This window comes from Hyperoodon ampullatus, assembly GCF_949752795.1.
Source record: "Hyperoodon ampullatus genome assembly, chromosome: 4".
NCBI classification, from domain to species: Eukaryota; Metazoa; Chordata; class Mammalia; order Artiodactyla; family Ziphiidae; genus Hyperoodon; species Hyperoodon ampullatus.
Window position 1 is genome coordinate 144,345,035 of NC_136917.1, and position 288,358 is coordinate 144,633,392.

The following is a 288,358-nucleotide window of genomic DNA, read 5'->3' on the forward strand; positions in this document are numbered from 1 at the left end:
TTCAACGGTGACCATCTGTATCCAGAGCCCTATCTAACCTACATTATGACTCATTTGTTTGGCTAATGGTGAATATCACCGGGGCTCTTGAGTCCTATCACTCCATCCAAGACTTCACAGCTTTTTCTGCATGAAAAAGATTCAGAGTGCAGCCCACCTCTCCCCTGCCTCTGGAGATCCATACGCCGGATCACTGGGTTAGTGAGAAGCAGGGTATCACTCTGTTAGTCTGGGCAGGCTCCTTAGAACCTGTGATATGCTTAGAAGAGTGTGGTTTAGGTCTGAGGTCAAAACAGTTTTCCTTATCTTTTCCCGGTGAATTGAGGGTAGCCAGACCTGCTCTGCAGATGGGAAGGGATTACTTCCCAACCCCTGCCCCACCTGGGCACATGGGGACAGGGCGGGGGGAGGGAGCTGGGGAGAGAGAAAACACCCTCTGTCACATACCTCTGGCTGCTTGTGGCACTGGAGACCCTGGTAAACGTGCACTGCTTTTCGGTGCCAGGACCATGCACACGGGTGGCAGGTGGTCTAACAGGGCCTTTCCCTGTCCAGTCACATTAGCGCCTCTTTCTGGGGCAGGGCTAACTAAAGGCTGCTTAGAAGGGGAGGCTAGATGTGTTCCCTCCAGCGCTTCCTGACTGGGAGAATAATTGGGAAACCCCTCTTTCCTGCTAAAGTTTCCAACTAGAGCCCAGTCATTGGTTAGAAAATTCTAAATGTCTGAAGCAGAAGTATATCCCGTTATGTCTTGATTAGTGCTGTGTAAAGGATACATTTTCACATCTCCTACAAGCCAGTTAACTTTATCAGCCAGTTTCAGATCAAGCTTCCCTTGTGAGGAATGGAGATTCTGTTGGTCATTTTGACTGCATTTCTCTTGTGAGTGGCCATCTTAAATAAACAATATTTAACATAAAAGTATTCTTGGAAGACTTAGCTAGGCTTTTGACATTAGACAGACCTTGTAAAGTATGTATTGCATGGATTAGCATCCATATACGATTGAAGTCTTCAGTGTGCTGAACCTGTAGAAGCCTGGATTTGACATTATGGCCCGAGTATCTGGATAGTTGAATTGGGTGTTTATGTGCTTAGGTGATAGAGGTGCTTTGTTCCTGCAGCTTAGACACAGAGGCAGCCATTCACGGAAAAGTTTCAGCCTCATTTTCCATACCAGCATTGCTCTCATGGTTCATGGATCTGAAGGGTTGCACTTAGAACGTCTACCCCTCTTGCCATCTCGGAAACTGTGGTAAAAGTCACATTCTTAAACCTTCTTGCAACTTGTATTCTTGTTGGAAATTAGTCCTGTAATTTCTTAATTGTCTTCATACCGTCCATATTTAAAGAACATTACAGGCCTTTCTGTATTTGAATAATTAGATGTAGTTTAGTGAAGGAGACTAGGGAACATTTTCTTCCAAAAGGAATTTGGAATCAATTTTATGATAGCTTGAAATGAAAGTACTCCCTAACCTGTCAATATGCAGAAAATGTTATCTCAAAGTTTTCTACTGCTCAGGCACATAACCAGATAAAACTTTTTTTTTCTATGTAATTTTTACCGTTTTCTGTTTTGAACCATGTTAAAATTTGTATATCTTTTCTAAAATGCCTTTTTATCCTTACTTTGAAAGTATAAAATTGGGCATCTCAGAAGTCAAATGTAGGATCATTAGCTAATCAATGGAAGTTCAGTCCATTTTTTATTGACTGAGTTCCATCCCAGAATGTGCAGATTCAGCAGAGTTTTCCTGAAAGGTGGTGTGTGTCAAGATCTAGCTTGTGTGCATCTGAGACCATTGGCTTGAAGATTCAAATCTACTCTAGAAGTGACTCCACAGTTTGAGTGAAAACTTGAGAAAGACTCATGCAAAAGCATCACTAGATATCTTATTCCAACCTAATTTTAAGTGTTCACAGTATCTTTTTATTTGATGGGTACACAACGTGAGACATGTTTGTACCAACCAAGTGTTCCTAGTAAATCAACAACACATTGATGTGTGAGCTTAACTGACTAGGATAAGCACTCATTCTCCTGATAAACTCTTTCTTCAAAGCATTATTTTAAACTGGTATTTCCTGCTGAAACAATGTATCATGGTACCATGCCCATCTTTATTTTTTATATCCAGAAGAAGATCTTTCACAAAAGAAAATAAGTTGTGACTAAACTTACTGGAAATGCAGCTTTTAGACATGACCTTAGAATATCATTGTTAATGGCTTGTTTTGAATTTGATCTATTTATACCTCCGTGGATTATGTACCAGGGCTATTAATATTTAAACCTCTTATTTCAATAGGGTGGTGAGATTTTTATTCCTTTTCAGTTAGTACTTTTGTCTTAACTATTACATGATCATATTCATGCTAATTATAATACAAAGGAACTATTTTTAATGCTGATAATGGATTAAAGAACAACATTCTGTTCACTGAAATGTCAGGCTTTATTGTATATGGTAAAATTTCAGGGGATGTGATTTGAATATATCCAAACCCTTATAATTATGATACTGAGTTTTGACAGGATTCTATTAATTTTAACCATGGGTAACATTTGTTTCTTCCTCTATTAAGAATGTTAATATTTTGGATTATACATGTCCATGTTATCAAGAGAATTTACCTGTGCAAGACAAATTCTAACTGTGCAACATTTTTATGAAAATGAAAAGTGATGTTTTTAAGAGGGAAACCCTCTGAATTTTTTTTCCTATGTGCAAGTGCCTAGTTGAAGAAACGTAGAAACAATAAATTCAAAAGCTCTTAAATACTAACCAAATACAAAACAGTAATAACATATTACTTTTTGGTTGCTATAACTGAATACCCTAAAAACTGAGAGATGTGAATGGGGGAAAAAATGAATGTTTAATTTGATAAAGAATTGGTTTTTATTACATTTACATATATCTTCTAAGATTGCCTTTGCAGTAGCCAATCAGAACTTCAAAACAAAAAAACTAACAATATAGACCTTATGCTGCACTTAAGCCAAAAATACTTTGTATACCTGACTGAATGGCTCACTTAAATGTATTGAATTTCCTTATACATTTAAAAAGTACTTCCCTTAAGAATTACTCCATTTTAAATGGGTAACTTTCAATTTCTGAACTTACTATTTTTCCTCAGCATTCCGGTGGTATATTATAAAAGATCGGAAGATTTCTAGGTGGTAATGCAATTTTCATTAAAAAACATGGACAAGTTAACTGTTAGGTTTCACCTTAACATTAGTATTTTTGTAGTTGATCGTAGAAAACAGTACTGAATAATGATTTTCATAATTTTTTTTCAAATACTCTGTCCCCAATTTGATTTTCAATACTTTTTCCCATTATTTATGATATATCCTTCAACTTAATTTTTTCCTTCCAACATAATGTTTCAGAAAAATGTGAATACGGTATGAATACAACACACAAAAAGAAACCCTATTCCATTCACTGTTGTGGAAGGGTAGGTATTACATGATACCCTGGGATTGGGATTTGTTTTATCCAATTATTTTCTCCAAAAGGAGTAAGGCATTTTCTTACATTTCAATTCAGAATTGCTTGAAAAAGTTTGGCCTGGATAGAGAGACATCCTAAATTTGAGATGGTGCCACCTTAAGGTATGTCCAAAGGTAAAGTCATTTTAGAACACTCAGTTTTCCTAGTAGGAGTGTGTTACCTTTCTTTCTCTTTCATTAGCTGGCCACAAGTCAGAGGTCCTTATAATGCTAGGAAGTTACCATTTTTTACTTTCAAAATTGCATTATAGTGAATTACTGTTTACAAAATACACATACTGTGAACAGATATAAGTTTTTGTCTTTTATAAGGTTGTTTGTAGAATGAGTGTTTTTTTAAAGGGGATGTTATATGTTAAATATTTTCAGTTTTTTATAAATACTAGTAACTGTTTACTAATTTTTGTTTGGTCAGGTGTGTGCAAATGTAGCTGAAAGATAGGGAGAAACTGCAAATCCAGAACTGTTTCATTTCTCATTTCTTGAAATGTTACCACTACAGACGTTTTTTTTTTTTTAATCTGAATGATCAGTTGTGATGTTCTGTACCTAAAATCGTGCTTAATCATATCAGGAAACATTTAAATATACATATGCAGGAAGCAAACTATAGATTACAGTATATTTGTGTGATATTCAGTCTGATTCACAAAAGTCCGAGTTTAATATGGAATAAAACAACTCTGCTTACAGAGACAACAACTGAAGTATTTTCTACCTTATGAAAATTTGGAGATTATGTTGCTGTTAGAAGGAAAAATTTGGACATTTTATATCACTGTAGAATTTCAGAATTTAGTTTCCATATCTTTTGGGAGACATGGTTAATAGCAAGGACATAGAATATAAGTAACCTATTACTAAGACACCTTAAATGTAAAACTAGTATGCTTGGCTGTTAACTCTAAAGATGTTACTTATGTTTGTTTTTAAAACATGCATGTATTTAACAATTTTATCATAGTATTGTCATGGAAAAATAAATATATTTTCTTACAACTTACACTGACAGATTTGGACATTATTTTGAGTTTTTTTTTTTTTTCCTCCTGTTTCAGGCACTTAGGAGAAGTGGCTCCTGCTTTGTTGTTGTTAATACTTTTGGTTCTATCTCATAAGAATTATAGTGGTTATGAAGCAATCACATAGGGCTCTGACTAAATTTTTAATATTTTAATATATTGCTATGCCATTGATATAACCTTCCATAAGTTTTCTTAAACCTATATTCTATTTACCAGACAGGTTACCAGAAAATAATCAGATAGTCGGGAGCCAACATTATAAAACACATACTAAATAAATACTGGCCTTAAAGTATGGTTTTTAATTGTTCTCCTCTGAGGATAACCTAAACATTTCTTGAAATTCTAGAAATATATCAAAATTTTATTATCAAGTTTTTGAATTTGGAAATATAGTCATTGATTCAGCAAAACCTCAGTAATTTTAAAGGATGAAGTGATCTTAAATAGAATTTCATAAGGGGAGAAATTAAGTCTTCAGTCTTATGTAGCCTACTCTCACCCAAAGTAACAACTGATGTATTATGAAGAAACTGTAGACCAATTTTAAATTAACTGTGAAACACATGTTACTATTTAAGAGCTCATACCTGTGGTCTGTCCTTTACGGAGACCTCAGTGCATATCTAGTTTCCCAGATGGTAAGTTCTTGAGCCAAAATGTATAGCACCATCAACCCCAGGAAGTTTGAAAGGATCAAAAGGAGAGGAATGATGTAGTTATTAGGGGAAAGCAAAATAGAGGTGTATGAGTAATGTTTTTTCATGTATGGTATTCACCATCACACTAAAATGTTAGCGTACAAACAAGTTCATTACAAAAGGCCTGTGTAAGAACTGGTTTTCAGTGGCCTATAAATTTAATCCATTACCCTTCCCCCAGAGTGACTAATAATAGAATTGAATTAAAAGTACTTAGTCTGCAAGAACCAATGAAGTTGAAGTAACAAGAGAATGTCTTAAACTGATTTGGGATTAAACCTGAGATGATTTTTATCCCAGAGTAATTACTTTCAGATTAAAGAAACAAGAAAAGCTTTTAAGGATGATTTTGATAGAAACTGTTAAGTGGGAATCATGTTAAAACGAGTACAACTGCCGTGCATGGAGCTCGTAATTATCCATCCCTACACGTTTGCAAGATGTGAAAGAATTTCAAGTCTCAGCTGACATTGAAACCTTTTCTCCCTGCTGTCCCCAGCCAACTTGATCTCGGCCTCAGAGCTGGGTCTTCACTCTGGACTCAGCCTTCAGAAGCAGGGCGGGTCTGGTTCTCTTCCTGGCACTAGAGGCCTTGCACACACACCCTACCCACATTTTCCTCGAGTTGATGAAGAGGCGGGAAGCCTTGAGGAAGCAGAGCATTAACAACACGTGGCCCTTCCTGGTCCCAAATTGCCCAAAGACCAGTGCAGACGACGCACCCTCTTCAGAGATGTACCTGGAGTCTGACTTTCTCAATCACCTTTTGTGGCTCCTTTCCTTTTCTGTGGCTTCTGCAGGTGTCACGCCCCGGGCAGCGGCTGCCTCATGTGAGCTGCGCAGCCCTGGCTCCCGGCCAGTTTCACCACCACTGACTACCTGGGCGACCCCGGAGAAATTCCCCCACCTCTCACCTCATTGTCCTCAGCTCCGAGCTGTGGGTCTTGATCACCTACCTTTGCGCAGTTGCGGGGATGCCGGGTAGCGGACACAACGCTCCCGACAGAACAGATGTCGGGTTGTTACACGCTCCTCTATCCCTTGAGAAACCTCAGGAGCACCTCGGACTTTCTGACCAGCACCTTAAAGATGTAAATGCCTTAAAACTGGCTTAGATGCACCTTAGGTTAGTGACATCTCTCAGGTACCCAGAGGGGAGTTAGCCAGCAGGAGGCCTGCTAATTAAAGCACGGGATCTCTTCCCACGGGACCTGATGCTGTAGCCTTCACCTTTCTTCACTTGGGTAACTTCCGGTCTCCGTCTAAGCGGCGCTGCTCAGAGTAAGTCTTTCCAGGGAGCCCCGTCGTCTGCCTTCCCAGCACACCCACCTCTCCGCGGTCTGAGCACAATCTTAAGGCTTCGTTTGATAGCAGGAGCCGAACGGCTGCATCCACAGAGCTTAGCGTAGTGTCCGCCGCATCACAAGTGCTTGATGAATATTCTTTAAATAACTGCACCTTGAAAGAAAAAGCAGTTTAATATGTTTCCCTAGATATTAGAAATGTTATCTTACAGAGGGGTGACACGCCTGTGGAAGAGTCTCCAAGGATGGCAAGACAGGGCAGTCCTCGTGGAGCTGGCATGCCTCGGAAGAGGAAGGAGTCTTCCCAGGTCATCTGGGAGAAGATCCTGCTGTTCATGGCAGATGCTCCAGTATTTGTTGCACGCAGCTACCCTTTGTTCTCCTCAGAGGAGATTTGCCCTCATCCTGTTATCTCTTTGACAGGAGCAGAGAGGGGATAAATGGGCTTTATTGGAAGTGACCACAGGTTAGGGCCCTTCTCCCACCCACTGCCCATTCCCCACCTCCTCCCGCTTTAAAATGTATTTCACCCTCTCTGTCGGGTTCTCTCCATCCTTCCAAGTGACAATTTGCATCATCAAGCGATTCGTTCCTGCCCCCATCTCTCTCTCCCCAATCGCATATCTGCTTCTCTAGGAGACAATCCTTGCCCCATCTCCCAGGCATTTACTTGATGGGCAGGTGCCCTGGTACTTGCTGCAGGCTGCGCTGGGCTATAGTCTCGTACTCCACCCAGAACTGACACATCGCTCTCCTCTACACCGAAACTCTCAGGTCAGACGTCCCCAAAGAGCTGGACCCGTGGTTCCAGGCTCCTCCAAGTCTACAGCCTTACATTCAGGGAGAAGAGGGCGCCCTTCCTCCCAGCTCCCAGGGAGGACTCTGCTTGGCCTGGCCTGTGTCACGTGTGCATCGCTGGTCCCGTCGTGTGGCCCAACAGAAGTTCTATTCAAGGGCCACTTCCACAAGTACCACATCGTTAGAGTTGGAAGAGGACCAGTCCCCCAAAAGAAGGAAGGTGATATTCTGAGTGAACAGAACAATAAATCAGCACTACAGACTCCCTGAAGAAAAGCTCGAGAATAGATAAAAAGAAAAAGAAAAAAAAAAATGCCTCAACCTTCTCATGCAGCATTAGCTATTTTTAACGTTTTACTTTTTGTCCTTTCAGATATTTTTCTATGTGAATGTGTATGTATATATATATTTACACATATTTTCATATGTTTGTACCTGTATGCATATATATATAATTATATTGTATATTCTATTTTGGAACTTGATTCTTTTTTTTTTTTTTTTTTTTTTTTGTGGTACGTGGGCCTCTCATTGTTGTGGCCTCTCCCGTTGCGGAGCACAGGCTCCGGACGCGCAGGCTCAGCGGCCATGGCTCACGGGCCCAGCCACTCCGCGGCATGTGGGATCCTCCCAGACCAGGGCACAAACCCGTGTCCCCTGCATCGGCAGGCGGACTCTCAACCACTGCGCCACCAGGGAAGCCCGAACTTGATTCTTTTATATAACATTTTGAAAATCTTTGAATATCAATAGGATATTTTATGGCATTATTCTTTCATGGATATATAAGATTCCAAAGTATAGATGAATTCTTTAAATTCAGCATTCTGGACATTTGTACTGTTCACACTTTTCATTAAATAATGGATGACTTTAAAACTCAGATGAAGCTGTTTGGCACTGATTTTTTTCAGCATTAGGAAGCCACACTTGAATTCACACTAGGTGCCACTGGCCCGTGATGCTCAAGAACTCCCAAACCAGCTTTCCTATGCTGTCATATGTGGTTTTCACCACTGAGCGACTAGTGAAGATTTTGACCTAACGCAGAGTTCTACTGCTTACGTGCCGTTTCCTCTAAGATGATGGGGCGGCCAGCAGGAGCTTGGAACAGGGGCTGCTCAGGGCTCATCCACTGAATTCCAAGCTGGGCCCCTAGTCATTGGTGACGGTTACAGGACCCAGGGGAAACAGGATATTGCAATATTTATTGATATAAAGAGAAATTTTAAAAGACTGCCATGCTCTCTGGGAACAGAAGTTCCCTTATCCTGGGAGTCTTGGTTTGGCTCATGGTTTGGGGAAGTAGCAGACTGTGGCACATTCTTCGGATGGGACAGCACATGACGTAAAGTGTACTTGAAGGAAACAAAGCAGGTCTCTGATGAAGTACGGTCTGGAGGTGGGAGAGACTGGGGTCAGAGGTGAAGAGGGTTGGCAGGGGCAGATTCTAAGATGGTCCCTGGGACTCCTGGGCCCAGCTCTACACACCTGGTACAATTCCACCCCCTGGAGTGTGGCCCGGCCTGTGCCTATGACAGGAAGGCACTCCCACAATCAGGTTACTCATCAGTGGATCCTGTGTTAATGAAAAGGGAGGCTGCACAGGGTGGGCCTAATCTAATCAGGAGAGCTCTTACAAGAGAGACCAGGCCTCTCAGAAAGACGGTCTCCTGCTGCCTTTGAAGAAGCAGGTGCCCAGTGGGCTTGGAAGAGGGCCCGAGTCTCCAAGGACCCCACAGGCCTGGCCGATGCTGGTTTGAGGGACAGAGACTTCACTGGCCTCTCCCCAGTGCCTCGTCCAGGTTGGTTTGCATACAGTGAGTATCCACGGAGGGGCCGCTCCAGCAGTGCTTGTGAGGATCCAGGAAATCATTTCGCATCCCCACCCCATCCTATCAACCCCAAAGCCTCCGAACAAACTCTAAGGACCTCAGGCTTCCAGGCCAGAGGTAGTCATGTGACCATGACTCAGGCCCCAACCCTGGGCAAATCCTCTGAGGCGCTGGACCAGGAGATCACACAGCTTATTCTATTTCTGAGGCGAATATGTGGCCTGGACAACTAGTGGGCACATTTTCTACGCTACTGGACAGTGCCCCCCGTTTCATACCCACCCTGCCCACAGTTGCCCTGTGAACCCTAAGGCCTGTGAGAGCAAGGAATGCCTGCCGCCAGGGCTGGGAGTCACCATGCAGCAGGCCTTGTACCCTCACCCTCTCTCCCCCACAGTCCTCTCGTCTGAGAGTCCCTTCACTCTGCCTCTACTTTCCTTCAGCCAATTTCCTAACAGGGCTTTCCATAGCTAATCCTCTGGCCTGGCGCCGGTTGTTTTTTTTTTTTTCTAAATGAGCGTAGAAGAGCAGATTCCTTGCGCTTCCCTGGCCTTCCTTCTCACAGATATTCCCATCCAAGTCCTCTTTTAGCCAAGTTGGAGGTGCAGCCCCTTAGCACCAGGCTGTTCGAGGCGGCCAGAGCCCCAGGCCGGGCCCTGGCTTGAAGGTGGGCAGCTGGGACATGGTGAGGGAGGCCTTACCACGTGGTCAAAGATCTCTGTGCCTTGGTAAACCTTTTGGATCTTGAGCAAGTCAGAGGGACAAAGAGGACAACGAGAGAGGCAGCAAACGCAGCCCAAGCGCTGAGACACATAGTTCCTCGCACGTCTTTCCAAGAAAAGGCGAGTGCTCCTGGGAGCCGTGCACTTTCTAGGATACAGATGTCTTAGCAAGGGCAGGAGGAGAGGCAGGGAGTTTGTTTCTGCTGCCTGCCCTGCTCTTGCTGCGCCCAGCTTGGCCAGGGCTGGGCAGGGGCCCAGGGGAGCACACCACTACTTGGAAATAGCTCGCAGGAACTCCCCTGAGGGCTGGAGGTTATTTGTGGAGGAGAAGCCAGAGGAGAGAAGGAAAAGACTTCAAGCCCAGACCTCACTGCCCGTCGGGGGCCCTGAAGCCCTCTCCGATGGAGTGGCTCTGGTCTCTGCCTTCAGATTTGTTCAACCCAGAGTCCTTGCGATGGGAGAGCTTTGGAAGAAAGCAGACTTGGAGCTATGATGAGAGCCCAACAGGCAGACACTAGGGGACTGGCCTCTGCCCAAATCCCACCTCACCCACAAGACTCTCTTGCTGATGACAGCTAACCGGAGGGAGCCCCAGGAGCCCCTGAACAAGCCTGGGGTCCACGGGCCGCTGCATCTGACTGAAGGTTGGGTAAAGGGGTAGGAAAGTTCCACAGTGAAGCACTATGGTTGTGTCCTGTGGTGGGACCAGGAGCAAGTCACTCGGTCTTTCTGGCCAGCTTTCGTCTTTGTGAGTCACACTGGCCTTGCCCATGTGCTCTGGCTGTCATCAGAGGAGGGCTGGTGCCGAGATCAAATACGTGAACATTCTTTGAACATGAGGTTGAAGTGCAATTACTCACAGGGTCTGTCTCAGCAGCCAGACCATGCTGTAGAACTGGCTTAGTCATTTTGCTGCCTGAATATAGCCACCTGTAGACTGGAACTTCCTAATGACAGCCTGTCACTTCCACCAGGACGCACGAGCTTAAATGCCTTCAGACCTCCTACTCGACAGCCTCCCCGAGGCTGAGGCAGGGCCACTGATATTTCCCTTGTTTGTTTAGTGCGAGCTGTAGAATACCCAGTGCCGATGCACTTGAATGACCCCCCTTTTCCATCTTGGCAAGTAACTATGCAGACTGGGCTGAAAGCAGCACGAATCCCTTCCTTTGGATTCTGATCTTGGACTCCGTGCTGGCAGCCCGCGTCCCTCTGGACTCCTTCTGGATGGTAGTCCTAGAGCTCTTCGTTCCTGCCTTTGACAAGCTAAACACACACCCTTCTCAGCTAAGGGACTGGCTGCCTCAGGGCACACACCTTATCCGCCCTCCACCTGCAAGGGCAGCGACTGGGTGTTCCTAGAAGAGACCAGGCAGGGACGGGGAAGCAAGCAGTAAATGCTCCGTCCAAGCCCCTCAAGGGTGACTCGTCTTTCCATGTGGAGCTGGAATTCTCTGCCTTTATTGTGCCCCTCAGCCAGGCCCCCCCACCAGGCTGCCCCTTGGTGCTTCCCTCCCAGGGGGGAGCAGCCTTGGCAGGGGGTTGGCTGTCAGAGCTCTGAGACGGGCAGCGAGCCCCTCCCACCCGCTCTTCTCTTTCCTTTGGGAGCTCTCTGTGCTAAAAACAAGCTTGCTGAGAATCCTATTTTTCTGGGTGAAAGGTGAAAAATGCAGCACTTCCTCCAAGTGGAAAGCACTGGGCCCGCCAGCTCCGGGCACATTTCCGAGATCCCTCCACCCACTCGGGGGAGGAGACGGCTCCTTGCAAGGGGGAGAGAAGAGGTGGGCGGTGGAGGGAGGGAGGGAGGCCAGGAGACCGGAAGGGAAGCACCGGTTCCTCTGAAGCCCAGGCTGTGGGCATGTGGAAAGCGGAGGGCTTGTCTGTGTTGGAGGGACCTGGGGGCTGGACAGGCCTGGGCCCAGAAATGGAAGGCAAAGAAGAGGGCGGGAGACCGGCAGCCGCTCAGAGGTGCCTGAGTCGCAGGGTCACCAAGCTGCCGCTCCTCGGGCCCTGGGGCAGCACGGGGACAAAGATGACCCTGCAGACCTTTCTGAGAAAGAGCCGCCAGGCGAGCTTAGAGGAAGCACATGCCGGTGTGCAAGTCAGTTTTTGCAGGAAAAGCAAGAACATTCCCCTTCTTTTTTTTTTTTTTTAACATCTTTATTGGAGTATAATTGCTTTACAATGGTGTGTTAGTTTCTGCTGTATAACAAAGTAAATCAGCTACACGTATACATATATCCCCATATCCCCTCCCTCCTGCGTCTCCCTCCCACCCTCCCTATCCCACCCCTCTAGGTGGTCACAAAGCACCGAGCTGATCTCCCTGTGCTATGCAGCTGCTTCCCACTAGCTATATATTTTACGTTTGGTAGTGTGTATATGTCCATGCCACGCTCTCACTTTGTCCCAGCTTACCCTTCCCCTTCTTGACAACACCCCAGCCGTCCTTGCTTAGAACACATGGGAAGTTCTGGAGAATTCTCTCAGATGCTGATTGTGGGACAAAAGCTTTTCAGTAACCCAGGCTTCATAATATCCTTCGTGGGTGGAACAGGGATGGCGTTAATCTTCAGGCTCCCTGGCTCCTCCTCAAAGCTCTTCCTTCAGCCAAGTGCGCAGCCAGCCTTCCCCGACATGACCTGCACAGAGCCGCTGCCCAAAAGCCATGGCACAGATCCCATCCCCTGCCAGGCCCTCCTCCTCAGGATGACAACACGGCTGCCAGGTATCAGGCAGCACGTGGACGAAGGTGGGACAGCAGGGGCACAGCAGGCGGGGCTGGAAGAGGCAGGCGCTGCTCCCCCTGCTGGGCCCGTGACCGCCACCTCCCAGGCCTCCGCCCAGCCCCAGGGACCCCACGGATGAACTCCCGTCAGGGGTCACCTCATCCCTGTTGCACCATTTCCCCAACAGCACAGGACTTGCGGTGGGGGATTGGTTGCACTAATGGCCCTAATTTTCCACCCTCCCTGAATCCATGCCCTGTGCCGGGTGACTTGGTAGTTGCTCTCACAATGGAGACAGAGTCTATTTCTTCATCTCTTGAATGTACGGACTTTGACTAGCACAATGTGGCAAAGGTGACACGAGGCAGTTCCAATCCCAGGCTGTAAAACGCCTTAGACCTCAGCTCCGATGCTCTCACCCTCCTCCATCACCGTGTGAAGGGCATGTCAGCCTAGCTCACGGGTCCCAGCAGGAGGGTGGAGCAGACCCAAGTCACCTCCCCATCCCAGCCAAGGCGACGATAAGCGAGCCACCCTACACATGTGAACAAGCCCCACTGAGACCAGAAGAACCGCTTAGTCAAGCCCAGCCAGGATCAGCAGAAATGCCAAGCTGACCACTTGAGGCATGGAAGCAATCAGCACACCTTGCGGTATGCCACTGAGGTTTGTTGTGCAGCATTATTGTGGCAGTAGATAGCAGATACACTTAGAGAGGAAACCGGGGGACCCACAAAACCAGGCTGAGTTCTCCTCGGCTGTCCTGCCCATCTGAACCCGGGTCTAGTGCCTCAGCTTCAGGACAAAGTTTATATTCCCCCAACCACCTCTGCTATAAACTCATCCCGTGTTTCCCGAATTTTGGCCACTGAGAGGGTGAAAGAGCTTGGGATATACTGTCTCTTACCCTGTTCTCCCACGCTGAGCCCTCCCATACGATCAGCTCCTCTTGGGTCCCCCTATTCTGCTGCCTTCTCACCCGCAGCCTCTCTATGGCTCTGACTTCATCACGTGTCACCCCTCTTTTTCTAGCCCACCTAGGGAAAGGCAATTCCTCCTCCTCATCACTCCCGGGCCCCCAGCCCCGGGTTACTGTGCTTCTTCTCAGGATGACACTTGCAGGGAACAACAGCCCATCCACAGCACAACTCTTCTGGCTTCAGCTCAACTGGACATTTTGCCAAAATCACCGCGACTTTTTTTTTTTTGACTGGAGGCAATCGATTCAAAATGTGAATCAATTGGAGTTGTGAAAGCAACTCCGTTATATCTTGGGAAGCACTGACCCTGGATGTCTCCAAGGAAACGGTGTTGAGGTGAGGGTGACAGGGAGGTCACCTGTGGGTGACACCCACTCTCTACCACGTGGCTTTCTCCACTCCGCGCTCACAGGTGACGTGCGCAGGAGAGGAGGAATTGCTGTCGTTGTGAGCATTATTGCTCTGAGAGGAAGGATCCTGGTCATCGAAGGTTCCCAAAGACAGGAGGCGGAAGGGTGATGCTTAAGGTGAATGTCTCTAGTTTATTTATTCATTTTTCTAGAACCCTTAATGTGCCTAAAACTGTGCTTGGCACAAAGCTCAAAGCCTTCGCTGACCGCCTGCTGCACAAACAAGAGCAGAGTCATGATGGGACTAATTACAGGCGCTTGTGTGAGGTGGATCACATTTCCCGCCTCTTTGGTGGTAGCATTCATCTCACCTGCCCTGAGCAAGTCCTGCCATGGGAATCTGCCAGTGAGCCAGCTGTCTCCGGGGTCACCACGTGAGTAGCAAAGTGGCACTGTGATGGCTCAGAAGGAAGCAGCCCCGCTTCTCTGGTTCTTGCCCAGATGCTCAGACCAGGCTGAGGGTGCCCCCAGCCCAGCCTGAGAAACACTGACTGTATTCGTGTCCATTTCTAGACACCGCCTCGGGAGGGATCAGTAACCCCTACACAGGTGAACGAACGACTAAATGAACGTGCTGTAGCCTTGTTCATCTTCTTTATTCAAGTTCACTACAGACCCCGCCCCCCAACTTAAAACGAGAATGACAGTGACCCACCTCCGTAATACATGTGCCTTTCCATCTGCTTATTCTGGAAGCTTCACAGTCACCTCCTTGAGTCATCATTTACCGAGAGAGAACAGTCAGCTCCCCGAAGTGCCCACCCCAAGTTACCTACCCCGCTCTGCTGATGCCACACAGGGCCCAGACAAGTCTCCTTTGGGAGAAAATTCTTAGGAAGTGTGCAAAGAATTCAGGGTTGTCCACCCAAACTTGCAAAAGTATACTGTGTGGACAATCTGTAGCTATAAAAATATACACATACAAAAGGACAGCTACAAAGTCATGGTGCCCATTTTCTTAGATTTGCATTATAAAAAGTAAGGATTTCTCATTAAAGGTAAACTTTCAGGGGGCAGCTTTATAATTATGATTCTATCTCTAGTCTCCCATAATCCTTATTTTCATAGAGCACATTGAACCAGCCAGTGAGGAGGGGAAGGGTTAATCCTAGTAATTCATGGGCCAAAGTGGAGAAGTTTGAGGTTGAAGGTCTTACAGTCATTCTGCTGTCAGTAAGAGTGTTAAGAGTCAGGGGAGGAGAGAAGTATTTTAATACTGCCCTTTGGGTCTCTCTTTGTTTTTTTTCCTTTCTTTCTTTCTTTTTTTTTTCTTACAAACTATGAATCACAACACAGTCATTGAGCTACAGCAGACAGGCTCGGAAATTCGCCATGATGTGTGATCTCTGGTGGCCACTACACATTCAATGGACAAAGTCCTATGCTTCCTACACAGAGCATACCGTTGGGTTTGGCCCAAGGAATGTCAGCAGGAAAGGCCACCCAGGGACTCTTGTCTTGGTCCTAGTTTCCCATCAGGGTGTACTTGCTCCTTGATGAAAGGAAACACACCTGGTCCCCGTGCCTCTATGTGTGGTGTCAGGCAAGGTCTTGGGGCCCCCGGGATCCTCAGCATAGAAGGTTCTGTCCCTTGGGCAGAGCCAACTAGTGTTACTGGGCTCCACAAGTGTTGATGTTTTTCCCATCCACGGCGTCTTCCACGAGGGAAATGTGGTAATCGGTGGACAGCGTGAAATGAGAAATGCAGCCCACGAGGCCTTGCATGTACTGTCTGTTAGTGTGCAGAGCAATTTCCTTCATTCCACCTGCCAGGAAGCCAAAGGAAGATGACGTGAGTCAAAGGGAAGGATGTCTCTTCAGTCTGCCTGAGTGTCTACTCACCAAGGCATCCCTCAGCTGACAGGATAGGTGAGGCTGCGGTACCTAGAACTCAGGACATTGCAGCTGTCTAATTTATAATTATCCTTGAAGGAACAATCTGACTTGGATCAATATGATACACAATCAGAGTCTATAAGTATCCACCTCATAAGTGATTTCTGACCTAGTTGACCACTTAAAACCAAATAGTACCTGGTAAATTTTGAAATGTTGTATAATGTCAACAAAATGTAGTATGTGTGGTAAGGGTGATGTTATCTTTCTTTTTTTTTTTCTTTTTGCGGTACGCTGGCCTCTCACTGTTGTGGCCTCTCCCGTTGCGGAGCACAGGCTCTGGATGCGCAGGCTCAGCGGCCATGGCTTATGGGCTCAGCGGCCATGGCTTATGGGCCCAGCCGCTCCACGGCATGTGGGATCTTCCCGGACTGGGGCACGAACCCGTGTCCCCTGCATCGGCAGGCAGACGCTCAACCACTGCGCCACCAGGGAAGCCCGAAGTGATGTTATCTTAAACCACGAGAAATACACTGATGTTGAATGCTTTCGATTAAGTTCACTTTTAGGACATATCCTACAGATAGAGGTATCTTTTCATGTTGATGTGTCAGTGTTAGTGGGTTCTAAGCTATTTACAAAAACACCACTCATTCTAACTCTGAGGGGGGCCGGAAAGACAGATCCTCCTTCCTCAGGGAGAATTCAAGGAGCTATATTTAGCAGGTTCCTGTTCTATAAACAAGAAAAGCTTCACAGTTTTCCTGGTGGATTGGTCCACAGCACAAAATCATCTAAGTGCTTCCTGACCCCTCAGCCATGAGTCAGAAGTTCAGAAAAAGGAAGAATGGAATATCTGGAGAGCTTCCTGATTCCCAAGTATTTGACTGATCTCATGAAGTACACAGCTTTGGGAAGCCCCAGCATGACAAACGGAAGGCTAAGAAGAAAACGCACTGGCATAATTTAGGTTTTGTCAAAGGTCAAGGTCACTTACCCACATACAGAGCTCCATTGATGTTGAGCTGCCTCATCATGCCAGGTGACTTGCCTGTTCTGGCCCCATAGTCATCCACAGTTATCTTTCCTGATTGGCCATCCCTGTAAAAACCGCCACCATTTTTGGAGCTTCATTCAATAATTCAGTCATGCATTCATTTTAATACAAATGTATTATTGAAGTCCTTACTAAGCACCAGGCACTATACTAAATGATGGAGCTGCTAAAATGAAACAAACAAAAACAAACAAAAAACCGCCGAAATTCCTAAGACAAACAAAAAATCAAATTGCCGGTGATCACACAGTGTCACCACTCTATGATAGAAGAATGGCCGGGAGCTGTGGAATTCTACGGGAAGAGAACAGAAGCCCAGGGAAAGCTTCTGAAAAAAGATTCTGAGGTGCATTTTGAAGGCTGGGTGGGTCAGGTGAAGGAGAAGGCTAATGCAGACAGGAAGTGGCAACGGCAATGAGAGAAAAGACATGGGGGTTGGTACAGACTGAGCATAGAGAATTCTAGAGGTGGGAGTAGAGTATAAAAGATGAAGCCAGAAGCAGATGGTGAAGGGCATAAGGAGCTTAGGTAGAATTTATCCTGAAGGTGAGGATAAGAAGAACTTTAACAGGAGGAGTGGTGGTGACATGGTGACACATGGTGAGTGTGGATGTGATTCTAAGCACAATGGGAAGCCAGTGCAGTAGTCTTTGTTTGTAGAAGATTACTCTCAGGGAGGATGAAGAATGGCTTTGAGGTTTCTAAAGGACCCAGAGAGTCACCCAAAAGTGACTCTGAGGACAGTGGAATGGAGGTGTTCATCTGTGGCAAGGGCTTTGCAGTTTTTTAAGGTGGTTTCCAAAAACCAGCCACACTTCTTCTCCTTCTCCCTCTTTTCTTCCTCTTGTTTTAACGAGTTCTTTATTGGTCTTTTAATGTTCCTTTTTTATAGCAATCACTTCTTGTTTCTTGGGTTCATAACCTCTCCTATCTCACTGATGATATTCATGTTTTCATCATTTTCTTCATTCATAGTCTCTGTTTCCTCCAAATTGCTTTGTTATATCTATTTGTTCTGATATCCATCTTTCATACTGGAAACTTTATTCAAATGCCTAGTGATCCTCAACTGCCACACAGATAAGTGTTGAGCACCAAGAAGCAGACTGGAAGCCCTGTGTGCTGGATGGCTTTTATTGAAAGTGCTGTGATCTGGCTCAGTCATTTCCTTGGGGGAATACCTGGATTTCCTATTCTTCTTACTGTGGGGTATAGACCTGGCTCCCAGCATTCTGGAATCTCCTCAAAGTCCACCTGCCCTGAAATCTTTTCTCACTAGAGATATCTAGATCTCCCTGGAAGGTGAGGGCTTCTTCAAGTTTAGCCATCGAAGTTCTTTCTCTAGAAGATCTCTGCTGAGTGAAGATTTGGGAGTTCAGCCTCTCTGGTCTGCTAGTGTTAGTAAAGGGCACAGGTGGGAGTTGGTACCGAGATGCCCTAATGACCCGGATCAAGGATACTTGGATGCCAGGCCAGGATGGGGAACAGGAAATGGGACTAAAGGGAATTGGAGAGTACATCCCGTCAGCTCTGTCTCACACTGTGGCAGGTACTCACCGAACAGCCTTGACTCGGTGCCACCGACCGTCATTGAATGAACCGTTCACCATGATGGATGCTACACCACTGCCCAGGTTATAGCTAAAGGCGTCGGAGAAGAACAAGACAGAGAACAGAATAAAACACTGATGTAAGACTGAGGGTCGTTCACAAATGATTCTCACTGCGGAAGTTCTTTGGAGCTCAGGATGTAGTTTCTTTAACACAAAACAAAACAATGTTATAAAGACACTAGGTCCCCAGATTAGGCCATGAGTGACCAAAACTGGTTTTTTATTTTTAATAGTGGTGAAGTTTACAGTCTTAACCATTTTTAAGTGTACAGTTCCATAGTGTTAAGTATATTCACATTGCTATGCAACCAATTCCAGAACTTTTTCATCTTGTAAAACTGAAACCCTCTATCCATTAAACAACTTCCCATTTCGCCCTCCCCCAGCCCTTGGCAACCGCCATTCTACTTTCTGTTTCTATGAATTTGACTGCCCTAGGCATCTTGTATAAGTAGGGTCATACAGTGTTTGTCTCTTTGTAACTGGCTTTTTCCACTTAGCATAACGTCCTCAAGGTTGATTTATTTTAGGCTCTATGTACAGTATTAGAGTATAAGGAACAAAAGGGCTTTATCGTTTGAAATGTGTTGTATCAATACTAGGTTGAATAGTATCCCCCCAAAATTAATGTCCACCCAGAATCTCAAAATGTGACCTTATTTGGAAACAAGGTCTTTGCATATGTAATTAGTTAAGAGGGGTTATACGGGGGTTATATGGGGTTAGGGAGGAAGTCATATGGGGTTAGGGAGGCCCTAAATCCAATATGACCAGTGTCCTTATAAAAAGGGGAAATTTTGACACAGAGACGAAGACATACGGAGAAGAACGCCACATGAAGATGGGACTGGAACGATGCATCTATAAGCCAAGGAACAGCAAGGATTGCCAGCAACCATCAGAAACCAGGGGAGAGTCATAGAACAGACTCCCTCAGAGCTCCCAGGAGGAAGACACCCTGCCAACAGTTCCAGGTTGAAATTCTAGCCTCCAGAACTGTGCGAGAATATATTTCTATTGCTTTAAGTCACCCAATTTGTGGTAACTTATTATGGCAGTCCTCAGAAACTAATTCATGTGTTTTTACTTTTCAAAAGACAAAACATTGCAGAGCCAGCTGAGCCCCAAAGAATTTATGGGAAGTTGCCTAAAATCTCAAAGCTAACGTATAGGACTTGAACTTGGTGTCTTACCTGCCCCCCACCCTGCCACATTTTACTCGGTAGCTTTCTATTTCCTATTTCAGTTGCCAGATACTGTGATACACTAAGGGGATCAGAAGACATGCGTTTGTTGTTTACCAGAGAGAAATAACCCTCTTATTCCAGTGTTCATTCAATTATTCTAATTTAATTCAATACAACAAATATTTGGTGAGCGACGATTCTAGGCCGGGCACTGGGCCAGCTGCCTAGACCTCCCCTTGATAAAATAATAAAGCCTATGTAATCATGCTTTTGAAGGAAAATGTATTCCACCTGGACAACCCTCTCCTCATCTTGTAAGAGGACATGTCTCTCCTTTAGCTCGTTGGCCAAGAAATAGGAATATTGAGAGGAAACCCACATTAGTCACTGAGCTCTTGCATGCACTCAGTATAAGAAAGGAGCAAGAATAGAAAGCTTTGGCTTTCCCCAGGGAAAGCACTATGGGTCCTTTCTTTAATACTGGAGCCTCAAAGAAGTCACACAGCCCATCGACATTTAACCAAGAATAGAACTCGGGTGACTTGACAAACTCTGAGACAAAGCTGTTGCTCTGACCCAGAAAAATCCACTGTTTTCTAATGAATTTTCCCACATCAAGTGTCTCCTTGTGTGAAGCAGCCTGGAGGTGGAATTTTCAGATTTCATTATTTAGTGGCCAAATGCTTGTTGAAGAAATGAATGAGTATAAGGAAGGGCTGAGAGCTGGTTGGCAGAAACGTAGCTGTATTACTATGTGGGCTTTTATGAGAGGCAGAACGGGGTGATAGAAGAGCCTAGACACTTGGATTAGATGAATCTGCCTCAATTCCCAGCCTCGCCAATTACTAGTTCTGTGATCTTGGGCAATTTGCTTCATTTCTCTGAGCCTAAATTTTCCAATCTGTGAAATGGTGTAATAATACCTTCCCTGAAGGATCTTAGGGAAGATTCAGTAAGATAACATATGTAAAGAGCACAGCACATAGTAGGAGCCAAACAAATAATCCCACCGCCCCAAATATACACAGTATTTAATGCAGCTTGGATATAGCATCAAACAATACAACCTGGGGAAACTAGCAATAGGAGAAAGTTGCCACCAAGAGATAAACTTATCAAGCCTCTCCTGGAAGAGTAGTCATGTGTGAGAGTAAACCAACAGGCTGTAAATATGTAACCAGAACATCCAGAAACACCCAGGCCTCAGAATCAAGGTGACTTGGGTATAGCTGCAGTGGCACTAGACTGGAATGTGATTGTAATCAAGTGAATGGAAAGCTTTTCAGTTGTGTTCGGACAAAGGATGGGCCTTCTTCTTCTGTTCTCCAGCCTGATAACACACCTGTTCATGCAATGAGCCAGATTGTATTCAAGGGAGCAAACGCTGAACCCAGAAGACAGGAATCCAGCCATCACTGCAGGTGGTGGTGTGGCCCAGTTGGCACATCTCTGGTCTGACTCTCCAACCCCCCACCCCCGACTCTCTCTGATTTCAGACCCCCCGAATAACCTCTTGCTCCCCCAGACACCTGATACATCACCCTGGAACTTCTCTTTCTTTTAAACAATAAATGATCAAGAATAGTGGTTGCCTTCGTTGGGAGAGAGCATGAGGGAGCCTTCCTGGGTGTGGGTGGGGAAATGTTCTATACCTTGTTCTGGGTGGTGGTTACACAGGTGTTTACATGTTTAAAAATGTATTGAGCTGTACACCTAGTATTTTGCACTTTATGTAAATTATACCTCGATTTTTAAAAATTGAAGTATAGTTGAATTACAACGTTGTGTTAGTTTCTGGTGTACAGTGAAGTGTACACCAGTCTATGTATATGCTTTTTCAGATTCTTTTCCATTATAGGTTATTACAGGATATTGAATATAGTTCCCTGTGCTATACAGTAGGACCTTGTGGTTCATTTTATATATAGAACTGTGTATCTGTTAATCCCAAACTCCTAATTTATCCCTCCCAACCCCCTTCCCCTTCGGTAACCATAAATTTGTTTTCTATGTCTGTGAGTGTGCTTCTGTTTTGTAGGTAAGTTCATTTGCATCACATTTTTTTTTTAGATTCCACATATGAGTGATATCATATAATATTTGTCTTTCTCTGACTCACTTCACTTAGTTATACCTCCATTTTTTAAAAAAGGTAAAAACGTGAATGAACGAATAAATGAACAAATAAATGCACACCTGGTTTCTCTATCAATGTCCTGTGTATCCGGTTAGCGTGAATCAGTTATCCTGATCCAAGTGTACCTACTCAATTTGGTGCTCACAGAAGGCTAGGAGGCTGAGCACCAAAGTGGGCCACTAGGAAATGCCATCAGATGGGGTCCTTATGGTGGCACTTATACTTAGGCCTCCTTTAAAGTATAGCACAGGGTACTTTGCTAATGTCAGACTGCTTTCCTTTCTCTGCTGCATGAAAATGTTATCCAGGTCACATGGAAAATTAGTGGGAAAGATCGCCTATAAAGTGATATTCACACACCTGGTTTCATGCCCTAAACATAATCATAAAACAAAATGAAATGAAACAAACAGCAAAAACCACACTCATCGCTGAGCACTTTGATTCCCTTTCTTTCACTTAACCTTGCACCAAAACCATACATAATTTTTTGTTTAGAATTCCACTGTTTTTCCTTATTTTCTGGTTGAAGTGCTTTGAGCACTAACTTAGCAAAAGGACAAGCATTTAGGTGAAGAAAGCTGAGATTATATTGTATTATCTTAGGTTCCCTACTGTTTGCTTTGGACCTGGATCAAACACCAAAACCTCAAAAATGGTTCTCTACCCAATCAACCAGTTCACTCTCTAGGTTCCACTGATGTAAGCTGCTTGAGGGCAGGGCCTTATTCAGAATAATAACAACCATAACAATAATAATAGTTAAATTTTATTTAGTAGATATATCGTGCCAACTTCCTGACATATGTTAGCGATCGGAGTTTTTAGAACATAGAAAACACCCGATCAAGGATAATCATCATCACTAATAACTAGATATGCCAGGCCCTGCACTAAGGCCTTTCTATGAATTAACTCATTCAGTCCTCATGACTAACCATTTCCTTTTACGGAGGTCGGGTAACTTGCAGGAGATCACGTGGCCGTGGGAATCCGGCACGTCTGACTCTGAAGCCCATGCTTGTGACCACTTCAGACCCTGTTTCTCAGGGCGCGGTGGTTCCTGCTGGCTTCCAATGAGATTCCGGCGCTCAGCGGGACTTCCTCCACCAGCATCTCTTGGTGTGGGCCCAGGAATCCAGTAACCTCTAACACGAGCCCCACAGCTGACTCTCTGCATGCTGACAGTTTCAAACCAGTGGCCACACTCTGATTCCTCTCTGTGCCCAGCCTCCTGCTGGGCTTCCATACTTTTGTGTTGGGTGAGTAATGTTGGGGGGAGTGGCTGCCCAGAGGCAGGAAATGCAGCAAAGCAGCCGCGCCGGGCCTGGGGCCCAGGGAAGAGTTCAGATGTCTGCCTGCCTCCGGTGGGGACTGAGTGGTGTGCCCGTTACGCAGAGCACAGCCAGAACTCCAGGCTTAAGAGGAAAACACGGGGCCTATTTCCAGAAACCTGAGAAAGAGATGGTAAGAAAAGAAATACATCGGGATGGCGTGGAGTTGTAAGAAGGGTGCCCTGGGGCCTGGGGGTCTGCCCAGGGCCGGGTGTGAGAGCCAGCGGGGGCTGTGAGGGGCCCCGAGCAGATCGAGCCTCCCTGTCCAGCTGGGTTTTCGCTGGCGGTTTAGGGGGAAGTTGGGCCTCCCACCCACGGCTGAGCTACTGTTTCAGTTCCCTTTTCTGGGCACAATCAAGTACTTGAGGCCTTGGCGAGGTTAACCACAGGAAAACCACAAGAAAATGGCTTTGCGGCAGCCAGCCTGAAACTGGGGTGTGAAGAGCTCAGCATTTGACCTCGGGGCCCGGGGGAGGGGATGGAGGTGGTGAGAAAGGCTCTCTCCGGCTTTCAGCCACACGCGGCACCCCAAAGTCCTCAACACCATAGGGTCGCATCGCTGAGCACGCTCTGCTGGGTAGGGGCAAGCGTGCTGTTGGACAAGTGACATGTCCTTTCAAAATGCCTTTTATTAGAATTGCAGAGACATAGCATTCTACCCTGGCTGTCAGCAATCCCAGAGCGTGACCCACTGAAGCCCCACAATTAAGCCTTCATCTTCTCTGCAGTTCCACTCTCACTTTCTGTCTATTTCAATCCCAATTAATTCCATATCATTTAATGAGCACTTGTGCTAGTCACCAGAGGGGGGATTAAAGAAGGAAAAGCCAGAGAAATTCCTGTCCCCATGGAACAGATGGTGAGTACGGGTTTCAAACCTTAGCAGGCGTCAGAATCACATGGAGAAACAGTTAACAGATTGCTGGGTCCCATCTCTAGAATTTTTCTGGTTCAGTAGGTCAGGGGTGGAGCCTGCAAATTTGTATTTTTAATAAGTTCCCAGGAGATGCTGATGCTGTGGGTCCGGAGACCACAATTTGAGAATCACTGGTCTAAACAAGATATTTCTAACCTCAAGTGAGGCTGTGCTATCACAATCTGTAGAGAAGCTTTTTCATAGTACACAGCTGGTGTCTGCCCCCTGGGAATCCTGCTGGCACCCAGCCGCCACCCAGCTTCTGGTGGTGAGAAGTCATCCAGGTAATCCTTTAGCTACTTCATAGGTACCCATCTGACAAGTTTGAGAGCAGTCTAAACTGACGTAAAAGATGTTAGAACTTCTGGAACTGGCTTATCCGTTATCACCCAAGAAGCACTTTTAAAAATCCAAATGTTGGGTTGCCCTATTGAGATATGAATCTGTGCTTTGTTCTTTGCAGTGGGAGATTGGACAAAGCAGGCATTCTCCTTCCCAAGGCCCCAGAGTGAATAGCGAGCAGAGTCGGAATATAAAGAAAGGTCTCTAGACTAAATCTTCAGATCTTCCTGAGCTGGAGAGCACTGGGCCAAGTACCCGAGTCCATGCTTGGCAGGATCAAAGTCCTCTTTCGACTACTTCCTAATTTGTAAGTGGGGAGTATATGGCAGTAACCTACTAGAACAGGAGTCACAAAATTTTCCTCTAAAGGGCCAGATAATAAATATTTCAGGCTTTGCCATGCAGTCCCTATTGAAACTACTCAATTATATCACTGTCTCATGAAAGCAGTCATTGACAATACATAAGTGAATGAGGGTGGCAGTATTCCGATAAAACTTCATTTACAAAAATGGGTGGTGTGCCAGATTTGGCCGTCAGGCTGTAGCTGACCAACTGCTGCTCTAGGGATGGATATTGGAAAGAAAGACCAGGAGCCTCAAATTAACTCGGAGCTGCAGGCAGCTGTTAATTCTAGCAGACTGTGTTCTGGCTCCCTCTGCAACCCTCTGTTTGGCATGATCTGTATTGTCTGAGAAAAATCGCAAGGTGATGTAGAAAGCAGCTGGAGTCGGGGTTACCTGAACACCAGGGCTCCATCCCGAAGGCCCAAGGAAATGAAGTCACTGTTGGGTCTCATGGGGCTGTCTCCCCTCCACATCAACAGGCCGTCTTTGGCAGTTGTCTTAAACCTCATGAATGCATTTGATCTGGATCCTGACACCCTGGAGGAAATACACAAATAATTACATCAAATCAACCAGTCTCCACCAACTTTCATTTCTGAGGAATCCCAGTTTTATCTGCCAATTATGAGGATAATCTGACATTTCTGACTCTTACTACCAGGAGATTAGAAAAGGCATCACCACCACAGGTCATGCCATGGGTCTAAAGGTCTGACCTCCTCATTCTGCAGTTTGGAGTCTGTCTCTCTCCCCAGGTGTGGTCAAATGCCACAAGAGAGCATTTGATGAGTCACAGGCCAGCCAGACTGTGGCCAATGCCACGGTCCCAGCCTGCACCCCCAATACACACCTCAGTCTTCTCTCTTTCCTGTCCTACCACTCACGGGTCCTTGGGAAAGTGTCCCCTATTCCTCAAAAGGAAGTGGTTTCCTTAATTACCAAGAGGTTCAAGTTGGCAGCTGCTCTGGGCTATGATCGTGGCTGTGGATGGTTATCTCTGGAGGTGACATCCTTGAGGGCAGAGGAGGAATGACTGGACAAGGGGCAGAGTGTCAGACAAGGAAGGTGCCTTGATGGGATAATGGTCTCGGGGGGTGTTGGGGCAAAAGCAGGGTGGAGAGGAACAGGAAGATGAGAGGAAGGAAGGGGTGGTCAGGAAGGTCAGGTCCCGGCCCTACTTTGGCTGGGAATAGGATCACGTGATTATGTGTCCCTATCAGTTCTGGGATGTTCTTAACAATTCTTGGGAATAGACTAGTTCACAGATCCAGTTTCCCTAGAAAGTGACCAGTGTTTCATCTGCAATAGGGAGAAAAGCAACCATGAAGTCCTTAAATAAAAGGTGAGATAAGAGTAAACATAATTTAATATTGCTCCTAAGATGGCACTATTGGAAAAAGCTCTTTGTCCATTTTCCTGTCATGTGTACCATCCCTCTGTCTCACGAACATGGCCTGGAGCTGCAGAGTGCATTCAGTAGTGAACAGTGGAGGGGACTTTTGTCTGAGGCTTCCCAGAGCCTGAGCTAGACAGGAGGAGATCAAGTTTGCCCTCCCCAGGCGGGGTCTCAGAGTGGTGAGCGAGAAGCAGGGTCCATGATACTGACTTCTTCACCAGGCCAGGTGCAGAGCGATCCAGCCCCGGGCTGTTCCCTAGAGAGCTGCTTTCCCAATCTTTTGTCCAAGTTTCCTTCTTTCCCTCACTTGCCTTGGATACATTGATTGGTACAAGCCAATCACGATGGTTCCATTTCTCTTGCAGTGACTGGTTTAGGGGTGGGCATGTGACCCACTGTTGTCCAATGAGACAGAGGAAACTTATCAGGAGGATTCTAGAAAAGACTCCTTTCCTTTTTAAAAGAGTCACATGAAAAAAAAAGTTGTTTTTACTTGCATGGGATATTGCCATGATTTATAGCCATTTAATGAGCATTTATGAACAACTGTCTTATAACCACAAAAAGTATAACCATTGGAAAATATGCTGAGGATAACAAGGCAGGAAAATGGGTCTTTGAATAATACAGCTGATTATCTGAATTAATCAACTCAGGATCCAGTCTAAGTCTGGACAGCTTGTTATGCGAAATAATAAATACCCTCCATGTTTAATACATTTTGAGCTGAGTTTCCTGTTACTTGCCGCCAAAGGCATCTAACTGAAACAGACCTTGAACTTGACTTTTACCTGCAGCTTCACACACATGCACACGTACATGAACCTACATATATGCACACAGGTGCCATTGGGCTTTCTGCTTTGGGGCACTCCTACTTTCACCAAACCCCTCGGCTCCCAACCACCCAGTGCCTCTCACTAAGCACCAGGGGGCTAGAAACTTGGGCCCTGTTCACACCCTCCCGGTTTCTGGGGACTGAACACCCTTCCATCTCTGGGCAAAAAGGGCTTAAGAAAGAAGAGGGTTTCTTGGCTGGGAATCCATTTTGCCTAAGGCCCATGCAAGACAACCTTGATAAACACAACATGGGATTAGAGAAACAAAGCCCTGTCTGTCTGGTGTGTGTTCAGAGTCACCAGGGACATCCAGTGCCCTAGGAAAATGTCTCTCAACCTCTTTTGTTCCTCGAAAAGCCACCAAATTCCACCCTAAGAACTGGATGCCTTTGGCTTAAAGCATTGCCTTAGTCTGTGAAGATGTGATCAACCTGAAGACGATGGAAAAATTCTAGAATGGTTGTGCTGGCGGTAGGGTGAGGGATGGCACACTCTAAACTACAAAGAGCTGGGGGGAAGGAAAAGAAAGAGAAAAGGGTAAACTGAAAGTGCCAAAGCCAAGCTTCACTAGATTGAAGACTTTGCCTAGAGCCAGTCTTTCCCATGTCATGCAAAATAGGCTATTCCAGACCAGGAGCTTGGAGCCCAGAGCAGGGCAGGAGCGTCTGCCACCAGCGATTAAAAGCCACAGCTGTGACTCAGGCATCTCCTTAGATCATGCTCTTGTATCCACGTGAAGAGAGCTGAGGAGCCCCCCACCGAACTGGAAAGAGCCTGAAGAGGACAGTGGACCTCGTCGATGGAGACGCAAAGTAGGACATGGACTTGGGGCTGTTGTCTGGTGGAGGGTGCCCCAGAACCCTTCCTCGGCTGGCTTCTTCAGACCATGCCCACAGAGCAGCATGACGCTGACTGCCCTGCTGGGGAATCGGACTCATATAACCCTGGCTTCGGGAGCATCTAGTTCTCACTACTTCTCAAAGCCTGAATATTAGAAATCCCGGGGCTGGGCATGTCCCTTTCTCTGGGAACGTCCCTTGGACCAGAAAGGCTTTGGGTCGTTTGTCATGGGCTTGTTTCAAAGGTTGCATTTTTGAGTTTGTTTTTTGTGTTGTTTTTGTTCTAGTTTCTATGTTTATTTTGTATGTTTTTCCCCCCTGGGACTATGGCTAAATTCTCGTGCCTTTTTGGAGAACTATCTTCTGGCACAGAAGATAAGGAAACGCTCTGGGAAAGATATTGAGACGTTGACCTACCAGGAGATAAGGAAGGTGCCTGTGGAAGCTTCTTACCTCTTGAGGATATCTGGATGGTCATATATCAGGTAACTGCGGCCGATAAACTGAGGGGTCTCAATGGCTTCTGTGATGGCTGAGACAGAACAGAAAATGGAGGTTACATGCTACATGGCTCTCTTGACCCCAGCACTCCACCACGTGACAGGAAAATACAAAGAAAGCCAGATCCTGGAGGTAGGACATTTGTCAACATGGCGGCCCCTTCCTCTTGGCTGCACAGGCACTTGGCCTGGTTTGGGACTGCCCGGCCTGATGGCCTGTAATTGGCATCTCCCTGCTGTCCCCTCTCTGGGGCTGGCCGTCACTCCTATCGGTCTCAGCACTGCCAAGAAGGCCTTGCAATATGCCAAAACTTGAACTGTGCCCAATTATTCTTGGAAGCCAAAGGGCAGGTCTTGGGCCATGCTAGGAGCAGCTGGGGAAAACCCCGTTCTCCAAGGGAGGCAGAGAAAACAATCCCCGCAACAAAACCCACCAGGATTTCTCTAGCTGAAGCCAATCTGGTCCAGAGCCCTTTCAGTCATGACCTCAGACACTGGTGAAGCAGAGGGGATGAGGCTTTGACAATTGTTTGCAAATCACCTTCCGGTGTTGTATTTCACAAGATTTCCACCACAATGACAGGAAGGAGCAGGGAGTGTGGAGTGGGGGTGGGAGGGTTTGATTGTTCCCACTTTTTTTTTTTTTTTTTTGCGGTTCGGGGGCCTCACTGTTGCGGCCTCTCCCATTGCGGAGCACAGGCTCCGGACGTGCAGGCTCAGCAGCCATGGCTCACGGGCCCAGCCGCTCCATGGCATGTGGGATCTTCCCAGACCGGGGCATGAACCCGTGTCCCCTGCATCGGCAGGCGGACTCTCAACCACTGCGCCACCAGGGAAGCCCCCATTTTTATAGAATAGGAAAATGAGGCATAAAATCATCAAGGATTTGCCCAAGATCATACAGCTAAGAAAGCAATAGACCATGAGCCAGACCGGCTCTCCCCAGTTCTGGCCCTGAGCCCACTTTTTACTTTTCAATATTTTAGAGGTGTGTTTCCTTCCTCCCAACTTCTCATCTTTGTTTTCTTGAGGAATCTCCTTCTTCCATACAGTCAGTAAAAGAATAGGCTAAGGAGTTGTGTTTGGTGTCACAAATTAGGGATAATTTAGGGGATTTCTTCTAAAGAGATGATAGCAATATCTCTTTTCTCTTTAGAAAGACACAAATGGCAGTTTAAATAAATTAAGGTAGAGTGAATCTCATGTTTAAAGAAATGTGCAAAACGAGAGAGAATAAGCCAGCTTAGAAAACGAGTTCTAGTTTCACAAAAATATGTTGTTGGTACAAAGAAGACATTGAACTAAGGACTCTGTACCCAGGGGAGGAAACGTATAATTATTGACACTACAAACGACAGGAGAGTTTAAACTCAACTTCTAAACATAAGAAGGAAGGAGGTAAGGAAGGAAAGCAAAACACAAAACCCAATGACATTGGGCCCCCGAATATAGGTTCCTATGTTAGCAGGTCACCCAAAGCACGCTCCCATTCTCTTCATAAAAAAATAAAGGAAGGAAGGAAAGGAGGAAGGGAGAAAGAAAAAAAACAAGAAATGCAGAACAGAAGTAAAAAATGTTAAAGACAGTTTCTGAGGTGACTATCCAAGAAACTGTTTCACTGTCCTCTGAGGCAGCACAGCCCAAGACAAGGGCCTGCTGACCGGAGGGCCTTTTAGAGACTGAAATGAATATCTCTTGCATCTTAAATTCTGGGCTGTACCACAGGCCTGTCTTCCTCTGCTTAAAGCAAGTAGGAGGAAGAAGGAAGACAAGGAAGTCGAGAGAAGGAAAAAGATGCAAAATGGCACGAGCAGAAAGATGGTGGGAAGAGGGAAAAAGGGGAAAGTAGACACCAGAAGAGGAGAAAAGAAAACGTGGAGAAGGTGTAAAAATGGATGGCAGCCCCGGGCAGGGGAAGGAGAGGGGGATGGGAAAGGTGAGGCTGGGAGAGACACCCAGAGGAGCAGAAATAGAAAGGAGAGGGCCAGAAGGGGGGATAAGAAGTACGAGTGCGGAAATGCAGGAGGGCAGGAGAGCTTTCAGCTGGGCTGGCAGGCCCCGGACTGCAGGCTGCTAGTGCTGAGACAGGAGGAGAGACTATCCCACCCAGAGCTAAACATCACCCGGGCGCCCCTGCTGGGTTTGGCTGAGCCTCAGGCAGAGCCTGTCCCTGCTGTTATTGGCCATGGATGTGGGTCTGTGGCCAACAGTCATCATTCCCCTGGACTCCTTGAAATGGTCAGGGCACGCTCTGCACCTGGACCCTCAAAGGGGTGTGTAGGAGCCCCGTCCAGGTGCCTGCTAAGCTCCCCCAGCTCAGGAGCTCAGGGCTTCCCGAGGTCCAGCTGGGAGACAAGTGTGTCCCCAGGGCCGGTGATTTTGGTGGGAGGATGCCCACCACCCTGGGAGGTGTGTCCCCCTCATTACCTCTGCAGGTGGTTGGCCTGCACTGTGCCCGCAGCCTGCCCTGGCATGAGCCCAGGGCACTGCCACAGCTTCCCAGAGGACTCACTGTACTTACTATTGAGGCAATAGTTCCCACACTCTGCCAGGTGCCAGCATGAAACAGAACAGGGAAGGTCAGAATCTCACAGTCCTCATAAAATCCCAATTACTTTGGTTGCAGATTTCTGGGAACCAGCCTTGCTGTCCTTCTGAAGCCCTGCAGGAATTCACATTCCTCTTACGGAATGTGAATCTGATTCCCAACAGGAACCACTGGAAATCTGCATGGTTAGCACCAAGTCACCCAACACACCTCCCCAGTCCCAGCTCACAAGTGGAGGCACAGGTGGTGGTGGACCAAGAAGATGTATGTAATAAATTGTCTGACACCTCTGAGGCTCCCCTGAGCTTGTACTGACAATCCCCATTTAATCTAAACCTGGAGAAATACTTCCTTGCTAAAGTTACTTACCTTGTCAATGACCGTCTATTTTCTTGGCTCCAGGCTATGTGTGAAAAAGGAATGATAAGCCAGCCAGCTGCCTCTTTTCTCTCCGTAGTGGAAAATATCACCCTAATTCCCACCCCACCCCCTTTGCAATACTCCAGAGCTCTGGTGATGTGGCGACTAACAAAGATCAGGGGAACGCTCTAGAAATGACACCACTGAATACAAAACCGGTGAAAATATACTCAGTGTCGTCAGCATATGTGGATAGATATTAATTCTGTCCTACAACATTACAGCTAGAAGTGACCATCTAGCCCTTTCTGGCCCTTTGTGGTTTGTTTAAATATTGTAAGCACAACTATATTTGACCCTAACCCTTTATATCCAATTTCTTCTACATTGTCTTTTTTTCTGTGGCAAAGGCACTAGTCGAAAAGTGTTTTGGGTGCTTCCTCACGTTTAGACCTAAAAGCTCATGCCTTCTGGTAACACACATAATACCCCAATGAATAGCAGCCTGCAAGCTAGGCAAAGCATTTTCCACTGCAGGGACTTGAAATTCCCAATGGACCATGATGAGTTAAAGGGAGCTTGCTGGTTCCTTCATACAGTCCCAGCACCAGTGAAGGAAGGACCTGAGGTGCTGTAACCTAGCTTTCCCAGCAGCCAGGACTCTTCTCAACAAACCCCTGAGAGATGGTCATCCAGCCCCAGGGAACACTTTCCACGATGGGTAGCTCTCTTGCCCATAGGGCAGCACCCTCCCCTGCTGGACAGCTCTACTTGGAGCAGATGTCTTGGTTCCATGAAACTGACTCTGCAGCCATAAAGAACAGCAAAAAAATGTTTTTCAACACTACCAGTCTTCAGCTATCTAAACATGAACATCTAGGTTGAACACCCCCCCAAATTTTCCATTGTTTATGATACACCATCAAAAGAAAACAAATTCCCTGTAGTATGCACAATTTCTATGTCTTATCCACTTGCGTTTTTTCATACTGAGTTTTCTTAAATTATAGCCCATACTTAATGATGCTATGTGTTTTATGCACTGGGACCCCTCTCCCCGGCCCAAAAAATCACCCAAATCACACCCAGCAATACGATGTGAATTTACTAAACACAACATAAAATGTCCAGAATGTGGGAGATCAGTATGGATCAGGCAGGTTCCCATCTCTGAGGACTGCGCATCCCTGACAAATGTGTGACCTAAGCCATTAGCTTTTGGGGTCGGTAGTGAGTGTGGAGCAGCTTCAGCTGCTACAGAGAAACAACCCCATCTAGTGGCCTGAAGGGTCCTGCATGGTCTGAGCCCAAACTCTAATGCAGGGAAGGGAGAGGAGGACCGGGCTCAGAGTTCTTTCCCAAGTGGCCTGTCTGCTATGGGTTGGGGGAACCCCAGGAGGAAACAGCTGCATCCTGCACCCCTGGCTTGGACACGCAGAACACAGCAAATGCTCTGAGAAGTCCCACAGAAGAGACAGTGGTTTGTTTACCCAGGATTACCCAGATTTATTTGACCCCAGAAGCCCCCTCCCATTTTGTGCCTATGAATGTATGCTGTCTGTCTCTCTGTGTGAGCGCAAAACAGCCATCAGTATTCCTTGGAACTTAATTTTTTACATGTGCTTCGTGGAACTCTGCCTTAACTTGTTAGTAGCTTAAATACGAGAGCCCTGAGGGACTGGGACACAGGTGGGTAAATGTGGATGAGAGCAGAGAGAAAGCAGACAGAAATCTCTAAGCATGGGGAGTATCTTTTTGAGGAGGGCGGCTTTTTGACACCCCTCTGGTGAGATGAGAAAAGGGCCTCGGTACTGGAGTACAGCATGGGGTGCTGAGGTTTGAGGTGGAAGAAGGCACCTAAGAGTGACAGCCCCCAAACGGAAGGTGAGGGGACCACCAAGCCCTGTGGGTTTTGCTGGCACCTGAAGTCGCGGCTGCGAGTTGGAAGACCCTCTGGCCCCTCCTGCCCCGGTTGGGGACAGAGAGGCTCACCTTTCTGCATTTCAGAGGGAGCCCGGTGCCCACCTCCACCTGGGCTCAGGCTCTGCTCCTGCCTCTGATTTTGCCAGAGACAAAGGGCAGGACGGGGGTCCCAAAACACCCTCAATGTTCTGATGGTCTGGGAGCCTGGGCCGCTCCAGGATTTGTCTGAGTTTCTGGCCCCAGCCTGTCTGCACCACCAAGAGGTGAGAACAAGTTTCCAGTCTCCCGACTAGGGTCCCAGTGGAATTTGCCTCTGAGGAGGGTAGAAAGAACCAGACTCACTGAGGATCCAGAAGCTAATTTCCTGACGGAGAAGGTACGCCTTGGTATGGACTAAGCGAGGCCTGGCGCTGGGGATTTCTACAACGTGCTGCCTGCTGGAAAAGGACTGGTTTAACTTCTGTGGGGAGTGCTAGGAAAGGTTCGTGCTTTTTTTTTTTTTGTGGTACACAGGCCTCTCACTGTTGTGGCCTCTCCCGTTGCGGAGCACAGGCTCCGGACGCGCAGGCTCAGCAGCCATGGCTCACAGGCCCAGCCGCTCCGCGGCATGTGGGATCTTCCCGGACTGGGGCACGAACCCGTGTCCCCTGCATCAGCAGGCGGACTCTCAACCACTGCGCCACCAGGGAAGCCCCAAGGTTCGTGCTTTTGAAGCATGATCTGTTAATCAGGGACGGAAACAACCCTTAAATATACGAGGCTAAGAATCACCTTGCTGGATCAGACAGGATCCTCGTTGACAACCAAGGATGGCTTCTAACCATTCGTTGTCTTTCTCACGAAGAACATACCCCAGCTTTTAGACTGTTCTCCTGCATCTCTGTGGAACCAGCGCTCCTCCCTTTCTTTCCGATCCTTACGCAGGACTAGATGCTCACCTCAAAAGTCTGTTTGGTAACTGTGCTCCTCTGAGAGCCTGCTGGGGCCTGGAAAAATTGTCCTTAACAGTCCTAACCTGCACCCAGCGTCCCATTAATCCTCTCAAGCCATATAACAGGAGAAGAAGTTATGGGATACAGGCCATCCCTCCTATATATGAATCTTCTTAGGATTGGCCACAGCTGCCCTTTTGCCAGAAACACCATCTTTATTTCAAAGCACAAGGAAATACTGATATAACACAAGGACAGCTGATGTTCTGTCTGGGTTTCATTCTTGGCTCGAGCCTAGGATGTTGAAGAAAAAGAGCCCCAACCCCCCCCAGAGCCCCCCCTGCCACTGTCCATTCCCTTGGATCTTGCCAGGAGGCCCAGCCCCTCATCAGCGATCTGACTCTTCATTCTGGGGAGATTTATTTCTCATTGAACCCGATCCTATAGTTACAAAGCTGTACCCGTGAGCACTTTATATCTGTATGGCTAATGTTCTGTAACAGGAAAGCAGGGTTAACAAGATCACAAATTATCCTTTCCTTCCTCCTTTAATTCCCAAAGCTAAATGTTCACTTAAGCTTGGACTTTATATATTGGCCATTAGTGTTAGCATTTAAGGCAGGAGCAAGCTTGAATTTGCCTGCAGTAAAATTGAAGACCTAGGAGATTCAAATGCTGGAGTGTGAAATCCAGATCCAGTTTTCTGAATGAACGGGCCACTCGAGCTAAACCTCTTCAAGTACATGCTATTAGCTAAACAGTGATTTGCTTGTTAGAATTATAATCAGGCTCATTCACAAATGTTCTTCTTCTTTGGGGGTTCGTCACCAAGGTGAGCTATGTTAATGAATATATTTCATATGATTTGCCATGCAGGTTTCAAAATTCATTTCAGTATACTACTACTTAGTCTTCCAGCTGGAAAACTGGCACCTTTCCTATTTTCCAAGACTGCTGCAAAACAACCTCTCCTAGCACTCCATGTACCGAAATATCTACCTGTTTTCCTCTAAGCCCCACTTCTCATAAAAATCAGGAACCTGGAAACAAATAGAAAAGAGAAAGAGCACATTCCTTCACTTAGGATGGCTGCCTTCTGTCCTTCAGGCCTGTCTATCTTTTTAAATTAGTTCCCAGACAGGTGAAGTCACTTGGCATTCTAACAAGAAGGCCCGCGTGGCCCGACATGACACAGCTGCACAAGGCAGGCCTCCTCTGGACCCACCGTGGCCTCCGCCTCCTTGAGCTAGTGTGGAAAGCTCAGTCCAGCAGGGCCTGTGGTCTGGGACCTGCTCTGCTTTCACACAAGGGCAGGTTGAAAGCTGAGCAGCTCACAGCACTTGCTGGTGCATTTTATTTTTCTCACCAAGAATAATAATGTTTAATATTGGTTGAGTACTTACCAGGCATTCTTCTAAGGAATATGTGCTGCCTTATTTAATCTACGCTACAATTCTCTTGTGTTAGACAACATTGCTCTATTATTCCCATTCTACAAATGAGGAAACTGAGGTACAGAGGAAACATACACAGCATGGAAAATAGCAGTCTATAGAAGGTTATTCATATTTTTGTTTGGAGCAACTAATGTACAATTCATATTTTGCCATACTTGGCAAGATTTCTCAGATTTCTCTTTACTGCATTCACAGGTAGGAGTCAAAAATATTTAGTCAAGATATTTATCAGTCTATAAAGCCCAGGCATCCACCTGTCAGGATAGGCTCTGGGAGTGGCTCAGATGTAGGAGTCCTGGAAACCTCCCTTACCCATATTATGAGTTAAACTTTTTCTTTTTAATTTGGCTGCCCGACCAGGGATCGAACCCGGACCCTGGAAGTGACAGCGCCGAGTCCTAACCACTGGACCAACAGGGAATTCCCTATGAGTTAACCTTTTGATTGCTAGACCATGAGGGGATTCTCAGGAAAGGAGCCATGATAGGTTGGGGGAAGGGGGGAACTATTTACTTACTGTTTACAGAACTGTTTCAGCATTTTAATTCTTATTAAGTAATTATAGTAGTTTATATATAATTCATCATCTAATATGCTATTGACATCATTGATAAAAGTAATTGGTATGGCTGTCCCGGGGTTATCAACTGGTCCCCCAAATGGTCCGTCCATTCCCTCTGCTCCCAGAAGCAGCACCTGAGTCCTCTCTCCCCCTACCCTCCCTGTGGTGTACCTTTCTGGCAGTGCAGCCCCTCAAAGCCCAAGGGGCAGTCACACTCATAGCCCTCCTTCCTGGGTCGGCAGCTGCCCCCATGAGCGCAGGGGGCTCCCACGCAGGGGTGGGCTGCATTCTCCACGTTCACGCCCCACGTGAAGTCATGCTTCACGTGGATGGTCCGGTCATTCAGGATGATCTTAGGAAAGAAAATGTAAAGAAATTCAGGAATTCAGAAAACGTCTTTCGGTCTTCTACAGCTTTCCTCAGCTAATGTGAACTATGCCTAGTGAGGGAGCTTTAAACAAAAGAGAGAAAGTCCGGTTGCTGCTTTTATAGTCTTGTAAGTGACACAGGGACTGAAGTGATTACATCTGGTGTTTGGGACACTCTGCATCATTTATAAGACTATACACGCAGCTTCCTCTGTCTCTGGAAGACCTGGCTACTCAGTGAGGTTGTAAAGAAGTCCCAATAACCACAAAATTAGGGTTCTAATTCTGCATATGAGAATCACCCAAGGTGGAGGGGGGAAGGGCTAAGAAATATACTCATGCCCAAGCCCCACCCAGATCAAGTGAACTAGAATCTCTGCGGGTGAAATGGAGTCATCGGTAACTTCAAAAAGCTTCCCAGTGATTCTAAGGTGCAGCCAAGGTTGAGAGATGCTACTAGTAAAGCGAAGTAAGGAAGAATCCAACACAAAATGCTACACAGGCAGGAATCCAAGGGCGGGTGATTGCGCCTGGAGGTGGTGGAATTGTACTGCTGTGTCTCCCTGGCCAGAGTTCTCTGCAGCTTCTTCCAGCTCCACCATCTCGGCCTCCGCAATCGCCCCCCTCCCTCCTGCTTCCTGCCTCCCCTGACACTCTGGAATCCCCTTCCTCTCCACATCCTCTTCCCTGGAGTGAAACTCAGGTCACATTCTTAGCACTGCTGTGCATATTCACTGGACGAGAGAGATCTTTGCTGTCACCCTTTGTCCCTGCAATGGGGCTTTAGTGAAACTGATGAATTATAGGGTGAGGTTACTGGTCTCCCCGGCCACAAATAAACGGAGTGTGCATTGGCCCTGAGCTGTTGGTATTTCAAAGTCTCACAGGCTTGGCTGAACTCAGAGACAGAGAGAACACATCCCAGGGGAAGGTCCACCACGCAGGGAGACCTAAGAGATTAGCAATGGCACTTCCAGCCACTAACCCATGTTTCCACAGGTTTGTCTAGTTGTTAGACAGTGTCAGGAGAGCTGGGAGAAAACTTTCCCCTAGCCCTGAATCTCAGAAGCTGCCAGACAAGAGCCAGAATCCTTCCGCAGTCTCCTCCTTTTCTTGCTGAGAATGCAGGACTTGAACAAGCCAAGAATGGCGCGGCCCACTGCAGGGTAAGGCAGAGCCAGTGACTGGGTCACTGGGAGGGGAGGAGGGCCTTTCCAGGAAGTAAGGAGGAAAGGCTTGTGTGTGCTGTGTGAAGACGGGGCAAAACCTGACACAGTAGGAAGGAAGGTGAAGCCTCTTAGCAACTCAGCCCGCTTCCTCATTTCAAACCCGTGATTACACACATGGCCGATGGGGGCCATGTCCCCGCTCCATTCCTGGAGGGACAATGGTCCGAACTGAGGTGTCACTGATATCACAGTTTAGCAACAAAGGGAAGCACACCAGACAGAGGAAATATTGACTGGGCCCCTTTTCTGGGCCCTACACTGGGATACAGAGTACAGAGTCCCAGGAGCCCTTCCCAGAGTCCAGATGTGCAAATCGTGAGAGGACCCTCTCTCACTGTCCCTCCATCCTCTTAGCCTCTCCTTGCTTTGCTGCAGGTGTGAAAGGGATCAGTGGCCCCCATTCCTCCAGTGGTTGCTAAAGAAACAGGATATTGCTAACATCCAAGAACCGGCGGTGCTTTTCTTCAAATTCTTGTCCCCCAGTGTTTAGTGGTCCTGTACATCTGGGTTGGTGGGTCAACCTGCATATCTGTTGCAGACAGAACATGATCTCATGACTGGAGAGATCATGGGCAGCCCCAAGAGAAGGAATAAGAGACAGATATGAATGGGGTCAGCATCCTGTCTCTTTTACTAGCTGAGTGGATTTTTTTCCAGACCTTCTATAGAAGGACTCTAATCTGTGCTCAAGAATATGGTTACATGATTGACGAACAACTGTTAAATCATGGTGGTGGGGATAGGAGGGGAGGCGGTGAAAACAATTGGGTCTTGCCTTGAGCAAAAAGCAAAGTGACCCCAAAGAGAAGCAGGAGTCCCTATGAGACTCCATCCTCTTCCTTCCCTTTTGTAGAAGTGTCTATAGTGACCTGGTGCCAGGTGCCTCCCTCAACAATCCCAGGATATTTTAGTGGATGTGCTGTACAAAGTCATCTCCACTGAGTTGCATTCATGGGATGTCTGCTGGATATAGCTAGGAGCAGACATTATAAGAAAGTGGGGTTGGAAAGGTATGCTCTGAGCACTAAAAAATATAATTTAAAAAACGTTAAAAATTTCTCAAGCTTTCTTTCTTGGGTGCAGCAGGTTGCACTGATCACAGTTCTCAATTCCATTGTCTGCCGTCAAGGTCACACAATACACATGAGGAAGGGAAGTCTGTACCTTCTGGATGCTCCCACTGAATGGCTTGAGGATGCCTGAATTCTTCTTCACGTCATCATAATTGGGGACCCCACCAATGAAAATGTCTGAGTTGCACTTAATCTGGGTGAAGCCTCCCTGCCAACAGATGAAAAACAAAACACGGTGCAACTTCAGAAATAAATGGTTAAGATTACCAAAGGTACCTTTGGTTCCCTGTCAGGGAGCAAATGGCAGAGACTCAAGACTCATCATGACAATCTATCTACACATTGGCTTGACCTTTGCCTTGTTTTGCATTGCTACTTACCACCTGTCTAAATTTCTTGACATTTCTGAGACTCAGTTTCATCATCTATAAAATGCGAGCGAATATGGTAGACTGTTCCATCATCAATACCCCTCTCCCTGCAGGAAGATTACCTCCAACCTGTCAATCTCAAGTGGGGCTATGTAACTTGCTTTGGTCAATAAAGCATGAGTAGAAGAGAAGTTAATCACTTCTGGGCAGAGGCTTTCAGAGCCAGGAGTGGTTCACCGTGCCCTCTTCCCGCACACCCTGTTCCTTCAGCCTGGGTCTCAGATTAAAGCTGCAGCTGACCATTGACGGACATGTAGTATGAGTGAGAAGTAACTCCTTATTATAAGGTGCTGCTATTTTGGGCTTATGTGTGCTGACTGCAGTACAGTCTAGCCTGTCCTGGCGGCTGAGATTCCACTGATTTAGCACTTTGCCTAGAGTTGGATGCAGTATCTGCGTTCCAGTATGGCAGCTACTGTTATATTCACTAATGGTAAAGATAGAATCACTTTAGGCCAAGAGAAAGGGAAGGTATGGCAGGTGAGAGGCATTCCTTGTTATCAAATACAAGGGCAGAGAAATTCTTTTCCAGATTCTCAGAGAATACCCCATTGTCAATCCCCAAAGGCTTCCCCTGCTTCTGGTCATTTCAACAGCCTAAACCCAATGGCTGGGCTAGATAACAAGCAGTGTGTGAGATGTAATGTCTAAACTCCTTTAAACATGAGTCTTAATTAAGCAAAATGTTAAAATGTCCTAAGATAACATACACATTTGAGACCTCTGGGGGATGAACACACTTCGGGTAACATAAGTTATTGTTTCCTTTGATTTATGATCAAAAGAAATACAAACAGTAGCAGCATTTAATAATTTAACAAATATTATTGGGTACATACTATGTCCCAGGTACAAAGTGCTGCACAAACAGCAAATAAGAAAGCCCATTTAGGTCCTCTGCCCATTTTTGGATTGGGTTGTTTGTTTTTTTGATATTGAGCTACATGAGCTGCTTGTAAATTTTGGAAATTAATCCTTTGTCAGTTGCTTCATTTGCAAATATTTTCTCCCATTCTAAGGGTTGTCTTTTGGTCTTGTTTATGGTTTCCTTTGCTGTGCAAAAGCTTTGAAGTTTCATTAGGTGCCATTTGCTTATTCTTGTTTTTATTTCCATTTCCCTAGGAGGTGGGTCCAAAAGGATCTTGCTGTGATTTATGTCATAGAGTGTTCTGCCTATGTTTTCCTCTAAGAGTTTTATAGTGTCTGGCCTTACATTTAGGTCTTTAATCCATTTTGAGTTTATTTTTGTGTATGGTGTTAGGGAGTGATCTAATCTCATACTTTTACATGGAGCTGTCCAGTTTTCCCAGCACCACTTATTGAAGAGGCTGTCCTTTCTCCACTGTACATTCCTGCTTCCTTTATCAAAGATAAGGTGGCCATATGTGCGTGGGTTTAGGGAGGGTGGGAGGGAGGGAGATGCAAGAGGGAAGGGATATGGGAACACATGTATATGTATAACTGATTCACTTTGTTATAAAGCAGAAACTAGCACACCATTGTAAAGCAATTATACTCCAATAAAGATGTAAAAAAAAAAAAAAAGGAAAGCCCAGGTCCCTGCCCTCCAGAGGCTTACGCTGGGGTGAGCACAGACAAGTGACCGGGCAGGTAAGATTAACCCTGTGAGGACTGTCCAGGTGACTGTGGGTGCACCTGCTGGGGAGGGGGCATCGCATACTCTACCCCAGACATAGGGAGTGGGGAGGTGCACTAGGGAGAGTTAGAACTGAGAAAGACACTGGACAAAGTCCGGGCTTAGAGGCCATGTAGGTATAGGGCAGAGGCAAGGAGGGACCAGATCATGCATGGATAGAAATGTGCACTTCACCCCAAAAGCAATGAGTTTTCAGCAGGAGAGAGAACAGTCAAACTGTGTTTTAGGAATATAACTGGCCAGAGGGAGGAGAATGGATTTGGGGTCTGGTCTGGCTGCCATGGAGACAGAGAGGCGGGAGCTCCATCTAGGGGAGCGCTCACGGTGGTGGGGTCCAGCCAGGTAGAAGCAGAGAGGTCTTGGATTAGACAGATTGAACTGTCTTCCATCAATAACCTTCAGGCAGCTTCGAGGGTTCTTATTTAACTAGCGGGGAGGTGGAGCGGGGTGGTCATCAAAGAAGGGCTTTCGCGAATTCTTGTGGCCCCATGAAACAGAGAACCAGACAGGAGCTGTCAGCACACACCCCCATGAACCCATCTCCATCTTGTCTTTAAAATAAAGTACTAGGAGGAAAGCAGGAAGGCTGCAGGGTCAAAGGGATTTCAGAGAAGCAGGCTGTTTAGAAAACACTTGCAGTTTCTTGGTTGGGTCCAGAGAACGGGGCGGGGTCTCGTGGGGTGAGAGGCGTCCCTTTTGGCTGCCCATCAAAACTCTCCCCCACCACCGGCCGGTGGATAAGAGGCGGGGCTGCAGCGGCCACGCCCACGCAGGACCGCAGGAGATAAACAAACAGAGCTACCAAGGTGGGCCTGTTCTGCCCTGGGATGCTCTGGGCCTGGATCTCCCGCTTCCGTTCGGGCTGGGAGTGGTTGGAAAACCTGAGCAAACGCCCTGGTTGGGTTTTCCTGAAGCCCTGGGAAGCACTGCCTTTCCTCTGAGTCTGCATAGCTTGGCTCACCCTGCACTGTTGATGTTTCTCATTGCAGCCAGCAATCTGGCCTCGAGTGTAGCCTGGATACTTAGGGGCTGGGTTAGCCCCCAGCAGTATCCTCTAATCCCCGTCCCCACCCATCTCTAAGCTCCAAGACCTCTGCCCCTCTCAGCCACACCTTTGAACATGGTATGGACAGGACAGCTGCGGGGGCAGAGACCCCTGCGGGGTGGTCTGATTAAGGTTTAACTCCTGGAGATCAAGCACTGGGCCTTCCCACTCCTGTCTCAAGGCAGCCTCACAAGAACTACCCTCAAATGCACACAGAACAGCCACGCCTTCCCTCCCACATGTTTATACTGCTTTCCAGGTGGGCAGCCCTCCGGTCAGCTCCATCCGTTCAAATAGCCAATAGGGAGGACACTGGTTTTACCATATTGTCTAATTCTCATTCCCTGGCGTGGTAGTAACAGAACCCGAGGTGTGGTTTCTACCTTTGTGTTACCTCTTCACTGTAGGATCCCAATGGTAAATACTGCCTCCTGAAGAGTTCCTTATTTAGAATCAAAGGCCTTAAGCTCCCTATTTACAAACGGGCTCATCCTAAGTTTTTGTTACTGTTTTACAGATGTTGGTAACTAGAGCCTAAAGCGATACAATGCTTTTTTGAATTTATATTATTAAGTCAACACACAGTCAGATCTATGCCTGTGAGCTTCTAATCTTGTCTTGGACTAAAGTCAGCTGTTAGAGTTTTCTGGATTGTACAAGAAGTGACTCCCATTCTCCCTTTTAAAATCCATTTTCCTTTATTCATCTCCCTTCCTTCTTCCCTGCTTTCCTTTCTTCCTTCCACCTTTCCTCCCTCCCTTTCCCTCTCCCTTCCTTCCTTCCACAAATATATATGGGATATTTTCTAAGGTACTCGCCTCTTGAAGCAGAGCCCAGTCTCTGATTCTTCTAATTCCCAAGGAGGTCCTTGGTTCTGATAGGACCACCCACCATTGCTGTCCCCAAAGCTGCCTTCTTGACATGTGTGTCCTTCTTTCTTCTCTCCTCCTCAACCAAATACCTCCTACCACCAAGAGTCCCTTTTCCTTCCTTTTCTTTTTTCTATCAATTCATTTTCTTATCAGAACACCCACATTCATCAATGCCCCCCTTTAAATCTGTGATGCACAAAATGAAGACTGTTGTAATGAACATCCTGGCAAATCTAGTCCCCTCTGCTTTAGGGGTCTGTAAATTTCGTGTGTGTACAGAATTGCAGTAGGTTATAGTTTAAAGCAAATCTCTCTTATCGCTCCTTAAAAATGTCATTTTCCTTTGAACATGACCTTGGAAATAAAATCATGGATGAACGTTATAAACTTGAGTGGAAATTCTGAGCTCTTGAGGCTATTATGATAGCACACTATTAACAATAAGTAAAGCTACAAAGTGCTGATCATATGCCAGGTTCTGTGGTGTTCTATAAATACAGTTATTCTAATTCTCACAACTCTCTAAGACATCATTATTGTGTCACCATTACCCCATTTATTAGATGCAAAAACACCAACTTGGGAGATCGAGTGACTGGTCTGAGTTCACACTACTGGTGAGAAATAGAGCTAGATTTTGAGCCGCGACCACCCCATCTCTGGCCCTGACTTGGAGTTGTGTTCTGAACTTCCTTATACACGAACATGAACAAAGGCAGAGGTTGGGAGGCATGGAGGTAGGCAGGCAATTTTCTGAGCGCTACATTTGTATGAGCTCACTCCATCCTTCCAGCCACCCTATGAGGCCCCTCTTATCATCCCCATATTCACAGTTGAGGAATTGCAAAGTTAAGTAACTTGCCCAGTGGGAAGCTTGGTTGTTAGCCCAGGTAAACTGGCACTGTGTTTAATCATTATGCTGCCACTTTAACCTCCAAGACAGGAAGGAAATAGTGACCCCATTCACATAAGCCATCAGGAGGTGACATCCTTCTTACCTCCGCCATTCCCTCCACTACTTTCTGCTTATCCACTTGTAAGATACCATTCTTCGCTGTGCGAGACACGTGCAGCTCATGCCAGTGACCCAGGGTGAGGGGTTCTTCACTCCTGTTGAAGGAAGGAAACTGAGCATGGGTTAGCATCACTGGCATTAGAAATAATGTCCACCAATCTGGCTCACATGAAACGTGCCAACCTTAGGCACCTCACTCCCTTCAGCAAAAAGAAAAAGCTTCTTTCCTTCTGGGTAAACACAGCAGTGCTAGCTCCATTTATTGGACCCCTTCATGGGAGGAGTAAGTATCTCACTTATCATTTTACTTATTCCTTACAACAAGTCTGAAATGGGGGTAGGATTAGTCTGGTTTTCAAGATGAGGGGTGACATGAAGCTAAAGTGTGATCAGAGTTGCATACAAGCTTTGAAGAAGAGAAAATTATATAGGCTATGATGTAAAACAGATTCCTTGATGTACTGATATCTGTAGCATCCTCTGAAATGCATAAAAAATAAGATGGGTGGATGGATGGATGGATGGGTGGATGGATGGATGGGGACTATAAGGATAAATAGATACATGATAAAGCAAATACAGTAGAACATTAATTGTAGACTATAGGTGGTGGGTATAAGGATTTTACTGTACAATTCTTTCAACTTTTCTATATGTTTGAAATGTTTCATAATAAAATACTGGGGAGACAGTTTCCATGTTGTCTGATATTGTGAAAAGGATTAAAAGTACTTTAACGATTCAATTATTAATTCAAGATGGAAACACTTCAAGTTTAAATGATATTGATAAGAGTTTTACATGTTACACTTTACAGCAAGGTGTGTAAAAGGGTATAAGTATTGCATTTGTGTTTCTAAAGATGTCTATATAGTTCCTGGCCTTCACTGAACCTCCCAGTTATTTTTTGGTCCTGGATTCTCTTTAGAAACCCACCAGGAATACCAATGGGCACAATTATTGAAAGGTCTCCACCCCCTCACTTGATTTTTTGCTCTGACAAATGCTTTTGCCATTTGTCCTTAGCAATTAGAATTTAATCACCTTGGCTCAATCAATATGCAATAAAGATCTTGTTCCGCAGCCCATCTCCATAATAACTAACGGTGCCTGAGCCTGTTCTTGTTGTGTAGAGGTCACTCCCTGTCGACACGTGGCTTCCCTCAGCAGAGTGATACTGATTGTGGCCATTATGAGCTCACAGCAGTTGTCTCGATTTTTGAATCAAGTTCATCATAAATCAGACCACCTTATCCTTTTCCTAAAGTTAAAATGATCTGGCCAATTCCGCAGCTTCCTGTAGTTGAGTGTTTCACTGAATTGTCTTAATGAAGCAGGAAGTCTTGGAAGTGGTTTTCAGAATAAACATCTTCCAAAGCGCCGTCTGAAACACTAACGGTGATCGGTCAGTTACACTGGAGAGGGGATGGCCCAGGGGAGCAGACGGTGGTCTGTTCCTTGGAATCTCTGAGTTCTTGCCTCCTTTTCATCACACCTAATACTAAAGAATTCTTTTTCCAGGAGCATTTCCTGACAGGCAGGGAAGCAATAACTTATGTGAAAAAAAATGAAAAACACCTCTTGTCAAAAATAGAAACAGAATTATGAAAGAGGGAAATGCTGGACTTCTAAGGTTCCACTGTGACCCCATAGCTGGAGCTGCCACTGTCGAGGTGCAGGGGGCAGGGGGCAATCTGTGCAGGAGGAGGGCTGATGAGCCCCGACCCTCCCCAGCCCTTTCTGTTCATTCTTCATCCAGGAAGAGGCCATTTGAAAGTACAAGGTGATATTCAAGGTGTCTTCCTTTCTCAACCTGACAAATAGTTCTAAGTGAATTGCTTAGACTGTTTTGCATAATCATATGTAAATTGAATCAATTAAATACCCACCAAAGTTGTCTTGAGACACAGGGTGTTCTTGCATAACCAGAAGTACAAAAGTGTTTGTCCATTCCCCAAGGTGGGAGGGCTCACTGATGTGTAGGAATTCAGCCCTTAAGGACAAAAACGAACTATCCTTTTAAAGAATTGTTGAAACCTAATGCAGTAAGCACTTCCCATCAGCCATGAAGAATGATCAGCAATTAAGGGCAATGCATGGCTATAAGATCTCAGCGACAAACTCTTTCTAGAAATGACAGTCTAGCAATATGAATTGTGATTCAATACAGCCCAGGATTTCCTTTAAAACAACAACAAAGACTAACCGAGTTCCTGCTGCAGGGCACTGTTGAACAAAACACTGCAGTGTGTTTCAAAAGCGAAGAAATCGCCAAATGTAGGAACAAGAGGCATGCCTGCATTAGATTAGCAGGGCTCCCGCTTGAAGGTCAAAACTACCATGGGAGGAACACAGTGAGAAGAGGGAGACATAAACAAGTAAGAAAAATATCTGCACCTCCCAACTGAAGGCTCTGAGGGATTCACAAAGATGCTGCCACAATGAATAGTACAAACTAGATCACAGAAGGAAAGTTTTGATAACTCAGAACCCAACCTGCAGACACCAGCAAGCGCTTCAGAAGCACTTAGTTACTCCATGCTATTGAAACCAGTCATCACACAGCCTTCACGAGCACGTTGGTCTGGGAAGGGTCTTTGCAGTTGCTGGTGATTTGCTATCAGCTTCTCTATATGGAGAACAATAAGAGCCATGCCAGATAACTAGTTGCCACCAAAGAAATAAAGCAAGAGGAAAGTTAAAATTTAAAGTGAGGCCACCCCAATCTATTGATGCATAGCAGTGAATGATTACGTGACAATTCCGTATTTATTCACGTAGGAGCATGTGTAATGCAATGCCACAGTGTGTTCAGCCAGTGCTGGTGAGGAAGTCGGTGTCCTTTTGAAATCCTCCTAATCTAATGGAAACAACTTGTTAAGCTTCTATCAATAGGACGTTTGTGGGGAATAGGGCAGATGAATAATAATTTGATGTTTTTAAGTGATTGTGGCTCTGATACACACCTCTTCCAATGGACAAAGTAAATAAATAAATAAATAAATAAAGTGAGGTCACCAAGGACATTTCTGTTCATTACATTTCTATTGGTACTTTTTAAACTAGTTGTCATATATTTGCCCACTAAGTGATGCTCTGAGAAAGGTGCTGATTGACAATTTATCACATTTCTGCTGATTGCGTTGCATGATCTTGGGTGGAGAGGACTGGGTAGTCATTCAAGAAGAGGAAACCTTGCCAGCAGGAGAGCATGATCTCTGGGAAGCACGTCATCTGTATGAATCAGGACAGGTTTCAGAAAAGATAACTGTGTAGGGAAGACAGGAAGAGAGCAAGCTGGTAGATGACAAATATGTCTTTCTTCAAAGTGACTGTTGTCTGGCTTTTGAGGTGAGGGGGACCCTGACGGTCTCAGCCCTTACCTGAGAACACCAGTCCCAGAGCCGCAGTCAAAGCGGAACTCCACGTGGCCCCCTGCCATGTTGATAGACAGGAAGTCTTTGCTGCCCGTGTCATAGCTGTACAGGAGGACGCCGTCGTCTGAGTCAGGCCAAAACGTGATCTCAAACGCCATGAAGGAAAGGTAATGCCTGGGCTCCAGTGGCCAGGGTGTTGCAGCGTAGGACCTCAGAGACTCTCTGAACTGAGGAATGGTCAAGGTGAAAGCTGAAAGAACGAGCACGTGGTTAGAAATCCCTCCGTGCCAGAAGCAGCATCTTCTTTTCCTCCTGGGTACAGAACTCAACTCTCTTTCTCAGCTGCTCTGAAGATAGGTGTAGCTGAGTTCTGGCCACTGGAATGTGGGTGGGAGAGGTACACAGAATTCCAGGTCTGGCCCCTAAAGCTTCCCTCCATCCTCCACTTGCTCTTTCTTCTTCCTCTGCTGGCTGGATGCAGGAATCAGTGGAGGATTCTAAGGCCCCAGCAGAGCCACTAGAAGGCAGGCGTCTGCGTCCCCGAATGACTACATGGGGCAGAGTACACTCCTCCCACTGGCCTTCAGTGATGTGAGCAAAGATCAACCCTTAGTGTGTTAGGCTACAGAAATATGAAGATGGTGTGTAACAGCTTTGGCTTACTCTGACTCACAACACCCTCTTCTAGGTGACGAGAAATTTGAGATTAGACAGTGTTAAAAAAAACTTTTCCCCCGGATGGTGTCTTAGGGCCAAATCTGAATCACTGGCAGAAAAGTTAAAACATGTTCAACCCTGCTTGGTTTCTCCAAAATCTTTTAAATCTTTCAAAATTTCCATTATTTTATGTGTGTATTTGTGTGTGTGTGTTTATATGTATGTATACATATGTGTATATATATAAATATAATCAATATATACAGTATTAAGAGGTAGAATAATTCAGCAGAACAGGAAAAAGAAACATCACATTGTTAATGTTTCTGTGTGTACCTTCCCAACATTTTCTCTGAAACCATCAGATACTCTAAGGAGCCTGAGCTGTGAATGCTTCAAATTCTGACACAAACCACACAAATATAGGCTTTTCAAAGCTATTTGAGGGCCAAGATGAGCCCACCAAAGCCTGGCCCAGGAGCATCTTAAAGAGAACTTGTCTTTGGCTGGTTTGCCACTCTGTCACTTGAAGACACTCCAAGATGGTTAAAGAAAAGATTCTCCCATCCCTCCCAACAAAGCAACATTAATCCCATAAAAATATCTGGGACCTTGCTAAAAGTACATTGATGAAAAATTACATCAACATGAATTAACAATGCAGACAGAAATCGCCATCAGCTTGCTTCTTTCTCACCATCTTCACAGTGTCGACCTCTAAATCCCAGGGGACAGAGGCAAATGTAGGCGTCCGCTTTGCTTGCTGTGCAGGTGCCACCATTGATGCAGGAGGCTTCATCACAGATTCCACTGCTGCATTCCCCTAAATAAAGAACAGGAATGACAAAGCCAATTCATCACGTGAGCCAGTCCGAGACTGAGCACGCCGACAGCTCACGATTCTGAACAAATACAGTTCATGCCCCACTCCTGTTGATTGGCTCCTCTGCAGAACTGCAAACCAGCTTTCAGGATAAGTGGAACTTCCCTTCATTTTAATTTGATTTTGGTTTACTCTTTATGAAGAGCTTTAGAACAGGGATGCTTTCAAACATGGTGGACACAGGAAATCAAACAATAAATAACTGGGCAATTTTATGACCACTGACAGGGATGACAGAGTTGTTTCTGCCGGTAACTCATCTCGCTGTTGTTCTCGCAAGAGTGTGTTACCGTCCCTCCAATGTCACCAGAGTGTTTATGTTAAAAGCGTTCTCATTTGTTTGGCCCCAATTACCTTAAGTGCTGCCCGCCTTGTTGGTTGAACGTTGGGTCAAGCAAGATAAGCACAGAAGGAGGTAAGGAGCCTTGTCAGAAGCTTATTAACTGGCCTGGACTGTCAACTAGTTTGTCTGGAGCAGGGAGGGGAGGGGGTCTCCATAATACCTTAGCAGGGGGTTCCAGAATCTCTACTTCTAAACTCAAGGTTACAGTCTTATGAGGGACAGCAAGGTGACCGGAAGTAAAAAGTGCCGAAAGGTTCAACATCAGATGGGTTAGTTCTCTCTACCAAACACATATCGGAGAGACCCGTGAAAGGTACACTTGGTCATTTTCAAGTGTAGGTCACCAGATGAAGTGAAAACAAACTGACTTTTCCTGGGCTGCTTTTTTTTTTTTTTTTTTTTTTGCGGTACGCAGGCCTCTCACTGTTGTGGCCTCTCCCATTGGGGAGCACAGGCTCCGGACGCACAGACTCAGAGGCCATGGCTCACGGGCCCAGCCGCTCCGCGGCATGTGGGATGCTCCCGGACCGGGGCACGAACCCATGTCCCCTGCGTCAGCAGGCGGACTCTCAACCCCTGCGCCACCAGGGAAGCCCTCCTAGGCTGCTTTTCTTCTGCTCCTTTGCTCTTCCTTTTCTCCTTGTGTATAAGAAATAAATTAGGCAGATGGGCCACAACCTGGCCCAGAACTACAAAGGTGAGTCCAAAGCCCTTTTTCTTGGGATGGAGGCAAAGGGGGTGCATCTCTGGCTGAGCCGCGAGGGGTCCAGCTCTGCATCGCACAGTCTCCAATGTGACACCCGTGGGAGCTGGTAGCCGCCCCCCTACACCCCTCCCCCCCACCCCCCACCACCCCGTGAGATGAGGAACCCCCATGGCCTGATTGTGTCATCTCAACAGGTGACTCTCTCATCCTTTCATCATCAGTCATCTGTTTTTTTAAAATGCATCCAGTCTTTTCTTTTCCGAAAGCCTCCTCAGGAGGAGGGGGAAGGGCTTGGCATACTGTGTACCCAGAAGAGGAGACCCACTCCAGGAGCTGATAACAGATTTAGTTACAGCCCTTCCAGATGACTTGCCCCTCCAGCCAGGTGGGCTGGCCTCTATGAATTCCAGCTGGGGGCCACTGGAAGTTCAGGCAGAAGTGACAGTGGTCTCTTGTTTTTTTCAGCCACAGCCCTGAGAACATTTCCAGCAACCACAGCCTCCATAGAGAAGCCAACTTGAATTTGGAGAGCCAAACTCTCACAGGTCCCCATGCTCCACCGATTTCTGTGGGGTGGGAGGCTTTTTCAGAGAAGGTCTTGTCCCACAGGAGGAAGTGGAGTCCTTGGCTTATCTTAGATACACATGGGGAAAATTATTTTACAAATTTGCTTTGTAACTATTTTTTATAGGTGGGAGTTGACAGGGAGGGGGGTTGAAAGCCAGCCAGAGACGTTTACTTGATGAAAGCAGTGTTTCAGCAAGATTGTGCTGGCAATGGTATACAAGATAGATTGTGAGCCATGGGGGTGGGAAAGAGGAGAGAAATCCTACGGGGTGGTAAACTGCGGCTGGAGAGGGTGATCGCAGAGGAAATGGAGAGGAAGTGAGCAATCAAAGACGCACAGGGCAAGCAGGAGTAGCCAGTTCATTCTAGAAGTTGAAGGTGGAGGAAGACTCCAGCATAACCTTAAGGCTTCTAGCTTGGAAGACCGAAAGGAGAGTGGCAAGAGGAAGGAAATGAGGGAGGCTGGGAACAGGACCTGGCTTCCAATGAGCAGAGCAGCTGGCTTTCGTTCAACTTAAGCATAAGGTGATGGTGGAAATATCTGCTGCTGAGCCCTTCCTGCACACAGGTGAGGGCTGGAGGGGCTGCAGCAAGGTGGGGGCGACCCTGATACCAAGAACATATGAGCTCCTTGAGAGAGGACAGGATGGAAGGGCCCCTGGAAATCCCAGGGCACCAAAGGAGGGTGAGGAACTGGCAGAGAAGACAAAGGGGGAACAGATGAAGGACACAGAGGACCCAGACAAGGTGGGTTCCCAGAAGCTCAGGGGAAGCAAAAGCCAAGAGAGAAGTCAAGTGAATACCGCTGAGAGGTCCAGGAGGGGTTTGCAAAGAGAGAACCACTCACAGCTTCAGGGGAGCAGCTTTGCTTTGCAGTGGAAGGCAGAACCCCATCACAGGAAGTTCAGACAGGGGGCCTGGAAGGTTGCTGGACTCAGGTTTTGAAAGAGAGGAGAGAAGTCCACAGGGTTCCCGAATCAGAAGGGTCCAGGGTCACGCAAACATGGCACTGGTTGAAGCTGGAGAGGACCTGAGTGGGTGTGAATAAGCTAGAGCAAGGCGTCCATGAACTTTGATGGGGAAAAACTTTTATCTTTATTTTCCATGACCTCTAACTGGACTTGAGTATTTCCCTTACTTATTAATGGAGGTAATGAATCTCCAGTATTAGCAGTTCTTGTGAATTGTGCCCAATGGACCTGAGAACGGGGTGAATCACTTTCCATTTGCTGTGGGTATCTCAAAACATCATTTATTCTCAACACTCCTTTGACAGCATGGTCGTTATTGCACCCACCATTGACGAATCCTGTTCTTTAATGCTTTATAAAGAAGCACATACATTAATAACAGAACTTTATTATATAGCTTTATTTCAATATAATTTTTTCCTATCATGTATATGTATTATCTGCATTTGAAAACATCCTTCTGAGAAGAGGTCCATAGACTTCACCAGACTGCCAAAAGGGTCCATAGCATACGAAAGCTTATATGACCCAGCAATCCGACTACTGGGCATATACCCTGAGAAAACCATAATTCAAAAAGAGTCATGTATCAAAATGTTCATTGCAGCTCTATTTACAATAGCCAGGAAATGGAAACAACCTAAGTGTCCATCATCAGATGAATGGATAAAGAAGATGTGGCACATATATACAATGGAATATTACTCAGCCATAAAAAGAAACGAAATTGAGCTATTTGTAATGAGGTGGATGGACCTAGAGTCTGTCATACAGAGTGAAGTAAGTCAGAAAGAGAAAGACAAATACCGTATGCTAACACATATATATGGAATTTAAGAAAAAAAATGTCATGAAGAACCTAGGGGTAAGACAGGAATAAAGACACAGACCTACTAGAGAATGGACTTGAGGATATGGGGAGGGGGAAGGGTAAGCTGTGACAAAGTGAGAGAATGGCATGGACATATATACAGTATCAAACGTAAAATAGCTAGTGGGAAGGAGCCGCATAGCACAGGGAGATCAGCTCAGTGCTTTGTGACCTCCTGGAGGAGTGGGAGGGAGGGAGTCGCAAGAGGGAAGAGATATGGGGACATATGTATATGTAGAACTGATTCACTTTGTTATAAAGCAGAAACTAACACACCATTGTAAAGCAATTATACTCCAATAAAGATGTTAAAAAAAAAAAAAAAGAAGCCTTGGGTTATTGAGAAGCGACAACCTCGGCAGCAAGGTCCCAGGAACATAGGGAAGAATGGGTGCAGAGTGTAGATAAAAAGGTTAGTCTGAGAAAAGAGAACTCTCAACTCTGAGAGTAGGAGGAAGGAGGTGTCAGATCCTGTGTACAGGGAGCTGGCAGGACCGCGTCATCAATATATAAAATAACTTTTATTGACACTGATACTTCCTATACACTAGCTGTTATGTGAGTTTACGCAAGATAATGAAGTGAGGGGCAGGAGAGAGATCAGACTCCCAGGGAGGGAAGAGAAGGTGGAGTGGAATACACGAAGGAGACCATGGATGGCGAGCAGCCTCCCTGTGCCTCGTCCCGCAATCCAGCGCGACAATGAGGCTTGTCTATTTCCCCTCCTAAGGATCTGTCAAGTGTGTCACCACTACCACCCTGGATCAAATCACCATCATCTCTGATCTGAACTCCTGCACAGCCTCCCAGCTGGTCTACATGCCCCCCATGAAGACCCTTTCCAAAAAGCTGTCTATAGTCAGAGGGATCGTTGCAAAACACAAACAAGATCATGAGACCCACCTCCCCTCATACTGCCATGGGACAGGGCATTTCCTCTGCCTGGAGTGCACTTCCCTCTCATCTCTGCTTTTTAACTCCTACTCTTGCTTCAGATATCAACTTCACATTACAGCCTCAGAAATGCTTTTCCTGACCCCCAGCCCATAAATCTCCCTATTATACATTAGTATTGCACTTCCCCTTTGTAACACTCCAAATTGTAATTTTACATTTATTTCTGTGATGTTTATTTGATTAATTTGGTCTCTCCTAGGGAGAGCTATGACAGGAGGGATGAGCTGAGATCCTGTCTTGTTTATTGCTTTATCTTAAGCACCCAGTGCTGTGACCAGCACAGGAGCTTAAATAAGTATTTACCAAATGGAAGAAAGAGTAAGAGAGTGATAAGCCATAGTGAGACCCGTGGCCCCTGAAGACCTCATGAGTCTCGAATAACTTGGGAAGTTGGCTCTGTGACACTGCAGGGCGGGGATCCAAGAAGGGATTGGAAAAAATGAGTGGTGGTGGCTTAGGTTGGAGAATTTGGGTGGAAATAATAAAAGAAAAGTCTGGGCCAGAGGATACAAAATTTTGCTGAGATTGCTGACTATTCTAGAATGTGAGTTCACAGAGAATCCAATAGCTGGAAATAATTTAATGAAGGAGATGAGGTGGGAGGGGTCGAGTAATGAAAGGCCCCTTGGAAACAAGTTTCTTGGGTTTGGGGAGGTGGGACAGAGAAAAAACTGTGGTTGAAGCCGGCAAGGCCAAGTTAGAGATCAGAGGGAAGGAGCCATGACGTGCAACTGTCCTCACCCTCTTCTGGAAGCCTGCATCTCCATGGGAAATTCACCGCTGTTTCCAAGAGCCCAGTCTCCTCCATGGTGAGACTGCATTTAAGTTATAGGAACTTGAACTTCCAGAGGACTTATTCAAAGGAAAGCAAATATGGAGGTGAGGAAGGATAGCCAGCCCTGTTCTTGTACCCAGGGGGGAAAATGGGAAGAAATGGGAAAAAAAAGGCCATGTGACCAATGCCTGCCACTAAGGTTGACAGAGAGCCATGGAATAATCCAATAGCTGCCCCCAGGGATCCCAGAGCCAGCAAGGTGGGTCCTCCGGGTTCATCTGCTCAATGGAGAGGTTAGTATTGTACCGGGTGAGAATTTAAAACGCGGTCAGAAATTGGCCCTTACTCAATTTTGCAACTTCTTAACTACCTGTCAGAGATTACAAGACTGCCAGATCTGTCCTTCAGGGCTGTTTCCCTGTTAGTCCAATGAAGAGAGAAGAAACAGCTTATACCCTGTGGATTGGTAGAGTCAGAATATTAATAAGAATATCAACAACAGGAAACATTTACAACATATTTCCTATGTGCAAGGCTTTATTCTAAGTACTCTATATGCACCGTGACTCATCCAGACAAAATAAGTTACTATTTATAGATGGGGATATTGAGTCTCAAAGAGGTTAACTGACCTGCCAAATCCAGGCAATCTGCCTTCAGAGTCCAGACTTTTCAACACCACGGGAGACTTCTCGTGGGCCTGCTGGTTCTCACCTTACCACAGCGGGAGCCTTTGTAATAGCTTTAGTCACTACTGTTGATTGCTTGCTTTGACCAAGTGATCAAGTGAGGGAAAAAGTAACATAGGGAATAACAGGTGGAGAGTAACCTTTTCCTTTCAAGTAAACTCCATCTTTTGTAGTTTTAACAATGGTGTCACCTTTAGGAGTGAGAAAAGTAGAAGCAAGCAATTTGAAACCAATTTGGGAGCCTCTGATGTGGCAGATGTGGTTAAGAGGGCAGGCACTGGTGCCAGAATTGCTGAGGTCACCATTTACCAGCTTTACCACCTACTAGCTGTGTGACCTTAGGCAAGTTACTTAACTGTTCTGAACCACCAGCTCTCATCTGTAAACACTAAGACTAATCATAGCACCTACTTTGTAGGAATCTCGAGACGATTAAAGTAGTTCTGAATGGTGGCTACATGTAGTAGGTACTCAACTAATATTAGCTTCAAAACAAAGAAACAAAACAAACAAACTGTACTTGGAGTCATGAAGATCGAATCCTAGCTCTGACTCAGAAATGGAGAGAGGGAGGAATAGGATCATATGTGGTAGAGCAAATGCAGCCAAATGTGAATGGTAGAAGCAAGATCATGCGCACGTGGTATTCACCATGCATTCTTTCAAAATGACATCTTGAAGATGGAGAACAAAGAGACCCAAGAAAGGAGCTTGCCACTTCTTGCGATAACAATGTCATATGAGGATGTGATGCTCACAGTTGGGGCACCATCTTGGGATTATGAGTGAAAAACAAGAGAATCACTGAGATACCAACCCAGAGTTCTAACATCATTGAGTCACTGTTAGGGACTGGACTGTGTCCTCCCAAAATTCATAGGTTGAAGCCCTAACTCCCAATGTGACCGTATTTGGAGACAGGGCATTTAAAGAGGTAATGAAAGTTAAATAAGGTCATGTGAGTGGTCCTAATACAATCTGACTGGTGTCCTTATAAGAAAAGGGAGAGACACAGGATTCAAGCACAGACAAAAGGCCATGTGAGGGCACCGTGAGAAGGTGGCCATTTGCAAGCCAAGGAGAGAGGCTTCAGGAGAAACCAAACATAACAACACCTTAATCTTGGATTTCCAGCCTCCAGAACTGTGAGAAAATAAATATCTGTTGTTTAAACCACCCAGTCTGTGGTATTTTGTTATGGTGGCCCTAGCTGACTAAAACAGTCATTGAGTTAACCAACCTTAGAATTATCTATCTGCTGCCTTCAGTGATGGAATACATGTCCTTATTGCTTTAAAAACAATCCTAGTCTTTTCAACAAATGGTGCTGGAACAACTGGGCTTCCACATACAAAAAAAAAAAAAAAAAGAATCTAGACACAGACCTTACACCCTTCACAAAAATTAACTCAAAATGGATCACAGACCTAAATGTAAACATGAAACAATAAAACTCATAGAAAATAACAGGTGAAAACCTAGATGACCTTGGGTAAGGCAATGACTTTTTAGGTATAACACCAAAGACAGGATCCATGAAAAAAATAATTGATAAGCTGAACTTCATTAAAATTTAAAACTTCTGCTCTGTGAAACACAATGTTTAGAGGATGAGAAAACAAGCCACAGATAAGAAAACATTTTCAAAAGACACATCTGATAAAGGATTGTTATCCAAAATAAATAAAGAACTCTTAAAACTCAATAATAAGAAAACAAACAACTCAATTGAAAATGAGTCAAAGATTTTAACAGATATCTCACCAAAGAAGATATACAGATGGCAAATAAACATGTGAGAAGATGCTCCATATCATATGTCATCAGGGAAATGCAAATTACAACAAGATACCACTATGCACCTATCAGAATGGCCAAAATATGGAACACTGACACCATCAAATGCTAACAAGAATGTGGAGCAAAAGGAACTCTCATACATTCACGGTGGGAATGCAAAATGATACAGTCCACAGTTTGGTGGTTTCTTACAAAATTAAACATACTCTTACCACATGATCAAGCGATCACACTCTTGGGTGTTTACCCAGAAGGGCTGAAAACTTATGTCCACCCAAAAACCTGGATGTTTATAGCAGCTTTATTGATAATTACCAAAGCTTGGAAGCAGCCAAGATGTTCTTCAGTAGGTGAACAGATAAATTGTGGTCCATCCAGACAATGGAATATTATTCAGTGCTAAAAAGAAATGAGCTATCAAGCCGTGAAAAGACATGGAGGGAACTTAGATTCATATTACTAACTGAAAGAAGCCAATCTATTAAGGCTACATAACGTATGATTCCAACTATATGACATTCTGGAAAAGGCAAAACTATAAAGAATATAAAAAGATCAGTGGTTGCCAGGAGTTGGAGATGGGGGTAGGAGATGAACAGGCAGAGCACAGAGGAATTTTAAGGCAGTGAAAATACTCTGTATGATACCATAATGATGGACATATGTTAGTATACATTTGTCCAAACCCATAGAACATAAAACACTATAAGTGAACCATAATGTAAACTATGGATTTGGGGCAATTATGAAGTGTCAACAGGTTCATCAATTGTAACAAATATACCACTCTAATGGGGGATGTTGATAATTGGGGGGTGGGGGGCTACGTGTGTGTGGGACCAGAGGGCATATGGGAAATCTCTGTACCTTCCCCCCAATTTTGCTGTGAACCTTAAACTACTCAAAAAATAATCTTAATTTAAAAAAAGGAAAATAGAAAAAAAGAAAAAAACCACAATCCTAGATCTGCCCTATTTTAGATAAGCTCTTTAACTTTTACAAGTCCCAGTGTCTTCATGTGTAAAATAAGTATAATAATAATTTCTACCTCCTCGAGTCAGTATGAGGAATAAATGAGAGGGCGTCAAGAACGTGTTTGGCACGGTGGTCAAGAATTGGAATGTGGCCACTTCTTTTAGAAGCAAAGAGTATACAAAAGATCTTTCTACATTATTGTGTTGGTTCTTCCACTGGACTGGGTGAGGAAGGGTGAAAGGGCTGAATTGCTGTTGCCTTGTCAGATGAGACCAGGCTACATTTCATGAAGAGGGCCAAGATGGCAGCAGGACACAACCAAGGTTTTGGTCCACCCTTGGTCTTATGTACCACGTCTGAGTGTTCAGATTCAAGGTCATCATGTCTTCAGAGCACCAACGTCACCCTTCAGGCCCACCTCCCTCCTAAAGCTCTGCATTAACCATCTGCCTAGGGTTGTAGCCCATGAAGCTTCTCCCCACCCTGGCCCAAACCAGAAAGGCAGTCCCACGAGAGCATCCCACCCACTGGGCAACCACTTACCCACATCAGCCCCGCTAAGTGCCTTCCCCAGCGGCCAGGGCCTCAAGTCCATTCTCTTCCCATTAACAGTGAGTGACTGTACACAGCCTTGAAAGCCTCGGTTTGTCCCTGTTGCTCTCACCAACCAGTAAGCACGGGGAGCCCCACCAAGATAGAGAGGTGTCCGGAAGGTAATTTTATTGTACTGGCCCTTTAAGAAAGATGGAAACAGTAACTCACTACACAAAGTCAAAAGCTAAAACACAACAGATTTTCATGAGGGACATGGTTCAGATGCAATTTATAGCGCCAGTGTTTTCTTCCATCTGTATTTAAGTCACTGTCCTACTGGAAAATTAAACCCACGGTTACCATAGAAAACTCAAGAGAGCTTCTCAGAGGGCTGTCTTTCGAGAAGGGATGATTTTGGAACCTAGAAGGGAAGGGAAGGTGGGTTGGAGCCAAGAGCAACCCAACAGTCAGTGTACCATGATGGGCAACCAAAAAAAACTTTCTCTTTCCAGTCCTGACACCAATTTACTGTGTATCTTGGATGGGTCATAGGGCTATTGTGTCTCAAAAGGTGATAATACTAATTTTGTGTATACATGGGCTAACATTTACCATTTTACGGTCCTAGTCACCTTTATACTATATCCTGCAAGAGGCATTTGTCAGGGAGAGGGAAATTGCCAAGACTGAGTTGCAAAATATTTTGAAATTTGCTCATGGATACATTTTTTTTAAAGTGTTATTACAGCTAGGTAGGGACATTTCCAATCTTAGACTAAACCACAACCTGGATTGTAGACTTTGAGGTTACAAAATACAGAGCTGAACATTAGGTGGGTCAGAATGAAGGTGCTCTTGGTTATTTGTTATTTTTATGGCAGAAATATCTCATTTGCTTGGATTAAAGGGTATAGAAGGGGGTTGGGAAAAGGTATGCTAGAAGTTATAAAATGTCTAGAATGTAAGCCACTGAAATGTAACCTTTACCCTTTATCCTTTTGTTATCAATAAGTAAAACATCTAATCATTGCTTTATCTTTTCTAATGAATAGATGAGAATCATTTGTAAATAGTATATTAAATATGAGCTAGGCAGCTTTAAATTATTTACGGTGGATTTTAAGGATTAATTATTTGCCAGCCACTGGCATATAGCTTTCGTTAGATGAATTGAGTGCCCTGTTGGCTTATTTCACCAAGATCCTCAGGATTTACTTCTTCTGGATCCCTTCCTCACCCTTCTGGCCCTATTCCCTGATCCAGGACCACAGCAGGAGCCTGACAGCTAAATCCTTTTCTCTTTTTTTGGAACATTAAGTGCATCAGAGGGGTGGATAGCTCCTCTGAAGCTCCCTTCACAACATCCCAGGCAATAGTCTTTGAGCCTAGCCTTTACCTTCCTCTAATGAGGGTTGTCTTTGGGCCTCTGGAGGCTGCTTTGCCTGCCTGTGCAGAGAACTGGTGGTATCCTGGAGTTTGCAGTCTCCTGGCACAGCCCTTAACAAGTTTTAACGGGTGCTTAAGTGTGAAAGTCCAATTCCCTTGCTTTGGGTTGGCATCACTCCGTGGTACTACTTACACTCCAGAGCTCCCCTGTGGGATCAGGCTAAAGCCAGACCCTGAGGAACTTTGCCTGAGATCTCGCTCTTACTGACTTCTGCCCCTCCCCCATTCATCTTAATCCCCTCTCTTACAGGTTTCCTATGGGATCCCTTTCTTAGTGCATTATTTGCATAAGACTCCTCATCTCAGGTCTGTTTTGGGGGAACCCTGACTTAAGACAGAGTCACTATCTCTTGAGACAGTTTTCTCAAACATTCCACATCTGCGGTCCTGCTTATACAACTTGCTTAGCAAGTCTTGGTAGTGGAGAGGCAGATGTTGCCTTGAGTATCCACAAAATTATATGCTTTTTGTAATTAATGCTTACATGCATTAAAATCATATACTCTGAAGGCAATCCTCTTCGAGGATTAGAGTCCCTGTTAGAGTATGGCAAACTACACACATAGGCACCAGAATAGAATAGGATTATCACCTCCATTTTCCTAGATGCTATGTCTCTATTAATGCAGCCTATAATTTCTTTAGCTTGTTGTTATCACATGGCCCTATTTATTAACCTTTATTGAATTTCCTTGTTTTAAACCATAGACATTTACACATGTGTTACTTCTGTTACAGCTTCTCCACTTGTATTCATGTTAGTATTTTGGACCCAAGTTCAAAGTTTCTTTATTCCTGTCAAATTTAATTTTAACCATAGTAGGCCTATTGTTCTGGCATTTATGTGATTCTGCAGTGCATTTATCCCATCTTTCCCTTCCTTAGAAATATATGCATATCTGCATAAATGATCTTCCTGGATTCACATTCACTATATTTGGATTCTTGTTCTTTTGGAACCACTGGGATTCAAATGAGTGAGATTTATTTTTTCTATTCTTTTATTTTTAATCAGCAAGTCATGACCCTTAATATAACATGTCTTGTCAGCAAAGAATAGTGAAGAGCCTGGGCAAGGAGAAAGCTATACACATATACACAAAGGCTTTCTTGCTACTTTTTTCCTCAGAGAATACAGATACCTGCCTGATTAGAATTACAGGCTCGGTTCCTTGGCAGGTTGCTAATCCCAACTGTTTATTCTAAACACAGTCCTAAAATTGCTCAGAGCATGACAAATATGTGAATACCTAGGTGATTTGCTGAGTAGCCCAACAGTTATGCTGCTTTACCACTTCCTATAATCATGGCCCCAAAAAGGTGGATGAATGGATTACTCCTGAATATTGAACCAACTGAACCTTTCGGGACGATTTTCTTTTTTTTTCCTTTCTTTTTTCTTTTTTGCGGTACACGGGCCTCTCACTGTTGTGGCCTCTCCCGTTGCGGAGCACAGGCTCTGGACGCACAGGCTCAGTGGCCATGGCTCACGGGCCCAGCTGTTCTACGGCATGTGGGATCTTCCCGGACCGGGGCACAAACCTGTGTCCCCTGCATCGGCAGGCGGACTCTCAACCACTGCGCCACCAGGGAAGCCCCGGGACGATTTTCTAAAGCCACAGGATTGCAACACCTCTGCCTTATAAGCAAGCTTTGTGCTTGGCACTAATAATGCCTTCAATTCCTCCACTATGGGCCTTCCTCCACCCCCTGACATTGATGTCCTTATAGAAAGAGAACATGTCCCCGGGCACAGAGCCTACTGCACGTCCCTGTGCACCCAGGGCTATGATGCTGGCAAAGTCATCCTCCTCCTCGGTAGATGTGGGATGGACACGTGCCCTGAAAGCCCACCTAGGGTGGAAAGCTGGCAGGGGCACATCAGAGCCAGGTTGCATGGGTTTGCCATGAAAAGCAGCCCATCTGCCAGGGCTGCCAGCTCTCTGCAGTGGGACCCTACAAGGGTACTTGTGATGCGTTCTGGGCAGGGGGCAGGGAGTGAGGCTCGCACTCACCTGGGACTGGCCTGTCACCGGGGTGCCGTTGTTCAGCTGCAGCAGCCCGTTCAGCCCATCTCTGTAGAGCGTAACCGTGTGCCAGCCCCCTAGTTTGATTTTGGTTTCACTTACGATGATGGCAAGCCCAGTTCCACAGTTAAACCTGGTGGGGGAAGAAAAGGAAAATTCTTAGATCAACCAGTTCATTATGTTTTCAGACTCCATGAACATCACTTCCAGGGTAATGGCTTCTTTGAGAGCCAGTCCGTTCAGAGTTAGGTTTACAAATATCAAGAGCTGTTTAAATCTACATATGGAAGAGCTAGACGCCTCCTTCCCTGAGACCTCCTCAGCCTGGTTGTCTTTAATCTGCCTATAGAAACTTTCAGTGTGGGGTCTCCTTTAACTCAATTTTCTCTGCAGCTTAGAGAATCCTGGGCAACTAAGATCTTCCCTCTCCTTCTCAGCAAGGACCAGATGCTGAACATGGACTCAAGGTACGGAGGATTAGAGCTTGAACCATTCTGCTTCCGGGGGTTTCTCTGGGGACTTCCCACAGCTCCAAAATGACAGGCTCAGTGATGTTAATAAAATGTAAAAAAAAAAAAAAAAAGAAACCAAGTCTTCACACTCATTTTGACAAGCTGGCCAGCACTGCCATCTGTGTTCAGCTGGGCCTGAGTGCAGGGATGGTTTCCATGGGAGTCTCCAGCTCAGAGGGCATGTGGGTGGAGAACGAGCATTCTCAGACAGTTGCATTATTCTTGTTTTTTTTCCCAACCTCCGTATGGCCTGGGGTGCCCTCTGGTCACTATGCGTGACATGTAGGATTCTGACCTTTTCCAGCCGACCTCCAAGCAGCCACCATGCCATGTCACCATGGGTTCTGAGACTGCCGGTGGGGAAGGAAGCATGGTGGGTGTTGTCCTTATCAGGATGTGCACTAATTGCAGCCCACTTCTCATGGCCTCCCTTTGTCTCCTGATCGTCAGTGGAGTGGAATGGGGTGGAGAGGTGTTGCAAAACAGGCCCACGTAGAGGGGGGCATCTCAGAATCACGCAGTAGGAGTTGCAGAGATGGAGAGGTGCTACCAGCAAATAACCAGCGGGGCTAGTGGGAGTCAATCAGATCCTCCAAGGGTTAGATCCGCATAAGGTTAGCCCAGATCCTGCTGGCTGACCTCAATCTCCCATCAATCAACGCATTTAGCAAAGGATGTGGGGACGGGAGTGGGGGCATTTTCTACCCCACGTGAGATGCTTGACAGTCTTATCCTTCTTAACCAAAAGTAATTTTTGTGCTAAAATAGTCAAAAGACAATCATGGTTGGTGCTTACTCAATGCTTTTGCTATGGGTCAGGCACTGCTCTAAGTACTCTTATGTTTTCATGCATTAATGCTCACAGTAGTCCTGCAGGAAACATGGGCTCGGAGAGGTTAAGTCATTTGCTGACGGTCAGGCCGCAGGAGAATAGTGTCCTCAGGATCTTAATCAGTGAGCCATGGAGAAGCACCCAGCTGATCCCCACTGGTTGTCCTCAAATAGGTGCTGTGTGCACCTCCATGAGGGTGGTTTAAACACTCGCACGTCCACAGAACTCTGCATGCAGAAAACCACACATAAACCAATGGTGGCTTCCAAGGTGCGTTGGGACACAAATGATCAGGGCAGAGGAGGTAAGTCAAATAGTCCACCACAGCCCTGAGGAAAGACAAGGATGGGGTCTGAGGCTCTGGAAACCCTTAGGAGGCTATGGGCTCCTCTCTGGGCTCCACGCTGTCAGCCGTATCTACCGCAGGGGACAAGGAGGAAGTCCCAGCCTTCTTCCCATCGCATCCACCAAAGCTCCAGGAGAGAAAGGACTCGATCGCTTTGGCTCACCGCCACATTCCCAGGCGCTGCAGCAGTGCCTGGTACACTGTGGCGGCTCAAGAAACATTTGCTGTTGAATGAATAAATGATTACAAGGTTCTACACTCAAATTCGAGGGGTAACCCTGCAATCCTGATACCCCAGGATTTAGTAAACTGGTCCACGCTCATCTTATACACACTGTTCCTTTATTTACAGGGATCCATTGTGTATAGATTTTGTTCACACTATAAAAAGGAAAACATAACGTAGGGTAGTATTAAAAATCTGAGGGGTTTTTGGCAGGAGTTACCTGAACTGGAGTGAGCGCTGGATGACAGCCAGGGACATGAAATCCCCCCTCCCGTGCTCATTCTCCCCGCAGTAGAGCAGTAAGCCATCCTCCGCCTCTGCCTGTTATTATAGGAACGAAAGCCACACGAACAATGAGCACTTCTTCTTCCATAAAGGGCCACCTGGAAACACTCATGAATGCGAAACTTGAGCATCTCCACTGCGTTCCTATTTACAAGCATGTGGACTCCAATTACTTCCCAGGTACCTAGTCCCAGTTCACTTTCAATAAACAGAGGGCAGCAGTATAAACAGTGTGTGAGGAATTTTGCAGTGACGTGAGAGGAAGGTGGCCCCATATCTGACCCACTCTTTACTTGGCTTCATGGATCCACCAGCAGAGGCTCTGGGAAACCATGTGCACAAAGACCGCAGTCACACAGGGGCTGCTCTCATGCTCATCAAATTCTATGCTCACCAAAGAGCATTTTAGTTTTTCCTTTTTTTTTTTAATTTCCCATGTAAATTTGCTTCTTTCCTTCCATTAGGAGAACATGACAATACAAACAGCCCATGGACTTGTTTAGTTTTCACCCATGTTGTCTGTCCTAGACTGGGACAGATCATCTTTTGGACCATCAACACTTTGACCGTGACCTGAAGGGGACTTGTTTCCATATCTCCAAACCTTTTCCTGTCATCTGAGATACCCAAAAGAATCACTTTAAGCTGAAGGAAATGAATTCTGATCCACAGCTGATTCAGATCAGAGAGCATCTATTGGGCCCTCACTGTGTGCCAGGGTTGCATATAGTCATTTTTCTATCTGTTCAGTTACAGTCATAATAATGAACGTTGTTTGGGCTTCCTTTAAAAGGAATTTGGGGCTGGAGAATGCATTTATACCTTCTGAAATCCTGGCCTGAGAAGTGTCACTATTATGAGTGTTGACCGAAAAAAAAAAAGCACAACCTAAAAGTTGAGAATTATGTTTTATTTGGTGGACTTGCTGAGGACTTTAGCCTGGGGAACAGTCCCTTAGAGCTATTGGGCTTCAGTCCTCAGCAAATTTGCTGAATAAAACATAACTCTCAACTTTTAGGTTGTGCATTTTTTTTTCAGTCAACATGAGCAACATGTGTGGGACCCAAATATTCTTCCTGGGAACCTTCAGGCCAACCATTTCCATAGTTCAGTAACATACAGAACCCACCCTCCCTTTGCTGCCGCCCTTGAGTGTGTAAGTGTGCCCATCGTTCTCGCTAACCTGTGAATGGGTTTACCCCCTGCTTCCTCTCCCCTCTCCTCCTCCCTTTGATGTAGCACACTGCTGTGCTACGGTGTCCAGTAAGCACTCATCAAAGGATTAATCCTTCTTACCCTAAATTCAAGAGTAATTTGAAATGCCTGGTAAGAGTTCTTCAGAGGTTCAAAGGTTACATAGGAGTGGCCAAAGAACTGAGGATACTGTATAACGATATCTGAAAAGAGAAAAAGACAAAATAAAAGCATGCTGTTTCCTCACTTCAAATGCAAAAAATCAGTACACACCATTGCCTGGATGTTATTAAGTAAAAACCCCTGACAGTCTGTTAAACCTAGCTTACCGTCTTCTTCACTCTACTCTTTAACCCCAGGATTCTCATTCCTGGGGACTTTGAGTTTCTGAAATTCTTAGGGAGAAACTGGATCTTTGGAGATGGTTACTTGCCACCCTAAAGAGAAATCAATGGCTTTAAGGCCACTGACACCTGCTTTCTAGCTGAACATCTGTGTAATATAAGTTGGCTCAATTATTATCCTTCTTAACCTTCACACACATGTTTCTGCTGCATTTTCTTAGTAGAGGTGTGATAAAGTAAACCCACCCCCAAGATGCCATCAGGATGACTTATTAATTGCTCCAAAAGGACTACATGTTTGGCAGATATAAGAATAGGGCTGCTATCTAACTAGAAGCAATGGAAGTTGCCTCACATTTGCCCTGTGTAGCTAACTAGCTAATTTAGTGACTAAAACATGGGAGAAGGGGCTTATCTTAGAAAAAGGACTTGAAGGAACCACGTGTGGATGCAAACCTGCCCTCTGGCTCCCAGTAGGGCCAACCCACCACCATGTTCCCCACGCCACCCCCCAAGGGCCTACCTTCTGAGCAGCTCTCACCACCTTTGCCCAGGTTGCAGTGGCATCGAGAACCCCCCCAGGTGTAGTCATTGACACAAAAGCTGCCAGCAGAGCAGAGAATTTCATCACAAGACACGTCAAAAAGCCTTGGCATCATAGCCGCACCATTCTTCCCTTTCCTCTCCACTGGAGCGGGCTGAGGAGCCACCTCAGTCATGGGGAGAGATGCTGGGGTAGCAGGGACAAGCCTAGAAATGGTTATTGGGTTCGATCTGGGCGCCATCTTGGATTCCACCCAAAATTTCTTATTCCCTTCTTTGATAGCAGGAAGCGGTTTAACCTAAAGACAGAGAAGGAAAAGAAGTTCAGGATTAACACAGAGCACAGTAACTAGACTGCCTTATTTATAGCTGACACCTAATACTTGAAAATATAGTCAATTTTGATATTTACCAAAACCTTGGGATGTACAGAGGGCAAATAGTACTGACTCCAGTTTATGGAGAAAGAACTTGAGGCTCAAGGATTTTAAGTACCTTCTCCTGTGTTACTCAGAAAATCAGTGCTAAAGCTGATATTATGTGATTTATTATTATTACAGTATCACAAAGATGCATTTACCTTATCAAGGAATTGTTCATTTCCTTATAAAAACTGAGTTTATAAAATTTCACTTGGTGGGAATCTAAATATGTTTTTGTCAGATTGTGAAGTCAGCAGGCAGGAGCTGACTACAGAACATCAGCATGGTTGGTACCTAGTTACTATTAATTTATGATCACCTGGTGCCTAATCGTCGGAGGGAATAGATGTGTTAAAAGCAAATGAGCCAAGTTAAGTAAGTTTTAAGTAAAACGTTAGTGGTCCATTGACTAAATCACCTTGTTCAGCAAGGAAACAAAAACACCCAGGTTTTAAAGCAGTACTTTTCTTTACCTCCTCAAAGGAAATATCCAAATCTAAGTCGTCTTCATATGTGTCATCATCCTCGCTGACTTCTGTGTCGGTTATATAATGGGGTCCATAACTCCCACTTCCTGATTCCTCGGGGCCTTCACAGAGAAAAGCAGCACACCGCAGTCAACACGTGCCTTCACTCCCTTTTTTATGCTAACGCAGCCACATACAGAGCTGTGCTGAATGGATGGAGATGTATCGGAAACACACAAGGAATTCAACACAAAAGAGGAAGCAGCACTGAGCAAAAAATATGAAAAGCATTTCATCTCATAAGTAATCAAGGAAATGCCTGTTAGGTCTTCCCTGGTGGCTCAGTGGTTGAGAGTCCACCTGCCGATGTAGGGGACACGGGTTCGTGCCTCGGTCTGGGAAGATCCCACATGCCGCGGAGCAGCTGGGCCCGTGAGCCATGGCCACTGGGCCTGTGTGTCCAGAGCCTGTGCTCCACAACGGGGGAGGCCACAACAGTGAGAGGCCTGCGTACCACCAAAAAAAATAAAATAAAACAAGGAAATGCCTGTTAAAACCAGAAAGAGCTGCTGCCATTTTATACTGACAAGACTTGCAAATACAAAAGTTGGGCAATAAAAAATATTACCAAGGATGGGATCAGTGCAGACTCACACTCTGATGTTAGGTGTGTAAACCGGTACATCCCCTTTGCAAAACACTTAGAAATATTTAATGAAGTAGAATATGTTCATACCTTTTGACGCAGCAATGTAACCCCAACTTAAAAAATGTGGAGAAACTTTTCCACATGTGCAAAGAGACATGTGCATAACACATTCATAGCATCAGAATTTGTAATTGTAAAAAAACCCAACTTTGCTATTTTTATAATATCAAGTAATACCCCAAAAATCTATCAACAGATAATGGAAAAATGAATTATAGTATATCTATGGAATGGGATACTATGTAACACAGGAAATGAATAAATGGATATTTAATGAATCAACATGGTTTAATCTCACAAGATTTCATGCAAAAAATGCAAGTTGCACAGGAGCATATCCAGTTTGATGCCATTTATATAAAAGTCAACAGCAAGAAAAACTATATAGGGCCTCCCTGGTGGCGCAGTGGTTGAGAGTCCGCCTGCCGATGCAGGGGATACGGGTTCGTGCCCCGGTCTGGGAGGATCCCATATGCCACGGAGCGGCTGGGCCCGTGAGCCATGGCTGCTGAGCCTGCGCATCCGGAACCTGTGCTCCGCAACGGGAGAGGCCACAACAGTGAGAGGCCCGCGTACCACAAAAAAAAAAAAAAAAAAGAAAAACTATATATTATTTAAGGATATATATATATAGTTGTCCCTCTTCCCTTGGCATCTGAGGGGTGGTTTTGGTGCAGGACCCCCTCAGATACCAAAACCTCCGGATGCTCAAGTTCCTTATATAAAATGGCAGAGTACAGTCGGTCCTTGGTATCTGCGGATTCTGCATCCATGGATTCAACCAACCACGGATCAATATGGATGGCCGACTATATTCAAACTCTTAAGAAAAGAAAGGCAAGGACCAAAAATACATGGGAAAGGTTAGAAGAGGGATATGAATGAGGTGTGACACACAGGGGCCTTTGATAGTACTCTATAATATTCTATTTCTTAAGATAGATGCTGGGTACCCATAAGTGTTCATATTATTTTTATATATTATATAAAAACATAAAAGTAATATCACATATATATAAAAGTATATATATATATACTTTTGATGTATGAGATATTTCATTAAAAGTTCTTCAAAATAAGAAAGAGACATTATACTACAGCAAACACTCCCACACCCAGAAAAAAAAAAGTGTCCCTGGGTGGCATCTTGGAGGTCAACCATTTCCAAACCTCTTAGCAGGACAACAGGATCTTTCAGAACTGGAAGGTGGGCTGAGAAAAACTCATAGGGGACAATACAGGGTATTGTTCTTTGGGGGATGGTCAGATGAACAATTTTATTCAGCTGTCATCCACAAAGTCTACTGATCCACAGCAGTCCTGACTTAGGCTAGACACAGGAAGCCCTACCCCCAGGATCTGAGAGTCTTTCAAAGTGCTGCTCCATAGCGCCCCCATTTCCTCCTGGTGGCTTTTGGTAGGCACAGGTACCGGCTGCCTTCTCTAATCCAGTCACACCAGACACCAGGCTTTACGGTTGTAACAACTCTGGAAACAGAAACTGACTTTTGTAGGTCATTGATGCCCATTAGTTATTGAATGATTAGTTAAAAAAATAAAAAAATGACATTAAAAACATAAATTGAACTTAAAGACAATTAACTCTGCTTTCAGAATAAGCTAAGCCAAACACCTTTCTCACAAAAGCAAACTCACCCTCTTCTAAGCAAAGAGCAAGCAGATTGAACACGAAACTAAAGGAAATGTCAGAAAGGGAGTGTGGGATGCCTGCTCAGTGGGAACGCTGCTGACCAGATATCTCCTCCTGCACCAGGAAGAGGGAGACGTGGTCAGCAGGTGATCCAAAGACATCAGAGAAGGTCCTGTTCTCAGGTATCAGGCACATCTTGGTGGAGGTGTTCTCACCACCTCCACACCAATTCCCCAGTTTTATTTAAAATAGCCCACATGTCAGCTGAAAATCCAAGCCTGTTGATGTCAGATTTATACCTGGATGCAAATTCTCTTAAGCCACCTGCATCCAGCCAGCACAGCTGTGTGCCAGATGTCTTCACACAAAAAGCCAGAGGCCCTTGAAAACAGCTTCCCTGCACATTCTAGCCATTCTTGTACTATTCTCATCATGTCAAGATTCTCTGCATTTCATCTTATAATACTCTATCTGGAAAAAAAATCTTCAAAGACCTCAACTGCCAACAAGATAGATGTCCATGCTCCTTGGTCGAGAATCCCAATGATCATAACTCCTCTTTTTCCTCCCTTCTCCTATCACCACTATTTATTGAAACCTACTGCCTCTCTCCTACTGACAGGTACTGTTGTTTGCTTCATATCATACATTTCTAAACTTTACAATAATCCTGAAAGGTAAGTGTAGTAAATTTCATTTGGTAGACAAGAAACTGAAGTCAGGGAAGTTAAGTGGTTTGATCAAGATGAAAGCCTTTGTAACTGGCCAAGCCTAACTCAAAACCAAGTTTGTCTGGTTGCTGCTTTCCCAGTGCCTGTAGGAGAAGAAATCACTGTGGAGAGAGGAAGAGCCTGGGATTTAGAAAATTAACATTTATTGCTCATTTTTACTGTACCAAGAGCTTTTCATAGATTGTTTCTATTAATTCTCATAAAATCCTGTGAAATTGGTATTACTACACCCATTTTACCATGTGAAGGTATAAACTGAAAAAGATTAAATAACTTGCTCAAAGGCACACAGACAATAAACAGCAGCACTAGATTTATCCTTGGTCTCTTTTTTGATTACATCATGCCACTTATAATCAGACTCCAAATCATGGTTTTGACTCTTTTTTTCCCCTCTTCCAAAGTCTTAATGGCCAAACTGGTTTACCAGTTGACTTGTGAACACGTCTTGTGTTTTCCTACCCCAAGACTTTGGTTAATGCTCTTGTCCACATCACCTTCCTTTTCCCTCTTGTGTGTCCTTATACATAGTCTACCCATCCTTCCAGCTGCACGCATTCTGTGGAGACAGAGCTGAATGTGTATCATCCAAAGACCAAAATCAAGTGATATTTTAAAAAGAGAACAACAGACTCTTCTGGAAAAAAAAAAAGGTGACTCCAGAAAAGATGGAGCAGCCAAGGCCTGTAGGACATTCTTCCAACTCCTCCTGGATGGTGCCATCCACCCACGAATATATGTCCCTAATCATGAGCTCAGAATAAGCTTCCACAATTTGTTGAACTCAATGGATATTTAAGATGGTTTTTACATCTTCTGGACTCCTGGTCTCGGAATGTTGCCCTTGTGTTTCTCAACTCAATTGTGAACCCCTGAGGGCAGGAACCATATTTTAGACTTCTTGATATGCCTCCCCATCCTCCATTTAACTAATACTTCACATGCTCACCAACAGCCAAGGCTTCCACCAGGCACGGGAGATACTACCACAGTGCTGCACTATGGTGGGACTTTGTCCTGTCCTGGCCCAGCTGGTCAGGCCTGTTTAAGTGGTGGAATATTGGGGACAAATCCTTGTATGGTGAGACTTTGTCCCCAAATACAAAGACATTCTCCCCAAACTGCCACCATCCCTGTCTCTTTCCCCAACTCAGAGCAAGAAATTTAGAGCTGGAAGAGGACTTAAACACCATCCAGTCCAAAAGTCTCATTTCATAAATGTGGAAACTCAGGCCACAGAAGAGAAGTGACTTAAAACCAAGGTCATGCATCTCATTAGTGGAAAATTCAGGACCAGAACCAAACCATATGACCCTTAGTTCAATACGCAAAATAACATACACATGTTTTGACACCGAGTATCTAATATACTTTAGCCAGAAGGGTATAGAAGAACCAGGGGTTGGAGTGTGGGTAACTGAGTTCTCGTCCTGTCCTTTAACCCACCCTAGGAAGTCTACCTTGAAGGAAACTCTTAGAGGAAAGGACCACAAATGCATTGCTTCGGCTATGAAATGGTACCATGATGAGAATGGAAATGACTCTACCTTCTCTGCTCATTTTCACAAGTAAAATAAGACATATATTGTTCAATGAATAAGGTTCTTTGGGTCTTATAATCATTGCTTCTGTTTGATACTGCATATAACCTATCTCTTTGAAGCCCGAGGTTACTGCTCAGTTTGGGGAAACAAAGGGTATGAGATAAGGGTAGGATAAGAATATGGAATTAGAAGGACTTAGAGTCAAAGACATCTTGACTTTTGTAGAAAGGCCTTGGTGATCAGCTAGCACAAGTCCATTTTACAGAGGAGTAAACTGAGGCTCAGAGAGACCATGCGACTAGCCCACAGAGACAGTTCAGTGGCAGAGCTGGTCTAGAATTCTGGACTCCTGATGCTGCACTCCAATACTCTTTGCAGCATCTCTTCCTGTTTCTCATAATTATCCAGGCTAATTGTCATTTCCCATTTTTAACAGGAAGGAAATGAGCAGAGAGAGGACCAGACACAGTATGGTGTGAAGACATCTGGAATGAAGTTCCCCACTCTTGTTTCCTGATGACCCCACCACCTCAGATCTCAAATCCATGGCTTCCCTGAAGATTTTACCAATGCTGTTTCTAAGTGAGCACAGAATGTACAGTCCAAGCCACTGATAAGAATTCTCCCAGTAGCCTGGGGTTATTATAATTAAAGTGCATAACTCATCTCTCTCTACTTGACACTTTGTAAATTAGGAAAAGAGAACATTAAAAAGGAGTCATTTATTTAGAACCAGAATAGTCAAACCATTAACTGAATACAAAACAAATTCAAGGGTTATTCCACCACAAGGAAAACTAATAAGAAGGGACAAATTTCTATTACTATATTACAGGATGACTTCTATTTAAAAAAAAAAACAAACCTGTATGCTTGGTTTTATTGAGGCATCACCGGTTTTCTATAAACAGTAAGTTTCTCTGATGTATCGTGGTATAGTTGGAAATACCCCTAGTCATGGAAACCAAAAATTGGGAGAGAGATGGACACAAATGACTGTGTGACCTTGAACGAGTCATTTAATCTCACCGGTTCTCATGTTTTCTAATAAAACAAGGAACTGAACTGGATTTGATGACCTGCTGGCACTAACATTCTGTGACCCTAAAGTTTACACTTTTAATTCAGACACATTGCAAGCATCTGTTACTCCAATCGAAGTTTGAAAAAGAAACAACTAGGGAATTTTACTTATGTGGATGAAAAAAGGAGTTAGTTCAGCATGGAAGTTACATGCTTTGGGGATTGTAACTTTGTGTTCAATAATATAAGCCTCCCAGAAGATGTGAGTTATCATTTATCAGAATTCATCTTCATTCATAAGGACCAGGTTGTATTTGGGTCTCTTAACAGCTCTTAGCAATGATGAGAGAGGAGCACTTATTCTTCACTCCTGAAGCTGCAATCATGAGAAGAGTTTCCTGAAATACTGTTGAATGCTCGTCCAACATTTTCATCTCCCTACAGAGGTAGAGACAGAAACTAGATGCTGAGTAGAAGCATTTGGTCCATATTTCTGAACTGAGTGAAGCTAATCTATCAAAGGACCTGGGGGAGGGAGGAGGAATTTGGGGCAAATTTGGTCTCTCCCACCTTCCCTCTCTACCTCGACAAGTGGAAAGCAGTGACCTGGGCAGGCGTGATCTCTCTGTAAACCCAAACTTGCCCTCAAGTGGGTTCCATAGCCTGGATTGGGCAAAAGGGAGTTTGCAAAAGGGAGCTTGTGCCTTAGAGTAAACTATGTTCTCTGATCTAGCCTTTATCATAAACAAGGACGAGGATGGCATTTGATTCTTTATCGTCTGAGTTTGTTGTCTTATTTCTCAGTTGGTTCAGAAAATGGACAAAAAGAAGAAGTGTTATTAGTTGGGTATCCTCAAAACCCCAACATCAGCCTTAGCGACAGGGACTCAGAGGCTCTGCAAGAATGCTGAATGGTTTCCTTTGCTCCTCCCTTTCCCACAGATAATCTGTCTGGTACTTTTCTTTCCACCTGAGTGAAACTAACTCATCCTAGGGTACGTTTTTGTGGTGGTAGGGGTGGGATGGTTGGGAGAGAATGGCTCTAGAGAACCAGCTATAGGCAGATATGTTTGCTCTTTTCCATTCATCATGCTTCATGAAACCCTTACTTGACAACAGCCCAAGAATGGCACCCCAGGCACAAAATGACTTCTAGAGCCCCCACCTCAAAACTTCCCTGACTCCTTTACCTTTATGATCTTTATGCCTGCACACACAGGGGAAGCGTCAACTGCACCACCCCTGTGGAGTGTTGTCTTTTAAAAAACACAAACCAGTCAACCAAGCACAACCTGCTATAGCCTTCTCCCTTGGAGTCTCCCTTTCTAAAGATAATGGGGCCGTGGAAAGCTAAGCAGATGGCCAGAAACCAAGGTGTTAGGTACCTGCTTCTCTACTACCTGCTGATGGAGGAGATACATAGGCAAAGCATAACGCAAGAGGTGGCTGTGAACAGAGCAGGACAACCTATGGCCATGTTTTCATCATGGTGTGCTGAAAATTTCAGGTGTGGACTCTTTGTAACTTCAGAGAATAATGAATACTAATTTGTTGACAATATTCTGTGGGGATACTCAGGACTTGAGGTGGAGTGGGCAGTGTACAATTTAGATAGGCAAGTAAAATATTTCTAAACAGCTGAAATAGTGGCTGGCAGGGTTTTGTATACAGCAGGCCCTCAGTACGTATTACTTAGATAAGAGAGTGGGTGAATGACTGAATGTTCTCTATAAGAGCTAAATCTTCTTACAAGGTGCTCTGCACATGACAAATGCAAAAAAAAATGTTTGTTGAAAGACCCTAGCTTTAATCTGGTCATTGGCAATGCTGTAAGTGTCTAATCAGTCATTTTCACTGGGAGTTTAGTAGTAATTGTCAGGTAACTATTAATAACAGAAAACTACTGTCCATAGTGTCAGGAAGATAACAGGGCTTAAAAAGTGAGAGTTTACTCTCTCTCCACCCCACCCCTCTTTTTCTCTTTCTGCAAGATAATTTGACAGTATATACTAAGCGTTTGAGTTATTTGATTTTCTGATTCTACTACTAGGAATTTGTCCTAAGAAAATGGTCAGATGTATAAAAACATTCATTATCATTTAAACATTACTTTAAGAAATTTAATGGCATGTTCTATGTTCATGGGATGAATTTATGTTTGGAAATATGGAGGTCATTGGCTCTCTTTACATGACTGGTTGGATTGGAAGCAGATTGGAGTGAGTTGAAGAGTTAATAGGAGGTTGGGAAAAAAGTAGTAACCGTTAATGTAGACAACACAATAACTGTAGCCTGAAGGAAAGCAGAGAAATGAAATGGTAGATGGAAGGGTTGTGGGATCTAGGAAGTCTTTTCTGTGAGTGTGGAATACATGGTTGCATGCTGACGGGAATGATCTAGAAAAGCAGAGAGTAAAGGATGGATCATGTAGGAGAGATTGGGGGGCAGCAAACAAAAAAAGATGTTTTTGGTGTGATCTACAATTGGCTTAGTATTGTACAGGACAGGGCTTGGTTCAGATCTTGCACTTGGGAATCAGGAGGTAGAATAGAGAGACTGAGATGAGAAAGAGAGAGGAGATGCAGCTCGCCAGTCGCTCACAATCCAGTGAGGAGGAATACACATGTACCTACAACTGCAGGGCAAGATGACTGATGCTATTGTGAGAGTGAGCTCCAGTGTCTCTGTGGATTTTCTGTGCTCCTTAAAGTGGCTTCAGAGTGGAGCACCAACTGTGGTTCAGTTCTCTTATAGGTATTCTGATTGGCAAATGGTTTAAACCAAAGACACTTACACCCTATCATCCCTCTTCTCTCCTCTGAGAAAAGGTGCTAGGAGAAAATAATTACCATCACGAAATTCTGTGTTTGATTACATGATTGTTCAGCCATGAGAGTGAAACAAAAACATGATTGCAAAGCCTGAGAGAGTTTGTCCCTAACAGACCTTCAAGGATTTACTGAGAAGTATACTTCAGGAAGAAGTAAAGAGTAAGATGCAAAGGGTAGTGGGCAGAGAAACTGTATGGATAAATCTAAAGAAGCGTTACTATAAAAATAAATAAATAAAAAGCCTAAACTTGTACCTATTAAACAAAGTGTAACAAAAATGCTGAAAAGTAACATGTAAGACAAGAAGGAATTGATTTGGATCGAAGCTGCTAAGGTCCTTTTATTGTTTGTGAAGAGGGTAATAGATGTTTATTAGCTTTAGACCATAAAAGTTTGAAAGTTAACAATTTATGGGTAGTAAATAAAAGAATATATAATTTCATCCCAATGGAGAGGAAAGGGGACTAAGAAAATACAGTCAATTCTATAGAAGACAGGAAAGGAGCAAAGATAAAGACCCCCTCTCCAAGAAAATGGAAAAAGCAGAGTAAATAGTACAAAATAAGATGGTAGAAATAAAAAAATGTCAACAATTATAATAACTATTAACGTAATAAACTCACCATTTAAAAGACAGTGCTTGTCAGATTGGAATTTTAAAAGTTAAGCATTAGGTTGTTTCCCAAAAGTATTTAAAACATAAGACACAGAGAGATCAAATGTTTAAGAAAAAAAAAAGTAATAGATGTTTCAAGCAATAGCTAAAAGAAAGCTGGTGGATCTACATTATTATTGGACAACATAGACTTTAAGGGAAAAATGAAGTATTATTAATGACAACAATTGTTACTAAGTAATGAGTAAAGAAACCATCAGGAATACAAAATGTGTACATATCTAATATTACAACCTCATATATATATCAATAAAAAAAATGAGAGAGGTGCAGGGAGATACAATGGAAAATTTTAACATATCTCTCTCAGTAATTGTTAGATCAAGCTGATAATATAGAAGATTTGAACAATGCTATTAAAAAGCTTGATCAAAAGGACATATATAAAACCCTAGACACCAAAATAAGAGGATGCATATTCTTTTCAAAAGTACATGGTGGGGGGGCTTCCCTGGTGGCACAGTGGTTGAGAATCTGCCTGCCAATGCAGGGGACACGGGTTCGAGCCCTGGTCTGGGAGGATCCCACATGCTGCGGAGCAACTGGGCCTGTGAGCCACAATTACTGAGCCTGCACATCTGGAGCTTGTGCTCCGCAACAAGAGAGGTCGCAATAGTGAGAGGCCCGTGCACCATGATAAAGAGTGGCCCCCGCTGGCCGCAACTGGAGAGAGCCCTCGCACAGAAACAAAGACCCAACACAGCCAAAAATAAATAAATTAATTAATTTAAAAAAAAAAGTACATGGGAAAAGTGCATGAAAAGAAAATTGTAACTACAGAAAAAGAAAATTCCACAGATTCTAAAAATTTAAAACAGACTTCTAAATATAAGAGCCTTGGGAATAAATCTAACAAAAGCTATGAAGGACTTTTATGAAAAAATGTGAAAAGTCTATTAAAAGCCTTTGAAAAATATCCAAATGAACAGATGAGATATAGCCATGAAGTGGATGATTCTATATCACAGAGATACTAATTCCTCAAAAATTATTTATAAATTTAATATAATTCTAATTTTTAAAATTCAACATAAGTCTGATTTTTAAAATCCCTTCAGGTTTTTCACCATATTGGAAAACTGATTCTAAAACTTAGATTGAAGAGCAAAGGGTCAAGAACAGACAATTTTGAAAAACAAAGTGCAGTAGAATTACCTACCAGATATCATGACTTTATAAAGTTGTAGAAACTAAGACAGTGTGGTATCCTATTTTATTTTATTTATTTATTTATTTATTTATTTATTTGGCCACACTGTGTGGCATGCAGGATCATAGTTCCATGACCAGGGATGGAACCCATGTACCCTGCAGTGGAAGCATGGAGTGTTAACCACTGGACCACCGGGGAAGTCATTGTGGTACTGATAAAGAAATAGACTGTAGAATTCGGGAACAGATTCACAGATGTATGGAGATCTGATACATCAGAAAGATGCTGTTGCAAATCAACAGGAGAAAAGATGAATAATTCAATAATTGGTGCTGGGGCAAATGGTTGTCTGTATGGGAAAAAATATTAAATTAGTCTCCTACTTCTCCATGCCTAAAACTAAATCCTAGATACATTAAGGTTCTAAATATGAAAAGCAGAATTTTCAAAATTTTAGAATAAAACAGAAGATTTTGCTTAATGACCTTGGGGAAAGGAAGTAGTTTCTAAAAAAACATACAGAAAGCATAAATTATAAAGAAAATTGAGATATTTAACTACATTAAAATATACTTTTATTCAATACTTGACATCATAAGTGATATCATAAGTGAAGTGAAGGATAAGCCACAGACTAGAAGATATTTGCAACACATTATTGGCTAAGGATAAGAATTTAACTCTACATATATTAATGTTTATTAATATTTATTTATATGTAAATGTACACTATGTATATAATTAAGTACATGTTTATTCCAATAAAAATAGGCAAAACATATAAAAAGTCATAAGATGACTAATAGTTATAAAATTATGTTTAACTTCACTAACAATAGAGAAATGCAAATCAAAGCAATAATGACATATTTTATATCCATCAGACTAACCATGTGTAAAAGTCTGACTAATACCAAGTGTCAGCAAGGACATACAGCAAGAAGAGTTTTGAACACACTTCCAGGGGGAGTGAAGATAGCTACAATCACTTTGAGGAACAAATTTCTCAAAGGCGATGGAGTTGAAGATATGCATGCACTACAACCTAGCAATTCCATTTGTAAGCACATACTCAGGGAAACATATATGAGATTGTTCATTGCAACAATGTAATGGCAAAAAATTGGAACAATTTAAATGTCCAACATCAAAATAATTGATGGATAAACTATGGTATATTTATACACCAGTGTCACTATACAGCAGTGACACTGCATGAAGTAGAACTTTACAATTTAATTTGCAAAAACATAATGCAGTGGAATAAAATCAGTCACAAAAGGATACTTGCCATGTCATTGCATTTATAAGAAATGTAAAAACAATCAAAACAACACCACATTGTTTTATATTGTGTATATATATATATATATATATATATATATATATATATATATACATGTTACATATAATGATTAAAATGTAGGGAAATCATAAACTCTAAATACAAATACCTCTCAGAAAGAAGGGAGAAGAATGGTGTGGGGAGGGGTACACAGGGGCTGCCCCAATATCTGTAATTTTTGTTTGTTTGGTAACACTGAAGAAAATATGGCAACTGTTAAGATTCGGCAAGAAAGCTTTGCCGGTGCCCTGAGTTGTGGCACTCGGGATCTTCATTGCGGCTTGAGGGATCATTAGTTACAGCATGTGGAATCTTTAGTTGCAGCATGCATGTGGGATCTAGTTCCCTGAGCAGGGATCGAACCTGCATTGGGAGCACAGAGTCTTAGCCAGTGGACCACCAGGGAAGTCATGGATCCAAAGGATTCCTGATATTTTTCACTCTGCTTGAAACTGTCCATAATAAAAAGAAAGCAATGTAACAAAGCCTGAATTTTATTAGGAGATTGAAAATCCACACCTAAGATAATAAGGAACAAAACTGATACTGGAGAAACTTGAACCAGTGATTTGGAGATGAACCTGAGGAATTATCCCAGAATGCTGAGAAAAATGTCAAAGAGATTAAAAAATATATGAAAGAAAATAATAGATATGGATGTGGATATAGAGCACAAGGTCCAAACTGAGGGATTATGGGTGTTTCTTTGGTATTTACCAGAATAATGGGAACAGAAATGAGAATCAAAAACATAAAATAGGGGCTTCCCTGGTGGTGCAGTGGTTGGGAGTCCGCCTGCTGATGCAGGGGACACGGGTTCGTGCCCCGGTCCGGGAGGATCCCACATGCTGCAGAGTGGCTGGGCCCGTGAGCCATGGCTGCTGAGCCTGCGCGTCCGGAGCCTGTGCTCCACAACGGGAGAGGCCACAACAGTGAGAGGCCCGCGTACCGCAAAACAAACAAACAAACAAACAAATAAAAAATATATATAAAAATATAACTTGTCTGAGCTGGAACAAAAGCAGGAGAATATATTTTGAAAGGGCTAATATTTCCACTGAAATAAGATCTACACCTAGACATAAACTGGCAAAATTTCGACAGGATAAAGAAAAACTTCAGGAATCAAGATGGTGATTTCTGTGTAGACAAGCAGTTGGTCAAGTAAAGAAATACTTGATGCTGAAATACATAGTACAGGAGGTGATTTATACAGATTGTTTCTGGTTTAGTAAAGACAAATTAGGAAGGCAACGGAAGTTCTACTATCTTCAGAGAGAGTGTGTCTGAACTAAAAAGAATTAAGATACTTTTGATAACCACTAGTTTGTTCTCTATGTCTGTAAGTCTATTTCTTTTTTGTTATATTCACTAGTTTGTTTTATTTTTTAGATTACACATATAAATGATATCATACAGTATTTGTCTTTCTCTAGTAGGGAGAGGAAAGGGGTGAGGAGCAAGACAGAGGTAGGGGGTTAAGAGGTACAAACTATTATGTATAAAATAAATAAGCTACACAGATATATTGTACAACCCAAGGAATATAGCCAATATTTTATAATAACTATAAATGGAACATAACCTTTGAAAATTGTGAATCACTATGTTGTATACCTGAAACTTATATAATATTGTATGTCAACTATACTTCAATAAAAAAAGACAAAATAATTTGGACCAGGAGCTGGGGAGAGGAAGGAATGGAGAATTATTACATTGCTTAATGGACAGAGTTTCTGTCTGGGGTGATGGGAAAAGTTCAGGGGGTAGATGATGGTGACAGTTGTGAACATTGTAAATGAACTTAATGCCACCAAACTGTACACTATAGATGGTGAAAATGGTCAATTTTACATTATGTATATTTTACCACCATACAAAAATAATAAACGAAAGAAAAAGAATTAAGATACTTTTGAAATATCCTTTTGAACTCCAGTTTAAAAGAAAAATCTCTGGGCTTCCCTGGTAGCGCAGTGGTTGAGAGTCCGCCTGCTGATGCAGGGGACACGGGTTCGTGCCCCGGTCCGGGAAGATCCCACATGCCACGGAGCGGCTGGGCCCGTGAGCCATGGCCGCTGAGCCTGCGCGTCCAGAGCCTGTGCTCCGCAACGGGAGAGGCCACAGCAGTGAGAGGCCTGCGTACCGCAAAAAAAAAAATCTCTGGTATTCAATAGCAAAATGTATGTTAGGTGTTGGTCTTCAAAATATAATCAGGGCTTCCCTCGTGGCGCAGTGGTTGAGAGTCCGCCTGCTGATGCAGGGGACATGGGTTCGTGCCCCGGTCCGGGAGGATCCCACATGCCGCAGAGCGGCTGGGCCCGTGAGCCATGGCCTCTGAGCCTGCGCGTCCAGAGCCTGTGCTCCGCAACGGGAGAGGCCACGACAGTGAGAGGCCCGAGTACCGCAAAAAAAAAAAAAAAAAAAAAATATATATATATATATATATATATATATAATCAAGGAATTTACTGAATAATTCTAAGGGACATATTATCCCTGCATCTAATTTTCGAAGGTTTTTCTGTCAATTTTGATCATTCCCATAGACAGGCCATTAGTCAACAATGCAATTTTTTAGGAGGATCAGTCCAAATCGAGCCATGCAAAAAAAATTTCCTCATCATTAAACCACTATTAAAAACACCATTACAGTCAGTATTCATTATAATGCTCAATATTCTTTATATAATGATTTCTTTCGTAATTTCTTCCTGTAACTGTATCCAGAAAAAAAAAATATTTTCACTGAAAAACTAGTTTGCATCCTTTGGTCAGACATTGAGAGTTCTATAAGACCTTGATTTCTTTCTTGTCTTTGCTAATAAGAAGTTTGGCGTTTAGTGACATCCAGGACTTAACTGTCTCATCTCATACAATTATGTTACCTACCTCTATCTGGTTTCTGATCATCTTATCATATTTCTTTTTAATTAAGGTGTGTGAGTGTGTGTGTGTCAGTGTGTGTCAGTGTGTGTGTGAATGAGTGTGTGTGAGACAGTGTGTGTGTGTCAGTGTGTGTGAATGAGTGTGTGAGAGACAGTGTGTGTGTGTGTGAGTGTGTGTGAGACAGTGTGTGTGTGTATGTACGTAAATTTCCTCAAAGTGGTATTGTGCATGGGTGAAATACAAATGACTTAAAAACACATTCACTGTACATCTCATACCCGTGACTCATTTATTTTGCAAATGGACGTTTGTACCTCTTAACCTCTCTTACCTATTTCTTTGCCCCCCGCTCCCCCTCCCCTCTGGCAACCACCTGTGTGTTCTCTGTATCTACAACTCTGTTTGTTGTGTCTGTTCGTTTGTTTTTGATTTTTAGATTCCGCATGTAAGTGAAGTCAGACAGTAACTGTTTTTCTCTGTCTGGCATATTCCATTTAGCATAATACCTTCTAGGTCAGGTAACATTTTTTATGGTGACACATCATAACTAGATGTGTCGAATCACTATGGTGTGTGAGGAACTAACATAGTGTTGTAGGTCAATTACACTTCAAACACAAACAAGCAAACAAACTCATAGAAAAAGAGATCAGAATTGTGTTATAAGAGGTGGGGACTGAGGGAGGGGGACCTGGATAAAGGCAGTCAAAGCATACAAACTTCCAGTTAAAAGATAAATAAGTACGAGGGATGTGATGGACAACATGATAAATCTAATGAACACTGTTGGATGTCATATATGAAAGTTACTAAGAGAGTTAAGTCCTGAGTTCTCATCACAAAGAAAATTTTTTCTATTTTTTTAAATTTATATTTTGTGTCTGTATGAGATAATAGATGTTCACTAAACTTATTGTGATAATCTTTTCATGAGGTATGTGAGGCAAATCATTATGCCTCACACCTTAAACTTACACAGTGTGTATGTCAATTATATCTCAATAAAACCAGAAGAAAAAAATACATTCCAATGTCTTGAGTAAACTCACATTCCCAAAGCTTGCATGGCCCCAGAAGATAGCCATATTGTGGACAAGATTGTTGGTGGTAACTAAACTGGGGAGGTCCCATCATGATGCAAACAGCTCCTACTTTGTGAATGTTGTCATGGGAGCAGAGACAGTCTTAAATCAGGGAAGGCAGTCCAACCCGCAATCCTGCCCAACAATTAATCAAAAACTCCATAAAGAGCCTGTGACAGAAGCAAGCCAGCCTCTCTCTGGGTCATGAGATTAGTGGTGCCCAAGAAACCTTTTCAAAATGAATGAAAACAAGAGTAATCTGTTCTCATTTGCAGTAGACATTGTGGCAGATTGATTAAACCAAGACACAGAGAGTCGAGGAGGAGCCGGGGTGCCCTGAGAGTTTCCAAGCACTGAAGCCTCACAAACCTTTCTTCATCAGAGAGAAACTCATGAAATGCCAACGCTGAGAATTCACTGAATGGAATTATCCAGTGGAATTGCCATGGGTCGCTTTCTAAGGGAAGAATTTCTGCAGGGTTTTGAAACCTAACACCTTGAGAAGATACCACCTAGAATCTGCTGAGCAAGGGAGGAGAAGGAAGCGACCGAGCAGGCAGCCTCCTGGGCACAGTGGGTGTAGCTGGGATCCATCTGCCGGGATGGAGGCCTCATGCTATGAAGTCAAGAGCGGTAAGGGAGAGAGGTTGGCTGGGGCTAGACCATGGAAGATACTGAACGTTGGGCTAGGGAGTGTGGCCTTTATCCTGTAAACAAGGATGGGCAGGAGAGCAACACGCTAATGAAGGTGGTTTTACATTACCCGACATGGGGTGCAGGGGAGGTTCTACTTTCTCCCTCCGCACCCTTGTATCTTTTGGCCTCCTTCATACCCTTGAAGATCTCTCTCATCACTCAACCCAGAAATCCTTCTGCCTGGATTCTTCTGTTCCTATTCCACTGTCCCTTTGGAGAAATCCCACTCGATTCTTCCCAGCCATGCCCAGTGTGACCTCACTGTGGGGTCTTTGCCAACCCACCTCTCAGTTTCCACACCCACAAAATCAACCCCTCCCCTTCACCACGCTGCAGAGTACCTCCGTAGAGCGCACACCACGTGTCTGTTCACTGGACTGGCTCCTGAACCCTGGAAAGCAAGGACTGGCTCAACTCTGACAAGGGTGTGGCAAAAATAACGATTTGTGGAATGAGTGGCTGATCCTTTTGGTGGCTTCTATACAGAATCTACCCTCACTCTATGCCTTTCAGTGCTGATATGTCATTTATATGAAACTATTCAATTTCCTTATATATCTGATTCAGTATTATTCAAGCTGCACATTTTAAACCCATTAGGGGCGAGTAAAAATAACTCACTGGGGCCTGACCACAGTTTTCAAAAATGGAACCAAATGGTATGAAAATATAAAGCTCTGAATTTAGCATCGGTGAGTATTGTTCGATGAGGCATCTGCACGTACACACATGTATTTCTAGATATGTTTGTGTGCTCTGGGCTGCAGTACAAATTGAATATTCTTACTGTGTGCTGCAGTCCAAAAAAAGTTTGAGAAAAAGTCTTCACTTGAGTTGATTTTTTGAATGTCAGTTAATTTTCCAGCCTGATTGCCATTTTATTTTGAGCAAGGCTTAGATTTTCTAATTTTACTTTTGTCTTGTAATAGGATTTCTCAGCCTCGGCACTACTGACATATGGGGCTGGATCACTTTTTGGTGTGTGTGTGTGTGTGTGTGTGTGTGTGTATGTGTGGTGACGGTGGGGTTCTGTGCGTTGTAGGCTGTTTAGCAGCATCCCTGACCTTTCCCCGCAAGATGCCAGGAGCACCTTCCCCTCAGCTGAGACAGCCAAACATGTCTCCAGAGGCTGCCAAGAGCCCTATAGGGGGCAAAATCACCCTCAGTTGAGAACTATACCCTATGGTGCCCAAAATAATAGCCCATCGCAACAGAAGATCTGGGAACACTGATCCCTACAGATTCTTAATCTCCATCAGGTTTACAACAAGGTACCTGTAGACCACTGTCTGACTGCACAGAATGCTAACGGTCTAAGCACAGGATTTCCATTGGGGGCTGTGCAGTAGGACCCAGAATGTGTTCAGGGTCAGAAGGTGTTCTTGGAAGCACCAAGAGAAGAGAAGGAATCCCAGCACTTCTGGCTGAAAGACATAAAGCCTTGCAACGGAAGAAGCATCTCAAGAAACTCACGTGTAATGTCTGCACCTGGGACCATGGAAACAACAGTCCCCCTGCTCTAAAAAGGAGCTACAGGCATCCAGAAGATGGGTGAGAAATTAAATATCAGATGGTAAGAAGTGACACTGCTCTTACACGGAAGGGCCCAACCACGCATGCAAGTGGTGTCTCTGCACAGAGAGGAGGGTAGGGAATGCCAGGAACCCTGGACAGAGAGTCCTGTGAATCTAATACTCACAGCAACTAACTGTGACCTAGAACTAGTCACATAATCTGGTGATAGTTCAGCTCCTTATCAGAAAATTGTGGAAGTTTGGCTAGGTCCTTAAACAACCTGCTGGTTCCAAAATTCCATGATTTGGGTTTGGCTCTCTACCTTTTCTTTTCATATATATGCTCCTTCGAGCAATATATTGCCTCTCTATTCGTCTCCCTTCCTCTCTGCTGGGGTCCACGCACCATAGCCATAGTGATCCTGTTCAAAAAGTAGATCAGATCAGATCATTCTGCTGCTCGAAACACTTCAAGATCTTTGCATCTAACTTGGAATAAAACCCAAAGTCCTCACCAGAACCTACAAGACTGGACATGATCTGACCCCTGGCCTCTGGTTACCTTTCTGACCTCATTTCCTAACATTCGTCTCACTTACCATAGTCCTTACTGTTTGTAGAATATCCCAAGCCTGCTCTCACCCCAGGACCTTTGCACTTGCTGCTCCCCCCACAAGGAGGGACTCTGCTCAAACCTCTTTTTAAGAGAAGGCTTCCTTGGTAGCCTATTCCGAACAGCAGCTCCTGCATCCTCTATGCCCTCTCATCCCCTCTCTTTTCCTCTTAACACTTAACATATTATTTATGTAGGATAATGTAATAAGTATTTATTATCTACTTATTTACTGAGACTTATTCTTCCACATATAAGCTCCATGAATGCAGAGATTGTCTATCTTACTTATTGCTAAGAACCCAGCACCCAGAAACTGCCTGGCATATCATTGGTATTAAATACACATTTTAAAAAATGAATTGGCAGGACTTCCCTGGTGGCGCAGTAGTTAAGAATCCACCTGCCAATGCAGGGGACACGGGTTCGAGCCCTGGTCTGGGAAGATCCCACATGCCACAGAGCAACTAAGCCCGTGCACCACAACTACTGAGCCTGAGCTCTAGAGCCTGTGAGCCACAACTACTGAAGCCTGCATGCCTAGAGCCCCTGCTCCGCAACAAGAGAAGCCACCACAATGAGAAGCCCGCAGCGTGGCAACGAAGAGTAGCCTCTGCTCGCCACAACTAGAGAAAGCCTGCATGCAGCAACGAAGACCCCAAATTAAAGATAAATAAATAAATACATTTATTAAAAAAATGAATTGGCAAATGAATGTTTAAACAAGAGAAATAATCACTGTAGACTCAGAAACCAAATTCTTTACTTTCTTGAGCATCACCAGAACATTTTCCAGATTAATGTAAATAATTACCAGTGGTGATGTCTGATGTAAAAACAATCAAAAAAGGCCTGACTTAACTTCCAGTCATTTGCAGTTTTTCTTCTCTCTCACTCTTCTGTTTTTCATTGTTTAAATTCTTTCTGAATTTCACAGCCCTTTATTTCATTTTATTTTAGAGATAAATTTATTGTATCAGTTCTTTTTACCATTAGGGCTCAGCACTGATGTGAAGTAAGATATTATAAACGTCTCAGATCACTGAAGAGACTTCAAGTTTCTGCTTGTGAACTTTTCTTTCCATTGCAAAAACTAAAATCTAAAATTAGCTGCCCTCTCCCATTTTGGTGGGACTAGTTAACCATGGAAGAAGTCAGTCGTCTGAGGCAACATAATGGAACCTCTCCGTTTTGTCCTCATCTCAACCACCACAAGGGACTCCAAACTGATTCTAAAGGGTTCTTCCGGCTCTGGAAGTCTGTGAACTATCGCCATCTGCTGGCTGACTTGTGAACTACCACCACCTGGGGATCAGTCTTCGTCCTTCCTCCCGAGGAGCGGCTGGTCATTCCCTACGTGTTTGTGATCCTCAGAATCTGTGGGTCTCTGGAATCCCACCATGACCACATGATCAAGGCTACTGATGGAAGAAACATTTCACTGGGCCAAAATGGACATACATTTACATTTTAAAATATGGGAAATGGTATGGTTGGAGTTAGATGGCAACACTAATGACTCTCCATGCAAGTGGGAAAGGGAAGCTGGAACCACCAAAACCTCCAATATGAGACCTAAACTTCAAAACTAGATAGTTTCATCCTTACAGCAGGTTATTTTTTTTTAAGATTTTGTCTCAAAAGTGTGTATGAACACCATGCTTTAGTATGGATACTATCTATCAAAACATTTAATAATGGTTAGAATAGCAGGAAGACAGTTGGGCTTCAAATGCCATCCATAGTGCAAATTGGCTACACACATTGGTCTACCCATGGATAAACATTAGGGAGAGACAACTAAAAGTCCTGACCCACCCTCCTTCATAGAGGTATCAAAAGGGTAAATACAAACTTGGACAAGACAAAAGATAAGTCAGGGAACCATCAAGTGGCCTAGTTTTGTATATAATAGTGAAACAATGTAAAAGCCCATCAATAATAAATTAGTTAAATAAATGGTAGAGATTTACAATGATATATACTGTGGTCACTAAAATTAAGGATGTAGATCTATATTAATCTATATTTAAAGATGTATACCGTATTTTGTTATACAGAAAAAGTATATGTTCTATGATCTCATACTGGAGTTTTAAAAATTCTGGATGATTATATACCAAACTGTTAATAGTGGTTATGTTTGGATGCTGAGATTACAGATAATTTTCATCTTGATTTGTTTTTGTTTTTCATTTTATATGTTGTTCATTTTTTTTCCTAATAATAAGTATGGTTTACTATTCAGAGACAACAAAAAAGCTATTTCTGCTTTGGGATTATTGCAGAGGTTTCATTAATCAGTCTCGCTGCTCTTGCCCTTGCCCAGCTACAGTCCTTCTTTCACATACCACTGAGGAGTGGTTTTGGTGAAACCTAAGTAAGGTCTTTTTGCCCCTCTGGTCAAGCCCATCCTACCTCCCAACTCTCCCAGTCTACCCATCTCTTTCCGATAAAAAGCAAAGTCCAATGGCCTCCACTGGCCTCCAAGGTCCTAATCAGCCTCCACCGACTGTGACCTCCCTCTCTGACCTCATCATCTACTCTTCCCCCCCACATACCCCCAACCTGGCCACACAGGCAGCCCTGCTCTTCCATGAACAGCCCAGGATGCTCCTGTAACGAGACCTCAGCATTTACCTGGAGCGCTCTCCCCCTGGGTAGATGGATAGATGACAGATAGATCAACCGATCCAGGTTTATCACCCCATCCTTCTTACTCAGATGTCCCCTTCTCAGGAGGCTTTCTCTGACTGCCCATCCCCTTCCTTGTTTCGTTATTCTCCATAGCCCTTTCACCAACTGACACACTATTTACATTTTTAATGTTATCTGTTCACCTTCTGTCTGCCCTGACTAGAACGTAAGATCTGTGAGGTCAGGAATTCCTTTTGCCTGCTTTGTTCACTGCTGAATCCCCATCATCTGAAACAGTGCCTGGCACATAGTGGGCATGAAATATTTGTTTGAAAGAGGAAATGGAGATATCATAAAATAACTTGAGAAACTGATTCTTTAGAAAATAGGAATCCCACTAACATTGGGAATCAAGTTGAAAACAAAGTGATCACCAAACTGGGTTCTTGCCCGGGATCTGCCACCAAATGACCTTGAGAGGGCTGCTGGGGTATTCTGGGCCTCAGTTTCCCCATGTGTTGAAGGTGGAGGTGGTCCTTTCCAGCTCTATGAGTTTACAAACCCTCAGTAAACGAATATTAGCTGTGAGACCTCATTATCTCCTATGTTCAAGGAAATAAGCTGCCAGCTACAGATTGGCACTTGCCATCTACCTCTACGAGGATTAAATTATGAACTGCTGCAGCCTCTGACCTTCAACACCCCCTGAAAGGAGTTCAGGGTGGAGATCAGGAATGAGGCACTCTGTGCTCTGGGAGAACCTGGCAGAAAAGGCCTTCAGATAGTTAGATATTCTCAGGAGAAAATTTGATGAGCCCAATTCTTGCATCTCCTCTTATCTAGAAAAGCACTAAAATCCTTCAAGGGTGACGTCTGCTCCTGGTGACCAGCAGGAACCTTCATGAGATTAGCAACAACCTTCTGCAAAAAGTATGCGCTTGAGTGCATGGACTCTCCCTTCACGAGAATCACATGTATACTGACCTCCCCCGCTTACCTTTTTGGAGCGGTTCCTCAGAGCTCTCTGAAATGCTGTCTCCCAGGCTACAGTCCTCACTTTGCCCCAAATAAAACTTAACTCACAACTCTCACGTTGTACATTTTTTTTTTCAGTCAACAAAACTAAATAGGCAAAGATGAACGAGATGAGGTCTGTGCTCTCTAAGAGCGAAAGACCAAAAATAATCAATATTTTTGCAATCCACCTAAAAGGCACCATCCTCTTATTATAGGAGATGATCCTATTACTTCTTATGGGAGATTCCTCCCTCTGATCTACCTCTGCCCTGGGCCCTGGGAGGCAGACTTGTCTGCCTTCCCACAGTGTCTGCCCAGCCAGAGGCCCCAGGAGGGGAGTGAAGGAGGGAGGAAAAGAGTCAGAGTGTTTGTTCTCCTACTTCCTCCCTAGGTGGTTGTCACGGGACACGTGTGTGAAGGTCGCAGCACTTGCCCTCCCTGTCTGTCTCCAGATGCTGGTAATTGCCCCCTCTTGGATTCCTTACATCTACTCAAACTTTTGCAAAGAGTCCCTTCGCTAAACTCACTTCAAGTTACCAAACTGGGGCCTCCCTGGTGGCGCAGTGGTTGAGAGTCCGCCTGCCGATGTAGGGGATACGGGTTCGTGCCCCGGTCCGGGAGGATCCCATATGCCGCGGAGCGGCTGGGCCCGTGAGCCATGGCCACTGAGCCTACGCATCCGGAGCCTGTGCTCCGCAACGGGAGAGGCCACAACAGTGAGAGGCCCATGTACCGCAAAAAAAAAAAAAAAAAAAAAAAAAAATTACCAAACTGCATGAGCCCCTGTTCCCCGCTGGGAGCCTGGTGACACCTGAGATCATAAGAAAAGTCATCTTTTCTCCCTTCGTTGCTTCTTACTTGCACAAATCTATTTCCTATGTGGTTGCATAATCAGACGAGATCCACCAGACTCAGCCAGAGTGCACTGTGTCCCTCCCACACGTCTGTCACTGGGTCAAGCTGATTTCCTATACCCCCTTCTCTGTTGCAAACCACGAATGCAGCCCTCCTTCCTCATCAGAGCACCTAAGTGATTCAGGGATTTAGATGCTAAGAAACGATCCCAGTGGAGAATTGTGGACGAGCAAGAAGTGTTCCAAAGAGCAGAAAAGATTAACCATGAAATGATGAGTATAAAGGAAGGAGAACAAAACGAATAATAAGCAAGTAGGAGGAAACAAAAGGAAAAATAGTTAAGAACATTTGTGTATTACTTCAATATACTAACGTTTAAAAATCCATTGAGACGGAGTGAATAAATAGCATATTCACCGTGTGAATGCAAAACACTAGCTGACTGATCAAAGAGATGCTACAGTTGAAACTAGAGCACCGTGAGTGCCATTTCTTTAGAAAATTATGTTTTTTTATCATTTGTTTTAGTCATTCATCCATATCTAGCCAGAGGCGGTAAAATATCGGTGCACCGATGGTATGGTAACGTAGGATGTATAAAGGTCTCAGAAGAGCAATTAATAGGTAGCAGGTTTTTAAGCAGCAAAGCGAATCATTCCCTTTAGAACCAATAAAGTTGCACAAATGAGTGTTCCTCAGCTTTACAGGCATCGTGGCGTCAGCAAGTCAATGGAGAGGTTACCTTGGAGGGCACCTGAGTGTAAAATCACACTTGAAATTATGTTTATGCACAAACTGCACATTTAAAATGCATATTTGTCTAGGCGAGGAGTGAAACAAATGATTTCTTCCTCTTCCTGTTCACTTTTTCATCTTACATTCTAAAGATTTACAAATCCATGAAGCTCACCAATTAATAGGTCCATCCCAAGTCCCTGGAGTAACACCAAACAATGCCTCTTCTCTCTCTCTCTCCTCTCTCTCTCTCTCTCTCTGTTTACAGCAGTACAAACCTGTCTGAATATAGTTAGGTTGCAGGCTCTCCAGGCCTCTTATTTATTTCAGAACATTCATGTGAAAATTAAATGGCAGGGATTTCTATCAAGGGGACAATTTCCTTAGTATGCACTAATTGATTCCTTCCAATTTTGACAAAATTACTACCAAAGAGAGGATTTCCCAGACTTCCTGGAGAATCTCCTAAAATTTGGGAGATAACTCCCAGCAATGTACTACAGTGGTCAACAAACTACATCTCACAGGCCAAATCTGGAAGGCCACCTGTTTTTGTACTGGTGAAATATATTTCTAGGCCCAAGATGAAGCCACTTCTGCCAGGGTTGCCACATCGGTAAACCAAAACTCAGATAACTTTCATGTCCCTGAAAATGTTCCACTCAACCAAAAATACAGCCTATAGGCACACCTCGTTTTGTTGTGCTTCACTTTATTGCATTTTGCAGATATTGTGCTTTTTACAAATTGAAGGTTTGTGGCAACCCTGTGCCGAGCAAGTCTATTGCCACCATTTTTCCAACAGCATTTTCTCACTTCATATCTCTGTGTCACATTTTGACATATCTTGCAATATTTTAAAGTTTTTCATTATTATTATACTTGTTATGGTGATCAGTGGTCTTTGATGTTACCATTGTAATGGGGGGGTCATGAATTGTGCCCATATAAGACGGTGAACTTAATCGATAGATGTGTGTGTTCTGACTGCTCCATTGACCAGCTGTTCCCCCATCTCTCTCCTTTCCCTCAGCCTCCCTATTTCCTGAGACACAACAGTGGCCTAATAGGCCAATTAATAAACCTACAATAGTCTCTAAGTGTTCAAGTGAAAGGAAGAGTCACATGTCTCTCGCTTTAAATCAAAAGCTAGAAATGATTGAGCTTAGTGAGGAGGCCATGTCTAAAGCTGAGATATGCCCAAAGCCAGTCCTCTTGTGCCAAACGGGTAGCCAAGTTGTGAATCAAAAGAAAAGTTCTTGAAGGAAATTAAAAGTGCTACTCCAATGAACACACAAACGATAAAGCAAAACAGTGTTATTGCTGACGTGGAGAAAGTTTTAGTGGTCTGGAGAGAAGATCAAACCAGCCACAACATTCCCTTAGGTCAAAGCCTAATCCAGAACAAGGCTGAGAGTTAAGGAAGCTGCAGAAGAAAAATCTGAAGATAGCAGAGGTTGGTTCATGAGGTTTACAGAAAGAAGCTGTCTCCATAACATCAAAGTGCAAAGTGAAGCAGCCAGTGTTGATATAGAAGCTGCAGCAAGTTATCCAGAAGATCTAGCTCATATCATTAATGAAAGTGACTACACTAAACAACAGATATTCAGTGTAGATGAAACAGCCTTATATTGGAAGAAGATGCCATCTAGGACTTTCATAGCTAGAGAAGAGAAGTCAATGCCTGGTTTCAAAGCTTCAAAGGACAGGCTGACTCTCTTTTTAGGGGCTGATGCAGCTGGTGACTTGAAGTTGAAGTCAATGCTCATTTATCATTCTGAAAATCCTAGGGCCCTTAAGAATTATGCTGAATCAACTCTGCCTATGCTCTATAAATGGAACAACAAAGCCCAGATGACAGCACATCTGCTGACAACATGGTTTACTAAATATTTTAAGCCCACTGTTGAGACTTACTGCTCAGAAGAAAAAAACAAAAAAAGATTCCTTTCAAAATATTACTGCTCACTGACAATGCACCTGGTCACCCAAGAGCTCTGATGGAGACAGACAAGATTAATGTTGTTTCCAAAATACTGTGAGCTGGACTGGGGGGTTGGGGATAAGTGAGGGTCTGTCCAGTCAGGTTTGTACATGATTTTAAGCAGTTCTCCTCTCATCCTAAGGAGCAAAGGAAGCCATTTACAAGCTCAAAGTCATGGGATGACAAAATATTAGAAAAGACACAATATGAGCACATCTGTGAATACGAACAAACACAAACCCTGAACTGGATAGCTGCTGCCAGTGTATAGAGTGGTGGGTAATTTACATAACACAGTTGCACCTCCCTCCCTATTTATTTCATTCCTAAAAATCAATAAATTTCATTGCCTCTTTAAAAAAAAAAAGAAAAGATTAATGTTTTTTCATGCCTGCTAACATAGCATTCATTCTGCAGCCCATGGATTAAAAGGTCATTTTGACTTGTCTTATTATTTAAGAAATACATATTGTGAGGCTCTACCTTCCATAGATAGTGATTTCTCTGATGGATCTGGGTAAAGTAAATTGAAAACCTTCTAGAAAAGAGTCACCATCCTAGATGTCATTAAGAACATTCATGATTCATGGGAAGAGGTCAAAATATCCACATTCACAGGAGTCTGGAAGAAGTTGATTCCAACCCTCATGGATGACTTTGAGGGGTTCAAGACTTCGGTGGAGGAAGTAAATGCAGAAGTGGTAAAATTAGCAAGAGAACTAGAATTAGATGTAGAGCCTGAAGATGTGACTAAATTACTGCAGTCTCATGATAAAACTTTAACTGATGAGGAGTTGCTTCTTATGGATGAACAAAGAAACTGATTTCTTGAGATGGAATCTATTCCTGATGAAGATGCTGTGAAAATTGTTGAAATGACAACAAAGAATCAACAGATGAATGGATAAAGAAGATGTGACACATATATACAATGGAATATTACTCTGCCATAAAAAGAAACAAAATTGAGTTATTTGTAGTGAAGTGGATGAACCTAGAGTGTGTCATGCAGAGTGAAGTACGTCAGAAAGAGAAAAACAAATACCGTATGCTAACACATATATATGGAATCTAAAAAAAAAATGGTTCTGAAGAACCTAGGGGCAGGACAGGAATAAAGATGCAGACGTGCAGTGCAGAATGGACTTGAGGACACGGGGAAGGGGAAGGGGAAGCTGAGACGAAGTGAGAGAGTGGCATGGACATATATACACTACCAAGTGTAAAACAGATAGCTAGTGGGAAGCAGCTGCATAGCACAGGGAGATCAGCTTGGTGCTTTGTGACCACCTAGAGGGGTGGGATAGGGAGGATGGGAGGGAGACGCAAGAGGGAGGAGACATGAGGATATATGTATATGTATAACTGATTCACTTTGTTATACAGCAGAAACTAACACACCATTGTAAAGCAATTATACTCCAATAAAGATGTTTAAAAATTGTTTTAAATATTACATAAACTTAGCTGATAAAGTAGCAGCAGGGTTTGAGAGGATTGACTCCAATTTTGAAAGAAGTTCTGCTGTGGGTAAAATGCCATCATATAGCTTTGCATGTTACAGAGAAATCGACTGTGAAAAGAACAGTCAATCAGTGCTGCAAACTTCACCGTGTCTTATGTTAAGAGACACCACCAGCCTGATCAGTTAGCAGCCATCGACACTGAGGCAAGACCCTTCACCAGCAGAAAGATTACAACTCACTGCAGGCTCAAATTGAAGACTAGCATTTTTAAACAATAAAGTATTTTTTAATTAAGGTACTTAAATTTTTTTTTTAGAGATAATGCCTTTGCATACTTAATAGATTACAATATTGTGTAAACATAACTTTTATATGCACTGGGAAACCAAAAGATTCTTGTGACTCGAGTTATCATGATACTTGCTTTATCATGATGGTCTGGAACCCAACCAGCAATGTCTTGAGATCTGCCTGTATCCAGTCAGCCAATCTCCAAATGCCAAGGCAACTCTGAGCTCTATACTCATGTCCTTCTTCTTTCTTCATTTTCTGCTTTTTTCATCCTTGTTCCTCATTCTTTATCTTATAAAAGCTTCCTGCCTCCTGCCTCATTTTGCAGTCCTCTGGTCCTTTGAGAATGGACACTGCTTACTTCATGAAATGTTTAAGTTTGTTTGTATTACCTAAATTGTCTTCTTTAATCATTTTTAACAGTATACAAGTTAAGAAGGGTTTTTATATTCTTAAATAGCTGAAAAAGGTTAAAAAGGGAATAATCCTTTGTGACACATAGAAATTATATAAAATTCAATTTTTTTGCATCCATTGATAAAGTTTTATTGGAACACAGTCATACACATTATTTATTGTCTATGGCTGCTCTCATGCTACAACAGCAAAGGTGACCCAAAAGTCCTGAAATATTTACTATCTTGCACTTTGCAGAAAAAGCTGCTGACCTTGTCTAAGTAAAAGTCTAGTTTTTGGAAGGTTAAAATCAAACAAATGAAAACTAGAGGTACAGTACTATAATTCTGCGGGGTTCTGTTTTGTTTTTCTCTTTGCCTGAATCCAAGATGTGCTTGAGTGGTGAGAGACATGAAATTATATTGTTAGCATGGCTCATTGTGCCTAGCAGTTTTAATTCTCTGATGTCTTCTAAATCTGCAGTCTTTTAAAACTAACTAACCAACCAACCAAAACCCATCCTAATGATTCTACTTGACTTAACTCACGTGGTCTCTTCTATTCTTCCACTTCTGTCAGGAATGTTTTCGCTCCTGACCCTTGGTTCCTAAAATCTTACATTCTAATGACTTCAAGTCCCAAGAGCACAGCTCAGGGCACAGAGTCATAAAGAAAAAGCAATAGACCAGCTGGTGGTCACCGAGGTCAGTTATACCATCCTTCAGTAACTATGTGAGGAAACAAGTATCAACCTCTCCTTCATCTTGAAAAGTGGACTGACATCATAATCTCTGTTTCACATGTATTTTCCTCAAGATAATCTTGAGAAGTAGAAAATATCACCTGCCTCAGACATTACTGTGCCCATTTTAGAGATGAGGACACTGAGGCCCAGGGAGATAAAGTGACTTTCCAAGAAGGTCTCACAACAAGGTTATTACCTGTTGTGCCTGTCCAAGAAGACAGTTCTCCAGGCGCAGCCATGGCTGCCAGATTCTGCCCTGTCCAAAGGCACTGTGTTTGGGGGCAGTAACAAGGTTTCAAGGGTTGCCGAGGACTTTCCATAGACAATGACCAAAGGAGGGAGCGGGTTGTATGGAAGCTGCAGGAGGGTGATGATAAGTCACGGGGATTTTGGAAGAAGCTACTTCCAGTCCCTTCTTGAATGTTCCTCCCACCCCTAGGGATGTCACTGCCTTCTGCCCCCAATTGCTTCCCCTCTGCTCACAGATGCAGGCAGTTCAGGGCACTGTCACCAAATAGGGGCCATTTCTAGTGACTGGGGATAAAGGAAATCTATTTTGTGGCTACATATATGAGAAACCAGGAGACCCAGCATGCCAAGCTGGTCTCTGGAGAGGCAGGCAATTAAAAACAAGGGTCCAAATCTCAAAGCAAAACTAGGTCAGATTCACACATGGACACTTGTATGACAAAAGGACATAAACAGATACACACCCAACAACAGCTGAACAGAGCAATGTCTGAGTAAGCAGGACCGTAGAGACAAGAAAAGGGGGATGGGGTAGTGGGGGAGGCAAAGAACATCATGGAATCAGGTTTATTGTAGAAATTTGATTGATTGGGGTCAAGGAGGGTTGTCTCAGCTCAGCAGAAGAAGAAGTTTCTGAAACTGTTGAAGAAAATGGATTGTGGGGAAAAGAGTATGGCAAAGACCAAACCCCAACCAGACACCTCTCACACTCCCTACACAATCTCTAAGGATCTGAGACCATAATTAGACTCATGAGGACCAGAGGGAAAATGTACTCTAACTTAGCATAGAAATATTAAAGTTTATTCTAATGATCAAGAAAGAACACAGGAGTACATTTACCATCGCAACAAAAAGAATAAAATACCTAGGAATAAACCTACCTAGGGAGACAAAAAACCTGTATGCAGAAAACTATAAGACACTGATGAAAGAAAGTAAAGATGATACAAACAGATGGAGAGATATACCATGTTCTTGGATTGGAAAAATCAATATTGAGAAAATGACTATACTACCCAAAGCAATCTACAGATTCAATGTAATCCCTATCAAATTACCAATGGCATTTTTTTACAGAACTAGAACAAAAAATCTTAAAATTTGTATGGTGACACAAAAGACCCTGGAGAGTCAAAGCAGTCTTGAGGGAAAAAATACGGAGCTGGAGGAATCAGACTCCCTGACTTCAGACTATACTACAAAGCTACAGTAATCAAGACAATACGGTACTGGCACAAATCAGAAATATAGATCAATGGAACAGGATAGAAAGCTCAGAGATAAACCCATGCACCTATGGTCAACTAATCTATGACAAAGGAAGCAAGGATATACAATGGAGAAAAGACAGTCTTTTCAATAAGTGGTGCTGGGAAAACTAGACAGCTACATGTAAAAGAATGAAATTAGAACACTCCCTAACACCATACACAAAAATAAACTCAAAATGGATTAGAGACCTAAATGTAAGCCTGGACGCTATAAAACTCTTAGAGGAAAACATAGAACACCCTTTGACATAAATCACAGCAAGATCTTTTTTGATCCACCTACTAGAGTAGTGGAAATAAAAACAAAAATAAACAAATGGGACCTAATGAAACGTAAAAGCTTTTGCATAGCAAAGGAAACTACAAACAAGATGAAAAGAAAGCCCTCAGAATGGTAGAAAATATTTGCAAATGAATCAACGGACAAAGGATTAATCTCCAAAATATATAAACAGCTCATGCTGCTCAATATTAAAAAAGCAAACAACCCAATCCAAACATGGGCAGAAGACCTAAGTAGACATTTCTCCAAAGAAGACATACAGATGGTCAAGAAGCACATGAAAAGCTGCTCAACATCACTAATTATTAGAGAAATGTAAATCAAAACTACAATGAGGTATCAGTTCACACTGGTTAGGATGGGCATCATCAGAAAATCTACAAACAATAAATGCTGGAGAGGGTGTGGAGAAAAGGGAACCCGCTTGCACTGTTGGTGGGAATGTAAATTGATACAGCCCCTTTGGAGAACAGTATGGAAGTTCCTTGAAAAACTACAAATAGAATTACCATATGATCCAGCAATCCCACTACTGGGCATATACCCAGAGAAAACCATAATTCAAAAAGACACATGCACCCCAATGTTCATTGCAACACTGTTTACAATAGCCAGGTCATGGAAGCAACCTAAATGCCCATCGACAGACGAATGGATAAAGAAGATGTGGTACATGTATACAATGGAATATTCCTCAGCCATAAAAAGAAACGAAATTGGATCATTTGTAGAGACGTGGATGAATCTAGAGACTGTCATACAGAGTGAAGTAAGTCAGAAAGAGAAAAACAAGTATCGTATATTAACGCATATATGTGGAACCTAGAAAAATGGTACAGATGAACCGGTTTGCAGGGCAGAAATTGAGACACAGATGTAGAGAACAAACGTATGGACACCAAGGGGGAAAGTAGCCGGGGGTGGGGGTTATGTGTGGTGGTGTGATGAATTGGGCAATTGGGATTGACATGTATACACCAATGTGTATAAAACTGATGACTAATAAGGACCTGCTGTATAAAAAAATAAATAAAATTAAATTAAAAAAAAAGACATAAGGGTTTCAAAAATTTACTGTTAGTAGGAAAATGGAAAATATCAATGTAGTAATATCCTTAACCAGCTTCCTAAATCTTCAGATCCATCATCTTTTCAATTATGAAAATGATCATAATTCATAATGGAAAAATTAAAAAAAAAGAACACAGTGGTAAAATAAGGGCTTGATTCAAAAGAGTTGGAAAATGTCTTTCCCTTCCTCAACCTCCTTATTAGCAAATGGAACTCTACTGATCACTGAAATCTCTCTCAAAGGCCTCTTTTCCATCCTTAATGCCTTGAACTTAAACTCCCTGGGTTTGCTTTCTCCTTCCCTCCCTCCCTCCCTCCCTTCCTTCCTTTCTTCCTTCCTCCCTCCCTCTTTCACTCTAATTTGTTCTTACTTGTGTCTCATTGCAATTCTGGGAGCTCGACTTTGCCTATAAACCTTGCCAATGGGCAAACCCATTTTTGGCCTGGTGGGTCTCTAGACCAACTTTCTCCTCACATCTTCTCTTCAAATTTCCCAGACAGCAGCAGTAGAAAGTTATCCAGCCACCAAAGTAGTCACGGGCTCTTGGCTTGTGAAGTCACATTCAGTCATTCATGTACTCAATCAATATTTTATTGAGAGCCTACTTTGTACAGGGTATTAGGAACACAACCTTGAATGAGTAGTTCCAACTCCAGTATGGAGTTTATACTGAAGGGGGGAGACAGATAAGTAAAGAGTTTCAGGCAGTGAAAGGGCCATAGCAAAGCAGGGAACGGGGCCGAGGAGACAGTGTGTGAAGTTTAGGGGAGCCTGTCTGGGGAAGTGACATCTGAGCTATGATATAAAAGAAGAAAGGGAGGGAGGTCATAGGGACATAGAAAGATTGGGGAGAGAGAGTTCCAAGCAGAGGAAACAGCAGGTACAAAAGCCCTGAGGCAGAAAGGAGCAAAATGACTTGTGCTGGGAACAAAAGAACACCTTCTACTGGGGACTTCCCTGAGGATACCAATTTCACTTCAGTGAAAAACTTACTCGTTCTTTCTCTGCTTGTATCATGAGGATAGAACATGAGAAATTAAATGCTTTAGGGTGGTAGGACCAAGTTTCATACCCAGGGAAGGTTATATAATCCTAGAGTTGGTTGCACATATGAGTGATTTTTCATTTCATTTCATTTGTTTTGGGGAAAAAGAAAGAAAACACATGACTTTCTGACTTCTGCCATTTCTATTATTTACAATTCATATCCCTTATTACTTGTTCCATCCTTCTTGATCAAGCTAAGCTTGGATCCCAGAGAATAAGTGACCACCAGACGGGGCAAATACGTGTCTTACTACAAAGCCACATATGTGCCCCTGTGTTCATGAGGCTCCACCAGTCCAGTTCTGATTGGCTAATTTATAAGATCAACCAAGGGAAAATAGAATGCCATGGAATAACAGGCAAATTATAATGTTTTTGGCATTCCTTTCTGGAAGAAGAAAAGTAGAGTAGAATGGGGTAAAGAATGAGGAATCATGATCTTTGTCTTTCTTGTATTTCCTTAGAGGAAGAGAAGAGGTGCTGACGTGTGGAAAATCTCTGCTGAGAGGATGGGAGTCAATACAGGGTAGCGTCTTTATTAGTCAAGGTCGGAAATGATCTAGTTCTCAGCAGAGGATCTGGACACTAAAACATCTTAATTTTTCCTTCCCTTTCTACCTGTAAGGTTGTGGAGCTGAGCTAAGATGTGGACGTTGAACACACCTCACAATTCCCCGTTGAAGCCATCAAAACCCTCACTCTTCCTCACTCAGGCTGAGCACCAATTAAGGAAAACGCTGGGCTCTGGCTTTCAGTAACTACAGACACAGAGCACCCGAGGTCTGCTAACAGGGTCGGGCCCTAATAGGTCCAGGGGAAGTCAATGCTTTGTGAGTAACTAGAGGTGATGTGTTATATTTTTTATGAAAGGAGGTGGATGCAAGCCTAAAACAGGTGACAGAGGAGCTCAGCGAGTGGCAGTGTCTGGGGTGTGATCCAAGGGTTCCCATCAAGCCCGCTGCACCTTGGTAGCCCACTTGACAACTGTCCTGAGGTTCACGGTTCAGGGAGCATCAACCCACAAAACATCCATGAAGGAAGGACCTGGAGGTGGGGAGGAGTAGGAATTATGAGAAAGGGGAAGCCCAGCATGTAGAAATAATCATCTCACAAATTCCTTCAGGAGGTGTTCAAAATATTTAACAACTTCTTGGCTTGGGTCTAACCAATCACAAGGGCTGCCAGCTGTAAACTACCAGGGCTATACTGATGCTTGCTGGTAGCATTTCAGACCTGTATGTATGTTTTACTCACCTTTTGGTATGTGCAATACACCTTACAGGTTTTAAAAGAAAAAAAAATTCTTAAAATTATTGCTCTGTGCTGTCAGAACTTACTTAGTCCCTAGATTCTACAAGGTCTGTCCCCTGTACTTTATTTAACTGCTGACCTTACCTTTCTCATGCCATTTTGCACTAGAAGAAGAAGAACATTCTTTAATTTGAATCTCACTCAGGGAAGTGGTTTAGCAGTCAGCCAAACTCAAGTTCAAATCCTGCCTTTACAATTATTATTCTTGGGAAAATACGTAATCTTTCAAAGACTCAATTTTTAAAAATCTATTTTTTTAAAAAAGGATACTATTAAAAAGGGATACTATTCCTGTGGCACGGGGTTTTTGTAAGGATTAATATGGGGCTTCCCAGGTAAGTGCTCGAGATGCTGCCGGCTCATAGGAGACTTTCCCAATGGTAGCTCTGATATTCAGAATTTATTATAATTCCAATAAGGGCTATTTGGTAATTAGGCATTTTTATATATGGAAAAGTGGGTTTTGGAGGTAAAATAATAGTCTAGACAAAGAGCAGAATAAGAAGTATTAATTTGCCAGAATACAGGTTTTTCTAAAACATTAGAAATGGTCATGACCAAAAAAATCACAATTGAAATACCAATGACAGCACATTCTTATATATTCATGAAACAGGCTATCTAATAAATTCTATTTCTGTTATCCTGATTTGAGTAACTGTATATATATAAACAGTTAAATTTGACTTATTTAAGAATATTTCATAATTGAGAGCTTTCACTGAATCAGCCACATCCCTTGCACACAATTACTTTGAAAGGATAAAGTTTACTTCACAAAGGAGACCAATTGTAACAAAATGTTACATATCTGTAAAGCACTTTCACATATCTTATCCCACTTAATTCACAGAGCTGGCATCTACCAAAGGGGAAATAATTATCAGAAACTCCAAGACCAGACTAGTGTTTCAGTTTAAAAAGAAAAAGTTCAAGAGATGCCCCTCCACGCCCCCTCCCCTGACTCCAGTCTCCACATCCACATCCAGGGCCAGCTGAGGTGTTAGAGCTCATCCTTTTTGCACTTTCTTGCCTCTGTGGAGAAGCAGATACTAGGGGATAGAAGGAAAGAAGTGAACCTGGGGCAGCTCACAAAATGGGAGCGGACGAGTTCAGCGTTGGGGAAGGGTGGGTAGGCACACAGCACACAGTACCTGCTCGGTTTATAATACAGAAAGACAAACTACGTGTTTCAAAACACAGTCAGATCCTGAGGCCTGCCTCAGCTACTGTTGCCCCATCTTTTGGCCATGCATCACAAAGCTTAACCAAAGATTACAGAGTAGATCTCATCCAGCAAGAGTGGAAGGTGGCCCTCCTTTGATTTGAAATAAAATTGTTAACATTTCTTCTAGAAAGAAGGAGCTTCATCCCTTGCTGCATGAATGGGGAGTTTTAGCGTCTAAATTCTAAAAAGCAGTGAAACAATTGTTGGGTGATGGTAGTTACTATGTATGTAGGTTGTGTGTGTGTGTGTGTGTGTGTGTGTGTGTGTAGGGTGTGGACTCACTACATCCCCATATTCCTCAACAATTCAATTTGAAGGATGGAGTCCTAACATTCAAGGTTAGGGTAAGGGCTGGTTTTAGAAGAGCCAAAATTCCTAGGTCTTAGGGAACTTGGTGAATCTCCACCCCTGGAAACAGCAGGTGGGCACGGAAGTCAGCTGTAGGGCTGCTGTGAAGCAGAGGGGAGGAGTTTAGAAAGATCAGCTAACCAATGAACGCAGGGCTCTGTGCTGGCCAAGGCAAGCCTGTGGCGGTGCTAAGTAGGCTTCTTTTCTGAGAGCTCCTTTCCTGGCTGAAGAGACCCAGGGATGGTAGTGGGGCTCTTCAGACACAAGAACCTGGAGGAATTTACCAGCAAAATTGAAAAGATTACAGTTTTCAAACAAAAGAAGTGCCAACAGTTCAGTTCTGAGATCTCCCCACGACACAGGGTTCTAGGTTTGTGTACATGTACCTCCCACTTCCAAAAGACAAAGGTTTCTAAGCCAGATTGGCAAGGTGGACTAAGCAATCGAAATATAGTTCTTGAATCGTGTGGGAGCCTCTTAAACCCCAGACCACAATCTGAATCTGACTTTTCACAAAATTCCAGTTGGTTTGATGAACTGGCCCAAGCCTCCCCAAGGCCCCCAGAGAGGCACTATGACAGAGCCTATGCTACAGACCCCCAGCTACACATCGGCATGCTAGCAACTTGGATTCTCCTTCACCATCCTTCTGAGGGGCTGATGTTACTGGAGAGTCCTTGATTTGCCAGTGAAGAATAACCCTGAAGGGTCTGGGAGCAGCATTTTTCCTCCTATGATTCTAAGCTGAACCCATGTTTTCCAAAAGATGGAAAGGGGCAGGGGCTGCACATCATCTTGGTATGTGATCTGTTTTGTACCCATGAAAGAAAATGACCTCAAACTCCCTAAGGATAATGCAGAAATAAACCTTCTGCTGACCTCCCGTACAAAGAAGCAGCCTGGCCCTGTGGAGGGCCTCTAACTTCCAAAGACCTGGGAAAACCACAGCAGGAAAGGCTGAGGACACCCCCTTCCGGACTGCCCTTTTGCGGGGCGCTAAGCAACCTCCGTCAAGTGGGTCCTCAGGAGGCAATCCCAGCAACGCAGCTACGTCTGTCTGTCCTTCAGAAGGACCGCAGTACTCACGGGCGGTTCGGATGGTGTCACTGGGCTGACTACGGGGGCTGAGACCGTGGGGGTTCACGGCCCTCACGGCAAACTGGTAGCTGGTGTCCGGATCGAGGCCCTTGATGACCATGGAATCCATCTGGAGCTGCTCTTGGATTAAGGTCCAACTCTTGTCAAAATCTGGCCTTTGTTGATTAAAAAACAAAACAGAATGAGAAGCAGTAGTTCAGTTACAGCAGAGGGAAGGAAAGCTTGCTGGCTATGTCAACTAACAGCGTTTGAGTTCTGGAAGCAAGACATCAAAATGAGTGAACATTTCCCACCTAAAAGTGATCTGGATTTGAAATCCCAGGTCATGATTTTTAAGCCCTTGCCAATAAAAGAAAGTAGATCCTTTTTAGGGCCAGTTTTAAGCACTGTTTAAAGATCACCCGCTTTTCCTTGCATGGCCTTGACTGTGGTAAAAAGATCCCCACATAGGAATTCGGTTTCAAGGACTCTGCCTTCCAGATGTTTCGTAAACAAGCCTTCCCCTGAGAGTTCCCATTCCCAGGGGTCAGGAGAGCACAGATTCCATCTATTCACAATCTGTTCACAAAATAAACAAATATAAATGTTCTAGGGTGACTAATTGCATGAACTGCCATGGGAAAACCCAACAAGATTCTGTAGCATGGCCATTCTTACTCTTCACAAAACTACAAGTGTGCCAACTTGCCGAATGTTCACATAGACTCGGATGTGTGCCTAGTGGTGGGAGACAGTTTAAAAGCAGAGAAGGAGCTAACGGTATCAGTCACTGAGGCCATTCGCATCGCCCGAGACTGGTAGCTGTTCCCCAGTGCTTCTGCCTCAGCAGAGCCACAATCCAAGAACCTGGGTTCTGGGCACTGTGGCCCAAAGACCAGCTCATCAGGCCAACGCTTGTACCCTGAGGTCTTCTATGGCAGCCCTGGGCCTCCCAGTTCTCAGGTTTTAGGGGGAGCCACAGCCTCTCAGCTATATCCCAACGACGGAGGTTTCCGCCACTGGGACACCCTCATTGCACCCTTGCAGATCACAGCCCCGTACCTCCTCCCAGGCCCAGCCCGACCCTCGGCACTGCTCTCTGGGGTAGCTGTCAAGGGCCAGTTTCTGGATTTCTCCACACTGCAAGCAACAGAGTTGGGGAAGTCGCCAGCTGGAGGAGTTCTCTACCCTCCACCTTCCTTCCTCCACCCTCCAGCTTTCTGCTCCAGCCCTTTGCCAAACCTACCCTTGCTTCAGGTGTGACAGGATCTGCCATCCCCTTCCAATCTTTATTCTCCTCCTCTGCAACCTGGCGGCCAAAGTGGCTTCCTCCCCTCCGGGGCCCCTGCCCAGAAGAAGCTTCCACCCATGGTGGACTCACAGCTGCCTGTGGTGAACTGCGGCTCCCTGCCACCAGCGCCGCCTCCTGCCTGACCCCCCCTTTCTCTGTTACCTGTGGGCCCTGCTCTGCGGCCCTCCAGCCTGGCTGTGCGGCCCCCGCCTGCTCCTGCTACGCGGGTGCTGCCTTCACCTGCCAGGCCCTTCGGCCCTAGCTTGGGGCGAGCAGAGCTGCACCCAGTAGAACTAAAGCCATTCCAGGATTATCGAAAACTGAACAGCAACCTTGGGGGACCTGGGTCATCACGTACTCCTCCAGCTGGAAGGTCTTTCTCTGGCCTCAATTCCCATCTCAAGGTCCCACCTTCCACCTACAGTGGAGTCTTCCACAGCCAGAGCATCGACCTCTACTAGCAGGCCTCCCCATCGGATGCCCTAAGCTGGATGCCGAAGCCCTGGGAGTGGACGGGGCCACCTTCTCGAGAAGGGCCGTCCCGAAGGGCACAGGAGCCTGGGTCCCCATGGGACAAGGAGCCTGGATTGCCCCCACCCCGCTGAGGGAGCGCCCTTTGCCCCCACCTCCTGGGGCTTGTATATAGATTATAAATATATAAGGGGGAAAGGGGCGGGTGGGGAAGGGTTGCGGGGCTGGGGCCTTGCTTCCCCTCCTCCCCCCTCCCCTGGTCCCCTATCCCTGGGGCCGTTTGTTAAAAAAGAATTATAAAAGGATTAAAAAAAAAAAAAGTCCAGCTTCCATCTGGGGGACAGCATACAGGGGGTAAGAGAACAAACGCTGGAGCTGGGCTGAGCTGTTCAAATCCTGCCTCTATTGCTCACTAGCTGCTATTTCACCTCTTTAAGTCTCTAGTTTCTCATCCATAAAATGGGGTGATAAAAGTACCTACTAAGAGGGCCATCATAAAGGAGAAATGAGCTCTGTATCCCAGCACTGTGCCTGTCAATGTAACTGAGCAGGACCCTATGGGGCCCTCCCAGAGCAGGAGCCCCCTCTTCCCAATGTCCTCAGCCTGCCTTTTGCCTGTAGAAAAACTTTAGTCAAAGAATAAATTTAATCAGAAAAGTGAGAAAGTGCAGAAAGGAAAATAAAAACATCAAACAAGTTAAAATAATAATAGTTTAGCCATTCAACAAAGTCAAAGACCTTTAGTTCCTCCTCAAGGGCTATAGATAATATTCTGAGCCACATCTTTTGAGCTGTTTTGCAGAAACTGAAACACCCACCATGTGGAAGAAGTTAACTAACTGTCTGCTGCTCACAGGCATGTACAGCCCAGACCGGTTGAAACCAGAAGGTTGATGATATTGACTCACGATTATCTCACCGCCAGCCAATCAGAGGAGTGTCCATGAGTTGATCACACACCCCACAACCCCCTTCCCTTATGCCTTTAAAAACCTTTCCCTGAAAGCCTTCAGGGAGTTCGGGTCTTTTAAGCACTAGCTACCTGGACTCCTTGCTTGGTGCCTCGCAATAAACGCTGCACTTTCCTTCACCACAACCTGGTGTCAGTAGATCGGCTTTACTGCGCTCGGGCAAGCAGACTCAAGTTTGGTTTGGTAACGGCATCACACTGTAAATGCTCAGCATGGATTAGCCATTATGTAAGGGATGTACCCACCTCACAGAGCTGGCAGGCAACCCTTGGCCACCTGCTCACTCTATACCCATGAGCTTCAATGCAGTAGCACTAGCGCACGTGGCTAGTCAGTACTTGAAATGTGGCTCGTCTGAATTGGGATGTGCTGTGAGTGTAAAATGTACAATGGATTTTTTTTAAGTGTAAAATATCTCATTAATATTTATATTGATTACATGTTGAAATGATGATATTTTGGATTCAGTGAGTTAAAAATACATATTATTGAAATTAATTTCACTTGTTTCTTACTACCCTTTAAAGGCCCCTATCAAAAAACTTAAAATTTCATATAGGTTTGCATTTACTATTGGCCAGTGCTATTCTATATGGACTTCCTAGTTGGAGGGAGAAAGGAGAGCTTTCCAGGTAATAAGAACTACAAAATGAAATTTGGGAATGTTTGTGCATGGCTGGGGGACAGTGCAAATGGCCTAACTGGAGTGGAGAGGTTTTGTTAATAACTAATAATAGCTATCATTTATCATGTTCTTCAATGCATATCAAGCATTTTTTAAATAGTTTAACTCATTTACTTCTCACAATTACTCTATACAGTAGATACTAATATTAAACACCGCCCCCCCATTTCTTTGAAGAGGAAATTAAGGCACAGAATAGGTAAGTAGCTTGCCTGAGGTCACACAGCTGATAAATGGTGAGGCCAAATTGGGTTGATGGGGGAAGATTTGATTAAGAAGATCCTTGATACTGAATGAAAAATTGGGGTGATAGGGATTGGGGGATTCTCCATCTTTTACTTTGCTCCCCGACCAACCTCTCAGCTCTTCTATTGTTAAACCCCTCTGCTCACAGATATTTAGAGGAAGGCAGGAAGCAAAAAATATTGATGTTTGCCCTTTATGAACAACTTAATAGGCAAGGAGGTAAAGACTCATTTTGCTAAAAGGAGATGCCTGGATGGTACACGGATTTCTCTAATATGTGCTCTCCTAGTTTTTCATTAGCAAGAATTGTTGAAAGCCAGATGGAGTCCTTAAGCCCAGCAAAAGATGCTTCCTTGGGCTCACTGTGCTGAAGAAAAGTTTATGGGGCCCATATCTCACAAGAATTCATGTGTTTGGAGGGGTAGAGGTCACAAGCATGTCCACTGTAGGATGTAGGGCTCATTTCTCTTTCTCGGTATCCTTTCCCTAAAGATGGATTTCTCATGTAAACTAACTTTGTCATCAAAGAGAAAACCTCAGTGAGTGGAAGGAAACACATTTACAAACTCAAATTAGAACAAAATCACTTCACAGAGGAAAGCCACAGGGATGCCTAACAGTAAAGTCAGGAAAGATATGATCTTTAGATAAAACTCTCCTGTTATCCTTTGCTAAGTTTCCCTTGTGGCATTTATAGAGGAAAGGACCTGTCACTGCTCTCAGAATGTGCCACTGTCTACCCAGGGCTACCTGCAAATATCTGCAACAATTTTCATGTAAAAAATTACAGCTTCTCATCCCCCACAAAAAAAGAGATTATTTTCTATTTGCTCATTTAATGCAAGAAAGAAAGCTACATTTTCAGCGAATAAGAGATTGACATCATTAACATTTAATTTCATTACATACAGTGAGAGAGGAAAGCTCATGTAGATTGAATACCAGTCCAAAACCTTTAATATTTTGCCTCTGATTTTGTCATGGGTTTTGCATTTAAATGTTTTTAGAGTCTCTTGAGGTACAAAAGTGCAAAGGCAAGGTTGAGAGAGAGATAATCAGGCAAAAGTATTGTCTTAGTTCATCCTCAAACAATAACTTTATCTTTTTTCACTAAAGAAAATCAGCCTAACTACAAAGTTGCCAGTCAAATCACCATAGCAACACTAGCCTCCCAATTTCCCCAACCAGGAAAAGCCTAGAGGGGAAGAAGCAGCCTAAGAAAGTGTAGCCATCCCAGGTAAAGATGGGCAGCCACCAGTAGGGCAGGCTCTTAAAAACTTTTCCAAATAGCAGGATAGGGTTTGATTGTGCATCCTGTATCTCAGGAGTTCCATAGGACACCTTTGGAAGGTGGTTGGGCGGGGGAGTTCAGGTGGGACAGATACAATACGGTCAGCAGTGACTATTCAAAACCCAGTTAGCTGATTCAAGTAATCAAAACACCCACTGGTTCGTTTTGGTGGGAGGAAGCATTACCACTGGCAATATTAGCATCCAGCCTGGTTATCAGGAATCTTAGAGATTGTTTGGTCCAAGTGTCTGAGGGCTCTCAGAAATTACATGCAAGATTCTATGTGTGAACTTCATTTCATTTTCCTAAGAAAAGTGTCCTCAGCTTCTTATCAGATTCTCAAAGATAATCGTGATCCCAAAACTTTTAGAGTCACTGTCTAGTCCATTCTCTCATTCTACCCACGTGGACACTGAAGGAAAATAATTTATCCAAAGTCATAATACCACAGGGTGGTATATTTTTCTGTTTTCTTCCCTTTCTTGTGACATTTTGACCACCTCAACTATTGCCAAGTTCACCCTTAGTGGACAATCATTTTTCTTGGTACCATCAAACCCAGTAGGTGACTGCCTTGGGCTATTCAGTTGGCAAGTGATTAATGATTATCAACCATGCATCCATCACAGAAGTTATATTCTGGGAGGCTCTAAGGAACTATAAACACAATTCCATTCTCAGGGAATTTATAATTTAATTGGTAGATAATACATCTAAGGACCATTAGGAAGCCAGTGCAAAGTTGCATATTTCAAGAGCCATATTTGAACAGGTCAATGTGAACTGGCATCCTGGGGAACGTATATGAGACCAGGAAGAATTTAAGTTAGATTTCAAATATATTTGAGTTGTGATAACTGAAAAGGAATAGGGCATCTCTGGGTAGAGAAGAGATGAGTGCAGCATTAGCTCTATGTATGAATGTGGATAAATTAAGCACCAACTACATGTAAAATATAGTGTGGAATATCCAAAGAGAATAAATAATATAGGTTCCTAACATGAATGATCAATTAACCTATATAAAAGCTTGGTATAATATATAAAAACATTAGCCATAAGTAAGTAGGTAAATGAATATACGGCACCTCTGCATATCACACATAGTCAAAGCTTTCCTCGTCAGCCTCTACCAGTTTGTTAGATTAACCAATGATCCTCATTAGTTCCCACTAATTCAGCTGTTGGCTTATCAAGAGTCCATTGTGTTTATTTCTAAATTTATTTATGACTTTCATGTTTGTTATTGTAATTATGTTATTTAATGCCATATTATATAAACTAGTGAATATGAGTAAAAAATATAAGTGATAGCTATGTTTAATGGTTTTGAAAGACTTGGTAAAGCTGAACCACTAAAACATAATTGCCTTTGAACTAGGTGAAAGCAAGGCAACTGTAAAAGAGTGAAAAGAAGATTATAAAATTCTAGAATGATTTTGTAGTCAGATAACTTTGCAAGTGACTTTAAATTTTTAACTTGAAAAAACTATAAGTAGAAATTGTAGGTGATACCTTCGAGGTGTGGTTAAAATGTCCATATTATCCAAAGCAATCTACATATTCAAAGCAATCCCTATTAAAATTCCAATGGCATTTTTCACAGAAATAGAAAAAATACTAGCAAATCAAATTCAACAGCACATTAAAATGATCTTACATGATCAAGTAGAATTTATCCCTGGGATGCAACATAGTCAAATCGATAAATCTGATACACCACATTAACAAAATGAAAGAAAAAAACCAGAGGACCATCTCAATAAATGCAGAAAAAGCATTTGACAAAATTCCACATCCCTTCACGATAAAAACTCTCAACAAATTAGGTATAGAAGGAATTTACCTCAACATAATAAAGGCCATATATGACGAGCCCACAGCTAACATCATACTCAACAGTGAAAAGCTGAAAATTTTTCTTCTAAGATCAGGAACAAGGGTAAACAAATGTGCCCACTCTGACCACGTCTAAGAAACCTACTACTAGAAGTCCTAGCCAGGGCAATTACACAAGAAAAGGAAATAAAAACCATCCAAATTGGAAAGGAGGAAGTTAAATTGTCTCTGTTTGCAGATGACATGGTATCATATATAGAAAACCTTAAACATTCCACCCTAAAACTGTTAGAACTAATGAACAAATTCAATAAAGTTGCAAGATACAAAAAACAAAACAAAGCAAAAATCAGTTCCATTTATATACACTAACAAACTATCTGAAAAAGAAGAACTTTAGGAAATGCAAATAGTTGCTTGGGACGTGACCTCACAAGACATTCATGACAGAATAAAAAGTCAAAATGACCTCCGTGTGCAGAAACACAAGGGCAAAGCCAACTCAAATGATAAATGTAAAATCTTATATTAGGTTTTTTAGAAAAGCCAATGGCCTAGAAATAAGGCAGAGAAAACCTGGTGTGGCAAAGATCTATGAGGAAGGCAGGGGTCATTGATCACAAACTCAATATGAATTCTCTGGACTACCTGCTGTTGAAAAGGGCTAGTGTCCATATCCTTGGAAAAAGTGGTTTTCTAGGTTGATCGCTTGGCAGAAGTGCTCTAGACCCATCTCCACTTGAGGCAGAGTTCAAAGGGCTGGTATTGATTGGCTTGGGGTAGAGAGGATATAGTGAACGTATGCCAGTGTCGTTAGATAAGAGATAGACAGTCAAATGAAGATGGTGAAGATGCCTTCTGTGTTTTCCATATTGGACTAGGAGGCCCAATGGCTCCTTACAGGGAAGCCAATGGCAGTGCATTATAAAGAAGCCCGACCCTTTGATGGCAGTTAGGAATGGTTGACAACAAAGTCAACTGCATGAAAGGGCTGAGCTCTGCATCAGCAGCTGTCTTGAAGAAGAGGCTGGGTGGCCATCCATCAGAAATGTAACCAGCTACTTCCTGAACACAGTAAGAGGTTGGACTTCACTCAATGTCTCTGACCTCAACTCACAGTAGGAAATGCATTTTTGTATAGCAACCCAATATACCTATTCATATATGTATACTATATGCATATGACTCACATGTGAGTACAAAACTGAAAAAAGTTTCAAGAAAAAGTACTTATCCTTACTATGTTATTCACTTTGCTATTTCCTCTTCTTTCTCTTCTTTTCCTTTCTTTTCTTTTTTTAAAAATTCTGAGAACCCACTAAACTGATTTCACCACCCACTGAAGTGTTGTGACCCATAATTTGAAAAACACTGGACAAGAAGTTTTTCTTCTAGAATACCTTAGATGGTGCTTCCAACTCTAAAACTCCGAGAATAAAGAAGACAGATTTTTTCAGCCATGAAGACAAATTTATGACTTACAGATAAACGTTCATAAAGTGGAAATGCAGCCTGTTAAACTCCAAGTATGCTCTAGATACATCACTCTCTAGAGCACTGTGTTTCAACATTTGTGAATGATCCACAGTAAGACATACATTGAACATTGTGACCCGGTACACACCACAAATATGCACACACAGCTGAAACACAAGTTTCACAAAATAATTCTTATTTTTATTATGTGTGATGCCTTCTGATATTTTCTTTTCTGTTTCATTTTACTTTTGAAAACCTGTTGGTCAGGACCCCCTCAGCTGATTTCTTTACCTTTTAATGAGCCCACGGGTTGAGAACCCCTTCTCTAGAAAGTTCAAGCTGAGGTGGGGAGTGATATTCAAGCATGTTAGAGACACTAACTAGGAAACTGGGCTAGGAATGGTTAAATCCAGCTAAGAAAATACTTCTGAGAGAGGAACTCTTTGGAGAAGAAAATAGCCCTCTAGGGGATCCACAGAACATCCAGAATGGCCTTGACAGTGGAGACCACTCTATAGGTCTGAGATGGAGGGGACCATGTGTGTCCTCCCTCCCTCAGTATGGGACCTAGCATTCCATGGTTTAATGTCTTCTGGAGGACCTTGGGCTATTTGGAGGCTCCTTCCTTCAATATTTTCCTTCATGTTATTCCTTCTAAGCATCATTTCAGACACAGAATTGAAAAGATTCTTCTCTGGATTCTCCTACCGCTTAAATCTGATTCTACCATTACACTGAATATTCCACCTTCTAATGGAATTTTACATTTCTGTCTTCCCTACTAGGCTGTGAGTGCATTAACATGCTGATTGTTTTATTCATTTCCGTGCTCCTTGGAATGTCTGCATGATCTTTCAAAATGTAAATACTATCAATTCCTTTTCTGCTTAACCCTTCCCATAGCTCCCTATTCCTGTCAGGACAAAAGGAGATCCTTATAAAGACTTTCCTGCTCCAAACCTTGCTTACCTACCCAGCCTTATCTCTCACTACACAGAGCTCCAGGCTTCTGAGGAAGTCCAAGAACATTTTCTTTTTGCCTCCAAGCCACTGCTTGAGTAGCTTCTTCTGGCCTGAGCCTTTTCACACGGCTTCTTCCCTCCCCTTGTGCCTGGTTATTGCTGATATGTCCTCCTTAGTTCCTGTAAGAAGCCTTCCCAGATTCCTTCAAAACTGGGTTAGATGTCAAGGTTGTGTTCCTCTAGGCCCCTGGCCCCCACCCCTGCCCGCAACACTCACAGCTCTGGACTCTGCTCACCTGCCTTCCCCACTGGACTGTCCAAGCAGAGGCAATAGCTGATTCACCCCAAAATCTCTTGCACATGCTTTGCACATGGAAGATACTCAATACGTACATGTTTGGATGAATGTATGCACATAGTAAGTATCCAGTAAAGGGTGAATTGAGCTGAATTAAAATATCTTCAAACTTAGACGTTAGCAATAACACAATGCCCTAAACCAGCGGGTAGCAAACTTCAGCTGCCTGCCAGTTTTTGTAAATAAACTTTTATTGAAATGAAACCGCAACTGTTTGTTTAGGTATTGTCTAGGCTGCTTTCCTGCTACAATGGCAGAGCTCAATAGTTGAGAAAAAGACCACATAGCTGGCAAAGCACAAAATATTTACTACCTGACCCTGCAGAAAAATTTGCCAACCCCTGGTCTAACAACAGTCTCGGACTTCCCTGGTGGCACAGTGGTTAAGAATCCACCTGCCAATGCAGGGGACAAGGGTTCGAGCTCTGGTCCAGGAAGATCCCACATGCTGCAGAGCAACTAAGCCAGTGCACCACAACTACTGAGCCCGCATGCCACAACTACTAAAGCCCACACGCCTAGAGCCAGTGCTCCACAACAAGAGAAGCCACCACAATGAGAAGCCTGCGCACCGCAATGAAGAGTAGCCCCTGCTCGCCACAACTGGAGAAAGCCTGCGCACAGCAACGAAGACCCAATGCAGCCCCCCCCAAAAAAAACGTTTAAGACAACAGTCTTTAACCTTGTTTGTGCTACTTTGACAGTCCGCGGAAATCTGTGAATCCCTTCTTGGAATAATATTTTTAAATGCATAAAATGCATAGGATCACAAAGGAAACCAGTTATACTAGAAGCAATTACCAAAACAATAAAAAATTATGATATATTAATATACATTCTTCTTCATTAACACATTAAATAACAATACTTAGCAATAGATTTAATAATTTCATAGTAGTGATAACCATAAATATGTGAGTGATATGTGCAACAATTGTAATGGGATAAGAACATATCTGTGATTCTAATGGTGACAAAGTCACAGGAATTGCTAATGCCACTGCAGCTTGTTGATTACATTCATATTTGAAGAAAACATTACATTTCAGTCGGTAAAACTAAGAGCGTAATTTTTGTCCAACCAAAGTTCAGGGACCCCTTGCCTTCCATCCATGAGCCCCTTGGGGATCCACAGACTACAGGTTAAGCAGCCTGCTTTAAGATCCCATAGTTATCCAGGGTAAATACGACAGGAGTGAAAGAAAACCTCCTGCTCGGAAAGGCCTCCAAGTCTCTCTCAATTTTACAGACTTGGTTTTATGCAGGATTTGCTCTACACTAAAATAAATTGCAGAGGGAAGTCCAAAACCACTAAGTAATCACAGTTAAGAAAAAAAAAAAAAGAAAGATGTATTATTTGACCTGCAGCTTTCAACCATATTTCTTTATTTATGAATTGATTCCACCCAACCAAATGACAAACAGATGGATAAAATGAGGTAATGATAAACAGCTGGCAATTTGTCCCTGACGGGGCAACTGCAGAGCACACTTTCATTTACAGTTTACAAATGGCTCCCAACACTGGTACCCAAGAATTCAATTTGTGTCAACTCCCATCAGTCTGACCAGGGATTACATCAGGAAAGCTCACGATAGGAAGGATTGAAGCTTTAAGGGATCAATTTGTAGAACTCTAGGTCAAACTTCTGCAAAAACGTTCAGAATCGCCCTTCCATTTGATCCTGAATGGAGGAACTTGATGGCTACCAGAATTTCTGGGACTACATACCACTCTGGAAAGTGGTTCTGAGATTTTCAATTTGGAAACTAAAGGTAAGAAAAAGGAATTTTTCACAAAACACCACTTGTTAATATGAAATGTCAGCTGACACCCAAACAAGCCCACTCTTGCTTATTTCTAATTCTATTGTTGGCTGTAAGGAAGGCTTATACTTAAACAGCACAACTTCCTAGACAATTTCTTGAAAAGAAAGGGAGATTTTTGTTGCTGTTTTTTCCCTTTCTCCTCAAAATTGATTAATTGTATAAGAACAATTCTTTAAGTATATCAAGCTCTATAATTTTGGGGGGCAGGAAAACCAACACAGGGCTACATCACTGTTAAATATGGCAGCCATTTGCCCAGTTATTGCTATAAGTTCTAGTAAAACGCTATGGAAAAAGTTGGCAATTCACTTGCAGGTACGAAGGGCTCCGAAACACAAGTTATCATTAATATGAAATAAAATCGCAATGGCAGCTTTCCAGTTAGTCTTATACATTAGGTATTATTTGAAGCTTTACCACATACCACTATCCCTTTTATGATGAGAAAACAAAAGCAATAAGTAACTTTGGGTCGGGGGGAAGGAAAGGGGACGTGCATGCAGATCCAGGTTGGATTTTGTTTGCCTTTTATTTCTGCAGTTAGTAAGGAATGATATTGGTTTCTGCCGTGGCCTTGGAAATCAGCGGTAAAGGATTCATTCAATCTCCTGTGACTAGTATGTCAATACACTTCCATTACCATGGGGCTCAAGGTAAGGAAAAGAACTGACACTTAAAAATATTCTTCCAGGGCTTCCCTGGTGGCACAGTGGTTGAGAGTCCACCTGCCGATGCAGAAGACACGGGTTCGTGCCCCGGTCTGGGAGGATCCCACGTGCCGCAGAGCGGCTGGGCCCATGAGCCACGGCCGCTGAGCCTGCGCTCCACAATGGGAGAGACCACAACAGTGAGAGGCCCACTTGCCGCAAAAAAATAAATAAGTTAAAAAAATATATATATATTCTTCCATAAGCCACTCTTCTAAGTACTGTACAGATATCTATTTATCTTCACAACCCTACTGAGGTGTCCACTATTATCATCCCTACTTTATAGCCAAGGGAAGTAAGGCTCAGAGAGGTCAAGGATCTTGCACAAGGTGGCAGCTAGTTGTCACTATCTGGATTCAATCACATGACTGCCTGTATCCAAATGTTCTCCAGCACCTACTTGACACGTGCTATGTTTACTTCACGTAGGTGCCATATTCCACAGAAGGGAGCCAGTCAAGACGTTGCCCTCATGTCCTGGCAGGGAGGACAGACTTCGAACAAGTAATTAACTACAAGTGTGCTGAGTGTTGCTCGTAAATGTTGCAGGTGTACCTAACCTAGTCTGAGGTGGGGGGCAGGGTTCAGGGCAGGCTTCCTGGAGGAAGTGGTACTTAAGCAGGGGAACTGAAGGATGAACAAGAGTTAACTAGGTAAAGAAGTACAAGATATATCCTGGCAGAGTATAGCAAGCATAAAGACCTTTAGCGGAGAAAGAACATGGCTATAAAGGAAAGCAGGAAAGACCTATCATAAAAGCCTTAATAAGAACAGCTTGCATTGATTGAGCACTTACTGTATAACAGGTGCTCTTCTGTGCATTTTATGTGCATCAATTCGCTTTATCTCACAACAGCTCGATGAGGTAAGTAAATTATTATCCCCATTCTTCTGTCTGAGGCACAGAGAAGTTAAATAATGCAACTAAAATCTTATGGTTCAAAAGTGGTGGAGGTAAGGGTTGGACCAGGAAGCTAGGTCCAGAGCCCTGTGTAGTAAACCGCCTATACTTCCTCACCTTTGTCATGAGGACAGAAAATCAGAGCCACCAGATTTTAGAGGTCAAGCAGTCCAGCCTTATTTCATATGTAAGGAAGCTTAAAACTGGAATCAAGCCATTTGTCCCCAGGATTAGTGGCCAGCTCAGAGCTGTGTCTTCTGATTCCACATTTGGACAAACTTAAACCTGAGAGATGATACCAAGCATTGGACTGTAAGTCTCGCTTCTGAATGAAACACTTCTTTAACTTTCATAGCCTGTGCCCTTGACCATAAGTCATATCACATCATCCCTTAAAACTGTTCAAGGAAAATCCATAAGCCGTTCAGCTTCCGCTCTGAATCCCGGACTTGATCTTCATGTCAGTAACAGACTTTGCAGGGTCACTTCTTAGGAGGAAACTAATTAAATTCATTTGTTACTTGTAGGCTGATGATGGGATGGAAAGACAGATGACTTTTGACAAAAATATCAATCTGTAAAATAATTTTCAAAATTATTTTGAAATAATAATTTCAATGTACCAGCCAGGTGTGCATGATCTTGAGATTCTCAAGTAAAACCAATATGTAGACATTGCCATCAGCTTAAAAGCAGCTCTGCGTGAAGATGAATTTTGCAAGTCTTATTATAGAAGGCATCTGCAAGGGACCAGGGAATTATTTAGGCAGAAAGGTGTGAAAGGGAAAAGAAAGGAAGCATTGCTCTTTCATATTTATTAGTATTAGTGACTTGGGCTGAGATTTTGAGATCATTTCTTGACCTATGTCCCTAAAACACACAGAAATATTTTGAACTTTCACATGCACCCAAAATTAGCCTTGGTGGACTTTATATTAAAAATAGCCACTGAAAGCTTTAATCTGTCCTTTCCAAAAACTGACAATACAAAACACTGAAGCAGTTTTAACCAATCAGGTTACACCTACAGAAAAGCTACAGTAAGTCCCTTACATACGAACCTTCAAGTTGGGAACTTTCAAAGATGCGAACATGCGTTCACTTGTCCAATCATGCAAGCTAGTTCATGTGTCTGGCGTACGTTGTCACATGCGTGCATCCTCTACAAGTGGTTGTGCTTTTGTGTACTTAACCGTACAGTACTGTATAGAGACGGTAGTACAGTATCTTTATTTCAAGCCCAGGATGTCCGGAAGCAAGTGTTAAAGCAGCAGTGATATAGCTGGTACTACTGGACTTTTCAAGGTACTGTACTGTAAGATTAAAAAATGTTTTATTCATTTCTTGTGTTTGTTTTTTATGTATTCTTTGTGTGAAAAGTATTATAAACCTATTACAGTACAGTACTATATAGCTGATTGTGTTAGTTAGGTACCTAGGATAACTTTGTTGGACTTACGAACAAATTGGACTTACAAACGTGCTCTCAGAACGGAACTCATTCATATGTAGGGGACTTAACTGTATAGGTAAGTTAAATGAAAACTGTTTTCACCTTTAACCAACCTGATAGATAGCATATATGGAACACAGCGCCCCAATTGAAACATTACTGGTAAGGACTATTTGTCCAGGCCTTTGGGTTTTCATTGCCAACATAGTATATATTTTTCACTTATGAGAAAAGCACTTACCCTGAGGAAATTCTTAGGCAGAAGGAGGAAGGTTTCTCAGATATTTATAGACAAAATATTTCAAAACATAGGTAGCTATATTTATGCCTGGTTCTTATTTTAATGAACACTAAGATTGCTTCCCACAAAGAAATTTTCAGTATCACTTTAGAAATAAAATATTCTTCCTGGGACTTCCCTGGTGGCGCAGTGGTTGAGAGTCCGCCTGCCAATACAGGGAACACGGGTTCGTGCCCTGGTTCGGGAAGATCCCACATGCTGCGGAGCAACTAAGCCCACATGCCACAACTACTGAGCCTGCACTCTAGAGCCCGCAAGCCACAACTACTGAGCCCACGTGCCACAACTATTGAGCCCACGTGCCACATCTACTGAAGCCCACGCTCCTGGAGCCCGTGCTCCACAACAAGAGAAGCCACCACAATGAGAAGCCCATGCACCAAAGAGTAGCCCCCGCTCGCCACAACTAGAGAAAGCCCGTGTGCAGCAACGAAGACCCAACAGCAGGCAAAAAATATATACATATATATTCTTCCTACTTCGAATGCATGTTTTTTTCTGTTTTAGAAAAGCAGGAAGAAAAAGTTTTAAAAACTTTGCAAAATATGTTACAGCCTGCAGGCTTACTTAGAATTTGCCTCTTCAAGTCTTTTCTACACTGATTAAAAATTTTAAATCTACTGTAAAGAAGGAAGCTGATGAATAGTCCCCAGGCCAACTTTGGGAGACATTATGAAGATTACTCTCATCCTGCCTGAGCCAGAGACCAAGTCTCCTCTCTGATACAATCACTGAGAGCACCTTTCAAGGTGCTCACCCTGTGGGCATCCTCCATTTTACAGGAGGCAGAAGCTGGCTGAAGAACAAAAATTTGCTTGGTCCTAAGCCCATGACCTAAGACAGCATCACAAACACATGGAATGTCCACCCAAAATATGAACAAAACTAGCAAGTAAGCAGTCCATACCCTCTCCATATGAGACCCCATACCCTGGTCTAGTGTAATTTTTCAGGTTAATCTCTTATTAGCCACTTACATTTTTCCTTAAAAGTTTTTTGAGACTATTTCCCAACAATGCCTTTGACACCGTTATCCTCACTGAATAAGGGCAACTGATGAATAAGCACCTACCGAGACAGAGGACTGGAAGCTAATCCTCCAGTGACAGCACTCAGACAAGAACTTCACATTCAGATGGGTGAAATCTGAGGATAACTTCTGGCAATACACTGATTTCTACACTTTCTTAGCCTTGGCCTCTCAAAGGCCTGCCTCTGGGATAGGAAAAGACACTTTTGGCTCACCCAGAGACCTGTCACAGGTGTTTGTATACACAGTAGGTATCTGGGCAAAAAGAATTCAATGTTAAACATTAAACAGACCTCTCTGGGAAAAATAGATAACTGTAGGCCCCCAAAGCTTTTCACACTAACTGCAGTTTCTGATTTAGAGCCCAGGGAAGCTCTCTTTAAACACATATCCTCAGGCTCTCAACTGAAATGGGATAGACTCTGAGATGTTTACAAACGAATGTGGGGATTTATTTTGCAGCCAAACATTAAATGCCACGACAAGCTGCAAGAGCTTTCCTTCTGGAATAACGGCAAACAGCAGCCTAAGATGAGGCTTCCCATTTCCCCAGCCAGCAGAGCTCCAGGCGGGCTGAGTCCAGCATTCCATCTCTGAAGGTGGATCACAGACATGAAGGGGACATGGGGTTTTGTAGAAGGAGCACTGGGCTGGAAGTCGAGAGAGTTCAGTTCTAATTTTAATTTTGTCCCTAACCAGTCATTTTACCTTGGCAAAGCAACTTAAGCAATTGAGTCCCAATTTCTTTCTTTGTAAAGGGGCAATAGTGGTAGTGGGGGGGAAGGAAATAAACAGATATTGAATGTCTACTATGTATAAACACTTTATGAAGACTATCAGCAACAACCCTGCTGTGAGGGTCGCATGAACTTGATGTTACAGATGAGGAAATGGAGGTCCTGAGATTAAATAACTTGACCGAGGTTACATATTCTGGAAGAGATAGCAGGAGCAGAATTCCTAGTATAGGGGCTGGAGCCAGGAGCTGGCTTTCCTTATGTGACCATGTTCCATTTGGAACACCGAGATATCCAGGAGTTCTAAATATGAAGACATCTACAATGTCTCCAGGACATTGTAGAGGTATATTTGTTAAGATAAACAGATACAAAAAATATTTAACAGTTTGTTAAAATGGTATATACTTTAAAAATATTTATACATAAGAATTTGGGGTCTGAGCCCCTCAAATGTTAGAGGTTTGAATGTTAAGATGTATTTTTGTTGGAGAAGAATTAAAATTGTTAAATGTAGGTACATAACACCCATATATACCTTACAAGTGTATAGGGCTTTTGCTTTTTTGCTTGTTTGTTTCCTTTTCCTTAGCTTGGTTTTTGACATGGACATTTCAAAAGAGCTTTGTAGAAAGCTGTTTCTCATATGTGATTTCACTTGATCCTCCTAATGAGGACATGCTACAAGGCTGGAAGAAGTTATCACCCATATTTTGCATTGTAAGGACATTGTAGTCAATGCCTCTGGGGCCTGTGTCACCTCCCCTTCTCCCAGTTCTGATTTCAGCTGTGGCTGTCATGTGGAGAGTTTCATGTGAGCCCAACTTGCCTCGCAAGGCCAGCATCGAAGCTCAAGCACATGCTGTGCTCACATCACTCCACCTTCTTCCCTGGACCTGCCTCCTTAATCCAAGAGCCAGCAGAGCCTAGAAGGGTGGGAAGTTGTACCCCTGGGGGAAACTTTCAGTCAACAAAAAGAGGACAGAAGCCAGCGGGTAAATGGCTCTTGTCTTTTTGATAGGCAAATGAGAGAGGAATTCTGTGTGCTCCAGAGAGATCTCCATAGAATTAAGCCCCTATAGAGGCCCCCGTTGCCTGCAGAAGTGACTTCTGTAACACACAGTCAGATGTCCTCCATCCCTCTCCCAACCTTCTCATCCCTGCTTCCAAATAAAATAAACTACTTGCACCCAAGTCCTTGTAAAACGCTCTCCTTTTGGGGACCCTAAACTATGTGAGGCACTGAGACTACAGAGGCGAAGTGACTTGCACAGGGCCCCCTGCTGGCAGTAGAGGAAGCAGCAAGCACTCCCTTCCAGTTCTGCCTCTAAATCCATCTCATTTTCTACTTTCAGTTGTACACACAGGTTAAGAAACTGCAATTTCCACCTTTTACCAATATGCCAGACTGAAGTTTAAAAAAGAAATACATGTTTTACCACAAAATTAATGATTCACTTTGTTATAAAGCAGAAACTAACACATTACTATAAAGCAATTATACTCCAATAAAGATGTTAAAAAAAATAGTAAATGATAACTATCATCTTTGCTGAGGGTTACACAGATGACCTGCTGGGCTACTATGAAAAACATTGCCCAGTTTTCAAAATTTTAAAGTATTACATTTTGCTTTGCTGATGTTAGACAAGTAAATTAGAAATGTTAAATTTCACTCCAAGTTTTACAGATGAGAAAGCTGAAGTTTTAGGACTTTCCACTGTTGCAGTTTAAATACTATTGGAACCAGACTTAGAATCTTTTCTACTCCAGGCACATTCCGGGCTTTGCCTACCAAATCTGTTCAACAACATGATTGTAGATTATCCTCACTGAAGGGCATTGGTCTGGAGCTTGGCTGGGGGCATTTTATTTATTTATTGTTTAATTTCCCCAGCATCTCTTCCTCCCTTTTCCATTAATTGCACAACTTCGCTTTGAGGAACCAACCCTCTTGAACTCTCAATCTGTGTACTTCAGGCCTGAATGACCCACCCCACCAATCTTTAGTTCCAGAGCTCAGAATATGACAAGTGTCTCCCCAATCAGTGTACCGTTCTCCTTGGCCGCAGTGATTGGCTCAGCGAATGAAGAGGTACCAGAGCCTGGCCAGCTAGAATGAATACTGAGAATCTACTGGGTCCACTAAGAAAGAGCCACTCTTTTCCAGTGGGGAGCTGAGCTAGTAGACAGCAAGCCTTCAGTGCCTGGTGGCCATCTTGCCACCATACTGGAAGAGCATGAAACTAAAGCCAATAAAGGGGGGAGCATAGCATAGAGATGGATGGAGACAGACTGCTGACGTGATATGGAACTAGTCTTCCCCAAATTTAGAGTTGTCACAGGACTTGACACTCATAGGGGCCAATACATTACAGTCTCATCTTCTTTCAAGATTCTGCCACTTGCAATTCAATAAGTCCTGCCTGAAACGAGCTCTGTACTCAAGCATTACAGAGACTCAGTGCAGTACTTCTCTGAAGAAACAAATATCTGTTTTCTACCCAAAAATAGGCTAGGAAGTCAAGAAACAGAAGCAGAGCTAATCAAATCATGGCAGAATCCTTTGCCCCAGCTTCAGAGAGCCTAAGGAATGAGGTGCTGAGCAAGACTCTTTATGAATCCATGAAGCAACTGGTCTCAGACAAACCCAATCACCTGTAATGTAGAGAACAACATTGTTTCATTAGCTAGGTGCTTCAATTCAAAATTCAACTGCAACTAGAGTTCAGAGGAAGAGCCCTAGATGGGGAACTACTTTTGCTCATTGGTTGGGTGGGTGTTTTTTCAGTTTTGTTCTTGCTTAAAATTACATAGCAGCATTGGGAATCCATGTTTTTACATCTCTAAGTTCTTAGAAGAACTTCTAATCACTCTTCTACCTCTGATAATCTGAATACGAGAGCTGGAGAGGTAGACAAGAGAAAAAAGCTGAAACCAAACCAAGAAACTTTCCCCAAGGCAATATGGATGCAAAGGCAACAATGCATTGCACTTGTTTTTAAAGGTTTTTTTTTCCCTCTCCCTCGAGAAAAGTCACCACCAAATATATACTTCAGACATAATGTTTCAAACCCAGGGTGGTAAATTTTGAGCTTGAAATGCAGGCAGGCTGGCAGTGGTCCCTCGGGAGTTTTCAGAGTCTAGGACAGTCTGACTGTGGCGGGGAAGTGGGGAAGAGGTCAGGTGGGTACAGACAGGTTAACCAGATGACCCACCCTCAAAGAGGGCTGGGGACAGGTGCTGGCCCAAGTCAGAGTTTAAATATAGGCCTCCAAGCCTTTGTTGTCTCTTAAATTCACAGGCAATGGAGTCTTCTATCGTGTTTGGACTGACTGAGGTCAGTACATTTGGCTTCTGAATGGGACCCACTAACTTACCTGATGAATTCCACGGAATAGTACTGAATAGGGGAGCTTCCTTCACTCTCTCCAGGTTTCCAAGATAGGGCCACCTCGGAATCAGAAACCACAGTGACGTGCAGCTGCTGAGGTGCTACTGGAAGCAGGCAGGAATCTAGGCAGGACAGCGAACAAGTAGAGTTGGCTGTGGTCTTTGCTGCTGGAGAGGTTTCATGTATAAAAAAACATGTGTGCTTTCTACAGCCTAAACATCTCTGTTCAAAACTGCCCCACACTCCAAACCAAATAAACACACACACACACAAAATCACAACTGGGTTCTCAACTGGATTCATGTAAGGTTTGTCAATGAGAGCTGGTCTTCCCTTCTCCTCAAGCACCCCAGGCTGGAAATCCAACTACATTATGTCCAGACTATTGACCCCAGGACACACAATGATGTGTACCCTTTAGAACCTCTGTTAGCATGTCGGAATTGATGTTTACCTACAAGGAAAATTAAATGTTTAGCGTTACTGTCACTTACTTTCAATTCTTTTGTGTATGCCTTCCTGTCCCCTATCATCAGAATACATATCAATGGTAGGACATTTGGGAAAAGCCTCATGGGTAAAGATGTAGGATGATCCTATCACCCCAAGGTAACTGCTGTTACTATTTTCATATCTAGACGTTCACATTTCCCAGCCTTTCTTTATTGCTTCGGCCAGAAATATTTTTTCTGCCTTTTCTTCCTAGCAAAACCCTATGCAGATTTCAAAAACCGGGCCAAAGATATGGTTCTTTCTGAAACCCCCCCTGAGCCTTGGGGTGGAGAACACGCTCCGTCTGAGCGCTTCCAGAGCCAGCTGGGCAGACCTCGGATGCACTGGATCTACCTGCCTACCATGTGCTTCTCCCTCCACAAGGAGCTCCTATGAGCAACGATGTCTTCAAGCCACTTTTGTCCCCCAGTGTCCAGTGCAGACCACCTCAGTGAGGCTTTGTTGGGTTCCCCTGGCCTATAAGATCTCTTCTCTCACTCCCTTTCCTCTCCTTCTTAACTCCCACTTACTTAATTCCCACTTAGCAGTCATGTCCTCAGGGAATCCTTATCGCACTCTTATATCGGATCTTAAAACGGAAGATCTTACAGCACTATGGGAAGCACTTCTCACTATCCACAGCCACACATTAATCAGATAATGTCTTGACCCATGCCACTCAGTTCTGAGAGGGCAGGGGCTGTGCCTGTTTTTGTTCAACACTGAATTCCCAGAGCCTAGCATAGCACAGTGCCTGGTACATAGTAGGTCCTCACTGATATACTGAATGAAGGTATGAATGAATAGCACTCATCACTTTCTTATTATTAATGAATTGAACGCATTTTACCTTGGAGCAAAGTGGTAATGTGCCGAGGAGAGCTAAGCCGCCCTTTGCCAGTCTGGCTGTAAGCTGCCACGCTAACTCGGTATTCAGTGCCTGGTTTCAAATTTCCGATCACTTCCTCCTGTCAATGACCAAACAGGAAATGTGTCAATGATCAGAAGTTCTTTTGAGGCAAACCAGACAATCTCATGAGGGTTGCATCTTGAGGCCCCTGTGAAATTTGCTTGGGAGATTGTTTTTCTTTCTCTAGGATTGGCCAAGTTTTTTAATTTGCAAAGAGGAAAACACCATGACATATTTCCCAAGACTAATGAATTAGCCTTTATTGGAATCAATACACTGTCGTAGAACTGGGACTCATTCACCCTATCAGATGTTGCTCATAACATCTGAGTTCTTCAATGAGAGTACTAGGCTGCTGGAATTCAGGTAACAATCTTTTCCAGGGTTAGAATCCCCCAGTTCTTTCTTTCCATTTGCATATCACAGATGCTCAGGGACTAGCCACAACAGCAAATTGAGGTTCTTGATTTATATCCACAAAGTAGGGACTCAAACTTTGGTTCTCAAATTTTAAACTGCATCAGAATCACCAGGAGGGCTTCTTAAAACAAATTGCTAAGCCTGGCCCACAAAGTTTCAGATTCATTAAATCTGGGAAGGGGTCTGAAAATTTGCATTCCTAAAAAGTTCCCAAGTGATGCTGCAGGTGGTTCAACGCCCACATTGAGAACCACTAAGACTAATGATGGATGTGTGTGTGAACTTCACCTGCACAAACAGCCTTGACCAAAAAGTCCCAGCTGAAGATGACTTGCTCCACCTTGAGACTACAGTACCAAATAGTAAGTGGGAGCCTGTTGCCACTGGTCCCAGTACACTGTAGTGGAAAGGATACTGACTTTGGAATCAATCAGTCCTGGGCTTGAATTCTGACTCTGTCACTTATTGCTAGCTATGGCCTTGATATTAAATTCCCTGAGCCTTAGTTTCTTCTTCTGTAAAATGGGGATGATGTATAACTATCTTGCATAGTTACAATATTTGGGATAATGTATGTAAAGTAGCTGGTACCAAGGATGTCCTCAAGAAACAGGATTGTAATGATTATTGTCTTAGGCATGTGAAACCCTTCTTTTTCTCCACTTACCTAGGTTCCACCTTCTCTGAGGCCAAAATCTTCCCCTTGACAGCTGACTACACAGAACTGATATTACCCTACCAAGTATTGTGCCACTAAATTAGCACTTATACATATTAAAAATTATTACTATTTCTCCCATGGAATTGCAAGCCACTTGAGAGCAGGTATCCTGTCTTATATTTCTTCACAACATCCTCTGCAAATGATTAAACATTCATTGTTGCTAAGAACTAATCAACTGATCGACAAAACTTTTAAAAAGATTCAACAAATAGTTATTGAATACTTACTACAGTAGTTCTTAGCCATGAAAGCACGTTAGAATCACTCGAAGATCTAAAAAAATATCAGTGCTAGATTCCACTCCAGGCCACTTAAATCAGAACTTCTGTGGGGGCAGAGCCTGGGTGTCAGTTTGTTTAAAGTTCTCCAGGTGATGCTAATATGGGCAGCCAGGTTTGTGAACCACTGGTCTAGGGCTTGGTTCACCTCCTGGCCTCTGAACTCCATCTGTCTCCCCTCCTCTCTTTCTCCTGTGTCTCCAACCTCTCCCTTATCTACCTGATGCTTCCGTAAGTATTTACTGTGCTCAAGTCACTCTTATCTTAGACAATCAATTATTCCCCACCACGCATGTGCCCCTGTCTCCTCTCCAGAGATGCAACCTTCTTAAAGAAGTTGTCTCTACCTTCTCGCCTCCTATTCACTCCTCAACTTGCTCCCGTCTGGTCTCTCCTCACTGCAAACAACTGAGATGTTCCTACCAAAGTCACCACAACAACTCTGCAGTCAACCCAGTGGGAATGTCTCCATCTTTACCTGACTATTTGCAGCTTTCAATACTGTTGCCCACCCTTGCTTCTGAAATCTCTTGGTTTCCTTGGAAACTGTGACTGCTCCTCCATGTCTCCTTCTACTTCTCTTGTTGCTCCTTCCAAGTACCCTCCACCCACTCCCCATTCTCTGCTGGCCCCTTAGGTGTTGGTCTTTCCCAGAAGTTCACCCCTCACCATCTCCTCTCACTCTGTAGCCTTGCTTAGGTGAGCTCATCTACCACTCGCTTAGCTTCTAGCACCTTTGAATGACATCTCCCACCATCTCCAGCTCTAACCTGCCTCTTGATCTCCAGACATGGGTTTGTGACTGCCTCTTGAACTTCTCTACCCAGCAACTACCATGCAACTCAAGTTCAACATAACCAAAGCTCAACTAACCATCCCTCCTCTGACTACCAAAAACAAAATGAGAAATTGCTTCACCCTTTGTGTTCTCTCTCTCATTACCTAAACCAGAAATTCTCAACACTTTCCTCTCTATGTTCACCACCCCTCATCCCTAACCACCATTCAATCAGTTACCAATACTCTTTCATATCACTTGAATCTGTTTATGTCATTTTATCCTCACAGCCACATAAGTCTAAGTCCTCCTAATGATGACAATGGCTCTGACTCTCCTGGCCACCAATACTTCCTGCACATCCAATCTGTACTCCACACTGCTAAGTTATTTTCCTAAACCCAAATATGATCATGTCACTTCCACTTACAAGAGCATCTTTGCATCCCCCTGTTTATCCTTCCAGCAGCATCTCATGCCACCTCCCTTCCTTACATTCTACATTCCAGTCATGCTTAAGAACCTGGCAGGGCTCACGTTTATGCCATTCAATTCCTTGCCTCTGGGCCTTTGAACTGGCTGCTCCCTCTCCATGGAATGTCCTTCTCCTTGCTCCTGCCTGGCTCACCCCTGCTCATCCTTCATGACTCAGTTCAGCTAAGACATTACCTCATTTCTCTGACCCCTTAGCCCCCAGTCTGGTTAGGCGTCCCTCCTCTATGCTTCCCTGGCGTCCTTGATGTACCTCAATCGTAGCAACACTCGCCTTATACTGTCATTGTCTGTTTACTGGTCACCTTCTCCCCACCCGCTTGAGGGCAGGAAGCAAGTTCTTATTCCTCCGGCATCCCAAAGCTTAGCATTATCCAACATGTAGCAAATGCTCAAACAGTGCTTTTGGATGAATGAATAAATGAACTACTGAGTGAATGAAAAAAATCAAACCAAGATATAAGATATAAACAGATTACCTCATCAAGAACCGACTTCTCATACTGACCCCTCCAACTTGATTAACAGCATCTGTATCTCTGCCCCAGACCCCGGTTAGTAACCCCAGAGACAAGGCTGACTGCCTCTTACCCACCTCCCCCCAGCCACCTCCACATGCCTTTCAGACCTGTTCCCTTCTTCTGCTTCCCTTGAATCCTTACTTGGGCCATTTCTTCAGCCTCCAAGAGTGTGTCTGTCTCCAATCTTCCCTTCCTTCTCTCTCCCCCTGACTGCATCCTACATATAACTGCACAAGGGGTCTTTGCTGAACATATGGTCCTGCTTTCACATCTCCCTGTCCCCCATCCTCACTCCTGCTCTAATTCTCTGCATCTGTGCATCCTAATTCCACCATCTGTCTCCTGGTTTCATTTCAAGTTGGGTGGTTAGGAGGCTGCGGGCCCCAGGTGTATACAAGACTCCTGTCTCCCTCCTCTACCAACTGCCACTCCCAGGCTTTTTCCCAGGGAAGCGGAATCACACTTTCAAACCAACCAATGCTCTCACAGCCTTTGCTGTAGAATCCCTTCCTCCTGTGACATCATTACACTGTATGAAGTACAGGGGTAGTGATGTGGTTTCATAGATTATTGTAGATATTAGCTATGCACCAATACCAAATACAGCTACCATTAGTTACCATTTTTTGACTGTTTTCTCTGCTCCAGGAACATATATAGCCTGAGCTTTCCATCAGGCCTATGAGGTAGGTATCACTCTTATTTTCACTTCCAGAGGAGAAAACTGAATCTCTGAAAAGTGAATGATTTGCTCAAGGCTGTATATTTATTAAGCAGCAAAGTGGAGATTTGAATCCCATTTTGTTTGACTCCAGGGACCAAGTTCTAATTGGATAATACATGAATGAAAAATATTAAATAATATTTAAATCAATAGTTCTTATCATAAACACTGAAGACCAGATAATTATTTTATCTATAAACATGGAAAGGTATGTATCCGCAATTTAAAAGTGATCACTGACGGCTTCCCTGGTGGCGCAGTGGTTGAGAGTCTGCCTGCGGATGCGGGGGACGTGGGTTCGTGCCCCGGTCTGGGAGAATCCCACGTGCCGCGGAGCGGCTGGGCCCGTGAGCCATGGCCGCTGAGCCTGCGCGTCCGCAGCCTGTGCTCCGCAACGGGAGAGGCCACAACAGTGAGAGGCCCGCGTACCGCAAAAAAAAAAAAAAAAAAAAAAAGTGATCACTGAAAACCAGGGAAACTACATTTGTAGAAGTTCTTAATGTTGATTAAAAAACAACTAATCTTTCTGTTTGAAGACCAGTGCTACCTTTAGCCCAGGTATATTCTGAGAGGTGGAGGGTCACCCTCCCAGAAGCTAACTATTTCCAGTCCTTTCTGGTGTTTTTTCCTGAGCTGACAGGCTGGTAGATTATCATAAGAGAGCAAGGGTCAAGGGGACTGAGTAGTTGGGGTCGTAAAAAGAGGGGCTGGATTCAGTGATTTAACTGTCACTTCTTCCTCCAATATCTCTCCTTCCAAATGGAATCCCTCAGAGGAGTGTGACTTGTGATAACCCTTGAATGTTTTAGTAAAATGCTGCACAATTCCACAAGTCTTTCTATTTCTGTCCTTAAATGTCTTATGGCCACTACTTCAGCCTTCATCAAACTAGATAAGATGCTAAATATATCCTTTTCAAAGTAGAAAAAGTGGTTTTTTTTACCTTGTGGAAGTTTGAAAATGAGTCAAAATATTTATCTCTCTTGGACCTAATTCTGCACAAGATGGTGAGAAACAAAGTCAGAGAAATTGCTTTCTTGGGGTAGAAGCCAGAGTGATTCCACAGTCTCCTCTGGCCCCTTCCATACTTTTTTGGGGGGGCGGGGAGCAAAGTTGGGTGCATTGCTGCAAAATAACCCTACTTTGTGTCCCTTTCTGAAATACAAAACCCCTTCCAAAGGTTGCCTCCTTTGTCTTTTAACACCACCAGTGGCTGTCCTGTGATCAGAAATTTATATTTGTAGAAGATAAAAGCAAGCCTAGTTGGTTAGTTCACTGAGCCCAGGAAGAAAGCTCCAACAACTTGACAACCAAGTGAGCTATTCCCCAGGACATTTGCCTCCCTCACAGACTACCAGAAGCAACAAACTTTTATCTTATGATTGTATAATCATAATATAATCATAACTTATACTCCATTTTGGAATTTATAAAATCCTTGTGTATCAGTGCCACATTTAATTCTCACAACAGCTCTGAGATGTCAGTCTTATCCTCCTCATTTTATAGATGATGAAACTGGATCCAGAAAGTTTATATAACTACACTCTGGGTGGGGCAAAAATGGGTCTGGTTTCACTGATAAAATGCACGACTTAATACGCTTCCGATTGCCTGACTCAGAAAGGAGTACATCTAATCCTCAGGCTAGCACCTTGTTTTTCAGATGTCCAACTGCCTTTTCCATGTCTACTGCACCAGATCTATTCCCTCCATCCACAGTCTGTGATAGGAATGACTCTCTGCCCATTCTCTCCTTTCTTGTAATAGAACCCCTGTACATTTCAGTTGGACCACAGCCACTCAAAGACTACATTTCCCAGCCTCCCTTGCATCTAGATGTGCCCATGTGACTAAATTCTGTCCAATAGGATGTGAGAAAAAACGCTGAGGGCAATTTCTGAATTATTCCTTCAATAGTGATATGTTCCCTTTCCCCTTTTCCTCATCTTTTGGCTAGAATGTGGATGAGGCAGTAAGCTATTTTGGACGATGGGGAAGCAGGCCAGAGGGGTTGGCAAAGCAATGAGATGGAAGAAACCTGGCACAAGGAAGCCACCAGAAAAGCCCTAAACTGGTTATATCCAGACCATTACATGACAGAACAAGAATGCACATCTTGTTAGGATCACTGTTATTTGGGATTTGGGGACTGCTAAACTTTCATTCTAATTCATGTTAGACTCAGTGTTCAAAAACAACCTGGATAGCTATGTAAGAGGAGCCCCTGAAAAGATGGGACAATTCTTAACTGAATCTCTGTTCACTTTGCAATGATGAAACTGTGTTGAATGGCTCTGGACTTAAATCTCTGACCTTGAATCAAACTTCACCTTTACCCGCTTCCATGCTGCACTTTTCTCCTACTGCTGGAAACCCAGGTGGTTTGTTTCCAGAAATGAAGCTGTATGTTGTCTTGTTCACTAGTCTGGACAAGTAGCCCCTACACCGGGAGGGCATCCAGTGAGCACAGCTAAGAGGAGGCATGAAGTGGGACAGCACTGGATTAGGAGCCAGGAGACCCAGACTCTAGAGCCAAAGGGCTGTGTGGTTTTGGGGATGTCTCTTAACTTCTCTGTGCCAAAGTTTCAACATGGAAATTCTACAATTCTTCTAATATAACCTTCACTGGTAGCTAGTAACCTTGGGTTCAACTTCACAGTTGACTCTATAAGTTAAGCCTGTGCCTCGGCTGCCTTAGTAGAAGTTGGGAATATTTAGCATCATTAGATGGAAGGCACAGGGAAATAGAAAAGGGTTATCTTCCAAACAGCCTTCTTCCAAAGGTCCAGAGGAAGGCTGTGCAGGCCAGAGTGGAGGGATTTCCATTCCCTGAGTGGTCATAGAAATATAGAGTATTTTCCAGGGTTTTGCAAGAGGGGCAGCATTGGGGCTGGACAAATCTTCCTCGTATGGATCTACCTTGCATATTGCAGGAGAGTCAGTATCCCTGAAGCTTGTTCACTAGAACGCCCACATCTATTTCCATATGCCCACGGGGAACAAAGAATCCCCCAGTTGGCAACCATTACTAATTGGCCTCTTCATTTCATAGTCAAAGAGAGGTTCAAGGGGGTTCAGTGACCTTGCCCACTGTTACCCTTGCTCTAGTGACAGAGCTGGGACTAGATTCAAGTCTCATGATTCCTGTCTGCTTTATCCCTTAACCCTGGATAAGACCCAAATAGAATCACTATTCTGGGTCAGCCAGACCAGTGGACTCCAAAGCAGGGTGGTGGTGCATCCCCCTGAGAGAGCAAGGCAACCTACTGAGATGTTGGAAGAAAACATAAGAACTTTCTACTTCTATTTTATCTCCTCCTTTAAAATGCTGTGGGATTTTATAATGTACACAGTATATATGTAGAGTAGCAGATGTATAATTTACAAATACATACATATACATATATTGGTATATGTTCAAATATTTTTTAACTGATGATATGCATGATCAAAAAGTGTTGAAGACCACCAGTTTAAGCATCCATTTCTATTTCTAACTCTAAAAACATCACCAAGTTGTCCTGATTTGTTTTACTATTTATTTTTCCGGGATGAAACCTGCTGGTTGTTCTTCTAAGAAAAGGTTAAGTGTCAAATGCTAATCAAATCAGAAGCCTTTATATAGGCAGACTATCAAAGAGTGCATCAGGATTCCACATAATCCACCAGGTTATTCTGGTCATTTCTTCAGTTGAATCGAACCAATCCTCTGTTTGGCATTCTTCCAGGAAGTCAATCAACCAGGTTTAGGTGACCCGGTTTTGTCTCATTGAGAAGGTCTAGGATTGTTAGAGGCAGTGAGGAAAGAAGAAGTAAAAGGGGGTGAAGGAGCTCCCCTCACAGTGGGGCTCGCTAGTTGAAATATTTTCTCTCCTTTTCAATCTTTTTCACCTTGTCTTGGAACAGAACTTAAATTACTTCAACCTTTAAGAACGTTACTCTTAACCTTAACTCTACCATGTGAGATAAAACCGTTTCTCTCTAAATGATTCAAAATTCACCCAGTATGCTCCGCGACTGCTGCTTCCACTAGAACCAAGCACTCTCCGTGGGCCTTAATCAGCGAGGGAGATGCAGAATCTCCCTGAATCCAGGGTTGGGGCAAGGGTTTAACTTTTCGAAAGCATACTTACAAAAATCATCTGATGATCCAATCGTCCCTGGAGAGGAGAAAAAACAGAACAATATGAAAAGGAAAGGAAAACTTGCAGGAACTAAAATGAACTCGTAGAGTAGCTGCCCCTCCACCACGTACTGCCAACGGCAGCAAACACACACCTTGGCAATGTGGTTTCTCTTGGACACTCACTCAGTTCTTATTCTGTGCTGCATGTGGTGCTGAGGGTTCTACAACCATGACCTTGTTTAATGCCCACAACGTTAAAAGCTGCTGTTCTTGGGCAGCTTTTGGTCTTATTGGGAAAACCACATTTACACTGATAAAACAATTTGAGAGCAACATGAGACCAGATGTCATTTACATGCAACTTACTAGACAGATTGAGGTCTGTAGGATGCTACAGGATGATGTGCTGGAGTACAGAGGTTCCCAAACTTTCTCTGTTCATGGCACCTTTAGTATCGCAGTATTTTGTTGTTCTTTTTTTTTTTTTGCGGTACACGGGCCTCTCACTGTTGTGGCCTCTCCCGTTGCTGAGCACAGGCTCCGGACGCGCAGGCTCAGCGGCCATGGCTCACGGGCCCAGCCTCTCCTCGGCATGTGGGATCTTCCCGGACCGGGGCACAAACCCGTGTACCCTGCATCAGCAGGCGGACTCCCAACCACTGCACCACCAGGGAAGCCCCCACAGTATTATTTTTAAAGCACCTCTAATCCAGAAAAAATCCTTAACAGTTCCATTTATTCAATAGTTATACCCAAAAGATTTGGTAGTAGTAGTTTACACAGATGTTGCTGTTTCCCGCGCAAAGTTCAAATATTCCACAAGACCCCTGTGAGTTTGCTGCAGAGCCCTGAAGCACACAGGCTGGGAACCACAGATACGCTACCCGTGATATAGCTCCTATTCCAGTTCCTGTTTTGTCGATGAGGAAACTGAGACCCCGTAAGGTTACCCAGCTGGTTTGTCGTCATACAGGAATCTGAATTCAAGTCATCTAAATCCAGAGCCCCCTCTGCTGTACCAGACCGCTCCCCTCCCCCTTCCTGACTTGCTGCCTTTATGTCTAGTCATCATTTCCTCTCTCCATTCTCTGTATTCTGCACCTCCCCTGCCCCTCTGCCCAAACACACAAGCCCACGAGCATGTACCACACATATGTGTTCATTCCCTCGGTTCAAACCATTCCTTTCGACTTGAATGCCCCTCTCTCTCCTCTGCCTTTCCAGAAACTGCCCCTGCTTCAATTCTCAGCCCCCACTTTTACCTCTTGACCACTTGTTCCTACGCTAATCTCTCCGTCTTCAAAACCTCAGTCTGTCTAGTAAGTGGCATGTAAATGACATCTGGTCTCATGTTGCTCTCTAATTGTTTTATCAATGTAAATGTGGTTTTCTCAATGAGACCAAAAGCTGCCCAAGAACAGCGACCATGTGTTATGTCGTGCTGGGTAGAGAGTAGCAACCGTGCGGGTTTGTTGAAATCGGCAAGGTAATCAAATGCTATAATTTGGTAGCATATTCTAACACCTCGGTGTAGTTAATGGAGAGAATATATTTAACATAAAGGCAATGATCATCAGGAATAACAACTAACATCTATATGGCTTCTTACTTTTTACTAAAGGCTTTTACATGCACAATTTTATTTGCCACTCACAACAGTATAAGTATTACACCCCTTTCATGGGAGAAAGTTGAGGTTTAGATAGTTTAAGTAGCTTTGGCCAAAGTTACCCAACCTGTAAGTGGAGGAAGGAGGTCTGGAAGCCCAGGGTGCCTGTCTCCCTTCCTGGCCTCTGCTTTCTGTTGGCACTGCAGTGGCCTTCCCAGAAATGCCAGAGTGTCGGGCCCGGGTTCATGTAACGGGGCAGGATCTTGATTTCAGAGGCACCATGCGGGGTCCAGGACCCCTGTCACCAGCACCGTGCCCTCTCTTCACAGGCTGTGTGTGAGCCACACTCACTGCAGGACAGGAGGCTGGGCAGCTGGGAACACTGCTAGGGATGATGTCAGTCCCACAGTGGGGTCCAGGGGCTCGTTGAAAGTTCCAGTGCTGTCAAGGGGAGATGGCACCTCAACCCGTGGTGGCCTAGGTGCAGCCAACCCGATCTCCCAACCTCAGGATAGACTAAACCACAGAGGCTGGGGCTGAGGGCTCCTGAGGCAAATGAGGGGTACTTAAGCAAAAGTCTGAGAATAAAAGCAGCATGCAAAATACAAATAAGCCGAACACGTGCATCTCTTCTTTTTTGAGTCATGAGAGCTTTGGTAAAAATAGCCAGAGCAGGACCCAGAATTCAGTCTGCCCTAGGTTTACAGTCAACTGTTACTTGCTGACGTATGGTTTGAAGAACGTTACTTCACCTCTCTGAGTCTCAGCATCCTTGTCAGGAAAATGTGGTCACAGGATAGTTGTAAAGATGAAATGGAAGAACAAATGTAAAAGCATGAGGGAGAGTGCCTGGCAGGTAACAGACTCTCAGTAAGTGACAGCCACTCATTCACGGATGACAAATAAGTTTCTAGGTGCTGCGCCCCGCAGGCATTTACTAAATAGGAGTTACAAACACCACCTCTTCCTCCACCATTATAGCTACGGTATTCTGGGCACTGATGCTAACTCCTTGTAGAGCAATTAGAAAGGCTCTAGCCTGTAGAATAATTGTAGTAGAATGGGGAAGGAGGCGGCGAGTGAAAGAAAAGAAAACAGAACGTGCCTAAGGCAGAGAAATTCACCCCAAGAGACCTTGACAGGAAACAGAAAAGAAATAGATGAAGAGCCAGCAACTGGTTAGTGGAAGGACAGGATGCCGGCTGGGGAAGAAAAATAAACAACTTGCACCGTTTGAATATACATTTCCAATTACATCGTTTTCTTCTGCATTGTGTCTGCAGGGGGTTGAGAAGATACAAATGTGTCATATTTATTTATAAAGCTTTATTGGGATTTCAAAAAATCAGAATTGAATTTTATGGAGAAAAGAAGGGGAAAAAAACAGCTGTAAGATAGCTGTTTTCTCGCAGGATAAATGGGGTGGGCTGAGTCCAGCATGGAAGCTGCCTTTCTGGAGATACACATGCACGTGATGGCTTTATGGCCACGAAAGACGTTCTAAATTCCAAAGGACTATACAAATACTAGTTTTCGTTGTTGTCGCTATTATTATTATTATTATACATTCATATACACACCAAATTAGAAATCCTTCTGAATATCAATGAAATGCCAACCAGGGGTGTGCTTTTAGGAGGCTTCCAGGATGGAGCTACTCACCGTGGTCAGGGTATCCAGGCCGAGTGGCACACCGTGGGACCGCTCCTGCAGGGATTTATCTACGCCGACCTCAGAGTAAAAGACCTGGAAAAGATGCAGACATCCGGGTGAGAGCGGGGCCAGCATGTCTCCACCAGGCCAAGGGCCCGTGGTTCGAACTGTACTCACAACCACAGCGGGTCCTGAGGCACGCTGCCTCACCTCTCTCACACTAGTTCCTTGTCAGCAAATATCAGACATACCTGGCCAGGGTTGCAAACTCCTAAGCCTGCCGAGACCCAGAGGAAGACATGGAGTAAAGTGGAATGGAGAGGGCTGGACCCGGCTCCTAGTATTTTCCCTGAAACCATGATTCTCTCAGGTAATCTTTCATTTTCCCACTTTTGATTCTACCTGAGTCTAGAAATCCATTTCTCTACTTTAAGAGGACAACAGGACAAGGGTCATGATACATGGCTTCTCTCCCTTGGTGAAGGGGAGACAGGAGGGAATGGTGGGTCTGGGGTCTTATGGGGGGTTTACATCCCGGTGGGCAGCTCAGCTCCGGCAGGCTTGGCGCCCCATAGGAAGGTGAGCCTGGGGTGGCCAGCTCTCTGGATAGTCCCAGAGATTTCAGCCTTTCAGGTATTTATCTGAAATCTCCTAACTTCTTCTTCTTTTTTTTTTTTTGGAATTTTGGAATTTTATTTTATTTATTTTTTTATACACCAGGTTCTTATTAGTTATCCATTTTATACATATTAGTGGATATATGTCAATCCCAATCCTAACTTCTAAAAGTTGACTCATTTTTAGAAAACACTGTTCAAAGAAAACATTTTGGTAAACTGAAAAAGGGTCAGTTTGTAAACTCTTGGAGGTAGGAATGCATTCTCTGTTCCCTTCTCCACTTTGCCTGTCCACCCGGTCACTTTCATTCAGATTTTACATTATTTTGTCTGATTGACAAAATAGGACAGTGACTCCCTATTATTTCCCATGTTTCTGCTTTAGTCTCCAAATTTAACTGTGGGCAATTGGAGATCAGGAAGCATGTCTTCTACTGAGTTTATATTTTCCCATCCCTGAACAGGGCAAGGACTCAGTAGACCCAACTGAATTTCAGGGCACTTACAAATGACCTTAAAAGGAAACATCTCCTCTGGTTTCACGGAGGGAGAAAGAAGCCCCACACGGGAAGGCTGGTATCAGGAGGCCGTATACAGGAGATGGGAAGGAGGAACAGTTACCCCAACACACCCACTACAGAAATCCCCGTGCCCAGGTACTCACAGTATACCCCATGATGGGGCTCCCAGAATGCCTTGGCATCTTCCACTGGACGCTGAAAGCTGTACAATTCAGTGCCTCCAGCATGATATCAAGAGGCGGCCCCACCTTGCCTGCCCCAAAGCAAAAGAGATGGTGTTAAAGCTCCACGCATCCCAGCTTGAGGACACTTAACACGAGATATAAGAGTGTGTGCTTACAGATGGAGAGCATACTTAAAGATGATTTCACAGGCCAGAAACTCAGACATCTCTCCAGGAGGCCACACGTGTGGCAGCTGACTTCACCAGACCTCTACGGACCCCTCCCAAACCGGCAATGGGAGGGAAATCAGCCCAGCTATCGCCCACAGTCCCTTCTGTAACTCCTAATACCTCAAGGACCAGCAAAGGGAGATTCAGGGCAGCATAGACCAAGGCACTTGGAATGTATTAAAGCAAGATAGTGAATTTTTTTTGGTTTACTCAGTAACATATATGTTTTATAGATATGTTATATAGATTCTGTTTATATAGCTCGTATATTCTTATTGCTGAATATTTCAAAAATGTGGTTTAGTATAAAATGGGGTTAGGAAATTTCAAACGTTTTACTCTATTCTTACCTTAAATAATTTTATGGTTATAAACAATAACTTTTATGTCTATAAAAACAACATACACAGATTTCAAAATTTAGAAAACAAAAACAAAAAATTCCATCATTCAGAAATGAGTCCTGGGCTTCCCTGGTGGCGCAGTGGTTGAGAGTCTGCCTGCCGATGCAGGGGACAGGGGTTCGTGCCCCGGTCCGGGAAGATCCCACATGCCGCGGAGCAGCTGGGCCCGTGAACCATGGCCGCTGAGCCTGCGTGTCTGGAGCCTGTGCTCCGCAGTGGGAGAGGCCACAATAGTGAGAGGCCTGCGTACCACACACACAAAAAAAGAAATGAGTCCTGCCAACATTTTTATATAGTATACCTCCTTTTGGTTACATGGAATTTTTTGAAATATATATATATATATATATATATATATATATATATATATATACACACACACACACACATACAAACATATGTATATTTTTATTTATATAATGTATATATAATTTTAATTGTTTATTGTGTTCATTACATATGATATTCACATATATTCATATTATATATATTCAATATATATTCAATATATATTCATATATATTCTTATTTGACTTAGAATGTATAGTGTATATATATAAATATTAATATATATATAAACTGATAGTATGTATTTACTAATCAAAATAATTATTTTTATTTTTAATGGCTGTCAGCTCTTCCATATAATGCATGTGCCATAATTTATAGTGTATCTCATTCCACTATTGTTAGACACAATTTATTTCTGATATTTTGCTATTTAAAATAATGCTCCATGAGGGCAGCAACTAGGTATGTCCTGTTCAGAGCACACAGACTAATAAATGGAAGAGTTCAATAAACGTTCCTTTAGTGTACGAGTGTTCATCAGTTTGATTTTCCACTTACTAATATATCCTGATGATCTTTCTTTTTAGTGACTGTGTATAATTCTCCAGCATATCAGCTGAGATACTTTGTTTGCAATTCACAGAGATCTAATGTGTCTATTTACTGGGCTACTGCTGGGGCCTTCCACCACCAATATTTTCAATAACAAAATCGAAGGTCTTTCTGGTGGACCAAGTAACAGAGGTTCAGTGTCATCAATTGGCAATAACTGCCATAGACACCTACCACTGCCACCAGTGCTGCCACTCAGGGATTTGATCTTCAACTATTCTCTGGCTCTGCCTTGGTTCAGGATTTAAAGTCCCATCTGATTGGCCAAACTTATGTCATGTGACAAACGTCATGTGACCAAAGGATCAGAGAGGAAAGATCAGTTTTTTCTGGTTTCCAAACTGGAAATGGACAGGATGAATGGAGTCCCGGAAATAGTTCTTCTACCAAGCCTATCCACTGTACAGGAGTTTCCCAAAGGAGGACAAGATTGTAGGAAAAGAGTAGTGGGCAGTGGGATGGCCAAATACTCTGCTATGCAGAGCATGCACGGACATTAACTGTTACTCCAGTAATTGACATTTAGGTTGTTTCCAAAATTTCACTGTTAAAAATAAAGCTGAGAAGAACATCTGTGTGTGTGCCTTTTCATGCACAAAAGTCCGAGCATTTCTAGGATGGATATCTATTAAAAATTATGAGTATATGCATCTTAATTTTTAATAGCTACTGACTTGTTGCTCTCCAAAATGGATTTAATAAATGAATCTTGAAGTACATTCAACTTTTTCATTCAGGTAAATTCTCAAAGCAGAATTTTTGTGTCTAGGACAGAATTTCTCAACCTCCACTCTACTGACATTTCGGGCTGTATATTTTTTCGTGCGGGCTGTCCTGTGCATTGTAGGATGATGTTGAGATGCATCCCTGGTCTCTGCCCACTAGATGCTAGTAGCACCCACCAACTGTAGTTGTGGAAACTAAAAACATCTCCAGACATTGTCAAATGCCCCATGGCAGGCAAAACCGACTCCGGCTGAAAACTGTTGATCCAGACAATGAATGTTTTAAATATTTTTATAAATATAACCAAACTTACATCTAGAAAATTAACCAATTTAGAAGCTTATGGAGGTGTATGAGAATGCCCAGTATAAGGAACACATCTTCCCCAGATCTGAGTATTACTTTAAAATCGTTGCTACTTTGATAAGAAAGAAAGAGGAATATTTTAATCTCTTCTTTGGCTATTTTTCTTCCTCCCTTCATGTGTTTTGTACATTTTTCAATTGGGTTATTTTTTTTCCCACTGATTTAAAAGAGCTGTTAATATGTTCAAAGATCTGAGTCATTTACCTATACTTTTTCCTGTGTAGTTTTACATTTGGGTCCAGCTGTATAATTATTTATTGCTAGGCAGTTTTATTGCTGAGTTGAGGTCTATGCTATCAAAATCTCAAAGGAAGCTGGGAATGGGGGAAAAGATAGTGGAAATGATTTACAGAACCCTCACAGACCACAGAATAACCAGTAAGCACAATCTCATCCTAGGTCCTAGGAATAGCACTACTCTCTTTATGTTAGGAAAAATTACAACTTATCAAGTTGGGCTACTTGGGTCAGTGAGTGGGAAACCAGTCCCTGTATCCCTTGTGGATCTGTTCAGTACAGAAAACAGAAAACTCTCTAGGTATTTTAAGCAGAAACATGGTTACAAAATTGGTGGAAAGACTAGGGGACTGGAATTCAGGAGTCTCCATTAGCTCTATTTTATAAATATGTAAATAAATAGGTGAGAAAGAGAGAGAGATAATAGGTAGATAGACGATGACTAGCTAATTCGCTATTGCAGTGATTCAAAAGCAAGAAACCCCAGTCTTCACACTTGATCTTGCCATTCTTACCACTACAATTCCCTCCAGACACACATGAAAGTGGTGGTGAACCTTGGAATGATGAGTTGTCATGTTTTGATGGTTTTGCTTGGCAGGAGAAACAGCAGCCAGAAAGTGGCCTTCCTCCCATTCCTGTCTTCTGTAAGTCCTAAGAATGCATCTAATTGATGGGACCTAATTTACCTCCAGAATACTGACTGCAAGGCAGTCTGGGAAATGTTTTTATTTCTCCAGCCTTTGCATTACAGTAATGACACCTAGAAGGAGGGTAAAATGGATGTTGTTGAACAAGCCAATCCACAGCATCCGTGACATGCTGGTACCATGAAAAGCCTGAATTCTAATATACTATCCCCTTTATGTTCATATTCTCTAAGAAAGTATTCAAATCAAGCCCTGCTGGAACACAGCTAGATATGACTTCTATTTTTATTGGCATAGTCTTTCATTTATTCAATCTTCCACACACCTAACATATATTTATCGAGCTCCTATATGTATCAGGCACTGGCTTAGTCAGTGAGGCTACCTTAATAATGAAGAGACACAGGGGACCACCAACAAGTTAGCAGGACGTTACAATTGGGTGTGAGTAACATAAAGGAAGGATGGGGCACTTTGGTGGCACATAGCAAGGACACACCTGACTCCACCTGGCAGACTAATAAGAATGTGACAAAGTGGGGATGGAGAAGTGTCCCAAGCAGAGGGAGCAGTATACACTCTTCCTCAAAGAGTCGGGGGAAACACCATATAACAGAGCGCCATGGTTGAGTAGATGTGGGTGGGGTGATGAATGAGAGTCATGAAAGCTCCAAGAATTCTGCCTTGGGCAGCGCAGGGGAGGGGTGCATGTCATCTACTCATCTAGGATCACAAAGGCAGCTTTGACTGCTGCTGATGTAGGAGGTGTGGTAGTCGGCAGCTGGTGAGTGAGAGGTAGCCAGGTCAGACATTTTGGCCAAACACCAAAACTATCTCAGATGAATCAAATGGTTAAAGATGGGAAATCAAATTATGGAAAAGAATTGAATTTTAAAATCAGATACTTTTTTTTGAAGATAAACCTTTCTAAGCTTAAAAGTGCTAAAGAAAATAAATCAAAAGTGATGGATCCACATCATAAAACTTCATTATGCTCTTCAAAGATTACAAAAGAAAAAATAAAAACAACTGATCAAAAGGTAAATAATTGCAGCAAAATGCAGGCTAAGGGATCCCTTTATTATAAAACTCATACATACTGAGAAAAAACATACTCAGGCTCTAATAAATAAAATATGAAAAGACAACTCCCATAAGAGAAAATATAGCTGATAAATACACATGGCAAAATATTCAAATTTGCTAGTTATCAAATAAATACAACTTCTTAAAATTGAGATGTCATTTTCACCTATTAAATTAGCCAAAAATGTTTAAATGATAGTAACTAATGCTGACAAGAGTACATAAATGTGCTAGTCTCAAAAAATTACTTATGGCAGAGTAAATGAGCGCAGGCATTTTGGAAGACAATTTGGCAAAATGCAGCAATATCCAGAGCCACAAGTATGTTCCTTCCCTTGGACTCTCTGAGGTGGGATTACAGTCTGTCATGAGGAAAGAATCTTAAAAGAAGAGAAGGCTGCTCGCCTGAAGATGTTCTTTAGAGGATCACTTGTGATATGGAAAGACCATAAACAATCTAAATATTTAGAAACAGGGCAAAAGTCAAGTCAGTAATGGTACATTACCAAGATGGACTGTTATACAAACATCAAAAATGAGATTTGACTAAACACGTTATGGTTTCTTAGGATCTGGAACAGGGAAAGGACATAGTGGGAAAATGAGTGAAATCCAAATAGTCAGTAGTTTATTGGATAATATTGTACTATTACTAGTTAGTACTAGCACTAGTTAATTTTTTAGATTCGACAAATATACCATGGTTATATAATATGTTAACATGAGGAGAAACTGGGTAAAAGACAGGAATTCTATTATTTTTTGCAACTCTCTATAAATCTAAATTAATTTCAAAATTAAAAGTTTATTTTAAGAATGAGGCTTGTATCACTCTGTAGCAACAATTAGGATGTAGTGTTAAATAAAAAGTATACCTAATTACCGTCAATACTGTTATTAGAGTCATACGAAATACTCATTTGTAAAATAACTAGAAGCCAAGAGTAAAAGGCTAATTGTTATATTAAGTAGTTGAGATTAAGGATGATTTTTTTTCCTGTTTTCTTCTATTTAGTAAGCTTTACAGAATGTTATTATATTGTTTTTCATAATTTGAAAAAATTACCTGGAAAAGAATTTTTATATTCAAAGACCAAATGTTGCATGGGTGCCAGTATGACCAGGCTCCTTCAGAACGAAAGGAAATCTATAAAATAACGCTTCATGAAGCCTTTGTACTAGTTTATACTAGTCAGTTTAGGGGAGGCTGCGTTGTCTCATGTTTGTTGTCTGTCTCTCAATCTAACAGTAAAGTTAAAAATAGTTTGTAATTAAAGAAGCAGATTTACTAGCTCTTTAACCAAAGGTAATGTACCTGCATAAAATAATATTCCCGTATCACAAGTCAACATCACAGTAAAATGAAGGTGTCCAGGAAAGAGGCTATTGCTGCCGAAAACAGTGCCACACAGATTTGTCAATCAACAGTGACTGAAGCACTAATGGGGGGAACTGATATTATAAAGGACACAGAACAGGCACTCTCTTGCTCCGCCCTACTTTGGTGGCTGGCCATAACCTAGAACAGTATTTCCCCCAATTTTTTGCTCCCTATGCCCTCAGTTCTCAGACAGTTCTGATTCTAAATTACATCTCACAATTATGTCCCTTTGGATGTAACTGTGTCCAAGGGGGCATCAACACGGGGCCTCACAGGACAGGAAGGCCTAGAGGCTGGCCCAGCCAGATCTCACGATGTGTAGGGGAGGAGAGATGGGGTCATGACCATGGTCTTGGCCTCACAGCTTCATGAAGATTCTAAACTAGAGCTGGTCAGGAAGCCAGTGCTCTGAGCATGCTGCCTTTATAGTATACTCATTCAGGTACCCTTGAATACTGATTGGAAGATTTTCTTTTCCCTTTCTCAAAATAATTAACATGTAATGTTATTATTATTATTATTATTTGAATTTTCAAATCTTTTTTAAAAAGAAACAAAATAGGACAAAACTTTTGCAAACCATATATTTGATAAGAGGTTAATATCCAAAGTATATAAGGAACTCATACAACTCAATAGCAAAAAACCAAATAATATGATTAAAAAATGGACAAAGGGGCTTCCCTGGTGGCGCAGTGGTTGGGAGTCCGCCTGCCGATGTGGGGGACGCGGGTTCGTGCCCCGATCCGGGAGGATCCCACGTGCCACGGAGCGGCTGGGCCCATGGGCCGTGGCCACTGGGCCTGCATGTCCGGAGCCTGTGCTCCACAATGGGAGAGGCCACAGAAGTGAGAGGCCTGTGTACCACAAAAAAAAGGAAAAAAAAAAAAAAGAAAAGGACAAAGAACATGAATAGACATCTTTCCAAAGAAGATGTACAAATAAATAGCCAACGGATATATGAAAAGGTGCTCAACATCACAAATCAGGGAAACGCAAATCAAAAGCACAAGGAAATATCACCTCACACCTGCGAGAATGGCTACTATCAAAAAGACAAGAAATAACAAGGATTGGCAAGGATGTGGAGAAAAGGGAAACTTTGTGCACTTTTGGTGGGAATGTTAATTGGTACAGCCACTATGGAGAACAGTCTGGAGGTTACTCAAATAATTAAAAATAGAACTACTATGTGATCCAGCTATCCCACTTCTGGGCAGTTATCTTTATCTGAAGGAAATGAAAACAGGATCTCAAAGAGATATCTGTACTCCCATGTTCATTGCAGCACTATTAACAATAGCCAAGATGTGGAAACAACTAAGTGTCCATTGATGGATGAATAAAGAATATGTGGTAGATATAGATATAGATATATACGCACATACATACAACGGAATATTATTCAACCATAAAAAAGGAAATCCTGCCATTTGTGATGACATGGGTGAAACTTAAGGGCATTATACTAAGTGAAATAAGTCAGACAGAGAAAATCAAATACCATATTATATCACTTATATGTGAAATACAAAAAAAGCCAAACATAATAAAAACAGAGAGTAGATTGGTGGTTGCCAGAGGTGGGAGAAGGTGAAAAGGTACGGGGGGTGCAGGGAGAGTGGGTGAAGGTGGTCAAAGCATACAAAGTTTCAGTTATAAATTGAATAAGTAAGTTCTGGAGATCTAAGGTACAGCAAGATGACTATAGTTAATAGTACTCGGAAGTTGCTAAGACAGTAAATTTTAAATGTTCTCACCACACACACACACAAATGCTAACTATGTGAGTGATGGATGTGTCAATTAACCTTACTGTGGTAATCATTTCTCTCTCTATGTATCAAATCACCACATTGTACACCTTAAACTTACACAATGTTATATGTCAATTATATCTCAATAAAGCTGGAAATAAATAAATAAATAAATAAATAAATAAATAAATAAATGTATGTTGGGGGACGGGATAAAATATAGCTGAAATGCCCTTCTCCATTCCTCTCTTCCAGAGGTAACAACCATTTGGTGTTACATGTCCTATCCCCATGTGAGTTTGTGTACTCTGATTTTATCTGCACATTTCTTATTTAATATTTTTACTGGAAATAACTTAATTGTCCACTGGTAAAGGAAGGGATAAACTGGTTTATTCATACAATGTATCAGTACCTTTTCTACTTGAACATTTATTCCTTTAAAGAGAAAAAGAGATCTGAGAAAAAAGAGAGACAGAATGAGAGAGAGAGAGAAGAAAACTTCTGTGTATTTTAAAGCACTATTCCAAGTATTAGCCAGCTTCTGATCTTCCCCTCACTGCTGGCTTAGCAACCACCATTCTTTGGTTTCTAAATACATTGCCACTTGTCCATGGGCATTTCAGTTTCCAAAATTTCATCACTGCCATCTGCTGACCCTTTTGTCCTGCTGGTTAATGCTCTTTGCCCCACCTGACAAGCATTTTAGTGGGGTTTTTTAGGGACCAGTAGTAAATATGTTTGTTCAACCTACAACGTGTCACCAGAAATCAACTGATCCTCATAAGAGTATGGGATAGAGGAAGGAGACATTATTCCCACTTTACAGATGAAGAAACTGAGGTCTAGAGTCTACTGATGTAAGATCTTATCAACAGGGCAGGAGATAGAGACAGTGAGTAGTAACAGAGAAGAGATGATCTTCTTCTCTCAACCCCTTAAAGTTTGTGTTCTTGGTGATTCTGTCGAACACCCTCCTCTCAGCTCCACTACACTCTCTTCCTGGGTGCTCTCATCCCTGCCAGTCATTACCACATATATGCTGGTGGGCTCCCCCCCCATTCCATTTCCCCAGCCCAGCCCTCTCTTCCAGAGGGCAGGTCTATGTACCCAACTGCCAAGTGGACCCAGATGTCACACAGGCCTCTCAAATTCAACAGATCAAAAGTGAATTCATCATCTTTCTCTTTAACCTGAGCCCCTCCAGTAATCCCTGTTCTGGTAAGTGGTATCATCATCCACCATGACGTCCAGAAACCTGGAAGTCACCCTCGGCATCAAACTGATCACATGGAAGTCCATTCTCTCCTATTCATGGAGGCCTCAGAATCCTCCTCAACCCAGTGCCTGGAGCAGCACCACCAACTGTTCAGAGCTGTGCTCACAATGGAACTTATTTGCCATTTGTCAAGACTTCCCCCAAGGTTTCTCTGGCCTTTCCAGATTCTAAGGGATATAGTTTCCCTCCCACAGTTCCCTCAGCCTGCGCCCTCCTCAGAAGAATGTGTGTTAGTAAACTAAATGGAACTTTTTTCAGCAAAGCAGTTGAAGGCCATAGGATCGGTGACTCTAAATCGTATGAGTAGGAGGGGCGTGTGAAGGGCCATCTGGTTGGAAGGAAGCATCAGAGGCCTTGTCTTAAGGCATATTTGCATCGCAAGCACAGCATTTTTCTCTTTGTGAGTTTGTCTGGGGTGTCCTTGAACGAAAGGCAGGTCTCCAGCTGGGGGCCGTCTGAAGCTGTATTTGTAGGGCAAGCACAATATTTATACAGACCTTGTATGATTATTGGAGTATCTATAGAGCGGGCAAGCTGAAGGCAGGAGTAAACCACCCAGTAGGGCCCCTCTGAGCTGGAGATAGATTCCAGACAGGCGGTGGCAGACCTGGAAAGGCCAGAGAAACCAGCTGGGAAGTCTTGAGGCTTGGCCTGGTATCAGCTTTGGAGATAAAGAGACATCGGAGTGTAGTCCCAACCAGAATGAACCAAGCAAACTATTTCTCTCAGTCTCTTCCAGCTAGGGAATGAAAGATTAGGAGTGAAACTAAAGAGACTTTCCTCTCATCTCTACAACCTCTGAGTCATCAGGAGAAAGTCCAGTCATTTGACAGGGCAAGTCAAGCCCAAGTTACTCTCTCTAAAAACTCTTAAGGAAGCAAAAAAATGTTGATAATAGTTATAACACTGAGGTCTTCTGGGATTTTTATCTATTATGATATAAAAATGTATTAGTGCTTCCTCAACATTTAAAAAAATTAAAATGGTAGGCCACTTACATGTGGACTAAACAAGATTTAAGCAGTTAAATACAAAAATAACTCATATTTAAGCAACTATGGTTAGAATGTTGGATTATATATTATGCAATAAAAAACTAGTTTTGAAGAACTGTAGCATTTAAAACTAGTATAATGCATTTATACAATCTATCCTGAAGCTGTGTTCTTATAAGCTAAAAACCATACTTCTTAAGAGATAAATAAATAAAAAGTGCATTTCTTTGCCATGAGGGAGCTGTATTCTTGGGCTTTCTTCTTTGGAGGGCTTTCAAAACCATGTTTTTGCATTAGAAACTTCTGAATGATTAAGTCGATTTCTTATGGTAATTTTATTTCATAAAATACTTCAACTTCCTGTGTAAAATTCATCTCCGATTCAATTAGTTTTGTAATCCAATTCATAAAAACACTCCAAAATGCAAACAAAAATGTCATCTGTGACAGAAATACATTGCTCGCTTTTTAGCTATTTGATTTTCATGGAATGAACAGAGTTATATTCACTGATGCAATGGAAAATGCCCAGACTAACTAAAAATAATCAGGAAATTCTGAATAGGAAAAAAACCTTATTTCCATCTTTTTGAAGCTTGCTCCAACTAATATTACTAAAGCAGCACTATGAAAATGTAACCAGAATCTGCCACTAGAGCCACTTTCAAGGTGATGCCTTCAAGGCAGTAGTAAAAATGTGGGTTTAAGACACAGAACAGTATTTGTTCTAGTGATCTAGGGATTCAGGAAATTCTCAGACACTGAGGGGCAGCATGAAATGTCTTCCAGAGCCCTCCCGGCTTCTTTTAGTGGGGGGTTTATGGTTCACATCACAATCATACTTCCCTCTGAAATCCACCATTCCAGCATGTAATTCCACAATCCACCACTCCAGAGTACAATTCCAGGGAGTAATGCACCTTTCCAGAATGTAATCCACCCTTGCGCAGTGCCTCGATTTACTCGTCTGCTAACCAATGGGCTGGATTCTATGATTTCTAATGTCCCTCCTACTCTGACATTCATACTTCCCTGAATAGCACATGGGGAAGCATCCACAGAACACTAAAGGTGACAGGGAAGAGAATCACTCAGAGTGGTTCCTGGCACAATTAGACCCAGACAAACGTGGGCCCTGGTTTAGAAGACCCAGTTTGGATCCTCCTTTGGCCACACCATGCCCCTTGGCTAGAGTGTGTGTCCCAGGCCAGAAGAGCCTGGGGCCCCTCCGCTTGTGGACCACTCCCTGAGCACACAAGATGCTGGGTTCCCTGCCCGGATAGTCCGGAGCCTGCATCCTGGTCCTCAGTGGCCTCTTCCCCGGGTCTGTCCTTCTGAGGGGGACCTGTGCTGCCGGTGTGCGCACCCTCAGTGATGGGGTGGCCAGGGGGTCGCTGTTTGCCAGGACGGCCAGTGGATGGAGCTGGGCTGTTGGTTGCGGTGTCCACGTGTGTGCACAGGCGCAGCCTCCAGGCAGAGCAGCAGAGCAGCAGACCGGGCCTCAGGGACCAGTCCTGTCCACACTGCCTCTTTCAAAGTGGAAATTCAGGGAGGCTGAGAAATCTAAATTTGAACCTGGTCTTCCAGGTCATTATGAAAGTATATTTGTCAAGGCAGAAGGAGAGAAAATCTTGCATCTAACTGTTTATTTTGTGAATGAACTGTAAGTTTTGACAGATGGTATGTAGGTGTCCATTTGAACTCTTGCTCTGGATGCACTAGCATTAGGGGCAGGCCCAGCTCGAGCATCACGCAGCTTCATAAACTGGGCTCAGCTGGGTTGTGAGGGGATCTTGCCGAGGAGTCCTTCCGGCCCATCTGTGGATTTCCAGCAAAGGGAAATCTAGCTGAGAGCCTCTAACAGCAGTTCCCGGTAACAGTCAGCAAGCCAAACAAAGCACACATGCCAGAAATGGAGAAGGATGCTGGAGACAGTGGTAGCACCAGAGAGCTGGCAACCTACCGGAGTAACAATTAGTAACAACTTCGAGGTCCCGCGCTCCCCTAACTCCAGGTGTGTTAGAAAGGGTTAAGGCCAAAACCAGCTTCTGAGTGCCTACTGTGGGCGACCACACCCTGTGACACTTTGCTTTCACTGGTGCAGGCTCACTCTGACCACATCATCCGAAAAAGCAAGCAGGAAGGCTGAGTCTCCACTAGCCAGCCTCCTGTTGCCACACACACGTGCACACGCATGCACACACAGGCATACACATGCACACATGCGCATCCTCCCCACCACAAGCAGAAATCATTTAAATCATTTTACAATGATTCATTATTAACAGTGATTAAATGCTAAGATCATTTAACACGGGAGAGGAACAAAGAGACTTAGACTGTGAAACTTGACAAAAGCATCTGGACAAGAGTATAGAGCAGAAGGGCTTCTCTGGTGGCGCAGTGGTTGAGAGTCCTCCTGCCGGTGCAGGGGATGCGGGTTCGTGCCCCGGTCCGGGAAGATCCCACATGTCGCAGAGTAGCTGGTCCCGTGAGCCATGGCCACTGAGCCTGCGCATCCAGAGCCTGTGCTCTGCAACAGGAGAGGCCACAACAGTGAGAGGCCCGCATACCGCAAAAAAAAAAATAATAATAATAAAGAGTATAGAGCAGAAGATTTTAAGCTAGAAGGGAGTTCCAAATTCATCTCATCCAGTGGTTCTCCGACTTTTGGGAGCATCCGAATCACCTGACAGGCTGGAGTAACAGATTGCTGGCCCCACCTGGAATTTCTGATTAAGGAGGTAAGGGATGGGGCCCAAGAATTTGCATTTTTAACATGTTCCCAGGGGATGCTGATGCTGCTAGTTCCTAAACCACAGGGTGAGAACCACTGGTTTGGCCTACCCCGATTTTAGTGATGGGGAAATTAAAACTCAGAGCAGCTAAGTGCCGTGTGAGATCTCAGTAGCTAGTGAAAAACTGACACTAAAGCCTCGATTTGTTCAGTCCCTAGCCAGCAGCTTTGGAGCTTCTGGCATGTACCTCCAAATTTCACGAAGCTGTAGAGGCTTTCAGTTGGACGCTGGCCTCCTCTCAGGTTGTACCAGTAACTCTCAACCCTTTTTGTTGCTTCAATGTAATCACATTCCCCTTAGAGGACATCTCAATGGTGGTAGTTTAGGGAGGATGCCCATATGGGGTATTTCAAAATATCTGAATGTCTGGGTCAAGGACACTGATGCACAGAGTCTGAAGAAGCTCCCCAGGTGGTCCTGATGTACACCTGCCCCTGGCTGAGCCCTACTGTGAGTCCCATTCTTCCAGGTGGTCTCATCCATTCCCACAGTATCTCCAAGCACCTGCCCAGTGTATCTTTTAAAGTAAGCCCTGCATATCTAACTAAGCATCTCAGCCTTGATGGCTCACAGACACCTCAAACTCCAAATGTTCTAGATTAAAACCAACTTCAGTCTCCAAATCTCCTCTCCCATGTTCTCCACAATCCAAAAATCTGGGAGCATCTTTAACTCCTCCCTCTCTCTTATGTTCCAGATACAACACCACCCACCATGCTGTCGCCAATAGACCATAGAATGTAAGCTCCATGAGGGCCAGGCCTTTTGTGGTCATCCTTTATCCTTGGCACCTATAGTAGTCTCTAGAACATAATAGGCATTACAGAAATATTTGCTGTCTGATTGACTAAATGACTGACTGAATAAATCCACATCTTCCTTCTAGTGCTACTGCCATGACCTTAGTTCAGCCTCCTATCAAACTGTACTAACATCCCCAAATTAGCCACAAACCTGAATTTGCTCTCCCACGTACCCAAGTTGCCACAAGGACTGCTAGAAAAAAGAAACCATGGTGGCAAGAATGGGTCATATCTCCATCACTAGATCTCTGGTTGAGACCAGAGGCCATTTGCTCTAGGTCAGAGACCCACTGAGACCTGTGGGTCATTCCCAATCTGAGGGCTAAAGAGATAGACCTCAGATAGAGATACAGATACCCCTAAGCAGCAGGAGTCTGCTGCAGGAAACATAGTCATCTTTCCAAAGAGGGTATGGAAGTGAAATAGGAGGGAAGGGGGCAGGGCACAACCTCTAAAAGAATGACATAGCCATAGGACATGACAAAACTGGTTAGAACCAACTAGGCCTAAGATTACAGAAGGTTCAACCTTCAGTAGACCTTGAACCTCATTATATGCTCATTGTAATACATTAGCATCTAAATGACACACCCATAGGCACCATGACAGTTCCAAGGGCCACCACACAAGGTCAAAAAGTGGGTGGTGGCCCAATTCCTGGAAATCTCACCTCTTATGCAAATTAGTTGGAATAATCCTCCTACTCACTAGCCTATGAAATTACGCAGCCCATAAAAACTAACCACCATGGGGGACCTTCAAGATGGCAGAAGAGTAAGACGTGGAGATCACCCTCCTCCCAAAAAACATATCAGAAATACATCTACACGTGTAACAACTCCTACAGAACACCTACTGAATGCTAGCAGAAGACCTCAGACTTCCCAAAATGCAAGAAACTCCCCACGTAACTGGCCATGTGGCTGACAGGGTCTTGGTACTCCAGCCAGGTGTCAGGCCTGAGCTTCTGAGGTGGGAGAGCCAAGTTCAGGACATTGGTCCACCAGAGACTTCCCAGTCCCATGTAATATCAAATGGCGAAAGTTCTCCCAGAGATCTCCATCTCAGTGCTAAGACCCAGCTCCACTCCACTCCTGGGTTCCCTCCTTGCTGGTTGTTTGGCCTGAGGTGACCCAACACTGAGCCTTCCCGGGCTACAGCAGGCTACAGTGCTGGACACCCTATACCAAACAACTAGCAAAAAAGGAACATCATCCCACCCATTAGCAGAGAGGCTGCCTAAACTCATAATAAGTTCAGACATCCCAAAACACACCACTGAAAACAGTCCTGTCCACCAGAAAGACAAGATCCAGCCTCATCCACCAGAACACAGGCACCAGTTACCTCCACTAGGAAGCCTACACAACCCAGCTTTCCAACAAATGCTAAAGGAACTTCTCTAGGCAGGAAACACAAGAGAAGGAAAAGACCTACAAAAACAAACTCAAAACAATTAAGAAAATGGTAATAGGAACATACATATCGATAATTACCTTAAATGTAAGTGGATTAAATGCTCCAACTAGAAGACATAGACTGGCTGAATGGATACAAAAACAAGACCCATATATGTGCTATTTGCAAGAGACCCACTTCAAACCTAAGAGCACATACAGACTGAAAGTGAGGGGATGGAAAAAGATATTCCATGCAAATGGAAATCAAAAGAAAGCTGGAGTAGCAATTCTCATATCAGACAAAATAGACTTTAAAATAAGGACTATTACAAGAGACAAAGAAGGACACTAAATAATGATCAAGGGATCGATCCAAGAAGAAGATATAACAATTATAAATATTTATGCACCCAACGTAGGAGCACCTCAATACATAAGGCAAATGCTAACAGCCATAAAAGGGGAAATCGACAGTAACAAAATCATAGTAGGGGACTTTAACACCCCACTTTCACCAATGGACAGATCATACAAAATGAAAATAAATAAGGAAACACAAGCTTTAAATGATACATTAAACAAGATGTGCTTAACTGATATTTATAGGGCATTCCATCCGAAAACAACAGAAGACACTTTCTTCTCAAGTGCTCATGGAACATTCTCCAGGATAGATCATATCTTGGGTCACAAATCAAGCCTTGGGAAATTTAAGAAAATTGAAATCACATTAAGTATCTTTTCTGACCATAACGCTATGAGACTAGATGTCAATTACAGGAAAAAAACTGTAAAAAATACAAACACATATAGGTTAAACAATACACTACTAAATAACCAAGAGATCACTGAAGAAATCAAACAGGAAATCAAAAAATACCTAGAAACAAATGACAATTAAAACATGACAACCCAAAACCTATGGGATGCAGCAAAAGCAGTTCTAAGAGGGAAGTTTATAGCAATACAATCTTACCTCAAGAAACAAGAAACATCTCAAATAAACAACCTAACCTTACACCTAAAGCAATTAGAGAAAGAAGAACAAAAAAACCCCAAAGTTAGCAGAAGGAAAGAAATCATAAAGATCTGATCAGAAAAAAATGAAAAAGGAGATTGGATCAAGTTGGCAGAGTAGAAGGATCTGCTCTCACTCCCTCTTGTGAGAGCACTGGAATCACAACTAACTGCTGAACAATCATCAAGAGGAAGACATTTGAACTCACCAAAAGAGATACCCCACATCCAAAGACAAAGGAGAAGCCATAATGAGATGGTAGGAGGGGCGCAATCACAATAAAATCAAACCCAATAACTGCTGGGTGGGTGACTCACAAACTGGAGAACAATTATACCACAGAAATCCACCCAGTGGAGTGAAGGTTCTGAGCCCCAGGTCAGGCTTACCACCCTGGGGATCCAGCAACAGGAGAAGGAATTCCTAGAGAATCAGACTTTGAAGGCTAGTGGGATTTGATTGTAGGACTTTGACAGGACTGGGGGAAACAAATACTCCACTCTTGGAGGGCACACACAAGGTAGTGTGCACATTGAGACCCAGGGGAAGCAGCAGTGACCCCATAGGAGACTGAACCAGACCTACATGCTAGTGTTGGAGGTCTCCTTCAGAGGCAGAGGGTGGCGGTGCCTCACTGTGAGGACAAGGACACTGGCAGCATAAGTTCTGGGAAGTACTCCTTGGTGTGAGCCTTACCACAGTCTGCCATTAGCCTCACCAAAGAGTCCAGGAAGGCTCAGTGTTGGGTCACCTCAGGCCAAACAACCAGCAAGGAGGGAACCCAGGCCCAGGCATCAGCAGACAAGCAGATTAAAGTATTACTGAGCTCTGCCCACCAGAGCAACACCCAGTTCTACCCACCCCCAGTCCCTACCATCAGGAAACTTGAAAAGCCTCTTAGATAGCCTCATCCAACAGAGGGCAGACAGCAGAAGCAAGAATAAATACAATCCTGCAGCCTGTGGGACAAAAAGCACATTCACAGATAGGTAGACAGATGAAAAGGCAGAGGGCTATGTACCAGATGAAGGAACAAGATAAAACCCCAGAAAAACAACTAAATGAAGTGGAGATAGAAAACCTTCCAGAAAAACAATTCAGAATAATGATGGTGAAGATGATCCAGGATCTCAGGAAAAGAATGGAGGCAAAGATTGAGAACATTCAAGAAATGTTTAACAAAGACCTAGAAGAATTAAAGAAAAAGCAAACAGAGATGAGCAATACAATAACTGAAATGAAAAATACACTAGAAGGAAGCAATAGCAGAATAACTGAGGCAGAAGAACGGATAAGTGACCTGGAAGACAGAGTGGTAGAATTCACTGCTGTGGAACAGAATAAACAAAAAAGAATGAAAAGAAATGCAGACAGCCTAAGAGACCTCTGGGACAACATTAAATGCAAGAACATTCATATAATAGGGAACCCAGAAGGAGAAGAAAGGACCTGAGGAAATATTTGAAGAGATTATAGTTGAAAACTTCCCTAACGTGGGAAAGGAAATAGCCACCCAAGTCCAGGAAGCACAGAGAGTCCCAGGCAGGATAAACACAAGGAGAAACATGCTGAGACACACAGTAATCAAACTGACAAAAATTAAAGACAAAGAAAAATTATTGAAAGCAACAAGGGAAAAACAAAAAATAATATACAAGAGAAATCCAATAAAGTTAAGGGCTGATTTCTCAGCAGAAAATCTACAAGCCAGAAGGGACTGGCATGATATATTTATAGTGATGAAAGGAAAGAACCTACAACCAAGATTATGCTACCCTGCAAGGATCTAATTCAGATTCGAAGGAGAAATCAAAAGCTTTACAGACAAGCAAAAGCTAAGAGAATTCAGCACCACCAAACCAGCTCTACAACAAAAGCTAAAGGAAATTCTCTAAGTGGGAAACACAAGAGAAGAAAAGGACCTACAAAAACAAACCCAAAACAATAAAGAAAATGGCAATAGGAACATACATATGAAAAATTACCTTAAACTTAAATGGATTAAATGCTCCAACCAAGAGACACAGGCTCGCTGAATGGATACAAAAACAAGATCCATATATATGCTGTCTACAAGAGACCCATTTCAGACCTAGGGACACATACAGACTGAAAGTGAGGGGATGGAAAAAGATATTCCGTGCAAAGGGAAATCAAAACGAACCTGGATTAGCAATACTCATATCAGATAAAATAGACTTTAAAATAAAGAATGTTACAAGAGATATGAAGGACACTACATAATGATAAAGGGATCAATCCAAGAAGAAGATATAACAATTATAAATATATATGCACCCAATATAGGAGGACCTCAATACATAAGGCAACTGCTAACAGCTATAAAAGAGGAAATCGACAGTAACACAATTATAGTGGGGGACTTAAACACCTCACTTACACCAATGGACAGATCATCCAAACAGAAAATTAATAAGGAAACACAAGCTTTAAATGACACAATAGACCAGATAGATTTAATCGATATTTATAGGACATTCCACCCCAAAAGAGCAGATTACACTTTCTTCTCAAGTGCACACTGAACATTCTCCAGGATAGATCACATCTTCGGTCACAAACCAAGCCTTTGTAAATTTAAGAATACTGAAATCATATCAAGCATCTTTTTTGACCACAATGTGATGAGATTAGAATTCAATTACAGGGGAAAAAAAACGTAAAAAACACATACACATAGAGGCTAAACAATATGTTACTAAATAACCAAGAGATCACTGAAGAAATCAAAGAGGAAATCAAAAAATACCTAGAGAAAATGCCAATGAAAACACGATGACCCAAAACCTATGGGATGCAGCAAAAGCAGTTCTAAGAGGGAAGTTTATAGCAAAACAAGCCTAACACAAGAAACAAGAAAAATCTCAAATAAACAATCTAACCTTACACCTAAAGGAACTAGAAAAAGAAGAACAAACAAAACACAAAGTTAGCTGAAGGAAAGAAATCATAAAGATCAGAGCAGAAATAAATGAAATAGAAACAAAGAAAACAATAGCAAAGGTCAATAAAGCTAAAAGCTGTTCTTTGAGAAGATAAACAAAATTGATAAACCATTAGCCAGACTCATCAAGAGAAAGAGGGAGAGGACTCAAATCAATAAAATTAGAAATGAAAAAGGAGAAGTTACAACAGACACCACAGAAATACAAAGCATCCTAAGAGGTTACTACAAACAACTCTATGCCAATAAAATGGACAACCTGGAAGAAATGGACAAATTCGTAGAAAGGTATAACATTCCAAGACTGAACCAGGAAGAAAGAAAATATGAACAGACCAATCACAAATAATGAAATTGAAACTGTGATTAAAATCTTCCAACAACAAAAGTCCAGGACCAGATTGCTTCACAGGTGAATTCCATCAAACATTTAGAGAAGAGCTAACACCCATCCTTCTCAAACTCTTCCAAAATATTGCAGAGGCAGGAACACTCCCAAACTCATTCTACGAGGCCACCATCACCCTGATACCAAAACCAGACAAAGATAATACAAAAAAAAGAAAATTACAGACCAATATCACTGATGAACATAGTTGCAAAAATCCTCAACAAAATACTAGCAAACAGAATCCAACAACACATTAAAAGGATCATACACCATGATCAAGTGGGATTTATCCCAGGGATGCAAGGAATCTTCAATATACCCAAGTCAATCAATGTGATACACCATATTAACAAAGTGAAGAAGAAAGACCATATGATCATCTCAACAGATGCAGAAAAAGCTTTTGACAAAATTCAACACCAATTTACGATAAAAACTCTTCAGAAAGTTGGCATAGAGGTAACCTACCTCAACATAATAAAAGCCATATGTGACAAATTCACAGCAAACATCATCCTCAATGGTGAAAAACTGAAAACATTTCCTCTAAGACCAGAAACAAGACAAGGATGTCCACTCTTGCCACTATTATTCAGCATAGTTTTGGAAGTCCTAGCCATGGCAATCAGAGAAGAAAAGCAAATAAAAGGAATCCAAATTGGAAAAGAAGAGGTAAAACTGTCACTGTTTGCAGATGACATGATACTATACATACAGAACCCTAAAGATGCCACCAGAAAACTACTAGAGCTAATCAATGAATTTGGTAAAGTTGCAGAATACAAAACTAATGAACAGAAATCTCTTGCATTCCTATACACTAATGATGAAAAATCTGAAAGAGAAATTAAGGAAATGCTCCCATTTACCATTGCAACAAAAAGAATAAAATACTTAGGAATAAACCTACCTAAGGAGACAAAAGACCTGTATGCAGAAAACTATAAGACACTGAGGAAAGACATTAAATATGATACCAACAAATGGAGAGATATACCATGTTCTTAGATTGGAAGAATCAATATTGTGAAAATGACTATACTACCCAAAGCAACCTACAGATTCAGTGCAATCCCTATCAAACCACCGGTGTCATTTTTCACAGAACTAGAACAAAAAAATTCACAACTTGTATGGAAAAACAAAAGACCCCGAATAGCCAAAGCAATTTTGAGAATGTAAAACGGAGTGGAGGAATCAGGCTCCTTGACTTCAGACTATACTACAAAGCTACAGTAATCAAGACAGTCTGGTACTGGCACAAAAACAGAAATATAGATCAATGGAATAGGATAGACAGCCCAGAAATAAACCCAAGCTCATATGGTCACCTTATCTTTGATAAAGGAGACAAGAATATACAGTGGAGATAAGACAGCCTCTTCAATAAGTGGTGCTGGGAAAACTGGACAGCTACATGTAAAAGAATGAAATTAGAACATTCCCTAACACCATACACAAAAATAAACTCCAAATGGATTAAAGACCTAAATGTAAGGCCAGACACCATCAAACTCTTAGAGGAAAACATAGGCAGAACACTGTATGACATAAATCACAGCAAGATCCTTTTTGACCCACCTCCTAGAGAAATGGAAATAAAAACAAACAAAAATAAACCAAATGGGACCTAATGAAACTTAAAATATTTTGCACAGCAAAGGAAACTATAAACAAGATGAAAGACAACCCTCAGAATGGGAGAAAATATTTGCAAATGAAGCAACAGACAAAGATTAATCTCCAAAATTTACATGCAGCTCATGCAGTTCAATATCAAAAAAAAAAAAAAACCCAACCCAAAAATGGGCAGAAGACCTAAATAGATATTTCTCCAAAGAAGGTATATGGACTACCAAGAAACACAGGAAAGGATGCTCAACGTCACTAATCATTAGAGAAATGCAAATCAAAAGTACAATGAGGTATCACCTCACACCAGTCGGAATGGCCATCATCAAAATATCTAGAAACAATAAATGCTGGAGAGGGTGTGGAGAAAAGGGAACCCTCTTGCACTGTTGGTGGGACTGTAAGTTGATTATAGCAACTATGGAGAACTGTATGGAGGTTCCTTTAAAAACTAAAAGTAGAACTACCATACCACCGTGCAACCCCACTACTGGGCATATACTCTGAGAAAACCAAATTCAAAAAGAAGCATGTACCACAATGTTCATTGCAGCGCTATTTACAATAGCCAGGACATGGAAGCAACCTAAGTGTCCATCATCGGATGAATGGATAAAGAAGATGTGGCACATATATACAGTGGAATATTACTCAGCCATAAAAAGAAATGAAATTGAGTTATTTGTAGTGAGGTCGATGGACCTAGAGTCTGTCATACAGAGTGAAGTAAGTCAGAAAGAGAAAAACAAATACCGTATGCTAACACATATATATGGAATCTAAAAAAAAAAAAAGGTTCTGAAGAAACTAGGGGCAGGAAAGGAATAAAGACACAGATGTAAAGAATGGACTTGAGGACACAGGGAGAGGGAAGGGTAAGCTGGGACGAAGTGAGAGAGTGGCATGGATTTATATATACTACCAAATGTAAAATAGATAGCTAGTGGAAAACAGCCGCATAGCACAGGAAGATCAGCTCAGTGCTTTGTGACCACCTAGAGGCATGGGATAGGGACGGTGGGAGGGACACGTGAGAGGGAGGGGATATGGGGATATGTGTATACATATAGCTGATTCACTTTGTTATAAAGCAGAAACTAACACACCATTGTAAAGCAATTATCCTCCAATAAAGATGTTAAATAAAAAAAAAGAATTGCACGTCTAGGAGTGTTGTGTTTAGCCAGAAGTAGACTTGTTAAACTCCTCAAAGTATCTTAACAATTATTCTTGGGAACAAAAATCAGAACAATTATTCTTGTTTCTGATTGCATTTTGCAGTTTAAATAGCACAAATGCTAAATATATAACAAGTATTCCTCCACATTTCAGAATTGTTACTTGAACTACCTAAACTGTGATACTGCCTTCACAATGTAGGTAGTGTAAAGCTATGTGGTCTTTCAACCCAGTATCAATTGAAAAAGGAGGTTGGCTTAGCAATGGATTACATTCTGCTTTACATAGGCTTTTTTTTTCCTACTAGAAATGTGTAAGGTAGCCTTCACTACTTGTCTGATAACTATCATCATAATCTTATTTATTGTTTGGGTGCATTTCGGGAATGTAGAAAGGTATAGTTATATTACTTACCAAGTCAAATCAGGATCCTCCTCTCAGTTCCAGCATAAATTTTTAAAAAATCAATTAATTCTTATTTGTAAAGGATACTTTTCTAACCTTTTCCATGTGTTGAAATACTGGGACTCTTCTAACATACAACTTAAAGAAGAGAAGGGATGTCCTATTTGGTCATCCTTATTAGACAGTTCGTCCATCTATATATTATTCATTAGCCATATATATTTTAAATTTTTTCAAGTATATTATGTTAAAACACCCACTTATTCAAAGATCAAACATGGTCCTCTCTCTGTCTTGATTACTAGCACAAACATGCTTCCCTTTTCAAGTCCAAATAAAAAGTCCATCAAAAAAGCCCAGATCACTACAATGTTCCATGGACGTCCTTTTGTAATAAACTATCCACACATTCTGGTTAGTGGTTAGTGGAATCTACCTGTGGTCCTTAGTCACGGCATGCTGTCATCAGTATGAGCTTTATTGTAAGCAATTAATGACTAATCATACCTAAAGTACCAAAGTTTAAGAATGATTTGTTTTTTTTTACAACTTTATTGGAGTATAATTGCTTCACAATGGTGTATTAGTTTCTGCTGTATAACAAAGTGAATCAGTTATACATATACATATGTTCCCATATCTCTTCCCTCTTTCATCTCCCTCCCTCCCACCCTCCCTATCCCACCCCTCTAGGTGGTCACAAAGCACCAAGCTGATCTCCCTGTGCTATGTGGCTGCTTCCCACTAGCTATCTACCTTACGTTTGGTAGTGTATATATGTCCATGCCTCTCTCTCGCTTTGTCACAGCTTACCCTTCCCCCTCCCCATATCCTCAAGTCCATTCTCAAGTAGGTCTGTGTCTTTATTCTCGTTTTACCCCTAGGTTCTTCATGACATTCTTTTTTCTTAAATTCCATATATATGTGTTAGCATACGGTATTTGTCTTTCTCTTTCTGACTTACTTCACTCTGTATGACAGACTCTAGGTCTATCCACCTCATTACAAATAGCTCAATTTTGTTTCATTTTATGGCTGAGTAATGTTCCATTGTATATATGTGCCACATCTTCTTTATCCATGCATCAGATGATGGACACTTAGGTTGTTTCCATCTCCGGGCTATCGTAAATAGAGCTGCAATGAACATTTTGGTACATGACTATTTTTGAATTATGGTTTTCTCAGGGTATATGCCCAGTAGTGGGATTGCTGGGTCATATGGTAGTTCTATTTGTAGTTTTTAAAGGAACCTTCATACTGTTCTCCATAGTGCTGTACCAATTCACATTCCCACCAGCAGTGCAAGAGTGTTCCCTTTTCTCCACACCCTCTCCAGCATTTATTGTTTCTAGATTTTTTGATGATGGCCATTCTGACTGGTATGAGATGATATCTCATTGTAGTTTTGATTTGCATTTCTCTAATGATTAATGATGTTGAGCATCCTTTCATGTGTTTGTTGGCAGTCTGTATATCTTCTTTGGAGAAATGTCTATTTAGGTCTTCTGCCCATTTTTGGATTGGGTTGTTTGTTTTTTTGCTATTGAGCTCCATGAGTTGCTTTTTTAAAAAATAAATCAAGGTAGATATACTTTTTAGAAAGGGAGCAGGATGGTAGAATTATAGATAGACCCAAGACAAACCTATAAAATCTATAGCCTATCTTATCTTTTTTTAACAGTGGAAATGGTTCTGTACAGGAGAATCATCCTCTATGTGTCATTTCAGGATGGCCATTGTAGAGGGGTATTGGAACTTCCATGTTTATACTGTAGAGTTGCACCACACATACGTATCTTGTGTATAGGAATTCAACGTATGTACTTGGCAGTAGGACTATTAGATTATTGACAAAAAATATGTAACCTCCCCATGCTCCAACATGGAAAGAGTATATTTCCCTGCCCCTTTGACACTGGGCATGGCCATGTGCTTTGCTTTGGTTTCAGGGTAAGCAGTGTGTATCTATTTCCTTGCTACTTGTCTTTAAGCTTAGCAGTATTTGACCAATGAGTGATGCCATAAATGACATGATGCCATAAAAGGTTTGATACATTCTGTGCCCTTGGTCTTGCCTCTTTTTTTTTTTTAATACTCCTTGCTTTTCTTTTTTAATACATTTATTTATTTATTTATTTATTTATTTACTTTCAGTTGCATTGGGTCTTTTTGCTGCTTTTTTTTACAATGGCCATTGTTGCTGCATTGGGTTTTTTTGGGGGCTTTCTCTAGTTGCAACGAGCGGGGGCTACTCTTCCCTGTGGTGCGCGGTCTTCTCATTGTGGTGGCTTCTCTTGTTGCAGAGCATGGGCTCTAGGCACACAGGCTTCAGTAGTCATGGCTCGCAGGTTCTAGAGCACAGTCTCAGTAGTTGTGGCGCACGGGCTTAGCTGCTCCACTGCATGTGGGATCTTCCCAGACCAGGGTTCAAACCCATGTCCCCTGCACTGGCAGGCAGGTTCTTAAACACTGCGCCACCAGGGAAGTCCTGGGCTTGCCTCTTGTGCCTCTGTCATTGCCATGACAACCCCTTCAACCAGAATCAACATAAGACCTACGTGGGGGTGGACCTGAACCTAAACTGTTACAACGCATCAAACCCAGAAAAACCTGCAGCCTGAAACAGCACTGCCCGGCTGGGTTCAGCCAAGATCAGTCTGATGCCAGCCAACCTGCAGAGACATGAGTGAGAATACATAATAGCTCTTATAAATCATTGAGTTTGGGAGTGGTTTGCTATCCAGTAATAACTGACAGATGGAGTAATAAAGAAAAGGAAAAAGAAAGAAACATCAATATAAAGCGTTCCTAATGAGTGAGCACATGGAGTGAGTGTGAGATAGGGGTCTGGAATCTACTTTTCCTTAACAGGTATCAATTTCCACATGCATCTCCCAGTGTGGGTATCAACCCCACAGAATGCTTACAGAGAAATACTTTTCCTACAAATGGCTCCCTAAATGGGAGTCACATGTGTAGACCTCAAAGCTTATATACTGTACTTTATGAATAGTAATAATAATAAAGACTTTCAAGAATAATGTTGGCTTCTTGTGCAATTTTGATATGATGCACTATCATTAGGAAATAATCCCATAAAACCTATAACTCCACCACTTACATCTTGAGGAACCACATGTGAAGACACTTTTGGGGACTGACAAGGGGCAACTGCTAAGGAAAAATATGCTTTCGGTGTGAGTAACTGTTTACAGTTAAAGTATTTCAGGAATGGAAGAAGACCTTAAAGGGGAAATTCTTGGCAGCCCAGTCTCCGTTCAGTGCCTGTACAATTATAGCACTGATCATTTAAAATAACACATTTAAATTTACGTAATGTATGTGACTAAATGTAATCCTTACTGTCATTCTGGGGCCAATAAGTATTGTCCTTCTTATTTAATTTACTTTGCAAACAAGGAAACAGAAGTTCAGAGAGGTTGAAGGTCTTGTCTAAAGTCACACAGCTGAGACTGGGACTCAAACCAAGGTCTTCTGCCTTCAAATCCCATGTTCTTCCCACCACACCACCTACGAGGACAACTGCAAACCAGCCTAGATTAGAAAGCAAAGGGTCTTCGTAGTTTGAAACACTAGACAAATTAATAGGTCAAAAATAAAAAGCCTTATTAGACTAGACATTCTCAGTCAACAGCAGTCCTAACTCCTCTGAGTGGAAATGAAAAACATATGGAGTCAGAGGCTTAAAGGCAGAAATAAAAGCTGCAACCTAAAAACAAACAGAACACAGGAAAGGAGCTTTCCAACAGAGCAGTTTTTCAAAAGGGCAAATCTCTGTTGCATGTTCCATAGAGAGAGGAGTAGATGGAGAGCAGGAATTGATTTAATTTTAACAATTGTTAATGGTTCTCCATAGAAATATCAACTATCTCACCAAGTATAATAATAATAAGTGTTTATATGACTTGCTATGGAATTATGCCCTTTCCTTCCAACATTGGCACAGACTTTGACTCCTCCAGAAAGTTCACCTTGATGAATCACTGCCAGCCCTCCCAGCCCTGGCCAATCTGCTTACACATATATATACAAAATTCTCTTAATATCAACACATACCTTTGCAAAGTGGACTTAAATTGCCTATACATATACTTGTGAGCACTGTCCCCTTTGTACATCTGGAATCTTTGTGGTTTTGGTACAGGAATAATTATTAACTCACTGACTGTGGGTACTTGGTTAGTGCCAAATAGCAAATGGGGGGACATGAGCGATTTATAAATGGGATGGATTTCAGAATCTGAAAGATAAAAGCAAACTTTTAGGTTGTCTGCTCTTGCAAGAGACTCACAACTAACAAGCTGATTTTTTCAGTGTTTTTCTGGTAGACTTTTTATCTAGGCCATGGAGACAGTCATAGGAAACACGACAAAGCCATTCTTCAAACAAACTCTTAGCCCTATAAGAACAAAGGGGCAGTCAATGAAATTGAAAGGCAACTCGTTCAAAACAGATAAAAGAAAATGCCTTTTTTTTTTTTGGTCCACTGCATAATTAAGAATTTTCTGTGCAGAAAATTGTTAAGGCAAGTTATTAGACATAGTTTTTTCAAAAAGGATTTGACTAAGAATATAATCTGTTTCCATAATTGGGGCGGTGGGGGGAAGATGAGAAAGGTCACCTATCTTTGTTTAGAATGAATTACCACCTGTAGCCAAAGTACCTCCTTGGGCTTAGCGTTTCAGAAATGAACAGTACTATTCCCAAGGAGGGGTTGGGATTGCCATATGAGAAAACCTCACGGGAACAGCAACACCATGGAGGCCAGGGCCATCTATTCTGATGTTATTTCTTGTCATGGAGCTCCCGTGGGCAATGGAAATCTGAAAGTTGCTATTCAGCAACAGGAGAGTGTCTCTTTGGAAGCCAGGGAGAGCCCAGGGGAATTCCCTTCTTCACCGCACCACCGAGACTGCAGGTAAACCAAGTTCTGAACACGCAAAGCTGAAGGTTTTTGTTGCCTCCCAACCACTAGAAACTCTTGGCACATAGTTCATGGTGATACGGTGTGTCCCCTGAAGGTTAATTACACTCTCCTGGTCATGTCACCTGAACTAGGCAAAGCATCTTCATTCCGCTGCCATTTCAAATGGGAATAATGACAAGTACGCATCCCCCAGACATGACGTGTACAAACTGCTGGAGGCCACTCTGTCCTCATCGGTCAGCTCCTTCGCCTGTCCCTCTCCAGAGCAGACACGGCAAGTGGCAACACAGGGGCTGGAAGTCAGGTGAGTAGAGAAGCTGATGGTGGCGCATTAAGCAGAAAAGCAGAAAACCACCTCCTCCGGAATCCAGACTTCAGTGTGACATTTGGCAAATTCAGCCAACCTGGACTGAATGTGAAATGAGTGTGCATGTGGACGTGCGCACATGTACAGTCATATTTATCTGCCTTATTTCACCAAGTGTTTGAAGCAACTGAATAAAATAGGATTCGTGCCCTCAAAGAGCCTACAGTCTAATCCACAGAGAGACCTGTCCATGCATCTCTGCCACGCAAGAAAGGACAGGGGAAGTGCTAGAAGAGTGAAGCTGACCACAGTAGGGTTGAGAGGGGAGAGCAGGATTTCTGATGATCAAATTAGGCTTCACGGAGAAGGTGCCCTTTGAGCTGAGCAGAGAATATGGATAGAACTTAAATAGGAGGCACAGGACAGAGAGAATTCCCAGCAGAAGAAATGGTATGCGATTTCCCTAGTGGTGCAGTTGTTAAGAATCTGCCTGCCAATGCAGGGGACATAGGTTCGAGCCCTGGTCTGGGAATATCCCACATGCCGTGGAGCAACTAAGCCCATGTGCCACAACTACTGAGCCTGTGCTCTAGAACCCGCGAGCCACGACTACTGAAGCCGGTGCGCCTAGAGCTCATGCTCCGCAACAAGAGAAGCCACCACAATGAGAAGCCCATGCACTGCAATGAAGAGTAGTAGCCACTCGCTGTAACTAGAGAAAGCCCGCGTGTAGCAACAAAGACCCAACACAGCCAAAAATAAAAACACGTAAAACAAATTTATTAAAAAAAAAGAAAGAAATGGTATGAACCCAGGGATAGAAAGAAAAAGGACAAGAGGGCTTGGAGAGTGGTCAGTGATACATTTTTGGCTGGAGCCCGGATCCACCTCCAGTGTTAGTAAATCGTGAGAGGTCCATGTGGACAGTGGGGGAAAAGAGTATTTGGATTTAAATCTTATTCACTGTATTCCTTGGGCAAGTAGATTCACCTCTCTGTAGCAGAAGCTGCCAATGCCCATATCCCCTCAGGGAATCAACACTGTTCCAGAAAATTGGCAACCTGTTTGCCTCTGCAGAAGGCTGACAGCATGTGCTTGGCTTGCGGGTAGGGTAGGGCAAAGGTGCTGGGGAGTTCACGTCTCAAGAGCAGCCCTCAAGCAATGACGTATAGGAGTTCCTTGGCCCGCAGTGTAGAGCCCTGTTCTGCAGTCTCTCAGAGGGTCTGCAGCTGCCCCCTGTGGTAACCCACTCATTGTCCCATTATTGACATGCCTCTCTTGCTGTTATCACAAGCCCCCTCCCTCACTGGGCTTTCTGGTATCCAAGCCCTTGCCAAGTGGTCGGATTTTGGAGAAACCCAAACTAGGACACTCTTTAAGTCTCAGTTTCTTCATCTGTCATATGGGGATAATAAAGCCTACTTTGAATATTTGTTGTAAGAGATAGATAAGATAATGGATTAAAGAATGTAGCAGGGTATCTGACATAGCAAAGGCTTGAGAACTACTGGCTATTCAATACATGTTAGAGATCCATGAATTCTAGGCCATCTGATAGAGTGGGAATGGCTGAAAGGTTTTAGGTAAAGCGGTGCTTTGCAGAAACTCCAATGGCCTTCATTGGAGGACTTGGTCTTTAGTGGAGGATTCTGGCCTTTACTGTAGGATGGAACAGTGCAGCCCCCTAGTGCTCCTCAATATCCATTTCTCCAATTGTTGCAAGCTCATGAGTGGACTCCACATGTCCGCCATGTGACTAGTTCTGGCCAATGTCTGTGAGTGGAAGTTAGTGTGTCACTTCTGGGACAGAACATTTAATTGTCAGAGTAAGATCATCCAACACCCCCTTCTCCTTGGAAAACTGATGAACTTCGAAAGAGTGGAGCTTGGGTCATTGAGTAAAGAGGCAATGGAAGTCAACCCCTAGAATCTATGATAACCAGGTAACATAAACCACAGGTAAATTTTGTTTTAAGCCACTGAGATTTTCTAATTGTCACTGTAGCATAACCTAGCTCGCCCTGACTAATACAGATGGCAAGGAGGCAGAACGACAGAAGGCAGGTTAGTTAGGAGTCTATGGTAAGCCTCGAGTAAGAAGAGTTTGAACTAAGATCTAGAAACTGGAACGTGGAGGGAGGGAAATAAAAGAGCAACTTCCAAGGAAGACAAATCAGCAAGTAGGGGAGAAGAGAAACTGACTTAAAGATGACTCCTGGGATTCAAGCTTGGAAAACTGGAAGATGGTATCTTAAAAGAAAAGGGCAAGTCTAGAGGAAGAGTGGATCTTGGAGAGGCTGGTTTGATATAAGACATGAGTTTAAAGACGTTCTACTTTATACAGTATCATCAAAAGAAGCCTTCCTATGCCCTCTCTCCAGAGAAGGCAGGAATTGGGGGTTAATAATGGGTAAGCAACAAAGGGTTTCCCTAGTATTTCCCTCATAATAATGTGGGGTGATCATGGACCCAATTATAGGACATAATGATGGGATAGCTTGTACTCAGGGCTCTTGGCTTATAACCCAGTACTCTTCCTATCCCTTAAAACTGCTCCAGTATTGAAGAAATAACACACATCTGGTCTACACAACCAGAGGAGGGGTTACTCAACAATGTGGTTAATGTAATATTGTCTAGACAACTGAATTGTGTAACTTGTAAGGAAAATAAAGCAAATGTTTGTCATCTTTTTCCTTCTTATAGTTGAAAATGTTTTACCACATGAAAAAATTAGCATTTAGGTTGCCCTAAGCTTTATTCTGTAACCAAAAACTACCACTTCTCTCCAAGAACTGATAGGAGCCCTATATTTTCTCAACTTGTGGACCAAAGTCTCAGGAATTGAAAACTCCACTCTCAACCTTAAATATGGACTCCTCAATCAGACTCTTTGATAAAATTTTATGAAATTATTTAGTTTTCCTAGTTAAAGTTCAATTGCAAAATAAGGGATTTCTATTTGACCAGAAGATGAAAATAAATAATACTAAAGTGGAGGTCTTTTCTTTCCCAGCAATATGTTTTTTTTCATTTTCCAATTTTCAAAATGACCATCTTTCTTTCATAACCTCAGAAGTTACAGCTATTTTACTAATTATACTAAAAGTCTTAGAAGATGTCAAGAAAATTGAGTAATACAATAAAACAGCCTTACCATATATTTAAGACCTTTTATCTTTAACAGTTTCTTTTTAAATCTCTAGACCATCTAACGTGTGCACTGAATTCCCATTTATGTAAAAATAAATTAATAATGGTATATATTAAGAAATTATACTGAAAAAGAAGTTCATAATGTATCTTTCAGCTTTATAATTAGTTCTGTAATCTTTAATCAGATTATTTAAATCGAATATAGTTAAATTACAGGCTAAGTAATTTCTATTTCCAACAGCAATCATTATACCTTTGGAATTCTGCAGAGCGTTCATGAGTTTTAGAGAAATGACTATATTTCTTATTCACTTTATTCCCATCAGTTAGCACAATACCTGGCATATGGTCCTTGCTAAATAAACAATTGCTGAATAAATAAACGAACATGTAATCATGAGTAAGTGATTGGCAAAAGCACGTTCATTTGTCATTGCTCCCGTTGCCCCACTCAGGGGATGAATGATACTCACTTCTGTGTCTCAACTCAGAGCACTGATTTATTTTCTTCTATCAGTTGGGTGCCCATTCTGACTGGATCGATCCTTTGCCTTACAGTTCATTAAACAGAAATGTGCCTGCCTCTAGAGAACATGTGATTAAGGACAAGGACGACTGACCTAAGAATCAGAAGATATAGGGTCAGGTCCTGCCACTCCTGTGACTCTTTCTGTGTAAAGAGATGTGTAAAGGAGATCATTAAACCTACTACAAATTAGGCTCTGTGCTAGGCACTTCATAGGCATTATAGGCTTTAACTCATGAAACTCCAAAAGGTAAAGGATTTATTCACATTTCACACATGAAACAAAAACTGACCTTCAGAAAAATTAAGGATCTTGACCTAAAGTCACAAGTCTAAGAGACAGGATTGTAAAACAGCTCTATCTGACTCCAAAATCTATCATCAGTAGCAATGCTAATGATATAGACAAGAGTTTTGCCAACTCTGAGCACCATACACATAAGCACTATCATCATAATCTGTCAGTCTCCTATATTTCTATCATTGCCTTCATAGATACTTCTTGTCTGATGGCAACGAAAACCACTTAATATATTGGTGGAGTCCTTAATTTGCCTGACCTCTGTGGTAGGCTCTGGCCAGGCCTGCTGTGTTCAACCGATTCTTGGTCTGTTTAGATCAGACCTGACTGTCTGAGCATGTTCATATGTTGGTCATCATTTCATAGGTGCCAAGTTACTGTTCAGGAGTGATGCCTACTCACGATTTTATAAATTTGGGTCAAGCATAGCAAGATGGTGCTGGTGACACAGTACCCTGCACTCAGATATTCAGTCCAGTGATCTAGCTTTCTAACAGCAATTTTATATCCATAAAAGCTAAGTATCCTGGAGTTTCAGGGTCTTTTGCTGAGGATTAAAGAGGCTTTGTCAGCTCCTACTCAGGGCTTCTCATGACCTGGCAGGACCTCCTCTTGACTTGGCCACCAAGTCAAATGTGTCTTCCTTGCGGAACTGGAGATTTGGGAAGTTGTGCTTACCTTACACCCCACCCCTGGGCTGATACCTCATGATACACTTGGCTGACAACCCATCATTTGTGCTTATTGGAGAGAACTATAAGATGTAAAAGATATGACTGTCAGAGTACTCGTTTGGGTCAAGTTTCCAACCCATCCTCTTCAGGCAACTTCAGCTCTGGAGAGGCAGAAAGAAATGATTAAGAAGAAAGCCCAGCTCTGTCACTCAAATTTCTGCCTGTTTCTTCATCTGCAAGATGGTCATGAGATAAGATCTACATTTAAGGGATGTTAAGAGGAATAATAGTATATTATTTCTAAGCACTTGAAATAATACTTGGCATGTAGTAGAGCTGTATGAGTCTTAAGGTTTTTTAATTGTGAAATAGTTTACTAATGACTGTATTTTTTTTTTACATGTGTCATTAGAGAAGACACAGGTTCACGGACAAAGGGTACTCAACTCTCTGAAAAGCATTTCATTGATTTGAACTCCACCAAGGCCAAGTTAGTTGACAATTTCATCAGCGTTTGGCAGAAGCTTGTGTACAGCCTACTGCAAAGAAATTACCTGTGCAAAATATGAGTTTGAACAAGTGGGCAGGAAACTTGTCTTAACAAACCCAAATGAAACAACTTTTCAAAGTACTGTGAGCAAAAGAAAGTCCTACTTATTTCCTGTATTAACCAACATCCTAGATTCCCTCTCAAGTGTCCTTGATACTGATGGCCCCAGTGCCCCAGAAGGCTTGCGCTGGCAGGGCTCCACTCTCTGTATGGCCCTTGGGCATCCACTCACCCCACAGCTGAGTGGTATGCTTACCAAAGGTCAGTTGCATTGTTCCTGGTTGTTATTTTAATTACATGGCCTTCCATTCTGTAAATGGATGAAATACAAACATAACAAGAAAAAATTGTTTCTGTAAAAACTAGGTTGACTGCTTTGGGATAACTCAATAAAGGTGTTTTCTAAGCAACACCTGCAGCTACTCTAAAAGACTGAAAAATCTGGAGCCTTGCTATACTCAGATAATGCCCTATTGCTGCAGTTTATGCTTGAAGGATGACTAAGAACTCCAATCAGTGGGCCCATGTTAAAAAAAAAAAGAAGAAGAAGAAGAAGAAGCATTATCCTTACATCCAAGCATTGTCAAATAAGTCTCCCACTACTATCTCTCAACTGAAAATAAAATGTAACTATATTTAAATTGTCCACTTAACTGACTCTTCCAATTAACTGATCAATCCAAATTGGAGCAGATAGGAGAGTTTCTACCATAATTATATGAGAATGGTTACTCTTGATAACAACTTCGAGGCATATGGGAATCTTAGTTCCCTGACCAGGGACCGAACCGGTACCCCTTGCAGTGGAAGCGAGGAGTCTTAACAACTGGACCGCCAGGGAACTCCCTTATTTTTCCTTTAAGACAGAGTTATTGTCGTTACTTTAAAATATGAGCAGAATGTGGGTTCTAGGATATGGGTCAAGTCTACAATGCTTTCTATGTGTGTGTATTTTGGACATAGTCATATATGGCCCATTACCTATATCAAATGGAGAGCTTGAGGGAAGACCTCACATCTCTCTAAGGCTAACTCCCCTGGACTTGCTGTAACACCCCCATCTTTGCTGTGTTTGGGAATTGAATCAAGCTATTTGCCAGGACACAGGAAACTTTCATCAGGAAAAAAAAAGGTTATCAATAATGTTAATAATGAATACAGACACCATAGAGGCAGCAAACAAAAGAAAGCAACAGGCCTGGTGATGTACACTATCTGAAGGCTTAGGCTGACTAGGGTTCTGGCAAAATGTGGCCCTCTGCCTGTTTTGTAAATAAAGTTGTATTGAAACAGCCTTATTGAAACATATGTAAATTTATTTACATATTGCCCTTGGCTATTTTTGCTTTACAATGGCAGAGCTGAGTAGTTGCGATACAGACCCAATAAATAAAAATGAAATAAATAACATATTCATTATCTGGCCCTTTTCAGAAAAAGTTTGCTAACCTCAGCTCTAAAGGATCAATTCTGTACAAGTCAGTCTTGACAAAGTATGACTATAATTGTGTTTTAAAAAAATGTCCTGGAACTTTGCCATAGTGGATTAATTCCTCAAGGTTATCCCCAACAATGAGAAGCAAGCCAAGTGATTAACTAAGCCACTGACACTGTCTTATGACACAAATTTCCCCTCAATTTCCCCTTCAAGGGTGCCTCCTAGAAGGATTCACTTAAAATCATGCTGTGGAAATAATTTCAGATGGGAATTTTGATCCTATACAAATGTACTCTTTTCTCTGCCCTAATACCACTGTATGTCTACCTGTGGGCCTCTGTGGCTTAGAAGATGGTGCTTCTCACAGACCCTGTATTTTGGAGCTGAGCTGAGAAGGTAGCTTGGGCTGCCTTTTCACAGCTCATTTGTTTCTCCAGGCATGGCACTGTCACAGGAGCCTGGGCTAAGGGTTCATTACCTCTAAACATACAAGCAAGACCAAATTCAAAAAGAAAGAGATAGTCAATGAAAATAGAACATGAGTCTTTACCTACCCCATGGTCATAGGGGTGGGGGGTCTAGTAGACAGAGCACTAGGTCAGGGGTCAGAAGGCTTGGGTCCTGGTGCTGATTCTGATACTAACAAGATGCGTGACCCCAGGCGAGTGACTTACCTTCAGTAAGCCATATAGGTTTAGACAGCTACCCCTAAGGTCCCTTCTAGTGCTAAAATTTTTGGATTCTATGATACCAGCCTTAGGAGGCTGTGCTGTTACCAGTGCCTGGCACATAGCAAGCACTATATAAATGTTAGCTGTCACTACTGCTTTGTGAAGGCACAAGGCATGCCTTTAAATGTAAATGTGGGTTCTTCCCCACTGTAACAATCAACAATCTAAACTCAAGTTCTAAATAACAGCATATCGGGCTTCCCTGGTGGCGCAGTGGTTGAGAGTCCACCTGCTGATGCAGGGGACACGGGTTTGTGACCCGGTCTGGGAGGATCCCACATGCCGCGGAGTGGCTGGGCCCGTGAGCCATAGCTGCTGAGCCTGCGCATCCGGAGCCTGGGCTCCGAAACGGGAGAGGCCACAACAGTGAGAGGCCCGCGTACCACAAAAAAATAATAATAATAATAATAATAATAAATAAATAACAGAGCATAACCATAAACAATGAAGACTCCAATGTCTACTGGCCTTCTCAGCACAAATAAATAAAGCTTTTTTGGGGTGGGGGGTAGAGGGTGGTTGGTGGTGATGGTAGTTCTTTTTTTTTTTTTTTTTTTTTTGCGGTACGCGGGCCTCTCACTGTCGTGGCCTCTCCCGTTGCGGAGCACAGGCTCTGGACGCGCAGGCTCAGCGGCCATGGCTCACGGGCCCAGCCGCTCCGCGGCATGTGGGATCTTCCCGGACCGGGGCAGGAACCCGCGTCCGCTGCATCGGCAGGCGGACTCCCAACCACTGCACCACCAGGGAAGCCCTGTGATGGTAGTTCTTGAATCTAAAACCCAAACAGTCACCCTTCCTGAATATCTCCAATTGGAGAACTGGTTTAATCAAAAGTCTATTTTGTACTGCAATATAAATTTCTTTCCCCTGAAACTCTTGATATAGGTTGAGACTACGAACTCGAATTCCTTGGAGCATCCAAACATCTTTCCCCTTCTTCTCATAATATATTAAACTCCTTGTGGGGGCAGGGGAGGGGGAAAGGTTGTCCATCAAAATGGTACATGACATTCAGTCTTGAGTTTCCAAATAGAATCAGTCAATATGGGTGTAGGAGAACCGTTAGTACCCACCATAATCCCTCAGGCTTCACCACTTCAAAGCTGGCCAACCCACTTCCAGCTACCAGTCTTTGTACCTTTCGTCCTAAGAATTTTCTCAGAAGACATAGAAAACTGCTCCACCCATAAGCCTGGCAGGCCAGAAGTGTCAGGAAACTAACACCCATCCCTGAAGCAGCCCTCCCCTGGTGACAGATGGAATTGATGTAAATACCCCAGCTCCCTCACCCCTCAGGTAGGAAAACTCTGTGCTATGTGTTCTCTTCCATTTTCTACAGTTTCTCCCATGAGTATAAGCTCTAATCATCACAGTGTTAACTCACTTGATGAGAAAACTTTCATTGACTGCCTTTTCAGTAGACTCCCTGTCTCACTTTCCCACTCTTTTTTTGTTCTGTTTTGTTTTGTTTTATCTTTCATATAACTTATTTTAATTCAAATCTTTATCCTATGGTCTGTTCCTGGGAAATCCAAATGAAGACAATAGGTGTTACCTAATTAATTCTTTAAAGTTTGAATAATAAGCATTGATCTGTAGAATATCAGGTACAAGATATTTATAGCCAAGAAATCAGAACAGAGTTGAAAAAAAATCATCATCATAAAAACTAGCAACAAACCTAACAGAAGTGGGAGAAAGTCCAAGCTCACTGTGGTCTTCCCCTTTAGGTCAAATTCCCTGGAGTTGTAAGAGGTTAATTTGGGTTCAGGGGGCTTTCTCAAGAGATGAAGAATTATCTTCCATTCATTTCATATGTGTTCCAGAAACCTTTGAGTTCCTAGAATTTCTATTAAGAACCCTGGATATCACTGCAATCATTTCTCAAAACCACACAGCAATGAATAGGTCAATCTCAATGTGCTCTTAGCCACGAAGCCAGCAGATTTGGGCCCAGAGGACAAGCTCATTCTCAAAAGATCAAGGTTTCTATTGCTCTTGCAGTTACTTCATGAATTTATAGCAGGCATCCTTAAGCTCAATCAGACCTGATCCTCAGAGAGTTCTGAATGCAAGCTGAGCACAAATCAAAACCTCATGGTTACACCTAAGGAGGAAAATAGTAGAAACAGAGCATGTATCACAAAGCAGTGGTACCAAAGGTAGCAATTAGGGTCCCAGCAGGAAGAAGAATTTACTTAATCTAAAAAGATTGTAATTAAAAGATATCTTACAGAGGTAAGAACAGCTCTGAGAAACAACTAGGGCTGTTGATGCACCCAGAGACCAGCAGCAGTGAAATGCTGCCGGTACCCAGGGCAGAAAGTACAAGAGCAGAAAATACTGTTCCTGGCGCCAGCCAGAGTTGGAAGCCAAGGACAGCCAGGAGATGCAGTTTTAGAGAAATGCAACTGCTGCCAGCAAAGCAGTACCAAAGCAGGGTGGAATCAGGTAAGACGTACACCAGAGTCTCTCCGCTGCTCTCCTCTGATCTCCTTCCGATGCCTCTCGTTAGCTGAACCCCAGAAAGCCAAAGGGCAAAGCAGCCTGAGTGATACAGTAAGGCCAGCCCCAGGCAGCAAGGTGCAGGGCAGAGAAGGGCAGAGGGGAAATGTGGAGGGAAGAGCAGGAGGAAAGTAGAAAACCCATCGTTATTTGGTTGCAGAGCAGAGCATGTTGGAACCTCACTCTGTGTGGGAAAAACTCTGTAGTCATTTCATTTGTTTCCTTAATACTTAGTTCATTTTCCATCACTTTATTATGAAAATAATCAGACACTACAGAAAAGTGAAAGAGTTTTAAAATGAACCTGTGTATAATCACCATGTGGATGCTACCATAAACATTTTACTATACTTCTTTTAGTGCGCCTATATCAACCATCTATCCCTGTCTCCATCAGTGAATCTGATTTTTAATGTATTTCAAAGTAAATTTCAGACATTACTTCCCCTTAAATACTTCAGCATCATATCATTTACTTTGTTCATTTTTAATTCTACTACAATGCAGTTTATTTTCCAGACATATATATATATATATATATATATATATATATATATATATATATATGTATGTGTATGTATATATCAAGAAATTAATCAATGAATGGGTCAATCAATTGGTTGCTTTCAGTTGGGCCACCCAGGAGCATTCATTTTATCCGGTATTACAGTCCTTACAAAACAAAGACCAGAAAAACCTTTGCAAACACTCTAGCATTGGGCTGCTTTACTTTCCAGGGATTAAAGAATTGATCTTCGTAAGTAAGCCAGGGTCAGCACAATAAAACTGAAGAAAACTGTTGAGTACTGTTTTCCTCCCAAACTCACAGTCAGATCTCGTTATGAGAGATGGACTGGCTTTATCCCTTCCCCTGCAACCTGACGTTTTCTATCATATCGCCAGTGCCATTCCCACACACATCTTATGTTCCTTTACTTTCAAAGACAACTGGAAGAAGGAGGGGAACTGAACACTGGACTGTTTTAACTCATCCTCCCCCGCTATCTTTTGATGTATGAGTAAACAGCATTATTGCCTTTGCTTCTTAACCTTCCAAAACATGATAAAAAGCAGGTCTAAGGCAGCCCCACATGTTACTTCAAACTCTACCTCTTCTCTGGGTATTGAAAATGACATATTTCAGAGTATGGACTTGATCAGACGCTCCTTAAAAACCCACAATTCCAATAGCCTCTGGCAGCATGGAGGTAGGATTTAAATTATATACTGCTACAGACTGACTCCTGGGCCATTTCCTTCTCTAAATCACACGGCAGTGTGGGTTTTCAAATGTCTTCTCAGGTTGAGAAAAAATGTTGGCACAGAGAAATGACACCTTTTCTGTATCATGAGGGAGGAAGGAAGTGAATTTGGGAGCTGGGAACATGATCAAATTAATCACACCATGTTAAAAAGTATTTGCCCCAAATGAGGCCATCGTTTTCCACTGCATAGCTGTCTGGGAAAGACCAGGTGAATGAAAGACACTCCAGCAGGCGATGGAGGGGACACACAGGTGAAGACATCATAGGGCTTTCCTCCACAAGTTACAAATCTAAGACAAGGCATGGGTCAGTACATCAAAAACATAATACAAGACAAAATGGAAGAAAAGCGTAAGGGCTTCTGGCTGGGAGGGTATGTGAAGACCTCACAGAATGGCACTGAGCCATGCTTGGAAGAGTCACTGCATTTCCTTGGGCAGAGATGAGGGAAGGATGTTCCAAGGGGATGGATCAACTGGACAGGTCCACCACTGGGAAGCAAAGAGGAGGACTGTGGAAGAGCAAATAATCGAGCTTGGTTGGAATACAGATTATGTATTCAGTGAGAAGACAAGAAAAGGAAGTGGAGGCCATACTCTAATAGACCTTGGATGCTCAGCTTTAGAATTTAGAAGGCAGTAGAGAGCCAGAAAGGAATATTAAACCCAAGAATGACAGGGTTAGAACTGCATTTTAGAAAGAGTATGCTGGCAGAGAGTATGGTTAACTCAAAATGGGGAGAGAGCAGATATCATAGAAGTAGCATCTTTTATACTTGTTATCTTACTACCACAGTAAAGAAGGTAGCTAAGGAAAATTTTCTTTATATTCCAACTGAAAATAACCTCTTTTGGGGTACAGAGCCATATAGCTGATACATGAAAATCTATCACTACTATAGTAGCTATATATAATCTTGATACAGGATCTTTCTTCTTCGTTTTATACAAAGGCCAAAAAGGATGTGAGCTATTTTTATTAAACTCTATGCTGGTTCCAGATCTTTTATCAATAAAATGAACTTTATGACTGATCTAGACACCAAAAGTCATCATTTGATGATATAAACTTGAAGAATCTATAATATGAGATTAAGGAAATGAAATTCCTTTCAATTCCATTTTCATGGGAGCCTAAGCTCAATTATACATTTGTGTCAATGTTGTCAATATTTGGGATTATATCAAATATGGGAAAACTACCATCTCTACTACTATATAAACTCTATAAATCAAAAAGAACCTAGTTAATATGGACTAACTTTGGAGTGCCCATTATGTACCAAATGTTTAAGTACTTACCTAGCTGCATTTCCAGTCATCATATTATTTCACTGATTTATCAGATAAAACCCTTGTGGTAGTTATTATGAGCCTTATATTTCAGGTAGAAATCTAAGGTATAAAGAGATTAAATACTCTGTCTGAGATCAGGCAGCCATAAATTTTAAAACTAGGATTCAAACCCTTGTCTGTTTGATTGGATTCTTGTTACAATTCCTCCAAGCTGCAGGGATGTGTGTTATGTGTGTAGGTTGTGGCCAAAGCCCACCAATTACTCTAAAATAGCTATCAAAGGAAGACTTCTTTTTCCAACCTAATGATTTACTTGTTTAACTACAGCCATTAGGAACTCCTAGAACATCAAAAAGATGCTGAAGAAACTACCAGAAAGCCTTGAGACTTGAATGATAAACCTTGAAATACTCACATTGAAGGTGTAGCAAATATTATTTCCACTAAAGAAGATGGCTAAATAGTGGAGGAATGGGAAGCTGGGAGGAACAACAAAGCCAGCTTGAGTATCCTGTGTGTCCCTGAGACCCCAAAACGATCTTCTATAGGAGACACTGGGAAGATTCTGGAGCTATCCTCCAGCCACTACAGCTGCTTCGCATTTGCAAACAGTCCCTCAGTCATCACATATTCTGTAAAACACACACCAACTGGTCAGGAGTATGACTGAAAGCAGTACCAGTTCATTCTACAGAGTGTCCTGTGACACGCATGAAGCCTCTGCAAGTAAAACGTGGGCAAGTCTTGTTGGCAGGGTCCCTCCTGGCTGCAGAGCTAGACTCAGGGCCATCACAGTGATCATGCTCTTATCCATCAGCTGCAAGAAAACCTCTGGATTGATGGGAAGCATCAGGGGTTATGGGTTGACAACCTGGGCTCATGTCCTGGCTGTGCCTGTTTCCTCTTTGCTAAGTCATCAGCTCTTCACTTCCCAGTGGGGCAAGTGTTACAAGATCAAACGAGATCATTTCTCTAAAAGTGCTTTGAAAAGTGCAGTGGTTCAACAAAACATATCAATTTATTTTGGGGGGATCATCTTCATCCCCATCAAAGCAGGATGTGGTGTCTAAAAAATGATTTTTATATTTTAAGATGCATCTCTCACTGAATAAGTTATTCTACCATGAATACTCCTTTTTGTTATGGGATACAAATAGAAGGAGCTTCTAGAAAACTGTGGTAAAAACTGAAGTTCTAGTTGACGTTCCTTAGAAATTCACTCTAACCCACTGAGTAGTTATTTTACCTTTTAAAAGGGATTTATTTTACTTTTTGTAAAATGTAGGAAATATGTAGCAACAAACAGCATGTAGTCACGTAAACATATACCTATTTTTGGACCCTACTGCAAACTGATATAAGTCAATTTGGCTGCCTGGTTTTTAGGATCTTTTATTAAATCATGGTAGCCTCCAACAAGTCAAGATAGGTGGTAACTATCTGCTTTTCAGCCACGTTGTACACTATAATGAAAGCAAATTCTAGGCCAAATTCTGCCACATATATGAACAATTGATGGGCAGGAAGTTGCAAAAATTCTCAAATAACTTACTCTTTTAACATCCCTGTTTGTTCTTTTAGGAACTCCAAAGCACTGCATGAGAGACAATCCACAACGTCTGGTCCTTGTCTTGCTGTGTACACAGCTGAACTACATTTCCCGACCTCCTTACAGTTAGGTTGAGGCCCTGTGACCGCGTTCTGGCCTGACACATAAACATCTCCCACACAAGCCTTCTTTCTTTTTACCTTCCATGACACCTTGGAGGCCCATTTTAAAGATGGTAGGAACTTCCCTGGTGGTTCAGTGGTTAAGAATCAGCCTGCCAATTCAGACATGGGTTTGATCCCTGGTCTGAAAAGATCTAAGCCCGTGCAACTAAGCCTGTGCACCACAACTACTGAGCCTGTGCTCCAGAGCCCACGAGCCACAACTACTGAACCTGCGTGCCCTAGAGCCTGCGTGCCACAACTACTGAGTCCACATGCTGCAACTACTGAAGCCCACGTGCCTAGAGACCATGCTCCATGACAAGAGAAGCCACCGCAATGAGAAGCCCGCGCACCTCAATGAAGAGTAGCCCCCGCATGCTGCAACTAGAGAAAGCCTGCGTGCAGCAATAAAGACACAATGCAGCCAAAAATAAAAAAATTTAAAAAAATTTTTAATTAAAATAAAAAAATAAAGATGGTGGCATTACAAGGTGAAGGTATTAAAGACAGAGTGACTCAGGTTTTCAAGTCACCCTTTGGAGAAGGGCGGCCCAGGAGAGCTGCCCAACAAGAAACATTCACTTTGGGCTTGGAGTAAATGAAAAATAAATCTTATGTCAAGCCACTGAGATTTAGAGTTGTTTGTTACAGCTGCAAGCACCTTGCTGAGGCAGATGCATCAGTGTTCTAAGGGCAGAACCAACAAATCATCCAGAGTGATCAGGCAAAGGAATCTACTGTTAAGTGAGGAAGATACAGGATTGAATGGAGCTCTGGCCCAATGCCAAAGCAGCTTGATTATTGGGCTTACTGAATTGTTACTCTTTGTCCATGCAAAAATAGAGAGGCATGTACAATCTTTCTAGCCAATCACATATTTCACCAATTAAAACATTATTTCTAACATAATTTGTTTGTGCCAATTAACAATCCCTCTAGCCTGGATTTTTGATAGCATCACTTGAAATATCTTCCCAGCCACCTTTGAGAGTAGACATCATAGTAAAGTTCTTCAAGTGGTAACTAACCAGCCCTGGAGTGTAGACTCCTGGCCAGCACAGAGGTGAATTCAAAATATTTAACCACTGGTATGACACAGCCACCAAGACATTAAAAAACGATGTAAACTCTTATGCCAGAGAGGTACCTTCTATCCTGGTTTACTTCAAATGTTAATTAAGCACCCTTAGGGTAGAGATTAAAGTAATTCACACCATGACTGTTTATACTGAAGTATTTAAAAAATAAATTACAAGCAAACAAGCATCTAATTCACAGCCGTCATCCAGCTTATTTACGTCTCTGCTCACTCTAAGAATTACCAGCAAAGGATCATGGGACCTATGCCTAAGTGTAAGATTAGATCAATAAAATTAGCCATCTGTCCAAAGAAGGCTTTAAACTCAGGTTGTATTTAAGTATTATGTTTCCAACTGCCCAGATGTTACAGAAAAGTACCTGCTGATACAACTCCTTTTGCACAATGTAAACCATTAACTGGCTAATATAAACTTGTTGCATCAAGAAAAATAAATAGCATTAACACTGCATTAAATCTGATTCAGGATTTTGGGTGCCCTGTCAGCAAACACAAGTGTTAAGATTTAAATTGCTCAGGATTTGCAGAGTCAGACAAAGAAAGAATCTTCAAGTGTCTTTACAGGGATGGGGAGGAAGAGACTGGAAAAGAGATCAAAGCTTCAGAAAGTGTGTCCTTGGTTGGTCTGGTTGGTTAAGGTGATAATAATTAGTATGAGTATTATTAGATAGTAACATCCCATCTTTGTGTAACACTTCAGTTCTTTCAAAGCCCTAGTCTGCTTTATTTCCTTTGATTCTTAAAATAAGCTGGTGGGGTTATCTGGGGTAAGTGGGGTTTTTTTACAGCTCTGGAAATGCACGAATCATTAATAAGAAAGGAAGAGCCAATGGAGCCCAGTCTCTGTCTTTCTATGTCACTGGTAGTGGCTCATAAATTACTCCAAACTGATGATCAATGAGCAGACCCTGACCATTTCTTAGCTCTCTAGCTTCATGGAGATTTTCACAGACTCCCAGTCACATGTCAGTCTGGATAATTCTCTTTCAGGAACAAAACCTCCACATGACAATTACGAGACAAAAATTGTCCATCACCCTTGGGGATACTGTTTCTCAAAAGAATCTACTCAAGCAAGACCACAAACCTCACAGCCACATTTCTAAACCCCAAACCAAGGCATGTGGTTGACCAAAGAGTCTTTCTTATTTGTCAGTTTATCTAAAAAATTGTACAACTCAGTAAAATTAAAATTATGTTGTCAATCATACATTAACATGTACAAGAAAGGATAAAAGTACATGCACTCATAAGTGTCTATGTTAACTATTCTGATGCCTGGAAATACACACATTCGTCTCCCACCCACACCCCCTTCCAGATTAAACAATCCCAATTTCATAAACATTGTTTTCAAGCTTCAGGCTTCTAATCCTTTTTGGATGCCTTGGTGTATGTATTACCTCACTTAATCCTTAAATGGTAGGTTCTTTCCTTATCCTATTTTTACAGACAAGGAAACCCAGGTTTACAGAGCCAATATAACTAGCCCTATGTCACCAAGTAACTAATAATAATAATTTTTAAAAAGTGTCGTAACTTGAACCCAAATTTGTCGAATAGCAGAGTCTGTGCTTTCACCCAAGCCTTCCGGTTCGGCCAGGAGAAGCCTGCCTGAAAGAAGGAGCTGTGTGGGAGCAGGGATGGAATGGGCCTGGGGGAAATGAGGGGCAGGGGCTGGTCATATACAGCCTGGCTTCTTGTTGATGCTACTGAAGGGTGTCCCCCCGTGTGCAGCCATCTCTCAGTGACAGGGTTACTGGGAAAGAGGGTGAGTAGAAGGATGACCTGCCCAGAAGAGATGTCCTGATTCAGGGTCCTTCAGAGGACCTCAAGTCCCGAATCCAACATTCGGAAACCTGGCAGAGAGTCTAAACACTGGGGTTGTTTTGGCTGAAATACAGATGCTTGCTGTCGAAGTGGAGGCTGTCGGGGTACTGGAGAGTACCTGGGGTGGAGGCAGGGAGGCTATGGGAGGAGCCCAAGTTCTCCTCCGTCACGTCGCTAAGTGTGGACTGTGAACCACATGCACCAAGTGACCTGAGGTTCTTGTTTAAAAAAGCAGATGTCTGGGATGCACTCCAAGAATTCTTATCCACATAGAAGTTCAGCAGTGACTCGCCTGGGTCAGAAGTCTAAGATCGGCTCTGTGCCAGCTCTGGAAACTGCACCCTCTGCTAGCAGAAATTTGATTTGATTTTCACCTGAGTCTCTCTCTGCCCCCAGGCCCAGACCCCCATCCCATGAGATCGGGGTTCTTCAAGGAAGCAAATGTCTTCCAGCTCATTTCAGGAGGCTGAAGCACACTTTGGGGTCCTTCTTCAAAACGACGGTTCACAACCAGTGCAATCAAAGATGGGTTTGGGGGGTTTCTCCTACAAACTGCCCTTTAGTCTCTGCAGCATCTCCTCACCCTTTCCCTTTTTTATCCCTGAAATAGCAGGCGCACTTCTACTACCTGCAACTTGCTGTGACCAAAACAAGTGGCAAGGGTCTTGACCAGCTCAAAAGATTCTCTGTTGCAATCATGATATCACGTCACTCATTTAGTCCGTTGGGAGAGATACAGTCCTGCTTGCCTAGTGGGTCAGGTAGGAGAAGACAGGAGCTCTCCAGGATAACACTGCAGGAGTTGAGGTCCCACCTCCACCTCAGACACCTGAGTCCCTGTTTTCCAGAAATCTAGCTCTGGTTCACTGGACCACTTTTGAGCTACAGTAACCCATGAACAGATGGACAACTACTCCCAAAAGAATTCTAAGGTTATTAAAGCCCTGGGCTCAGGGAAGCAACAAAAAGCAAAAACAAAAACAAAGCCAAAAAGAAAAACACCACTCAATTCCTTTCTGGTCAAGTCACTCTCCCATGAGAAAGAATTCTGAGAAAAAAGTACTGCCTCATGTTATACACATTTACTCCTGACCGTGACCTCTCTGTCCCTTTACCTCATAGAGGATCAAAGGAAAGAGAAAGAGAAAGAGAGGCAGGGGCTTCCTTATAGGGATGAGGTATGATGTGGAAACAAATGGGAGGGTAGGAGGGCTGATGGAAGGAAGGATCAGAGGGAAATACTTCTGCTATGGTGCCAGAACTGCATAGGACACTAGTAGCTAGGTGCTGGGGAGAAATATGTATAATCCCCCTTAGGGCGTTTGTCGCTCCAGTTTTCATCAAGAAGCAAGACAATCTGGGTCAGCCTTGCGGAGGAGTAGGGTTGGTTGGAAAGGGGGGGTGACATCCGGAAGAGCTGAGCACCCCCAGATTACATGCTTTGGGAAAGGGACTTGGGTGAGAGCTTTAAGTGAGGACATAACCAGTCTCTTGTGAATTTCAGATTATCTCGGGTGGGTGGGGGACGTAGAAGAGGATGACCCCTGACCTTTGCTTCACCCTTTAGCCATTCAGCCTCACACTAGTAGCAGCAGAAACCACCTAGAGGCGCATGTATTCCTCACCAGCAACCGACAAGGCACATTGCCCTTGCGCTAACTGTGCTCCGGTCCTCCAGGCTTTTGTTTTTTTTCTTTCTGAGTTTCCCTGGATCTTTGTTTTAGTCCACTTTTTCAGATAGAGAAACACTGAGGGAAAAGTGGAAAGGAAAAGATTACAGACCTGCATCTCCCCCCCAAAATGACTGTGGATCTCCAGTCCTCCAGGGGAAAACCTTGAATTCTGAACCCTGACCTGACCTTGTCCCACTGACCCTGGGACCTCAGGCAGCCGGAAAGGCAGAGGAAAGGCAGGGCCCTCACGCAGCCCTCCAGCCCCTCTCTCTGTGCCAGAGAGTTAAGCTAACACCATTAAGTTACCAATCTGCCTGTGGGAACACACGTGGCTTGACACATGCTGGTCCCAGCAGATGTGTCTGGATTTCCTTTTCCCTCCCCCCTGCCCTACATCAGAGGCACAACAGTCCTCCCTGCAGGTCCTGGTGAGACTCTGGGTAAGGGAAGAACTGGAGACCGCTCAAGGGGGTCTGGGTACTAGTCCCAGCTGAGCTTCTGAGGCTAACTTGGGCAAGTCCCTTGGTCATGCTCAGCCCAGCTGTACAATAGGGTGTTTCACTTCCTGTCAGGTCTGTGATTCGAATTTGGGAGCCCCGCCCCATTCATCCAGGGGGAAGATGCCCTCCCTGAGGGGTTGCACACCTCTCCTAACCGGGCTGCTAAGGACTCCTTTCTGCTACTGGGTATCAGAGCCTGCATTCCCATTCAGGCTCTTACTAGGTGGGTGACCCTGGGTGAGATATTTAATTTCTCTAAACCACAATTTCCTCTTCAGTTAAACAGGGGTAGTAATAGTACCCATCTTGCAGACCTGTTGGGTTGATTAAATAAATCAGTATGTGTCAAGTTCTTAGGACAGTGTAGAAAGCAATTAATTAATGCTCCTTTTTATTATTTAATTTGACTTAACTTGCAAACTGTTCTTTCTTGTGAGTCTCAGCAAATGCAGAGGTTTCTTTATTAACACTCGGTGACAGAGGAGTATCTATCTTGGGGTGGAGGGAAAAGTTGTCCATGTTGGACCCAAATGAGACTCATAATTGAAGCTGCTGCTTGGTTTTTTCTCACCAGGAGTAGATGGGGATGGGAAATTTTCGGGTGGATTTTGAATCCAAGACTTCTCTAACAAAGCCGAACTTGTCAAAGGGAGATTTAGGGGTGTGAGGAGAAAGACAGGGTCAGCCAAATAAAACAGGACTGTTGCAGTACACCTTAGGGGTAGCCATGTTACCTTCAAAGTACTGCACACAAATCAATTTCTATTGAGGAAACAAGGTACAAAGAAACTCCTGTATGGATACTAGCAGGATCTGCTGGTGTCTGGGGAAGATTATAAATCAGCTGGCTGCTGTTCACATCAGAGCCAAGTGGGGCACATTCAGTCTTTAATCTCGACCAATTCTCTGGATCAAAAACTAATCTTTCCAAGGGTTGTAAATGAGCCCAGGAGGATATTTGCCCCCAAAGTTTATGAAGTAGCTGTCATTTTAATCTGAGCAGCCTTGCAACCTGAAAGCCAGTGTCTGGATAAAATTATCAAGTAATGAAAAACTCTCCTGGGCTGAACCTAGTCCAAACACTCCTTTTACCTCAAATTTGATATATTTAATGTGCTAAAATATTTAAAATGTAGAGTTTCCACTATCAACACCCTATCTATGCTTCAAATAAAACCAAAGAGACCAACATGGCATATTCATGGCATGAATAACAGAGTGAAACCCTGGATGAACCAGGTAGGAAATATTTGGAGGAGAGGAACTACAGAAAATAAGAAAGGAAATATGGTGAACCATACGAGCAGTTTTTACACAGCAGGCTTTCGTGAAATACTTTTTAAAAAAATTCTGCTTAAACGAATTGAAATCTATCCTTAAAAGAACACTACGTACACTGCTCATGCTTAAGAACTACAGGTATAACTATGCATTGTTCAAAAATTGTGACTAGATGATTTTATGTAAATAAACCCACAGAATGCAGATGATCACGTGTGGGTATTTTAAGGAGGAAAGTTAGAAAGAAGCCCTTCATTGAAATCCTTGAAGATGTGTGTCTGTGTGCATGTAGGAAAGAAACAATTTAATATAATATCCCCTGGGACTGCTGTTGTTTTCTCCAAAGTGAATGATCAGTGGGACTAGAATAGCTCATAATTTAAATGGGCTTCAGATTATAATAACAATTATAAATTCCAAGGCAGGTAGCAAGGCGCAGGTGATAATAGATGAAGCTTGAAGAGTGAAGGCATCTTCCAGAGCAGAAAGGCAACAAGTCATATTTCCAAGTGGAGAGATCCCGGAGCAGTGAAAATATTTAAGCAGCCATATGGGAACCTGCCAAGATTATTTTCTTTGCCCTCTGATAAATTTCCCCTGTTTGTCTCTTTCTAACGGCAACATTATTTGTGAAGACAAACTGTGCTTTCTGCAAAGTTTTGCAGACTGTATTCAAATAAAGTTATATTGTTTTCCATTGTTCATACGATGTAATTACTACCATAAGACAACCCCGCTTGCAAAGTAAACTAAGAAAAAACAGATTTTTCAGAATTCTAAATATAGTCTCAGCAAAGAGGAATAAAACTCATTATCCGAGAAACAATGTTTAGAACTTTCTTGCTTAGAATGTTCTACTTTGAATAATCTCACCACACAGGCCAAACCAAAGTAGGCAAAAACACAGTAAGACTTTCTGCCTGTGTAACTAGAGAAAATGCAAGTTAGTGTGTTCGAGTTCTCAGCAGTTCACTGTAAGAGCCCACAACGCTGTACATCTTTGTTTAAATTGCAGAGCAAAGACAGGGGCTCAAATCACGGTAAAAATTAACCCGTTGGGTGCTCCTTTCTGAGAAAACGGCCCCAGAGTGGAAGAGGATCCTAACAGCAGAGGCCACATCCCTACACAGTGCGTGGGAAGGGCTGGAGATGGGCATAGGGTACACCAGGCAAATCTTCAGACACTTAACAGGAAATCGCTGGGCTCTGAACAATATGAATTCAATAAGCTGTTTAGAGACACAGGAGGAGCTGTTTGACTTTTCTTGCACAGTTGCAATCCTTGTAATTGAGACAGCATGATCGCTGCCCCAACTCTCAGCTCCCTGTGGTCAAATACAGAGCCCTCCACCTCTACTGTGTCTGGAAAATAGATCATTCTTTTAACAAACAAATATCCCTGGAACAGCCTGGCCTGGGAGGGGGAGGGCGAGGCTGGCGTCTTTTCTCGGCTCTGGGCCGAGAAGAACCTAGTTAAGTGCCGCTGGTCAGGGGTGAGAGAGGCGGTGCGTTGCCCGCTTTGGGTCCTCGCTAGAGACGGGGACCTGGGCGCTCCGGACGTGATGCTCCCGGGAGCACCGAGAGCATTACCTGGTTTTCTGAGAGCTGCTCTGAGCGGCGCAGCGCCGGGTCCGAGGCTGGAAGCCAGGAGCAAGAGCCGGAGCAAGACGCCTCGAGTTAAATCCATTTCACCGCGGGCGCCTGCGAAGTTTCACCAAGTCCTGGGCGCACAGGGAAAGGGCGTCTCCTGAGATACGTCGGAGGACGCGGCCCCCGCGGATCCCCTGACCGAGCTGAGGAGGTGAAGGGCTGAGGGAGCTGGACGGGAACCACGGAGGAGTCCACGGAGGCAGGACAGCAGCCGGGAGATCCGCGTGCGGGAGTGAAGCGGGCTTCGAGCAGCAGGGCTTTTCGGGCGGGGTGGGGGTTGGAGGGCGGGGATGGGGGCGGCGAGGGAAGCCGACGGGGAGGGACTGGCTGGCCGCGGGAGAGAGGGAGGGAGGCTCGACAGACCCGGGGATGGAATTACAATCGAGTGGAAGTGAGAGGGGCAGGCCCTGAGACAATTTACTCTTCGCCCATCTCTAGGGCAGGGAGCCCGCGCATCACCCCTCTAGCGACCCCCAGCGCAGCCCTTCCCGGCTGGTGACCTAGATTGGGGCGCTAGGAGGGCCGACTTCAACCGCTAGAGACGCAGGGCAGGAGTTAGGTGACTGCGAGTCCAGGACCCTCTGCCTTAGTCCTGAGCCTGAAATCGTGCGGCGCCTCCCCCTCCCCTGGTATACTCTCCTCCGGCCGCGCCCCTCTAGGTCGCTTCCACCTTCCTCGGGTACTTTACCCAACACCTCCAAAGCTTGCTCTAGCCGGTCCACCGCACTAGGAGTAAGGGGGATTGCAGAGGGAGGAGGAGAGGGTCTGTGATTTGCGGGGGGGCGGGGGAGGGTGCGTAGGAGGAAGAGGGGGCGGGGCCGGCCAGGACACAGGCGCTAAGAAGATAAATGGGATTTAAGGCGCGCAGATGGAGAGCTGAAGCCTGCCACTCTGTTGGAAACGCCGGGTGGAGATTAGGGCCCGGCACGGGGAAGTGTGGTGCCCTCCCACCAGAGGAAGGCAACTTGAGACCCTCCAGGGGAGGAGATGAAGCTCTGGGTTAAGCCTGGCTTTGCGGGACGGGGGGCGGGGGGGAAGGAAGCGAACTCGAGCCCCCTGGCAGACCGAGAAGACCCGGCTGGGAGGGGGCGCGCGCCGGCCACGCTGGGGCTGGAGGCCGACGGGGAGTCCTGGCCACTGATCCTGGGACCAGGGTTCCCAGATCGGCTAGCTGGCCCGAAAAAGACCCCTTCCCCTCCGGATTTGCTGCCCGAGAACTCAGTAAAATGCGCCTGTTGCCGGGTTTCCAGGTGGCGCTGCTAGAGGAGACCCGTGGACTTAAGTCCCGTTGCACACCTGCGTGCTGATCTTCAAGCCAGCGAGACGAGAAGGCAGATACAATAAATAAACCAAGAGGGAATAAACCCTGAGGGAAAAGCAACCCTCGCCAGTTCCTGGGGAAACATTAAAGGCCCTAGGAAGTACCCCGCAGAGGGAGCCCAGGTCGCTGGCATGGGACTTCGTGCTGGCCTGGCCCCACCTGGCAGCATGGCAGAGGCTCCTGGCGTCCTGGCCGTTCACTGTTAACCTGGGTTTGGGGACCCGGAGGGAACAATGTTGACCAATGTATCTCCCTTCCCCCCACCCCCAAAGATTTCTACTCCTCTTTTAGGAATGAAGTATCCCCCCTGGCTAGAGGGTTTGTACTGAGCCAGATCTAAGAATATGTTCCCTTCTGTGTTGGCATTCTCAGGTGTGCAGCTCTCCATAAAGAAATTCAAAGTCATGAGTCTTTGGAAGTCTTAGATGTCACACCAGAGCTTGTCCTTTTACACGGAGCTGGAGGAGAAAAGTCTTACAAACTGTGCTCTTCACTTCCATGTCCAGGAGACCGGCCATGTGACTGTCCCCAAGGCTACTAGTCTCAAAGGTAGCAGAATCCTAGACCCTTAGGATCAGAGCCCCTAGAGGTCATCTAGGTCCCGCCTCCATTCTACACAGGAATCTGCCTTCTGCATCCTTGGCTTGAACTCCACCTGTGACAAAGAGCATCTACCTTACCACCAGCCCAGAAGTTGTTGGATAGCTCTTTTTATGAGAAAGGGATTTCTTATATCAGACCTCAGGTGGCACCCAGAGCCAAGTAACTATTACCATGAAGACACCTCCCATGTTGGTGTTGTGGTCTTTCCCACTTAAAAATGATTCTCCCTGATGTAGAAATTGGAAGTAATACTAACCATTAATATTATGGCTAGAATTTATATAACACCTCCCATGTACCCAACCCTCTTTGAAGGGCTTTATAATCCCACTAACAACCATACCAGGTAGTTACTGTTATTAGCATTATCCCCATTTGACAGATGAGGAAACTGAAGCATGTAAAATTAGGTAAACTGCCCCAAATCATGCAGCTCCTGAGAGACAGAGCTCTGTCCAGGTGGTCTGGTTCCAGAGTCCAGACTTTTAAGAAGACAGGTGGAGAGCAGACGCAGCAGTGGACCAAGAATCATGAGATCTGGGTGTTTAATAGTAGGCTCTGCCTATAGTGCATCTTGGCAAAATGAAGGAGCCGGACGAAATCATCGCTAAGTTTCAGGGTTTGCTTTCTCTTTATTATCTAATAAAACAGCACCATCTAATCCAAGCCATTTTTGCTCTAAATGTGCCTTTTCAAAGACCTGTACAAATTGTCCATGGCGAATTTTGCAAGCTTGAGTTTCAGCTTTCTTGCTGAAATCCTCAGCAAGCACCCGTACCACCTCCTCATCCCTGGCCCCGGGCCTCCCTTCCATCTTCTGCAGATGACCATGGGCAATTTGGAAGCTGGCTTGGCTTCTTCAGAGGCCCCTTTGTTTCTTCTTTGCAAGGGTTACCTTTGATTATATTGTTATATTTTACTTTTGAGGGCTTCCAAACGCTCTGGATTCTCAGGCTATTGAGATAAAACCTTACTTCTTGAGATCTACTTGTTACAAATCTAGGGCACATGTTAGACCCGACTTATTCCCTTCCTTTGCTAGTCAAACCACATCCCCCAAGGTTTTCTCTTCTTCTAGTTTGACAGCCAGTTTACGGCACTTGTAAATCTGATTAAAGACAAATGGAACACTTGTCTTTCACTCTCTTCCTGCCTTCTGGGAGGAGAGGAACTAAAGAGGGCAAAAAGGCTTTGCATGTTTCCTTAAAAAAACACAAAAATCTGTTCAAATTCACTTGAGGTCTAAACTCAGTTAATAAGGTCACCAGCAGAAGAGTGACCTGCCTGCTTTGCTCAATATCATGGAAGAAGAGTATGATCTTTGCTTCATGGAATGGTTTTGGAGGCTGTTGGAAGAAAGTAAAGGCAAACTCACCAATTCTAGAATGTTTAGGAAGCCTGTAAATGAGAATGAAGAAAAGTCAGCTGCAAAGAAGCAGCTTTGGATTTAATTAATTTTTGAATAGGTTACAGGTACATATAAAATTTGAAATGTACATCAAGCAGAGTGTAGAGTGAAAAATAAGTTTCCTTTTACCGCTTCCTGTCTCAGAAGCAATGACTATTATCAGTTTCTTGTGTATCCTTCTAGAGATATTCTATGAACATACAAGCAAATATATATACACATACGTAACACAAACAGGAGCATCTTGTACACAGTTTTTAACCCAAAGATGCTTCCAAATCAGCAGTAACAGATCTGCCTCCCTTTTACTAACTGCTGAATAATATTTTATAGTAGGATGTACAACAATCTGTTTGTTCTTCCTTCTGTTGTTTCCAGTTTTATTATTATAGACAAGTAAATGATCTTGAATGTATAACAGTTTGCACATGTTATAATAGACTGTAGGGTACATCTCTAGGCTAGCCATTGCTCAGCCAGAGGGTAAGCGCCTTTTCATTATGATAGTTTGGCCAAATTCCCTCCCAAGGACATTATACAATTTACACTCCCACAAGCAATACACAAGCATGACTATTTCCACAAACACAGTATCTTATCAAACTAGAACTATATATTATACACATACATATTACATGTTTTAATAGACATACAACATATGAAGAAAAGTATACAAATAAGAACTGTGCCAATTGATGAGTTATATCAAAGTGAGCACACATGTATAACTACCATCCAGACCAAGAACTACAGCATGACCAGCACCCCCAGTAATCCCTCCTCATGCTTCATCTCTAGATGTGTGTGTGTATATATATATATATATATATATATATATATATATATATATACATTTTTTTTTCTTTTTTGCTGTACGCGGGGCTCTCACTGTCGTGGCCTCTCCCGTTGCTGAGCACAGGCTCCGGACGCGCAGGCTCAGTGGCCGTGGCTCACGGGCCCAGCCGCTCTGGGGCATGTGGGATCTTCCCAAACCGGGGCATGAACCCGTGTCCCCTGCATCGGCAGGCGGACTCTCAACCACTGCGCCACCATGGAAGCCCCTAGATGTATATATTTTTGAAGAAGAAGAATGAGGAGAGTTCAAACCTCCCATTCACTTTTAATTAGAATACACAAATAAAAATAGATCAGCAAAAAGTGTAAACACTTCCCATCCTCAGTATGAAACAAGCATTAATAAAGATGTGATCCCATTATGTGCAAGGCTCTGTGCTGAGAACAGAATGACTACAGGAAAGAAAAGACAACAATGTCTTTCTTCTGCACTCAAGAAGACCACAGTTTTGTTGAGAGAAGACAGTTGCGCACAAAGCAGAGCAAAGGAAGCACCAGGTAAGAGTGCAACATGCTGTTGTGTGTCAGGAGAGGAAGACCCTGTATTTCAAATAATAAGTTATGTAATCTTATACTATAAAATACAGCACTCAGCATCATGAGTGTTTAAATCATGCTTATATACATAATAGGATTCACCAGGGACAGAACTGGAATTACCAAGGTATATCACCTGGTATTCCCAAACTTGTGGACAAAGTGGACAAAGCAAGATGCAGAACAGAGTGCAAGTGTTAATTGAGTGTGGGAAGGGGACTGAGGGGTCTGGGATGATGTTTTTACTACTTATATTTTTAATCATAGGAATGTCTTTATTGGGGTTAGAAAGAAAGTATGGGGCTTCCCTGGCGGCACAGTGGTTGAGAGTCCGCCTGCCGATGCAGGGGACGCGGGTTCGTGCCCCGGTCCAGGAAGATCCCACATGCCACGGAGTGGCTGGGCCCATGAGCCACAGCCGCTGGACCTGCACATCCGGAGCCTGTGCTCTGCAATGGGAGAGGCCACAAGAGTGAGAGGCCCGTGTACTGCAAAAAAAAAAAAAAAGAAAGAAAAAGAAAGTATGAATGAATTTTAAAAGAATATAGGGCAGCCTAGGTGGAGTATCTGGTGGGACAGGAGGAATGGTAGGGACTGAGAAACCAAGAGAAGAGATACAGACCCCAGACATCTTAGAAGGAGAGAAGAAGTTTGAGACAGGCAGTCCCTTCAAAGAGGAGGGGGCATGAAAGGCAGACCTCACAGATCATGTGATTCTGTCTGGTGCTGCCAGATTTAATGTAAGAAAGAGAGAGCTGGAGCTACCGTCTTCCTGGAAATGCAGGGAACCCGCAGAACATTGACGATGTTGGGGTCTCCAGTGACCTGTGAACCACACACAACACAACAAAATGCAGGAGCCCTGCAGTGCCCACAGGCAAGTGCTCAGCATACTAACGGGCATCTATTTCGAGAGCCGGCATGCAACTTCAAAATGCAGGGCTTGTTTTTGAAATGACACAATCTCAAGAAAATCTCGGTGGACTAGAGGTCAGGAGACCTGCCCTGTGGCTCTAGCCCTGTCATGAACAGTCAATGGGACATTAGTGATTCAATCAACCTCTTTAGACCTTATTTTTCTCCTCTATCAAATGACGGTGTTGGATGAGAGGATGTCTTCGCTAGTCCTGGGGCTCACAGTCTCAGCATCGTGGAAGAACCTCTTTACTTTCCCCAGGATAGACAGATGTCACTACTTAAAAACAGCAAGAACTCTTGCAAAAAGTTTCTTCTCAGAAAAACTTTGAATTTGGAAAGCAGGGTCTTGTTAAAAGAAAGAAAGAAGGGGGGAGAGAGAGAGAAAGAAAGAGAGAGAGAAGAAGGAAGGAAGGAAGAAAGAAAGAAGAAAGAAAGAAAGAAAGAAAGAAAGAAAGAAAGAAAGAAAGAAAGAGAAAGAAAGAAAGAAAGCAGGACAAAAGCCTCTGAGAAGGCTTAGGATGCAGATTCACAGTTTCCAAGCAGGCCATATCCAGTCCATCCAGACAGAGGAAATGGGGAGGTGTGAGAAAGGAGGGGCAAGGGAGACCAGTGTGGGGAGGTGGGTGTAGGAAGCAGAGGAATGCTGGCTCAGTTTCGGGGTTATTTAATGACAGTGCATTAAATAACCAGAAAATCCGGATTTTCTGATGCCAAGAGAAAACCTGTGGAAGGAAGCGAAAGGCCAGTTTTTCCATCTGAGTTTGGTTATATCTGTATTTGGATGTTTCTTAAAGGAGGAAATGAGGAGAGGACTGGGAGATTTGAAGATACAGTCTGATGTCACCAAGTGGGAGGTGTCAAGGAGGTGCAAAGTAGCTGAGTAAGAGGAGACTTGGCTTGTACCCAGCCCCCAGGGAGGAGAGGTGTGAAAGGAAAAGGTTTAAGCAAGAGAAGAAGTCGTGTAGCCCATCAGGATAGCAGGGCTGCTGGAAGCAAAGAGGAATGGGATAGCTTCAAAGGAAAATCCAAAAAATAAGAGGGATGGCTTAGATCCATGTTTTTAAGTTAATTGTTGACATAAAGAAAGATCAATGGTGAAGGATGAGGGAGAAATTAGCCTTGGTTTCCTCCCCTGTATAATGGGATGTAACACCCACTTTAAAGGCTGTGCCCATCAGATGGGATAACCCAGTGCACTATACATACCATACCCTTGGCATTCACTAAATGTTGGCTTTATTTCATTCCGTCGCTCTCACATTTATCACAGAGACAAGCTAAGTCCTCTCCAGAGTTAAATGCTAGAAGCACTAGTGGATTACTGCTAGGATGGCAAATAAGACTCGAGACCAAAGATAAAGCTTTGATCCAGATACTTTCAATGTGAACTGGAAACAATGGAAAATCAAGTTGTGTATTTTGGGACAATGAAAGATATCTCCCAAAAGATAATGATATACTAGATAGGGATTCTCCAGGGAAGGAAGAATGGCTGAGCCATCAAAACAAATAAAGATACACACAGGATACAACTACCACTGGTAGCCGCCAATTAGTCCTCTCTGCTCCTGGGAACACTGAGGCCCATTCATATTTTCCTTCAGCTTTAGTGTCTCTTAATTGATCCAGTATGCATACTTTCCATGTTCCCTGTTTTCTTCCTTGCTTATTACTTATTATATTCCCTGGATGAGTCACATTGCCTCCCTGACATCAGTTTCCTGGGCTGAACTGAATGGAGCACAAGATCTTTCCCCACTTGGACATTCTTGAATCCACGTTTGGGCATAATGGCCCCAGGCACATCCTCCTCAATTATGTCCAGACCCCAATGGCTTATCCTGGGAAATGCTGCCATGGCTCTGGTGTCTGAGCTAAAGGAATAGACCAAAGTGGTTGCTGAGTCCAGATGATGGGAAAAAAACCCAAGAAGCAGTTGGAGAATGTGGAGATGTTGACTTGCATGAAGACGGCAGTCCTGAAAGTATTTGTGTGGTGAACAGAGAGGGATGGCTTTAATTGTTCTTTGGTTCTAGGCTCTATTTATAATCATGGGTTTAGTGGACACAACAATAATAATGACACACAATTCAAGCTATTCACTTTTACTGAGGTGAAAATCAGACAGTAGCAATACAATGACCTTGAATATGTAAGAAAGTGTCCCCATGGATCCCCACCCATGCAGGTATATACCTGGGCCCGTCTCAAACAGTAGAGAGCTATATGTAAGGAAATTAGGACAAAGAAGAAACCCAGAAGTCAAGGAAATGAAGTGGAAGATACAGAGAATGGGAAGAGCATTATTCTCACACATGTTCCCGAAAGTCCACAGAATTAGCTCACAAGTTTGATAGCACGACTTCAAATTTTAACAATTTAACATATTAACAACCAGTCAAGTAGATAAACAAAATTACCAGTTCAAATAGGTGGCTCTTTACAGGTGTGCCCTTCTTTAAGAAATCTGAATATATGTAAAATATTCATTTGGGGGATGATTGGGATTTTTTCACAATTTTTAAACAATTTTAGAAAGTAGTCACTACAGGGAAATTTTCCCAAATGTTTTCATTGAAAGTAGAATAGACAAACTAAAGTGTTAGCTTCAGTTTCAATTTATATGTATTCAAATGTAAAAATAAAGCATTAGTCTTTAAAAAAATTAATTTATTTATTTTTATTTTTGACTGCATTGGGTCTTCGTTGCTGTGCGTGGGCTTTCTCTAGTTGCGGCGAGCGGGGGCTACTGTTCGTTGCGGTGCGCAGGCTTCTCATTGCGGTGGCTTCTCTTGTTATGGAGCACGGGCTCCAGGTGCGCAGGCTTCAATAGTTGTGGCACACGGGCTCTGTAGATGTGGCTCACGGGCTCTAGAGCACAGGCTCAGTAGTTGTGGTGCACGGGCTTAGCTGCTCCACGGCATGTGAGATCTTCCCGGACCAGGGATCGAACCCGTGTACCCTACATTGGCAGGCAGATTCTTAACCACTACACCACCAGGGAAGTCCAAAAATAAAGCAGTATTGAAATGAAAATGTAAGCCAGTGAAGAAAGTAGAAAATATGTACCAAAATTGAGATTTCATTAAAAACATATTAAATACAAATGTTACAGTAATAGAAGACAAGAATTATACTTAGAAAAAATATCCTTCTTAAAATGTTCTCCATCTTCCTCTCTCACATTTTTTTAGGAAGCCAAATTACATGTTCCTTAATGGAGAACAGAAATACTCTAAAATTCTCTGTACTTTTCAGGCACCCAAAACACAATCTTCTCTTCCTACAATACTTGCTTAGTCTACAGAGTAAACGTCAATGTTATCTCTAGATTACTTATTGGGATGTTTAAAGAACTGAGAATAATCAAATTTTTAAATCCTTCACGTATCTATAAATCTGTCTAATGTGTCATATTCATGATTAAACAACACTTGAATATGTTTATCCAGATTTGAAGCCTAGGTAAGCAGGGATGGGAGGGAGAAGAAGATGTGATGGCACTTCCTCCTCGAATATCCAAATTAATTTGACTATTATTTAGTTTTCAAAACACATATGTAAAAAGGAAAGTTTGTAAGCTGTACATTTTCTAAATTTTATTTTAATATGTAAATGATACTCATTAGGATCTAGAATGTTAGAACTTCCAAACTTATTTATTATTGAGTTCACTTTGTGTTATATTTTTAGTAATAGTAAATTAAAATCACTATGGGTAGTAATTTGAATTTCCTTTTAAAATAACACTCTCTCCCTACTCCTCAAACTTTTGACTTGATCATGTATTTAGTCTGTTCAGAATTACTGTTAACAAGATTTATATATTTCCAAGCAACAATTAGTCTAATGCAGCACTATTAAAATAAAACTAGATAGTTTAAAAGGTAATAAACGTCAACAAAATCATTCTCCCATAATCTTGAAAAAAAATGCAGCTTTCAGTTTCTTAAACAGTCATGTCACAGATGAAAGTGCTTATTACTCAAGAGGATTATTGAGTGGAGAAAAACATCCGGTCACTTTTGAGGCCAGCAAGACTATGACATTAGCAAAATTTCTCTTAGACCCATCAGGCCAAGGACTAGACTGGGCACCCCATGTTCAGCTGATGGAGCCCACTTACCCGACAGCTGTAGAGGTTCTTGCTTCCTTACACCTCCCTCACCCCCAGAGAACCACGAATGCAGAAGCAAGAGGAAAGGCTGGAAACCAGAGGTGGGCTGGCCAAAGGAGAACTTCCCCTTCTTGGCCTGACCTAGCCCCTTCCTGCCCAAGGCAGCTTAGCTGGCCAAGAACTGGTCATAACCAAGAACTAGGCATGAAGTCTGCCCCTCAGCAACCTAACATCCCATCATATACTTTCTTCTCATTCCCTAACTCCTGGTTCCTCCAACCCAGAATACTGCTGTGTGAATTGTCAAGCCTACAAGTGTATGATATGAAAATGTTTGCAATAAATTATTTATGCTGATTTAAAAAAAACTATTTCCAGGCAAAATGAGGGGATATGTGCATTTTCACAGAAAATTAAAGCAAGGAATGAAGTAAATGGCTTAAGATGCAAATGGATAGCTCTTGATCACCAGTCCATACTTGGTTACACATTTAGAGTATTGTGGGAACTTCATAAAATACCAATGCCAGAGGTTCAGATTTTATTAGTCAGAGATAGGGCCTCAACATAGGGATTTTTAAAAGATCCCCAAGTGATTTTAATGTGTAATCAAACTTGGGAATCATTGATCTAGAATCTTTGATCTGTATCCCAAAGCCTGAAGGTAAAGACTTATGAGCACTGAGGGGCAGCCCCGGCAGAAGACGCTGCAGATAGGATTTCTCCACTGGATGGGGGGCTGGTCTGGAGCGTCACTTCTTAAACACTAACATGCATACTTCATATCTTTGGATCTTGTTATAATGAAGATTCTGATTCAGTAGGTCTGAGTGGCTCCTGAGATTCTGCATTTCTAACAAGTTCCCAGGTGGTGCCTGTGCCTTGACCCTTGAGTAGCAAGGGTCTAGATGACCTTGAAGATCACTCCTCATCGTAAGATTCTATGATTCTCTGAATTGAGAGCATCAAGGCTTGAGGAGATATTCTTCCAGAGACAGCCTGAAGGCTTGAACTCACAGGGTCCTATTTTCCTCGCCCTAACATAATGATGAACAGATTTGCCAATGAGCATAACTCCTTCGACATACAGTTAGAGGAGTCAGTTGATACAGACCCAGCGGAGAAGCAAATGTGTTAAGGAAACATTTCAGAGCTCAAAGGGGAGTGCAAATCAAACAGCCCAGGAACCTACTCAAATGTTCTCCTGAGAACACCTGCTATAAACTTGGAAATCCAGGCATAAGAGTAAGGTATTAAAAAATAGGGACAAGAAGTGGGTATATGATATTTAAGCATATCAAATGATTTCAGTTTACATCTTTTATTTTAAAAATCGTGAAACTATGTGTGAACAAAAAAACTAAAGATAAATGTAGTAAATGTATATAGCATAAAATTCTACTAGCTTTAAGTCATTTAATACATTAGTTTAGGATGATCTATTCTAAAGCAATTTTTAAAAATCTTTAAGGAATTCAATAAAATATGTTTTTCCACTTGACCTTCTTCTTTATCAATATTCTATCTAAGGAGAGTACTACCGGGACTCCCCTAATGGTGCACTGGTTAAGAATCTGCCTGCCAATGCAGGGGACACAGGTTCGAGCCCTGGTCTGGGAAGATCCCACATGCCGCAGAGCAACTAAGCCAGTGCTCCATAACTACTGAGCCTGAACTCTAGAGCCCACGAGCCACAACTACTGAGCCCGTGTGTCACAACTACTGAAGCCCACGCACCTAGAGCCCATGCCCCGCAACAAGAGAAGCCACCGCAATGAGAAGCCTGCACCCCGCAATGAAGAGTAGCCCCGGGTCACCTCAACTAGAGAAAGCCCACGTGCAGCAATGAACACCCAACACAGCCAAATAAATAAATAAAGAAAAGAAAATTTTTTCAAAAAAGAGAGAGAGAGTACTACCTTTTTGGCTGATGGTTTTCTGAAGAGAGTCTTCTCTGTGTTGAGACTATGAACAGGCACCATCAGAGGATGCAGATGAGGATGAAAACTGCAACTGGAATAGATACAAAATCTAGATTCAGAAAGAGTATCCTCACAGAATTTTAGAAGTCAGAAATTTTACGAAATGTCAATAGCCCAATTCCACAGTGAACGTAATGACTTTCAGAGTTTTCTCGGATTCTTAAGAGTGGTCTAGAGCAGTGTTTTTTTTAAGGTAGTGTCTGGGGACCCTTGGGTGGGGTCTCTGAGACCTTCTAGTGGGGTCTGTAAGGTTAAAACTATTCCTGTAATATTAAGATGCCATTTGCTTTTTTTGATTTGCATTATCTCCTGAGAACACAATGGGGTTTTTCAGAGGCTGCATGTCACGTCATATGATAATAGATTGCATAAGCAGGTGTGAGCATGCAGCCATCTTCTATTAAACTGGACATTAAAAAGATTTGCAAAAATGTGCAACAAGGCCATTCTTCTCACTAATCTTTTATTTTGAAAAATATAGTTATTTCTCATTAAAATGCATTATTTTTATTCACATGTAATGGGTTTCCTTAAATATTTTAAAAATACTTTTTCAATTTCTCATTTTTAATTTTTATTACAGTAAATATCGACATATATAGCCCATGTAAACAAAAGCTCTGTGGTGTCCTCAATAATATTTAATAGTGTAAAAGGGTCCTGAGACCAAAAAAAACAACAAACAAAGCTTTGAACCACAAGTCTAGGGCCTTGATTCTCAAAGTGTAGTCCACTGGCTGGGAGCCTGTTGGAAAGTCAGAATCTTGGTGCCGCTTCAGACCTATTGATCAGAATCTGCATTTTCACAAAGTCCCCAGGTGACTCATGGACACAATTATATGAGAAGCACTGGACTGTAGTTTTTATTTAGTTAGTTGATCCTACTCTCGATACAGCCCAATGATTACAAATGTAGACTCTTTGAAATCCATCTTAAACTCTCCCTAGCTGGGTGAAGTTAGGTAAATTACGTAGCCTCAGTTTCCTTATCTGTAAAGTGGGCAAAACGATAGTACCCAGCTCTTGGAGTTTTTATGGAGATAAATGAATTAATATATGTAAAAGGTAAATAATGCCTTGCCTGTAATAAGCACTCAGTAAATACTCATTAAGTTCTAGGTGCTATTCCTACTTCAGGGAGGGTACAGATCAGTGGGAAGACAACAATCCCAGCAACTTCCATACAATAAACCTTCCAGATGGATTCCCTGTGTGTCCAAAGAGGCAGAGAAGGCATGTTCCAAGGCAGAAACAGCAAGTGCAAAGGTAGAGAATCCTGGAGAGTGTGACATGATTAAGGGACTACCATTTTCCTCACCACAAGCCTTTGAGTTTCACAGATGAGGAAACAGAGGCATAGAGGGTTATGTAACTGTCCCAAGCTCATAGGACTAGTAGGAGGAATGGTCAGGATCCAAAGAAAAGCAGGTGGGCTCCCAAGTCGGTGCACTTTTCCACTATGGGAAGCAGTCTCTGTGATATCAAAAAAATTTTATTGTAATTTGTTTTCTAGCTAATAAGTGACCTATGCTTGCAAAAGTTCCAGGTTCTCTATTTGGTGGGTACTGGGCTCTATATGCCCCCCAAAATCAAACTGATTAATGGTGCTGTTTAAATCCGGGTGGGGTCAGATGGTGAAGGGTTTATTTGCCAGGCAAAGGAAGCCAGGTTTCATCCTGTGAGCCCAAGGGAGCACTGCAGGCTTGTTCACAGGGGAGTGACATTCTATTTTCAAGATGATAAAGATCAGTCAACTGGATGCTATGGCCAATAATATGCAGCCAAGTGATATCATGAAGAGTTGCTAAGAGGGCAAGAAAAAATACCTTAAAGAGCATGACAATGAGCTTGACCCTGATAAAAGTGCCCCAGCATCCAAGAAAGGAGAGCTTCGCCTACACCCACAGGTTGGGCACTTTTCTAAAAGGAGAACCGGACTGAAGAGGGCTCTTTGCTAAACGCTATTTGGAGATACAGAATTTAAAATGACCCCTAGGTCCTGAGACCTCCAACAAGCTGTGTATATGTTACAATCAACAGAAAAATCAGAGTCCAAAACCACACTGGATCCCAGGAAAAGTAGCCAAAACGGGCTGCCTGAGCACATTCTCGCCTCCTTTCACGAGGAATGAACCTCTACTCCTGGAAGTCGAGCCTCAGCAAATGCCTGTCCCTGCCCCCTTCACACCCTGAACCCCAGCATCCTTCACCCTCCAGAGCAAATTAAAAGTGGCTTCTCTCAAGGAACTTCATCAGCGGCTGGCCAGAGTGACGGCACTTCCCTTCTGCCTCTGAAAGCGTTGGTCCACGTAGGAAGGAGGCAAATGAATACATTTAGTTAATTCAAGTAAGGGGGGAAATTCATATTAAAGGCAGAAATATAGGGACAGAAAAATATCAGCAGTTGCCAGGGGCTGGGGAGGGGGGAGGGGCTGGCTACCAGAGGCACGATGCATTTTGGGGGGGATGATGGAATTGCTCTGTATCTTGACTGTGGTTACCCTATTGTATGCGTTTGTCAGCTTTTCTAGAACTGTATACTATATGCAAATGATACCTCCATAAACGTAATGTTTTAAATTGCATATTATGTCCTATCTATTTTTAAATTTGTTCTCTCTGTATTTCCTTAACATTCTTTCACAGTGAACAGTACCTGAGTGCTTAGTATTTGTCAGGCACAATGCTAAATGTTTACTACTACATTGAACCATTTCAAGTTGCCAAGTTCATAGGTCAAAAGATGATCAAGGGGCTTCTCTGGTGGTGCAGTGGTTGAGAGTCCGCCTGCCGATGCAGGGGACACGGGTTCGTGCCCCGGTCCGGGAAGATCCCACATGCCGCGGAGCGGCTGGGCCCGTGAGCCATGGCCACTGAGCCTGCGCATCCGGAGCCTGTGCTCCACAACAAGAGAGGCCACAACAGTGAGAGGCCCGCGTACCGCAAAAAAAAAAAAAAAAAAAAAAAGATGATCAAGTATCAGCTGTTTCATGCGATTTAATCTAATACCACAACTCTTTGAGGTAGATACTATTATTATCTTCATTTTGAGGTACAGAATGAGGCTCAAGATGGTTAAGTAATTTTTCCCAAAACACAGTGAAGGAGTGAAGGTAAAAAATGTTTTGCTTAACAGAGAAAAGTAGTGAAACATAGAGATTCCCAAAAGAAGAAAAAAGACTCACCCACAATACCATCGCCCACAGTGATAACATTTTGGTGGTGTATTATCATCAAATATTTTTCTAAGCATTCAATAAAAATTATTCTGATGCTTTTTTCTAATAACTGAAGAAGAGAGCTGCAGACGTTGAATAAATATAGTAGAGCTATAAATGAAGTTTGTCTTTTTTCAGCTGTCAGGCATTTTGATAATTGAAAAGCAGTTTAATGCTATTTTACACACTAACAGTTTTCATTTTTACAATCCATCTTCTCCTCTCCTCACTTCCTACCCGTTAATACTACTCAACTTCACATATTTAAGATGGCTATTGATAATTATCACGAGTTTCCAATGCAACGGTAGCACTTAGAAAGAGCCTAAAAATACAGGTGTTCGTGTAACTAATTACCACATTAATTTATCTCCAGGACCCCCTTATCTTCTCCCGCCTGTGAGTCATTGATAACCTGCCGGCTTCAGATGAATTCATTGTGTCAGAAATAGAGAAGGAGCATTGTAGAGTTAATTCCAGCTGCCAGGGAAGCTCAATACGCCCCTAAGAAGCTTTTGAAAAATCAAAAAAACCCTTAAAAGGGTCTTTAAAAGTAGTTTTTTATGTTTGGCCCAACAGAGTAATAATGCTTCTCTAAAGATAGCAGGAGTGCGAGCCAATCAATACGCTATTAAGACACTGACAGCACTGAGATAGGATTACACGGTGAAGAAATTGTGAAACCTTTAACTTTTTCATTTTCAGCAAGAAGAATTGAGGGAAGTGGCTTCTTATAATTTATTTTTATCTGAATAGCCTTAGGTCATACAATTTTTTCATCTTAGAGCAGGATGTTCACCCTCAGTCCACAAGTAACCAAGAGATCAAGTTAACTTCATATCTTTTCTTATAACATGACTTTATCCCCAAGTCTGGCCAGGCTTCCTGGTTTGCTGGAAAAACACAGCTACTTACCTGGTAAAGACTCCTGCCAATTATTGTCTTTATTCCATTATCGAAGATAGAGGAGCTTAACCAGATGAACTTACAGAGTAATTTAGCTGCACTTACACATTAACTTGAGCTCTGAAACTCCGTATAAATAGATATCAGTAGTCTAGGAGAGATTTTTAAGGCTGGAAGTATCTGTAGAAGTCATTGTATTCCACCCCTAATTTCACAGATAATAAAACAGAGACCCAGAGTAGTTAATTGACTTAAGACCACACAGATGGACAGATAGTATTGGAGTTGAAAATCACGGTAAAGCCCTGATGCTTAGAAGAGATCACTGACTTTCTACTCTGGGCGTACCTTAGCATCACTTCAGGGAGCTTTAAAAAATCCTGATGCTCAAGCTGCACCTCAAACTAATTAAATTAGAATCCCTGGAGTGGGACCCAGGCATCAGTGTTTTGCAAACTTGCCAGGAGATCCCCATGTTTACTCTCCAAGTGCAGAGAACCATCGGGTAGATCCTCCAGATACTGTGTCTGCTTTTTAAAAGTCAGCCTTACCAGAAGCATTTGACATGTGTGATTTTGAATATACTACAGGTCAAAATTTGCCCTGTCAATCTTAATGACATGTGGACGTCATTAGTACTATTTTACAAATATTCTCAGCTGCCTTTCAGGTACTTGGTAGGATTATACTTCCTTGGCCCTTGTGATTGAATGGAGCACATGACCACTGCTGCCCAATGAGTTGTGAGTTGTGAGCATAGTTACTCTGGGCTGGAGCATTTAATTGCTGATTCAAGTCCTTCCAAAGCTCTTATTCTCTGTCACAATGATCAGACCTGTTCCGTAGAGCAGCTGTTCTGTAATCCTGTGTTCCAGAGTGAAGTCAACACTGATAATGGGTATGTTCCATGGATGAAAAATAGACCTTGGTTGTTTTAAGCCACTGAGATTTTGAAGTTGTGTATTTCCACAGGACAACCTAACCCATCCTGAATGATTCACTGCATAGTCCTAAAGTTAGTATTATGTGGCAAGTAAATTATCTTTAAAAGAGGAATAAGTCTTCTCCCCCAAAATCAGTATTCAAGATTTCATTGTCCTCCCCCTCCACTCTTCTATTTAGGCTGGATCATAAATATTTAATCTCAATCCCGAACTTTTGAAAGTCTTGTCTTTCTCCCAACATTGTCATTGTCCTCCCCCTCCACTCTTCTATTTAGGCTGGATCATAAATATTTAATCTCAAACTCAAACTTTTGAAAGTCTTGTCTTGCTCCCAACATTGACACTGCTATTTCCACGCATCATCAAAAAGTCAACTAGAAGAATCACAAAGAAGATTATCAGAGGTTCAGAAATGAGAAGCTATCTTTAAGAGACTAGAGTCTTCTCAACACACACACACACACACACACACACACACACAGGGACTTCTCCTAACATTACTACTTTTTTACCATCTACTGGTAGACTTACACCTGAACTCATTTTTGTCTCTTTACACTACTGACTTGTTGCTTTAAAGTTGTTTTTAAAAGTCTCCAATGCGGGTTCTCAATGGCTGTTAGAATCCATAAGGTTATGACTTGTCATCCAAGTCGCCTGCAGACAATCACACTAGGGTCTGGAAAGATGCCCTCTAGCTTCCTTCTTGGGCTCATAGCTTAACATTCTTATTCCTGACTACAATACCTGCCCTTTTTTCTTCTCCCCCAGTTATGGTAATGATGGAGGCCTATTAGAGCCCATGTAGATGAAGGGACAGTCTTGGAGGAAAGACTCTCCCATCTCCAACTCAGAACCTGCAGGTAGAAGAAGCAAAATGCACCAGCACCAATTATGGGCTTAAATCCAACCAAGATGATTCCATAGGATGGGAAGGAATAGATTATGGGGAATTGCAGGTCACAGTCATGGGGAAGAGTGGCTGAGAAAAGGCTGAGGAGATGCCACACCAGTTCTCATAACCCCCGCTAATCAATAATAAATGAATTTCCCATGCAGCCCAGGACAGCTGGGAGAACAACCCAGCATTGTACAGCGAGGTGGAGTGAACTCGCTGACCTAATAATGAGCTTCTTCCTTTTCTAACATGTCTGAGTCTATGACTAGCCCTGGAGCCTTGTTATGCTGTGCTACAGTTACAGATTTCTAAGTCCGGGTGGTCCTTCAAAGACTTCTTTGACTCTGTATGGTCTCATTTTATGTGGTTGCTGAAACAGATCCATCTTCAAGTATTTACCTTCATTCCTTTGATTCCTCTGGGAAATTTCTCCCCACCTCTAGTAACCAATCCCGCAACCCAATGGTGGCTCTACAACTTTAAGAATAAACAATGTGGAGAAGGGAGACAACGTCTGTTTGCAAAATAATCAAGAAGTTTCTGAGAATGTTTTTCTTTTTTTTCTGAAGACAGAATATATTTCTATTGGCTGAAGTTAGAATCTGCAGTTTGCTCCAAAAAAAAAAAAAGATCAATTGATTGTTGCTATTGGAAAGTTATCATGGTGTAGAGAAGAGACGATAAGATATGGAAAATGAAAAGCTTCAGATTCAAGGCTCACTCTATCACTCATCAGTTCTGCAACTGTGAGAAAAGTAGATATACTTTTGGACCTTAGGTTTTGCATTCTGTAAAATGGGATAATAATAAACTGCTCTATCTTAGTTATTGCATTGAGATCCAATTGGATAACATAGTTTTCAAACTCTGGGCTTAATATTGATATGAGAGTACCTGAAAATTTAATCATAATCATTAACAAAAATGAGCTTTGAGAAGCAATAAAAGAAAGTCTTATGATGACTGCAACTTACTTTTAAAATTTCAAAATTGATGATGTTCTATAAATGTGTGTTAGTTTTAATAAATACTCTGAGTCTACTATTACCCTAGTAGAACTTGCATATTTTGGGGGTGTCATATAATACTTAATAAGAAGGCCACACTCCAGAAGCAGCTGCTGTAAGCACTTCAGCTATATTTATCTCTGATCTACACCAGAGGTTTTGCTAATTAGCAAAATGGATATTAGCAATGGGTTTTCATTGATGAAAACAGTCATGCTTAATATATGTGGATTGGCTAATGCAGGGGTCAGAAAACTTTTTTTTTTTTGAAACAGGTCAGATGGTAAATTATTTCTGGCTTTGCAGGCAAACCATCTTTGTCACAATCACTCAACTCTGCCGTTATAGCACAGAATCAGCCATAGACAATACTAAATGAATTGGCATGGTTGTGTTCCAGTACAACTTTATTTACAAAATAGGCACAGACCAGATTTGGCCTTTGCACCAAGTTTGCCAGCTACTAGGCTAGAATAAGTAGAAACACTGCCTGTCCTTGAATGGACAGGGTTTAAGAATATAAATCTCATCACACAATAAAATGGTTCCTAAGGCTGAATTCCAGAATAGTCCCAAGTCCACTGCTGGCTTGGAGGATTCTGGTTGTCTGATAACTACAAGGTTAACTGAACTGCACCTCTAGGATGTTGCGGCATTTGCCCCAAATGTGCCATTCAAACAGGAAGTAATTGGAGCATCAGGAAGGGCAAGAACTAGAAGTCATTAAGTTACATGCTTTGATGCCTGTTTGTCAATAACTAAATTTTATAAATAATAAATAATTGTGTGGGAGCAGAATTTGTCTGAGCCTTGCTTTTATTACCTGTAGTGTGATGATGGGCTCAGAGATCTGCAGTCCTCACCTACTTCTGATCACTGATATACACCCGCTGTGAATAAAAAGAACCTGAGAACTCTGTGCTGCTACGTTGGCTTAGGTCAGTTCACAGCAGAAGTAGAAACTAGAAAGGAGAAAGAGTATCACCAATTAAGGAAAGAACTGATTCTAGAGAAAGGGATACAGCAAGCAAAAAAGCCCCGTTCCATGAAGTCATAACCACACAGAACCCTGTCCCTCAGAGTCAAAGATGACATTATCTCTGTGTGTCTTTGTAGCTGGAGAGACCACCACCAGATTTAATAGCCCTTTCAGCTGGGGGAAGGGTGGGGGGAACAGTTCTTTGACTTGGGGCAGCAATTACTTTTACAAAGCATGTTATTGTTGGCAACTTTGCTGCTTCGAATCGTGGTCTGTGCTTAGAATGATCTCCTCCCTTCCAGTTGCTGGACACCAGGCAGAATTTCCAACACCCGTTTTATAGGGATTGTAAGGATTAAGTGAAACAAGGTATGTAGGCCTGGCCTTTAGTCAACACCCTATAAATGTGAGGTGTTTATTATCATCCTCCAAGTATAACGTGACTTCTGTCCCACAGGGATCCCGGGCTTTTTTTTTTTTAACCTCCGCTCTCCCCTTGTGCTTTTATTCTCAAAATTCTATAATTTTAGGCCAAAAGTGGTCATTTGAGATCATTTACCTCAATTTCCTCATTTAATTTCAAAAACTCTAATCAGGGGCTTCCCTGGTGGCGCAGTGGTTGAGAGTCCGCCTGCCGATGCAGGGGACACGGGTTCGTGCCCTAGTCTGGGAAGATCCCACGTGCCGTGGAGCGTGAGCCCGTGAGCCATGGCCGCTGAGTCTGCACATCCGGAGCCTGTGCTCCGCAATGGGAGAGACCACAGCAGTGAGAGGCCCGCGTACCGCAGAAAAAAAACAAAAAAACAAAAAACAACCCTAATCTGTGAGAAAGTTTGAGGAATTTCCTCCTTATCTGTGTATTTCCATATGGAGACATAAACTACATTAAGACGTAAAACAGACTTTAGAAATATGTGGCCAACAACATATCTGTTAATTTATCCCAAGCAAAACATAGGTCAAAAAATAGTTAAACATACAAAAAAGTAAAATATAGAATAACTTTGTCAACCGTTCAAGTCACTGTAACATAAATATTTCAAATAAAAATAATCTTTTTCTTCCTCTCGGGTTGGGGGAACTCATCGACTTCATGAAATACTTTCTGAAAGTACTCTGAAAAGTTCATTCATTCATGCATCCATTCATTTATGCAATCGACAAATTTTCATAAAATACCTGCATTGTTAGGTTTTCCTTATAAAGAATGATTAGGGGAAAAAAAAAAAAAAGGGCTTCCCTGGTGGCGCACTGGTTGAGAGTCCACCTGCCGATGCAGGGGACACAGGTTCGTGCCCCGGTCTGGGAAGATCCCACATGCCGCGGAGCAGCTGGTTCCGTGAGCCATGGCCGCTGAGCCTGCGCGTTCGGAGACTGTGCTCCGCAACGGGAGAGGCCACAGCAGTGGGAGGCCCGCAAACCCCCCCACCAAAAAAAAAAAAAAAAAACATATACACACGACTATATATCAAATAGATAACCAACAAGGACCTACTGTATAGCACAGGGAACTCTGCTCAACATTTTATAATAACCTATAGGGGAAAAGAATCTGAAAAAGAATACATATATACATATATAGAGATAGATATAGATTTATATATAGATATAGATATAGATATACCTGAGTCACTGTACTGTATACCTGAAACTAATGCAACATTGTAAATCCACTCTACTTCAATAAAAAAAATAAATAATGAAGTAAATAGAAAAAAAGAAAAAAAAGTTCAAACTGTTAACCAAGCATTTTCACATGCACCCTTTCTGTATCACCCACAACAACCTTGCCTTGATAATTGGTCCCAGATTCACACAGCTCTCACAAGTGGTGGAGCTGGAGTTCAAAGCTGGGTCTTGTAACTCCAGGCTCCGTGTTCAGTCTCTGTCTCTGTCTCTCTCTGTCTCTCCCCTTCACTACAATGGCACAATGATCTTTTCCAGGTAGCTGCCCTTGCATTTCCTGGCATCTTCAGCCAGGTGGTCTTAATTCTATATGTCATTAGCCCATTCCTCTCACCCCTGTCTTAGCTTCCCCACCCCAAGCTCCCAGATGTCTCTGCGTCCTTCAAATTCGTTTTTGGTTGACCATCGTTAGGTCTAGACTCTTGTACCTACTTAGCCCTTCAGCAAGGTCCAGAGAGGCCAAGCGAATTGCTGGCTCCTTGCATCATGAGAATTCCTCCCAAGTGGAAGAGTCCAACATTGGTCATTATAAAGACATGATTGTATAATCATAGTCCTTTATGTATCTCTCAGAATAAAAATGCTCATATCTTCTGCTCCTTGGTATTTGGTTAACAGACAGGCACTCTCATATGTGCAAAGTGACATTGCTGGGCAAATATATCCATTGCAATATTATAATAGCAAAAGTTTGGAAACCACATAAATGTCCATTAATAGGCACTGGTTAAACAGAACATGGTACATCCCTAAAATGGATGGAATACTATACAGAAAGGGAAAAAGTTCTTTATACATTGATATGGAAAGAACTTCTGGATGATATTGTTAGGTTAAAAAAGAAAGGTTCCAAAAAAGCATTTAAGTATAATATCATATTTGTGTGGGAAAATAAATATATACATGCTTATTTAAATACATATAGAATACCTTTGAAAAGATATATAAGAAATGGGTAATAGTGGTAGCTTTCAGAGAAATTGGGTTTCTAGAAGGCAAGGGAAAGAGAAGGACTTGCTTTTCACTAGATGATCTTTTATGTTGTTTGCATATTGTCTGCATTACATTATATATTCAAACAATAAATTAAATTATAAAACTAATTTTAAGTGTGTCATATGCTTCCTTGAAGCTTAACTGTTGGGAACCTAGGAATGTAGTTACAGTATTTTGTCTGCCCATATGCCTATGTAAAAGGCTAAAAGTCAAACAATATTGATGCCTTAGCTACTGCCAAGTACATTGAGGTTAAAACAGAACTGCATATGTTACAGATGTGACTTTGGTTTGAACTTCTATAATCATCAACTTCATTAAGCTTATAAACCCCTTGCCCTCCAATAACGTACAAGCAAATACACAGAACATCATTAGGAGCCAATTATAGAATTGTGGGAAGATATTCTGTTAAATCAGGAAAAGAAAAGGAAAGAAAAAGCGATTTTCAGCTAAACTTATAACAAGAAGCGTATGCTTGGCCACTGGTCATCACAATCTCTTCACTCATTTAATTACCAAATTTGATGAACACATCAGAATTTTTTTGCTTTAAAACCAACTTAAAAAATAAATACAGGGCTTTCCTGGTGGCACTGTGGTTAAGAATCTGCCTGCCAATGCAGGGAACATGGGTTCGAGCCCTGGTCCGGGAAGATCCCACATGCTGCGGAGCACCTAAGCGCACATGCCACAACTACTGAGCCTGTTCTCTAGAGCCGTTGCTCTGCAACAAGAGAGGCCACATCAATGAGAAGCCCGCGGGCACCGCAAAGAAGAGTAGCCCCTGCTTGCCCAAAGACCCAATGCAGCCGAAAAGAAATAAAATAAGTAAATTTATAAAGAAAAAATAATAAATAAATGTATATAATTTTTAGAAGTAATGGCTTCCCCAGTGAAAGAAATATTAACTTTGAAAGGAAAAAGACAGAGAGCTATGGAGTGCTCCATGGCTCACTGCTTTAAGTCTCCTGGTTAAAGAGCTGGTCAGCTCGGTGATTTTACACAACTGTGGTGTACATAGGCAGATGCTACTTCATGCCACTTTCATGAGCAATCACACCAGCTGCATTATGCCCCTTCTCAAGCTGAACTTGGATGCAGCCGAGGGAGAACGCAGTCTGAGAATGTTGGGGAACGAGGTGCTCTCATGCTGCTGAAGCCCAAGGAGCCCTTGCTGAGCATCACAAAGGTGAGAGTCCAGCAGCGGGATGCCTGCCAGTGAGACCTGGCAACCTGAGTTTCAGAATGTTAACCTCAGCACGAATGTTAACTTCCTCCCTACTTACCTTCCTGTGGAAGCAAATCGGTAGTAGACTAACTGTTGAAAAAATGGTTTATTTCCCTCTCACATCACAGGTTAATGTGAATTGACGGGAGAACGAGCGAGGGAGTAGGAGAAGGGGAGGGGTCTGCTCCAGGCAGTCATTCAGGACTCCAGGATCCTTCTATCTCATGGGCCCACACCCCGCAAGGCAGGAACTCAAACTTTTTTGTGTCATGGACCCACTTGGCAGTCTGGTGAAGCTTAAGGACCAACCCCAGAATAATATTTTTTTAATATTATTTTTAAATGCATACAGTGAATGACTTCAGATCGCAAAAATACTGAAATACAGTTATCAAAATGGTGATATATGCACTTGTTATAATAAAAACTACCATAATGTCACAGTGGTGATGATCACACAGCATTTTGGGATCTCATCAACCACTGTAATGTGATATGAAACTATATATCATTTCTATTAGTGACAAAGTTACAGAGGCTGTTAATTTTACTGTGGTTTGTTGCTTTCATTCATAATTGAAGAAACTATTAGATGTCTGTTAGCTGGAGAAAATAAAGATGCATATTAATTCCACTTTCAACTTCTCAGGTCTCCTGAACTCTGTCCACAGACCTCTCTGGGGGTCTGAGAACCCCAGGTTAAACCCCCCATCTTCTCCTGACTACTCTGCTTCCAGCCAGTGATCAGTAAAAGAGGGAGCCTGGAAGATTGCAAAGCACGTTTTATGGACCAGGCTTCGGGGTGGCAGTGGAAGCAAATATCACTTTTGCCCACGTTTCATGGAGCTCAGTCTCATGGTTGCACCTGAGTGCAGGGGAGGCTGGGACACGCACCCCAGCTGCGTGCCTGGGAGGAAAATGGAAATGGTTTGGTGAGAGATCACATAGTCTCTGCCACAAGAGACTTCATGATTCAAGCAAGAGAGTAGAAGAAAGTCCTAAAGTGGTGCTTACTGTGCACTTCAGGGAGGAAACATACTTCTATAAACAACGAGCCTCTTTTCTAGATACTTTGATTTTAAGGAAATTTTATATGTATGAACTGTTTTTTAAAAAGAATTTATCCAGATCTGGTACTTTAGATACCAAGGAGCCATTTTTGAAGAATCTGAGCCCTAGGATGAAGGTTCAGCCTTTTCATCGATACTTATTCAAGATTGTCCTTGGTCCCCGTCGTCCTGCCAAGGTCTCCCTGCCCTGCCCTGCATTTGGCAAGGCCCGATGGTTTCAAAGAAATAACACATGAGGGTCACAACAGAGTGAGCCGACACTGAGCTGTTTTGAAGACTAAATCTGAAGGCCTCTCTTCTCATTCTCACAATGAAAGAACGTGTGTGTTTTGGTCATTGACTCTTTTATAGTCTGAATGTTTAGTAATTCTCTATAGGCTAATTCATGGACAGAGCATGATTCTGATCACAGAAATATTTGTGGATGCAGCAGGGTCAAGACCTTAAGCAGGGGTGTCTGCCCCGGGCTTTAGGATTTCAGTCCCCATTTAGCCAGCATCAGAACCCCAGGGACTTCTTTCCACAGCAAACACACTTGCTCCATTTCAAATAGACCCCGTATCCTATCCCTTCTTGGTCCCCAGCAGTTATCCTTGTTCCTACGCATGACAGAAGGTAGTCTGTGGCACATCAATCCAAGTGTTTGTTTTTTATTCTTTTTAAAAAAACTTTTTATTGGAGTATAGTTGCTTTACAATCTTGGTGTTAGTTTCAGGTGTACAGCAAAGTGAATCAGTTATACATACACATGTATCCAATCTTTTTTTTTTTTACATCTTTATTGGAGTATAATTGCTTTACAATGGTGTGTTAGTTTCTGCTTTATAACAAAGTGAATCAGCTATACATATACATATGTTCCCATATCTCTTCCCTCTTGCATCTCCCTCCCTCCCACCCTCCCTATCCCGCCCCTCTAGGTGGTCACAAAGCACCAAGCTGATCTCCCTGTGCTATGTGGCTGCTTCCCACTAGCTATCTATTTTACATTTGGTAGTGTATATATGTCCATGCCACTCTCTCACTTTGTCACAGCTTACCCTTCCCCCTCCCCATATCCTCAAGTCCATTCTCTAGTAGGTCCGTATTGTTTCCAAAGTTGTTGCCTCTCCCGTAACCTGACAAATCAGCAGAGAAGAGAATTACCAGGGAGTAAGGCAGTGATGGAGCCCTACACAGTGTGAGCTGGGCTTCCTGGAAATCATGAGCCCAGCCTCATGCCGATATCTGGGACCATGCCAGTGCCTGCTCCCATCTTCACCTCCAGCCCAGGGATGAGTTCTCACCTCCTGTGGGATGAAGGAGGTGACAGAATGACCTCTGGGAAAAACACCTCATTCCATTCCCAGACTAAGGAGAAAGGCCAAAGATTTGGAAATGTAGCAGTGGCTGCTGACCCCATTTATTCTCAGAAAGCATTTACTTCTCTGTGCCCACACGCTTCTGAAACGGTACTGGCATCTGCCCTGTACTAATGAGCCCGCTGACACGTGGTTTATGCTGCAGAGTAAAAGAAATCACAGCCTTCATAGCACAAGCATTGACTGATAGGATTATTTATTCCATTGCAGTAGTGTCCAGAAGGATACAAGAATTGGAGGGATCTTATTTTTTTTACTGATTCTTGTGGGAGTTTAAATACCCATTTTTATGCAGAAGTCAAGATAGCAAAACCAACTCCAGTAAAATCTAAATAGATTTCACTTAATTATATATTCATTTACTTTCTAAATCTATATTAATTTATAATTAGATGTATTATATATATTTAATTTATAATTAGATTTATAATATATATGTAATACATATTATAGATTTCACTTAATAATTATACTATTGCCTGTTACTAAATTCATGGCCTAAAAATCATTCCATTGACACTTTTTCAGGAAATCAAGTGGAAATATTTTCTTAATACTGCTTCAAGTAAGTGATGTATGCAGACAGGTAGCCTGATTTTCCCTGCAGTCATTAGAAAGCATGGTAGACTTATATTTTAAACATGTATGATGTATACACAATGAACACACACAGAGCATGCTGCACCACATGCAGATCAGACTGTTCTGGACTTGGTGGAGTTTGCACCAAGGTCAAATACTCATCCCTGTGTTTGGGGCCAGGCGACGGGGGGTGGGTACACAATGCCTCACTGTGTGTCCAACTCTCTTACTAGCATGAAGCAGTGCTGCAGAAGCCACCAGCTCTCAATTATTCAGGGGCTGATTGTTCAGCTTTTGACTTATCAAAAACCTCCATACTGTTTTCTTTTTCCCCTCATTAGGATTGCCCCAAGACGGTGATGTTGTAAACTGCGATTTTACCTCTTTACAAACGTTTTGGTGGGACAGATATTGGAAACTATTGGGGATAAAGGAGAGAAAGAGAAAACTGTTAGCTATTCATTATGATTCTTTTCATTGAAATTGATTCAGCATTTTAGCCAGTAAACAAATGTTTTCCATATGTGCAAAACAATTTACAGTCTTCAAAGCAATTTCTTTCTCTCTCTTCCTCCTCCTCCTCCTCCTCCTCCTCCTCCTCCTCCTCCTCCTCCTCCTCCTCCTCCTCCTCCTCCTCCTCCTCCTTCTTCTTCTTCTTCTTCTTCTTCTTCTTCTTCTTCTTCTTCTCCTCCTCCTCCTTCTCCTTCTTCTCTCTCTCCCCGCCTTCCTTCCTTTTCTTTGTTGCCCCACTTCCTTCAGTGTTCCTTCTCCATTTACAAATTCTGTATGCTCATATACACTCTCTGATTTGATCCTAACAAGAAACCAGGATTTCCTTATGTTACTAATGAGGAAATTGAGCATCCGAGAGGCTAAGGAAATTGCCCAAGGTAACACAGCTAATAAATAGCAGAGATGAGATGCAAATGCAGGCTTAGTGTGACACCTGCTGCCGACTTCAGTCCACCAGAGAGCCACCCCATGCAAAATAGCATAAACCTCAGTGTCACCTGTTGGCTAATGGTAGGGGAGCCAGGCGTGGGTTTATGCTGAGTGATAACTTTCTGCAGTAAGGATAGGTTGACCTTAAGCTATTTTCATTCCACAGCATTCACCATCCGTGGAGAGTCTGGGAAATATCTAGACCTGAGACAGAAAGGTGAATGCAGATGCTAAGTGTTGTTTCCTCTGACTTGAGTGGAGAAGGGACAGTTGAGGCAGAAATCAACACAGAGGACATGTGTTCTTTGAATTTGACAAAATCCTACTGCTAAAGATCACTGTCCCCCCCTTTACATTTGTAGGTCTCGAGAGCCACCTTATTCCTGACCTTTCCACGTCTGCAAACTTTACAGCTACTTATTTTATGAAAGTATGTGCTTTTAAAATATCAACAAGATGAAACAAGAATAATTAAATGGGGTAATATCAATTACCTAACACTGTGCTGGGCACATAGTAGAGGCCCGATATCATAGCTGCTACTACTGCCATTATCATTACTGTTGTTGTTAGAATTATTCTGCTTTTCTCCTTATTATGCAAAAGCCAAGCTCTGTTTCTTTCCTTTGTATCTGATATGACACACAAATGCTTTAACTGAAATTTTATATTTTATTATTAAAGATTAGTGTGGTGACTGATAGTAATCATTAAACCAACTTTCATAAAAAGTCCATTTTGCTCTAGATCACCTTATAATCCCAGTGCTTGGATACTCCAACTAGAACTGCTGCTAAATATACAAATGGACTGTTAGAGAGGTATTATAACAGAGCCGCAAACTATGCCAAACAATATACTTTCTTTCCTTCCTCTCTTCTCCCTCCCGCTTCCTTCCTCCTTCCCTTATTGTTTCCCCCCATCATGAGGGTTCACAGTATGCCACAGTTAAATACCTTGAAAGATGAAACAGAAAGCATCTGTGAGCAGTTATCAGATTTGTAAACAGCGGTTTGGTTGATGTTTTGTTTCTTAGTCTTGTAATTGTTTATGACTGTTGTCCCCACTGGGATTCAAGGGAGGAAAGCCACTCCCCCCAAATCTTCCCCATGGGAATTTGGGTTGGGAACTGTCTTCCCTTTTCCCAGAACTCTCTTTATAAAGTCAAACAGTCCTGGGAAGGGTGTCACTTAAGCCCTTATAGCTTGGTATAGAGAAGTTTGGCTGATGCTTTTTTTTTTTTTTTGACCACACCTTGGCATTCAGGATCTTAGTTCCCCAACCAGGGATCAAACCCGTGCCCCCTGCAGTGGAAGCTCAGAGTCTCAACCACTGGACCGCCAGGGAAGTCCTGATGTTTTCTTTTTGACCTGAGTTACCAAGGTCCTTTGAGAACGCTGAAAAAAGGGATGAGGAGGTGAAGGAGTTGGGGGAGGGAGGGTTTCTAAAGATAAGCCTTATCTACCTCACCATTTGCTCAGTGCCCATCTTAGCTTTGAGCTCATCTGCAATACAAACGCCTTGAGCAATGCCAAATGGAACTCTCCCAGAATAGCTGACTTTTATAAACAGGTTTCCCATAGGATTATCAAATAAACAAACCAAGTGGGTTTAGAGCAAGTGATTCAAGCCAAACCCTCTCATCTTCCCACATCAAATCTACCAGTCTGCAGCCTCTGCGCATGCACAGTCTGTCTGCACTCTGGTCAGTCACAAAGCTTTCCCTGTTCCTATGAAAGACCAACTCTCCTTTGTGCTTGGATCTCTCCTCCCTCACCTTTTCAAAGACTTTGCTTCTGTGATTATTTCCTTTTTCTTCTGCCTTTTTTTCCCCTCTATTCATCTATTCCCATCGGCATGCTCTAAGCATGTGTAAACATGCTGACCCCTCCTGGTTTTCCTGTCAATGGCATCTCCTTCTCAGCCCCCTTTGCCAGCTCCATCTTGTTTACCAATTCTCCAAACAGGGATTATCCAGGGCTTTGCCTTGACCCACTTGATTTTCCCAGCTACCCTTCTCTCCCTGATGTCAGCCAGCCCCATGGCTTTAAATAGCATCAATGTGCTGATGATGCCTCTATTTACATTTCTAGCCTTGACCTCTCTCTTCAGCTCCACACTTGTATCCTTCTTTGGACTTGATATATCTGTGTGGATGACTAATAGGATCTCAAAAGATGACTATTGATTTCTATATCTCCCTAACACAAAGGTATTCCTCCCTCCTTCTTAACCATCTCAGTAAATGACGCTATTTTCCAACTGGGTAATCAAGATGAAAAGCTAAGAGAACCCTGATTTTCTCACCTCCTTCCATGACAAATCCACTGGGACATCCTGTCATCTCTCCTTCCAAAGCACATCCCAAATCCATCTACTTATCTTTATCACTACTGTTGCCACCTTTGTCCACGCCACCATAATTTTTTTACTAAAATAACCTCCTACAGGCCTCCCAGATTCCATGTTTGTCTACACAACCTATTCTTCATGAACCTGTCAGAATTATCTTTTTAAAACATAAATAATGTCATGCCTTTTCTTGAAATCCACCAACAGTTTCCCATTACACTTAGAATAAAATAAAAACTCCTTATTGTGATGACCAGGCCTACCATAGAAAACTCCTAAATGCATATAATTGGAAAACTCCTAAGCTCAGCAGCAAAGATATAGATAACAAGAGATTGTCCTAATGCTGGCAGAGCAAAAATTCTCCTTCCCTTAATCCAGCCATTACACCTGGGTGGCACCACTTCCTTAATGGCAGAATGATTGCCTCATGTTATAGTTGAGCTTCCTCACAGTATGGAGGCTGGGACAGGTACAAGTACACTGGGAGGTGGGAGTGCCAGGTAGAAGTATATTCTTTTTATGACCTAGACTTGGAGCTCACAAATATCATTTCCACCGTACTCTGTGGACCAGAGCTGCCACAAGTTCCTGCCCAGATTCAAGGGGAGGTAACACAGAGCCCACCTCTCAGTGAAAGGAGTGTCAGACACATTATAAAAAGAACATATGGGAAGGGATGTGTACTTGGGTGTGGCCATGTTTGGGAAAGACAATCTGCTACTCATGTGGTCATGGTTGTGATTTTATATTGCATGGTCAAGTTTTCTTTTAGTAAAATTGTTCCTGGAATTAACTGAATAGTTCTGTATTCTATAGCTTTCCACAAAGGCTCATAGGTACTCTGCCTCCCAAACAATCTTGAGAACCATTGATCTTGTCCAACTGATTCATTTTGTAGCTGAAGGACCAAAAGGCTAAAGAGATAACTGTGATTTGCCTAAAGAAAAGCTATTCCTAATCTCTCACTTTGCCTGCTTCTAGAGGACATTCTAGAGCAGGGGGAGTTAGAGACTGATTCCAAAGGATGGAAGAATTGGAGTTGGAATAATTGGGAAATTGGGTTCTGATGATATGTGTGATGGACTTTGAGAAAGTTTGGGGCCCCTGGCTTTCCCCTTGATATGAATCCTGAAAGAATTCTGTCTGGCGGTGGGAAATTGAGGGAGGGCAGGACATGCAGAAGGGGATAGCAACTAGAAGGGGAGGAGGCAAGGCAGGGTTTCTCAAAGTGCCGCTGGTGGACCAACTGCATCAGAATCAGAATCACCTAGAACGTTTGTCACAATGCAGGTTCCTTGGTCCCACATCTGAATCAGAATCGCTGGTAGTAGGGCTCAAGAAGCCACAATCTAACAGGCTTTCAAAGGAACCCTCCTACACTGCTGGTGGGAATGTAAATTGGTGCAGCCACTATGGAGAACAGTGTGGAGCTTCTTAAAAAACTAAAAATAGAGCTACCATATGATCTTGCAATCCCACTCCTGGACATATATCCAGAGAAAACCATAATGCAAAAAGACACATGCACCCCAATGTTCAATGCAGCACTATTTACAATAGCCACAACATGGAAGCAACCTAAATGTCCATTGACAGATGAATGGATAAAGAAGATGTGGCATATATATATATATATATATATATATATATATATATATATATATAGTGGAATATTACTCAGCCATACGAAAGAATGAAATAATGCCACCTGTAGCAACATGGATAGACCTAGAGATTATCATACCAAGTGAAGTAAGCCAGACAGAGAAAGACAAATATCATATGATATTGTTTATATGTGGAATCTTAAAAGAAAAAAGGATACAAATCAACTTATTTATGAAACAGAAAGAGACTCACAACCATAGAAAGCAAACTTATGGTTACCAAAGGGGAAAGTGAGAGTGGGAATGGATAAATTAAGAGTTTGGGATTAACATATACACATTACTCTATACAAATAGATAACGAACAAGGACCTACTGTTTAGCACAGGGAACTATACTCGATATTATGTAATAACCTAAAAGGGAAAAGAATCTGAAAAAGAATATATATATATATATATATATGTATGTATAACAGAGTTGTAGTGCTGTACACCTGAAACTTACACAATATTGTAACTCAGCTCTACTTCAATTAAAAAATTTAAAAAACAAACAAATGAAAACAGGCTTTCAATGGGTCTGACACATTCCAATATTTGAGAACTACTGAGACAGATGGTAAAACTAACTGGCCTATAAAATTGAGCCTGGCTCAGAAATATGAAACCAGCAAAACTGTCACAAATATCTGTGAGTCACCTGGACAAAGCTCATCAAATAAAGTGGAAAGATATTCTAGCAATGAAGAAAAAAATAAAGATTTAAGTTTCCTTAAAATAGAATGTAAGTGACTAACTAAACCTCTCAGAATTCAATTTTTACCCTTGAAACATTATTCAACAATATTTGAAGACTTTTGTTATTTTCAGCAAGTGACTCTTACCAAAAGAAAGGTTACAGTTTGATTTCAAAACACCCCTCCATCTAGTGCTTCATAGAACTCAATAGGAGAGAGAACACATCTCTTTCTCTGATATTTGGCTGATTTGCACATGTGAATCGGGAAGCATACATTTCCACAGAAGCCTAAAGATGAAAAGCCAGAACACTATTCGTATTGGGGGCACTTGCTATAATCCCATTCTGCTTTGTCTCACAACCCATCCATGGGCTAATAACGTCTCTGCCTCAGCTCTGAAATTCTTCATCATCAATGGCTTATTGTAAAATACTCTCTGTAGCTTCAGGCCATTTTTACCAGCCAGCTCCGTATTCCCCTGCCCCCAACCAAAATTCCTTTCTTTTTTCCTGACCACTAAAGAATTAACTTTCTGATGATGTGCAGCCAATTTCAAGGACGTTAAGACTGTCTGGCCATGCCAATGGGATCTTAGAGGGCTGGTAAGACACCCTCACCCATCTAATGGACACCACAGAATGTCACAAAGACTCCCAGAGGGCTTCACCCTAGGCAGCTAACAATCTCCATGGAAACAGCCACCCACCTGCTTAACTTTTCCAGATAAGATTTCTCCCTGGGCAGTCCTGATGCTGGAGCCTATATTATTAGATCACAATTTGCATTCTTACCCCAAGTATCTTTTGGAAAAACAGGTGCTCTTCAATTTGTTTCTGAAATCAAACTTGTTGCTCTTTCTTTGGGTGTCTATGCTAGTCTCTCCACCCCTCCCCCAACCTCTGACCGTCCCCCATCTCCCACCGTGCAATTGGTGGACTGTACATTGGCGGGCTATCAAACAACGTCAACACAGCTGCACTTTGTTCGCTCCATAACTCTTGTTTTGGCTTTCTGAGAGGAGGTATTGTGCTAGGCAGGACAATTTGATTGGAGAATTGTTTAGACTGTGACAAGTAGAACAGTTATAGAGGATATTTTATGGAGTTAAACTTCAAGGAGGAAAGAAGCCATCATTAATGCACAAAAAAGAAAAAAAAATGAAAAAGTTGGCATGGATAGGAGACTTAGGTCATACTGAAACAAGAGTCAACTCAGATCTTCATCTTAACTTCACTGAATTGGAATTTTAACTTTGAAATGGAATCCAACTGGTGCACATTTCAGTCTGTGAAGAAGTAAAATTGAAAACATGAAAAATTTGCTTGGAAATGATCATGAGCATAAATCAAAGCTTTGATATCCATACTTCTTACAACCCGATGTCTTCATTTTCTTCATAATTCTTCCTCATTTTTCCCATCATGTGGGTTTATCCAGCTGGGTGGCATTTCTTTTTCCAAGGCCCTTTATGCAACATACAAAGATTGGAAGCCTATATCTGTTAAGGTTTAGGTCAAGATGATCCCCAAATTCTGATTCTGCAGTGAAGCACAGTGAAGAGATCCTAGTGGAAGAGAGAGGTTGTATGACCTCAAACCCTGGCTGCAGGTAGAGCAAGGCAATATAGTCTACTGAAACAAATACTTGGCTGGGAACTAAGAGCCCAGGGTTCTGAGCTTGACTCTCCCACTGCCTGCACAATCTTCAGCAAAGCTTTTGACTTATGTAGGTATTGATTTTCTCATCTATGAAAAGGTTGAATGATTTCAAGTTTCCTTTTAGCTCCAAATTTGGAAGTTACTACCATTCCAGGTTTAATATTTCTTTTTACATTTCTGATCCATCTTGCAGAGGAAACTAAGCATGGTTTTCTGACCTCATGGTGCTACAGGAAATCACTCACCAGTGTTATTAGAATGAATCAAAAATATTTTGTTCATTTCATTTTCATTTGCTGTTGAAAAGTCTCCTCGTGCTCAAAATGCTTCACATTGAGATAGTAGAGCCACACGCATGGCAACTTCATTTTATATGACATCTTCCCTATAAACCGTATCTCTAAGCACTTTACAAAGCATCTGTAATTACGGAATTATAGAAACAAGGGAGAAAGGAGGGTGGGGAAAATGCAAGGGAGAAATGACAGGAAATGCAGATCTTTTTCACATTTTTCATGTGTATAATGATATAAAGAAATTCTGCCCCACAAGAGAATAGTGTGAGCTAAAAATCCCACCTTCCCAGGGCTTCAGACATGATGGGGCTTCTTCTCTTTGCTATGGGATGCAATATGAGTTCAAACAACTAAGGCAAAATCTTATTAATATGAAAGCTCACATTTCCAAATGCATATACTAGATGTTGCAAAGATTGTCAGCTTTCTATAGAAACCTGGGTAGCATTTAGGTCTCTAAATCTCAAATCAGAGCACATCAGAGTAATACTAGTGGGTCAGGGAAACAAATTTCCATAACAAAAAACTTGCCTCAAACCAGAGGCTTACTGGATAGCAAAACTGTGCTTTTCAGTTCAGTTAATAATTACTAAGGGGTTGGATATACCAAGCACAGATGTTCACATGATATGACAAACTTTTGGAAGCAAGAAGCTCACATGTCCTGATGGTCCAGATGCCAGAAATACTTTCTACCCTTCAGTACACATCTGGAAAAAATGGATACATCCCAGGCCATAGCTAATGCTCATTCATTCTTAGCATTCTCAATAATTCATATAAATTAACTATTTTAATTATTAATTTAATAATTATTTTAAAATTATAATTATGTATAATTATGTGCATGTATAATTATTGCCATTATTATAAAACAATGTAAATAATTAATAAAGAATTAATGGTATATATTACACTGCCACCTCTTTTTTCAGCACACGAGTTAATTTTGTCAAAAAGGAGTAGCTATTGCCATCTCTGATTATAAAAGCAATATATACAAAAGGTAAAAAAAAAAAATTTTAGAGAATATTCGAAGGAATGACATCATTTAGTCCACAAAGCCTTCTCATTCCTTGAAACTCCTGAAATATGTTAGCCACATGTACTACTCATTTGGATACCTTGAAATAGTGTCCTGACTCCTGAGACTTTTCCCAGGAGGGTTCCTGCCTCCACCTTTGCTCAGGAAGGAGGGGGTTCCTGCACTTTCCAAAGCCTCTTATCCCATTCTAGCCCTAGAGCCTCCTTTGTCTCCTATATACAACATGAGTGCAAGGTCACACTCCATCTTTTCCCACCCACTCAGCTTCTTGAGAGACCCCTCTCTCTCCTGCCTTGACCCCAGAAGAGTTGGCCTTGGAAACTTGGCCCATGGCTTGTAAAAGCTTGTCAATATCCATGGTATCTGGGAGGTGAGATGCTCATAAGAGGTTAGGGACAAAGGTCACTACTTTGTACAACTCCCAGGAGCACACTCAGGCTGCGCTCTGTCTGAAGAGCACCAATGCAGCCCTTAACAGAAGTGGATGGTCCCTTGGGAGCTGTGCATCATGGGGCCTGGCAGCCAACATTCTCAGAGGAGGATTGTCTGCTGGCACAACGTCGGTGCTCAGGGCACATTTGCTGCTCTTGGGGAGGGGTCAGGGCAGCAGCTTGCACAGTCACGTGGCTCGTCCACTGCTCAGACACCTGGCCCTCTAATGTGGCTGCCATTTGGCTTTGCTGGTCACACAAAAGGCCACCTACACCTTAGATGGCCCATGGCTCATCTTAAAACAGACATTAGTTGCCCATTCTAGAACAGTGCAAAACCCCTCCAACTTGTATTGATAAAATAACTCCACCCAATGCCCAAATGTGGTGAAAGTTTACCCATATGAGCCACAGGACTCTTGTGCCCATCAGATGTCCTGCACTGTAAATTGAAGAATGCAACCTGAAGGTATTCTCACCAAAAATGGGAAGGGAAAAATATAAATGGCTTATGGGGACAACACATCATGCTTACAATTCAAATAATATCTGTTGCCCACCCCTCACCTTTATTGGTGCCAAGTTGAATCTTTTTCAAACTAAATTGACAAAAATAACAAAATGCTCAACCTCTCTCTTTTACATCCTTAATCTTAAAACTCATACCAATCCTGGGTCTGACTGACACTTAAAATTTTGTGTTGTTCCCTCCTCATCCTCCTTTTTTTCTCTTTCAGTTCTCCTTCAACCCCAGGAACCTTGAACCCTGGCCACTTCGTGTTCTCTCTTTGCAGGAAATGTCCATGTATGAACCTTTCCCCGCATTCTTTTTCAAAATATAACTCTCTTAGGCCACATTCATTTACCTTCCAGGGAATAAAACTTGATGCCTTGGTTTTTATTGTGATTGCTAATAACTTAACTCTCTACCCTTCCTAAAACAATAGGAATTTGCATGCACACATATTCTAATAAGAGCTTTTACTATCTGACCCAAGGAATGAGCAGTGATAGAATTTTTAAGTGGCCACAAGAGCAGATATTTGGGGATAAGATCGCCTAAAACTAGTATAACTGAAATAACAACAGGGCAATCTGGATTGCTATCCTCTCCATTCAAAGAGAACCTTGTTCCCCTCCTGTTCCTTGTCCATTTCCCCTGTACCCTCTATCACTCCTCTTCCACAGCACAGGGAGAAGTCATCTTCCCATGACAAAAACAATGAAGATCCCATCCCTGTGAAGGAAGGAGTTTTATTTTTTAATTTTTTAAAACCTTTTTATTTTATATTGGAGTATAGCCAGTAAACAATGTTGTGGTAGATTCAGGTGCACAGCAAAGCCACTCAGCCATGCATATCCATGTATTCATTCTCCTTCAAACTCCCCTCCCATCCAGGCTGCGACATAACACTGAGCAGAGTTCCCTGTGCTATACAGTAGGTCCTTGTTGGTTATCTGTTTTAAATATAACATGTCAATCCCAAACTCCCTAACTAACCCTTCCCTCCACCCTTCCCCCCTGGTAACCATGAGTTCATTCTCTAAGTTTGTGAGTCTGTTTCTGTTTTGTAAATAAGTTCATCTGTATCATTTCTTTTTAGAGTCCACATATAAATGATATCATATGATACTTCTCTTTCTCTGCCTGACTTACTTCACTCAGTACGACAATCTCTATGTCCATCCATGTTGCTGCAAATGGCATTATTTCATTGTTTTAAATGGCTGAGTAATATTCCATTGTATATAGGTACCACATCTTCTTTTTTTATATATATTATTAGTTTCTGCTTTATAACAAAGTGAATCAGTCATACATATACATCTGTTCCCACATCCCTTCCCTCTTGCGTCTCCCTCCCTCCCACCCTCCCTATCCCACCCCACCAGGTGGTCACAAAGCACCGAGCTGTGTGCTATGTGGCTGCTTCCCACTAGCTATCTACCTTACGTTTGGTAGTGTATATATGTCCATGCCTCTCTCTCGCTTTGTCACAGCTTACCCTTCCCCCTCCCCATATCCTCAAGTCCATTCTCAAGTAGGTCTGTGTCTTTATTCCTGTTTTACCCCTAGGTTCTTCATGACATTCTTTTTTCTTAAATTCCATATATATGTGTTAGCATACGGTATTTGTCTTTCTCTTTCTGACTTACTTCACTCTGTATGACAGACTCTAGGTCTATCCACCTCATTACAAATAGCTCAGTTTCGTTTCTTTTTATGGCTGAGTAATATTCCATTGTATATATGTGCCACATCTTCTTTATCCATTCATCCGATGATGGACACTTAGGTTGTTTCCATCTCCAGGCTATTGTGAATAGAGCTGCAATGAACATTTTGGTACATGTCTCTTTTTGAATTATGGTTTTCTCAGGGTATATGCCTAGTAGTGGGATTTCTGGATCAAATGGTAGGACTATTTGTAGTTTTTTAAGGAACCTCCATACTGTTCTCCATAGTGGCTGTACCAATTCACATTCCCACCAGCAGTGCAAGAGTGTTCCCTTTTCTCCACACCCTCTCCAGCATTTATTGTTTCTAGATTTCTTGATGATGGCCATTCTGACTGGTGTGAGATGATATCTCATTGTAGTTTTGATTTGCATTTCTCTAATGATTAATGATGTTGAGCATTCTTTCATGTGTTTGTTGGCAGTCTGTATATCTTCTTTGGAGAAATGCCTATTTAAGTCTTCTGCCCATTTTTGGATTGGGTTGTTTGTTTTTTTGTTATTGAGCTGCATGAGCTGCTTATAAATTTTGGAGATTAATGCTTTGTCAGTTGCTTCATTTGCAAATATTTTCTCCCATTCTGAGGGTTGTCTTTTGGTCTTGTTTATGGTTTCCTTTGCTGTGCAAAAGTTTGAAGTTTCATTAGGTCCCATTTGTTTATCTTTGTTTTTATTTCCATTTCTCTAGGAGGTGGGTCAAAAAGGATCTTGCTGTGATTTATGTCAAAGAGTGTTCTGCCTATGTTTTCCTCTAAGAGTTTGATAGTTTCTGGCCTTACATTTAGGTCTTTAATCCATTTTGAGCTTATTTTTGTTTATGGTGTTAGGGAATGATCTAATCTCATACATTTACATGTCCCTCTCCAGTTTTCCCAGCACCACTTATTGAAGAGGCTGTCCTTTCTCCACTGTACATTCCTGCCTCCTTTATTAAAGGTAAGTTGACCATATGTGCATGGGTTTATCTCTGGGCTTTCTATCCTGTTCCATTGATCTATCTTTCTGTTTTTGTGCCAGTACCAGACTGTCTTGATTACTGTAGCTTTGTAGTATAGTCTGAAGTCAGGGAGCCTGATTATTCCAGCTCCGTTTTTTGTTCTCAAGATTGCTCTGGCTATTCGGGGTCTTTTGTTTTTCCAAACAAATTTTGAAACTTTTTGTTCTAGTTCTGTGAAAAATGCCAGTGGTAGTTTGATAGGGATTGCATTGAATCTGTAGATTGCTTTGGGTAGTAGAGTCATTTTCACAATATTGATTCTTCCAATCCAGGAACATGGTATATCTCTCCATCTATTTGTATCATATTTAATTTCTTTCATCAGTGTCTTTTAATTTTCTGCATACAGGTCTTTTGTCTCCTTAGGTAGGTTCCACATCTTCTTTATCCATTCTTCTGTCGATGGACATTTAGGTTGCTTCCATGTCTTGGCTATTGTAAACACTGCTGCAGTGAACATTGGGTGCATGTATCCTTTTAGACCATGTTTTTCTCTGAATATATGCCCAGGAGTGTGATTGCAGGATGGAGTTTTATTTTTAAGACTCTAGAATTTGACCTGAAGAGAATCGTAATGGGCTGTGTCATTAGTCAGGGTAGGCTAGCTGGTGCTTCAGTAACAAACAGCTCCATATCTCAGTGGCTTAAAAAAACAAAACAAACCAGGTGTATTGAATGCTTATGCTCCATGAGGGACAACCAGGGGTTCTGCCCTGCATTATCTGCACTCTGAGACCCAGCTGACATAATATCCACTTCTTGAAACATTTTTGGTTGCCATGGTAGAGAGAAAAATGGGGAAAGAAAATGAAGAAATGTGGGCACAGGCTATTAAAGTTTGATCAGAAGTTACATGTGCCACCTCCTCTAACATTTCATTCACCAAAGCAAGTTCATGGCCACACTTACTTCCCAGTTGGTGTGGAAGCACACTTCTACCATGTGCATGCAAGGACAGAGTCAGAATATTTACGAAAAGCCCAATGATTAACTCAGAATATCAAACAGCATTATTTTATAGTAAAATGCCAAGAACAGAGCCTGGCATTTAGCAAGAGTTTTACCTGTGGGAAAACAGATCCAGGAACATGAAATGATTGACCTTAGATCACACAGCTCATTAGGAACAGAACAGAGATGAGAACACATGTTTATTAAGGCCAAGATTGTAATTCTTTTCCCTCAATTCATTTGAATGCCTAAAAAGACATGATCAAACAGTTATTGAACCACCACATTCAACTAGATGACCAGGAGTTTGGCTTCGTTTTCCTGATAGGTTACCATCAAGAACATGGGTCAGCAAACTTTTTCTGTGGAGTCAGATAGTAAATATGTTGCAGGCCACATGGCCTCTGTCACACCACTCAATGCTGCCATTTTAGTGCAAAAACAGCCACAGACAGTATGTCAAAAGCAGGCATTGCTGCCATCCTAAAACTTCTTTACACAAACAGACAGCAGGCTGAATTTGGCCAGGGAGCAGTACTTTGCCCACACTTGTCCTTCCTCAGAGAAAGACCGGTCGAGGCAAAGTCAGAGAAGAACCTAAACAAAGAAACCTTGGGCAGGTTACCTCACCTTTCTGTGCCTCGGATTTCTCTTCAGTACAAAACCTACCCCACAGGGCTATTGTGACGATGAAACAGGTTGCTAAGCATAGCGCACTTAGAAGAGTGCCCAGCAAGCAGCAAGCCATACTAATCGAGCGGGACCCTGTGGGGTCTTCCCCCATATCCTATGCTTTAGCTCCTCTGAAGCACCTAGATAATAGCATTTGATGCACATTTCCTGAGTTGTTTTGCAGATGTGAAACTCCCCCCTCCCGGACAAATGGAAGATGTTCACTACTTGATGACCATGAGCACATAGTCCCAGGCCTCCTGGAGTCTAAGGGCTGATCAGGTTAACCCTTGTGACACTACCGTGCTACCTCACCATCAGCCAATCAGAGAACTGTGCACAAGCTGATCACATACCCTGCAAACCCCTCCCTCGCCTGGTTTTTAAAAGTGCTTTAAGGAAACCCTTCGGGGAGTTCGGGGCTTTTAGGGCATGAGCCACCCGTCTCCTTGCATGGCCTTGCAATAAACCTTTCTCTGCTCCAAACTCTAATGTTTCAGTTTGTTTGGCCTCACTGTGCGTTGGGCACAGGAACTTGCGTTAACAGGCTCACCTGCACAGAGGTTTACTGTCCCTGACTGTGACCAGCCACTGTCCTAGGTGCTGGAGGTCCCATCGCAAGCAAAACAAAGTCCCTGCTGTCTTGCAACTCAAGCGAGAGAGAGGCATGGACATATATACACTACCAAACATAAGGTAGATAGCTAGTGGGAAGCAGCCACATAGAACAGGGAGATCAGCTCCGTGCTTTGTGACCGCCTGGAGGGGTGGGATAGGGAGGGTGGGAGGGAGACACAAGAGGGAAGAGATATGGGGATATATGTATACGTATAGCTGATTCACTTTGTTATAAAGGAGAAACTAACACACCATTGTAAAGCAATTATACTCCAATAAAGATGTAATAAAAAAAATCTGATACAGCAAGTCAGAGAAAGAAACAGATATGAAAGATGTCAGGAGGTGATAAAGGCTGAAAAGGAAAATAAAACAGGATTAAGAGTGGGTGGGAGAGGTGTGTTTGTAAAGTTTTATGTAGGGTGGGCCTGAGGAGAGCCGTGGAGCAGAAAACTTCCAGAAGGGAGGAAGTGAGCCAGGTAGATACCTGGAGGAAGCCTGTTTCAATGCAGATAAGATCAATGCAAAATCCCTGAAGCAAGAACCTGCGGTGAGGTGGGCATGGCCATAGCAGTGTGGGAATTCTTGGGCGGAGTTTGAGGAAATGTGAAGAGGACAGGTTATGGGCCCTGTTTTTTTTTTTTTTTTTTTTTTTTTTGCGGTACCCGGGCCTCTCACTGTTGTGGCCTCTCCCGTTGAGGAGCACAGGCTCCGGACGCGCAGCCTAGCCGCTCCGTGGCATGTGGGATCTTCCCGGACCAGGGCATGAACCCGTGTCCCCTGCATCGGCAGGCGGACTCTCAACCACTGCGCCACCTGGGAAGCCCAGGCCCTGGTTTTAATTCTGCAGGAGATGGGGAATATTATACTTATCATTAATTGTAATTATTATTACCTTGTATCACTGGCACTTTTTCTTCACTCTTCCTCCTACCTCCCAACTCCTCCTCCCATCTTCTCTCTCCCCATCTATCGATGCCTCTTCACCTGTGCTCCTCTAGACCCTTTTTTACCCTTCGATAACTCTTCTTCTTTTAGGTAACACTTCACTCTGTTGGTGGCATATGAAACCAAGGAGGTCACTGCCCCTGGAATGATCCAGCGAGAAGGTTGGTCCAGGCCAGAGCTTTCCAGGAGGATTTACCTTATTCCTCAGATGCTGGGCATCAGACAGAAAAGGTTTAGGAAGGACCAGATGAGAATTAAAGCAAAGACCATCAAGAATATTTTGCTGTTATTTTTAAAGCAAGATCCCAAAACATTTAAAGAAATATGCAAGGGGTATTGGATTGATGGGAACGTGGCAGGGAAGAAACAGATGCATAATCAGTTTTTTTCATCCTTTTTGCAGTGTGAGTTTGTAAGTGGGTGTATGTTTATCCCAGGATTCAGAATATAACCAGCTCTTGATTACCAGGGCTAATGGATGTGACATCAATATTCCAAGGAGCTGAAAATTGAAAAATGCTTTTCAGGGACACCTTTGCAAAGTAACCTGTTGTGTTCTGGTTAAACAAATATTATATATGGATCCTTGGTATAGATACCAGAGAGAGGGGAATGGAAGGTGGGAAGGAGAAAGGAGAGAGAGAGAAAGAGGACAGATCTAACTGTCAATAAATCAATCATCAAGGTCACTGTGTAATGTGCCAATTAAATCCCAGCACAAGAGCCCCTGGTGCAGACTAAACCCCAGCACAAGAACCCCAGCACACATGCTAGCAGGGGCTGAAAACCCGCTGTGCTCAGAACTTTACGGCTGCATCTGCCTGCAGCGAGATACTTTTTAAAGAAAATTTATAGGAAGAACACAAATGGGCTAGTGGCTCTTGTGTGCTTCTCAAACTGACATTGGATTCCACAAGTCACCTGGGGAATCTTATTCAAATGCAGATTCTGATCCAGTGGGTCCAGAGCAGATCCTGAAATTCGGCATCTCAAATAAGTCCCCAGGTTTTGCCCATAGTGCTGCTCCGTGAGCCATGCTTGAGTAGTATAGTGGGACTTTTAATGTAATAATAAACTCAAAAGTTTGTTACAATAAATATCTATTTCATTGCATTAAATGGTAACACTTGTAATAATATATCTTGGCCAGAGGTAGACAGGCGTGTCATTTCTGGAAATGACGGGAGTTTCCAAGGTAAATTTATTTGGTTTGGAAAAATGTTAACAAATTTATGGGAAAAAATTCCAAATATAGTCCCAGTGTTGGCCTAAGTATCCAGATGTCCGGAACCCCATGGATGTTGGTCAGTTCTTCCAGCTTGGGCCCTCTGGTGTGGGCAAGGTGTGAAGCCTGTTGTGAAAGTGCCAGAATATCTGGCAAAGTTGTGCTGGGAAGTGACTTAAGGTCAGACAGGAGCAACTTGTTAGAGCTTGTTGGCCTTGGGCTCCATCTTGTGGCCAAAAGCAACAAAACTTAAAAAAAAAAATCTAGAAACAATCAAATGTAATGTCGTTCTCATCTATGCACAATGCTGTTGTGTTAGGTAAGCTAATTAAGAACAATGAATCTTAAAAATTCTAAACTTCTGGGCTTCCCTGGTGGCGCAGTGGTTGAGAGTCCGCCTGCCGATGCAGGGGACACGGGTTCCTGCCCCGGTCCGGGAAGATCCCACATGCCACGGAGCGGCTAGGCCCGTGAGCCATGGCCGCTGAGGCTGCGCATCCGGAGCCTGTGCTCCTCAACGGGAGAGGCCACAACAGTGAAAGGCCCATGTATCGCAAAAAAAAAAAAAAAAAAAAAATCTAAACTTCTGAAGTGTGTGGGTTGGAGTTTATAAATTCCCTCTTGGGGGCTTTCTTTTCTAATTGTAAAGTTGAAATCCTTGCTAAGTTCAGTAGTTTCAGCTTCAGCAAACATCCTGTATCTACTCTTGTTTGCTATGCGACCATGGCTAGATTACTTACTATTGCAAGGCCTTGAGTTCTATATCTGTAAAATGGGGATAATAAACCTACTTCATGACATTGTGGGGAAGATTAAACCCATGGAAGGTGCTTGGCCCCAGTGGCTGGTAAGAGCTCAATAATAAGAAAGCAAAAAGTGGAAGTAATTATTATTATTGGTTAGAGTAGAAAATAATAATAGTTTTAAAAACATGAAATTTTATTATTTCCAGTTTACAAACAAGGAAAATGAGGTCGAGAGGTCAAGTGATAGACCCAAGGTAACAAGTCCAATGTCAGATCGAGATTTCAAATGGAGGTCTTTTAACTCTAGATCATGGACTCTTCCATGACAGAGTCGCTTTCACTGTATGTATTAGTGTGATAAACTAAAAGGAAACATATATTAGTCAGCTTTCGCTAGGTTATCCTGCAGGAACAAATAACTCCAAAATCTCAGTGGTGAACAGAACACAAGGGTTTATTTCTTACTCGTGTTACGTGACCTTCACGTGTCTGAGCTGTGGTTGCTTCTGTCAGCCATGTGCGAGTACAGCTGTAAGTCCATTGGTGAAATTGGAGGGGAAATGAGGTATTTTTTAATTGTTTCTATATTGTCTACAAAGTTATAAAGTAAGGCCGTCCCATGACCATGAGGCAAGGAAGAAATATTGGAAATGTGAGGAGAGATAAGGTTGGAAAGTGCATTTATTAGGAGATTATAGAACAACTGCCCAGTCGTGGTAAGAGCCCATTGGAGCTTTTGGTCCTAAGTTTGAGGTGGGCTGGGCAAGCCTGCTGGGTGATTCCCTTCAGGATAGCAAGCTGGCTTGGGCTTAGGTGTGAAGCAGGCAGAAAGTTGGGTTAAGGTCTTGCTCGGTGAATCTAGCTTTGGGAGAAAGGGACAAGGGAAGTAAGGGTATTTTAAGTATTTTTTTTCAAAAACAAACTCCTCAGTGTGAAGGGAACCCAGAGGTCATGCAGTTCATACTGTCCTCTCTACCCCCTTGTGCCCATTCTACAGGTAAAAAATGGAGGCTCTAAGTAGACAAGTGACAACCTGAAGGTTACAAAAGGAGGCAGATAGTGTCCTGGAAAGTGATCCTTTGTGAGAAGAGTGCTGACTGGTGTCTCATTGCCAGGGACACTCCTGTGCCCACTTTCCTTCACACCCCACTGCCTCTGCCTCAGGAGGTCTCCTTATGCCACCAGAGTTTAATCAAAGTGAAGGTTTCATCCAATTGCTGGCTATTCAAGGCTTTAAATGCAGCAGCTACTATCCCAGGAGTGGTAGGTTGAATTCAGTCACCCCATTTCCGCAGCCCTCCCCGTACTCAGACCCTTTATCTTGTGACTTTGCAGTTCCTTCCACTAGAAGCAAAGTATCCTTTCCGACCCCTTAACGCTGGGCTTGGCCAAGGGAGGTGCTTTGCCCAGTGGGATGTTATAAGATACGACGCAAACAGAAGCTTGAACTGGGCTTGGCCAGTTGGACTTCCATCCTTTCTATGAGAAGAACGTTTCCAAGAATCTCATTGATCCAAGGATGAGGAAAGACTCATAGAACAGAAACAGAACCAGCCTACAGCTTGGAGCCCAGCCCGGATCAGCCACCCTGCAGCTGACTTGCAGCTGAGTGAGCAGAATTCAACAAGTATTTACTGTACTGAGTTTTGCAGTTATTTGTTATACATCATTTTGTGTGGCAATAGGTTACTATATAGGAGTATCCTTTCAAAATTCATGATGCTTGCTGTCTTGTCAGTTACCTTTCTCCTAAAAATACGGCACCACAAAACATATAGGTAATTGAGGAACTCAGTTAATAGCTTCTGCTTATCAAAGCTTTGCCATGGCATGAAACCATTTCCAACTAAAAATGTACAAGCCTTGTGGGAAAGGAAAAATGTTTACATGCATATTCCAAGTCTCCAGAAAAAAGAGTTAGAAGAAGGGAGGAAGTCACTTTTAGTCAGATTTCTGGGTTGTCATTGTCATTTGCCATCACGTGGCAGTTTTGAAAGAGAGATGAGGTGGAGAGGAGCAGCAAAATGAGAATATGAGGCGAGGGAAGGGGTACAGGACAGAAAAAAGGGAGGCGGGGTGATAAGAGCAGGAGGGAACCGGGAGGACTGGAAAGGAAGTCCAGACAGAAGCGAAAGGGACAGAGATTTCTCACTGGAAAATCCAGGGAGTTGGGGTTGGAGAAGAGTGGGGTAGGTGCCCCCACTCCCCGTACTCAGGGCTAACAGAGGGGCACACTTATTTTGACAAACATAATGTACAATATGGCACCACAACTAAATTTCTGAACTCCATTTTGGTGATTTCATGTACTTTCATATTTCATGTTGTGCTACTTTTCAGTTACAATTTCCCCACCTTGGGACATGACATTGGAACCTGGCGGGTTATAACATGGCAACAGGGGCCTCCACTGCCGACACTGTTGTTACTGGGAAGTGGCTGCCGAGATGGAAGGTGATGAGGACAGGAAAGGTAGGACAGGAGAGCAGGGAAAAGGGACAACAGGAGACCCAAGAGCCAGACTGGTCACCAGAGAGATGGTTACTGATTATTATTATTATTTTTGTGTGTGTGGTACGCGGCCCTCTCACTGCTGTGGCCTCTCCCATTGCGGAGCACAGGCTCCGGACGCACAGGCTCAGCGGCCATGGCTCACGGGCCCAGCCGCTCCGCGGCATGTGGGATCTTCCCAGACCAGGGCACGAACCCGTGTCCCCTGCATCGGCAGGTGGACTCTCAACCACTGCACCACCAGGGAAGCCCTGGTTACTGATTTTGCTCCACCAGTCGCTTTGCCCTCCTGGCTGTCAGCCCAGCCTCAGCCCCCTACCCAGAGCCAAGGGTTGGCTGGACTCCTTCTGCAGCCTGAGTCTGAGAGTAGAGCGTGGGTTTGCCAAGCTGGAAATCTGGGGAGATGACACGACCAAGTTGTTCTCAACCATGCCTGATGTGTGCTTGCAAGATCTGGGTTTGCGCGGTCATACCTCTGTCCTTTTCCCCACTCCCGTTTTTCTTTTCTTTTCTTTTCTTTTAACTTTTTGGCTGCACCGTGTGGCATGCGGGATCTTAGTTCCCCAACCAGGGATCGAACCCGTGGCCCCTGCAATGGAAGCTCAGAGTCTTAACCACTGGACTACCAGGGAAGTCCCATCTCCCGTTTTTCTATCCCAGGGAAGTCCCATCTCCCATTTTTCTATCAAGAAGTATGCCAACTCTCACGGTAGAGCTGTAGGTATGAGTACACCCACAGATACCCTGCAGGGAGCATGGGAATGTCAGGTTCCCCTTGGAGATAGCCCACCAGGGTCACCAGAACAATGCTCTCTAGAGTTATTTGGTCCAAAGACATTACTTAATTCACTTAATTTCCAGTGTGCTTCCCTGAGTGGAGGAGTAGAAGAGAGATCCATAGGTCAGGGCCGGAAGTTGTACACAAACCTAAACATACCTCGTGGAAGTCACCCACCACATACGTCTGCTGTGAACAAAGGAAGGCTGAGAACCATATTCCCAATACATCTTCTACCTTAAGGTGTGCTATTCCCAGTGCCAACTACAACCTGGCACTTGCCATCTACCTCTACAAGGATTAAGTCACAAACTACTGCAGCCGCTGACCTTCAACACCCCCTGAAAGGAGTTCAAGGTGGAGATCAGGAATGAGGCACTCTGTGCTCTGAGGAAAACTGGCAGAAAAGGCCTTCAGATAGTTAGATGTTTTCAGGAGAAAATTTGATGAGCCCAATTCTTGCATCTCCTCTTATCTAGAAAAGCACTAAAATCCTTCAAGATGACGTCTACTCGTGACCAGCAGTAACCTTCATGAGACTAGCAGAAACCTTCTGCAAAAAGTATGAGCTTGTGGGCTTCCCTGGTGGTGTATTGGTTGAGAGTCCGCCTGCCAATGCAGGGGACACGGGTTCGAGCCCTGGTCTGGGAAGATCCCACATGCTGCGGAGCAACTAGGCCCGTGAGCCACAATTACTGAGTCCGTGCGTCTGGAGCCTGTGCTCCACAACAAGAGAGGCCGCGATAGTGAGAGGCCCGCGCACCACGATGAAGAGTGGCCCCCGCTTGCCACAACCAGAGAAAGCCCTCGCACAGAAACGAAGACCCAACACAGCCATAAATAAATTAATTAATTAATAATTTTTTTTTAAAAAAGTATGCTTTTGAGTGCATGGACTCCCCCTTCACCAGAATCATATATACTGACTTTCCCCTCTACCTCTTTAGAGCAGTTTCTCAGAACTATCTGAAATACTGTCTCTTGGTCTAAAGTCCTCATTTTGCTCCAAATAAAACTTAACTCACAACTCTCACACTGTGCTTTTTTTTTTTTTTTCAGTTGACACCAGGCTTTTCCTGATATTATGTGCCCCATTATGAAAGTTTGGGGGAGAAAGAGGGCCCATACTACGCCTCCATGACACAAGCCTTTGAATTTTTCCTTTTGTCCAGACACATTCCTTTCAGTATTTTTCAGGTAGGCTGTATCTCCCAGCCCTCATAGAAGTAGGTGACGTGTCTGCTAGACTCATCCTGCAGCCCCTCCCTTCAAGTCTTCCACTCTTAAGCATGCCGACAGTTGAATTTTGGGGTTGCCCCTTTCTAGCCCTTTAGATTTGGGAAACATGCTTTAAGTCTCTGGCTCCTTTTCCTCATCCTTCAAATGAGGTATTAATACCTATTTCATAGGGTGGTTGCAACGATTAAATAGCAAAATAAGTGCCTAAAATGGTATGTGTTCAGTAAATATCAGCCATCGTGATTTGCTGATCTGGGCAACAAAACAAATCTAATAATAGTAATAATGATAACAATAGCAGTAATAACCAGCCTTGTTGGAGGAATTTACTATCTGCCAGGAAGTATCCTAAGCACTTTGCCCACATTAGGTTGGTGGTTGCAAGTGAGTGGCTCAGGTTCTGGAGCCCAAACTGCCTGATCGGAGACGGGGACCGAGCATGATGAGAGAAGCAAAATCCACGTGATCGATTTCTCAGGAATAAGGACTCAAGAACCAGATGGAAAGGAGAAAATGACTTACTGTTGGTGGAATTTAGGCATCAACCACAATGTAAGACAAGGGTTGTGGTGCAGAGAATGGCATTTATGCCTGGCCATTCCCAGCATCCTTCAAATAGCACCTCATATTGCTTGGCCACAGAACACGTCTTTTCCAGCCAAACCCAAGATGAGCTTACTGGGGCTATATTTTCAGGTGGTTGGGGGCCAATACAGGGCTCATGATGGAAGGAGTCTCCCCTCTCTACCAGGGTACATAAGTTGCTCTGAGAAAGGAGATCTGCTCCTATAACATCAGCCCCTGAGACAAGAAGTGGCACCAGTGAAAAACCAAATAACCAACAGGTGGAAAAAAGTAATAACTTGAGCCTTGCCTGGATTGGATTCAATTTCTGCCCGCAGCATTTCAGTTTTAACTCGCTAAACCTTGGTTGCAGTCTTGGGAGAACAGGCAGTACAATTCTGAAAAGCAATCAAAACGCGACTGCCAAGCTGTTGGGAGGCTCTGTGGTGCATTTCTAAACCAGTGCTAATCTAATAAATGTTCATGCAATGAACTGTGAAATTGAGAACACGATTGTCCACATTCTCTAAGCCAGAGGAATAAAATGGTCATTTTCCCCTTTACTTCCTATGAAAAAAGGAATCACAGATAATCTGCTCTTTTGTACCTTTGTATAAAACATGGCCATCTGGATGTCTAATGGCATTTGTTAGCAGGGAGAAAAGATTGAGAGAAATCCGATCCTTGACTTACCAGAACCCAACTTCAGACAAAAGGCAAGAAAGAATGCTGGACTTTGGAGTTAGTATTTTGGGTAGGAGCCCAAACTCTACCTTTTGGTACTGTTTGTGAGTGAGGGTATCAATTCCTCATCATCAACGTGAGGTTTAAATGAGATAATGTTTGCAGAAAGCACTGTTTTAAGTGTATGAAGGAATGAGTGTAAGGCAGGAAATAGGGTGTACAAATACTTTCATTTCAGTTTGGGGAATTATGGATAGAATTTTTTTTTCTTGCAATTTAACCACAGTTCTTTTTTAACCCCCAAATTTACTCATTGCTATGAGTACAACTATGACAGCAGAGCCAAGGCAATAGAATCTTGATGAGTGGCGATACCATAATATCTTAGGTTACCGTTTAGAACAGCAATTCAAATCAACTGGTATTTTCTCAGAACGTTAACTGAGTTCATGGTACCAAGCTAGTTGCTGTAGGAGATAAAAAAATGACTGCAATTCAGTGATTGCTTTCAGTGTGTCTACATCTAATGGAAATCGAGTGGGACAGCATAAGTGAATTTTTTACAAGACGGAAAATCACAAAGGTCAAAAGATGTTCAAAAAGCATTAAATAATTGCAAATAGTTCGTATATTACTTCTGGATGGGAGATCAGATAAGACTTCAGGGAGGGGAGGGCATTCGGGATGTGCTTTCAAAAATGGATAGTGTATCGTTCAGGGGTCCAATCCGGAAAGCTGATACCAAGCTAAACATTTCTAACTAAGGATTTCATTCAGGGAATTGTTTACAACAACATGGAATCAGCCAAGAAAGCAAAATCAGGAAGGCCAGGCAATGCAGAGAAACGTAGCTGAAGGAAGAAGTTTCTATCCCTACGGCTGCAGAAACAAAGAAGAGGAGGTGGTTTCATCCACAGCCAAGAGCTCATCCTCCCCGCTGCCGGGGGCGTCTCGCAGCCAGCGGGACTGCTGCAGAGGGGTGCCACCTGGAGCAGTCCCGGAACACGGGGCTCCCACAGCTGGTGCTGGGACATCCCTAATGGGAAGCACAGATGGCAATGCTGGCTTGCCAAGGGGACACTGTGTGGCTAGTGTTGGCAGCACTGAGAGGGCACCGAGTTCCATTGTAGGCTCCAGGAAATCTCCATGCTGCAATGCTGCACCTGTCAGAGGACTCCAGAGCATAGAGGTGTCTATTACTATCTGCTGGAAAGATACCTCCAGCACCTAGAAACACCACAAGTTTGTCCTGTCCCCTGCTCACTTTCTAATATCCAGTCAGTGCTCCCTAGTAGGACCCAACCTGACAGCAGCTGGCAAGAGCCTAGGAAATGGAGATTCTTTTGCCTGTTCACCCAGTAGGATGTGCAGCCAAAACTGACCAGGTGGCATACTCAGCTTCCAAGTCCATGTGGCTACTGTCGGTTTCCCTGGGGGAAGTACTCTTTTCCTGCTTAAAACAACTTCTACAACAACAGAGCCTGGAGCTTCAGAGAGGGGAGGCGAAAGTTTGCGGGTAGGTCTACATCTTCTCCTCAGATCTCTAACCATGTCGTGGGAAAGACTGCATAATATGCTCATTGGTTTTGACTGGTTTCTCCATCTTCAGGAGAGCGCACCAAACTGGCACTGTAATTGCATACTGCCTAAGCCATCTTACCATTCCATAGAGCACACTGCTTCTGGGTGATGGGACACTTGGTAAAGAGGGAGTATCAGTCATCACAGGCTAAGTAATGCAGTAACAAGCGACAAAAGTTTCTTGCTCCCTCACTGGGAGCCAGGTGGATGGAACGGCCTCTTTCTACAACATTGCTGGTCTCAAGACAGGAAAGTCAATACTGGTGGCTGGCTTAGTTATATTGTTCGAGTGAGCCAGAGGGAGAAGACTGGGAAGTGGCCACTGGATCTTTGGGGTTCCCTGGAGGAATGCAGTCAGCACCTAGATGAATGCTAACTGGAAGCCAGACCCTCAGGCAACATCAGTTTGTAAAATATGCTGTCAAAGAGGAATAAAGACACAGACCTACGAGAGAATGGACTTGAGGATATGGGGAGGGGGAAGGGTAAGCTGTGACAAAGCGAGAGAGAGGCATGGACACATATACACTACCAAACGTAAGGTAGAGAGCTAGTGGGAAGTAGCCGCATAGCACAGGGAGATCAGCTAGGTGGTTTGTGACCACCTAGAGGGGTGGGATAAGGAGGATGGGAGGGAGGGAGATGCAAGAGGGAAGAGATATGGGAACATATGTATATGTATAATTGATTCACTTTGTTATAAAGCAGAAACTAACACACCATTGTAAAGCAATTATACTCCAATAAAGACGTAAAAAAAATAATAATAAAACCCCTTTCAGGGAAGATGGGTGTTTTTGCCTGTTTCTACTGCACTGAGCCCTGGAGGGATAGCTGTTAAGGAGGGCTCACCCACTGACAACTGTTTCTTTGTTTGCTATCATCCTGTGGAACTTGTGAACGCAGGCCCACTGGCTTTCAGAGCTAGGTGATGTGCAGCTCTGTTTCTTGAGTGTATTTTCAGTGCATCCATGGGAGGAGGGAAATGCCATCTTGGTCTGGTAGCCTCAGCACCCACCTGGAACAGGCCGCCCAGCCTCTCAGGCCAAAGTCCTCTTGGTAAGAGGTGTAAAAGCACTGACATAACTTCACCTTGGAGGAAATATCCTGATCTGCCTCAGACCACTGAAGCCCCAAGGGAATTTTGAGGTGTAAAGCTCTTGTACTGGGAGGATTTACTTTTCATTCTCTTACCTAAACTCTAGAATCCCTGTGTCCAACTAAAATGATCAATTTAGTGACAGGATTTTAGGTGTAATCCCTGATTAAGCCTCAAATAACCTATAGTAATTCTTCAAGATCTGGGTGTCTTCTGCACACCCCCATGCAGACTTAAATAGGATTTGTAATTATTAATAATTGTGGAAATAGTAGCTAAGTTTTATTAAGGGATTATAGTTTGCCATGCACATGTATTAACTCATTTAATGATCACAATATCTCTATGAGGTAAATATCCTTATATTGGAGAATCCCCACCCCTGTATCTTTCAAGTAGCACTAATTCATATGAATACCTCTGTCCCTTAACCCAGGAAATTTGTATTACTTTTATTTTTATTTATTTATTTATTTTTTGCCAATTTGGTAGGGCTCTTTGAATCTTCTTTGGGTCCTTCCTACCATGAGATATCTTACTACACAGATTGGGATTTTTCTAACTGTTAAAATATTAATTTTAACTATATACCCAGGGGCTGGTGAAATAACCAGAATATGCTTGGGATCTCACTAAGCTGTAGTCAAGGTGGATTTGGACAAAATGTCACTTATCACATGGCTTCCACAAGCCCCCTCGCTAATCTCTAAGAATCTGTTAGCTTAGAGTCAGTGTCAAAATAATGTTTTTCCCAAGTACCCAGTTACCTTGGTAAATGGTCTTCAGAGGTCTTTGGAAAACTAGGAGGAAGAGCCCTACTGTGTCCTCGAGATGTTATTGCAGGGTCCGTCCTACGGTACCCAACTTCTTCATGTATTTTTCTGTCTACTATTACTTTCTGCCATTGTGGCTTAGCTCAAAACAGACATGTGGTCACAAGATATGGAAATTATTTAATTATATTTGATGACTTTTATTGATAACTTTTAGGCATCAGGACCTAAGAGAGACGTTTTCAATTTAGTTTATCAAAATAGTTCAGGTTTTTCGCTGAGTCAGGGAGTTTTGCTTTACCACCAGGTTTGCATTAGGAGTGTATTGAATACTTGCCCAAGCACACTATCTCATTCACTATCCTGCCAGCAGGAGGGTCTTCCATTGTAAACTGTCTTTGGAAATTCCTTTCTCATCAATAGGAAAGAGAGCTCTAAAACTGTGGCCTGAGTTCTCTTAGACTATCATCCTTTGAGATCTGATGGGTTGAGTCAGAATAAAGTGAGGTCTTCCCAGGTCCAAGTCCCTTCTGTGTGTGAGGGATATTACCCCATACTAAACAGGTCAACTGTGAATCAGCAGGACATGCTATCACTTTGGTGTTTATAGATCGAAAGTCTCAATTCTGTCACTAAATTGATCATTTTAGTTGGACACAAAAATGTGAAATTAAGAAAAAAAAACTTATTTTCCCTGTGACTAGTTAAGTTCAAGTTCATTTATCCCAGCTGTTCTTTCCCAATAACTTGGACACCTTGGCTTTGCTGAAGGGCAGGTGGTGGTCAGATACAGGGGCCCCCAATGCCTCTCTGGTGTCCAATTGTCTGCCTGTGTCAAAGTGGCACTCCTTTCCTCCATCCTTGGGCCTCTGGTTCCCTGAAGGGAGTCAGGAATTGAGAGGGCAGTGGTGTTTCAGTGTTGCTTCTCCCTGGCCACATGTTTATATTACCCCAAATTGGGCAAATCTACAGTCTCTCACCCTGAAAATTATTTTCAGTTATGCAAATAGGGCTGTGATAATCCATATACACATGTAACTTCAGAATCAGTAAACTTCTGCCAAAAATTCTTTTTAAATTTTTTTGGCCACGCAGCTTACGGAAGCTTGGTTCTCTCACCAGGGATTGAACCCAGCCCCTGGCAGTGAAAGCACCAAATCCTAACCAGTGGACCGCCAGAGAATTCTCTACCAAAAATGCTTGTTCGATCACTCCTAGTACAAGTCAACTCTTCTGCTTATCATGGTAAACACCCTCCCCTTTGTCTCTTTCTGGTAAGGGCTTCTCCTCTGCACACACACCCCCCCCACTAGCTCCCTCCTACTGCCTCTCCACCCCACTGAAGTCAGGGACCCTGTTTCAATTGTAGAACCTTCCACTCGTACATCCAGCCCATATGTACTGTTCAAAGATGGTGGGTCTCCCCTCTGTGTTATTTCTAAAGGTCTTGGTGAAGAACATGGTAACTGGGCCCTCTTCAGAAACACAGAGGATGGCTGCTGATCAGACATGCTAAATCCACTCCTGCATTCCCATCCCTCCAGGTCTTTTGAGCTCTAAAGTCACAAACTAAAATTATGCCCTTCCCGCCTTGGGCAGACAAGCTGAGAATACATTCTTGTGTGATTCTTCACATTTTTTCTGATAAAATTAGAAAACTGTCACATTTTTTAAAGTTGGGGGGAACATAAACTTTCATCTAGATTTGTCTTTATAAGTACATCCCAAGGGAAGGGTGTTGCTACTCCCGGGGGTTGGGAGGACTTCATCACCTCTTGTTGGTTTTCCTAGCCTCCTTAACCCTGCCCATACCTCTGTAAATAGTCTCTTCCGTAAGATCTTTTCAGTTAAAACCTTTAAGTGTTTCATCTGATACCATGTCACTCCCTCAAAATTCAGAATCCTGGGGAGGGTTTTGGACTGTCCAAGCCTTGACCATTCGCCTACCTCCCAGTGTCCACGGACTGGGAGAAAGAACCTTGTGCTCCCACTTCTGTGTGAAGAGAATCCTGCTTCTCACCAAGACCCACAGTCATGGGGATTTCTCCCAACAAGAAGGACGTTACAATAATCAGTCATTAAAAAAAAACAAACAATTATCTACTTTATTGTGGGACTGGCAAGTAGCTCTGCTTGCAGAATGGAGGGTCTGTGGGGCGGAGGGAATTAGGCTGCAAGAGGAGGTGAGGGTCTGAATGTAGGCAAAGGAACATATATCTCATGAGATGAGAAGTGGGGAGCCACTGACGGTCTTGAGGAAGGAAATGTCACGAGTGATCTATGCTTTAGCAAGATTCATTGGGCAGAAGAGTACAAATAAATCCCTGGAAGCAGAGAATTTAAGTTGCTCTGTTGTACTAGAGTTTCACGGGGGCAGGGTCCTGTGGAATTGTTTAATGCTTCTCTTCCTAGTGGTCAGCTTAGTGCCTGGCAAATAATGGGTATCCAATCCATACTAGTGATGGAAAGCAAAGGAGCGAGGGCTAACTGGGAGGCTGTTAAGTTAGCCCTGGTGAGAAACAGCAAGGCCTGAACGGAAGGAAAGAGAAATAATATATGCTGAGCACCTACCACATGCCAGACATTTAACCTATATTATCCTACTGAACTCATCATCAATCTTCCATTGTACAAATGAGGCTTGAATACATTAAGTAAAAAGTCCACACTCATACATACACTAAACAACGGAGCTGGGATTTGAACCCATGTCTCACTCTGAAACTGGTGTTCATCCACTACATTGTGCCATCCGGGGCAGTGAGGGTGGGAAGCAGGAAGAAGAGGACACATGTAAGCCATCTCTGCAAGTGACTAGATCCAGTGGGTGGGGCAGGAGCGTGAAGCAAAGTTGAGGAGTTTCAGGTTTTGAGCTGGAATCACAGGGAGATGGTGAAGCTGGTGAAAGAAATCAAGACGTCGAGGGGAGGCACTTCCAGGGACAGGACACTCTGGTCTACCTTGGACATGCTGAGTGGGGTCCTGGGGGACAACTGGATGGAGCTTGCCGCTGGGCAGCTGGATGCAAGTTGGGACCCCAAGTCAGAGGCAGCAGTAAGGAAATGGATTTGCACGTGGCCCATGTGGAGACAATGATTTGAAGGTGTAGGCATGGACCAGAAACGTTACCCAAGGACAGGATATGAATGTTCATCATCCAGGCATGACCTGCGGCTGGGGCTAAGTACAGATCCTAAATGTGTCCTGAAAGTAGGTCTGTCTTACTAACTCTTCGTATCAGCAGTTTTCTTGCAATTTTTCACATTGATATGAGCAAAGTGTGTTGGCAGGGGATGAAAAATACACAGAGGAATTCTGATCAGTGAAGCATTTACTGTTGGTGTGACCAAAGTCCTGTGCATGTATAACTTGCTTGACCTTCTCAAGAAGGGAAACTTTAAATAGCCAAATTAAGAGCTGCCAATGCTGATGATTCTCCATCTGGGGGCTGAAAACCCACCCTCCAGAAGCCATGACTCCTCAGATCTCCCACCTGTTACCAGGGGCTTCATCTGGGCAATTCCTGGACAAGCCTCCGGGCCCAGACCAGGGGTTTCTGTGGCTGCAGGCGGGGATCCCTTTCCTCCGTCATCTTTCCCTCTCCCCGCCCCCCAACCCATGAAGACTTACTGGATCACCTTGTCTGAGGGGTCCTCTTGGTTGGGGCTTAATAAGAAGCCAGGTTACTCCTGAATTGTAGTAACTAATGAAACACTTTCTCAGGCCAAGCTGTCCGATTACCACCACGTCAGACGTGGTCACCTTCATCTTTCTACATCAAACCAAAAAATGACTTCAGATTTCTTTTCGAACACAGATGATCCAAAATGGCTGAACTTTAAAAATAAGAATCTTCTTGCATGCAGCGTTCTATAGTGGAAGAATACCCTGATTAATTAAGGTGAGCATTTTACCCTTAGTTATAAATGACTGAAAATGTGCTTTTGCATCTGTTTAGGATGACGTTTCATGGGCATCCATGCTACATCACAATTTCCATGACAATAAACACATAGACTTATTTGATAGTCACATAATTGTGGTTTTCTTCTGCTTATTCTCATAGAGGTGGAGAGCTGCCTGTGTGCTTTTTGTTCTCCCTCCTTTTTTTTTTCCTCCCAGAGGAAAGACACACCAAGCCAGAGGGAAAGAAATAGTCAATATGACACTGTCTCATGTAAGCTGCACATTTATTTGCCAGTTTACTCTGAATTCCGAGGAACGCTTTGCCAGCGGGTTAGGATCAGTGCACTTTGAGTGGCAATGCTCACTAATGACCACCAGAGGGCAGTGACAGCCTCATAATACCTCATGAAGGCATCTGGGAGTGAATCGCTCTTGCAATCCATAACTTCAACCACCTCTCTCAACCGCTGTATAAATAACTACCATGACGGAAAATGATTTGCATGTGCTTTGCAGTCAGATTGCCTGCGTTAAAATCCCAGCTCTGCCACTTACTAGCTGTGTGACCTTGGACAACTTACTTCACCTCTCTGGGCCTGTTTCCACCTCATTTCTAAAATGAGACTATAAATAATCCCGATTTTGTAGGCTTGTTGTGAACATTTAATGAGTTAGTATTTGTTATGTACTCAGAGCCTGGCACATGGCAAGCTATTTATTGTTATTACTAAGAATATTACATTAAACCCTTTCATTTTCTTTCAGGGTCCTAACCAAAATGTCAAGGAGAAGGGACATGACTCAGGAGGAAGGAGGGAAAACTTTGCTGAATCTCAGGCCATGCCAGGAATCTGTGGATGATGGAGAAGGGGACGTCGGAGATGTCTACAGTCTGGCAGAAGAGCAGGAAAACGGTTCTAAGGGAGGTTGGGAGGGGAGGGGCAACGCCTGACCTAAATTTGCCTGCTTCTTCCCCAAAGGCAGAATGACAGACCTGAGCTTGGGCCAAGGGAAGGTCAGCAGGCGTCAGGCCCAGGAAGGGCTGGAGGCAGGTGAAGAGCTGTGCTTCCCAGCAGCAGTCAAGCCCAGTGCAATTAGCTGCAGCCAGGGGAGGCCGTCCTGAGGGGTCTGCTGCCTGGGCACCTCTCCGAGCAGTCTGGGTGAAGGACAAAGGCAGGACACCAGCTCTGAAAGAGGGGCCTTGGGGTTATTTTACAACCAGTGTGGCAGAGGCCAAGGAAGCAGGTGGGTGTTCCACCTGCCTTTAGCACAGGCATTCCTGAGATGGGACTGAGTGCAGCCCAGCCCAGGAGAAGGCGTGGGGCAGAGGTGGGGGAGGGAATCCGGGGCGGGAGGTGCGTGCGCTCTTCTGGAGACCCTGGGGCATGATCTGGAGGTAAGTTCTGGGTAAGCTCCTTGAAGGCAGGGACCACATCTTATCCAGCCTTGTAGAACAGCAACTGTGCCTGCCATAGGGCTGTGAATAAAGAGCCCAGATCTCTCTTCTTCTGACACGTAGTAGGATCGCACTTCCCCACCCACCTGAAGTCGATAGGGCTGTGTGACTTTCTTGGACTAATGAACTAGAAGCAGAAGCTTTAAGAGCCAATGCAGTTCTTTATTTCCCTCTGACCCAGCGGTTGATGGCTGTTCCACCAGCCTGTGTCCTACTGTGACTAAAATGAGCAGAGCTCCCCCTAGGGCTGACCTGTGGTAAACCTGTAGCCGGAGTAAGAAATCTACCTTTGTTGCTTTGAGCCATAGAATGCTGGGGTTATGGGCTATTTGTTACTGCAGCATAACCCAGCCTACCCTGACTGAGACAACAGCTCTCCTTTTTATTGCCCTCTGCCATATACATATGCCTTTTGCACATTGCACCACGTCATTTGATCCTCTGGAAAGAGCTGTGAAGTAGGTCTCTTACCCCAATTTTCCAAATAGTGAAACTGGGTTTCAGAAAGCTCAAGCATTCAGGGTCCCAGAGCAAAGTGATAGAACTGGGAATCCAACTCAAGCACCTGGACTCCATCACCCTCCCTAGTATGAGGACTGACACCTACCAAACGTGTACCTGGAAATGATAATCCTGGCCAACACAACTGCAGTCATCATCATCATAATGCTTTCTGGACAACGACTCTTTTTCTTGGTGTCCTGAACATATATGTAAGGATAGCTATATATAAAGAGCAAAAATCGATCAGAAATGATGTGTACAGTGTCTCACAGAGAGGACAGACATCAGCCAACATCACCCTGGGAGGGCTATCTTATTGTTATTGATAACCTAATATTGATTACAAGTGTTTTAAAAAACCAGCTTCCGTGATATTACTTCCCTCCCCAAGTCCCTAACCACCATCATTCTGACACCAAGTTTGCTCATTCTTTGTACTAAACTCTGCACCAATAACATGGACCTGTTCAAATTGCTCACTCACTCAGGACACTTTTTTCTCCTGGGAAACTGGCAAACTGTTCCAGCCAACTCATGAGAAGGCAGGTGATGTGCTGTTGCTCCTATAGGTCACGTTTATATTTGAACCTGGCTCTCTGCATGCCATTCCAGAAATGGGATTTCAGAGCAACTCTTCAGGCTGGTAGGCGAGGTAACTCTGCACTGGCCACCTTTTCATTACACCCCAAATCACATGCTGTAATTGGCAGCTGATTCCACTCAGCCTAAGACGGCTTTCTGCATCCATCCATCCTTTGCTGCTGACTTTAAAGGGATCAAAAGAGCCCTGTGTATTTTCCTAATCTCCCTAATCCTCAGAACTATCCCTGTGAGGATACAGGTATCATCACCACCATTTTTCAGATGAAACGAAGGCCCAGAACATTTTAGTGACAGGCCCAAGGTCAGCCCCATGAGCTGGTGGCAGAGATGGGGATAGAACTCAGACCGGCAGATCTCCCGGGGCCATCAGTCTCCATTAGACCCTGCTGTCTCGCTGAATTCCCCCTGCAGTTTTAATTGAATATCATGTTCTTCTTCGCTTCCTGCCCTAAACAGAGGAACAGCTGCCACTTTACCCTCCTGAGCCGGCTGGCGGTACTTCAGTGGTGGGTGAAGTTATCCTGGGATATAAAGTGGGTGAAGCATTTCAGGATAAAAGGGCCCATCAAAACGGAAGATATTCACCAAGGTATAAAAGGGATGTCCCGACTTTACTGCTTTCCCTGACTTTCAAATGACATCGTGCCGGGCACCAGGCTAAGAGGGAAAACTGCGTGGGAGGGTGAGTATGGGGATTAGAAGGAGGGGATCTTATGGAGGGAAAAAAAAAAAGAAAGAAAGAAAGAAAAAAGGCGCAATGTTGTTGGTGAGAAGCCGATGCATGGCATTGTTGCACTGTCTTGGGTTCATCATTTTTTCTTGCGAATGATGCCGTACGGCTTCAGGAGGATTAGTCCCCCTAAAAGTAGGGGGACTAAGATTTGCTTTGCCCCATTCTGTCTCCTGTGACTACAGCAGTTGGTCTAGAACTTTGGGGTGTAGCAGAACCACCTGGGCCGCTGGGGGAAGGCGTCGGTTTCCGGCCCTGTCCTAGGAGACTGTGGCTTAGGAGAATTGGTGACTGACTTGCAGGGGACACTTAGGGAAGGCTGTTTGATGGCTGACCTTATGCCCCTGCCCCTCATGTACATTTTGGAAAGGAGGAGGCCTGCCAGGGAGGGGCTTTCTGTCTGCTCCACCCTCAAAGCATTTGCAGAGGCCTGTCTGCAGGTGAAGTGAGCCTCCTAGCCAGGAGGAGAAGGGAATCTCACCCTTAGAAATCTGAGCAGTTTGGTCCAAGCCAGGAGGAAATTGAAAAACTTCCCAACCAAAACGTTTACTTCCCGAAGAGATAAAAAAGCAGCTCAGGGTCATAAATCCGTGCCAACATCAGGACCCAGAGGTCAGGCTGGAGGCCTGGGGGGCACAAGCATGCCCACCCCGGGGTGAGGAATGCAAGGCGGGAGATGCGGTGGGGCGCAGGGATACCCACAAACGCTGGGGTCCCAGGAGTCTCTGGGCAGCAGCAAACCCCCCCTGGGAGGCGGGGCTTTGGGGTCCACGCGGCTCCCACGCGGGGGGCAGCAGGGTCCTGGGGAAGCTGTCACCCCGGCACCCCGCGCAGCCACTGCTTGTCTGTATTGAAGAATGCCGGGTGTCTGTCATTCTTCCTGGAAGCCAGTTTAGGCAAGTTCACCGAAAGGAAGCAAAGCCTCCGGGAAGACGGGTCAGTGGCTGGCAGCCTCTTACTTTCTAAACCCAGAACCTGAGCTGATCCAAGAGGCCGGCTGACCGGGTGCCCAGCCTCAATCCCCAGGGGCCCATTTGGGGCAAATGGGCCCCTGAGAAGGCAGCCCTAATTACCCTCAGGAGCCGCTGGAGTGTTCAGGAAACCATGAGTTATGACTGGACTCAGGACGCCTTTGGCTGTGAACTCCCATGTGCAGGGGCTACTTATTTTAACATGCCCACATTCCCGCTCTGGGGAGCGGTTCCCATGCCCCCTCTCACCTTGTACTCTCAGTCACCCCAAAGTACGAAAATTTTCAGAAGGGTGTCCTTAGAACCAAGGAAACGCTTTATACTTTTCTCACAGAGGCTGGTGGTGGGAAGGGCATTTCCAAGGGCAAAAGGTACTGCTGGGACTCAAACTTCTATATTTTAATCACTTTCCACTGCTAGGGAATGAGACAGACCATCGTCTGCTGAGCTGAAGGAGGGGGTGGAGACGTTTTAAATAATTTGACCTTAAAATAAAGCGTCTTCCCCTCAAGGATGACATTGTAATGTTAGATAGGCCCTTTAACCTTCCTAGACCTCAGCATTTTTCTCTCTATAATATAGCTGTCATGTCATCCAGTAAGCAAATCATGAATCTTAACTGCCTTGGAAGGGCCCAGAGCTCCACAATTGAAAGGCAGCAAAAGCTGAGCACGATATTAATGTGTGATTGCTTGCAATAAAATTAGGAACTCATTTATAGAAGTTTGATGGGCAAGCCTCACAAAGATACAAGGCAATATTTGAAGCAGAGGCATCATGGTTCAACAAAGAGTTGATTCTCCCCTAGAGCAATCATCACTAAAGGCCATCTCACATCTCTGAAATGGTGTTACAAATAAAACAAATCAGCACAAGGAGGTGGCAAGGTGTAGAGAAAAGGCCTATGATCTGGACTTGGCCAGCCCCCGTTCTAGCCCCAGCACTAACTAGTTCATGATCTTGGGTAAGTCATTCCATCATCCTGGATCTTGCTTTCATCATGTGTTTTTGTTTTTTAGTTGTAAAAAAACACACAGCATAAATTTACCCTCTTAATAATGTTTAAGTGCACAGTGCAGCATTGTTAACTATATGCCATTCATGGTGTTATACAACAGATTTCCAGAATATTTTCATCTTTCTATTACTAAAATTCTATACCCATTGAAAAGCAAAGTCTTATTTTCCCCTCCCCTCAGGCCCTGGCAGCCACCATCCTACTTTCTGTTTCTATAAGTTTGATTACTTTAGCTACCTCATATAAGTGGAATCATGCAGTATTTGTCTTTTCGTGACCAGCTTATTTAACTTAGCATAATGTCCTCAAGTTTATCCATGTTGTAGCACATGCCAGGACTTCCTTCTTTATTAAAGCTGAATAGTATTCCATTACATGTGTGTACACATTTTCTTTATCTGTTCATCTGCTGATGAACATTTAGGATGCTTCCAGATCTTGGCTATTGTGAATAATGTTGCAATGAATGTGGGTGTGCAAATATCTCTTCGAGATCCTATTTTCAGTTCTTTTGGATATATACCCAGAAGTGGTATTGCTGGATCATATTGTAGTTCTAGTTTTAATTTCTTGTGAAACTCCTATATTGTTTTTCATAATGGCTACACCATTTTATAACCCCGTCAACAGTGCACAAAAACTCCAAGTTCTTCATATCCAAAACTCATTATTTTCTGGGGTTTGGTTTGGTTTGGTTTATATAGTGGCCATCCTAACAGTTTTGAGGTGATATCTCGTGTTTTTATTTGCATTTTCTTGAAGATTAGTGGTATTGAGCATCTTTTCATATATTTGTTGGTCATTTGTATATCTCCTTTGGAGAAATACCTGTTCAAGTCCTTTGCCCATTTTTAATCAGGTTATTTGTTTTGTTGTTGTTGGGTTGTAGGAGTTCTTTGTATATTCTTAAGATTAATCCCTTATTCAGTACGTGGTTTGCAAATATTTTCTCCCGTTCTGTAGGTTGCCTATTACTCTGATAATTGTACCCTTTGCTGTGCATAAGTTTTAAAGTTTGATGTAGTACCACTTGTCTGTTTTTACTTTTGTTGCCTGTGCATTTGGTGTTATATCTAAGAAATCATTGCCTACTCCAATGTCATGAAGTCTTTCCCTGTGTTTTCTTCTAGGAGTTTTATAGTTTCAGGTCTTACATTTAGGACTTTAATTTTTGTATATAGTGTAAGATAAGGGTCCATCTTCATTCCTTTGCTTGTGGATATTCAGTTTACTCAACACCATTTATTGAAGAGATTATCCTTTTTCCATTTTGTAGCCTTAGTATCCTTGTCAAAGATCATTTGACCATATACATGAGGGTTTATCTGGGAGCTCTCTATTTAGTTCCACTGGTCTATATGTCTGTATTTATGCCAGAACTATACAATTTTGATTACTATAGCTTTGTAATATGTTTTGAAATCAGAAATTGTGCAGCCTCCAGCTTTGTTCTTCTTTCTCAAGGTTTTTTGGCTATTTGGGATTTTTTGAGATGCTATGTGTATTTTATTATTTTTTTCCTTTCTACAAAAAATGCCATTGAGATTTTGATGGGGATTTTATCAAATCTGTATATGGGTCTGGGCAGTATGGAAGTCTTAACAATATTAAGACGTCCAATCCATGAACATGGGATTTCTTTCCACCTATTTGTGTCTTCTTTAATTTCTTTTATCACTGTTCTGTAGTTTTCAGTGTACAAGTCTTTTACCTCCTTGGTTAAGTTTATTCCAGGGTATTTTATTCTTTTTGATGTTATTGTTTTCTTAATTTTCTTTTTGGATCATTCACTGTTGGTGCATAAAAATGCAATGGATTTTTGAGTGCTGGTTTTATATCCTGCAACTTTGCTGGATTAGTTTATTAATGCTAACAATTTCATTTTTTGTGGAATCTTTAGGATTTTCTACATATAACATCATGTAGTCTGCAAACAGATAATTTTATTTCTTCTTTTCCAATTTGAATGCCTTTTATTTATTTTTCTTGCCTAATTGCTCTGGCTTGGACTTCCAGTACTATGTTGAATAGAAATGGCAAGAGTGGATATTAGTCCTTTTTCTATCTTAGAGGAGAAGGTTTCAGCTTTTCACTGTTGAGTATGATGTTAGCTATATAGGATTTTAGTGTATGACCTTTACTATGTTGATGTAGTTTCCCTCTATTCATAAGCTGTTCAGTGTTTTCATCAAAAAAGGATTTTTATTTATGTCAAATGCTTTCTCTGCATCAGTTGAGGTGATCATGTAAATTTTGTCTATTATTCTATCAATGTAGTGTGTTACATTCATTGATTTTTGTATGTTGAACCATCCTTACATCCAAGGGATAAATGCCACTTGGTTATGGTGTATAATCCTTTTAATGTGCTATTGAACTTGGTTAGCTAATATTTTGTTGAGGATTTTTACATCAATATTCATCAGGGATACTGGTCTGTAGTTTTCTTTTCTTTTAGTCTCTTTGTCTGGCTTTGGTATCAGGGTAATATTGGCCTTGTAAAAGGAGTTTGAAAGTATTCCCTCCTCTTCAACTTTTTGGAAGAGTTTGAGAAGGATTGACACTAATTCTTCTTTAAATGTTTGGTAGCATTATTCAGTGAAGCCATCCGGTCCTGGACTTTTCTTTGTTGAGAGGTTTTTGATTACTAATTCAATCTCCTTACTAACTAGCTATAGGTATGTTCAGATTTGCTGTTTCTTCCTGATTCAGTCTTCATAGTTTGTGTGTTTCTAAGAATGTATCCTTTCTTCTAGGTTATCCAATTTGTTGGTGTATAATTGTTTATAGTAGTCTCTTATATTCCTTTTTACTTCTGTGTCATTAGTTACAATGCCTCCTCTTCCGTTTCTGATTTTAGTTATTTGTCATCATGTTTAAAGGGAGATTGTTGAACTAGATGATTTCTAAGGCCTTTCTAGCTCTGCAATTCTTTGGCATCTCAAAGGAATATTTTTAAGTGTATTATAAAATATTTAAGGCATACAAAATGATATAAAGAAGAATACAATGAATACCCACCCAGCTTAAGAAATATGTTATCAAAATAATAGATAACTTTCTGTGTATCCTTCCCATCCCAGAACATGTGTGTTCTCCATCCCAGAACAACTCACCATCCTGATTTTGTGCTTTTCATTTTCATGCATTTCTTTACATTTTTATTATATGCATATATATGGATCCCTGAGAAACATGTGGCATTTTGCCTGTTTTTAACTATGTATCAGTAATATCATACTGTATTTATTAGTCTACAAATGGCTTTTGTTCTCTTACTTTTTGTTTGTGACCTTCATCCATGTTGATGCATGTTGCCCTTGTTCATTTTCACCCCTATATATTACATCATTATATGAAGGCACCACCATTTATTTATGCACTGTTGATGGACGTTAAGTTGTTTCCATTGTTTTGCTTTAACTAGTAATCTTACTCCAGATGTCCATGTACATATCTCCTTTGCACTCGTGTGAGACTTGTTCTAATAGTGGACTACCTAAGGCAAAGGGAATGCACATCTTCACCGTGACTAAATAATGCCAAATTTTTCTCTAAAGCAACTGAACCAATGTATACTCCCAACAGCAGAGTATAAGTTTTCCCATTGTTCAACATCCATACCATCATTTAGTGTCATTTTATACCCTGTCTAATGGCATAAAATGGTAACCTGGTGTAGTTTTCACTTGCATTTCCCTGATAACCACCATGATAATTCATTTCATCATATGTTTAGTAGCCATTTATGTTTCCTCCTCTGTGAATTGCTTCTTCATATTTTTTTGCCTACCCTTGATTTTAACATAGATGAACTGTTTACTACCTGTCCAGGGAAAGTCATAGATTGCATGACCAGATCTCACTATTGTGGATTGCGTTGTGAGAAGTTATAACATAGCTCCACTTGTACTACAGGAATGTGTGGACAAGCATTACCTTTCCTTAGGTACATTCAGTGTACCCATATTTTCTTCACACCAGTCAGTTCAGGTGGAGAATGTGAGTCTCCTGTTAGAAAATTGAAACCTGGGGTCTTCACAGGACTTGTTGCTGAGCTGATACCGATTCTATCCAGATGGCCACCTGCACCACCTGATCTAGAGAGGCCTAAGCATGCACTGGAGGGAGGTTGTGCACACTCATTCTCCAGTAAAGAGTCACAGTTATGGCTCATGCTCTAATACTGAGAATTTCCTGGGTTTTACAGAGAAATGTGTACTTCTGGTATTTTTCAAAGTTGCAAAACGCTAACATTTATTTAGAGATGTGTCACAAGTGAAGCCAAGAGAAACATGCCCAAGGTTGAATTTGAGATTTTTCTAACTGCAATTTTGGAGCAGAGTGTTCACCAAAGAAGGGTCGGAAGTGAAGAGGTAAAGAGCCTCTTGTGTTCATTCTTGTTTAGCCCTTCTTGTGGAAAATTGATTTTGTCCACAAGGGGTTTAAACAAGTGAGGATACAAGAGGTGGGGGGCACATAGGATCAGTCAACCTCAGCTCCCACACCTGACTAACGTCTGATTTATGTGAATTCCTGCTGCTGCCACTACAGATTGTCCCAGCTACAGTCAGGTTGGGTTGGTTTGCAAAGTGTAATGCTAGTGTAGACAGTGTGTCCAAAGTGGGTGCATCGCCATTGGAGAAGACCAATGTAAAATAAAATAAAAATCCAACTATTTATTGTCAGAGTCCAATGTAAAAATAGAAATTGTGGCTTTGGAGTTGACACAGTTTACAGGACATCAAGAGATAGAGAGGAGAGGTTCCCCCCTGCCCCAGGCCCCAGCCACCTTCCAAAATATGTATATACATGTAAACACACACACACACACACACACACACTCACACACACACATCAGTTCAGAAAAGCATATTTACTCCATGCAGCCCTCATTCTGCTGATTTTAGTTTCTCTTATTTCTACTTTTAAGCCAAAATTCAGATGAATGAAAAACAAAAATAGCAAGAAAAATTCTAACTCTCAGACCTGAAATTCATGAAAGAATGAACAAACATGTTCACCAGCAGATCGTGAAGCAAACCAACATACCATCAATAAGTTAGTCAATTGATGCATAATTATTGAGTTTAAGGCGTTGTGTGTGTATTCTGGATTGGGAGGCTCCTGTGGCTTCCCCATGGTCCTCTAGAACAGGTATTTAGGAATGTCCCACACCTGGAAGGCTGTTTCTGTTTTCAATCAGCATCTTAGACACAGCCAATAAAAGAACAGATAGAGCTTATAGAAAAAGTAGAGCTAAGTAGAGAATAAATAAGAGACTATGGAAAGACCTGGGCAAAGGGAATCTTTGAAATAAATGAACCTTGACTAGTCAATCCATTCACAAATATTTACTGAAGAGCTAGTATACGCTGTCAGTGTCTATGTTCTATTGGCGATATAATAACATTCTTCCCTCTGTGCCTCAGTCTTCTCAGCTGTAAATTGGGGATAATAATAGTACCTTCCTTGAAGGATTGTTGTGAGTGTTAATTGGAATAACATGTTTGAGGCATGTAGAACAGTGCCTGACAGGTGGTAATTATGCAATCAGTATTAAGGAAGGAGACAAATCATAAGCACATAGAAACTGAACAACAATAAAGACATCAATAAAGAGATGTGACAAGCCAGTGTATTATTAATTGCCAAACAAGTGCTTCTCACCCCTGAATGTCAAAAGCGAGGGCATAGAGCTAAGAGAGAGCCAAAAGAGTTTGGTTTCTCTCACTAGCCAAGCACCTGCTTTTTGCACATGTCTGAGAAGCTGCAAACTGGGTCCCTCCAGAGACACCATGGATCATGATGGGCTTTTGGGAAAGGACCCAGACCTGCCTCTTAGCACGGAGGTGGTGCAGTGGAGTGCTGGAGGGTGCAGCCGTGGTGCCAGACCGCCCAAGTTCAAAGCCCAGCACTGGCACTTACTAGTTGTAGGCTCCTGGGAAAGTTATTTAACTCTTTCAAGTCTCTGTTTCCTTGAATGTCAGTGAGGAATGATAATAGTCTCTATTTCACACGTTGGCATGAGAACTAAATAAGAGAGTTCACATAACTCTTGTGATAGAGTACCTGGCATATACAAGTTAAATTGCTTATCTAAATGGGATGCTAAACCAGCCGCTTCTTCAAGACCTCCAAAGAAAGAAATTCCACAGCCTGCCACATTGTTTGACCTGCTCCAGTGTTCAAAACTTCCTCCTGTTAGGAAATCCTCCCTGATCTAAGTTTATGTAAGTTGAGAGGGCCGTTAGAGATTTTTATAAACCAACTCATTCTACAGTTGAGGAAATTGACCTGGAAGGTTTAAGAGACCTGCCCAAAGTCATCCAGAGCCCAGGTGGCTCCCAATTCTCCTGAAACTCAGATCCATGCTTTTCCTACAAAGTCTACATTAGTTGTTTCCCTCTACAGGTCCTCTCATCCCACGCTCATTGTAGCAGGGACCCCTTTGGTTCACAATATTCTAAATTTGTAGGTAGACCATTCCAAGCCATCCATGGTCCAGCCCCTATCTACCTGGTGGGGCACCCAACACAAAGCATATCCCTCTTCCCCATGTGGGCTCTGGACAAATTGCAAAATCAAACAAAAGGTGCAAACACGGCCGGAACATTACCTACACTACTGATCAAGGCTAAAGTGGAGAATATAGCTTAGTAAGAGAGCCAAGGGACCTGCCAGCTGACCCCCAATTAGGCAGATTCCTGCATGCAGGCCCCAGGCATGTGGACTGGTGCACAGAGAAGCAGATTTCCATGTGGCAGACATTCCAGATCCCAAAAGGAAGAAGGACAGGGCTGAGCAGAATACATGCTCTCTATTCTCCAATTCACCCATCAGAGAAGTCACTGCACCTCCCCAAGAATGGAGAGAAGTCAGGAGAGTGTGTGGGAAAAATCCCCTTTCTTAGAGTGGGAAAGATTTCCTTTTCTAGTTTCACCTCTATCTAACCACTCCTCCCTTGCTCCTTACTCTCTGGCCCTACAAACAACTTGTAAGCCTTTAGCCCTGCTCTCTTGCTGGTTCTGCTCACATTTTCCCTCTGGAACACAGTACCCGGGCCTTTTGAGTCCCCAGATGTCACATACCCACATATGTTTCAAAACATAGTTCATGCCTCAGCTTCTGTATGACGCTCTTCCTTCCTCTTCTCATTTCCACCCTCAACCCTCAGTGGGGTAGAATTGGCCAAGCCCTTCCTTGTGTTCCCATTGTATTCAGTACAGACGCTCCTCTTAGCACTTTATTCCAATTAATTTCCTGAAGGTAGAGGCCACTCATCTACGTTTAAAGCCTTACACAAGACTTTGAACATGGCAGGTCTTCAATAACTCTTTGTTGGATAAATGATGTTGAATACTCTTCCTAGGTATATGATATAGCCAAGTCCTTGTCTTTTTCCCATACTATTGGAATCTCATTCTTTCATTTACCCATTAAGTGTCAGTAGGCGTGTGACACTGTGTTAGGTACTGCAAAGATACATAGTTTGTAGCCTCCCCTTTCTAGAATCATAGAGTCTACTTGTAAAGATCAGGTATGTTCACATGAAACAATCATGTATGTTTGTTCACATACAAACATGTATGTGCACGGTGGATACAAGTACTTCTTTGCACCCATTGAACACTTTATAATTTACAAAGCTAAATCTGCACAATCTGCCATTTGGTCTAATGACCACTCTGTGAGTCAGAGTGCATTCACTAGCCCTATTTGGCAGTTTAGGAAATTGGGTTTGAGAAGCATCAGATGATTTACCCAAACATACACAGCTGACTGATGACAGAGCTGGAGCTTGAATCCAGACATTTGGCTCTTAATCCAGCGTGGTCTTCACATTAAGCAGCCAAACAAGTGATGCAACAGAGGCTGTTTGCTTACACCGTGAGGAGAGAGTGGCAAGTACACCCTGCTTGTGTCCCTGTAACTTCTGGCTAGGCTCCAAGGCCAGTGTGTGTGTGTGCTGGTCTCCTGAATCCCAGCACCCCACCCTTTGATCAAAATCTGCCAGCAGATGAAGCCCAGAGTCTTTCTGCCAGACTTTCTGGGAAAAGTTAAAGAAGTTTAGCGGCTGAGAAAAGTATTATCTAAGGTGGAATGTTAGCTATCCAGCTGCACTGAACAAACTTGAGTTTGAAAGAAATGCAAATATATATATATATATAATATTAAAGTTTTAATAGAGTCCTGCTGTCCTAGCACTGAAGCTTCAGGTTTCTATGAAAATCTTTATATCAAAAATGTCTCTTGGAGACTGGGTGGGATGGTAGTGGAATGAGCAAATTTGAGCGGGAATTGAGTGACTTCCTGGCCAAAAGAGGGATTATGATAAACAAGCCAGGAAAGCACCTGAGGCCCATAAAGATATGCTTCATTCAGTTAGTTTGAACCATTATTACCTCCAAAGCCAAAGCATGTCTGGCCCTCCTATTTCCACAGACTCCCTCCCACTGGCCTTTGACAACTTCTTTTCCCCTTTGAGGCTTCTCACCTGGAATTTGGCCTGATTTCCCCGGATCAAGAAGCATTATTTACTAAGGCCTGAAGACCCTACAGATGACCCTAAGCCCTGCATAGTTTAGGCCTACTCATTAACTGCCTCAAAGAAATTTATCTAGTGTCTTTCTTTTATCCTTTTATAGATGCATCCGTAAAAGAACATGAGTTGTTAGAATCCTGTTTGCTAAGTGTTCCCTGTCTCTAAGACTGACTTTCCAAGCATTCTCTGGACTATTCTGCATTCAGTTCTAGGGATCATTGAGTGAGTTCAGAGGATAGGATCCTGATAAGTAAAGCTCAGGAGATCAGGCATATGAGGTCAGTTCAAGGACTACAGGGGGAAGGTCAACACAGAGAGTTAAGTTCCCATTTTGAGGCCATTATTATTCTGAAAAGATAACCAGAGTAACTAGAATATAAAAGGAGAACGTTAAAAGGAAAAGCTGTACTTTAAATTAAGGTAGACATTTTTGTGCAATTCATATTTAATAGAAAGATAAAGTTTTCCATGGCTGGAAGCCAAATTCTGGAGCAGAAAGAGGTGGACTGGAGTTCAGCTGCTATGGAATAATAGGGAATTAAAATATATAGATATGAGCAAATAAAACAATATTGGGTAAACACTACATTGGTCATGGTTAAAGAGAGAATTTGTGAATTGGAAGACAGTTCTGAGGAATCACTCAGAACACAGCTCAGAAAGACAAAGAGATAAATATGAAAGAGTTGTAAGAGACAGGCGGGGAAGGTAGATTGAGAAGGTTCTGACACATATCTAATCATTTCAATGAAAGAAAAAGAGTGACTGGGGGAGAAGCAATACTTAAAGAAGTCATGGCTAAGAATTTTTAAGAACGGAAGAAAGTCATGAAATTTCAGATTAAAAGCACATACTGTATACAGGGCAGCATTTAAAAAACAAAACAAAATATTTCATGGCAAAATTGAAGTACACCAAAGATAAGGAGAAAATCTTAAACTGAACGTGTTGGGGTTAGGGTAGTGAGAAAGGGACCTGTCTTCAGATATCTGAAAAGCTGTGTCTTGGAAGAAGAGTTAGTCAGGATGCCTCTGAGTCCCTCAGAGGGTGACCCAGAACCTAGGAGTAGAAATCACAGGGAAGCAGATTTTAAGTGAGTTTAAGGAAGAACATTCCAATAATAAGGGTGCTCCAGAATGTACAGCTTGCCTTATAATAAGGAAATGAGTTCTCTTTCCTTCCTACATAGAGTGTCCCATTCAAAAGGGCACTGGAGGGAAGGCAGGCAGATTTGGGAGGGATTGGATGGCTGAGGCTGGGGTAGTGAGACTTGGGCTATTTGAGCAGCTTAAACATTGTGGGAAATGGGGACTGGAGGATGCAGGGAAATGGAGAGAAAACAGCAGTGCCCAAAGGGGAAATGTAATTTTACCTCTGTAATGATTTGTTTGGGTCTGTCCACTTGCTTGTCATTTTTGAGATGAACTATATACCTTCCTTCAAATTCTACTCCACAACCTCCCCTAGAGTTAAGCAATTTTCTCTTTCATCAGCCTATTTCTTCTCCTACCTGGACCTTTTAGCAGAGTTATTCACCATCTTGAAACTGCCCACCCTCATCACCTTTTCCAGAGGAGATTAGACAGCCAACATAAAACTTAACAGATATTTCCATATATGAAGGTGTCATTGGAAGGTATCTGTTCCTGAACCCTTTTCCCCTTAATTCCCTGATGTAGAAGACAGAGTGACTGTTCTAAAATCATGATGACTCAGATCAGTAGGCTGTTCTGTTTTACAAGTCTCTGTTATGGACACTAACCTCATTTAATTTTTCACAGAAGAGGTGAAGCAGTCATTATCACTACCAGGAAATCAAAGATCAGGAAGGTTATATAACACGTCTATTGTCAAAAACCAACACTCAGCAATGAATCAAGTGCCCAGGTTTCCAAATCAAGAGATGGTTGGTCACCCCAGGTGATTGAAGCCGTCTGGTCTACAAGCAAATTGAGAGATGGTTCTAATGCCCACATTGCCTCCAGGAGGGAGGTTTTGTCTACTGGGCATTGCCTGTCATCTGCCTGCCCACTGTGCTACCCTGAGTGGGCTCTGTAGTCTCTAGCACTCCTAGCTGATACTCCAAAGAGATATTCCCAGAGAGCCATGGTTATGGAAGTCAAAAGAATGAGTCTCAGCCCTAAACCCTGGCAGAGAGTCAGCACCCAGTAAATGTGTCTTGCATTGAATTAGAATTACAGTTAAATTGACCACCAGTGGGCTGGCCAGGAAACCAACCAGTATATTTCACTCCAGTGCTCACTCAGCTCTAGCTACTCTGGCCTTTTGTTGGTCCTCGAACAGCCCAACTTCACTCTTGCCTTGAGTCTGGATTTTCCTCACCCACTCTCTCTCCTTCAGTTTTCCCTCAGAGCTTTCCCAGGCCACCCTATTTATAATCCCAGCCCCATTCCAGTACTCCTTATTCCCATTCCCTATTGTATTCCTTTCAATGGCACTTAGGATCATCTGCCATATATATTTTACTTGTTTATTTGTGGGTTATCTGTCTCCCCTGACCAGGGAATACTCCCCTTGAGGACAAGGGCTTTGTTTCCCGCAGGTTGGTCAGCACAGTGACTGCCTTTTGTTCAGATGTATTTGTTGAATAAATGAATGAATGAATTCATTTATAATATTGTTTCCATGGACTTCCAGATTCAACCACTAATTTATAAGCTGACTTTTGGAACATAAGTCAGTTCACAAATAGGGACATTCTGGACATTTGTGTGTGTTAATAATGAAATATAGAAATGACGTTTACTAAGTCATTTAAACCTAGTCTCACCTCAGGTTGAACTGTGGACCATCCAAACCTTGAGACAGGAACAGGGAAGAAGATGCACAGGGCTCCGAGGTCAGCTTGAAGCTAAGTGGGGACAGAGCAGGGCCTTTGCTGAGTGGAAGTTGAAGCAGAAAGCCCGGAACTAAAGAGAAGAAGAGGGAGAACAGCCATCCAGCTGTGGAAACCGAAAATCCACTGTGAGTCTAGGGCAGCAAGGGCCAAAGAAAGTCTCCATTATGATGCCAAGGAGCGAACATCGGGGTGAAGGGGCCATTTAGGGAAGGAGCACAAGGTGCACAGGGAGAGTGGGGGGGTGCTGAACTGTGTGTGAGGGTGAGAGCACGCGGGAGGGAGAGAGGGCTGGACCTGGGGGTTTCCAGAGGAGGCTCATGGGGGCTGGTGGTCCTGCAGCTGACCTTGAAACGTGGGTGGGTCTACAGCCTCAGCGGGGAAGGAGTGCTTGTCCTATCCTGGGCCAGGAGAACTGGTGCTGCAGAAACAGGGACCGGGGTGCCACAGCACAAAGCCCTGTGCTAGCAAATCTAAAAATACCCGCCCTCTCTATTTTTTTCTTTCCCTCTTGGTCTCTTTTCTTCTCACCCTCCTTCCTATTTTCTTCCTTCTCTGATGATCCTTTCTGGCAATGCTGGGACTCACTTGCTCATCCACCGCCCCCCCGACCCGGGAAGCTCCCCACCCCCATTGGTGAGCCAAACCTTTACAGGACTCCCTGCTGTTCAGGTACAGGCCAGCAGCTGCTCCAAAGGCCCCCAAACCCCTCGACTCAGTTCTCTCAGATGCCAATTAACAGGTGTCAGAAATGTTGGCCCCGACTAAGAGACCCACGTCTGCATAACAACCCAACTATTTTGGCTGTCCACCCCACGAGCATAAATATCGTGGTGTTTGAGCCCCTGGGGCCTGTGGAGTTTACAAGTATGCTGTCAAGATCTCTTCATTGGGCTAGCGCTTGAAGTGCTGCCAGAAAGCCAGGGGACTCCTGTGCTTTTATGTGTTCCCAAGCGCAGGCCGCCCTGGCTCCTGGAGGGGCCCTCTGGGGACCCAGTGTCGGTGTGAATCTCAAACAGCAAGCTGACATTCCGGTTGGGAGTGTGACAGTGCATGCCTGGGTGATGATGCCAGGGCGGCAGGTGACACGGGTCCACCGCAGAGGGGGAGAGTAACTGGAGTGGCTTCTAGTTACATGTCCTCAGAGCTCCGAAGGATGGAATCAGGGTTGGGGGAACGGTTGTAAAATGACGTTACAAAATCCGGATGTCCTGATCAAATAGAGACCACTGAGATGGGGCATTCAGAGATGAGTGTTCCCAAAAAAGGCATCTGACTTGGGCTAATCTAGGATTAAGGACATTACAAGCCAGAGAGACAGACCACTGTCAGCCAGCGAAAACACATACGCACACGCACGCACAGTCTGCCAGACACCAAGAGAAAGAGTAGGCATCCCTCTGATGCCTCCTAGATGCCTCCCAGAGGAATTTCTCTTTCTGGGCACTCTCCCTCCTCCCTCCCCCAAGCCTCATGCTGGCCACTGAGGTTCTAATTCAGGGTAAACATCTGAAAACAGAGTGGCTGCCAGGGAGGAGAAAAAAGAGGCCAGGGTGGAATGGGATGGGGTGGGGCATGGCGACAGGAAGAGCTCAAAAGATTCTCAAGTTGGGTGGCTACCAAGGTTGGCTTGTCCCAGAGGGCATTTGGGTCCTGGCCTGGCAGGTGTAGGGGAGCGGGTATAATGCACGCTTCTGCCGGTGAGGGCAGCCTTTCCTCTCTCTTGCTCCGCTTGGGGTTCAGATCTGGTGGAGCTCGTTGGACCGTTTATAAACTTGGTTCCACCCGGACAAGAACTGTATCAAATGGTTTGAGTAGACTTTGCCTCACCCATTTTAGGGTCTGCACAGCAAGTTGTAAAAATCCACATAAGAGGCACGATTCGGGGGCTACTGAGATATCCCCACAGCCTGGTTATGCCCGGATCAGCCTGGTTATGCCTTTGCGATCATTGTTCTAAAAACTCCAATGAGGAAGGCTTTCCAGATTTCCCTAGCTCCGTCACCACTTGTCACAGAAGCCCCGAATATAATAGAGTTTACATTTGTGGGAACCAACCCCCAGAGAGAGGCATTGAAGTATACAAGATCACATACTTCTCTGATGGCAAAATCCAGCTCCTTGGTCCCTAATAAAAACTCTTTCTGCTACACTAGTCCTTGTTCTCTCAGCCTTGTACCTAACTCTCTAACTTATCAAGATGCGATGATAAGTACTATAAGTAAATGCATCCTTTGGAATATTTCCTCTTCCCTGAAGTAGGCTATAAACCCTTTGTGAGCAAAGAGAGGTGGCCTTTATTCCTTTGCTCCCTGGTCCTGAGTTAATTTTATACTCTCTGTGCAGTGTTTACCTTATGTGCTCCTGGCCGCTGACCATTTAAGGGGAAAACAGCCCTGAACTGCCCTGAGAAATGCCTGGATGAGCCTAACAAGAATTCTAAAATGATGTCAAGTCCTGTCCCTCAATTGTTAGGATTTGCAAGAAGTCATCTGCCTCTGAGAGAAAGCCAGGTGCCAGTAGAAGTGAAATAGGAAGTTTTCAAAAGAATCAGGTCAGCTCTCCTGAAATCTTGTCAGATGAAGAGAGAAAACAAATAAATTTCACCCAACACAAGAAAACAATTTATTTCTCTGCTCCATGGTGGCCAGAGGCCCCTGAGCTATAAAATCTGAAGGGAGCGTAGGTTTCAGAAGGTTGTTGGTGGGGTCATTTTGATCGTACAGTTCATGGCCCCAGGATGGCCAAAGGGGAGTGTCAGACTCACGAATCGCCCTTTTTGGGGGAGGGCCTCTCTGGGCAGACATTTTGCTGATCATAATCACTTTTATATGTAACTGGACCTTAATTCATTTGGTAGTCTGAGCTACGGAAGGGCGGCACAGATTAGAGAGCTATGTCTGTAACTGTTGAAATCTGTGCCTGGCGTGCATTTGTGGGGAAATTAAAAATAAAATGAAGCTCATCTGAAAAATGTGTGGACTAGAATTAGCCGTCCCCTGACTGGTCACTCATGGAACTTGTCGGAGATGACAAGGAAAAGTGAGACCTGGGCAGCAGATCGGGCCGCGCCGCCCGCCAGGCCCTTCGGAGCCTGTCATAATTTATAATGGATTATCTTAGGAAATACATGAGGACGGCTTGTGTTCAGGAGCCAGGAAAGACTACTTTGGTTTAAAAAAAAAAGAGCCCAGAAAACCTGTCTCAGAAACGCGTGACCCATTGTTATTTATTCCGCAAGGTATGTAATGCCTTGACTTGGTTTGAATTAACTCATCAAATCCTCTGTTATGAACATGACGTTTGAAGGAAGTAAACATCGCCAGGCCAGGTAAATGGTAGCCCTTTTTTAGTGCTGGTGTTGGGCCTCCTGCTCGTACGCTTTGCCATAAGGTAGCTATTCAAATGTACTGGAGTTTTTATAGTTTATACCTTGAGTTTCAAAAATTGGGTCTTACACACACACACACCCCTGAGGGTATTTTCCCTCTGTGACTTCTTTCTTCTTCCAAAACTGCCCTTAATGGCCACTTCATTTGATTTCAGCAAATGTAATTGCTCTGGACCAACGACATTTGGGTGCATACAGAGAGAAAAGGGCAGTAGCATCTGTTGACTCTCCTCTGCGCAATGTGATGGCACCTTATATAAATTCTGTTTACCTTCACAAAGACCCTTGGAGCACTATCATTCTGCTGATTTTACTGGTGAGGCAATTGATGTGTGGAGCGATTACATGACTTGCCAAGGTCTACCATCCTATAAGTGGCCTCCGCACTGGGCTTTGAACCCAGATCACTGTGGCTTCAAGCCTGGAAGAGTACACCCAGTCGAGATGAAGTCAGAAGCCTACTGTAACCAGGCGGGATATGTGGTATCGGAGGAACCTTGATGCAGCAGCCAGCTCCATCTCAGTCCTTCCTTTATCCAACCTGGTCCTCAAATCCAGGTTTCTTTTCCTGGAAACAATTATGAGAAAAAAAATGCACTTCAAACTTGCAAAGGTAATAGCAATTAAACAACTCCCTTTCCGTTGTCAGCTGGTTTCTCTGCCTTAGTAGAAAGTCTAATGGGCTGTTTTACAGGGATGACAGAGACAGATAATGAAAGTCAAGCTTGTGCACAAAGCTTCTGTGAAAGCTTGGTAATTAGAGGCTTTGCATTGTTCTTTAATCACAATCACCTTTTAGCACGATGCCGTCAAGGCACAAGCTCCAAAGTGTATTTGCATTTCAGCCATGTTCTATGTGAACACAGCCGCTAGTTTTTCATTCAGAGGAAATGCAGAGGAGCTGAATTTCAACCTCTGTAGAAAGAAGGGCCAAGAGGTAGCTGTTTCGTCCAAAATGTATCCAAACACTTAGTGCATCAGAGGTGAGATATGAACATTCACAAATAGGTTTCCGGGGAAGCTTCAGGATTGAAAGGAAGGGCTGATGAGAAGCCTGGATGTGAAATACAGTCCCAGCCTGCCTACGTGAAATAATCTGTTGTCACACAACAATGGAGTGTGAGTGTGTGTGTGTGTGTGAGTGTGACTCACAGTGGGGAAAGTTCAGTGTGTTCCTCAACAACGACTTGTGTAGCCTGTGGCATAGAGGCTGTCGGAGGCCATCTGCTATTGAGGGATCTCCAAAACAACAGAGCCCCAAGCACTTACATTCCTGCCCAACAGACGCATCACTTCTGCCACTGAGGTGGAAGGAACAGGGACCAGACCTTTAACAGGCACCTACTACATGCCAGGCACCATGCTAGGTGCATTCTCAAATCTTCTTAATCCTCATCACAGTCCTGTGAGGTCTTCTTCCCTTTTTAGAGATGAGGAAATTGAAACTAAGACAGGTTAGGTTACTTGCCAAACATTACATAACCAGTCGGCAGCCTGAGAGTCAAGTCCACATGTATCGGACTCCCAAACTGAACTCTTTGTCCCCTGTTAAAATGTGACTGTCCCTGGGAAAGGCAGCACGTGGGACTCTATCAGTCATTCACACTGTAGTGTAATGGATTGACTCTACCCTTTCCTGAGAGAAAGTTTTGCTTAAAAAGCCTAAAGGTTCTAGATTCCACAAAGGGAAAGAAAGAGCACAGAAAAAGGGGATGGGAACCACAAAGACACACGTCAGTCACTTCCTGATTTTGTTCAGCCGCGAATATCTCTGGTGGCCTTGACAGAGCAGGTGACAGGGGAAAGGAAGTGTGCAATACAGTGTCTTTCTTCAACTCTCATTTCTGAAAAGAGAGTGAGGGATGGAAATGCTGCTAATGTTCCAGGAGAAAGAAGAGAGGGCTTATTTTTAATTTAGGGTAGCACAACTCAGGATACAAAAGCAGCACCCCTACCTAGGCTGCAGCATGGACCGGGGTCTGCAGAGCCTCCGGGCTGAGTGGGTCTAGGAGTTATCCCCCCGGTCGCTTTCCTCAGACCACTCTGCTCAGCACCACTCGTTTGGCCCCTGGGATGTAAGAACTGGCTATCTCCCTTCCGAGCTATGTGGGCTCCAGCACGTGGCTTGCCCTCTCTGTTTCTTCATTAGTGAAGTGGAAATCAAAATGTCTACCTCACAATATCCTTGTGAGAATCCAATAAGATAACGTGCCAGTAGCACTTAGTAAATGGTAACTAATGCGACCATATAACCTGTAGTCAGGATATAAGAGGAATTTTGATCAGAAAGCTTTGGGGTCAAGTTGACCTTAGCCATCAACAAAACTTTCACTTGCTACACTGTGTAAACTGAGGGGTAACAGAAGGACTTTCATCTCTAAACTCCAAACTATCTCCTTTATGCAAAAGCCACAATGTCTGAAATTTCACATTCAGGATATATTCCTTTGAGAATTCCTTTGCCCCAAACATTGTTTTCTTAATTCTTTTGATGGGTAACATGTTAAATTGGTGGCTACCAACACTGGCTGCCCATTGGAATTGTCTGGGGAGCTTTTAATAAATGCTATTGCCTGGGCCGCACCCCAGATCCCCCAAATTAGAATCTCTGGGAGGAACCCAGGAATTAAAAAAAATACTTGCCAAGTGATTCCAAGTCACCAAAGTTGAGAACCCCTGCATTAAATTATTTTACTCCATTAGAATATAAGCACCAGGAGACCAAACTATACAGCATGGTGTCCTCAAAGCTTACCTACAAGTTTACTGTTGTTGTTATTGATTTTAAAAGATGTTGGTGACTCTAAATTCTGCTTTAACAAGAGCCAGAGGTGAGGTGAAGAACAAGGAGCTAAAAGGCACAGAAAGGAGAAATAAGCTCTAGGTAATTACAGAAGAACAAGTCATACTTCTAAGGAAATTCAGCTGTTTGTCATTCTGATGATATTTCTAACAGGAAAGGACAGATCTCTTGGAAAGAGGGACAGACACTACACTAGGATGGAAAAAAAAATTTAATTTTAAATCCTTTTTTGTGGTTTCTATTTCCTGCTGAAACGTCCCATCTTTTCATTAACTTTGAACTTATTTTTCTTCATATCACTGAACATATTTAAAATAGCCAATTTAAATATTCATCTGCTAATTCCAAAAATGTAAGCTACCTTAGGATTTCTTTCTCAAAAAATGGGTCACATTTTCCTGTTCCTTTCTTTGTCAGGTAACTTTGTTTGTCTCTTGATTATTGCAGTGTTAAGTTGTAGACACTCTGCATTTAATTTCTTTGTTTTAGCAGCAATCAAGATGGTTGGATTCAAACTTCACACTCTATCTCTTGGGTAGGACCGCAAATCTCAGTTCCATTCTTTTAGCCTTAGATGGGCCTCTCAGTCTGCTCTTGTAATAGCTGAGGGGTCAGCCAGAGATTTGAGCAGTTCATACTCAGACCTTGGAGCTCTCCCTTTCTGGCTCTTTCCAGGAATCGCTTTACTTTCTTGTGGCTGCGGTTGCCCTGAATCCTCTAGTTCTACAAGCCAATAAGATCAAAAGTTTCTTTCAGAGTTTTTACCACCCTGTATGTTATAGACTGAAACCAGCCTTCAGAAAAAAGAGGAGGGAACTCACCCCATAATGTTTCCTTCTTCTAAGCGACTATCCAAAATCTGTCCCCTGAATCTACCTTTGCAGTGCCTTTGAGTGGTTGATTTTATTTGGTCTGTAGTTTATGGTTGATCTGGTAGGGGATTACTTGCTTATACTGTAAGCAGAACCAGTCTATACATTTATTTTAGTTTTTCAACTTTGCTGCCATTGGGAAATGATCTCATAATTACTTTCATTTCATTAGAATCTATATTACATTTCCATCTTCATTCCTAACCTTTTTGCTTGTTTTAACCTTAATCAGGCTTACAAGGGTTGTTTTTTGTTTGTTTGTTTGTTTTCCTTCTATTTTGTAGATATTTTCAAAGAACTGATTTGGGAATTTATCCTCTTTTCTAATTTTATCTTTGTCTATGTCAGCTTAAATATTTGTAATTCTGGGAGGAAATTATAAGAAATAATTGTGTGTAAGAATTTGGGCTGGAATAAGGAGATGTGAAAAGTAAGTTTTTCTTTTTAATTCATCTATGACCCAGAAGTTAGAGGGGTGCTTAGGAATATAGAGAAACAGCAGGGAAGACAATCCTATTCCCACTGTCTTACTGGTCTTGGACCATTTTATCTGTATCTTAGAACAATTTCATTGCTTTCTATGAGGTCTGTAGTCATCTTGTTCTAAAAGGCCTACTTAAAGGCCTTTGTTGAAACATTGATGACAAGAAACTGGAATAATCCAGCCAAGCTCTGACATCAAAGAGGAATAAGGACATAATCAATGAGACTGGAAGAATGGAACTGTTTCTCCAAGATAACATAAATGGGCTGGAACTAAAGCATTTCCAAATGCAACCATGTCTAAGAAACTGACAGTGAAATTATGCATGTGACAAAGACTTCTCCCCATGATGGAGCTTTTCTCAAAGCTGATAAAATACTATTTTTTGTGATCATTTACAAAGCCTGGATATTGTTAAGTGGTAGCAATGAAATGTCAAAGGGAAGCTTAGCTATAAGCTTTAGTACTGGCCAGCTCCTGAGTCATCCAACTCCCCAAACCTGGAGAGGACAATACAGCAGGAGAAACAAGGGATTCCTGAATAGGTCATTAGTCTGCCAACTGTTCCTGAGTACAACAAACATTTGGGACCCCTACCCATCCTGTTTGAAGGAAGATATACTCCCTCAGCTCTAGCAAAAGTGACTTATTCATTGTTTTGGGGACATGCCCTGTGGGTTCAGGGCACTCTGTATGCAAAGCACAGAAGGGGTGACATGACATGCTCTAGGCTGTGATCAAAGCATTTTATCTAAAAGGCACAGGAAAGGCTATTCCTCCAAGCGAATGATGGGTGAATGTACAAACTTTAGTTATTTGTGTATGTACTTTGCCTCCAAAGTTTAAAGCTCTTTAAAAGTAAGGCTTATTGCAGGGGTGGGAGGGAGGGATAAATTAGGAGTTTAGGATGAACATATACACACTATTATACATAAAATAGATAACCAACAAGGACCTACTGTTTAGCACAGGGAACTCAACTCAATATTTGTAATAATCTATAAGGGAAAAGAATCTGAAAAAAAAATAGGTATATATGTATATACAGCTGAATCATTTTGCTGTACACCTGAAACTAACACAACATTGTAAATCAACTCTACTTCAATTAAAAAAAAGTAAGGCTTGTGCTTGCTTCTATTTTTTGTTGTCCACAGCATTTAGCATAAAGCCTAGCACACAGTAAGTATTTGATAAATATTTCTTGTTTCCAGCTAGGTCCTTTCAAATAATTAATGAATAAATAACTGCCTTTACTACTGCCATAGTCTATTATCATCCTCTCCCCATCAATTTAAGCACGAATCAAAACTATAACAATTTCACTAATAAAAGCTCAAGACGCACGTCCTGAAAAGACATGGATTACTAAGTAATAGAAGCCAATCTAAAAAGGTTACATATTGTATGATTCCAACTGTATGACATTCTGGGAAAAGTAAAACCACGGAGACAGTAAGAAGATCAGTGGTTTCCAGAGTTTAAAGGGGAGGGATGAACAAGCAGAGCACAGAGGATTTTTAGAGTGGTGAAACTATTCCATATGAAACTATAATGGTCGATGCATGTCATTATAAGTTTGTCAAAACCCATAAAATGTACAATATACAAGAGTGAACTCTAATGTAAACTATGGACTGGGATAATGATGATAATGATGTGCGATAATGATGTGTCAATGTAGTTTGTAACAAATTGTACCACTCTGGAGTGAGATGCTCATAGTGGGGAAGCTGTGCATGCATGAGAGCAAGGATATGTGGGAACTCACTGTACTTTTGCTGTGAACCTAAAGCTGCTCTAAAAAAATAAATTCTATTTTTTTAAAAAGTCATCTCTTTTCAATGCCTTTAATGGATCCTCTCTGTATTTGTCATAAATACCAAACCCCTTAGCCTTGCACCAAAGGCCAACCATGAGTTGCCAACTTCTTTCAGGGAAAGGAGATCTCTTTTCCGTGCTTCTCATCTCCCCACAAAACCCTTATGTCTCACTTGTCCTTTCCCCTGTTGCCATCTTAGAGTCTTTCAAGACATATTCAAATACCACCTTCTCCACCATTCTCTTCCCATTCTCTACATTATTCAGAAGTTATAGTTCCTACCTCTAAACTCCAGTAGCCAGCCACATCTCTATGGCATCACGTTCTACCTTGTTTTTTGTGCACATAGCTCACTCAAACCAAATGATTGTCAGTAGGGTCTATTTATGATGTATTCTTGTATCTCCCACGGCACTAGCATAGTGCCTTGCTATTAGATACTTTTAAAAAGTTGCTAAATAAATATTAAACAAATATCCTATTTACTGTGCTATATCACTCTAAAATTTCACATGCATTTTATTAGGTACTTTTATTCTGGATAAAATAATTTAACCCAAAGGAATAAGGTAAGACTTTTCAGAAGACTCATTAGTGAGACATTTTGAAAAGGTGAGCATGTCCATCCATTAATCATAACTTAATAGCCCCATGCCTTTACTTATAAGCCACCCTTACAAAAAGTCACCTCACACACCTTGAACACATCTTTCCCCACTGCAGTGGCAGAAGAAGCTAGGTTCCTAGGAAGGCAGTTGGAGCAGATGTTTTCCGGTTTCTCGGCTATCGTCCATGCCTCCCTTCCTTTGCTTTGGTTCAGGCCTTCATCCTTTCTTTACATGACTCAGGGAGGAAATTTTGATTAGTCTTTAATTTTATAATTTCATCTCCCTTGCCAGTTATTGTTAGAAAGGAGCATGGATCCAATCTTGGCCAGTAATACATATGAATTTTCTTGGGGGATTCTGAGAAAGTTTCTTTACAGATAAGAAAAGACACACAGCAAAGGCAGCCTCTCTTCTGCTGGACATCCTGTAGATGTCATATAGATCCTATGAAAGTCTAGATAATCTATTCTATAGATGTTGACTACTAAAAAGTTGTCAAATATCATAAATTTAGGCTTTATTAATTTGGTATTTTCAATAAGACAGTGCCTGAACTGAATTTCACCTTTGCTTTAAAAGAATTTTATAAAACCAATTCACAGTGTAAATAATATTTTACGAAGCATAGTTAAAGAGAGAGGTACTAAAGATGATGAATGGATAGATTGATGATATTATATTCTGTTCACTCATTCATTTAATCAAGAATTGATAAGATCCCTTCAGCTGTGATTACAAAGCCCCATCCTTGAGGAACTATAGAGAATCACTAAGACCAAATTGTGCCAAAATAAACTTTTCTTTTTTTAAAAAAATATGCTTTCTCTTGGAATGGTAGGTGAAGGCAGTGCTAATTATAGTATATCTCATTTTTAAATTTTTTTTTGCCAAATAAATTTATTTTTTTTAAATCTGTAAATGTATGAACAATGAAAGGAAGGGCATATATTAAATACATAGGAGTGGAAGTTGGAGGGAAAAGGGAGACAGTAGATGAAGAGAACAGCAAAACGATTAAATGAGTAAAGTTCTCCCCCAGGGATGATGACTTCTCCTGATCCCAGGAATGTGATCAACTTTAGGATAGACACCTGAGGTCTGATTTCTTTTTTTTTTTTTTTAGGTGTTACTGTAATTTTTTTGTTTTAATTTTGAATTTTATTTTTTTATACAGCAGGTGCTTATTAGTCATCAATTTTATACACATCAGTGTATACATGTCAATCCCAATTGCCCAATTCAGCATACCACCATCCCCACCTCACCGCGGTTTTCCCCCCTTGGTGTCCATACATTTGTTCTCTACATCTGTGTCTCAACTTCTGCCCTGCAAACCGGTTCATCTGTACCAATTTTCTAGGTTCCACATACATGTGTTAATATACGATATTTGTTTTTCTCTTTCTGAGTTACTTCACTCTGTATGACAGTCTCTAGATCCATCCACGTCTCAACAAATTACTCAATTTCGTCCCTTTTCATGGCTGAGTAATATTCCATTGTATATATGTACCACATCTTCTTTATCTATTTGTCTGTCAATGGGCATTTAGGTTGCTTCCATGACCAGGCTATTGTAAATACTGCTGCAATGAATATTGGGGTACATGTGTCTTTTTGAATTATGGTTTTCTCTTGGGATATGCCCAGGAGTGGGACTGCTGGATCATATGGTAATTCTATTTTTCATTATTTAAGGACCCTCCATACTGTTCTCCATAGTGGCTGTATCAATTTACATTCCCACAACAGTGCAAGAGAGTTCCCTTTTCTCCACACCCTCTCCAGCATTTGTTGTTAGGAGATTTTCTGATGATGCCCATTCTAACTGGTGTGAGGTGATATCTCATTGTAGTTTTGATTTGCATTTCTCTAATAATTAGTGATGTTGAGCAGCTTTTCATGTGCTTCTTGGCCATCTATATATCTTCTTCGGAGAAATGTCTATTTAGGTCTTCGGCCCATTTTTAGATTGGGTTGCTTGTTTCTTTAATACTGAGCCTCATGGGCTGTTTATATATTTTGGTGATTAATCCTTTGTCCATTGATTTGTTTGCAAATATTTTCTCCCTTTCTGAGGGTTGTCTTTTCATCTTGTTTATGGTTTCCTTTGCTGTGCAAAAGATTTTAAGTTTCATTAGGTCCCATTTGTTTATTTTTGTTTTTATTTCCATTACTCTAGGAGGTGGGTCAGAAAAGATCTTGCTGTGATTTATGTCAAGAGTGTTCTTCCTATGTTTTCCTCTAAGAGTTTTATAGAGTCCAGTCTTACATTTAGGTCTCGAATCCATTTTGAGTTTATTTTTGTGTATGGTGTTAGGGAGTGTTCTAATTTCATTCTTTTACATGTAGCTGTCCAGTTTTCCCAGCGCCACTTATTGAAGAGACTGTCTTTTCTCCATTGTATATCCTTGCCTCCTTGGTCATAGATTAGTTGACCATAGGTGCATGGGTTTATCTCTGGGCTTTCCATCTTGTTCCATTGTTCTATGTTTCTGTTTTTGTGCCAGTACAATACTGTCTTGATTACTGTAGCTGTGCAGTTTATTCTGAAGTCAGGGAGTCTAATTCCTTCAGCTCTGTTTTCTTCCCTCAAGACTGCTTTGGCTATTCGAGGTCTTTTCTGTCTCCATACAAATTTTAAGATTTTTTTGTTCTAGTTCCATAAAAATTGCCATTGGTAATTTGATAGGGATTGCATTGAATCTGTAGATTGCTTTGGGTAGTATAGTCATTTTCACAATGTTGATTCTTCCAATCCAAGAACCTGGTATAGCTCTCCATCTGTATGTATCATCTTTCTTTCATCAGTGTCTTATAGTTTTCTGCATACAAGTCTTTTGTCTCCCTAGGTAGGTTTATTCCTAGGTATTTTATTCTTTTTGTTGCAGTGCTAAATGGGAGTGTTTCCTTAATTTCTCTTTCAGATTTTTCATCATTAATGTATAGGAATGCAAGAGCTTCCTGTGCATTAACTTTGTATCCTGCAACTTAACCAAATTCATTCATTAGCTCTAGTAGTTTCCTGGTAGCATCTTTAGGATTCTCTATGTATAGTATCATGTCATCTGCAAACAGTGACAGCTTTACTTCTTCTTTTCCAATTTGCATTCCTTTTATTTCTTTTTCTTCTTTGATTTACAAGGCTAGGACTTCCAAAACTCTGTTAAATAATAGTGGCAAGAGTGGTCATCCTTGCCTTGTTCCTGATCTTAGAGAAAATGGTTTCAGTTTTTCACCATTGAGAATGATGTTGGCTGTGAGTTTGTTGTAATTGTCCTTTATTATGTTGAAGTAGGTTCCCTCTATGCCCACTTCCTGGAGAGCTTTTATCATAAATTGGTGTTGAATTTTGTCAAAAGCTTTTTCTGCATCTATTGAGATGATCATACGGTTGTTATTCTTCAATTTGTTAATATGGTGTATCACATTGATTGATTTGTGTATATTGAAGAATCCTTGCATCCCTGGGATAAATCCCACTTGATCTTGGTGTATGATCCTTTTAATGTGTTGTTGGATTCTGTTTGATAGTATTTTGTTGAGGATTTTTGCATCTATATTCATCAGTGATATTGGACTGTAATTTTCTTTTTTTGTAGTAACTTTGTCTGGTTTTGGTATGAGGGTGATGGTGGCCTCATAGAATGAGTTTGGGAGTGTTCCTGCCTCTGCAATTTTTTGGAAGAGTTTGAGAAGAATGGGTGTTAACTCTTCTCTAAATGTTTGATACAATTCACCTGTGAAGCCATGTGGTCCTGGACTTTTGTTTGTTGGAAGCTTTCTAATCACAGTTTCAATTTCATTACTTGTGATTGGTCTTTCATATTTTCTATTTCTTCCTGGTTCAGTCTTGGAAGGTTACACTTTTCTAAGAATTTGTCCATTTCTTCCAGGTTGTCCATTTTATTGGCATAGAGTTCCTTGTAGTAGTCTTTTAGCATGCTTTGTATTTCTGCAGTGTCTGTTGTAACTTCTCCTTTTTCATTTCTAATTTTATTGATTTGGGTCTTCTCCCTCTTTTTCTTGGTGAGTCTGGCTAATGGTTTATCAATTTTGTTTACCTTCCCAAAGAACCAACTTTTAGTTTTATTGATCTTTGCTATTGTTTCCTTTGTTTCTATTTCATTTATTTCTGCTCTGATCTTTATGATTTCTTTCCTTCTGCTAGCTTTGGGTTTTGTTTGTTCTTCTTTCTCTAGTTCCTTTAAGTGTAAAGTTAGATTTTTTATTTGAGATTTTTCTTGTTTCTTGAGGTAGGCTTGTATAGCTATAAACTTCCCTCTTAAAACTGATTTTGCTGCATCCCGTAGGTTTTGGATCATCGTGTTTTCATTGTCATTTGTCTCTAGATATTTTTTGATTTCCTCTTTGATTTCTTCAGTGATCTCTTGGTTATTTAGTAATGTATTGTTTAGCCTCCATGTGTTTGTGTTTTTTACATTTTTTTTTCCCTGTAATTGAATTCTAATCTCATCACGTTGTGGTCAGAAAAGATACTTGATATGATTTCAATTTTCTTAAATTTACTGAGGTTTGATTTGTGACCCAAGATGTGACCTGTCCTGGAGAATGTTCGGTGTGCACTTGAGAAGAAAGTGTAATCTGCTGTTTTTGGGTGGAATGTCCTTTAAATATCAATTATATCTATCTGGTCTATTGTGTCATTTAAAGCTTCTGGTTCCTTATTTATTATCATTTTGGATGATCTGTCCATTGGTGTAAGTGAGGTGTTAAAGTCTCCCACTATTATTGTGTTACTGTAGATTTCCTCTTTTATAGCTGTTAGCATTTTCCTTATGTATTGAGGTGCTCCTATGTTGGGTGCATATATATATATATATATATATATGTAATTGTTATATCTTCTTCTTGGATTGATCCCTTGATCATTATGTAGTGTCCTTCCTTGTCTCTTGTAACATTCTTTATTTTAAAGTCTATTTTATCTAATATGAGTATAGCTACTCCAGCTTTCTTTTGATTTCCAGTTGCATGGCATATCTTTTTCCATCCCCTCCTTACTTTCAGTCTGTATGTGTCCCTAGGTCTCAAGTTGGTCTCTTGTAGACAGCATATATATGGGTCTTGTTTTTGTATCCATTCAGCAGTCCTGTGTCTTTTGGTTGGAGCATTTAATCCATTCACATTTAAGGTAATTATTGATATGTATGTTCCTATGACCATTTTCTTAATTGTTTTGGGTTTGTTTTTGTAGATCCTTTTCTTCTCTTGTGTTTCCTACTTAGAGAAGTTCCTTTAGCATTTGTTGTAGAGCTGGTTCGGTGGTGCTGAATTCTCTTAGCTTTTGCTTGTCTGTAAAGCTTTTGATTTCTCCTTCGAATCTGAATGAGATCCTTGCTGGGTAGAGTAATCTTGGTTGTAGGTTCTTCCCTTTCGTCACTTTAAGTATATCATGCCACACCCTTCTGGCTTGTAGAGTTTCTGCTGAGAAATCAGCTGTTAACCTTATGGGAGTTCCCTTGTATGTTATTTGTCATTTTTCCCTTGCTGCTTTCAATAATTTTTCTTTGTCTTTAATTTTTGCCAATTTGATTACTATGTGTCTCGGTGTGTTTCTCCTTGGATTTATCCTGTATGGGACTCGCTGCACTTCCTGGACTTGGGTGGCTATTTCCTTTCCCATGTTAGAGAAATTTTCGACTATAATCTCTTCAAATATTTTCTGGGTCCTTTCTCTCTCTCTTCTCCTTCTGGGACCCCTATAATTCGAGTGTTGTTGCGTTTAATGTTGTCCCAGAGGTCTCTTAGGCTGTCTTCATTTCCTTTCATTCTTTTCTCTTTATTCTGTTCCACAGCAGTGAATTCCACCATTCTGTCTTCCAGGTCACTTATCCATTCTTCTGCCTCAGTTATTCTGCTATTGCTTCCTTCTAGTGTAGTTTTCATTTCATTTATTGTATTGTTCACCTCTGTTTGTTTGTGCTTTAATTCTTCTAGGTCTTTGTTAAACATTTCTTGCATCTTCTCCATCTTTGCCTCCATTCTTCTTCCGAGGTCCTGGATCATCTTCACTTTCATTATTCTGAATTCTTTTTCTGGAAGGTTGCCTATCTCCACTTCATTTTGTTGTTTTTCTGGGGTTTTATCTTGTTCCTTCATCTGGTACATAGCCTTCTGCCTTTTAATCTTGTCTATCTTTCTATGAATGTGGTTTTCGTTTTACAGTCTGCAGGATTGTAGTTCTCCTTGCTTCTGGTGTCTGCCCTCTCCTGACTTCTTTCTTTATGAGTTAAGCATTTGGTTCAAGTAAAGTTCAGCAGCTTGAAAAGTACAGTAGTATAGTAAAGCAGCTGGCATACAGGGGCTGGCATGCACATTCCCATCTTTGAAAGTTCTCAACTTTAAGGTTCATATGTAGGGGACTTATTGTAGTGCTGAGGCTTGTCTTTGGTGGAGGCAAGATGAATAGATCACCACACCCAACCACCAGAATCTTAAAAGTTCATATAGGGGTTCAGTCCTATATTCAGTTCCGATGGTCTCAACACCACCTTACTCTCTCAATGCTGCATCTTTGAAACAGCATCTACTTTTTTAAAATAATTAATTAATTAATTTTTATTTTTGGCTGAGTTGGGTCTTTGTTGCTGCATGTGGGCTTTCTCTACTTGTGGCGAGTGGGGGCTACTCTTCGTTGTGGTGCATGGGCTTCTCTTTGCAGTGGCTTCTCTTACTGTGGAGCACGGGCTCCTGGTGCACAGGCTCAGTAGTTGTGGCACGTGGGCTCAGTAGTTGTGGTGCTTTGGCTTAGTTGCTCCACGGCATGTGGGATCTTCCCGGACCAGGGCTCCAACCCATGTCCACTGCATTGGCAGGCAGATTCTTAACCACTGCACCACCAGGGAAGTCCCATATATCTAAATTTTAATCAAGGCATTTGAAACATCTTTTAGGGTAGCATTTCTTTCAATATGAATTTTTGTACAAAGTACTCTGGAATTCAGTCAATTCACGATTAGAATTATTAAGATTGAACTTCCAATAACTCAAAATTCATGAGATACAAACTGACTTTCTAGTGATTCTAGTCATCAAAGAAGGCCTTTCTTAAGTGTAAGGTGCTATCAATTATTTCTCTCTTTGGAATAATTAGACATGACATTGATCGACTGTTATTTCTCAAGGAATTAGGGGACAAAGGAGTTAAAAATTCAGCTGATCAGTTTCAGACAAATCCTCAGATTTGGCCCATATGTCACAGTAGTTCCCTTCTTTTCCCAGAAATGCTTTTAGTATTAATTTGGGGATATTATAACACAGCTGAACTTTGGAAAGTCTGTACATCATTAGTGTCAGTGAGTTCACAATAGAGTAATCATCACATGAGTATAGCCTGTCACAGGATTGGCACTCCTTCTGAAAAAATCAGACATAAGAAAAGAGAAAGTCATGGTGGTGGATTCATCCCTTGGGTATCTTTCCTTATGGGCAACTAGATGGTCTTCAAAGCCTGGCCTCCACCAAATGGCACTGGTTGGTCAGGAGTGATTTCTCCCAATGCTGCTCCCACGATGCAAGTAAACAAACACTACTTTTGTTCCCTCTCACCCCCACGCCTAAAAGTCACAACTGTCTTCTTGACGGATTGGCTCCTGGGGTTGTGCAGCCACCACAGCTGGCTTCCTTCCTGGCAAGCTGCCTCCTGGTAACCATCAATGGGCTGAGCAAGAGGATGCGTGGGTATAGAGCAGTGAAATAGGGCTGTGACTATGATTATGTGACTATGATCCTCATCATTTCCAAACTGCATGTCGTGAACACAGATTGTATTGGGGATGGTGGAGATGGAGGGGATGACTCATTCATTTCTATTCAGGAACTAGTTATCAGAGTTTACCATTTCCAAAGGTGGTATTTGACTGTGCCTTGAAGGACTCTAAAACGGAGACAGGGGAAGGGACAGTGGAAAAGAAAGGAGGCAGAGTAGAGTCTTCCTGTGCTCAGAAAATAATGAGAGATTAATTTCTGGTTTAGCTGTATCATCATCCCCTCCCTCTTGGTTTTCTTTTAGAGACCTTAAACCCAAACTAGAAGATAAACGTGTTTCCTTGTTTTAAGGACATTTTTCTAGATGCGGACTCTGAAATGAAGATTTGTTTCATAAGGGGGTAGAGGAAGATGGATGGTGGGTAGGGAAGGGGGAAGTCCAAGTAGGGCTATGATTTTAGGAAAAATTTCACAAAGGTTATTTGAGCCTGATCTTTCAGCAGAACTCTGGAGTGTGAATTACACCACCAAGTTTATTCCAAATTGAGGCGATGGATCTGGGCTTTCACTCTCCTTTGCCAGTCAGTCATTGGGTCGGGGTGGCGTACGGATATATAAGCCCTCAGGTGCTTCTGGCTTTCAAGCTCAAAGGCAAAGAGGCAGTCTTTGGAGAGAGTCACAGGTGTGAACACAGAAACAAAATCATGCAGAAGCCAGGGGAAAGAAGGGCACACCAAAATGGAAAAATGAACCAGAGAGGATCTGAGTAGTCCAGGGCAGTGTCTCCTATGCTCCTGGTCAGAGATGCTGGATCGTTTAGCTGAGGGTTGTTCTATAGCTTTCAGTGCTATCTCAGGAACCTATCAGCATCTGGTTTTGTGAGAGTCACACCGGGACTCAAACTCAGTACAATCAGTACATACAGAGCATAAGTTACAATGTGTACTTGGAAACTGACCTGCCCAAAACATTTCAAGGAATCTGGAAAACCATTAGATTTATTGGTATTGGTTTTGCCCCTTTCTCTGCATCCCTGATCTACCAAAGTTAGTTTTCTCCACTTGCTTTAGCTTCACTAATCCTTTAAATTCATAAACACATCCTCCTCTGGAAAGGCTTCCCTGATACAGTGAGGTGGTATCACCATTGCCTGAACTCCTACCATTTAATGGGTACTCAGAATCTACCCCATGTTATTCACTTTTATATACACCTTTAATTTCCCAAATAGACTACAAGATCCTTAATAGGCAGAAGACCTAAACAGACATTTCTCCAAAGGAAGACATACAGATGGCCAACAGGCACATGAAAAGATGATCATCATTGCTAATTATTAGAGAAATGCAAACCAAAACTGCAATAAGGTATCACCTCACACTGGTCAGAATGGCAATCATCAAAAAGTCTACAAATCATAAATGCAGGGCTTCCCTGGTGGTGCAGTGGTTGAGAGTCCACCTGCCAATGCAGGGGACACGGGTTCATGCCCCGGTCTGGGAGGATCCCACATGCCATGGAGCGGCTGGGCCCTGTCAGCCATGGCTGCTGAGCCTGCACGTCCGGAGCCTGTGCTCCTCAACGGGAGAGGCCACAACAGTAAGAGGCCCACGTACCGAAAAAAAAAAAAATCATAAATGCTGGAGAGGGTGTGGAGAAAAGGGAACCCTCCTTCACTGTTGGTGGGGATGTAAATTTGTGCAGCCACTATGGAGAAGAGTATGGAGGTTCTTTTAAAAACTAAAAATAGAGTTACCATATGATCCAGCAATCCCACTCCTAGACATATATCTGGAAAAGAGGAAAACTCTAATTCAAAAAACATACATACACCCCAATGTTCATAGCAGCACTATTTACAGTAGCCAAGACATGGAAGCAACCTAAATGTCCACTGACAGATAAATGGATAACGAAGATGTGGTGTATATATACGATGGAATACTACTCAGCCATAAAAAGAATGAAATAATGCCATTTGCAGCAACATGGATGGACCTAGAGTTTATCATACTAAATGAAGCAAGCCAGACAAGGAAAGATAAATATCATATGCTCTCACTTATATGTGCAACCTAAAAAATGATACAAATGAACTTATTTACAAAACAGAAACAGACTCATAGAGATAGAAAACAAACTTATGGTTAGCAAAGGGGAAAGGGGTTGGGGAGGGATAAATTAGGAGTTTGGGATTAACAGATACACACTACTATATATAAAATAGATAATCAACAAGGACCTGCTGTATCACACAGGGAACTATATTCTATATCTTATAATAAAATATAATGGAAAAGAATCTGAAAAAGAATATATATATGTGTGTGTGTGTGTGTATATATTTACATAAAACTGAATCACTTTGCTGTACGCCTGAAGCTAACACAACATTGTAAATCAACTGTATTTCAATTAAAAAAAATAAAAAAATTTAAAAATAAGATCTTTGAAAGAAAGCTCAGTTACCACCTCTGCTCAAGTAGCACATTTCACTTGTCCCATTTACCTCAAGCAATATTTATGAGGACTTAAAGGTATTTGGGGTCAGTAAATGTAAAAGAACTATATAGTATGAGGTGATGTGTTTATTAACTAGTAAATATAACGTCATTCATCCATATGAAATTGCTTCTTTCTCTAAAGGAAAAAGTATGAACTGGCTAATTTTTTGTAATTTGTTTTGCCAGTTGCTTTCTTGCTTTGCAAGTTTTCTGCATTTTGAAAAAATCAACCTAGTTGCTCATCAAATTGCTATATAGTTTTATGTTCCACCTCCGAAAAGATGGAAATACATTTTGGGGAATGAGAAGGGAGATAAGCTAAGTTTATTTAATAAGGACTAGTGAAAAGTTAGCCAAAATATTTCCCATCTAGGTCACAAAAGTATGATATCCTGCAAACAACTGATCATAAAAGACCCATCAGATGGCCAGCAAGAAACTGAAAATGCTTACTGTATAAAAATATTGAGTCATGATGTTGTACACCTAAAACTAATACAATATTGTATGTCATTTATAATTCAATTTGTAAAAAACCCTTGCTCTAAAAATCAGAAAAAGAAAGAAGACTTGAAGAAGTTCAGATTTGACAATTCTGACACTTGGGAAATCAAGTCCCCAAGGAAAGATGCTGTCAGAGATGTGAACGAGGCCATTGCCAATGTAATCACTCCTAATTCTTCAGTCCTTTATCCATTCGCTCATTCTCTCAACATTCACTGAGCATCTAGTACGTGCCAAAGGCTGTGTGAGGTGCTGAGCAGAACCTCATCAGGCTTCTAACTGAAAGTTTGAATCATTTGTGGACCTGCGCAGTTACTGAGATCACAGAGCAGGGAAGCACATCCCATCAAGGTAACACCAAATTGAACAAAGCCACATTTTCAAGGCTACCTTTTAATATCAGGTTGACCAGCTCTTTCTATTTGCCCATCGGCAAAACTTTAGAAACATTCCTCTCATCGCTGATCAGGCCAGTCACCCCAATGATCGCCCAGTATATACTGCACAAAGGGCGTCTTTGTTTTGCTCAGAGTGAATTCAGAGGCAAGCCCAGGAAACAGTGAAACAGCCAGGATGGAAATGAGGTATCTTTGTGACAGTAAGCTCCTTATTTGGCCCCCATTATCGTGATCAACATGACTGAGTCACCAGTGGATGAAATCAGTGAGTGTTTTACTCTCCCTACCCAGAGTCACTCACTGAGTCAGTGAGTAAACTAGGATCAGAACGCAGCCTTGTCCTATGGAGGCTGAGCGGTCTGACTATATTTATCCAGGGTCTCATGATCCTTAGTGCTTTTTGCTCTGCCCTCTAATTTGCACTGTGCCTGCTGTAATATCTAAACGGGAAGTTGCCAGCTAAAATGGTCATTATCCAAGAAATCTATTTAAACATGTTTATAAGGTCAAACGAAGTGGGTGGTGGATAAGCTAGACAGAAAACAACAAAAGCTTTGGCTCAGTGTAGCCAGCGAGGCTAAAGCTAAAGAAAGCAGAGTTTTAATGTCAAACCAGCACATGACGGGAAAAAGCAACCTCACCAAAATTATATCTAAATGCAGGAATGAGCTGTTAAAATATTCAACGAAACAATTGATTTCTAGTGAAGAAGTTGAATAATGTATTTGGCCTGTTTTAACTCAATGGGTTGACAGTTGGAGGCAGTATGTCAATAGGGCACCATATCCAAACTTTGGAAATGATCTTTACATTCATAATGCATTCCAACAAGAAGAAGAGTTGGGATAATTAGGAAGGCTGCCCAGAATCAACCAAATAATCTTTGATGGACTTAATAGGTAGTAGTGTAGGACCAGAGGGAAATAAGGAAACTGGGGAAAAACCTAATGTCCCTCGGAGCCCAGGCTGAGCTTCCTGTACATTCAAGACTGTGAAGAATAGCTTTCAGCCCCAACAAAACCCACAGCTCACAGTTTTGAGACAACCACCTCATTATGTGACCACTCAGGCTCTGCTCAGCTGTCTTTGAACATCAGAGAAGAAGAAGGAAGATGGAGGGCGGGAAAGAAACTCTTTCCTCATTCCTCTTTTCTAAGAAACATGGTTATGGTTGGGAGTCTTCTGTTGACAAAGAGGAGTGTAGCATCTGAGAATGCTTCGTACACCTTCTGCATGAGCTTGGATGCTAGTTCATAAAGATAAGAGAGTGAGCAACTAACTAGATTCTATGCAACTAAAAGAAATTCAATTTTGGTAAAGAAAACCAGCATGGTTGCCACCGGAAAATTTGACACACGTGGGCATGGAGTAATTAAATCACAGAGGAGAGTTAGTATTTCTTTTCATTATAAATGAAATTCATTTAATGAACTCCTTTCCGTACAAATTTCACTGAGAAATATTATTTCTTCCTGGAGCTTGAGGTGGTGCGGTTTGGGCTAAAACTGCATACCATTTGCCATATATTCCTTCTATTATACCACAAAATTAAACTCTTTTTGTCCCTTTTTTCCTGGTCCTAGCCCTGGCCCTCTTCTCATTTCTAATGAGTCCAGAAGTGATTTATACAGGTCGTTGCTATAAGAAAGAAAAGGAGGGAGAGAAGGAGTGGAGAATATTGGAAAAGAAGTTAGGGAAAAGGGGACAAGTAGAAAGAAGGGAAAGATTTCAAAATGACCAGAGAGAGACGGAGGATATGGGGAAGAGAGTTGAAAGTAGCTTTGATATACTGAAGCAATGGATCTTCGTACAGCTGTGCTGATCAATATGGCAGCCACTAGCAAGTGTGACCATTGAGCCCTTGAAATGCGCTGGTCTGAAGTGCAATGTGCTGTCAGTAGACAATACACACCAGATTTTATAGATTTTATGCAAAAAAAAAGATTGTAAAGTATCCCATTAATATTTCACATTGATTACATTTTGAAATGATACTATTTTGGATATATAGGGTTATTAATGTTAATTTCACCTGTGTCTTTTTACTTTTTGAATCGTGCCTACTGGAAAAATCGAAATCACATGTGCGGCTCACGCTATGTTCTTGTTACACTGTGCTGTTCTCCATCTTCGTGGGAACTGGTAGAATAGCATTCCAGATCCTCCATCGTCTCTGCCACAACCACCCCCAAACTCTTAGCCCCAAATTCAAGTCCTGACACAATTATAAACCCTTCAACAGCAATATTGATGTCTGAAGTTTCTTTCTGGAGGCAGGTAACGCGTCTAGCAGTTTCTAGTTTGGAGGATGAAGGTTCATGGCTGACACCCAGAGGCTGTCGGGAAAGGCAGTGCTCAGACCCCACCCTGTGGAGTTTCTGACTGAGGTGGTGCCCAGCTCTCAGTCCTGCTGTGCTCTTGAGGACTCTCCCCACTCCAGCCCCCGAGGCCCCTTGCACAGCGGAGTATTTTGTCTTCCCCCATAGCACTCTTGTCACGATATTCTCTCCCCCAGTTACCTTTCCAAGAATTTATCTTTGTTTTTCAATTATAGGTACTTTCAGCACAGTTTTGGGCAAACCATAAAAATATTCTCCAACTCAGAGAGCACAGTATATCAAAGGAAACACAGGCCTGGTCTAGAGTATGTTTAGCGGACTGTGAACCGATGGTGATTTAGGTACCAAAGATCAGAATAACAAAAGGCTCTATGTGGAAGGAAAAAGGAAAGAGAAAGAGGAAGGAGGAGGTAGAATTGGTAAAGCAAGTACAATCCAAAGACTTTAGGAAGGAGGTAGCAGCTGTCAATCGTTTTGATTTATTGGGTGGGTTCATCTCTGTAAAGTCACAAGTCACAGACAGCAGGGGACTGTCCCTGGCAGTGTCGTCACCACAAGTTCAGCCTACCTGTTTCCAGGATGCTTGCAGCTATGGCAGATCCTAAACCAATTTTCGAACATGAGTACAGGTATCAGAGTGGAAATTCTACACCACTACTGGAGACGTAGCACAAATCATTTGCCTCAGCCAGGATGGGGCAGTAGCATCAGGTTTTGGAAGAACTACTCATCAGGCAGGAAGCTCTTCCTTTGCACTGAGCACTTTCCACTCACATCGTGCTTCTCGTGCTGAAGTTTAGGCTTTATGTGAAAAGACCCATCTCCTCATCCCAAACCTGCCAACTCAGCTGAGAGCTCAAATGATCCAACACTTTATGCTGTAACTTGATACAACTATTTACACTGCATCACAAATAATTCCATATCTGAGCTAAATCTCAGCAAGGGTATATGAGAAAAAAATACATATTTTCATGGTCATCCCTGGAAGTTTGGGGAATGATAATCATCTACCTTCTTCAGCTCGCTTTTCTGTCACGCTCTATCATTATGACTTGGGATTGGGGTATGTCTGGTGACTCTCAGGCAAATATTAGCATGAAGGCCAAAGAAATCTCTTCCGCCAGCTTCTCACTATTCACCCAAAGTAGAAAGGCTTCTATGACTTTAGACTGATAGCTGTCCGCTGGGTTGTCAATGTCTCTTTTTTTTAGGCCCGTGACATGAGAACTCATCCTTTTTGTAAGTGCCCAAAGGATGGCATTGAGTTTCCTTCTTTACTTAAAATTTGGGCCCTGATGTACCCAAATTCAGGATTTTGGTACAGTAATGTGGCCGAGGCTGTCTACTCATTATCTCTTTCCTTCTTACCAAACTAACCCTAATTTTATTCCAGAAAGCAATGTGTCCAACTGAAAGAATATATTTCTCAGCCTCCCTTGCAGTTAGGATGGCTTCTGAGATGTAAGTGGCATTTGTCAGGTGGGACTTTAAGGGAAACTCCTTAAAAGAGGGACAGGCAGCTGGTACATGCCCTCTGTCCTTTGCTCCCATCTCCCTTTTACCTTCTTCCTGTCTAAAACCTAGAAGTGATGGCTGGAGCTTTAGTAGCCATCTTGGACCATGCAGTGACCCTGAGGATGTAAGGCAACCCCTAAGGATAGTCAAGAAGAAAGATAGTAGGAGCCTGGAACACTGATGATCTTACAGTCATCCATCACAGCTCTGTTAAGAAGACCTCCTTCACCTTTTACAGAAGAGAAAAAGAAGCCCCTGTCTTAAGCCACATTGTGTATTCTTTATAAGCTATCCAACCTAATTCTAACCGCTACATGAAGAAAGAATTCTAGGTCAATTCTCCAGAAAGCAATTTCTGTAAACCCATTCATCAATTTAGTAATTTGCTAATTATCTGTTTGCTTAAAACCTGTTTCTAATAATTACTTATGAAGTTTATGCCAATTTTTATTTTGCTGGAGGCTTTTAAAAATCACTGTATTTTGGGGTATGCTAATTTCTTACTAAGTGTTGAACATATAATGAATTTCAAGGATTTTATAAACAATAAAGTAGGTCTCTTTCTTTTAAAAATGTTTAACTTTATGTCTACCACCTTTCCTAAAATCACAGAGAAATAAAAGCTTAGAGTCATAGGTGAGAATTGGGAAACTGTGACTAGGAATACCTTTATATGTATCCTCTGAGCACAAACATCCACTATCCCTGTAAGTGCTGAAGAAAACATACACTTATGCACACACAGACACCTCAGACCCACATGTAAACTCCACATTTAGATTCATACAGTCTTGGTTTGTCCATTTGACAAAAGAAAGTTTCTGCTTCATCTATGACAAACAAATTGCATTGAAGGGAAAGTCATCCCATTCACAAAAGAAATACTCACCGTTGGAGAAGTGCTCAGAAGTAGCGGAAACCTGAAACACACATGAAATTGACATTCAGTAGAATGGCACTGACAAATGTGTGCATTAAGGAGGAAAGATAGTGAATCCTGCTGAAAGGATAACTTCATCAGATTTGGCGTACCATTTATGTTTCTTTATAATAATTTTCTCTGGACATTTTCTATCTGCTATTTTGAAGGTTCCACGCTATTTTATGATCTAGTTTCTTCCTACGAATGGCTAAGTCAGTTGTTCTGCTATTGTATTGTAAAACAGGAATACAAACAACCTGATAGGACTAGAGCAAGGATGAGGTGAGATAATGCACACATGAGGAGAGCACTGTCCCTTGCATATAATAGATGGATGCTCAGTAACTATTGGCCTTGTTAGTGCTCATAAGGATGACTGGATATTGGATGAATGCAGGCTCCTGAGCCAGTCCATTTTCTAATTCTGCACCCCATGCTCTGAGCAGCCCATCTCTGCTCTGGATCACTCTCTGCTGCTCCCTGAGTGTCCTCATCAAGGCAAACAACTCCCTTCATCAACTGCCACACGGCCCCACTCAGCTGCCTCTCCCACCCCTTCCCTTGGCTTCACGAGAGCTCCCAGCACATGCTGAGCCAGCCTCTCTCATGGCACACACCACACGGTTTTATAATTTCCCTGTTAACTTGTCTGTCTCCTCCCATTTTATTCTTCTTTGTATCCCCAGTGTCTACTGTAATCATCTCCTGACAGTCTTGAGAGATGCATTCTGAGACTGTCACAAATCTCTACATTTTTTAGTAATTTTTTCTTTCTTTTTGTTAACTATCCAACCTAATATTTTTAGGTTCCATGTCAATCATTAATTCTACTCCCACAGCTTTGAGTTCAAACCTCAGCTCCACCACCTACAAACTGAGACCTTGGGCAAGTCATTTCATCTCTCTGTGCTTCAGTTTTCTCAGCTGTTCCATGGGGATAAGAACAGTGCCTATCTCAAAGGGTTTTTATATGGATTAAATATGTCTTTTATAAGGACATAAAAAGTCCTTGGAACAGTGCCCAGTACATAGGAAGCATTATAAGTGTTTACTTATCTCCAACAGATACTTGTTGAGTGCCAACCTCATGACAGGCACTGTGCCAGACAGTGGGGATACTGCAGTGGAGGGAAAACAGAGAATCCCTGTCCTTCTGGGGCTCACATTACCCTAGCAGATTGCCTCAGCTCTCCCCCCAGAGATTTGGATTTTAAATGTATCCCTGGAGTCTAGGAATTTACATTTTTAACAAACACCCCAAGGGCTTTGATGCAGATGGTCACTGAACCTAACTTTGAGAAACACTGAAAATTAATCCACTCCTGCACATGTAGGATTTTACTTCCTGCTTCAGTTCAATCACAAAGCGTCATATATCCTGAACCTTTGAGAAGGGCCAAAATTTGGAACGCCAAGGGGCTCAAGGACAGAGGTTGGCACATAGTGGGGG

At 42.8% G+C, this 288,358-nt stretch overlaps 1 protein-coding gene and 1 long non-coding RNA gene across 6 annotated transcripts; one reads left to right on the top strand and one right to left on the bottom strand.

Annotated features, from left to right (window-relative positions):
- Nucleotides 1-15,000: 15,000 nt before the first annotated feature.
- Nucleotides 15,001-187,140, bottom strand: EGFLAM (EGF like, fibronectin type III and laminin G domains; the record flags this gene model as incomplete). 5 transcript variants are annotated; one of them, XM_079703312.1, is made up of 24 exons in its annotated part: nt 15,001-15,799; nt 16,867-16,970; nt 18,484-18,567; nt 25,196-25,339; nt 28,330-28,408; nt 30,898-30,921; nt 36,330-36,510; nt 38,920-39,036; nt 43,832-43,943; nt 47,232-47,475; nt 48,580-48,705; nt 57,963-58,152; nt 61,415-61,559; nt 63,563-63,663; nt 64,924-65,024; nt 65,689-66,007; nt 66,604-66,719; nt 103,082-103,248; nt 123,008-123,143; nt 124,364-124,481; nt 132,497-132,523; nt 135,761-135,844; nt 137,033-137,142; nt 187,044-187,140. In XM_079703312.1, the coding sequence occupies 24 exons, from the start codon at nt 187,138-187,140 to the stop codon at nt 15,645-15,647; spliced, it is 3,081 nt and encodes a 1,026-aa protein (XP_079559438.1). In that variant the 3' UTR covers nt 15,001-15,644. The 5 variants fall into 5 exon arrangements, with proteins under 5 accessions (XP_079559438.1, XP_079559441.1, XP_079559440.1 ...); XM_079703315.1 differs by lacking the exon at nt 132,497-132,523 and having other exon boundaries at nt 43,832-43,940; XM_079703314.1 differs by lacking the exon at nt 132,497-132,523.
- On the top strand, nt 28,246-31,301 carry LOC307052408. Its single transcript, XR_013810861.1, has 2 exons — nt 28,246-28,361; nt 31,003-31,301. It is a non-coding gene; the product is annotated as an uncharacterized lncRNA (long non-coding RNA).
- Nucleotides 187,141-288,358: the final 101,218 nt, after the last annotated feature.